This window comes from Chelonia mydas, chromosome 7 (genome assembly GCF_015237465.2).
Source record: "Chelonia mydas isolate rCheMyd1 chromosome 7, rCheMyd1.pri.v2, whole genome shotgun sequence".
NCBI classification, from domain to species: domain Eukaryota; kingdom Metazoa; phylum Chordata; order Testudines; family Cheloniidae; genus Chelonia; species Chelonia mydas.
Window position 1 is genome coordinate 71,043,206 of NC_057853.1, and position 259,722 is coordinate 71,302,927.

Consider the following 259,722-nt stretch of genomic DNA (forward strand, 5'->3'; position numbering starts at 1 on the left):
GCATGTGGTAGTGTATGTACACCCCATCCCCATTTGGGGTGGATCATGGGTGCACTGATATAGCGGTTACAACCTACCAGACTATCATGGACCTCATAACAGCGCGGCCCAATGGCTAGAGTCAAAGCAGCAGCCCTTGGGTTCTGGGCTGCATGGCCTAATGGCTCGAGACACTGGGCAGTGTCACCTAGTGGCCAGAGTCACTAGAGCAGCCCTCAAGTGCAGGGCTGTGTGGTCTAGCAGACAGAGTTTATATAGCAGTCCTCGAGGGCAGGGCAGCGTGGCCAAGTGGCCAGGGTCAATATGGCAACCCTTGAGTGCAGGGCAGCACAGCCTAATGGTCAGATTGAGTGGCAGCCAAGGTAGGGGAAACTGGGTCCAACTGACTCCATCGGGTCCCAACCGAGGGCCCTAACAGTGGCAGAGTGGCCCACCACTGCGTCAGCAGGGAATCCAACTGCAACACTGACCTTACACAGGTGGGAGATACCACTCACTCCACCTCCCTTTTCTACTGGGCTTCCTGAAGCTGCAGTCCATATGACATCAGGGTCTCCTCGGCACAGGTAACTCCCTGGGACTCCAACTCTAGCCAGTCAGTTGTAAGCAACAGGTCTTCAATCTGTGTCTCGGGATCTCTAGCAAGGGAAGGGCTGTAATGGCTCCTGGGCTGGAGCCTTCACCAAGCATCCTTCCTCCTTGGTGGTCAGCCCCAAACTGGGTTGGGCTGCTCTCCTTTATACTAGCACAGCAGTTGGAGCATGCCCAGCAGGATCTGAGGGGCGGGACTTCCTCCACCCATGGTGTGTGATTAACCCTTTCCTGCCTGGTGTGGAGTATGCGCACCCCATCACAGAGCCCAAGTTATGAACAGGACACATCGAAAAAGTATAAATCAGTCTAAAATTACACTGAAAGTCTTGGTAGTTACCATAGTCTAAGTTCAGGAGCTCTTCTGAAACAGCCAATGTCACTCAAAGATGTAAAAAAGCAGGGAGCTGCATTCCTTATAGCTCTTAAGGTTTTATTAGTAATGGCATCTGCTGCTGTAGGAGAAAGATAGAATCCTGAATTCTATGTCTTGGCAGGTAAGTGAAAGAAGAATTGAAAACTGAACAATTTTGGTTTCAAATATACTCCTTTATAATTTTTAAGTTCACACATATATTTTGTTAATTAATTGGAGTATGTGTACATTTATTACACCCAAAATCAACATGAAAAGAACAGTAATAAAGCTGCAAAGTCAAGACACAAAAAAGTTAGGAAATCCCAGAGTTAAGGTTACCTGTGTTACCTTAATCCTCCCCTGCGTGTATATGCATTATGATACAATATTTAAAATATATGATAATATACTATTTTCCCACAGGAATCTTCAGAGATTTTAGCTGCTAAAAGCTAAAAAGTCTCTACTGAGCATAAACAATCTGCAATTTTACCAAAACTTATAACTTTACCAAAACTTATAACTTGGTCAAATTTGGGTGGATTTTCAGAGATGAAAAAAGGCCAGACAGAGAGCCCTCCCCAGCTGCTAAATTTCAAGTTCCTGTTCCAAAGCTTGGGGCACTAAAGCATTTCAAAAGAAAAGGTTGTCGGAAGTTTCTGACATGGCAAAACAACGTGTTTTTCCATAGCCTTGTTACTCGAAACAGCTGGATCATTTTGGTCGTGGAAGACGCCTAGCCTGAAAAATTTCAGCCCAAATGATTAAAGGTTGACAAAGATATAAACAACTGAAAATGGGGTCTTATAACAGGAACCCTTAATAATAGATGGTGCTACCAGCCCTGCCTACAATCATCATTATGAAAATTATAGTGGTGCCCAGAAACACCAGTCAGGGTTGCTTTCTTCACCATTGTGCTAGTCACTGCACAAACAAATATGACGGCATGGCGTGGGATTTTCAAAAGTGCCTAAGTGAATTGGGAGCACAAGTCTCATTGACTTTTAGTGGGACTTATACTCCTCATTTAGATTCTTTTGAATATCCCACTCACATTCCCTGCCCTGAATGTGCGCTCACAATCTATAAACCATTACATTTCACCCAGTAGTATAGTTGATGGTAATCACAGGTAAATAGCGTTTACCCACTTCTCCAATGGAAAATATAGTTTACCCACTTCTTTATTTTAATCACTACGCCACTGAGTTCACCTTTAATAAGGAGGTAGAAGTTGCCAGTCCAAATCCAGTGTCAGTTGTAGGAAAGCTAGGCTGTTTTATCTATGTGAAATTAATTGGAGGCCTGAGTCTTATTTGACATCTCTGATCACCCCTGGATTTCTTTCAGCCTTGCTGCTTTCCACCTTTATCTCCCTCCCCAATTAATACCCTGTGTTTCAGTTAGTTTCCTCTAGATGAGGGACTTCACTTTTTTCCAACATGAATCCTATTTTTTTAAATTTATGCCCATGCTTCCAATCTATCCCCTTTGTATTATTTCTTTGTCCCCAGGGGTATTCAGAACTCCTCCAGATTTAGTGTCAACTGTAGATTTCATTACTATGCAGTTTTCTCTCTCTCTCTCTCTTCTAGCCCATTTATAAAGGTGTTAAATGAGAACAGAACTCTGCCTGCAGGGAGCCCCTTCAGGACCTGTCTGAAGTATATAGGTGGGGCATCATGAGAAAGTTTGCTCGCCTGCCCAGGGGATAAGGAGAAGACTTAATTCACCTTTCAACTTTGTGAAATGCACTGCAATAAAAATAATAGATGAATTGTTCTTTATGGAGCTTAAAACAAGTGAACCAGCCTATCAAGGTTTACACTAAGAAATGCATAAATAGTTGATCATTTCTTGCATACGGCTTTGCACGTCTATAGCACTAAGGCACAAGGATCTTTGCAAAGGAGGGTAGGAATAATTAACTCCCCCTTTAACAAGGAGGAAACTGAAGCAAAGAGGTGAAGCGCTATGCCCACAGCAAGTCAGTGGCAAAATCCCACTCCCCTGTAACCGCTGCAGCCTGCCTCCCAGCTAAAACCTTGGTTCGAATGTCAGGCTTGCCACAGGCCCTGCCCTGAAGTTTGAGCCCTATTCAACTCAGCTCCGCTTAGAACGGGCCCTTCAAGGTCTTTCAGTGCAGAGGGCATCGCTCTGCGAGCAGAAAAATCCCTTTTAATAACATGCTCTAACAACCCTAGATATCTGTACACTTAAATACACTCGGACTAGGGCGGTTTTCTTAGCTGAACAAACATCGCCCCGATAAAGCCCGGCGTGACTTTTCCAGCAGCAGGCAGGAACCAGGCACCTCCCCTCCCGCCGAAGAGCGCAGCTTAAAGGACCAGGAAGCCAAGAGAGGAAGCGGTTTGATGTTGGTGCTTTTATTGTACGGATGCTACAAACCCCAGGGGTGGGCGGCAGGAGCTGACTGCAGAGCCTGCTTCATTGTCCCTGCAGCCCTTAAATACCGAGCAGCTCATCTGTGACTAGAGGAGGAGCAGGCTGGGCCGCAGGAGCGAGGGAAGCAGCGGCCAGCTGGCCAAGGACTCGCTGCCTCCCGCTCCCTGATCTCCGGCTGCTGCCCGGGAACACAAGACGCACGTGGGGAAAAAGTCACCAGCTGGCACCTGGGGCCGTGCGAGGGCTGGTGGGGGGCAGGGAGCTCGTGCACCCCGCCTCCCGCCGGGGGAAGGGCAGACAAGGAGCTGATCGCCCTGCCGGGGACTGGAGGAGATGGGGCTGAGCCTGTGAATTTGAGGGACGAAGGATCCAGCCCAGCAGCTGAGGACCCATGTCTGGTAAGTGCCGGGGTTGGCCTGTAGGGGCCCAGGGCATCCCCCGGCGAGGGGGATGTGGGGCACAATCCAAGGGGAGCTAGTCAGGTGTAACTTGGGGCTCAGATCTCTGCCAGCCCCACACCTAGGGCCAGTGTCCTTGGAACAATGTGTACAGTGGGGGTGCTGAGCCATTGAACTAACCTCTAAACCCTGCATATGTTGGAAACCACTTCAAGCCAAAGGGTGCAACAGCACCCCCAGTACCCCTAGTCCTGGGGAGGTCAGGGCTGGGGCTGGACACTTAGCTGCCCAAGCACCAAGAAGAGGGCGATGCCTGGTATGCAGGGGCCACACAGGCACAGCTATTCTCCCCCTTTCACCTCCCCCCTCCCCAATGTCTCAGGTGACTGGATACCAAACCATTACCTGCTATTCATCACCTAGGAGAGGGGGCATGTCAGTACCAGGCTAGGTCCCCTCCAGCACCCCATGCCTGCATCAATCTCATCCTTGCTCTTCTCTGATATAGGTTCCTGTGAACCTAATCTGAACTGAAATTTCCCTCCTCTTCAGAAATCCAGCCCCTGTCCACACTGCTCCTCGGGCAAATGATTTTCTAAGGTTCCTGAGTTGCTGAAATCTCCAGATTGCTTCTGTGCTGGGGGACTGCCCTGCTCCATCCTGCTAATATGCTCCTTAAATAAATAGAATAATAAACTCTTTAGAAGAGCTTAGTTATGGATCCAAAGCAGAATTTGCAGCTTCCTTCAACCCATCTCTAGTAACGATTGTGAACATGAACTACTATACAGTTATTCACCTCTCCTCCAGAACTCCAGCTATGAAGCACCGTCCCTCTAATTCTCAGGTCTCCCACTTGATTTTATTATATGCCCTTGGTGATTGCTTTCCTATCAAATAATTGCTTAGATTCTGTTGTATATAATGCATGTAAGGCAGAGAGAGCAAGCCAAGAAGGAAATGTAAAAGCAGATAGATTTTTCAGAAAACACTGCACTTTTCTGTCATACAGATTTGTGCTAAGGCAAATGTGTAAACTATAATGAGAATGAAGAGAAAATACATTGCAGATCTGAGACCTGAGTATGAATTAATTTGTGAGGCAGTGCTGCCTGACTGTATAACCACAATACAATTTATTTGGTATGGTATCGGTATGGTCATTTCTCAGGCTGCAGATTTACCAGAGAACGGTGGGAAGGATGGGGAGTGGTAGGAGGAGAAAGCTTATTTCCACAGCTATTTTTGCAAATAATAAACAAGAGACTATAAGCCTGAGGGAGACAGAAAGTCCACCCATCAAAATATTGTGTGTGCTAAAGTCAAGGGTAATATCTTACATATGTTGATAGCTCATCCTTACAGAGCAAGAGGTTGGAGGAGATTAACTGAATGTTGTAACTGGTTCTTTCCATCTCTAACTTCTATGCTCTATATCATACATACAGTACACCAATTTCTCATGAACATAGGTAGTTATTTAATCATACAATCATTTTTCTTCTTATACACAACCAATCACACCTATTTTAAAAGCTGTCTTTCTGATTTATGCCACACTGTATCCTCCTAATCTGTTGGCTACTGCTGTTGGTTTAACCAAATAAGGCAAACCGCTCAAAAAATGACAATAAGCCAAATTCTGCTTTAGATAAATGGGTGAATTCTAAGCAGGTCTGTTGAATCCAGTACAATTCCTGTGGATTTACCCAAATATGAATAAAAGATTAATTTGCTGTCAGTGGGTGGGGCAAGTGGGTCAGAAATGTTTAATGACATGATTCAACAGTGAACAAATTAATCTCACTGAATTTGCGCAAATGTTAAGAGCTCATTCTCTTTGGATTTACTTCATTGCATTCCATGGATGGCTGTTGTAGTTACACCACAACACCTGTTGGTTTATTGTCACTGATGGTTGTGTGGATAAGGCTGCTTGGGCAGGCTACCTAAGCAGAACAAAGGATAGTTGGAAAAGGAGTAAGTGCTCGGAAATGGAGAGAAGGAAATATGTTGAAAACAGAGAAATAGCAAAGAAGATAAGTGGGTTAAGCTTTTATGGCCCTTGAAATGCTTGCCTTTCTTTAATATACATACATCACAGTGGAGAATAAAACCATGAACCATACAAACATTTGCAGTGCAGATATTACACCTGTGGAACTATTTCATTTTTACCAGTGTTCATTTTATCATGGAATTTAGCTAAAAGACTTACCTTCATCAGACACTTCTCACTCTGCTCTTCAAAAAGCAATGGATAAAGATTTGCACATTTGCCAGTTTTACCTACATGACTGTTTCAGTGGAAATTTATGAGTATGCTCTCAAAGACTAACAGGTAATGTGCATCTACAGAAGTTCTTTGGTCAAGAGCGAATTTCTGAATTGCCAGTTTCCCCAAACTTCAAAGTTATGCAACAGTTAAGAAATTAGGTTGCCAGTTTAGCATATCCAGACTTTGAACCCACAGCAAACAGGCAAATGAGTTTCCTGTCTCCCAAAGCAATTTATTACAATCATAGGTTGGATATGTTTTGGTTTCTAGATACACTCTCTTCAGATTACAAAAGAAAAGAAAAAGATTACATTCATTGTTCTGAAAAGTTCATATGTTGGTTGAGAGGCAGGAGAAGATATAAAAGCAGATTAAAAAATAAACAAACAAAAAAGAAGTATGATCACAACTTCTATTTAATCACACAGAGATCAGACTAGATGATCTAATGGTCCTTTCTGGCCCTAAAAATCTTTGAATGAATAGTTTTTGCTTGTATTGCCATGCGAGCTGCTGATTAAATACAGCACCTCTACCACACCTCAGGAGGAGATAAAGAAGAGCAGGGAATTCAGAAATAACATGTATGTGTGAAGTATAAGTGGAAGTATCGTTACCAGAGAACCATTTACACGCTTTGTACTATTTGGTCACTTCAAAATCTGAACAAATATTTTATCCAGTATTATTTACTGAAAGCAGACTGTGCTTGATGTTGTACAAATAAGACAGGATTCCTCTTCCATCACAAAAAGAGTTTAGAATCTAGTTCAGAACTTCAAATACAGCCAGAACAATTCAGAAATCAGAGAGAAGCGTGGTTTCAAATAACACCAAACTCTGGGAAAGTTCAGCTCCAGATCTAGACTTTGTGGCTCCAGCCCATGTGACCCCAAAACATATCACCGGGGGATAGCATGAACTTGAGAAATTTTGCAATGATCAGCATTAAAAGTCTTTGCAGAAAAAAATGTGTTTTAAGGAAGGGGTTTAAAGCAATAGAAGGAGGTTGTCTGGAGCCTTCAAAAGAAGAGAGAGTTAAAAGCCTAAGGGGAGGCCTGGAGTAGGAGAACACAACAGATGCAGTTAGGAGGGAAGCGATTCTGTCGGTAAAATTAATCACTTACAAAAAGTGAGGCATAAGAAAAGGAAATGCAAGGAAACCTCACAGAGGACACCAAGCACATTCAGAGCTCACCACACTTTCAGCAATCAGAAGGAATTGCAGAACTGTTGTGGCGACTCCCTCTTTTATGCCCTTGGAATGCTGTACAAGGGAAGGGATGAGGGGCCCCATTGACTATGCTCACTAAAAGATTTAGGGGGCTCTTGTTCCTATGTGTAAGAAGATTGAGAGGCCACAGTGAAGGAAGTGGCTTTCCACCACCTCAGCACCTCCCTCTATTCTGGGGCTGAGGGGTGACATTTTAGTCCCCAGCTCAGGTTACAGCAGCCTGAGGGGTTACCTCGCAATGCCCCCAATGCCCCAGACTATTCCAGCAGCCAGGAACAGCCAGGTTCCCTGGATAGGAATGCATCCCTCCCCACTAGGAATCTACATGGCATACCACTTGCACCAAAGACTCCGCTTGGGGTGGCATAGCACTGGCTATGGTGGTTCTGATTTCCAATGGAGTTCCTGGTCTGGGTGGTGGTGGGGCCTTATGGTCTCTTTATGGCTTCTGTATTCCAGCAGAGATAGTGTAAAGTAGCCCTGGGATACCAATGACTTGAGTCCATTATCAACATCCAACTTTTGTTCTTTACTGAATAAGAGATCCTCATCAAGGAATCTCTGCATATTCATCTTAAATTTAAAGCATCTTTGATATCTTGATAAATTATCTTCATTTTTGCTGGCTACAATACTGCTCTCTCAGGGTTTCATTTTTATCTTAAGAAATCAGGATTCAGGATACAACTTTTAGATGACGTGCCTGAGCTGATCTTTTCAGATCAGGAAACATACGTATCCTCTAATTCTGTTTTGTTGTGTTTCTAAACCTCCTTTGTACTAAAGATTCTTTGCTTTGTTTCATTTTTAAACTCTGTTTTGCTTTTTTCTTCATTTGGACACACAGTCTCAACTGAACATTGAAGAAAAAGGAAACAAATCAAAGTAATGGTATAATGTGATGCCTGGTATTTCACCCTCTATTGTCTAGCCTGTTTTTCCTGTAATGGGAGTACTACAAGATCTCTCATGATAATTGGAATAAAAATAAGAAAGCTTTGGCATTTACTTATATTCCATGCAGGTTCTTATTCCATGCTCATCACCAAAGTATCTGATCACCTTCCAGTAGAGTATTAAGAGATGTAACTAATATCTATCAGGTGTTTGGTTCTCCCATCCTCTACCCACGGGAATGTTTTGTTTTGGTAGGTTTTTGTTAACTATATGTTGCTATATATTTGTGTTAGAGAAGGCAGGTCAAAGAAATGTGCTTTGCAGCTGGAGTGGAAGATGGTGAGGGTTTGTGATGGCCACTAGGTTCTGAAGGAATTCATTCCAGTCTCAGATTGGACCCCCAAGAAAACTCTTGAGGGTCAAATTCTATTTCCAAAGTTTCAGCCAATATAATTGATAGTGAAATAAGCAAATCCATTCTCATCAATCTTTCAGCAAACCAAAAAACTGTAAGCTCTTAGTCTTAGGAGCATCTTCTTAAATTTAAATATTCCTATCCAAAAAACCCTATATGTATTGATGATCCCACTTTGTATGCTTTCCTGTAACCAGAACAGGTAGCTGCTGTGGCTGGAGGTGTAATAGGAGCAATCCTTTTATTGATCCTTATTGGAATAGCAGTGTACCTGCTTTGGAAGAAGATATGCCTCCTACCTTCCTATGAGGAACTCCCCAATTCAGTCTCACCAACACATCCAGATGCCAGTCTGGAGGATCAGACTTTAAGCCAGCAATCTTCGGTAATTCAGCCAAAAAGCATAAGGTGAATAGACATCTCCTTCTTCTTATGGGCTACTGTTTATCAAGCTACATACTTCTCTACCTGCCAAAGGCCCAAATGTGGGACAATGTATGACAGGAACCCAAAATGATGCGGGGAGGGGGAGAAATCAATCATGTAGGAAAGGTAAAATGCTGTGGGATTCATGCCTTTAGGGTAAGTGACTGTTACTATAACCTCAGTTCAGTAATACATTATATACATTGGAAATAAAGAAATATAATTTAACAATAAAGGTGGGGAAACCAAATTGACTTGGAACATGGATAACTTTGTTGGTTCTTAAACTCTGATCCATGGCCCAAAGCCCTTCCTGGTGGTCCTTAGAATGAAACATTTTAAGAGCCAAGCAGTGGGAATTTTGGATATGGGGGAAGGTAATTAATGAGCTAATGAAGTAGTCGACTGAAAAAGTTGGAGAGCTACTGATCTGCTCAATCTCAATCTCTAAAACAAAAAAGTTCAATTGATTTTTTTTCTTTGAAGCATTAATTAAAGATAAGGAGAGGGGATCTGACTGAACGTTTACTTGTATGTAAGGTGCCCGCCATAGTGAGGGCCACAAATCCCTGACTGGGACCTTTAGGTGCTACCTTCATACAAATAAATAACTTTCTATGATTTTTATATGGGCGAAACAAGGGGTATTGCATTATCAATCACATCCACCTAAGGACTAATGCAGCTACAAACGATTTCTGCAAAACTATGGAACTACAACTAAATGTATTATTCTCTGATTGAGTTTGGTTTCCTTAGTTAAACTGGAAGAGCTGTTTGTTGTTGTTCTGAGCAGAACTAGAAGCGTTCCGTTCATCATTCCACCAAAATTTCATGGGCGAGACTGGATTAACCTGACAAATGGAGAGCAGGTTCAGAAGGACAGTGACCCCTACGTGACTCCGGAGTCTGGGCCCCGGTGTTCTTTTCACTCCTTGGGTATGATGACACTGCAAAGGTGGGACAGATTATTGGAAAGGAAGCTTGAGTACTGTGCAACACATTTGCTATGCAAATATTATACACTACAATTGTTATCTGTCCACACTCTGGAGTGATATTGATATATATATATCACAAAGTGTAGCTACACTACAGTATTCTACAGTAATAGCCCCAAACACTGTACTGTATGTTTAGATAGGAATTGGGCCAGAGTGGGGCCACCCTTACACTGCTGTACAAGGGAGAGGGTAGAGCACAAGAAGCAAGTTTTCCTTGCAAGTCCCTTCAATATAGGGACAACACAAGAGCTGCTCAGGGCTAGTGTCCAGTCAGTGCTAGCATCTCCCACAAGGGGCAGGCGTGGCCAGTTGCAGAAGGGACCACATGCTGCACTCTGGAGGGCTGGAACAAACAGCAGCTACATTCCCCCAGTAGTTGTCCAAGGCAGAGTCACTACAGAAGCCTCCATAACAATATTAAGAAGAAGAAAAAAGAGATCAGTCTACACACTCTCCTCAACCTTTAGGGGAAAGGGAATTCAAAGGCAGAATTTATAAACAGAGAAAGACTGAATAAATAAAAGCTTTACATGTTTCCCTAAAGAGGCAGTAGCTGTAAGAAATACTGCTGTAGTCTGAGGTTAACTTGCTTGGTTTTGTTTTTTATTTTGCAAAGCTGGAGCTTATGTCATAGGGTCTATCAACCCAGAGCTGTACAAGTTCCCTGAAGACAAGAGCGAGACAGACTTCCCTGAGTGCAACATTGGCCGTCTTTGGTTCTCAGTGGAATATGAGCAAGAGGCTGAAAGGCTTCTCGTCTCCTTGATAAAAGCTAGAAAACTGCAGCCTCCTACAGATTCCTGCAGTCCCTTTGTGAAAATTTATCTGCTGCCTGATGAAAGGCGTTACCTTCAGTCCAAAACCAAACGCAAAACCCTCAACCCTCAGTTTGATGAAAATTTTATTTTTCAGGTACTTGCCTTTTAACTGGAATGGTACATCTGATGTGTCACTCTGGATGTCAGGGAAACAAGATCACTAGGCTGTGCAGCCAGGAGGTCTGTGTCATCTCATGGCGAACCTTTCCCGGCACATATATTGTCACAACGCCCTCTGGCTGTGAGGCAGTTTATTATTATTATTTGCACTGCCAGGGCCAGGCAGGGGTGTGTGTTTATGTTAGGCACTGTAAAAAACACAAAAAAGAGATGGTCCCGTACCCCAACAAACTTACAAGCTAAGTCAAACAAATCTCATTTGATATTTCATCTCCACTATTTAGTTTACACCATTTTGCCTCAAGTAGCGTAGATACTGGCATCTTAATTTCTGATTTTTTTTATAATATATTACGTTTATTATAGTTCTCAGTGCATTTATACAAAGAAAAATACAACCTCAAAACCCAGAAGAAGCAGTGGGCATACTGGGATGCAGATTATCATAGCTATTTTGCTTGTAAGAAATATAAATATATATCCTATTTTAAGTACAGAAACTACATGCCCTAAAATATTTCAGAGATACATGCATCACACGTGTGGTAATGATAAATTGCAGGGCTATGTAATAAATTACATTGTTATATTGAAATGTTCTGCCTATTTTTGTACAGGTTTCTAGTAAGACATTGTGTCAGCGGACTCTGAAGTTCTCAGTCTACCATGTCGATAAACAGAAAAAGCACCATCTCCTAGGCCAAGTGATTTTTCCTTTGAAAAATGAGACATTAACTGGTGACAGCAAACTAGTAATTTGGAGAGATTTAGAAGCAGAAAACTTGGAGGTAGGCAACTAATTAGGCAAATACCTCATTAGGCAAATAACTCATTAGGCAAATACCACTCTGTTTTGTATTTTTGAGCTTTCCCATTGTGATGGGCTTACAGGGGAGACTAGGGAGTTCTACAGAACATATATGTAGTACCCGCACATGGGCTCAGATGGGGCAGAGGAAGGCAAGGTCAAATATGGGATTGTTTTTGTTAAAAGATAGGGGATTAGCGTTTACCAGGGGTCCTAACATGCGCTGTGGAGGAGGCGGTGTCACATGCAGCACTATAACACTTTAATGTTTCTCATCAGAGTATTTAGCACAGGAATGAAATGGCTGCATTTGCACACAGCTATCTCCCCAACGGCTAGGATGAGGCGTAAAAGCCAAATGAAAAAACACCTGCTGCTGTTTGCTTCTGTTATGAATTAATGAGGACACAAGAAAGGCCCAGGACAAAGCAGGATGAACGATGCTGTATCCCAAATTAGGAGGAGGGATAGGAATGCAGGAAAGCTGCTGGCAAGCCTTCAGGGAGTTTTTCGTGTGTGTTAATATGACTCAGTGGGTAACACTTTCATAACACATCAAGACGGTTTGACCACCATTTATGTAAAGCCAGAAGCTTGGTTAGTGACAATTCTAAGACTACTTCATACTGAACAGTGCAGGGTTACAGTGTTACTCCTGCTGGTGCTGGGGGACTGGGAGGAGGAGGAGATGGTTTCCTGCCTTGGAGGGTGGGGGTGCAGGGAGGTGGGGGAGAGAGAGAGAGAGAGAGTGTGTATAAGGGTGGAGGGTGGGAAATGACACCTTGATAGCGCTGGGTGGATAAGAGACACAGCTGAGACTGGGATCCAGAAAGAAGGGTCAAATCCTGTTCACTGATGTAAATAACTATTTATGTGAATAAGGGCAAGCAGGTTTCAGTGGGAGGGGATAAAGTCAGAATCTCCTGCAAAGAACCATAGAGCAATAATCACTATGTAGGCAATTATACCAATGTTGGATTGTTCCTTTCAAATACCTCTAACAGTGAAATTCAGAGATGCTAGAATTCATGTCCCATTCCTAAAGTTGCAGAAATCACTGTTTTCCAATATATCTGACTGAAAAGAAAGCCTTTTAGATGCATTTTAATAGTGACCTTCCGCTTCCAAAGCCTCCTTCAGAGTACGGCGATATCCAGTTTTCTCTCAGCTACAATGACTACCTGGGCCGTCTCACTGTAGTGGTGCTGAGAGCGAAGGGATTAAAATTCCAGGATGAGAGAGAGATTGCCAGTGAGTATTACCTTCCTCTGTTACTACCCCTGGATTCCTGTTCTGGTTTGCTTCTTCCTGGCCCATCTTCCCAGTGCTTACGTTAAGTGACTCCCCTGACCGGCCAAACACCAGGAAGATTTAATTTCTGCACAGAAGCAAACTGTGTTGTGTTCCGGTGCTAACTAGATTTGGATATTTGCTGTTTGCGTATTCATTGGGTGGGAAAGTGGTTTGCAGAGAGGAGGGAAATGAAAGGAAGGCAAGACACTTAGCAAATCCTGTTGTGTCCTGCTTTCTGCTTTGCCTCCATTACAACCTAAGGAAGCTGCGGGTAGAGCATTGCACCGGTGAATCTGCTGTTACAGTTGAGAGAGCATGTCCAGGACAAACCCTGTATTTCTGAAGTTAGTGTTCAGACCAGAAGCAAATGATTTTTGGAAGGTCTGTTGGGCCATTTTGGAGATGTCCCTGGGATTTCAGCATGTGGACTGAAGGCAGACTAGGGCTCAATGGGCAAGGAAATCTGTTGAACATGTCCATTGCTCAAGACAAAGATTGATGGCAAGAAAAAGCACAGCAGATAGAGGAGGCAGGAAACATGGCTTTGGACAAGTATACAGTTAGCACTGAACTTTCAAAGCATGAAAAATGTATATAGGTTTAAAATGCATATTTGTGTAACAGCACTAATATAGTCTGTTAGTAGATGTTTGCTGCTCAGGTAATAGCTAGCAAGACACTGACATTCCCTTAGTTTTAGGTCCCATCATACCTGTTCTTTTTAATAATTTGAAATCTCCAAGTGCTAAAAATCACACAGGCTCTTTAATTAAAGATGGCCATATGCGAGCGCACAATCACGCTTTTTTCCAGTATGTAGATCCAATGTGAATCAAAGCTTCTGTTTGGCACATCTGGATAAGTAGGGCCTGACCTTGAAATAGGTCTCAACCGGGCCTCCATTTTTGTGGGGCATAATATTGTGTCTACAAATAAGGAGGCGTGTGGGATTGTGCCTGCAATTACCTGTGGATGCAAATGGTTTGGCCTGGTGTCCTTGGCCAAGCTTTGTTCTCCCAACATCCTTTTATGTAGTGAATATCAGCTGGTTGCTGTCATTCAGTCTGGGGGAAAAGTGGAGACGGGGGCTGCATTTCAGAGTTGATGTATGTAGAGAATGGTCCAAAACCCCACAGATCCAAACATCCTGAACTGGTGGATATTCAAATACATCTCTGAATCCAACAGTGTCCGTCTCTAGTGATTTGTGAAGCGATTGGGGATAAAAGGAGCCATATCAATGTAAAAGATTTTCTCTTACAGTTGAGTACAATTTAATTTTCTCTATAGAGATCTTCAGTAGCTGTATTTGTAAAGTGCATAGAGTGACAGTCTCATTGATGGAGATAAACGGTCTTTGTACAAGATATCTATAAACATCCAGGCAGTGGGACTCATGCTATTAACCCCAGAATGAATGCTCTCTCAAAATTTTTTATAACATTACTAGAGATGAATTTGCCTTGTTTAGGCCAGGAATGTTGTAAGAGGAGTTGTACAGTAGGAGCAGCACTGAAAATACCCATATTTCTAGTAAGCAAAGTCATGACCTAATAGGCAGCGCCTCTGCAGTAAGAGGTAAATAATGGACAGGCAGAAAACAACTATTATAAATGGGCACTAGACAGCGAACAGCTAGCTAAAATAAGGATGTTTATAAAACTGACTTCCGGGAGATGAATTGCAAATGAGGTGAATGTAGGGTCCTGATATTGAAAGAGGCTAAGGCAGGGGTTCTGCAACATGTGTGAACTCTGTGTGTGTGTGTGTGTGTGTGTGTGTGTGTGTGTGTGTGTGAACTCTGTGTGTGCACATGCACGCACAAACACACACACACACACGAGCGTTCCTCTCACAGTTCATCTCTGCTCTGGCCCAAAGTGCAGGATTTTAAATTTTGCAGCAGTAAGAGTCAGATTAAATTTGCTTCCTTCAACACATCGGCCATTGAGCTACTGTGTTAATTTGATGCCAGGCTCTTGCACATTATTACAGTAATCAGTGCACTGACAGGGCTGTGGAAGCTCTCCAGGAGGAAGGAAGGAAGGAAATGCTGTCAATAAGCAATTCCTCAGGATAAATGGCTAAAATTTAAAGATCTTTAAACAAACAGCCCTTATTTCCTTTGATAATGCCCACTGCTACAGCTGACTTAGTGACTGCAGATTCTCTGGCAAATCCTAAAGGGAAGAACTTGATTGAGAAGGCTCTTACAGTTTATAGGCTGTCTGTTTCCATACTGATTGTTGTTAATTATGATTATGTGTATTACTATAGCCCTTAGGATCCTCAATCATGGACCAGGGCCCCAGAGTGCTACGTGCTGTACAAACACAGAACAAAGAAAAGGTCCCTTCCCCAAAGAGCTGATCTTGAGAGCAAGGGCTTTGAATTCTATAGCAAGGTATAGGCCAATAAGGGAATGTTTACTGGTTGATTAAAACTTGAGTGACTTTAGTGCTTGTGTAAATGAGGAGTAGCTTGAGCCAGGCTTAGTGCAGGCAGTTTATGGGCTAACTTCTTTAAGCCAAGGCCTACCACAATCAACATACCTCAGTCGTTGGGTGAAAAGCCACCTACTCTGAAAAATCCATGGTCTCTCTTGAGCAGAAACTGCTGACTAACTAAGTTTGTGATGTGGATAAACCAGGACTAAAATGTTAATCTCCAAACTCCTGTTTGGACCCACTGATTTCCATTGATTTGAAGGGGAGCAGGATCAATAAGTCACCTGAGATTTAAGTTGAACTCAGGTCCATATAGATGAAAATCTCATGTACTATCTACAGTGGGTCACAGAGCATCTAAAACATCATCTATAATTTACTTGAACTTCCAAATGTCCCTTCAAAAGCTGGTTCTCTAGCTATAAGGATAATCCACGATACCAAAACAATTGTTTTTCTGATCAAAGAACATTATTCATGCAAAACCAAGATATGAGCTAAAAGGAATTGAGAAATTACATCACTCAAAACCAATTTAGCAAGATTAAAAAAGAGACTGGATATTTATATGGAAATCAAGAATATCCAATTATTATATATCCAGTTATCATAATGAATTATAACAACATTTTGGAAGGGATATTAAATCATCTGCTTCAGGGTTTAAGTCAATCCCTAACCACAGAGACCAGGAGGAGATCCATGCTGGGTGAGTGTGGAGGGGAATTATCTTACATTTGCCTATTGCTGCGTTTTTGCCCCTTTCCCTCAGAGACTGGATACTGGACTACACGGACCTTGAGTTTGACTCAAAATGGTAATTCCTAAACTTTATCTTCAAAAACTACTAATTGAAAGTGGGGTTCTGTTCTTACTCTGAAGATGATTGGGCTCCCCATACCATTCCCCAGTGAATCAGACTGTTCAGGACCAGCCTTAGCATATTTTTAATTAGTTTTGCAATAAAGACTGGAAATGATGGTGTGCCTGAGTGGCAGGGAGTAACAAACAGTTGCAGCAGGGGAGCTCTTATTTCTCCCTCAGGAAAACATTACTGTTTAGCCACCAAGATCAACCTTCTTCTATGCTTGCCAGTGAATACTGAAACTGAAGAGGGAAAATGGAATCATTTAGAGGCTGCTTTAGCTCTTATTTTCAAATGTTGGCTGAACACCACTGAGGAGCAGGGTCAGTCCAGACAGGAAGCAAGGAAGACTTTTTCTTGCTATTCTTTCCCCACCCCACCCTTCTTTTTCTATTTTGCATGGTCTCTTAGAACAGTGGTTCTCAAACTAGGACCGCCGCTTGTTCAGGGAACGCCCCTGACGGGCCAGGCTGGTTTGTTTACCTGCCACCTCCACAGGTTCAGCCGATTGCGGCTCCCACTGGCCGTGGTTCGCAGCTCCAGGCCAATGGGGGCTGCAGGAAGGGCGGACAGCACATCCCTTGGCCCGCGCCGCTTCCCACAGCCCCCATTGGCCTGGAGCGGTGAACCGCGGCCAGTGGGCGCCGCGATCGGCCAAACCTGCGGATGCGGCAGGTAAACAAACCAGCCCGGCCCATCAGGGGCTTTCCCTGAACTAGGGGCGGCCCTAGTTTGAGAACCACTGTCTGTAGGAGAAATAATCAACCAACCAAAGAGACAATTTTAAACCACCACCAGACACCTCTTTATTTCCCAACTGCCAATACCTTCTGCAAATTTACCCATCCACTCAAGGGAGGATAAAAAGTCAATGAGACTTAACTATCTGCTTAAGTGCAGTCTTGAACAGGGATTCTGCCTTCCTGAATGAGGGTCTAGATAGTTAGTGTACTCACTAGATAATGTCATTGCATATTGCCATCCTTCTGCATGTATCATTAGGCTTTCATCTAATTAGTTTTATGACCTAATTTGTTTTAAATATAGTTTCTGAAATCATGAAATTGTTTTGAATTATCTTTACCCTTTTCTCTCAAGTGCTGCTGACCTGTTGTTTTCTTCTCCTTGGAATTTTTTTTTCACCTCAGGTGTGTATATCAAAGTGTCCCTAATGAACCACAATAAATTCATTAAATGTAAAAAGACAACAGCTGTTCTGGGATCTCCCAATCCAGTCTATAACGAAACCTTCAGCTTCAAGGCAGACCAGACGGAGCTGGATACAGCAAGCCTGAGCCTCTCTGTGCTCCAGAGTGCTGAGGGAGACAGTAAGAAAACAGAATTTACTATATCTGAGATATACTAAAGCTCTTCCTAGGTTCTTGTACATTTGCAGCAAAGCAAGGCTTACTCTTGATAATTCTAAACACAGGAGAGTCACAGTAACCTGCACTGATAACCATCAGGAGCTAATGGGCAGCCAGGTATTTCAGAAGCTGTTGTTTAGATGACTAAACCACCAGAAGAAAGCTTAGAAGAGCTGGCATTTAAAAAATGGTTTTAAATACAATTCATGTTAGCTGTCATTCATTCTATAGCATTCTAATCATGTACATTTTTGAGTCTCACCGTGAGGAAAATGAAAAACAATAATTTTAGAGCCATTCACTAGTCTGTTTGGGTATGTTCCTTACATATTTTTCAGAGATTGGATATATCTGGAATGTTCCTTGATATTAGATTTCTAATATGATATTAGAATGACATTTGGAAATTCTCCACACACATACTCATAAATCCAATACTTGCTTTACAGCAACATCAGTAAGGAAGTAATCTAGACAGACAACAGTCTGTCATTTGAAATTCGGGTTGGGAAGGAGGGAACCTGTTCCAAAGATTTGAGATTAACTGAAACTTTAAATCAGCACCAGAACTGCTACAATCTAGTCAATTTCTGTATATTAGCAGCGGCATTCTGCTCTCTCTCTAGCCCAAGCATGAATTCAGTATTGAAACACAAAAGCTTTCATGGGGTTACCATATAAAATGTTTAGGTGAATGGACTGGCTTTGGGGGATGGGTAATGGCCTGCATTGTAATTAAGATGTAAACGTATCATCGTTTTTATGTGAGGATCTTAAAGTGCTTTACACACACTAACACTTCTCTGTGAGACAAGTTCAGATGACCATCCCATTTTATATATGGGTAATTGAGGCTTGGAACAATTAAGTGATTTGCCCACTGTCTCAGAGTCATTGGCAGAGCCAGAAACAGAACCCATATCTTCTGACTCCCAGTCAGATGCTCCACTAACTAAATATGCTTCTTCCATGAGCCAAAAGACTTTCACCTTCCAACATTGGTCTGAATCCTAGCCAACTTGGTGGTAGGGCACATCTTTGAAATACATCTCTAGGTGGAAGGATTTGAGGAGATAAAGATCGGTCTGCCCAGAACTGTAGCTCTGACTGGCAGTACACTGTAAGTGATGGAACAGGCCGAAGCTGATCTGACTGGGTGTGCGCCGCCTGCAATAGCTCCCAATAGCCGAGTCACTGGTGGGAACTCTGCCGTGGTAGGGGTGATCATCTTTAATGTGTGTGTACACTGAGAGAACACTATATCCCCAGATCTATAGCACACACTTTGATTGGAAATTCTGATTTAAAAAATATTCTCTCTTTTTATAGACAGTAAAAGAAATGCTGTTGTTCCACCCCGAGGTAAGAATCTAACCAGAACATAGTAAGGGTGCTGGCCACTAACCACACTCTTTTTTTTCTATTCAGAAACCCACCTGCTGGGTCGAGTAGTGGTTGGGCCCTTCATGTACACGAGGGGCAAAGAGCTGGAACACTGGAATGAAATGATCAGCAAGCCCAAGGAGTTGGTTAAACGATGGCATGCTCTGTGCCGCAACACCTAATTGAGCAGCATCACTCTGTCTGAACAGCACCTGAAAGACAAAGGACTCCTTTAAAATGTAGACACACTCATATTTTTTCTGAATCCAAAGACACGCACAGAAAACTTTTCCACCATTTAACCTCTGCAACCAGCCAACAACTTAACATTTATCCTCCACTAAACATACAGAAAACTCAGTCTCTCCTTGGCTGAAACAGAGTCTTCTCTCTCCCTCCAAAATGTTTTTCCAGTACTGTTTGATCAACATACAATAGATCACACAAAGCAGAAAGACAAACCATGAGTGCTGTAATCCCGTGACCAGTTATTTGAGCTGCTAATCTTGGCCCTTGGTCACTAATTTCCTCATTTGGACTGAACCCCAAACAAGCTACAAATGGTCCTCAAGGATACTGGGCCTGATTCACCACTACACTATTTCAGTTCTAGACGAGTGCAGCTTTACTGAAATTAATGGAGTGCCAAAGGCATAGAACTGGACTAACTTAATGGGGCCAATCAGGCCCAAAATATGTCAGCTGAATACAGTAAGCACAAGAAATACTTGAATTATCCAGGACAACTGCTTTATATTTCAAATCTAGTGTAAATCTGAATCTGGTTTATAATGACCCAGCAGCCATAACACATTTCTGTGAATCTCAAAATAACACTATACTTCTATCAACAGTTTAGTTGAATGTCTGCTATTGACTCCAAAATATAACACACCTTCTGGTGACACTGAAGACAAGGTAAAAGTATTGAAAATGGTGGCTAAAATTCTGATCATATTACAGCCTTATTATTAGCTTAAACTCTGGCAGAATGAACTGTTGTGGTGGTGGTAGTGGTGATTCCTTCATTTCTTTATTAAGTAAAGTGGATCAATTATATTTTAATTAGAATGAAAGCAACAGCACAGCTGTCACTTCTTGATGGCTCACCTAGGACTTGAACACAGTACTTTTTACATCCTAACCTAAATTCATAAACCAGACCACCAAACTGCCTTCTAATGCAGCATTTAGTATAATATGTTTCAATCAGCATTGTAATCTTTGCAGTTGAGATAAAACAGACTTCCTTTCAAACCGGATACAGTGTTAATTAACCTAATATGTTAAAAGTAGAGCTCTCTTGAGAACCAGAGCACTTTTCCTTTTGAAAACATTGCTGCTGTCTGAAGGTGGTAGCATGAATTGGAATATGTCTGAAATGGGCAATAGTACAGTAGGTTCAAATCTGCCTGAGCTGCCAAGTGAAATATTTTGGGGGCTTCAATCTAATTGGGAGAAGTCATGTGGGATCCTCATATCTCATAGTTTGTTATGAATATGGTACAAGAGAGGTCCAATATTGGTGAATCAGGTGAAGACATATTGGACTGGTTATGTGAAGAAACTTGTAAAATACCTGGACACACGACGTCTGTCTTGAATCAATACTATTAAGTCCCCGAAACTTTGAATAGATCTGGTTTCCCAATTCTATTCCCCAAAAGCTGTTTAAAAACAGTCTAATATCAAGCAAGTCTGATTTGAGGAGGAAAACAATATATGACAGTGTGCTAACTATATTGTTATAGTAAAATTGTAATGGACACTAAAATTACTCTTTGTGCATCCCCCGCTTAAGGTAGTAAAACCTAACTAATTTGGCTGTAAATGAAGGTGAACAATAATGTGTTTCAGTTAGTTAGGTTTTACTAGATGATGTGTGTGTTTATGTAGTTTAAATTTGTAATGTACTATATCTGTTAATATAAATGCTGCTAGGCTAGGAAACAGAGGATTTTTGTTTCTTTGCTTTCACTTTTCAAGTTGACAGCAAATCCATCTCTGTCTCACTGCACGGTATCCTGTATGTAATAAAAAACCAATACGTTGCACCAATGCGGTCTCCTTTATCCATGCTTGTTATACATTACAGAATGACAAGTACTGTGACAACGGAAGATTTGCTATTCATCGATTCTAAATGAAGTGATGGAGAAATGGATCTGAGGGGATTAAAGGATACTCATCAATAACCTTGCACCTGGGCTGTTGTCATGGGTGTTGGAATTGCTGTTCAAGGCTAATCTGACTAACAGGAGTTGGAAAGGTCACATCTGATTCCTCACTAGAGAATGCTGTTGCTCTAATACAAAACCACAAAAAAGAGGCATGACAGAACTGGGGGCAGATCCTTAGCTCGTGTAAAATGCCATAACTCCATTGACTTGAAGTCAGTGGTGCAATGGCAAGTCACACCAGCTGATGTTTAGCCCATGGGTCTTTTATTGTCCTTGAGAGAGGTCTATGAAGATGAGGAATGAACTGTAATACTTACCAGTCCTCAATCACTTTCCTAGCTGGCATCTCCTCACTTCCTAAATATGGAAAGCACAAATATTCACAGTTGAATGTAAGCAATCATTCAATTCCTGGATTCAATTAATCCAGATCCTAAAAGTAGATAGAAAAGAAGAAACAGAAGCTGTAAGTTTGTATAAGATGCAACATCTTTCACAGTATTTCCTATCACTATCCCCCCAAATGAGAATTGCTTATTCAACAGTTGTTCTGCAGTTAGAATGTAGAGATGTGTATTTCTCTGAGTCATTCTCTAGCCATGTCAACACAGCTCCACAATGTAAATTACATATGTCATAGGATGAGATAGCCCTTTAAGGGGTTTGGCGCTTACACTCATCCATACCAGGTCTAAACTGCCTTCCCAGATGATGGATTTTTTGAAGCTAGGCATTAGGTGTTTGCTTGGAGGTCACCTGATCCTCAGATAAAAGGTGATGCTTCTCATAAGAGGGGCCTTATCAACCAGTGGACAAGAGACCTGCAAGGAGCAGGAAGGCTCCTGCAGGAGACCCAGAGCTAGGAAGGCCCTGGGATGGGTCTTTCCACATCAACCAGATGGAAAGGCCTGGCTGGAGCTTCTTGCTTTGAGGAACAGGGAGAAAAGTCTTAGGGTATGTCTACACTACGAAATTAGGTCAAATTTATAGAAGTCGGTTTTGTAGAAAGCGTTTTTATACAGTCAATTGTGTGCGTCCCCACACAAATGCTCTAAGTGCATGTAGTCGGCGGAGTGTGTCCACAGTACCGAGGCAACCGTCGAGTTCCGGAGCGTTGCACTATGGGTAACTATCCCACAGTTCCCGCAGTCTCCGCCGCCCATTTGAATTCTGGGTAAAAATCCCAGTGCCTGATGGGGCTAAAACATTGTCGCGGGTGGTTCTGGGTACATATCATCAGGCCCCCCTTCCCTTCCTCCTTCCGTGAAAGCAAGGGCAGACAATCGTTTTGTGCCTTTTTTCTTGAGTTACCTGTGCAGACGCCATACCATGGCAAGCATGGAGCCCGCTCAGCTAACCGTCACCGTATGTCTCCTGGGTGCTGGCAGACGTGGTACTGCATTGCTACACAACAGCAGTTAATTGCCTTTTGGCAGCAGACAGTGCAGTATGACTGGTAGCCGTCATCGACGTAGTCCTGGGTGCTCTTTTAATCGGGCGCCTGGGCAAACATGGGAGTGACTCAGCCAGGTCATTTCCCTTGTTTCGTCTCGTGGCAATTCAGTCCTACCGGCAGTGTGCTGTCTTTTAATCAGCAGCCAGCAGAAGACAATGGCCAGTAGTCATACTACACCGTCTTCTGCTGAGCACCCAGGAGATGACAATGGCTAGCGGTCGTACTGCACAGTCTGCTGCCAGCAAGATGTATAAAGATAGATGAAGTGCCTCAAAACAAGAAATAGACCAGATTTGTTTTGTATTCATTTTCTCCTCCCTCCCTCCGTGAAATCAACGGTCTTCTAAACCCAGTTTTGAGTTCTGTCCTTGAGGTTTGAGTTCGATCCTTGAGGGGGCCATTCAGTTTCTCGCAAAGCCACCCCCTTTGTTGATTTTAATTCCCTGTAAGCCATGTCGTCAGTCGCCCCTCCCTCCGTCAAGGCAATGGCAGACTATTGTTCCACGCCTTTTCTCTCTGCAGATGCCATACCACAGCAAGCATGGAGCCCGCTCAGATCACTTTGGCAATTAGGAGCACATTAAACACCACACGCATTATCCAGCAGTATATGCAGCACCAGAACCTGGCAAAGCGAAACCGGGCGAGTAGGCGACGTCAGCATGGTGACGAGAGTGATGAGGACATGGACATAGACTTCTCTCAAAGCACGGGCCCTGGCAATGTGGGCATCATGGTGCTAATGGGGCAGGTTCGTGTGGTGGAACACCAATTCTGGGCTCGGGAAACAAGCACAGACTGGTGGGACCGCATAGCGTTGCGGGTCTGGGACAATTCCCAGTGGCTGCGAAACTTTCGCATGCGTAAGGGCACTTTCATGGAACTTTGTGACTTGCTTTCCCCTGCCCTGAGGCGCAAGAATACCAAGATGAAAGCAGCCCTCACAGTTGAGAAGCGAGTGGCAATAACTCTGTGGAAGCTTGCAACGCCAGACATCTACCGGTCAGTCGGGAATCAATTTGGAGTGGGCAAATCTACTGTGGGGGCTGCTGTGATACAAGTAGCCAACGCAATCAAAGATCTGCTGATATCAAGGGTAGTGACCCTGGGAAATGTGCAGATCATACCGGATGGCTTTGCTGCAATGGGATTCCCTAACTGTGGTGGGGCCATAGACGGAACCCATATCCCTACCTTGGCACCGGAGCACCAAGCCGGCGAGTACATAAACCACAAGGGGTACTTTTCAATAGTGCTGCAAGCACTGGTGGATCACAAGGGATGTTTCACCAACATCAACGTGGGATGGCCGGGAAAGGTACATGACGCTTGCATCTTCAGGAACTCTGGTCTGTTTCAAAAGCTGCAGGAAGGGACTTTATTCCCAGACCAGAAAATAACCTTTGGGGATGTTGAAATGCCTATAGTTATCCTTGGGGACCCAGCCTACCCCTTAATGCCATGGCTCATGAAGCCATACACAGGCAGACTGGACAGTAGTCAGGAGCTGTTCAACTAAAGGCTCAGCAAGTGCAGAATGGTGGTAGAATGTGCATTTGGACGTTTAAAAGCGCGCTGGCGCAGTTTACTGACTCAGTTAGACCTCAGTGAAACCAATATTCCCACTGTTATTACTGCTTGCTGTGCGCTCCACAATATCTGTGAGGGTAAGGGGGAAATGTTTATGGCGGGGTGGGAGGTTGAGGCAAATCGCCTGGCTGCTGGTTACGCACAGCCAGACACCAGGGCAGTTAGAAGAGCACAGGAGGGCGCAGTGCGCATCAGAGAAGCTTTGAAAACCAGTTTCATGACTGGCCAGGCTACGGTGTGAAAGTTCTCTTTGTTTCTCCTTGATGAAACCCCCTGCCCCTTGGTTCACTCTACTTCCCTCTAAGTTAACAACCTTCCCCTCCTCCCTTTGATCACCACTTGCAGAGGCAATAAAGTCATTGTTGCTTCACATTCATACATTCTTTATTAATTCATCACACAAATAGGGGGATAACTACCAAGGTAGCCCAGGAGAGGTGGTGGAGGAGAGAAGCACCAGGAGGGGTGGTGGAGGAGGGAAGGACAAGGCCACACAGCACTTTAAAAGTTTAAAACTTTAAAACTTATTGAATGCCAGTCTTCTGTTGCTTGGGCAATCCTCTGGGGTGGAGTGGCTGGTGGCCGGAGGCCCCCCCCCCCCCCCCACTGCATTCTTGGGCGTCTGGGTAAGGAGGCTATGGAACTTGGGGAGGAGGGCGGTTGGTTACACAGGAGCTGTAGCGGCGGTCTGTGCTCCTGCTGCCCTTCCTGCTCAACCATACGCTGCAGCATATTACTTTGATCCTCCAACAGCCTCAGCATTGAGTCCTGCCTCCTCTCATCACGCTGCCGCCACCTTTCAGCTTCAGCCCACCACTTACTCTCTTCAGCCCACAACCTCTCCTCCTGGTCATTTTGTGCTTTCCTGCACTCTGACATTGTATGCCTCCACACATTCATCTGTGCTCTGTCAGTGTGGGAGGACAGCATGAGCTCAGAGAACATTTCATAGCGAGAGCATTTTTTCGCCTTCTGATCTTCGCTAGTCTCTGGGAAGGAGAAGATCCTGTGATCCTTGAAACACATGCAGCTGGTGGAGAAAAAAAAAAAAGGGACAGTGGTATTTAAAAAGACACATTTTATAGAACAATGGGTACTCTCTTTCACAGTAAACCTTGCTGTTAACATTACATACATAGCACATGTGCTTTCATTCCAAGGTCGCATTTTGCCTCCCCCAGCACGTGGCTAGCCCTTCCCCCCTCCCCGTGGCTAACAGTGGGGAACATTTCTGTTCAGCTACAGGCAAACAGCCCAGCAGGAATGGGCACCTCTGAATGCCCCCTTAAGAAAAGCACCCTATTTCAACCAGGTGACTATGAATGATATCACTCTCCTGAGGATAACACAGAGAGATAAAGAACGGATGTTGTTTGAACACCAGCAAACATACACTGCACTGTATGTTATTCTACAATGATTCCTGAGTACGTGCTACTGGCCTGGACTGGTAAAGTGTCCTACCGTGGTGGATGGAATAAGGCTGCCCTTCCCAGAAACCTTTTGCAAAGGCTTTGGGAGTACATCCAGGAGAGCTGCGAATGCCAGGGCAAATTAATCATTAAACATGCTTGCTTTTAAACCATGTATAGTATTTTAAAAAAGGTACACTCACCAGAGGTCCCTTCTCCGCCTGGCGGGTCCGGGAGGCAGCCTTGGGTGGGTTCGGGGGGTACTGGCTCCAGGCCCAGGGTGAGAAACAGTTCCTGGCTGTCGGGAAAACCGGTTTCTCTGCTTGCTTGCTGAGAGCTATCTTCCTCTTCCCCAAAACCTGCTTCCGTGTTGCCTCCATCTCCACTGAAGGAGTCAAACAACACAGCTGGGGTAGTGGTGGCTGAACCCCCTAAAACGGCATGCAGCTCATCATAGAAGCGGCATGTTTTGGGCTCTGACCTGGAGCGGCTGTTCACCTCTCTGGTAGGCTTGCCTCAGCTCCTTAAGTTTCACGCGGCACTGCTTTGGGTCCCTGTTATGGCCTCTGTCCTTCATGCCCTGGGAGATTTTGACAAATGTTTTGGCATTTCGAAAACTGGAACGTAGTTCTGATAGCATGGATTCCTCTCCCCATACAGCGATCAGATCCCATACCTCCCGTTCGGTCCATGCTGGAGCTCTTTTGCGATTCTGGTACTGCATCATGGTCACCTCTGCTGATGACCTCTGCATGGTCACCTGCAGCTTGCCACGCTGGCCAAACAGGAAATTGAAATTCAAAAGTTCGCAGGCCTTTTCCTGTCTACCTGGCCAGTGCATCTGAGTTGAGAGTGCTGTCCAGAGCGGTCACAATGGAGCACTCTGGGATAGCTCATGGAGGCCAATACCATCTAATTGTGTCCACTGTACCCCAAATTCGACCCAGCAAGGCCGATTTCAGCGCTAATCCCCTTGTCGGGGGTGGAGTAAGGAAATTGATTTTAAGAGCCCTTTAAGTAAAAAAAAAAAAAAAAGGGCTTCGTCGTGTGGACGGGTGCAGGGTTAAATCGATTTAATGCTGCTAAATTCGACTTCAACTCCTAGTGTAGACCAGGGCTCAGGAACCATTGACTCTAGCAAGGGGCTTTAAGAACTGTTGTGCTGAAAAAAGGCTGTTTTTTATTTAAATTTACATTGAACTGTGATGATGTGTTAATAAACCGGACCACAAGGGGTACTGTTTGACAAATGAGAGCCTAAGTGCAGTAACTGAGGAGCTCAAGGGGAAGAAACTGAGGCAGTGGCAGGGCTCAAAGCCAGATTGGGTAAGGCCCTCTGCAACATTCACCTTGCAATGTGAAGCATTGCCAAGAAGCATAGGTTCTGATGGAAAGGACAGTTGAGAGTTTTTAGAGTCGGAGATGTGTACCTATGAGTGCCCCATAGGCCAGAGCTGAAACACAACACAGTCATTTCTCAGCAACTGTTTCTTTTGTAACAGTGAGTTATGGTGATTGTGTATGCAAAGCTTAGAATAGTGCTGTTTCACTTGTCTCTGATGACCAGTTCCTGTACACAACATTATATTCTCATCTCAGTGCAGAAGGAACAGACACTGAAGTTTGCTAAGGTCCTAATAGATCCATATTCAGGCTTTATGAACAGGAGAGAGAGAGAGAGAGAGAGAGAGAGAGACAAAGTACTTCAAATTTAATACAGCAAAAGAAAACAGCAGCAAAAGATGTCTGAAAACAATTCCATGTGAGGCTTTGCAGACAGGCAAATCCTATTCTCCCGGCGTAGTCTAAAGCTTATTGTTCTACGAGTGCCTGAGTCTGATTTCATAGCAGTGTAAATGTGGATTAACTCCATTGCCTTAAGCGTAACACTTGAGTGTTACTTACCTTACAGAGAGTGTGGTTCTTTGAGATGTAATAGGTGTGGATACCACTGTAGGTGTACATGCACCTCATGAATGCAAGGCTGGAGGTTCTTTAATAGTAGTGTCGTTTGGGGCTGCACATCCATTCTCTGCCTCCTCCATGTGAGAGCACAAAGGATGGGGCAGCCACGACCCTCCATCAGGTTCCTTGCAGTTCAAAGCCCATGTTGCTGAGGACTCCAAAAACAGGGACAGAAGATGGGTCATGGAGTCAACACTGACTACAGCACCTCAAAGAACCACACTAATTATTTGTTCTTCTTTGAGTATATATGTCAGTGTAGATCCCACTGTAGGGGACCAGCAAACAGTATCTTCCTTGGATGGCAGGCATGAGGAGTTTCACCTGTATCAAACAAACAGTGACTGAAGTACTACACTGCCTAATTTGGCATCTGACCATGCTGCCATGTCAAGTGCATAATGTTTACCAAAGGTCATGCTTCATGTAGCTGCCCTGCAGATCTCAGAGACTGGCATGTTTCTGAAGCAGGAGAGAATGCAGCTCGTGTCCCTGTTGAGAGGGCCTTGACATTCAGAGGAAGAACCTCACCAGCTATTTGACAGCAGGTGGAAACACACAGTGTGATCCACTTAGAGAGTTGCTACAATGAGACACTTTGGCCTCTCAATGTACACAAGGAAGTGGGAAGACAGCCTGAAAGCATCTTAATTACCTTACTGGTTACTCAGAAGTCCAAACACAGTTCCCTTAAAATGATCCAGCCTCAGGCCTCCATCCAGGTACCTAAGTCAAATATGAAGATTCTTGCGACTCAGACTTCTCTGATGAAGCTTAAGCAGATGTGAGATGACAGAATCAGGACCCAAGGATCTTTTATACAATTTCATTGTCCTCTTTGACAAGTTGGGAGTTCCTCAGGGAACAAAAGGTAATTAGGATGACTTTGAAAGAGGTCCATCACTGGTACTTAGCTATATGAATTAACATGAGGCAATTTGCTTGTTCCTCCACTATTCACAGTACATTTCAAAGAGAGATGAATACAAAGATATCCCATGTTTACAATTCATTTAAATGCTAGGATGTTCTTTTCATCTCTGAACTATCAAAATACAGCATAGACAGGGACTGTTGATTACATCCTTGACCCTACTCATATATATGTAAATACACAAAAACACAAACATTATCTCCCCACATGTCTTTTGTGGGTTATTTATTTTGCAGGATGTTTAACACTTTGACCATATGTCACATGAGGTAATAAGGGCAAAGCTCTGGCCATGTCCAAAATATGCAGTTTTTGCTCTCCTAACATTGAGTGTGGCTATAGGGAAAAGACTGCTAAAGTAACTGATTGGTTTAAATGGAATTCTGAGACTACCTTAGAAATGAACTTGGAGTGTGATTTCAGTACCACCTTTTCCCTATGGAAGGATGTGTAAAGGTGGTCCAGTCATAAAGGCTTGGAGTTCAAACTCACTCTCCATGCTGAGGTAATGGCCATGAGAAAGACCATTTTGATGGCAAGGTGGTGTATTAAGCGCTCTGACAGTGGATAAAACAGTGTCTCCTTACGCTTCAGGAGGACGATGTTCAGGTCCCATGTGGGAGTTGGGTCTCTGACTGGAGGGCAAGTGTGAAGGAGGCCCTTGAGGAATTTTGATAACATAGGGCATGAGAATACTGAGTATGACTGTACCAGAGTGTGACATGCAGATATGCAGCAAAGTGAACCTTGAGACAGTTGTGCTAACCCTGTGTGTTTAAGGAGCAGGATTTACTCCTGGATCTTCAGTATTAGAGCCTCCATTGGGTCAACCTTATTCTGAGTTGACCATATGGAGACTCCCTTCCATTTTGAGAACTAATCTTTCTGGTGGAAGAACTCCTGATTTGTGTAAGAATCTCCTTAACCTGTAGGGAGCTGAACCAGCTGACATCAGGTGCAACGACTGTAGGCCTAGGTGTGGTATCTGATCTTGATTCTGAGAAATTATGTCTGGACAAGGTTAGAGATGAGTGGAAGACCACCTGCACATCTATAACACTCTAACAAGCCAAAACTGACTTGGCCAGTATGGGACTATCATGATGACTAAGGCCTTGTCTTGTCTGATCTTGGATATTATCCTGGGGATCTGGGGATTTGGAGGGAAAGGGATCCTTGAGATTATCGAAGGAGAAGGGTGTCTGGTAGGGAGCCCAGGCTCATGTGTCCTCTGGAGCAGAAGTACAAACACACTTGGTGTTGACCTCTGTGATAAATAAGTCTACGATGGAGGCCCCCAATGACAGAATATTGGGTCTAGGATCGATTTCTGCAGTGACACTTGTGGTTGGTCATCATTGTCTGCTCAAGAAATCTGCTAGGTTGTTGGTAACCATGGAACATGTAGAGCTAGTGGGGCTACCCCTGGTTGATAACCGCATATCTACAGCTTGGTGGCAAAGAAGGGATGATTGAGCAGCTCCTTGCTTATTTACAGAGCGCATTGCAGATGCGTGTCCATCAGGAGTTACATAGAGTTTGCACCACGGAGTTACATAGAACTGGCAGGAATATTATGCAGCCCCGTATTAACATCCTGGAGCTAAGACTGTCATTTGAGGTTCCAGGTTGTCCTGAGACATGTCTTTGCATCTGTTGATAGTTCAGGTGGGCACCCCAATCTGTCCTTCAAACGTTCATGGTAAGAGTTATCAGGGAAGGGACCAAGAATGGCACCCCTTCTCATAGTACACCAGGAGTCCTAATCGAGAAAACAGGGAAAGGATGTATTGCAAGGCTCTTGCAGTCTCCTGTTGGGACCCTCCCTAATCAGCCAGGTGTCCAGGTATAGGTAGATGTGGATTCCCTGTCTTCTTAAACACATTGACACTATTGCCATCATTTCATGAATACACTGAGTACTGCTGAAAGTCTGAATGATAGAGCTCTATAGTGGTTGGGCCACACTGTGAATTTTAGGTACTTCCTGTGGGCCAGGTGGATGGCTATGTAGAAGTATGCATCCTGAAAGTCAAGAGCCAGAGCCACAAACCTGTCTTGAGCTTGGAGACATGGAATGATGGAGGCAAGTGTTGTTATCCTGAACCTGAGATGGCATATATATTTATTGAGAATGATCAGGCCTAGGATAGAATGAAGACACACTTTCTTCTCTGGAATGAGGAAAAAAATCCTGGGAATGGAAGCCTCTTTTCCTCAACTCTACTGGGAACTCCTCAATGGCTTCTAGACAAAGTAACAAGAACAATTCTGTTTGTAGCAGGCTCTTGTAAGAAGATTCCCTGAAGAGGGATGAGGTAGCCTTGGGCAATAATCTCTAGTATCCATCTGTCTGATGTAATGGCAGATGTCACATAGTGGAATGAGAAAAGGTAGCTTCTGAACATTATGCTCTATAGATTGGGTCTGATGTAGCCTTTGATGGTCTTGTAAAATCTGCTGCCGTGTTGAAGGAGCAGGGTGTGTTCCACAGTAAGAGGAAGGCTGCTGCCCTCTGCTGTGACTTGAGCTCTTCTTGGTGTGATATTCTATGGTAGGATGTTGCGAATTCTCACAGCTATTGCTGAAGACGAGACAACTTGTGGTATGGAACAGGAATGTGATCAGAGTCCTTCAGTGAGTGCAGTGTGCCATCTTTCCTTTCACACTAGAGAGCTCTGAGACTTCAAAGAACAAATCCTCAATTGTGGCCTGTACCTCTCTCAGTATGCCTAATGCTTGCAGCTACAATGCTGTATGCATGGTCACTGTGGTGGTCATAACCTCTCTGCAATGTCTGAGGCATCAAACACCACCTGCAAGTCTATTTTGGCCATCCACTGACCATCCTTAATTATACCCTTAAGCGTCTCTCTGCTGTCATGAGGAAAGGTGTCTCACATGGGACAGGGTGAACATCGTAGTTGGCCAGCACAGCCTGGCGGTTCGCCAAATGCTGTTGCAGTAAAGCAGAATGCAACCCTTCCTTCCAAGTCTTTTAGAGTCCTTGGCTGTTCTTTTGTTCAAAGTCGACTTCTCTTGTATGGCAGACATGACTAAGGAGCCCGGGTTGGGTTAAGTGCAGAAGTACTCAAACCCCATAGAGGGAACCTGGTGCTTCTTTTTCCACTTGCTTTGCTGTTGGTGTTACTGTGACTGGCGTTTGTCACAGAGCTTTGACTGGGTCAAGGAGTCTCATCAATGGGGAGGGCAATCCTGGCTACACCAGAAGTTGACAGGATGTTGAACAGCTTGTGGGATTTCTTCAGTATGACAAACATCTCAGTCCTGAGTTAATCTTATCATCACAAAGAGCTCTTGGAATACTTTAAAAGTCATCCAGTGCTAATATCGGTGCCAAGTATTCTGCCTCATCAAGTGACAAAGAGGAGAGATCCTTCAGTGGGGCGTTGATGGCAATGGAGACCAGCTTCTTGATGCCTGTGATGGTGGGCCTTCACTACCCAATCGGGCCACGGTGACATGCTATAGGAGTACAATTTGATTTAATGAGGGTTGGCCAGTCTGGTGCCAGTCTTGACAGGATGGCAGAGATGAAGTTGGTCTTGGTCGTGCGATCACAGATCTCAGGGGACAGGATTCGCTATTTGATGATGGGGAAAATGTATGCTCTGGTGACAGTGAGGAGCAAACCTCTTCTCGGGTGGTGCCAACACATAAGGCACTCTTGGTGCTGGAGTCTGTTCCAGTGCCACTAGGTTTCTTGGTACCAATGGTGGCTCACATTCAGGCCTACTCCCCTCCACCGAGGCTGGGGTAGACACTGAGGGGTGCATCACTGGAGCCAGGAATGGTGCCAGCAGAGACTGCTGTGTCACAGACTCCTCCTTCTCCCCAGTCCTTGACAACACATTAGGCTTAGCAAAGTCCTTTCCAGAGGCTTTGCTGTGTTTGAATTTATGGGATGACACTGAGCTCCTTTCTCAGACTTCTTGATATTTAGAGCAGCCTCAGAGCCTAGCTTCAATACTGGAGGTGTCAATGCTGGCTTTGACGCTGCAGTCAGTACCAGCTTGGTGCTGCAGTCAGTACCAAATCTTTCCTAGGTGCTGTCTTAGGTGTTGCCTGCTGGATTAAGAGATCTTATCCACTAATAGGATTCTGAAGCTCGTTTAATTAGGGTCTGATGAGACTTTCAGGGATTGTTCCAGAAAATGGAGTTTTAACCTCGTCTCAGAGCTTCCATGTTCCAGCAGAGAAGGACAAGCAAACAGCATCTACTCAGAATACATGAGTCCCCCAAGGCAAAAGAGACACCTGCTGTGTCCATCTTCAGGGGAATTAGTCCATCACAGGATGGACAAGGCTGGAAACCTTTGAGTCTAGCAGGATAAGGAACCCTGTACAGGGGTGTGGTTGCAGGAAGCGTCTGATCCACAGAGTTTGCGCCAGACAGACAGTTTGGATCAGTTCATGTAGTCAGATATAATAATCAGAAGTGGAACTGAAGAATATGGAAGATTTTAAAAAGGTTTAGCCTAAGCTAAGACCTAGGGGGTTGGACTCTTGCTGCCCTTTATGCTCTCATATGGGAGCAAGAGGAGGTACAGGGCATACACGTGGCCCCTACAGATCCTTGTATTAAATAAAAAACCCTCTAGTGTTGCATGCTCAAGGTCCAAGTGACAGATACTTGAAGAACAGTGCGCTTCTCATTTGTAAGCAACTATTTACATCAGACAGCAAAGAAAATTGTGTCTGTTCAGTATTGTCTCAGCTCAATTGTATCACTAGATTATAAACATTTTCTCTATTGCAGCTGACAGTTTGACTCATTAGGAAATTAATTTTTCCTGGAAACAGTGTTGAGAGGTTTAAAAGGTCCAACCAATTCCACAACAGTCCATGGGAGCTCAGTGGAGTCATGCTTACCGGGAGGGAGATTGATGATAAATGAGATAAGACCTGCAAAGACAGAGAGAGAGAACAAGTCAAATTATATTTTTGTTTTGTAGCTTCTCCCACACCCAACATTGCCAGATTCACCTTACACTTGAGAAGAAACTACCAGCCCTTATTAATATACATGTCATGGTATGGCCATCACGGCCTCATTTTCCCCTTCTATGCCTGTTTCACTCTGCTTGTAGCCTTCAAAACTAACTAAAATGTCCTCCTCTTCTGGGATAAACAAAAGTTTAGAATATAAGTCCAAACTGCCACCATTCAGGGAGGGTTCCACAAACACCTTCCTGGGCTACAGCACTCTCCAAATCTGTGAGAGCACAAACTTCTTCTGTTGTATCAGGAGTTCACCCTTCTTGCTGTCACAAACAGTCCTTGCCTCTTTGTTTGGCGGAGTCTCAGCACAACACTTCAAGGTGGACTACTAAGATGTGGGGAACCCATCCTCTTGCTTCATAGCTTGGGCCTCAAGGCTGGAGACTATGGTAGAAGAGAATGTCCTCGTCAGCCTCAAAATGTTCATTTCACTCTCCCCTCCATGTTACTTCCTGTGCTTACTTGCTTCTTGGGCCTCCAACTCAGCCTTTCCACAGGTGTCTTCAGCACAGCCTTTCCTGGGCTTTCTCCAACTCCTTCTCAGCAGAAGCCCCACCACAGTTCTTGAACACACCAGTCACTGGAGATACCTGCCAGCAGCTCTGACTCTCCCCAGATCTCTCCTCATCCTGAGAAAAGTGGCTTGCCTTTCTTCCATTTCCTTTTCCAGCAGGCCTTGCTTGCTCTGAGGCCCTACAACTCCAATGGTCCTTGGACTACAAATCCCAGAATCTCCTTGATTTGGGAATTACTAAAAAAAAATTGTGTCACAGAGCGAAAGGACAAGTGGCAATGCACTGAAGCATGGGCAAGGAAGTACTTAAGATGAAAAAAGGGCATGACCATGGACTTGAAGACCTCGAAGGCTTGCAGAGGCTAGAGATTAAGGGTATTTCTACACTGCAATTAAAAACCTGCAGCTGGCCCATGCCACATGCTCTCCCCACCCCAGATTTCTGCCTTCCATTTGGCCCTGCTCCCTGAAGAGCTGATGTAGCAGGGAAGAGCAGTAGCGTGTCTTCTTGGCTAGCTGCTGCCTGCTCACAGAGTCAATGGCTATAAGGCAACACCTTCTGATAGCAGGGAGAGTCTCTCCTGCAGTGACACTGCACTTTTTTGTTATGTCCCCCTAACCCAGACAGGCTGGGTGGCCCACTGAGGTGAGTCAGGGGATGGAGGTGATGCTCCCTCCCCAAGCCCTGCTGCCCAGGGCTTAAGCCTGAGCCTGAGCTCCACTGCCTGGGGCTGAAGTCCAGTCATTGGCAGACCCTCTGAAACCTGCTCATGAACCCCAGGGGACCACAGACTCCCAGTTGAGAACCAGTGTCTTATATGATGCAAAATCTTTTTGGTCACAAAAAGACTCTGCCTAACCTACATCCAGTTATATTGATGAGAAGGGGATTTATACCAGCATACCTAGTCCTCCAGGGGAAGGAGAATAAGCTACATCCAGTATAAGTCAACTTTATAGTGATAAAAGAGCATCCCCTAGATTTTGTACTGATGTAGCTATCTTGGTAAAAAAATCAGGCCCATGACAGAAATAGTTATATGGGTAAAAATACTGTGTACAGACCAAGTCTAAGAGTAAAGACATTATAATAAAAACATTTACTTCTCACTCCAGGTTACATCTGAGGTCTTTAGACAATGAGAGCAGAAAATATCCCTCCTGCCCCCCAACTCCCTCCTTAACTGTTAAGAAAACATAGGATGGTACATGTTAACTAATGATCTTCATTTACATGCTAATTTGTTTTTTTGTCAGTGGCACAAGGTGACAATTGTTTAACTGCCATGAAAAACTAACCCAGAACAAGATATGACAAGCATGTATTGGCAATAAAAATCAGCAAAGAGGAAAGCATAGTTTATTTTGATGTATAAAAAGTACTCAAAAAAGCACCTATCTAGCACTTTGCACACCTTGGTCTTAATAAAATAAAATAATAAAAGCTGAAACAAGCAGCTAACCACTTCAACTGCTCCCAAAAAATTCAGTTCACAACAGAACTCCTCCCCCAACCCATTAGCTCCCTTTACATTGCTACCTTCACAGAAAAGCCAATGGTTACACCTTGTAGTATGCCCTGAAGGTCAGCAGATCCAGGTTATTACAGGCAACTGTATAGGCAGCAATGCAGAGCACCGACGGGATGTGCTCTGCCAAGAAATATGGCTTAATAAGCAGATTGTTGTTTTATGTATCTGTTTAAGTTTACCAGAACTCTTGATTTTCATTTATTAAATATTACAGTTTTAGTATAACAATCTTTTTTCCCTAGTTTGTTAAAACCACGTTACTCTCCAAGAGATACACATATGTTTTTGCTCTGCAGAACCACCCTCGTGCATATCCAGGAAGTAAGATGAATTAACCGATAAGCTGGCATGCATATATAGTTGTGCGTAAAGGAATTTATTTGATTTGTGGTAATAGATGTTGAATTAGCAGTTAAAACTATGATGGGCAGGTCTGCAAGCACCAGATGAGAGGTTCTTCAGGAAAGGAATTAGAATAATTATTAGAATTTCAACCTTTCATAAGATGCTTTATAGTTTATTTGCAAGGTAAAGTTTTCAAACTCAGTATGAACACAATAACACAATGAGATAAGAAACAACTAAAATAGGCTTGATATAGAGGGGAGAGGACTACAGCAAAACAAAGATGGAAAAGGTCTATACTTGGATAAGATTGGAAAGTGCTGGGCAGCACTTTTTGCTCTCTCAGTGGTTTACCAACATTAACTGATCCTCATGACATTCCTGAGAGGTCATCCCATTTTAGAGCAGGAGGTACAAATATGATAGAGGGTTAAATGACTGGTCCAAGAAAACAGAAGTAGCAAATGACAAAGCCAGAATTACAACTCAGGAGTTGTTCGGTACCAATCCTGTGCTCAGACAAGATTTCTCTTAAAAACTAAACATGGGAAAATTGTTAAGGCCAGACACAGAACTATCCACACACTGACTGGCTCTATTAGCCCCTCCAGCAGTGAAACTGTGGACGAGATGGGAGTCAACTCATGATTTCTGTATATTTGCTACCCATTGGCTTTAGGCCCAGTCTGCATGCAAAGGTGAGCCAAAATGTAACTGAAGATGTGTTTTTAAATCCATTTAAATTGGTGAAAAACCCTGCATGGACACTGTTAATGAGATAGAAATTTGGCTTATATTGATTTGGCTTCAATCAATTTCTTGACAGCTTAAGATAAATCAATATATACCAGGGTTAAATTAATTTAAGAGGGTCCACAAAGGAGTTTGCAGCAATTTAACTCAACAGGTTTTTAATATCAGTTTTAGTTAAACCAGTATGACTTGTGTGTGAAGACCAGTCCCAATTTGTATGGTGGGCTCAGAAACTGGGATTCTTGAATGAGAAAGGGTTCTGGTGGGAGGGAGGCAAGACTATATTGTTAGGAGAAAATGAAGAAGACTCTGCTATCTGAAGGAGAGAGGAGGGGAACCAAAGCAAAGACATAAGAAATAACGAAAACAGAGTCTCTAACAACTAAGATCATACTACAGAATAGTGGCTTCCCTCTCCTCTACCAATGTTCATAAAACTTCACTGTCTATCAACATCAGAAGACTTTTCTGAAGGGGCTGAGAAAAGAGGAAGACGAGGAGAAAACACTGGTGAAATCATTTTTAAAATAAAGATATATGAAAAATCTTTAAGTACAGCATATACAACCTATATGACAATTCATAAAATACTACAGAAGCAATATATACAATTGGTGGAATTTCATTTTTAGTCTTTTAGCTTTTGGTACAAAGTAAAGATAAAGCCCTTTTTCACTGTGCTTTTTTACAACTTCCTTCCATGAGATAATTAATTTTTCTTCTCTCTCTCTCTTTTTTTCCCCAATCTGCTTGTTCATAAGGTCTCTGTTAATCAGTCGCTGTGGAGGACAACGCTTCAGAGATCAGGATGGAAATCCAGCAGAAAGAAATCCTGTTGCAAAGGATAGCTGTTTTCATCCAGCACAAAATGGCTCCTAATGTCCAACAGATAGGATGCTTCAGTGTCTGCTAGTAGGGAGTGGCACAGGTCTGCCACTATCATGCCATAGGTAGTATCTGAGGGAGGCACTGCAAAAGACAGTGAACCAGACAGTTATGCTTCATTGTTATCATGCTAACATCTACACTTAAGTTCTTCCTCCAAGCCCCAAAGACCTGCCATTGTAATGTCACATCCTCTGATTAGATCTCCTCCTTGGAAGGGATAAAACACAGGAAAAACTGCTCAGCATTTCAACAACACTGAATAATTAATTTAGTAATTAAAAAAGTATACCTTTTCTTAGAAGAGTTTTGCACAGCTTCTGATTTGCTGAGCCTGTCATTCATAAGCTAAACTACAATTCCTGTGACTTACCCTATAGCAGCTCCCAAGCAGGAGGTCTACTTTGAGGATGTGTCAGCAACACGGGAGTTCTCAGCAAGACACCAACAACATTTGCAGTTATATACATTCTGAAACTATGGCAGTTATTTTTAAAAATTGAGATGAAAATCCATATCTACATATATATATATATACACATATATATACACATGAATGTACACACACACACACACACACTCTCTCTCTCTCTCTCTCTCTCTCTCAGCTCGTAACTGTATTCAGCTATGTAATGTTATAATTAAGGCTGTGAGTCTGTCACGGAGGTCATGGAAGTCACGGATTCCGTGACATTCTGTGATTTCTGCAGCAGCCAGCACATCTAGCTTAGGGGCAGTTCAAGCAGCCCCTGCACCAGACGCACTGTCCGCTGCTGGGCCAGTTTTGGGCCTCCATGCCCGCCGCCGCAGCAGCAGTGTTGGGTGTGGGAGGGGGTAGGGGGTTGGGGCACTGGACGGAGTGAGGTGGGCTCTGGGCGGTGCTTACCTGGGGGACTTCCCGGAAGCAGCAATATCCCCCTTGCTCAGCTGCTAGACAGAGGTGTGGGCAGGCAGCTCTATGGGCTGCCTCTGCCCAGAGCGCAGGCTTTGCAACTCCCATTGGCCAGGAACCCTCCAGCACTAGCACAGGTCCTGGACCGCGCGGTACTGCTCGCTCCCCCCAAGCAACCAGGCCGCCCTCCCTCAGCACTCACGGGGCCCCCGGGCAGTCCTCCCCCCTGCAGCCAAGTTTTATTCACTGGTATTTTTAGTAAAAGTCACAGACCGGTCACAGGCCGTGAATTTTTGTTTGCTGCCCATGATCTGTCCATGACTTTTACTAAAAATATCCATGACTAAAACATAGTCCTAGTTATAAATAATCATCTCACAATACCTCCTGTTACCTAAATTCTATTCTGAACTTCCTACATCTCTCACATTTGTCTTTTGTGACAACTACAATATTTGCCTTCAGGATTCTGAACAACTGATCAATGTTTATAAACTTAATTCCCAAACATTATTAGTCTGGAATTAAGTATTAATGTCTGACAAATCCACAGTGGAACATGAAACATATGCAATTCTTTTAAAGCTAAATGTTACATAAAACCTCAGAAAGATCATACCAAACCAGATCAATGTCCTGGCCTCTGGTGTGTGCGGGCAGTATCTATAACTTTGTTTCAGTTTAGTGTTTCTGGTTCTGTGTTGCAGTTGATTGTTCTTCTAACAAATGATGTATGGTACAGTACCTATGAATCTGTTCAACCAGTCTGCAGGAATATTCAGGAAGATTTTCTCCATCAACTCGGACACCACTTGAATACAAATCTCACATCCTTTGTCTTCTGCAGTCATCAGGGCTGGTCTAAATCAGAAAACAGATTCCCATACATGCTTGCATTTGAAATGGTTTTATTTTTGCAACAGAAACAAAATTTATGGTCAAGGTAATTAAATATAATATTGCCTTTATTTACCTAATATTTTCATCTGGTAAATCTCTTTTATGCTCTTGATTTCTGCCAACCTGGCAGTCTAATGGATTCTCTAATGGCTGTGCATGATGATGCCATAGAATTATCAACCAAGCTGGGATTTTAGAAAATAGGGATAGATTTATGCTTTTCGTAATCTGTGCTTTAGATTGAAAGAAAATGAAATTTCACCATACAACATGTTTAGGGCCAGACCCTCAGATGATGAAGCTGTGGAGCAAGGCTGATTTGTAGAGCCCTGCACGGATACAAAATTTGTGTCTGCATCCAACCCGCAATCCACAAACATGGTCTCCGGATATCCATGGATATAAAACAAATATCCACAGATTTGTAGGGCTCTACCGATTTGCACCAGGCTGAGTATCTGATACATTCTTCAAGCTCAAAACCTTAGTCTTGAGATTAAGATTCCTTAAGAAGATGCCAGGAGAATTGACAGTTCTGTGATTCAGTGGGAAATGACTATTTCCCTTCATCACTCAGAGAATGCACTACAGCCTTTGGGAATTCAACTTTCTGTTTCAACTAATGTATTAACATGAGTTATTCACTCTGAGCCAAAAACTGCCATCTTTAGCGGGCACAACTTCCATTCAGTAAAGGAAAGTTGTACCTTAGTAATGATAACATCTGGCCTGACCTCCACAAACAGAAAGGGCATTTGTTTCCAAAGTAAGTTGGCAAAGATATAGTCATAACCGTTTTCTTTAACTAAGTTTTCTGGAGGTTAAAAAAAGTGTAGATATTTTTAACAGAGGGTGAAATGCTAAATTCTCTAATGCCCAGAATGAGCACATCAAAGATGTGTGTGTGTATATATATGACAGAGAGAGAGAGAGCGCGCGCATAAGAGTGCACAAGTGTGCTTACCATTCCTGCCACGATTTACAATTAAATTATAGCAAAAACAAATATACTCAAGTGCCTAAAGCTATGGCATTTCAGGAGTCAAGGACATTCTCTGCTTTTAACTCCAGGCCCTTGACCAGTGATTCAGCCTAATCAGCGTACTCTCTGTATGCAAGCAATTAAGCTAGCAGAACCTGTTGGCAGCTTAGCAGTCGTTTCAGACCCCCTGCTGAAATTTCTAATCAATTAAGAATAAATTGCAATATCAAAGAGAAAAAGAGTCATATGTTTCTATTTCAGAAATAAATAAAAATTAATAAATAATGAAAATAGAACAGTAAGTTTTAATTAATTTATGGTTTTATCAGTTTTTGATATTACTCTTGGAGCCAATGACAATTTAAAAATCTTTAAAAAAAATTCTCTATTAACTTTCACAAACTAAATTAATTATTTCAAGTGTATAACAGAATGTCAGCCACAGAAAGCTTTATCATCAGATCTAAAGAAACAGAAAATAATCCCACATTTAGAGACTCATCCTCACTCTCCCAATCAATCATATGAAATCGATTTTTTCCCTTTTCTAATATATTTTAATTGCTCACATTTTGGATCTTTTCTTCACATGATGTCTCCTATTTTGGTGCTGACATCACAATGTAGCCTACCAGTGTAAACAGGATAAGCATCAAGAAATTGATTCTCGGAAGTCCATGTGTTCACAGCAAAACTAAGAGTTCATCACTCTAATAAGCAAGCTCAAAGCCCATAAGACTACACAAGGACTGACCAATTGCATTTATATTTAGTAGAGTTCCCAACAAACACTGACAAGAACTAAGGACATTGCAGGATTCACCGTAAAAGACATTTGAGAAATAGCCAAAGGTATAATTAATCTATAATGACACCAGCTATCACATGCAGATATTAATAAGTATAATGCTAACAAAGAAATATATATATAGCTTATTTTGTTCAGGCAAATATTAGATAGATAATGTAGATAATTCAGAGTCAAATTAATAATAATTTGAACTTCAACCCTATGTTTTTTAGGTGTCTGTCTGACTCCTTGTTGGAATGAATATTTTAATGCTGCTGGAGTTTCACTGTATTGTATCATTAATTGTGATAAGTATCCAGAGCCTTGGATAAGTGTATTTTTAATCATTTTAAATCTAAATAAATAAATACAATAAATAAATAAAAGGCAGGCACAAAATCATTCCAAGTCTGGGTCTTTACAATGGATATGCCCACATCTCAGGGGCCACCTCACTAGGATGGCATGAGGGAGACAGGAGAAAGGGAAGGAGTCACTTCAGTAGAAGAGATCTGCAACCACAGATAAGGTACAACGTAAGAAAGGCAGATTTCCATAGCTCCAGTGTGTTGCATCCTATTTGGGGTAGGTTTGGCTGTTATCAGGATTTATATAGTAATTTAGCAGGAAATACAAGGAGAAAATGCACCAAACTGCACTACCTTTTAATGCTTAACGTTCAACATTTCTGCAGCAGGTAGTTACGTTGATTGTGCCTGTGACATCTTCTCTATGGGCAAATTCTTTGACACACCATCTGCTATCCCCTTAACACTTAGGGCATAGCCATATTTCTTTGAACCACATCTCATTATCTAAACATGGACAGTCCTGGTAAATAATTCAGATAGGAGACCTCTAAGAAGTTAGTGAGGAGTTATAGAAAGTGGTGTTGGTGATATTAGCCCTGTGCTGCTGAAATCTGTTGGATTAAATAAAATCAAGGCCCTGACCATGTGGTCTTCAAAGATCTGGTGATACTTTTAATAACCATAGTATCCTGGCTAAATTCTAATTTGGGTACGGCTATTCTGCTTCCTCAAAATTCTCCCAGTAGTTTTAACTGGAGGCTATATACTCAATTCCCTAAGCTGTTACGGAGAATTGTTGTTGAACCGATGCAATGTTTTACTTCAGAAGAGATGGTTACATTTCCGTTTAGATAGTTTAGATCACTTTGTGATCCTTGGACATATATAAGTATAAGTAATTATTAGTGGCTTCCAGAAATGCCACTCCCACACCTTGACTGCAATATAAGTCTTTAAACCACACCTTGAAGTCTTTAAACAACGATTTGAGGATTTCAATAGCTCAGACATAGGTGAGAGGTTTTTCGCAGGAGTGGGTGGGTGAGATTCTGTGGCTTGCCTTGTGCAGGAGGTCAGACTAGATGATCATAATGGTCCCTTCTGACCTTAATATCTATGAATCTATAATTAATTTAGATCCCTTTTCAGGGGAACATACCAAGACCTGGTGCTTCAGGTCTTTTTTAAAAATGAGGAAGTTAGTTAAAATTGCCTGAAGGGAAGAGTTAGGAAATCAAAGTTCATATAAACAGCTAAAAGAAAGGAACAAACTTTATCGAAGATGTTGATTAAGAAGAAATTTGAATAAATACCTAGAGATATAAAGATAAACAAGAAATTCTTTTAGTGCATCAAAAGTAAGAAGCAAGGGTCTGTGGGACCATGAGAATGTAAAGTGGTAAAATCAAAGAGGTTAAGAAGACTGCAGAGAAGCTGGATTTATTTCCATTTTTTTTTAAATCACAAAAGATGAGAAAAACCTAATTGGGGGATACTTTTTAAGATAATGAAAGTAAAGCACTATCCAAGGCAAAAGTAACCAAAAAAAGAAGAGGGGATTCTGTTCTGCATCAGATTTAGTCTTTGATTTTTCATCTTCTATGAAATTGTGGGCATTCATCCAATATAGTTTACTTCCTGCAAAAATATGGAAATAAGTAACTGTCCACTGGATTTCCTAATAAATTCAAATAATCTCCTGGAGAAATTGCTTAACTGCAAAAAATCTTTACATCAGAGATAAGCCAGAAATGATTTCATTTTAGATTTCTGAAATGCAAAATATTGTGTTTTGCATGGTATCTTTCTTACAAATTGTATCCTTAATACTTTGTGGGTGAGTCCTGTTGCCTCATCATTTTTGGGATTCTCAGGGCAGTGGGTTAACAAACTTAGGTAGATTTCTTTTTTAGACTGGCTCTGGACAAAACTTAAAAAACTTTTGCAATCCACAGTACAAAATAGATTGCAGAAAAAGCCTTTAGTGGATCAGATGACGCATTTGGAAAACATTTACTTGGTTCTGCTTATTCTGGGATGCTGCCTTATCTCAGGTTCTTAATTCAGACTTTCTTCCCAATGTCATCTAACTTCACTGAAAGAGTCTGTAGCGAGGCAAGGACTCACTGGTGCAGCGCCTCCTGCTGGCTGTCCTGGGAATTAGCTCTTTTCAGCCTTCGGAGTGCCCTCTGCAGGCTGGTGACTCGCCTGCCACTGGCCCAGTGTCCCTCACGAACCCCAGTGCCCTTTACCTCAGGATCCTGCCCCCAGCAGTACCCCCACACTCTGTCTCCCCTCCCAGGGGAACCCCCAACCCTCTAAACCCACCTTGCCTCAGTGGCTACTGCCAGTCATCATCTAGCCACCGCTCACTGCGGCAGACTGCAGTCTGTAATGGCCACTCATAATTGACCAAGGGGTTAGGACCAGCTGCCTCAGCCTATTCCCAGGCTGCCCCTCCACAGCCCCAGTACCTTTTTGGGCCTTTACCAAGGCCTGCAGCCTGGGAGTTTACCAGGCTGGAGCTCTCCAGCTCCCTTTGCCCTTCCCCAGCACTGCTCTGTTTCAGGTACCTTGCTTCCTGGCAGCTAGCCCTTCCCACTCCAGGGCTAGAGTAGACTCCTCCCAGCTTCTGGCCCACAGCCTTCTTATAAGGGCCAGCTGTGGCCTGATTGGGGCATGGCCCCAGCTGTGGCTGCTTCCCCCAGTCAGCCTAGCTTTTCCCCAGCTGCAGCCCTCCCCACAGCTGCTTTAACCCCTTCAGGGCCAGAGTGGGGTGACCACCCCGCTACAGGGTCTTACATGGTTTAATAAAAATCAACATCTTGTTGTAATACCTAGAAGTAATTTTTTCAAATGTCTGTCACTCTCAAGTCAACCTTCTGTTTGGTGCATGACACAGCGACTAGGACTATGAACTAGGCGTGGGATTCCCCTGCTCATATACACATACTTCAGCTATCTCGATGAGAGCTAATGCAAATATAAATAGCAATGTAGTCACAGCAGCACGGGTAGCGGCAGAGGACCAGCGTAGTCACACCGAATTCATACCCACTGGTTTTAGGTGATTATGTACTTGGCATGACCAGCTCAATGAGAATAAGTGAAAGTATGTGTATGCGAGCAGGGGAATCACACTCCTAGCTTGGAGTGTAGACATAGCCTATGTCAGTTTTTATTTACAGTAACATACCACAGAAAATACTGATCTGTAATTAATCTCTTTTGCACAAGTACTATATTTTCTAATATGGCTACTTTAAGCAACTACAAACTAGATATCCAGCTACAATTTGGTGACCATGGAGAGAGTATATATAGCCACCTCTGTCAAGTCAAACATGCTCTCTAAAAATACCCCTAAAATTCACTAATGGTACAGATAGACAGGTACTGGGAAACTGAGTATTTTCATTCCATGTTACCAGAATACTCTCTAATCCTTAAATGCTGCCAAAATTCCAGCTCTTCACAGCAATATACAACATATACAAGTTTGCTGGGCCAAAACAGTCTGATGCTATGTGTACTCCATTTAAAGAAACCCCTGAGGACTAAAGCATATAACCCCCTAGAACTAAAACAGGCATTGTGTGTGTAATTCCCTGTGCACTGGGAATCTGTTTGCTCATTATGTCTGGCACTACTGTGTTCTAACTAACTAACAAAGTGCTGTTAGCTATAGATAAAGAAAATATCTTCTGGCTGTGTGCCACTTGAAGGAAACACTATTACATCATCATCCTCCATAAAGAAAGTAGAAGGAGGGGAGGCAAAAGGGTAGATACCTGGGATAAAAACATGGAAAGAGGAAGAAAAGAAATAGCATTGTGACCCTTGAAATTCAAGAGAGAGACATGATTAGAAAGAATAGTAAACTTTTCATACAATCTCCCTTAGTTGACAATATTTTTTCTGGGCCATTGTAATCATAGCCCAGAAGGAATGTGGTTTATTTTTATTATTTATTTATTTGAGTTTTTAAAATACAACTGTAGGCACCCATTCAGTGCTCTGGGCTCTTGGTCCTTAAATTAAAAATCTAAACAAACATTTATATATAAACACCGTAATAGCCAACTCAGACCATGCCATGTACGGCCTAAGTCAATGGGGGGGGGGAAATATGAGCTTGATAACATGCTGGAAGGTTAATAAACCTGGGCACGGGCAGATCATGGTTGCATTTCATAAATAAAGATTAAACATTGAAAAGGAAAAAAGAAACGTAGCCCAGGCTGTCAAAATATTTTATAATTCTAGGGATAATGATGTATTTGTTGAGCTAACTGTTTTAATACCTTATCAGCTTCTTGTGCTGCTACTGAATCAAAATCAGATGCTATTTCAAGTTAGACATTTCCCTTGCTTTGTGAGACACCAGAAGAAACACAAGCAAATGTATTATGAGATATTATCTTATTCCTAATTATGCCCTAAAAATTAGTGAAAGTGTTTAAGATTATGAATATGAATTAGTTAAAAAGAGACCTGTTTAAAGGTCACAGATGATCCACATTAGAACTCTTCATATAACAAAGTACAAACAACATGCAGATTATAAAAATTTGACTCGCAAAAAAGGTTCAAGGAGCAATTCTGTTTCTGAAACCACCAATCATGCTGAATTTACAACACTCTCATGCAAACAGCTTTAAATAACCTTCTGAAGAAGTCATGGGGGACATGATTCAGTGGGCTAAGGAGAAAAATGTTATTTGATCTCAATCATGAATATTAACTATTTTAAATTGAACCAATTTTCACATTTCATTCTCTTACAAAAATACAGAAATAGAGGAGAACAACATGTTTTGTTAATAAATTGTATCTCATTCATTTAGATGAGACGTCTCTCTGGTGAAGCAGGGGAAAGAGACTTCTCTTGTTAGCATGCACTAAGTAGTGTTACAACACGCAACTTGGAATTGCTATTAAGATGTGCATGATGTTTTACTAGAACACCAAAGACCAGAATGTCAATGTGAAAACATTAGATACACACTACTCTTTATAAAAGTTATGGGTTCAAGGTCCACATAAAGGCTCAGACTCAGGAACTGATATACAATGCAACTCTAAGAGATTGTCTCACCATCATTGTGCCAGCCTTGGGTGAAAGGTTACAAGATGTTCTTTAGGCTCATCTTGAAAAGAGAAAGTTAAAAATTTCCATGGCAGGGGCACCTTATTTTATTTATATCATGAATCTACCATATTTCTTTCATGCTCTTACAAAAAGTTGAAAAACAAATATAAAAAAAATTTCCTCTGATAAAATGTCAACATTATTAAAAGAAATCTCTCCCTGCTGAACAAAACCAAACCTTTTTCATTTAATTCATGCTAATAAGACAAGACTGAGTAAACAGATAAACTTTGCAATGTGCCCTGAAAGTCATAATATTTGGCCGGGGTTACAGCAAAGGTGAGAAGCAAATTCCAGAGTTAAAGGCCTCTTCCGAAAAATCCCCTACTAACAATTCTGATATATACAAACTGAAGGTCTAGGGAACTGTACAAGAACAAAATGAGCATTATTAACATCTTACAGAAGCAATCTCCTCCCATGTGCTCCAGACCTATTACAGGACTAGTCATGTGCACACTTGTTTTCTTCTGTATCTACAGTAGGCAGGTAGGCTTGGCTTTATTATAAGGTAGGCTGACTGACTGATGGCTACTTCATATGGATTTTAACTTATGCAGCTGGTAATTTATGTATTTTTCTCAAAGGTTTAGACTAGTTTGGGTTCGGTATTCTTGTTATGCCTTTTGTTAAAGAAATAATGCCAAATCCTTATCTGTATTTGTAACAGGGCAGCACCCACCTTCCGCAAGCGCCCCCTTCTGGTCGGGTATGTCTGCAATCTTTCAGTTTATGGTGACTCCTGTTAGTGGTTTCTCAGGCGGTTTTTCAGTGACTCAGCCCTCCGGCCGAGTTACACACACTGTCGGTAGGTGAAACAGAACAAACCCCTTCCAGGTACACAGTGTTCACCTTATCCCGGCACTGGTATGGGAGCTGTAACCCCAGGGATTCCTCCCTGAAGACACAGTCTTCTTGCAGCCCTCCCTGAGCTCAGTCCTTACTCAGTCCCAGCAGCCAGCCAGGAGGTCCTTCTTAGTTCCCCCAGCCCCTGTCGGCAACTCTCTTGGGCTCAGTTCCAGCAGCCAGCCAAGACTTTTCTCAGCTCCCCCAGTCCCTTCCAGCATTGTCTTGGGCTCAGTCCCAGCAGTCAGCCAGGAGCTCCTTCTTAGCTCCCCTAGTCCCTGCCCACCCGCAGCTGTCCATGGTCCTGTTGCTCTTTCAGCCAGCCAGGAACACAGTCCTCTCTCCTCCAGCTCCAGACAGCAACTGACTACTGCTCTGTTCTGCAGCTGCTTTTATATGGCCCTGCTGGGCCCTGATTTGCTGCTCCCTGAAGCCTCTCTCATTGTCTTCTTCCCTTCAACAACTCTAGGCCACTGGAAGGACTTCTCTTCTGCTCCTTTCTGGGATAGTGTGTGGCTGGACCCTGAGGCCTCCAGCAGGCTGTCACAGTGTTGCATAAAGAAGAGAAGGTACAGATGATGTCCTACTACTTCAGCACCCAAGCAGCAGGGTACTGTTCTACCATTCTCTTGAGCACTGCGGGAGGGACCTACCTAATTGCAGGTGCTGGCACACTACAGTTCTAGGGAGTACAGTCTGAAAGTTTGGGACTGGCTAGACTCTCTAGCCCCCTCTAGCCATATGCTATACTGTGCAGTGTCTATTCCCCACTTATGTAGTTCACAGAAGTAGGCAGGACTGTACCCATGTATGTTCACATTGTACTGTCTGTGACTAATTCTGGTTGTATGCTTTCTTTGGGGAAGGGGATCATGTTGTCATCTATGATAATTTAATACAGTCCTAAGCATGCTGTCAGCACTCAGAAAGCAACAAAACAATAATTACTAAAAATCTCTAATAATACAAAAACTAATGCCCTGGTATTTTTGAGTAGGGGGTAATTCCAAGGACCAAGCCAATATTACCTTATTCAATAAAAGGGACTCCTATGTTAATTGCTGTGTGAGCTAGTACAAAGTGAAAAATGACTGCTTTATTTGCTGGTACTTAATCACCACACTCCCTGTTCTATCCCATTATAAAGCAAGTTAGGATAACTTAGGAAAATAAGGAGTTATATGTAAAAGCAAATTATATGCCAGACTTTATGCTCATTGCCTCAGAATTCGCCTGTACTACATGCATGCTATGCTTAATCCACTCTGCAAACAAGGTAAAGGTAAATATGTGTTTGAAATAATAAATTCTTTAAAACAAATAACGATTTCTACATTTAATAATTATGTTGTTAAATCAAATGATGAGGCTTACGTTTGCTTGAACCTGTTATAAATCCAACTGTTTGCACAGCCTCTCTCATGCTGCCACCTGCTGGTCATTACGGGAGGTACGCAATCAATTGGAAAGATGCAGGGTTTTTTGCCTTTTGTCCCCCTTAGTTTAAATTAGATGGCGTATCTCATTCTAGGATGAAGCTCTGCTTTCACCAAATTTGAAAGCTAGGAGAAACCGTGACATGGTCAAATGGATTTCTTGGGTTCTCACATAAGCACTAGAACCAGGATCCTCCTTGATCCCAGTCCAGCGTTACAGTAACCCCCAAACATCACTACTATCCCCTCATCACATTAAATGGGAGTCAACAAATTATGATGGCTTATTTAAAGATGGAATATAACCTTTAAGTAATGATAAAAATAATATAACACATAAGGATACTTTACATTCTGTAAATTTTTCCATCCAAAGTACTTTACAAACACAAATGCAGTAAACCTGATATTGTTTCTGAAGAAGATAAGTATTATCACCTCATTTTGCTGGTGGGGAAGCTAAGGCAAAATGAAGTTACAGGACTCACCCTATGTCACACAAAAAGTCAGTGGCAAGGCCAGGAACAGAACTGCCTTCTGAGTCCCAGAAATGTGCTCTGACCACCAGAAAATGCTATTTCTTAAAGAGCACACATACAGTATAGTAAAGAATAAAACACATTTCCATTCACAATGTTAATGTATGTGAAGCCAAATTTACATGAAATTTATTATGGTTATTCAATATATTTTAAATCTCTCTTTAATGCTAAACGTTGTTTTACTAGTCTTAGTTTTCTTATTTGATTTACCTGTAGAACTTTCTCACTTTGTTAAATGGTAAGCAACGAAGGCACTGCTTGTAGATCTTGTTCTCATCGGTCTGTAGTTCCAACCCACATTTTGCACAACCTGAATAGATGATCATAGGAAGAGAAGCCAAAATACATTCTAATGAAGTGTCAGCATCTAAGATGAGTTGCTTGTACTGGGGAGTAGCAATGGTAAACTTCAAGTCTAAGACATGGGCTTTCAATTGAATCACTCCTACAAAAACAAAAGGATTAGATCAAATTTTGTGCCGTTTTAGTATTTTATAATATTATCATAGAAAGCAGCAACAAGAAGATATAGCTCAACTGATTCAAAACACTGCGTATAAATAACATAACAATAGCCTGAGATTTACTTTATCTTTTTGGAACTGCATATTGACATGCTTTACAAAGAATGATTTCCTCAATGATAAAATCATTATGATAAAAAAAAAAAATCTGAAAGTAATGACCTATGTGCTTAAATATTACTGTGATAGATGCCTATATTTTTTTAAAAAACAGACTTTGAGATCAGACAGGCAATACATAATAATAACTTAGATGTTCTCTGATTATAACAGTGCCAGGGATTATTCAAACATTTCTCACATATAGAGGTGTCTTGGTAAGTAAACCTGGAAACATAAAACTTTCTATGGCAGGTACAGACAATGGGGAAACAGGATGCTATGATACACCAAAAGTTTATAGCATCAAAAGGCGGTTTGATGGAGGGGAGCAGCAGCAGGACGAGAATTTGTTTTGCCTTTGTTCCACCTGGAGTTCTAGCTCTGTGTGCCCAAGGAGCATGAGCAGTGCAGCTGGAACATTCAGAAAATAAAAGGATAAATGTTAAACAAGTCCTACTGTGTACGTGTAAATGGTGATTTTCCACAGCTTATAACTTAACCAGATCTGGATAGATTTTCATGGGTACAGCAAAAGACACCTCTCCAACCTCAGGACTATGCCCCGCCAAATTTTAAGTCTGTGATTCAAACTTTGAAGGCATTAGATTTGTTCCAAATGGGATTACAAAAAATATACTAGCAAAACTACTTAAGTTCCCAAAAATGGCTGTACTGTTCAAACTGATCAGAATTGCAAGCAATGGAAAACAACTGGTTATTGATGTGGATAAAAAAAATACTGAACAGGTGCCTTGTCCAGCCTGTGCACTGAACTAGAGAGGGGTCTTGCGGAAAACACAGTATGTAGCAATATAATTAAAAGCTGTATCATAATGCATACACACAAGAGTGCACAGGAAACTGTAATTCTTTCATTTCCTATCTTCTGAACACTTGACTTTGCATCCTCAACAATGTTCTTCCAGCACAGTTTTGTTGAATGACTATACACAGACATAGGTGTCCATTCTATGCTCTGAGAGAAAAGGTCTGTTTTGTTCTGCTCCAGGGGTTTATATAGTTTTTAAAGTGAAAAGGACCATAATGCATAATAAAGGCCACAAAACCTCATCTAGTAGTTCCTACACCTGCCCCAGTAACTTTTATTGAAATAGTGCATATCTTTTAGACAGATTTCAAACTTGATGTGATGGAGAATTTATCACATTCCTTGGTAAACTGTTCCAATGCTTAATTATCCTCACAATAAAAAAAAATGTTACAGTGGAGAGTAGATGGCGATACAAACACATTTAATCCAAGCTATTTTTATTCTGTTCCCCTTCACAGGTCATCTCTATGCCTTCTGAATGAAGGCTGCATTCACACTTTTACTGGGATACTGAACAACTGTTTCCAAGACACACAATTTCAGGCCTACAGCTAGCTGTGTGTGTCTGGTTTTAATGAAAACACTGTTAACTATCATAAATATAGTCAGCTTTTCTGCTTAGCAATGTGTCTCTCACTTAAATAGGTAGTCAACAAAGAGCTATGGATTACAATCTCACCTGAACATTTTTCCTCCAGGTGTGTTGACAGATTTGTCATTTTCATGAGAGACTTTTCACTTTTTTGAAACTTCTCTTTAAATTCAACTGCCCTTTTATCATCATCAAATAGACACTCACAGGATGACCATGGAGTTGTGTGCAGTTCAATGTCACCTGAAATAGAACTACGCTGGGCAAGTAGATATTTAAATTCCCATATGTGATCTGAAAAATAAAGCAAGAACAAATAAAGACCCAAAAAATTGAGTTAACTTCCATGCTATGGTTAATACTTGTAGAAAGCTGCAAACACCTATGAGATTCCTTAACAAAACAAAATAATGTGCTCAGTGTTGTCTACTATCGCGATTGTATCATAAGTTTCATGATAGCTGGAATTTTTCTTAAAAACAGTTCCTGGATCAAACTGATTGCACCAGACTCTCAGGTTTCACTAAAAAATTTAAGCTTTTTAGTATTCATGGTTCCATATAAAAATTTGAAAACATGATCCAAGTGTACACAAAAAGCAAACGCAGAAAGTAAAATGAACCCCAATTTTATCCTTTTAAAAATCTCATGTTTTTTTAAGGCAATCTAATAACTGGGGGTGGGGTGCTGGCTGATAATACTGACTGTTTGTCTTTGGCAATGCTGTTGCTCTCTGACATAGGACAGTCATGAGACTATAAAACATTCTTAATTAATGCAGTGAAATAGTATTGTAATAATTTCTTGTAAAATTTCTTTTTCAGAACACCTTGTATTATGAATACTACTATTCCTTAGGCGTTACCTATAAAATAACTAAACATTTTTTTTTTATATTTCTGTTTTTTATAAAAAAGTTCCTACCTGTGTTTGGGAAAACAAAGGGAAAAATGTGCTAAATGTTGAAAGGTTTAATTAGGAGAAAGAGGACTTAAAACACTAAGCTAAATTCTCCTCTCCAGTCCACAAAACGGGTCTCTTTAAAGCTATTCTGGTTTCTCTTTATGCCTGGAACTCCTATTGAAAGAAGTTCAGTGCATGTTGGGAGAGTAGAACAGCCATGAAGAAATCAATTGTGGGGGGACGGAAAGGCATTTGGTGTGGTGAATTTAGTGTAAATATGCAACAGCAATCCTTCAACTTTCAATAAAGCAACTGTTCAAAGGTGGATTTTTTCTCCCTTTATGACTTGTAAAAAGGTCCCAACTGTCAATACACACTGCTAAACCCAACTGTCGTCCAGAATTAGTTTATTGGCATGTAGTTATGGAGTTGAATCCTGGAACTTGAAGAAGGAAATTATATTAGTAGGAGAATTATAGTGGGTATCACTGATAAGTGTCATTTTGCCATTGTCCAGACATTGATCCATCTTCCCAAAACTCTGTACTGTGTCCAGGACATTTCATTTTACTGATTTGCACAATTACAGATCACACATAGTGTAGTATTTCTGTATTTTAATGCCTTCATCATTTGCTATCTGCTTCAGGGGTCACTAAACCACATGCCTGTGCATATTCTTGAAACACAATCACTTAATGAAGCTCCATTGCATAACTGAGGCATGAAGTTCAGTACCCTCTAAGCGTTACACTACTTTTCAACCAAAATTTAAAACAATGGGGTGACTATCTTTTTGAGTAGGTATTTCATTCAGATGGGGTTTAAATCTGCTCCTCTATTCTATGGGAGAAATGCATGCCATCGAGAGAAGAATTACAACCCCTAAAATGTTAACTGTTTTATGGAGCAGTGCTAGTCACTCCATAGTTGAGGCTGAAGCTCACATTTGAGGGTTATAGTGAACTCAATTTTCAACCCTTGACCCAAACTTCTCAAAAGAAACCAACCCATGTGAAATTTCACACATCTCATGCAAGGGAAAGTTTGGAGTGGGGAAAATCAGAAAAGGAGCTTAAAAGTTTTTATATTTCTTTAACAATTTCCTGGCATTGACTTCTGCTAAATTTTTTCAGCTTATCAGATCTCCAAAATGGCTTAGCCTGCAAACTTCAGTTATTCACTTGTTTTCTTAGATGAGAAGCACCTATTTTTGGAGAAAGGAGGAAAAAAGTGTCAATATGGGGATTACAATTATATTATCGGTGGTGCTTGTAATGCCACCTATAGTTAAGGTTGCCTGACACTTTCCACTAAAAGACCCTGTTTTCAGTTACTTACAAGATGAAAGCAGGAAGTCAGAGATTAGAAGTAGAAGTGGTGGGGGACAGAGGCAGGAGACGGTGATAGAACAGGTAGGGGCAAGAGTCAAAAAGGAGGGTAAGAGTGGAGGGGCAGGAGTTGGGTAGAGGTGGGATAGGAGCAGAAGGGGGCACAGGACAGCTGGGAGGAAAGGAGATGACAGGAGCAGAATTGTCTATGATCACTGCTAGAACATACTCTCGTACAGATTTTGAAACTGAACGCATTGTTCCTGAATCTCAAAATTCCTTTGCTGTCTAGCAATTAGCTATGAAAACCAGGGGCAAAGTTTCTGTCTCCAGCCCACCCTAATGACCGGTTTACACAGAAGATAACATTCTCTACGGCTACTCATTACACTGTTAGCTCAAGCGATAGAGGACTACACTGTGAATCTAAATGTCCCAACCCTGCTGATGATTCATGTGGGAGGCCAATATGATTCTATAGATGACATTTTTGTTTTTTCAATTTTTAAAGTTTTTTTAAAAAATGAAGGAAGCTACATTAAACAAAATGACGATATCAAAGAATCTTAAGGTTGTAAAGTCATGCAAAAAAATTAGGAATGCCAATCAAGGTTGCCTATGGATGATCACAATCACATACTATTTAGTATGTGAAGACTATGTAGTGTCTCTTTTTGGATGCAATAACATATGAAGCGTGTGAGAGAGTGTAGTTACCTCAGACTAAGATACACAAGGGGAGCAGGGGTTTTCTTGTCAATTTCATGGCTCCTGCCATGAAACTGACAAGACAGCCGATGTAAGGGACACAGCATCTACACAGGCACTGCATCCACTCTAACTACACCGATATAAGCCTTATGCCTCTCGTGAAGGTGGAGTTATGATGTCGGCACAGTAGGGCACTTACATTGGCAGGACAAAGGCTGTAGTGTAGACACTGACATAATGAGGTCGACATAAGCTGCCTTTGTCAACCTAACTGTATAGTGTAGACCAGCCCTCAGGGCTAGTGTACACTTACCAGCGGATTGAGGAGCAGAGATCGATGCATCGGCAGTCAATTTAGCGGGTCTTCACTAGACCTGCTAAATCAACCCCAGATCACTCTCCCGTTGACTCCTGTACTCCACTGGATCGAGAAGAGTAGGGGGAGTCAATGGGAAAGCGTCTCCCGTTGACATCGAATAGTGTGGATCCTGTGGTAAGTAGGTCTAAGCTATATCAATTTGAGTTATGCTATTCATGTAACTCAAATTGCATAGCTTAGATCAAATTTCCCCTGTAGTGTAGACAAGGCCTCAAACTATACTGCCCAGAAGTAATACTAAATACTATGTTCCTCTGGCTGAAGCAAGCCACTTTTTGTTTGCCTTTTCACTCTTTTTCTGGATCAAGCTGAAGAAAATCCTGCCTTGTCACTATGTACACTGGGTTAGAGCAGGTTAGTGCAGATTCTGCAATTATGCAGAATTGTATTTTAGGTGTCTTGAAAAAAATATCACATGGATCCTAAACACGACTACCATATAATTTAATTTCTTTTCAGAAAATCATCTCAAAAGCCGTTTCTAGAGAAAGCAATTTTCGTATGTTAAATTGATTTTTTAAAATCACCTTACTATGGTTGAGAAAATACATTACTGGCTCAACAAGCACAGAAGATTGTAAGCCCACTAACGTTAATGAGAGACTTTCCACAGACTTCCATGGGCTTTCGATCATATCCGACATGCTCATTTCACCATTCGCTGTGTGCTTGGTCACTGTAGCCTAGTCTATCTAGCTCTTATAATATCTTTTAATCTATTTGCTTTTATGACCTCATCTGGCAACTTGTACAGTCCCCAGTGCTACTACTACTCTTTGGGGGAAAACAATTCTGTCAGTATTCTCAATTTTTAGATTATTCTCTATGGTTTTTAATACTCCTCACTAGTGTGAGCATTCATCTTTTTCAAACTCTTTCATAATAATTTTCTCTGTTGCTTCAGTTAACCCACATTGGCTTTTCTCTAATAGAGAGAGCTTCACTTTTCTTAAAAGCTGGGATCATTCTAGTAGCTCTTGCTATATTCTTTCCAGGGCAGTATAAAAATAAAATTACTACTACTCTCAGATGTTAATTTTCATGTCCTTCTTTAAAGCATGGAAGACATTCATTCAACTTGACAGCAGAGACTACCGCCTTTTTTTTTTTTAATGTTACATTTATTTCTTTGGTCTCACAAAAGCTTAATTTGTATCAGCAGTAAATTCTCTACTTGTGCTAGGATTTTGACATAAACTGCATATTGCTATTTAGTCATGACGAGCTACTTACATATCTTAGTCAGGACTGCAATATTTTGACACTTAACCTTACCTAGTCTGCTCCACAAATTCATTTTTTAGGAACACAAGGAAAAACTTTTTAGTTGTAAAATCTTCATGGATGAAATCCTGTCCTTAATGGAAGTTAGGCATTGCCTTCAATGTGTCCAGGATTTTACCCCATGTTACTAGGCCTGCTCTGCTCTCCAAAGGCTGTTTGACTACAGAAAAGTATTTCATTATTCAAGGCATCATGCTTGGTAATCTCAGCCAGATCAGAGTAATATAGATAACGGAGTCTGACTACCTGATGCTGTTACAAAGAAAGTCTATAGAACCAGCACAGTTTTTAGTGGCAGAGTATGAGAGTTTTCTTTACAACTTCAGTGACAGATGAAAATAACTGTACCTCTTTGTTAAAAAAAATTTGCTTTGATGCTTCAAGGTAGAGTTATTAATATCGCTAAATATCCTTCTGTCTTTCTAGGGAAGTATGAAAAAAGCTGCAATTCCTCATCCCCACTTATCAGGACTACTATGTAAAGTTTAACCTTCTAGTACACATGGCCATCACATGCCTAGCTGTTTTTGTCTCCTGGCAAGAATGACCATCATGTGCTGTCTTCTTGTGACCCAGCCATGCCAATTAGTTCTTGTGACCTATACACTTGTTTGGCATGACGTGGACTTTTCTTGGCTGTCTTGCTGGGATCAAATGTTCATGGCTTGTCTATCAGTGATGGGTATTTGGACAGTTGAGAAATCAGTCCTTTATCTTGTATTTTAGATATCGTCTTTTAATGATTAAAATATGTGAATTGCTAGATTCATAGAACACTAACTGGAGAATAAATTACAAGCTCTCTGGCACAGTTAAAACAATTATAATAATCCTATCCATGTCTATATGTTATTAAAATTTCCTGTTGTCTTCCATTGAAGGGACCAAACAACAAAGCCTTTATTGTAGTATAATGGCTTATGGCTTGATTATCCGCTGTGACTATTTAACTAGCTGCAGCACATACTGTAGCGTCAAGAAACTTTTCAATGATCTCCCATATTATTTAACAGTTAATACTTCACCTTTCTCAGTTCTATAAGGAACTTACTGGAGCTTTGTCATTGCCTCTAGGGTTCAGGGTTTCACCTCATGTTACTTTCCCATAAGTTCCTTATTTCTCTTGGACAGTATTCACATGTCCTATTCCCTTCTTATTACAACATACCAAAAAATAAAGGTCATGAAGGTTTCATCATCTTAATGCTCAACTTCTGCTGGTAGTCTACTCTCTTCCCATTATTATTTTTTGTGTCTTATTGCTTTAGTTCTACCTGCAGTTACTTCAGTTCTGAAAGAGAGTGTGCTCTAGACTAGAGGTTAGGGCAGGAGAAGTAGTAGTCAGAATTTCCAGGATCTATTTCCAGCTCAACTACAGATTCACTATGTTACCTGGGCAAGTTTCTTAACCTTTATGTATTTCAGTTTCACCATCTGTAAAAATGTATATAATATTGCACCTCACTAAAGTGATGTCTTTTTAAAATCTTGCCCCAAACATTTATGGTAATGATCTTGATAGGCACTGAGCACCCTCGGATTGACATCAATGGGATAAGACAGCATTCAGCATTTCTCAGGATCAAGCTCTAAGTAAAAGCTAGACTAACATCTGTAAAGCCCTGTGAGACTCTGATATATGAAAATATAGATAAAGCATTACAAAATCACTGCTAAACCCTTAAACAGCCATTTAAAACTCTCATTGGTGTTCCAGAATAAGTGGATGAAGCAAGCTGAAGTTTCTGAGCCAACTTGCATAACAAAAGATAGCGTAGAGCTGTGGGAATTGTTAAAACATCTAAAAACCTCAAGTACATTGTCACAATAGGACTGAGGGATATTTACCCATTGAATAAAAATATTTACAAAATGAATGTTTTAACACAATTAACAGCATCATGCAAAACATATTCTCATGCTACCTCTTCTCACTCTTCTCTTGACCTTTACTATGACTGCAGATTACACATATTAATCATTCACCTGGATAATACATACAAAGAGTTTATTTATACTTACCCTTTTTCCTTTGAAGTTGAGGACACCAGGCTGCCCCTGCTCCCCATAATACCATCAGATAGTGCTGATCTCGGATCTGTTCCACTGTTAGAATAATTTTTCTTTGCTTTTCTCCTTTGTAACTGTATACAGACTCTGAAAAGGTTTTAAATGATATCACTGTGATTTTACAAAAAAACTTATTTAAAATTTACATGAAAATACCTGTGAACCCACAGCGCCAGTTAGGGACGAGTGGGGAGGGGGCAGCAAATATTTCCCCCCACTCCCACATTTTTGCACTTGCTCAAGTTCCGTAAGTCAGAGCCATGGGGGGTGGGGGATACAGCCTGACCACTTTTAAGCAGTGGTCCCATACTATATCAGTACAGCGGCTGCCCGAGCATTGCTTCAGCTTTTTGGTCACAATGGCACTGAAATTGGACCCAACTCTGTTCAGATGGAGTTGCAACCAGGCCAAATTTCAGTGAGAGGCATTGTGACCTAGTGCTCAGGGTCACAACACCACTCAAATTTGGCCCGGCCACCCCTCCATTCAGATGGAGGGGTGGCCGGGCCAAATGGTGTTGCGACCTGGAATGCGGCAAGTCTGTTCCTGTGCAGCACAGTGCACAGGAGTTTGTCAAGAAGTCAACTCGTGGCGACACTGGCTCAAGCACTGTGTGGGTCAGAGAAATAGGAGACTTCCATAGAGAACAGGTGAGATGCACTTTTGAAAATAGCGCCACTATTAATGGTGCTTTAGTGGTAGGTGCTGAGTACTGGGACTTTTTAAAATCTTGCCCCAAACATTTATGGCAATGATCTTGACAGGCACTGAGCACCCTCGGATTGACATCAGTGGGATAAGAGGGCATTCAGCAGGTCTCAGGATGAAGCTCTAAGTCAAAGCTAGAAAAAAAATGCCATAATATTTAAACCGCTTTCTCAAAGAGAAATATTTTTCTACTACTATTCACTCAAAACAGGAATTATTGCTGTGTGTACAAACAGACTAAAAGGGATAACAGTGGTAAATCTTGAATTTATTAATTATAAGAGTCCTATTCATCTCTTAATTCTTGAAGTCACTTAGAGTCACAGAGTTTAAGGCCAGAAGGGATCACCAGATCATGTGGCCTGGCCTGCTGTATATCACAGATCATCAACACCAACCAGCACCCACACATTAAACCCAATGACCAAAATATTACAGTCCACAGAAGACTAAACTATTATGTGCCACAGGGAGAGAATAGGAAGGACCAAGGAGCACCAGTGCCAGAGGCCACTGTAATGGCAGTGCACTGATTAAGTGAAATATACCCAGACAATCCTGGCAAATGACCAGCCCGCCCGCCCCAACACAGAGTGCAGAGGAAGGCCAGAAACCCTCAATGTCACTGTCAATCTGACCTGGGGGAAAATTCCTTCCCAAACCCTTATATGGCAATCAGTTAGATGCTGAGCATCTGAGCAAAAACCAGGCACTGAAACACATAAGGGTGAGAATGTCTGGTTACATATCAGAGCACGGGTCCCACCTATTCCAGTGGCCCATTTCCATCTCTAATACTTCAGATTTAAGAGAACAAAACAAAACAAAAAAACAAAATATACTGGAGGAAGGGGGCTGGGGAACCCTGCAGGTGGCTGGCTGAAGCCCTGAAGCACGGGCTTTTAGGAACATAAGACAAACTGGAAGTGAGCCCCAGGGCTGTCACTGCCCCCAACCACCACAAAACAAACTAGTCATACAATCACACTCAGAAATTTGTCCAGCTCTCTCAAAACGCAAGTTGCTTTCCCCCACAACTCCTATGGGAGGCTCTTCCAGAACCTCAATCCTGATAGTTCTTCTAATTGCCAGACTGAATTTGTTCATAGCCAGTTTAAACCCATTTGTTCTTGTGTCAACACTGTCCTTTAGCTTAAATAGATCTTCACCCTCCCTCCCTGCTCTTTACTCCCCTTCTTTCTGCTAGGCTGAACAAGCCAAACTCATCTAGTATCCTCTCATAAGATAGGCCTTCCATTCCCCTAATCATCCTAATAGCGCTTCTCAGCACTATTCAAGTTTGAATTCATTTTTCTTGAACATGGACAACCAGAATTGTACAGAGTATTCAAAATGAGGTCTTACCAGTGCCTTATACAAAATTTTTACTAATATTTTTCTCTCTCTACTGGAAACACCTTGCCTGATACGTCCTAGGTCCGCATTTACCGTTTTTGCGGCTGCACCACATTGCTGGCTCAGTCATTCTGTGATCAACCGATACACACAATTCTCCCACCTCCTCCGTCACTTCCAGATGATCAGCCTACACTTGTAGCAGAAATTCTTATTATTAGACCCTAACTGCATGACATTGCACTTTGTACTATTGACTTTCATCCCATTACAGCCACTCCAGTCTTCAAGGTCATCCAGATATTCCTGTATAATATTCTGATCCTCCTCTGTTTTGATGATCACTCCGAACTTTGTATCATCAGTAAATTTCATTAGTACATTCCTATTTTTTATATCAAAGTCACTAATAAAATACTGAGTAAGATTGGGCCTTAGACTGATCCTTGGCAAGCTCTACTAGTAATATCCCTCCAATCCAATAGTTCACCTTTTACCACAACCTGTTGCCTTCTCCCCTTTAGCCAGTTCCTTATCCATCCTACAATTCTTGTACTAATTCCCACCTTCTCTGATTTAACTAATAATTTCTCATACGGTACTGGGTCAAGAGCTTTACAGAAGTCCAAGTACATTATCAGATCTACTGCATTTCCCTTTTTTAAAAAAAATCAGTTGTTTTCTCAAAGGAAAAGAGCCAACGGTTCTGGCATTACCTACCTATGATTATATCTCCTTTACCATTTACCTCCATTAATTTAATTATCCTTTCCCCTCACAATTTATTCTAAAGCCTTGCATACTACCTAGCTCAGACTAACAGATCTGTAATTGCTGGGATCACTTTCCCCCCACTCCTTTTCTTAAATATAGGTATGACGTTAGCTATTCCCCAGTCATATGATACTACCTCCCAACAGAGAGAATTATTAAAAATCCTTGCTACGAGACTAGCAATCTCACGTGCCAGTTCTTTCAGTATTCTGGGATAGTTTAGGGCTTTAAACCTACATTCAGTGTTTCTCACAAATACTTAACATAGTTCTCCAATAGCAAATTCTGTTCAAAATATAACTGTTGAGATGTATGTACAGTATATGCAAGCATACATCATGGAGAATTGCACCTTTAGACAGTTCAGTCTGTAGGAGAATAAAGACAATATTGACAGTTACAGATAACAGTGTGGGGAAGTAGAAGAAACAGGTAAAAGGGAGACTATTACCGCTTTCACTGAAGGAAGGAGCCAGCTCATGCCAGTGATCCCAGTCTAGGACCACTTAGAGAAACCAAAGGCTATCTTCTCTGCTCTAGGCAAAAAGCTATCAGCTTCCCTCTCCCTCTGTCAAGTCATGCTCACACTTGACCCCGTTATGTCTTGCTCAGGTCACCCAGAACTGTGAGCCACTGCGTTACTGCTCTGTCTCAGCAAGAGTGAGCTTTGTTGCTTCTAAGCTATGTGTTAGCTCCCTGTCACACCAGCTGGTCAGCAAACTGCTTGGGACTCTACCAGTCCAAATATTGCCTTGCAGGTAACAATCAGTGAACACCAGTTTCCAGGTTTCCTGGAGACAGCTTCTTGCAATGTCCACTAGACTTTCACAGAAGTTATTAAGATCTCTGTCTCCGAAGAGATAGAGCACAGAAAACCTATCAGAAGACTTACACTTCAATGCACACAGCACTTACATAGCACTGAGATGGTTTTGTAATGAAACAGGAATAAGTTTATTAACAAAAAACACAGGTTTGAGTGATTGTTGTACCAATAAATTAAAAACCAGCAGGATCTTATTAAAGGGGAAAAGGCAAAATACCACATTTATTGTGAATACAGAATCATAGTAAGCAGTTAGTTATAGTTATAACATTCCATTCAATCTCATATTTATTCACACATTCATTCATATACACACAAACACAGGTTCTGCAAGGTTGTTATCATAGTTACCAGCCTTAGAGTTGCTCATGCCAAGCCACTGGCCAGGTGGCCTGGACATGAGGAGGGAGCAGGGCCTTGTCAGATGCTCATCTGATGCTCCTGGAAATTGGTTTGCAGAATCAGACCCCCCCCAAAGTTCTCACTTTCTAGAGTCCATTTTTATAGGAATTTCTTCCTATGCCAGTCTATGGGAATTGCTTCATCATGCTGTTGCTGAATCAATCAGCAGATGGCACATTCCTGACAGCTCCGTGCTGCTAGATGTTATCTTGTTCTTTGGTTCTCCCATTCTTGAGGCTGTTGGGTGGATTCCAGTCTGCTCTCCGGGGCTCCTCTGGTTATTTCCACTTGACGCCTTCTTCAGCCGATGGATACTGGATTCTTAGGCTGGCACCTCCCTGATCATTCAGTTATTATCCATACCAAGCATCCATCCACATACATCCTCTATCTCTATTTTAATCACAATTGTTAACAAAGCAAGATGAATACAACAAAAGGGCGGGGAGTCTCTAGGTGCTGTTTCTATTGTTACAAAGTATTGCTTTGAATCTCTCTCCGTGTGAGTAGTAGTTGTTACAAAGAACTGCTTTGAGAACAGACTCTGTCTTAGAATGTACTAACACAATTAGCAGCTTGCAAGTTTCACACACAGAGGGAGAGAAACAGTACCAAAAATCAAGAGACCTCTTAAATAGTAATACCCTGGAATTTAAACTATGGGGAATCAAATTCATTTGTGATTTTACTACAGAACTTCTTTAATATGATCCAACATGATTTCAAGTAAAAGTGAAAAAGACTGAAAAGGTTACAAACAAATGATGGTTTCTAGTGACTAAAACTTAACTTCAGCAAGTTACAATCCTTGTCCAAGCAGGTTTCTCACCTATAGTCAATCTCCAGAGACTTCAACTCCCTTAGCTGAAAGATCCACCTTTTTCAGATTTCAAGAGCTCTGGCCTCTTGTGTTTCTCTAGCGATGACGACAAAATGGCTTTCTGTTTCTGCTTATAATTTCCATAATTCCACTGTCTCTGTTTCAAGAGCCAGGACGGCTTCCTGAGGGTGCACCCTCCATCCCCTATCATGATCATTAAGTGGTCATCTCACCTACTTGCAGTTTGATGGCTTTGTTTCCTTTCTACGTAAATGTACTTCATTGTTTCTGGTTGCATCTTGCTCAATTTACATTGAAGACACAATCAAGCAGACAAAACAACATTCTTTTGTCTATGAGAGGCTGGGCTTATATACTGCCGGCCAAACTCCTTTATAAGACTGTTTCAAGCACACATCTATAATTCGTTATATACCACCTGTACATATGTAATGCAGTAATATTAATGACCAGCATGTTACCAATTTGCATAGGATACCTTACATGACACCTTTTAGATACAGATTATGACAACAGTGAGTTCGGGCAATGAGTGTGTCAGGCCTGATGTGAGTTATGGTATGATGAGCCTTCTGCCAGTTGGCATCGATGGGCTCCTGGGGTCATACCCCCTTCCCAGTCAACCAGCAGTTTTCAGGTTCTCCCCCCGGCCACCCCAACAATCAGCTGTTGGAGATTTCATGCTGAATTGAAGTCAGAGGGGAAAACAATTTTCATTGGTACAACAATCATCTTTTGTGCTGGAACACATTTCTGACTGAAAGCAAAGCCTGGCCTCTCTGGGGTGACCAGACCAGAATATGGAGGTATGGGGTGGGAAAGAGCAAACATCATCTAAAATTTAAGTGCTGATTTTTAAGAAGTTAGAAAAAAATTCTCTAAAATTTACTGTCAGTTAAAAATGCCGATTTGTGGAGCAGGATTTAACTACCTTTTAGCATATTGGTAAGGTATCTGGGCTTGCAACATAATCATGAACTTGCGTCACTTAAGGTCTAACAAGTCCACTTACCTGTTAGTAGAGTGATGCTGACAAGTTTTAGTACTGAATGCACCAATGTATCTGGCTGAAGTTGGTCTAGCTGGACATGCTGTATGCTATCCAACTTCTGCGGTTGTCTGTGTGGGAGATCTTTCAAGTAGGCAAATTTTGAAGACACATATGCCAATAAATCTTGGAGACCATCAACATCTACAACATGGGAAACTTAAAAAAAAGAAGAGAAAAAAAAAAAGAAAATCATCTTACCCTTCTCTTTTTTTGGCCAAGAAATGTATTATAATCTGATTAGCGAGTGTTTGGATTGCAAAAATAATTCTGAACCAGGACAGCACCTGGAAGTATCATCATATACAGTTTATCATTTGATTCAGACTTGAAATTAAAATTTTTTTTGCCATTTAAAAAAAAAAACAACAAACTAACCATACTTTATTATTTGACAGAATTTCAGCACAACATGTGTGTTGCTTTAAATGCATCCAAAATTAGTAACAAAACAAAAATAGCTCTTACATTGGTACAGAATCATATAAAGTGGTCCTCATTAAAAAGTCAGCATTTACTAAAGAGCTGTATCTGAAATATAGCAGTTATTTCTTATTCTAAGTACAGGGAACTCAGATAGTTCTGCAAATGTTTGCTTTGTATGATGAACGCTCAATTGTGTCACATAGTCCATCTGGCTAACAGTCCAGGATTGCTCTTTACAGATCACTTTCTAGTGTTCTGCGCACTTTAGATGTTTACCTTAGCAAGGAAAAGCCAAACAACAATAAAAAGATTATTTTTTAAATAGCCAATTTTCTTTTGAACTAAAATCTGGAAAATAAGTGATTTAATCTGTAAACAATTCTCTTTGAATTCGAATCTAGCGAAGTTGAGAATTAGATAAAATATAAAGATTCTCTTATTCACATATTGCAGTCTCACATTGTTTGGGATCGATAGCTGAGCAGCTCCCCAGATTAAATAACTGGCTGGTAAATGTTGACTGCAGCATCTTTTCTCCATACCAATGGTTCTCAAACACAGTGACATCTGCAACAAAAAAAGCAGACCTCAATCCACAGCACATTAATGGTTGATATATATACAGGTCCTACTTCAGCATTGGAAATCTTTAAAGTGACTTTAGCTCTGAATCTGAATTTGGAATCCTTTATTTCACTCCTCTAATGTTTAAGTAGTTCCATCTATTTCCTTGGTCTTTTCCAATGCATTATGGCCTACCTGCTGTTCCTGTCTTGCCAGTGGCCTTCTCCACTACTCAGGTAGGCTACTTTCCTTTTATGTGCTATCTAAACAGTGATCTAGGGCTGATCTTGAAAGACGCAGCCAAGCTGTTACTTTGGCTTTAAATATATTCCTAGGACCTGAGCCTGAAAAGTTGTTCTATGCATATGCAGAACCATGTTTACTTCACTGGAACTCTGCATGGCCCATGCAGAGCCGCTGGCAGGACTGGAGCACTAACTTGTGACTGAAGAGTGTTTTTAGAAGAGACTATCTTTTTAGAACAGCTTAATTTTAAAACAAATAATTTTCAGAATTCACAGAGAACCAATAAAAGCATTGCTTTATCAAGTCTTCTCAATGGTAGGCATCCTCTGCTGTATGATATTTAATAATCCAACACCAAGTATCTCATAAAGACACATTGTGCAAGGGAATTACATTTATCAAGTATGATTTCCAAACAGCAAGGCAGATAGACTAACAGTTTCTTATTGACTCATATAGCCTAACTGAGGCAGGCAGTGGTAGGCTGGCTTAAAAATAGTTCGGATGGAGTCTGAGATAAGGCAAACAAAAAGCTTCCCCCCTGCCTCTTTCCTCTATCTTTACTTTCAGTTGTTCTAGAACATGTAATACCACAGTATCTAAGCAAGAGTAAAGAAGTTAAAACTATACACAAACAGAATTTAAACAAACATTCAAAACTCTGACTGAAAAAGTTACAACATGCAAGAGGTAATGTAAACTATCAACATTAGAAACAATTCTGTTAAAATGTCGGGGGGGGGGGGGAAATCACAATTATTTCTCACGTTGAATTCTTAGAAGTTCAGATATCAGTCTTCGGCGCAGTATAAGAGCCTACATAAAAGTAGGGATAACCAGATAAAAATACCCCAGCATTAGTGCTTGTGGGATTTGATAATAGGAATAATCCTATATCACCTTCAAGGAATAAATGGTCAGATTATGAAACCCTATAGCAGTGAGGATTTTGTTCAGACCTTGGAAGATTCTGGATTACGTTCACACTTTCATGTATAGAAACAGTTTAGAACTGTTATCACACCATATGAAATGGGACAGGCTGGGTAGATACATCCTGGAATCTCTTTTAAATGTATTGTAGAGTTGATTGGATGGAGAAGATGACAGTTCTAAAGTTCCACATCCTCCTTCCTTTTTTTGCTTTATTTTGGCCAAATCCTGCCATATCTTAAGCAAATGTAGCTCCCCCTGGGTTGCATCTTCTTACACCAGAGATGAATTTGATCCCAAGTGTATCAAAAGAGTTCCAGGAGACAGCAAGTAGAATAAGGAGCTGTCATCAATCTTAACTAACTTATCCTGAGCTGGATGAACCAAATAGAGCATTTTATGCCAATGCTCTGCAACCTACAGTGGCTCCCCATCCACTGAATATTCAATTCAAGTTTCTAATATTGATGTACAAAGCCCTCAATGGCATAGGCCAAAGCTGACAAGGACTGCCTCTCCTTCTGGGATTTGTCACAACAGTTATAATGGTCTGGTACAGGACTACCAATGATAAAAAACAGAAGAAATCCAAATATGGATCTCAAAAGCAGAACTATTAAATCAAAATGCAAAACACTGAATACATTGTTCCTTCTGGAGAGATCCTAATGTTTTCTATGATGTGTGTGCAGCAACTAGATGCCACAATAATAGCTGCTTTATAAATGCTCATTGGCTAGATAGATTACATACACAGAATATACCTGACTTGACTTACTGCAATATCGCAAGGTCAATATACTGCTCTTCTACATGGTGCATGCTTGAGATCAAAGAATCAATACATATTGTATGATAATGTAAAGTTCCCGCTCCCAAAAAATCACAATTTGTTGCTTTTTAAGTGGCAGGATAATTGAGATAATTTTCAGTGAATAAACTAATGATTACAAGTCTCTCTATATAAATTATTCTATGTCAGAAAGCTTTTTAAAAAGGTAAATTTTTGAAGAGCAAACGCATTAAAAATGGAGTTTTTACCTGTGAGTAGTACAATATCTCCAGGAAACACTGTGAGTGACCAAAATGCAGCAGCCCGCCACAGCACAACCTTCCTCTCGATATCTGACTGGTCAATAACTACAATAGTTGCTATGGGAACTTTAGAGGAAGATTTTGGTCTTGACTTTATCTGTATTTCTTTGACATGACAAGGATGTACTACTGTGACCAAAACACTGTACTTCTGGCTCTTGCAGCTGCAGTTTTTAAGTAGCAATGGATTCTTCTGAAGTTTCAAAAACCTTGACAACATCTCTTGATCTACTTTTGTTTCAGGACTGGTTGGAGAACAAACCAATTTAGCTCTCTTTGATTTCTGCTGAGTTTTAAGTGTAGAGTAAGAAATACTTAGGGCATCTTCAGATGTTCGGGTTCTTTTAGAAGTGCCTTTATAATAATTATCTTCTTGGGAGCACAATATTCCTGAGCTCAATGGTTCAATACGGATCTCATTCAGCAGTTGTTCATAACTGACAAGTTCTTGAGAGTCCTCTGCATTTTCCTGAGAACTTGTTTCTCTTCTTGTAGCCTCAAGACAGATAATGTTCCCAGCACTCTCCGAACTGAAAAGTTCAAGGGAGTTTGCAGACTCTTGTTGGTGGTCACTCTCAGGCACATTAATACATGCTCCAACAACAAAATTAGTCTGGAAAGATTCATTTAATACTTTATTTTCTCTATATTTTTTTCCTCCTTCTATTCCCTTTAGTTTCATGGCTTCTCTCTGCATTTGATTCTGTTCTTTAAAGGGCTTTTGTGAAAGAATGGCAACTTGACTTGACATCATTATACTAAGAAATTCGGTGTCTGTTGATATTGCAAAGTCTGAACAATCACGCAGTGTTTTTTTTGTTTTTGACTCCTTTGCTATTTTGGGAAAAAACATTTCCAGGTACTGACTAAGATGTTCATGATGGACACTATGATTGTCTGATGGAACATCTTCTTTTCCCATAGACTTTAAATGTATGCTGATCTGTTTAGTACTGGAAACCAAATCAGAAATATCACAGCACTTATCTTCCAGATGTCTGACACCTTTTACAGAGAGGTTTGGAAGGCAGTCATTTGAGGGTCTTGTATACTGTCCATCTGTTTTTGTAAATATATGCGGAAGCTGTTGATATGCAACTTGAATCATATTTTTGCATGTGTCTCTATCTCCAGATATTTGAGAACAATAGGAAGTTACATCACCAGTCCTCTTCAATGTACTGCCATGAGTTTTCATCCCTCCACCTACAGGTACACACGATGTTAAATAATCTGCCACTCCAAACCTCCCTTGTTCAGAGTTCACAGAGAAATGATCTCTTGTGTACACAGTTGAGTCTCTAGGGTCTGGTGCCTGATGTTCCACATGACCCATGCTTTTGCATTTTCCAGCAAAAAGATGGAAGGCATGTTTGTCAGATGAAAGGTGGAGTTCTTTCCATGTTTCAGTGGCGGCTACCGAAAAACTCTGTTCCTCTGACACCTCCAGTGGGGTTGGAATGATGGGTGCTCCCAAAAAAATATGGATTTGGGGTCTTCCAGACATGCTTTTTGTATTTTTTTTTTTTGAGAAAATATATTTTTGTGCAATAAATACAAAACTTCAAATTTTAACATAAAATGCCACAAAACATCATTAACTTATTTTTCTGGCAGTCATGTTAAATTTTCAAATAATTAATTCACACAGATAAATGTGTTTTATACATTAACTGGCTAAAGCTATAAATACCACCATTTTATATTTTTGAATAGTCACAGGTTCATAATATAGAGAAATTGGAACAAGTTTGTCTGCCCTACAGCTGTATATAGAACTACAGTAATAATTAGGCTACATTTTTCATTTTGATACTAGTCACTATGAAAATATGTAAATTTGCAGTGCAAACAAAGGAAAACTGAACAGTCCTGAACAAATTTCCGGGAAGCTAAACCTCCTTTATTTCTGTGAAGATTCAAATATCATCATCATCATCAACTACTACTACTAAAACAATTTAACATGAACTGGTTATTTACACCTTCGTTTTACATTGGCAGAAATAAATACCTATATCAGAAATTTCTTACTGCATGATTACCAGTTTTCATGTTATGGCGGGGAAAATTCTCAAATAAATAATAAGTAATTTAAAAGGTTGAATCTGGTTTAAAAATTACTTTCAACTTGAAAAGCTTACTACTTTAACATAAAAATGAAATTGATTATAGGACTATTTTATCAAAGCAGGTAATGTTATTGCAGAATTTCTAATTACTTTTTCAATACACACTAAAAAAGCCCATACTATATCTGAGAAATTGCTTCAGCAGCAGCTGTTATTCATGTAAGTAATGACACCCTGCCTAGGAAGTTACTAGTCTCTTCTCCAAATTAACAACAGTGTGTCCATCTTAAACAAACAGTTTGTAAAAAAAGGACTCTCAGATTTTTCATCGATGCTATGAGTCTTCAAATTGAACTGTATGTTGGAATAATACCCTAATCTGGATACTGTCCAAAGATAGCTGCCTAATATGGAATTTCAGGAAAGTGTAGACATCTGCTTATTTCTGTCTAAATGTTTTGGAAGTCATGGAACTCTGAATCCTGTTGAAGCTGCAAGCATAAAAATCACATGAAGGAAGTTCAGAAATTTGATCCAGCTGCAGATAGAAGAGAGAAAAACATTTAAACACCGCAATGAAAAAAAACAATTTTTTATCAGTTTCATTTATTTAATACAGTCAGTTTCTTAATTGCCCATTAGGGGTCACCAAACCCTATGACAAACTTCACATTCACAAAACTCATAAAAGGAACCAGAGAAAGGCAGTATAATAGTGCTGTGACACAGAGACTTGTGCTATTTCAGAAGCTGGAAAAAAATAGTATGTGATTATGTAGTTAAAGACTTTATTATAATGCATACACATAAATAGGCTGAATTAAGGAGGCAAATGCAACTTCAATTCTGGACTTTCCTAACTTTTTAGTGCTTGACTTTGCAACCTTAATAATGTTCTCTGATTGTAGTTTTTAAATGGAACAGCACTCAAAAATAAAACAATGTAAAACTTTAGAGCCTACAAGTCCACTCAGTCTTACTTCTTGTTCAGCCAATTGCTAAGACAAAAGTTTTTTTACATTTATGAGAGATAATTCTGCCCGCTTATTTACAATGTCACCTAAAACTGAGAACAGGTGGGTTCTACTTGATAGTGATCCAAAGCAGTGCGGACCAACGTACCTTCATTTTCATCATCTGAGGCAGATGCCACCACAGAAAGTTGATTTTCTTTTTTGATGGTTTGGGTTCTGTAGTTCCACATAAGAGTGTTGCTCTCTTAAGACTTCTGTCAGCATGTTCCACACCTCGTCCCTCTCAGACATTGGAAGGCACTTCAGATTCTTAAACCTTGGATCAAGTGCTGCAGCTATCTTTAAAAATTGCATATTGGTACCTTTTGTGTTTTGTCAAATCTGCAGTGAAAGCGTTCTTAAATCGAACAACATACGCTGCGTCATCTGAGACTACCGTAACATGAAATATATGGCAGAATGCGGGTAAAGCCATAGAGCAGGAAGCATACAATTCTCCTCCCAGAAGTTCAGTCACAAATGTAATTAACACATTATTTTTTAATGATCATTATCAGCACAGAAGCACATCCTCTGGAATGGTGGCTGAAGGAACATACAAATATTTAGCATATCTGGCACGTAAATTCCTGGCAACACCAGCTATAACAGTACCATGCAAATGACTGTTCTCACTTTCAGGTGACATTGTAAATAAGAAGCGGGTAGCATTATCTCCTATAAATGTACAAACTTGTTTATCTTAGCGATTGGCTGAACAAGTAGAAGAACTGAGTGGACATGTAGGCTCTAAAGTTTTACTGTCTTGTTTTTGAGTGCAGTTATATAAAAAATTAACTCTACACTTGTAAGTTGCACTTTCATGGTAGAGATTGCATTACAGTACTTGTATGAGGTGAACTGAAAAATACTATTTCTTTTATTTTTTTACAGTGCAAATATTTGTAATAAAAATAATAGCATAAAGTGACCACTGTACATTTTGTATTCTTCTTTTGTAATTGAAATCAATTTGAAAATGTAGAAAAAATCCAAACATGTATAATAAATTTAAATTGGTATTCTATTATTGTTTAACAGTGCGATTCAAACTGTGATTAATTGTGACTAATTTTTTAATTTGTTTTGCATTAATTGCTTGAATTAACTGTGATTGACAATTGACACTATTAATACAGTGCTTGTTCACAGACTAACAGCTTCATTCTCTTTTTGTGGTCCATGACTACTACCTCCCAGGTATTAGCCCGTAAATTTCTTTTAATTATTTTCACCTGTCTTTGTGTTGCAGGCTGCAGTTTTTCCTGCATATTTTTAATCCTCTTTAAAATATCGTAGCACTCTCTACCTCCCTTCTGCAGTACCTATCCTGTCAAAATGAAGACAAGCATCTTCTTTTATGATTTTTATTTCCAAAACCATTTACTAGGGTGTGTTTCTGTTGACAAATGTTATTCTTTTCCCTTAGTATTGAAAGCACTAGCTTTCAAATGCCCCCAGTTCCTGACCTAAATAGCAAGAGTCCTGATGTATTAGCATCATGCTGTACCAGCTAAGGCACCAGGGTGCAGAGATAAGCTAGAGAGAGGTATTTGGACTTCCAGGAGGCTCTTGTTAAAATTCTACCTCCAAAATGAAAGGGAGATTGAAATGATTTTCCTGCTTCTAATAAGCTCTTTCCTTTGAGCTCTGCTAAATCATCCCTTACAAAAACAACTTATCCTTGGGTCTCATAAAAATACTTCTGAAGAGCAGATGCTTTGCCTTTGGACAGGGCTAGATTTCACTTAATGGCAGACATTGTCCAGATACTCCTTAGGGTAGGATATTCCAAGCCCCCTATACATACATGGTCTTCCCTCCCACACTTCAAATTAGACATGTTGAAAACAATATTTCCAGCCATTTCCTTTAGGATAAGTTTGTTTGCCAAATAGCAGTGCCTTCTTTCTCAGTTATGAAAAGTGTTGTCACAACTAGAAAGCAAATGAAGCCTCTAGTCCCTTTACCTTATCTATGAGCTCATGCATCCCTAGGACACAGGATCTGGGGAAAAACATTCATTAGAATCTGTAAAAACAGCTGTAGCACATCAGTGCCTGGATGCCCATAGGGGAGTTCACAGTATGCTCACTTTGAGATAGGAAATGGAGCCATTTAGGAATGCAGAACAGCTCACACTTGCTGTAAAAATTACAATAATTGTCCTCTCTCTAAGTCTTCTTTGATCAGACGCTTTCCTGTATATCAGTTGGTCTACCCAGTTTAGTTCTGTCTGCAATCTGAGATACCAGATCATGCCCTATAGGTCATGCACTGTGTGTGCAGCACGTCTACTCCCAATATAGATTCACGTGGCACTCCACTTGTTATTTTTCTCCTTGCTGACCCCAAATGTTTTGCACTTATTATCAGCTTCAGCTCACCTCACCAGCTTCTGACCCACTCAAAATCTGGGTCTTCTCTACTGTACTTGTTTCCTTTATATATAAAAGCATGTCAGCCAGTGTGGTTTGCAGTGACAAGTACGCTTTTAAAAACCCAAAAGGATTAAGGCCCAACCCTATCTGCTTACTGAATCATATCTCCCGCCCCCCCCCAAAAAAACTACCAGATTTGTCAGATACTTTAGAAAACCTTGCTGATTTCTATTTGATCATGTAATTTCTCCAAATGTTATGAGATCACTTTCCTTAGGAATACCTCTATCAGTTTATCTATCACTGAGGTCAGATTTTCTGTTGACAATGTCCTACCTCCTCCTTAGCCTCCTAAATATTGAGTTATGTCTTTACTCCATTCAGTGGCCCCACGGATGTCTTAAAATTATTTAATACTGGTTGAACAATCTCTTTAGGCTTCCATTTCTAGGGTCCTTTCTAGTATTTAACTCATCTGGTCCTAGAATTTTCAGTGATTTAAGACCCGCATACTTTTTTTTTTTAAATTTAATTTTTTTTTTTTTTTTTTAAGATGTGATAGTGAAACTACCATTTCCTGGAACTTTTATTTCCACTTAAGGTACCTTGGCTCTAGACAGCCGTATGAAAAAAATTAAGAAGTAATTTAATTTTTCAGCTCTTGTATAGGCTATTCCTGAATTATTAAACCCAGAATTCTTTTATTTTATTAATTACTTTATTGTCATAGGTGAGATGAATACTTTATAATAACACAAGTCCTTTTCTCTGAGAATTTTCCATCTAAATTGTACTGCTGCAAAACAAACAATTAAAAGGACAAGGCAAGAGGGTGGGATCAAATATAATCAGAAGTGATTGGTAATGGAAAGGAAACCTAACAAAATTGGTTTCCAAGGAAAGGCTGGGAGAAGGTGCAGATACTTGTCATATGGGAAAAGGGAGGTTGTTCCAAGCATATGGGGCAGCCTGAAAAAAAGACATAGGGCTTGCCTATGTGGAGAAGTTTTCACGGAATAACTATTACTAGCTTATTCCAGAATAACTTTCACTCTGAATTTACAGATTGCCTACGTGGGAAAGAGATAAAGGAAACATTAAAGGAGATAAAAAGGGATATCAGTTACCTTTTGATTATAACCTAATCTTTGGATGCAGCATTAAGTAGGATGACTTCTAAACATAACAAATTTAATACCTGTAGACTAGGATGAAAACAACCTTTAAATCCTTATGGGATCAAAGGCACAGACAGAAGGAAGGAAAGGCGGTGCCTCAAGAATGTATGTCCCTGAAAGGCAAAATCTTTGAAATCTTTGAAAATTTTTGTATGTAGAAATATGTAAACATGTTTCTGTCATATCTGTGGAAACTAAACTGTATATCTCTGGAAAGTTTGGTGAAAAGACTGTAGTTCCAATACTGTCATCTACCTCAAGAGAAAAAGATTGAATGAAATGTGTTATGAGTCAAAGTTCTCTTATTCAATTCTCTCATCTGTTTCACCCTCCCTCAGGATAAGCTTCTAGGAAAAAGGAGGCCAGTGGATTGTGATTTTGAGATAGAGTCCAGAGAACAATTGTGTGCCCACAGTGTGATTCAGTTCTTGGCAAGTCTTGGTGAGGACATCAGTGGGACAATCTGGTCTCTGGAGAGACGGGATTATTAGATCAGGTACTGTGCTTAGAGAGTAACTTGTTTACAAATCAACACTGCAAGACGTATCTCACCACATATTCATATCTGAAGGTAAACTGGCATTTAAAAATGTCATCAAAATGCACAGTCGTCATAGTTAAAATGAAAACCCAGCTGCTATTTTCTGTAAATACTATGCAGGGATTCACATGGCAGTCTAAAGCAGCTTCCTGCAGTGTTTAGCTGAGACACAGAAAAATCACTTTAATTAAAGGGATAAATACATAATTTCAGCATTAATTTCAAATATGAAAAAGAAATATATCTTAGAAATGTGGTGTTGTTTTACACTATTTCCAGCAGTGTGCTGAATACCATGTTTCATACATACTCTATCTGCAAGATGACTGTGCTCAGACTTAATAGATTAACTGTACTGTTGAAGGAAAAACATCGGTGGAGAATTACATTCAAAATTATGCAGTTCTTTTATTTTGTAATTTTGGTTATTATTAAAAACATGGGAACTAGATTTGTTTTTAATCCCCAGGCACTACTATCTTTAGTTTCCATGAAAAACTGCATCAACATATGAGAATAAAACTGCAAAAGGTAAAACTAAAGAAGCCCAAAGTTAGCTCCTTTCTGTTAATGCATGAGAACATGAACAGTATTTATGGCTGTTTATCCCAGTATATATTGGTATTTTAGATTAGATGTAAAACTGAGGTCCCGGCAGACATGAGGTCCCGGCAGACCTGTCTTTAAAGGTTCCATAGCATGGATTTTACCACATTCTAACATAGGTAATTACACTCTACCTATCTAAATTTCCCTCGAAGATTCAACTGGATGAAACATTCTCTCTCTTCATTTTTCATAGTGTTGTCATAGAACTTTAGGGGAAAAAAGAAGACATGGTTCTTGCCCCCCACAAACTTACAATTTAAGTTTAGACATAACAAAACAAATGATACAAATAAACAGCGGGAAGGGAAGACGAGGTTTATAACAATATGATTATGTACTTTTTTGGTTCGTTGTGGGTTAAATAGCTCTATGTTTTGTTTTAAGTAATTGTGCTTGCTGTTCATACGTGTGTGTGTATAGGGCTTGCGATACATGAGATAAAAGTAGTAAAGTATACACATGGTAAAGGAAGTAGGGTATATCAGAGCACAAGAAGATGGAGGGAAGGAAAGACAGGTTGATAATGAAAGTTACTTCATTTCCTCCCAGACGATTTCAGAACTGGGAAAAGTGATAGTCATCTATATGTATGCCTGGGAAAAGTGATAGTCATCTATGCATGTGTCTGTACGTGTACACACACATACAGACCGAGACCGATCTCTGCTTTGGGATCCACCTTGGTAAGAGGCACTATATAAATACATGACTACAATATTTTCAAAGCCATTTTAACATGTTCTCTTCTTTAGACAACTGTTTTTGCATTAATGCCTCAGCTATTTCATAATCTAGCAATATACACATGCCTTATATAAACAAAAAGACTTGTTTACTGAAATACCAAAATGCTGTCAAGCAGAGAAAGATCTGCCAGCTGCAGATGGGGAAATAAACTCAGAATGTTGGCAAAGTGTAATACTGTACATGTACTGTACAGTCCTGGGGCACCTTGTGACATTACATTAAATGCTTTCCCTGAAGTGGATTAAATGAGACTGCAATCTGATGATTTTTTGTCAACTTTTAATATAGAAACAAAATGTTACTTGCATGAAGATGTCATTTACTCTAGCAAGTCATCTATTTTGAAACAAATTTTTTGGTACATGAAAACGTATTCGGAATAAATTTTGCTCTATGCAGAATGTACGCAACTTAAACATATAGCATTGCTTTAAAGATGTCTGGTTCTTATTAAATGACAAAGCAGTTTTCAAAACATCAGAAATCTACACTATGAGTTGGGAAGCTCTCAGTTATGGAATGTTTTAGCAACTTCTCGTTAAACATCTTCATGTTTCTTCTCCATTTCTTTTTCTCTCATCTTTGCTGATAAAGCAAAATATCTGCATGTAAATTCAGGTATTCTCCTATTTGAAAGCATAACTTTTTTAGCCTCAATTTACACTAACATCTACCTCTATACTACGTGAACCTTGTATCCTCACACTTTTTCTGCAGTAAATAAATTACATCACAAACACACAATTAAGAAGGAGAGACTACAGAAATTATTGAGTAAGGTAAAGAAATTAATTCCACCTCATTTCAAGCTTTTTGCACTGCGATTTTTCTTATGTTCTTTTGAACTTTGGAAGGTTAAGAAGAAGCATTATCAGCCTTTGATCTACTCCCTGATTCATTTAGCGATGCCACAATAAAGCAATATGCTTTGGCAATACCCAAGTGATTTACTACATCAAATGCACTGAACTTTGACGACATTAAATAGCTCTACATAATCAGTATTCACATGGAAAAATAGGTAATATTTTAATGAGGTTCTGGAAAAATCTCTCTATAAATCTGAATGTGTTGATGGCACTTAAAACAACTCTCTTTGGTAGGTAGTTCTATCACTTATTTACTTCAATAAGTTTCACTACTGGGGTGCTTTCTCTGTCTTTACATGTTTTGCACTCAAAGAAACAAGTCTGAAAAAAAGAAACAAGTCAGAATTTCTTATTAAGATTGCAGACCTTTAAAATGATCAAAAAGCCACCTGAGTACCTGCTGACATATGTACCATTGTCATAGAACTAATGCCTACTTACAACACATTTGGACATGCACACATAGGTTAAAGAGTTAATCACACTAAAGATAATAGGACTTGAAACTCAGAGATACTAGCTGAAACCTGAATGCCCACATCCATTACTCCTGTTAATGATTACACCATTTCTCAATTTGCAGAAGGGTGCTGTACTCAGACCAATGGAAACATAGCTTCTTATCTCTGAAGTGGTCAGAGTCTGATTGACGGGTCAATGATCTATTAAAACACAACTAGCTGCATCAGCAAGTTTTGCATTTGCAATGCACTGCAACTAATCATTAAAACTGCTTTCATATAAAATCTGGTAGAGCACATTAATATGTTTTTCTCCAGCCTACACAATAAGACAAATTCTGATTTTAACACAACTCTTTTGAAGCCACCATGCCAATATCATTTATTAGCATTTGTAAAAATTTGTGACCTGCCTAACACAATATTCAAAGCAGTTTTAAATGTCTATAGTTTTAAACATATAGATGCTTAACACCATTAAATGAATTTACAAGTCCATTTCCATTACCTAATTATGTGTCTCTGCATCCTCTAAAGCTAGTACATTAATCGTTACACATAAGATTGGAACCTTTAAAGGGGTCTGACTCAAGCTGAAATGTAATGCGAGTAAGGTGCCTAACTCCCTTTAAATCTCCGGAAAAAAAAATTTAAAAATATCACAGCTCCAGTATTGATTCAGAAGGATTATTTCCCTATTTAGAAAAAAAATTACTACAGTTCCACCTCAGATGATAGTTTCAATATATATCTATAACACAGAATGATATCCCTAGCCTCTGTTTGCCAGAAGCTGGGAATGGGTGACAGGGGATGGATCACTTGATGATTACCTGTTCTGTTCATTCCCTCTGAGGCACCCGACATTTGCCACTGCTGGAAGACAGGATACTGGGCTAGATGGATCTTTGGTCTTACCCAGTATGGCGGCTCATACATTCAATTGGTAAATTAAAAAAATCTGGTAGAAGCATACCAAAAAAGATCAATAGGAATAGATTCATGGAGTGCATAAAGCTTAATTGTTCTCGTTCAATACATTTTGTGAAAATGCCAATATGTTATTGCACTTGAACCTTTGATTTGGTGTTCTGTGATGGCAATAGGTAAGGGCCAGATTGTGAACCCCTTTACTCAGGATGATAGTTACTAACTCGAGTAGTTCCATTATATTTAAAAGGAGCTATGCAGATTGAGCCCAGCTGCGGATCTGGCCCTGTATGTTTAATGCCTTATAAATAAATAAATTAGGATTTCCCCTGCAGTTGTAAAGAGTGGCCATGCTTTTATTTTTTGTTCATTTCACTATTACTTCCAGGCTTTTCCCATCTTCAGTTTAACCAAAGATAAGACTGAACTAAAGTTCCACTGGCCTTGCAGTGCAAAGGAACTAAAAAGAAAGTCTTCTTGCTAATAATCTCGTTTATCTCACTTTCAAATTCAGTTCAAAGTAGGGTTTAGAGTCCATGGTGAAAAATAATCTGTCCTAGGTGGTGAAAGGTTGGTTAGGTAAGGTGTCAGCTACAAGGAATATCACAGTGGGACTGAAGGGGTCAGAGATCACTATGGATCACGGCAAGGATTGCACTGGTACACAGCTGCATGACACAGTGGCATCTTTTTCATGTTCTCCAGAATAGCAGCATATATTTATTTTTTAAAGTAAGTCTCTAGCTGCTGTGACCTCTGAGATAGCCTCAAAACACGGTGAAACAAGTCTAACCAACGTACTGACTTTTCCCTGCACTGCCAGCAGGGGAAATGCTGACAGATGTAATCTGCACAGACTGTCACATCTGCCCCATTCATCTCAATAAGCATTCAGATGCCCAGTGATAATCCTTTAAATATCAACATTGGTAACCATGTCACTGCTCATTAATTCAAATAAGAAAGGAGAGGAAGGATCAAGTTATGAAGATCTACAATGACCGCTCATGTTGGCACCACAAGTGAGGAAAGCTAGGGAGTTTATCACCACTTTTTGTCTCCCCCAAATCAGTAAAAAGCCAAGCCCAGGAGCCTAGCAGAGCCCAGTGGGCACACTGAGCCCTCCCATGGAGAGACATGCACAAGAATGCCAAAGGAGCATACACGTATCAGGAAAGGAAAGCCAGGTAAGATTACACAGGTGATCATATTGAACATCTGCACAATATACTAAGTAATTTCTTATATGGGCAGAGCTTGGAAGAGTATCCAGTTCCACCATTAAGTGGGGGTCCAGAAAAATAAGATGATTTTGGATGATCTGTTGTAGTAGCAGCCACAGTGCGAGATGGTAAGAAATCAAAAAATCTGTGCACACACAAGAGAACTGCATGAGTTCTTCTTGTCATCCTCGTCCTCCTTTTTTCCTTATCCCAATGTCATGGCTTGTAACCGGCACACAATGCCTCTCATCTAAACCTTAAATATAAGTCTTTGCATAGAAATTATGATTTTAACTACTTAGCAAAATCAGCTAGTAGAGTTATTTCAGAGTAGCTATTCTGGAATACAAGTGACTTTACTTCAGTTATTCTGCTAACAAAAGTGTAGTATTTATTCTGGAACAGTGTCCACATGGGCAACATTCTATGAGGACAACTATTGTGGAATAATTCCACAGTAGCTATGCTAATCAGTCTCCCCACTTAGCCAATTCCTATGTCTATTATTTTCCTGTGAGGCTCTTCTTATAGCAAGGATGAAATTGGCTCCATGTAAATAGTATTTACACTTTTCATTGAAATTCAAATCTACATTAATGATGAATGGGAAAGCCATTTATTTTTAACAATATTAAAATCCCGCTCCCCCTCAAAATTATCTACTTAGTACAGGGGTGGGCAAACTATGGCCCACGGGCTGGATTCGGCCCATCAGGGCTTTGGATCTGGCCCATGGGATTGCCACCCCTGTGGCGCTCTGGGCCCTGCACCGCTGCTGGAAGCGGTTGGTACCACATCCCTGCAGCCCCTGGGGGCGGGGCAGGGGCAGAGGGCTCTGTGTGCTGCTCTCACCTACAGGCACTGCCCCCCGCAGCTCCCATTGGCCAGGAGCGGGGAAATGCGACCAATGGGAACTTTGGGGGAGGTACCCTCAGGCGAGGGCAGTGCGCGGAGCCCTCGCCACAGCCCCCGCCCCAGGGGCCACAGGGACATGGTGCCGGCCGCTTCCAGAAGCGGAGCGGGGCCAAGGCAGGCAGGCAGGGAGCCTGTCTTAGCACCGCTGCCACCCTGGAGCCACTACCACCCAGGTAAGCGGTGCCGGGCCGGAACCCACACCCCGAACCCTTCTTGAACCCCGCATCCCAACCCCCTGCCCTGAACTTCCTGCCACACCACTCCTCGGCCTCAAGCCCCCTGCTGCACCCCGCACCCACCTGCACCCCAACCCCCTGCCCTGAGCCCCCTCCCACATCCCAACCCCTGTCCTTGTACACCCATGCCCCTCCTGCACCCCAAACCTTTGCCCTGAGCCCCTTCCTGCACACCCCACCCCCTCCCACACCCCACACTCCCTCCTGCTCCCCAACCCCCAGCCCTACATTCATAGCCCTACATGTAATTTCCCCACCCAGATGTGGCCCTCGAGCCACAAAGTTTGCCCACCCCTGACTTAGTATCTGATTTTTGACCCTGGCTGATAAAAGCAGATTGGCTACATCTAACTTACAGTGGCATTAGAGGAGTATCAGGCCTACTTAGCCTATATTTTACAACTGTTTTCACCAAAGAAACACATTCTACATATGAAGAAGTAGTTCAACATTGCCATAGAAGAACTTACTAGTACTCTTGCAGTATAAGCAGCAGGCTCAAGAGTTTAAACCAGACCCAGCCAGTGCTGTCACTATGTGCTCAGAAGCTTTACACATTCTAAAACGGGGCTTGGCAAATTTTTTGCCTAAAGGCCACATCTGAGTATGGAAATTGTATGGAGGGCCATGAATGCTCACAAAATTGGGGGCTGGGGTGTGGGAGGGGGTGGGGCCAGAAATGAGGAGTTCAGTGTGCGGGATGGGGCTTGAGATGCAGAAGGGGGTGAGGGCTCTGGCTGGAGGTGCGGGGTCTGGGATGGGGCCCGGTATGAGAGGTTTGGGGTGCAGGAGGGGACTGCAGGCTGGGTGTAGAGCAGAAGGGTTCAGAGTATGGGAGGGGGCTCTGGGCTGAGGCAGGGCTGGGCGTGCGGGTTCCAGGGTGAGGCCACAAATGAGGGGTTCAGGGTGCGGGAGGGGGCTCCAGGCTGGGGGTTCAGGTACAGGTGGGTTCGGGCTCTGGGGTGGGGCTGAGGATGAGGAATTTGGGGTGCAGGAGGGTGCTCCTGGCTGGAACCAAAGGCTTCTGAGGGCAGGAGGGGGATCAGGGCTGGGGGAGGGGGTTGGGGCACAGGAGGAGGTCAAGGGTGCAGGCTCCGGGTGGCGCTTACCTCAAGCGGCTCCCAGAGGCAATGGCATAGCCCTCCTCTTCCAGCTCCTATGCAGAGGCATGGCCAGGCTGCTCTGTGCACTGCCTCATCCGCAGGTGCCGTCCCCTCAGCTCCTGGAAGCAGCGGCATGTCTGCCCTCCAGCTCCTACGTGGAGGCGCGACCAGGCAGCTCTGCGCACTGCCCTGGACCCAGGCGCCGCTGCTGCAGCTTCCATCGGCCCTGGTTCCTGGCCAATGGGAGCTGCGGGGGCAGCACTTGGGGCGGGGACAGTGTTTGCACGATCAGGACCAGGAGTTTCTCAATTTCTGCTCTGTATTTTGTTTTTGCTTATAACGGGCTAATTGATTTTGTCTAGTTATTCCCTGAAAATAGACAGCTTACATTTGGGTATTTTCAGTTAGAGTTAATTATAATAGACACATTATTCATTTTAAAGGATATTTTATAGAAATAAGGCTGCGAGTTTTGAATATTCAAACATTCAGACAACTGAGATGCCTTCCTTTTGTCTTTAAAAATTAGAATAAAAGGAGCAGTTACTTTGCCTTTGCTGATTCTTGTAGCATCACTTGCAGGATTTTTCCTTTTGAAAAGAAACAAACATTGATTTTTGTTTTGCAATACATACAGCACACACAATTAGAGACATGAGGATACAGCGACCATTACAACCAACAGAAGTTAAAAGTCCTTTAGAACAGTGACCTTTCAGAGAATGAGAGATAAAAGGTAAAAAGTCAGGTAAAACAACTGAAACACACAAAAAGGATGAAATATTCAAGTCTTCGACTGCTTTGGTATCAGGTCTTCAAGAAAAAAGTATCAAGGTACTCTTCTCACACACAGCAAGTGCACATTATGATGAGAGACACAATTTTCCAAAACCTCAGTTTTGAAGAAGGGAGTTTTGGTGTCCTTCAGAATAGGAGATACATGATCTTTTAGCTTTCAGTTGTATGGATAGATATTAGTTCGGCAAACTAGTTAAGCTTTAACAGAAAACAGGTGACTGAGGGCATGGCTATGCTGGAAACTTCAAAGTGCTCCCGCGGCAGTGCTCTGAAGAGCAAGTGTGGTTGCGCTCCTGGTAATCCACCTCCATGAGGGGATTAGCTCCCAGCGCTGGAAGCCATGCTCAGAGCCTGTTTACACTAGTGCTTTAAAGCGCTCTGACTTGCTGCGCTCAGGGGGGCGATTTTTCACACCCCTGAGCCAGCAAGTTAGAGCACTATAAAATGTAAGTGTAGTCAAGCCCTAAGTAACTATCAAACATACATCACTGCACCAAAGGTGCTTTTTTACATTTTAGATGTAGTTTGCCCCACTTCTTTTCCTTCTTCTTCTACCTTTAAACTAAACTGTGTGCTCTAAGGCAGGGGTTCTCAACATGCTATAAAAACCTCTATGGCCCACGTGTGCCACAACTGTTTTTTCTGCATACAAAAGCCAGGGCCAGCATTAGGGGTTAGCAAACAGGGCAATTGGCTGGGGCCCCACACCACAGGGGGCCCCCACGAAGCCACATTGCTTAGGCTTCAACTTCAACCCTGGATGAGGGGGCTCAAGGCTCCAGGCTTCAGACCCATGCAGTGGGACTCTGGCTTTCTGCTCTGGGCCCCAGCAAGTCTAACACTGGTCCTGCTTGGCGGACCCCCTGAAGCCTGCTCATGGCCCCCCAGGAGGCCCCGGACCAGTGGTTCAGAAACACTGTTCTAAGGCAGAGACACAAATCGTACTGAAATAAATACACTTAATTTTGTTTTCACAATGGGTTGATTATATTTCTCTCTGTTAATGAAACAAGCTGCTTGTCAACTTCATGAATTGCAGACTGCTAACATCTTGCCCTGGTCCACACTTAAAAGTTTTGCTGGCACCTGGGAAAGTTGGGTGTTTGACAAAAATCACACCCTTATCTTACATAGTTATCCCAGCAAAAGCTCTAGTGTAGTGGAAGTGATACTGTCAAAAGTGTCGATTTGCTAGCATAGCTTATTTTGCTTGGGGGAACTGGTATAAATTACACCAACAAAATATATCTTTTGCTGGTATAAGCTGTCTCCCCATTAGGAGAGTTTGCTGGTATAGCTATACTGCCAAACCCTTTCTAGTGCAGACAAACCCTTTAACTGATCTCTTCCTCCTTGAGCAGTTTCTGAAAGGCCTCAGAATGGGAAGGGATAGGTGTCCCTCGCCTTGGTTTTACCAGAAGCTGGAAAATGGGTGACAAGGGATGGGTCACTTGAGGATTACCTGTTCTGTTCATTCCCTCTAAAGTACCTGGCATTGGTCACTTTCGGAAGACAGGATACTGGGCTAGATGGACCTTTGGTCTGACCAAGTATGGCCATTCTTATGACCACAAAAGCCACGATAGATCATCATCTTCATAGGGCACAAGAGGTATGAGCTAAGTCCCTCTCTAGCTGCCCACTCGAAAGGGAATACACTTGGTCACCTGAGGATTACAGAACTCAGTGGCTCCACCTCCAGATATCTACTCTTTGACCCTGGACAGCCTATAAAAACCCTATACAAAAAAACCTGATCTGTTATCTTACATTTGCCTCTAAGAAACTGCCTTCTCCAATGTTCTGTACAGTGCTAAGCACGATGTCAAGAAATAATCCTGATGTTTGGAAATCCCTGATGCCTAGAGGCTATCAGTAGAACAAAAGCAACTTTTATGAAGATATACCAACTTTTACTTATTGGTTTAACTTGCTACAGTACTATGTGGATAATATACATACATATCAATTTTCTTTGCTCACAATAAACCATAGTGTATGAAAAAGTCTCAAGTGCTTCAGTGACAAAATGGAAACCCATCTTTATATAAAACTGTTTCCAATAAAGTAATGAAATCTATTAACAACCTAGTACAGTGGTTCTCTTTCCAGACTCCTGTACCTCTTTTAGGAGCCTGATTTGGCTTGTGTACCCCCAAGTTTCATCTCGCTTTAAAATTACTTGCTTACAAAATCAGACACAAAAATACAAGTGTCAGAGCCCACTATTACTGAAAAATTGCCTACTTTCTCATTTTACCATACAGTTATAAACAGGGTAGATAAAAATCAATGCTTTTAAAAAAATAAAAATAATTGTTTTTTTTGATAAAATGCTTTTTGAGGAACAAACCTATTGAAAGATAGTTTTAATTAAGATACATTATAGCTCAAAGATATCTCATCATGGAATAGGGATTATAAATTCTACTTCTATAGTATGAGACAATATATTCAAGTAATGTCTAAGAAAAGTTTTGTAAATGAGTTACAATAGTTCATGGATTAGGGATCCAATCTTATGGAGTTCCAGGGGCTTCTGTATAGATTATTTAGGTTAATCTTTCTATTTACCCAATGGGACTCAGTGCTCAGTCTAGAAGATACCATCAGAGATGCTTAGTTTTGCACTTCTCAAACCGTGGATTTGTGTCTCCAGAGATAACAAGCATGTTAAGAGCAAAAATGTTTTTAAATAAATAATATATAGAGGGGAGAAATAACAGACCTCAACCCTATTGTCCCTCTGCAAATTTGTATACATAGAGTCAATTCCTTCCCCGTCTCTAAAAGTGCAAAGTTTCAGAAAGTTCAATGAATAGAAGATTGTTGGGGGCTGAATAGATCTGGATAAGGAGAAGAAGTCTGGAGATAAATGTGACAAAGGAGGGACAGGCAGTAGAAACAAAAGTGAAACTGTTTGAGCAGCATATTCCAGAAGTCTTGAGGTCCTTCTGAGTGTAGCCTTCATTGATTTGAGATCTACCATACCATTCTCTCACTAGAAGGAAAAATCTATAATGGCAGCAGGTTGTAAAAGAATATTTTTAGGAATATTTTAATGAAGTTCCTCTACCTGTGGGTAAGACAGGCATGCGTGCAAAATGCAAACAGTGCAACAACGAAATGCGAGGCCTGGTTGCCTGAATGAAACAACATCATGAGATGTTGAAGATGATGAAAGGAACATGTCTGAAAATGCAGAATCTTCAGGCTGGTAAACTTTTTTTTATTTCATACTTCTTTCTTAAGGACTGCCTGTCTTCCTTCTGCACTATTCTTCTGGAATTCTCATGTTAGAGTAACAAATATATTTTTTGCTCAATGGTACTATCATTTCAGATGAAGTTGTGATAAAAAATAAATAGCTGAAATAGGCAGCTCTTCCTTTTACAATTTCACCTTTAAAGTAGTACTGAGTGTCAGTGAATGCAATGAGTAATACTAAATGAGCAGTATGGTAATAACAATTGAATAACTGCATTGACCTGTTCTGTTTAGGAGAATCCATCCACAACATACAGGATTCTGAAGACTATCCACCTTCAAGATCACCATCATTTTCTATAGTTTCAGAGTTATCTGCTAATGATAGTGTTTCAGCCACATCATGTATGTCACATAGCCACAGTATATCACATGTAGCAAAAAGAAAAAAAATCCTCATCACCCAGAAACAACCATAGATAAATTTGTGATAAGAACCAGCAGATCACAAAAAGAGGTAATTGATGAAAAATTTGCCCGGTTTGTTTATGCAACAAACTCTCCTTTCCGTATGACTGAGAACCCACACTTCATTAATATGGTTCAGCCATTAAGATCAGGATACAGTCCACCCAACAGAGCAGATGTCATAGGCAAATTGCTGGATAAAGTGTATGAAAGAGAAATTGAGCAGTGTGCAAAAGGTCTAGAGGGTAAACTTGCTAACCTGAGTCTTGATGGGTGGAGCAATGTCCCCAGTGATCCTACTGTATGTGCTCATGTGACAAAAGAAGGAGGGAAGGTCTTCTTTACAGAAACAATTGATACATGAGGAAATGCACACACAGCAGAATACTTACAAAAAGTAGCAGTAAAAGCTATACCAAACTGTGGAAAAAAAAATTTAAATGTCTAGTATGCAGCTTGGTCACAGACAATGCTGCAAATGTATCCAAGATAAGAAATTATTTAGGAGAGAGTCCCAAGCTAATAATATACAGCTGCAGTGCTCATTTGATGCACCTCCTAGCCAAAGACTTCAGTGTTCCAGAAATAAAGACTAATGTTGTTGAAATTGCAAAATACTTCCATAACAACCACTTTGCAGCAGGTGCTTTGAAAAAAGTGGGAGGAACCAAGCTAACTCTCCCACAAGACATGTGATGGAACTCTACTGGACTGTTTTGGGCACTATATCAAGAAGTGGCCTAATCTGATCACAGTTTGTGAACAAAATCGTGAAAAAATAGATGGCCCTGTCACAGCCAAAGTTCTCAACACTGGGCGTAAGAGAAACGTTGAACACATGCTGAGTACCCTGAAGCCTATTTTTGTAGCCTCGAACAAAATGCAGGGAAATAGCTGTTTTACTGCTGACGCTGTTGAAATTTGCAAGGAACTGAGGGAGATCTTAAAAAGAGACATATGCAATGACAGAGTTAAATTACAAGCATTTAAAAAACAAATGGGACAAGCACTATCTCCAGCTCATTTTCTTGCAAATAGTCTCAATACTCAGTACCAAGGTCAAACCTTAACTGCTGAAGAAAAGGAGTTGGTTATGACATGGACATCCAGCAATCATCCCTCCACAATGGCAATTACAATAAACTTCAGAGCTAAGGGTGAACCATTCAAGAAATATATGTTTGCTGATAATGTTTTAAAGAAAGTCACACCAGTGAACTGGTGGAAGTCACTTAAGCCCTTGGATTCAGAGACTGTTGAAGTGATAATCTCACTTTTAACAGCAGTAGCTTCTTCTGCCGTTGTAGAAAGAATATTTTCTTCCTTTGGACTAATTCATTCCAAACTGAGAAATCTTTTGGGACCTGAAAAAGCAGGAAAGCTTGTTTTTCTTTTCCAGATTATGAACAAACAGGAAAATGAAGGTGAAGACAACTGAGTTAGCTGCAGAAGCCAATATTTTAAGTTTAAGTTTCTCATGTTGACCTGGCTGACAGTCTATTTTTTAAAAAATATTTAATTTAACTATTTTTAGTTAAACAAAGAAAAACAAACCTGATTTTAAAAAATTTGGATGTTTAACTAAATTCAAATGCTTGTTTTGTTAAAATATTACATGTTTGCTGTTGAAGAAAAAAATCCAGAATACACAATAGTTAAATAAAACAATTTAAATGTCTGTCGGGTGATGTTCTCCTCCTAATACAGCATGGAAAGAAAATCCTCCTAATATTAATGATTAACCTGTTGAACTGAAGATAATTTACCTCCCAATGACTTCATAAATATCTGCTTCATTTACCTTTGGTAAATGAAATAACCAAACAATCATTCATTTTCTGATATATGTGCAATTTTGAAATAACTCCAGTACTTACAGAAATGCATGTAAATAAATGCTCAGATTCCTTTGGGGACAGTGGAAGGAAGGGGAGGCGGGGGGACGACAACAACATATGAGCATCTAAATAGAGCTACAATAAATCTTTCAGGATAAATTCTGTTCTCAGTTCCATAAATTTGCATGGATGTAAATCAGTGGATTTTCACAGATCTAAACGAGGCCTTTAATCAAGCATTATACGTATCATACTGTTTTCCCAGAGCATGGTGTACTCTGAATTACAAAATGGAAGGAAGTCTTTTATTTTACTTTTTTACAAAGTAAAAATATATTTTTAAAATGAATTTGTGGTGTACTGTATTACTGTTTTAAAATTATAGATTTTTTTCCACACAGAAAACAGCTAGAGCCTGGTTAGTAGAAGCACCAATTTTCCCAGGACTGCTATGTTGTTGTCCCACCGTGGCTGGACCATTTCTGGGATGAGAGGTCTAATTCAATCCTTGGACTCAATGGTCTGTTTAATGTTTGGCCTCTCTGATGAAACTGCCAATCAATGCCAGTTGTGCTGGTGATTTTCAAAGGCATATTTTGTTCTCTAGGATCTGGACCTCAACTTCCAAAGACATTCCGTACAGATCACTAAAAGCTGTAGCCTACTTTATATTACCAGAAAGTTTTGGAAGGCTTAACTCAGAATTCAATAGCCAACATTTCTAAAAGTAAAAAACAAGTGGATTTTTAAAAAAAAAACACAAACAGTTATAGAAACAAAAATAGTGCAAGAAATGGGGACTTGACAGCAGCCTTCAACTACCTGAAGGGGGGTTCCAAGGAGGATGGAGCTAGGCTTTTCTCAGTGGTAGCAGATGACAGAACAAGGAGCAATGGTCTCAAGTTTCAGTGGGGGAGGTCTAGGTTGTATATTAGGAAAAACTATTTCTCTGGGAGGGTAGTGAAGCAGTGGAATGGGTTACCTAGGGAGGTGGTGGAATCTCCATTCTTAGAGGTTTTTAAGGCCTGGCTTGACAAAGCCCTGGCTGGGATGATTTAGTTGGGGTTGGTCCTGCTCTGAGGAGAGGGCTGGATTAGATGACCTCCTGAGGTCTCTTCCAACCCTAATCTTCTATGATTCATTGTGTTCTGCAAAGACAAAGAGTTGACACAGTCCGTTTTCCTGCTTCATGAGCATGTCCAACAAACATTGCAGCGGCAGCTCTCTGAGTCCCTGGACCAGGGGGAAAACAGGGTTGCCAGGTGTCCAGTTTTCGACTGGAACACCTGGTCGAAAAGGGACCCTGGTGGCTCCAGTCAGCACTGCTGACTGGGTTATTAAAAGTTTAGTAGCCAGCGCAGCAGGGCTAGCAGGCTCCCCACAATTCCCGGAAGTGGCCCTCATGTCCGGCTCCTAGGCAGAGGGATGGCCACGGGGGCTCCGACCTAGCTCAGAGCCCCTTCCCACACTCCAAACCCCATGACCTCAGCCCAGAGCCCCCTCCTGCACCACAAGCCCCTCATTCCCAGCCCCACCCCAGAGCCCGCACCCTAACCCCCTGCCCCAGCCCAGTGAAAATGAGAAAGTGCGCGAGGTGGGGGAGTGCAAGCAATGGGGAGAGGGGGGGATGGAGTGAGCAGGGAGTGGGGTCTCAGAGAAGGGGCAAAGCAAGAGTGTTCAGTTTTCTGCTATTAGAAAGTTGGCAACCCTAGGAAAGGAAGAGAGTCTTCTTCTCGCGCTGCGTAATATCTCTGGGTTGGGTTGGCATGGCTGTGCTGATACAGCTTGATTCAAAGCCCACTGAAACAGTGGAAAGACTCCCATTAACTCAGATGGGCACAGGATCAGGCCTGTGTACCCCAAAGAAAGCCCTCTCAAGTTCTACTCATCTGAAAACAATACTGGACTTGTAGGAAGTAAATATACTTGTTTTGTGATGCCTTTTGTTTTGCAAATGCATAAACTCGCGAGGCCTATTAGTAACATTAAGGGTATGTCTACACTATGAAATTAGGTAGAATTTATAGAAGTCGGTTTTTTAGAAACTGGTTTTATATATTCGAGTGTGTGTGTCCCCACAGAAAATGCTCTAAGTGCACTAAGTGCATTAACTCGGCGGAGTGCTTCCACAGTACCGAGGCTAGCGTCGACTTCCGGAGCGTTGCACTGTGGGTAGCTATCCCACAGTTCCCGCAGTCTCCGCTGCCCATTGGAATTCTGGGTTGAGATCCCAATGCCTGATGGGGCTAAAACATTGTCGCGGGTGGTTCTGGGTACATATCGTCAGGCCCCAGTTCCCTCCCTCCCTCCGTGAAAGCAAGGGCAAACAACCGTTTCGCGCCTTTTTTCCTGAGTTACCTGTGCAGACGCCATACCACGGCAAGCCTGGAGCCCGCTCAGCTCACTGTCACCGTATGTCTCCTGGGTGCTGGCAGACACGGTACTGCATTGCTACACAGCAGCAGCAACCCATTGCCTTGTGGCAGCAGACAGTGCAATAGGACTGGTAGCCATCATCGTCATGTCCAAGGTGCTCCTGGTTGCCTGTGTGATGTCGATCAGGAGCGCCTGGGCAGACATGGGCGCAGGGACTAAATTTGGAGTGACTTGATCAAGTCATTCTCTTTAGTCCTGCAGTCAGTCCTATTGAACCATCTTATGGTGAGCAGGCAGGTGATACGGATTGCTAGCAGTCCTATTGCATCATCTTCTGCCAGGCAGGCAAGAGCTGAGGATGGCTAGCAGTCCTATTGTACCATCTTCTGCCGAGCAGCCATGAGATGTGGATGGCATGCAGTCCTTCTGCACCGTCTGCTGCCAGCCAAAGATGTAAAAGATAGATGGAGTGGATCAAAACAAGAAATAGACCAGATTTGTTTTGTACTCATTTGCAAACCCCACCTCCCCCCCAGGGGACTCATTCCTCTAGGTCACACTGCAGTCACTCACAGAAAAGGTGCAGCAAGGTAAATCTAGCCATGTATCAGAGGCCAGACTAACCTCCTTGTTCCAATAAGAACAATAACTTAGGTGCACCATTTCTTATTGGAACTCTCCGTGAAGTCCTGCCTGAAATACTCCTTGATGTAAAGCCACCCCCTTTGTTGATTTTAGGTCCCTGTAAGCCAACCCTGTAAGCCGTGTCGTCAGTCGCCCCTCCCTGCGTCAGAGCAACGGCAAACAATCATGCATCTGAGTTGAGAGTGCTGTCCAGAGCAGTCACAATGGAGCACTCTGGGATAGCTCCCGGAGGCCAATACCATCGAATTGTGTCCACACTACCCCAAATTCGACCCGGCAAGGCCGATTTAAGCGCTAATCCACTTGTCAGGGGTGGAGTAAGGAAATTGATTTTAAGAGCCCTTTAAGTCGAAATAAAGGGCTTCATCGTGTGGACAGGTGCAGGTTTACATCGATTTAAAGCTGCTAAATTCGACCTAAAGTCCTAGTGTAGAACAGGGCTCAGAGCAACAAGGTACCTAAACATAACTTAGAATACAGTTTTTGCATGTCTGCAGACTATCTAAACAAGAGATGAGAGTATTATCTGCTGTGCACATGAGGCGCTTTTATATCTGTTCTATCACAGAGATGAAGTAAGCAGTTGACAGTCTTAAGTCATCACGACCAGCAACAATGCAAACAGATGGAGACAAAAGACAAACATAAGCATCGCTGCTTCACAGTGCAATCAAGATTATTTTTATGCATAAGGCAGTTATCAGAATCTATTCAGTATTATTTGGCTCCCACAGAAGAATAAGTAACATTTTAAAAGCATGGGAAACTGCCATCAGAGACACTTGGTCTGAAACACATTAGCAAGAGATATGTAGCAATAAAAGAACCATTGTAATTAGTGTAAAATTTTGCATGTCATATTACAGTCTTTTGCAGAAGATATTAATTACTCCATGCAAATTGGCATCTTGCCAAACATGCCACCCTATTGCTAAAGATGTAAAATAAGATTAGTACCCTGTTTCAGATGCTTTGGACCGGTCCAAAGTTGTCAAATTACTGGGATACAATTTTAGCTCATAATGCCAAAGAAACCACAGGAATTCCTGTGTGTCCCAAAACTATTACTTAATGTGAAAAAGTTAAGACTAGGGCTGTCAAGCGATTAAAAAAATTAATTGCGATTAATCGCACTGTTAAACAATAATAGATACCATTTATTTAAATTTTTTGGATGTTTTCTACATTTTCAAATATACTGATTTCAATTACAACACAGAATACAAAGTGTACAGTGCTCACCTTATTTTTGATTACAAGTATTTGCACTGTAAAAAGAAAAGAAATAGTACTGTACTTTCCAACAAGTACTGTAGTGCAATCTCTTTATCATGAAAGTTGAACTTACAAATGTAGAATTATGTACAAAAAAGCTGCATTCAAAAATAAAACAATGTAAAATCTTAGCGCCCACAAGTCCACTCAGTCCTACTTCTTGTTCAGCCAATCGCTCAGACAAACAAGTTTGTTTACATTTGCAGACGATAATGCTGCCTGCTTCTTGTTTACAATGTCACCTGAAAGCGAGAACAGGCATTCTCATGGCACCGTTGTAGCCGGTGTCGCAAGATATTTATGTGCCAGAGGTGCTAAAGATTTATATGTCCCTTCATGCTTCAACCTCCATTCTAGGGGACACGTGCCCATGCTGATGACTGGTTCTGCTCAATAACAATCCAAAGCAGTGCGGACTGATGCATGTTCATTTTCATCATCCGAGTCACATGCCACCAGCAGACTGCTGATTTTCTTTTTTGGTGGTATGGGTTCTCTAGTTTCCGCACTGGAGTGTTAATCTTTTAGGACTTCGGAAAGCATGCTCCACACCTCGTCCCTCTCAGATTTTGGAAGGCACTTTAGATTCTTAAAGCTTGGGTCAAGTGCTGTAGCTATCTTTAGAAATCTCACAATGGTATCTTCTTTGTGTTTTGTCAAATCTGCAGTAAAAGTATTATTACAATGAACAACATGTGCTGGGTCATCATCCGAGACTGTTATAACATAAAACATACGGCAGAATGCGGGTAAAACAGAGCAGGGGACATACAATTCTCCCCCAAGGAGTTCAGTCACAAATTTAATTAACACATTTTTTGAACGTGCGTCATCAGCATGGAAGCATGTCCTCTGGAATGGTGGCTGAAGCATGAAGGGGCATATGAATGTTTAGCATATCTGGCACGTAAATACATTGCAATGCCAGCTACAAAAGCGCCATGCAAATGCCTGTTCTCACTTTCTGGTGATATTGTAAATAAGAAGAGGGCAGCATTATCTCCTGTAAATGTAAACAACGTTGTTTGTTTTAGTGATTGGCTGAACAAGAAGTAGGACTGATTGGACTTGCAGGCTCTGAAGTTTTACATTGTTTTGTTATTGAGTGAAGTTATGTAACAAAAAAAAAAATCTACATTTGTAAATTGCACTTTCACAACAAGATTACACTACAGTACTTGTATGAAAATACTATTTCTTTTATCATTTTTACAGTGCAAATATTTGTAATAAAAATATACACTTTGATTTAAATTATAACACAGAATAGAATATATATGAAAATATAGAAAAACATCCAAAATATTTAATAAATTTCAATTGGATTCTATTGTTTAACAGTGTGATTAAAACTGTGATTCGTCGCGATTAATTTTTTTGAGTTAATCTTGAGAGTTAACTGGGATTAATCGACAGCCCTAGTTAAGACCTATACAACATTTCTTCATTCTCAATGTTAATGGCAAAAAGAAAAAGAAAAGCTACCTGGAAACCCAAAGCTCCACCAGACATTATGTATTGATTATGAGAACCACATAAAAAAAATCCTTCTGTAAAGAACGAGTTACAGAGTCCAGGTATTGTATTCTTTTGGAATCCTTTCATTTAATGCATACTGAATATAAAACTGGAACTGATCTTCATAATGGAATCAAAACTTTGAAAGAACAGCCATATCATGCCATTCGTTTATAAGTAACTCCGCACTGATTTAAATAGCTAATTTCTTAAAAACTGATAGCAGTATATGGCACCGCACAATCTTGAGCCAGTGCAGTCAACTGGAGTTTTACTGTTAACTTTAATGAGCGCGGGGTGAGGTCCTAAACAGATATTGTTATACCTATTTATTTTCCATATTTCAATGTTACTATACAGTATAAATATTTAATGACACTACTGTCAGCATTTTTCTGAATTTTACTTGCTGAATTTATCAGTGTTGTTGGCAGCAATATTTCAGCTAACAAAAGGGAACTCCATTAGACACTCCCATTGTTGCTTATGACTTTCTGAAAAAGTGCTCCCCATGTTCAATTTAAGACCAAAAGTGATTTATTTTTAAGTCTGAGCAAAATCTATTTGTTAATGTTCACAAAAATATTAATTTTATTCTGTTTTAAAATGTATTTATATCATTAAAAAAAAAAAAAAAGACACCTATCCAATACTCTACATGCCTTAACACATCATCTACAATACAATAAAATCCCAGCAGCTTTAAAGTTATCTCCACAGAACTTCGGCCAGCCACCTACAAAAAGTCCTTTCCAGCCGTTCAGTGTTGAGGAAAGCACATCTCAGTTGTCTTCCAAAGCCCAGATACATGCAAGTATTTTTCAGTGTGTCTGGACAGTCGCCAGATTTGGGCTATTTCAGATCAGAAATGGACGGAGCAAGTTTGGAAGCCCTCACAGGAAATGTTTTGTTCGCTAGCTCAGTTTTTTTTAAATGAGAAGTTTCCAGCTCAGGAACCTCTGGGGACTACAGCTGTGGCAGAAGGACCTGGAGAGAAATGATTTGTTAGGCCCGTTGGTGCCAAGCCATTTAGGGCTTTATGGATTCTAAACAGTATCTCAAAACTCCACTTGGAGTTCAATGGGCAACCAAAGCAGATCTAACAGCACTGGTGTCATATGTTCCCAGGATGATGATGCACTCAAACAAAGCTCTGCATTCTACACCAGCTTCAATCTGAACAGTTTTACAGGGTAGCTTTAGGTGAAGGTTCCCACAGTAATGTTAAATTGACCATGCTGCATATAAAGAAATATCAAACATAATACCACATATTTTCCAAATAAAAATTAACATCTGTGATAGATCTCTATGGAGCCATTTGGCAGCCCAGAATAGCCAGAGTACTGCTCCTGACCTTGACATGTCCTAACTGGATTGGCATAATGGGCCACAAAGCAGCCCAGAAATGTGGCCCTTAACTGCTGACCTAATTGATGAATGGAAAGTTGTGATTTACCTGGAAGTTTGGGATGAAAAATATAATCAAAGCAGATTCTCTTTATACTGAAGCAATGTTTCATGTGTGTTTTTTTTAAATTGTGACAAACTATATTGCTGCATTGTATATATATTTGTTATATATTCTCCTTTCCACAGATGGAAGGTTCCATATGGTACAGCATATTGTACTGAAGACAGTGAGAAAAACAAAAATTAACTAGTAAAATGTCATGCATTTTCATGGCGAGTAGGAGAGGAAGACAAAGAAAAATGAGCTAGAGACTTCACCACAAAATATCTAATAGCTTAGGGGAACATGCACTGGACTTCAAACCAGAAGACCATGAGGACTAGTCCCAGCTCCTCCACTGTTAGTATTCCTGCGGACTTCTTCATACCCCTTTGGTGCAATTCTGGGGAATGTGCAAGAGCTGCTTGGGACAGAGGGCACTAGTTTCAGGGCGTGTCCAAGTGGATCAAGGGCAGGGTCCCCACTACCAAGATGGGGCCCAGATTAATGAGTTTTGGGGCCCTGTGCAGTGGAAGTTGTCCCCTCACCAACCTTCCTTAAAGTGCCCCTGCCCCATACGTACTCCCCCCACACGTAGACTCTAAATGCCCCTCTCCCCACCCCTCACGTAGACTCCTGAATGGGCCTCGCACCCCACAGATATGCCAATAACTCTTCATCAGAGCCCTCACTTATTCGGACAATCCCTACACACATCCCAGCCCCGTGCAAGTGTACAGAGTGCACAGTGGTTAATCCAGGCTTTACCAAAAGAGGTGTCAGATATGAGGTCTATACCATGGCGTGTGCCTAAGGGCCAAAGCCAGGAAGAGTGCCCAGCCCCAGCAAGTGAGGGGCATGTGGGATTCCGCATTTGGATCCCCTCACACCAGTCTGGTGAGTATCCAGCAGGGAGACCTCAAACAGACCTGTAACGTTGCCATCTTAGGGAAAGCAATTATCATTCACCCATTTTTACATGACTGAGAAGTTGTGCAAGATTACTTCAGGAACAGCCGGGAACAAATCTGAGGTCTCTAAGATGACAGATCACTGCTCTACCACTTAGCTACATTACCTTTCAGAATGAATATGCAAAAATACGTCCTTAGCTATTTTGCCTCTAAGATGACAGATCACTGCTCTACCACTTAGCTACATTACCTTTCAGAATGAATATGCAAAAATATGTCCTTAGCTATTTTGCCTCTAATCAACAGACCACACACTGTTCCCAGAATCAGGAATAGAATCTGGGAATCCTGATCCCTGATATTTCAGTGCTATCTCATGTATAATTATACAGTGTACTGGTCAAATGTGTGTTGTGTCCCCTCTATGGGTCAGTCCCTATCAAGGATAATAACTAGGGTGGATAAAAAAAATTGATGATTTAAAAACAATAAAAAAATATTTTTATTATTTACGTCAGATATCCATATTTATTAAATTAACCTATGGTAAATTAATTTTGAAATTGGCAACCTATGTTAAGGCCTAAACTTATTATAATCTATTAAAATCACTTAAATTAAATACAAAAAAAAAATATTAAGCACATGTTTGCTGCCAAGTTTTAAAGAAAATCACACTACTGAACTCGTGGAAAACACTGGCTAAGCACCTGGAGCAGAGTTTGTTGACTCACTAAACCAGTTTTTGACAGCAGAAGCCTCTTCTCCAAGTGCAGAAAGAATATTTTCTTCATTTCAGTTTATTTAACTAGTTCAGTTCAATGACTAGTTCATTCTAAGTTAAGAAACCAACTCAGAGCTGAAAAAGCAGGAAAGTTCGTTTTCCTCTTCCACTCTAGGAACAACAACTAGGTGTGAGAGAATAAGATCTAATAGTTCCAGAACCTTGAAGGATATGCTGACCAGAAACAATCATTCAGTTTGCTAACTAAAGATAACACTTCCTTTTAATAAATTAGTAAGACACCTTTGCTAACCTTTTTTCTTATGTAGCCAGTACATTTAATGTAGTTTTATTTAATAAAACAATTAAAATTGTGCTGTATTTGAATATTCATCGAAATAGAACTTGATGCAAATTGCAAGTAAAATATTAATAATCATCTAGTAAATAAAATGAGCTGGTCACCATTTTCTAACATAAAATACATAAAAATTAAGAATCTGAAAAAATGTAAGTTATGCTACATAATTGCTTAAACAAACATATATAGATAGAGTATATCTTCCTCGTGAGTAAAAGGAAGCAGCAAAATTAGTGGAAAGTCTATATTTAGTTGCAAATGAACAAGCTTTACTACAGTATTTTTCAAACTTTGGGTTGCAACCAAGTACTGGGTTGCGGCATGACAGACACTGGGTCACTCTGGTCAGCACCGCCGACGGGGACGTTAAAAGTCCCATCGGCGGTGCTGCCCAGCTAAGGCAGGCTAGTGCCTACCTGTTTCGACACCGCCCTGAGCCCCTCCCCAAATCCGGAGCCCCTCCTGCACCCCAAACCCCTCATTCCCAGCCCCACTCCAGAGCCTGTACTACCAGCCCAGAACCCTAACCCCCTCCCACACCCCAAACCTCTGCTCCAGCCCAGAGCCCCCTCCCACACCCTGAACCCCTCATTCCCGGCACCCCAACCCTCTGCCCCAGCCCTGAGCCCCTCCCACACCCCAAACCCCTCATCCCCAGCTCCGCTGGGTTGCAGACATCAACAGTTTTCTTCAACTGGGTCCCCAGAAAAAAAGTTTGAAAAGCACTGCTTTACTGGACATGGATAAGAATTAATCTTTCTTTTGGAAAATAATTAAAAAGTACTATTGAAAAACACAATTAAAACTGATGATTTAAATCAATGTTTCCTTCTTGCTGATTTAAATCACAATTAAAATCAGTGATTTAAATTGTTTTGATTTAAAAAAAATCAGTCTATCCTGATAATAACTTTCATCAACTAATCCTGCAGCTCAAGTAGAAAAGGTTTGTATTACTGAGCTGAAAACCTTGGGTTTAATCTCTGTTGATGATCCATATGGGAGAAAATACTATGTAATTGAATCCTAATTCCTAGACACTCAAGGCTGAATTGAGGCGGATACCTTTCATAAGCACGAATTCCCAAAATGGTTTAAGATGACGTATATGCAGATTATTTGCAAATATGAAAATTAGTTCATTCAATAATTGGCATGCAATGTCAACACATGAAGCTGCAAAAAATGACAGCTGTGTCTTTATATAATCCAATGACATTTGCTGTCATATACGTTAGTACCCATATTAATGGCTGTATCAAGAAGTATTAGACTCATAGAATATCAGGGTTGGAAAGGATCTCAGGAGGTCATCTAGTCCAACCCCCTGCTCAAAGCAGGGCCAATCCCCAGTTTTTGCCCCAGATCCCTAAATGGCCCCCTCAAGGATTGAACTCACAACCCTGGGTTTAAGCAGCCCAATGATCAAACCCCTGAGCTATCACTCCCGCCAATAAGTGTGAAAAAAAAAAATCTGATTATTCTTCCAAATGTTCACTTTTCTGGAGCTATTACACTGGAAAGAGCAGTTATTTGGACACCAATTCAGTTTGAAAAATATCATATGATGTAGAATTAGTTGATATTCAATAACCTAGAGTAACCGGGAAAAAAAAAAATCAGTAGAATTACAAGAGTGGAGGGAAGAGGGAGAGATTGGGGAAAAAATTCGTACGGAATAAACACACCACCAGAATACTAAGTGATAAGAACACTGAGTGGAGTGATCTTCTAATACACTGAGCATTACTGATGAGAGAAAATGCATTCTTGGAGCTTATAAGGCTTAGTGGCTCATAAGGGAACCAGCTGCAACATTCAGCTAAATACAGCAAACAAGATTTTTTTTCTTGCTTAACAGAGAAACTCCATCTTTAGACAGATCATAGTCCTCAAGTAAAAAACTGCCCATTTATCTGATTGTATAATATAAACATCCAGAGGCAGCAATCAATATTTTTAGCTAAAAATGTACATATCTAGGGTTTCAATAATAGATTTATTTGATTTTGTCTGACATAACCAATGTATTTAGCTCAGATACTTACTGGTTGACTTTTTCTCTGACTGTTCTGCATGTCTAAGATGCTGTTTGTTTTATACATTCAAACCCTGCCCCCAAAATCCTAAAACAATGTTTTGCCTTCTAGCCTCCTTGACTGGACTTTTCATCCCAAGGACCTCAAAATGTATAAGTTATACACAAAATAGCTACCTTCTGTACACACTGCAAATTTATTATCTACGATGCAGATATCAATGGTATATTCTGCATTTATTTCACACATTTGCTCCAAACACAGAACTTCCACTGACCTCAATCAGAATTGTGCACATTGCAAAAGTGCTTTACAAATACACACAGGTATCATTTCACCTACCACAAGCATTAAATGCCTAAGTGAACTCTACACAACAGGTTAAGATAGGAAATAAAGAAAGATACTTTAACTGATTGAAACTGCAGCTGAAATTTAGGTAGGCAGAATGTAATTGCTCAGACTGGAGTCTGAACAGAATACAAAGGTTAAGGGGGTAATGCCCCCATCACTTGTTTAAAGTATCATGTGATCTTTAACGGCCACATTTGGCCAAAACCTCAGTTTTATATCTTGTTGGCACTGATTTAGAATTGATTTGGAGAAACAACATCACTTAACAGATCATCAATACGATCTTCTGCAGTAGTTGGATTTTCTTTGGAGGTCTCCCATCCAAATAAAGACCAGGCCCACTTCTAAGCAGCCAATGTGAACTGCCAACAGCTGAGAATTTTGAGATTCCAAAAAGTGGTTTCAATCCAATTCAAAATTTTGAAAATTTTCTGCAAACTGGAATGATCATTCTATACCCAGTTCTACTGGGAGCCTGGGTTCTGGGGGAGTCTGCCTGGTAGGTTGCCACAAAACCAGGGACCCTGGAAGCCCTCAGAGTGCTGACTCCAGGGCAGTCTGCCTGGTTGGGTGTTCCAACTCCAAGGTAGCTCCTGCAGCCAGGAAGCCTAGAAGCCCTGGGAACCAAGGCTGTTCAGAAGCCACAAGCCTCGGAGCTGGGGGAAGCCCACAAAATGGGCTGCTGAGGAGCCAGGATTGCCTAGAAGCCTAGCAGGTGGGCAGAAGAGGAATCAAGTTAGTGAACTGGCAGAAAACTGATGAAACCCCCCCAAGCTTCTAGAGGAATTCTGTCAAAACTGACACAGTCCTGCAGAATGTGTTGATTCAATGAAATAAACAAATTCTGAAGAAAAAAATCTCTAATTTTTTTCTGACCAGTTCTAGTTTTAACTCTGTAAAATTATTAGGGATTTTTTTCCTTCTGTGTGAAGAAATCACAGTTTCAGGAATAGCAAACAAGGATACCCAGTGGTCATTCCTGTGTAATTTCAGATAGTAGAATTATATAAGCTTTTGAGTAATACTCTGTCATCAAAGCAAATGCAAAAGTCTACTGGGTTCCTGGCTTTGATTTTCTGATTTTCTTAGTACACCTTGAACAATAATTTTAGCCAATATACTTTTTTGTAATGAAATTTGCTAAAATAGCATCCATATCTTAAAAACATGGATCTCTTCAATTCAGGTAAGCACAAAATAAATAAAACGAGGTGTTTATATTACATCTAAAATGAAATAAGCCATAATATTTAAAGTTGGAAGTAAAAGCTATTTTAAAAATAGTTGGCACAGGAAAAGTTGTCTGTTCTACTTTTTCCAAATTCAGAATGTTTTCCCAATTCTTAGGTTGTAAGAATTGTAAGAAGAACAAGTATATCACCGTGTCCCATAAATTAGAGCTAAATAAGTCCATCATCCATGCAGATAAGTTTCCTTCAGCACATACATTTGTTTACCATTGTACTTCTGTGTGTTTAAATGACTAGGAGAAAAATAATTCAATTTCAGTATGAAAGTAACTGAAATTTACTGCAATTTCTAGTTGCACACAAAAAATATCAAAAATTACCTTTAAAACCATCCAAGTGATCTTTTACCAGTTTAACTGAAAGGAGAGTCTTCCAATGTCCTCCATGTGTTACTCTAAACAAAGATCATACAGTGTATCTTTCATTATTACAATTATTGTTTTCATATCTACAAGTCACAGTAAACTAACAACAGACATATATGCATACTGAGCAATGTTCTGAGACCACGAGAAATAGCTCCTTTAATTACTGCTTACTCCTTAACACAAGAAAGACAGATATTTGACTGGAATAGAGAGAAGAAATGCGGCCTAGCTTATAGGAACTAAGACACAAAAACTCTTGAATTCTAATCTTAACTCTTGCCCAAGACCTGCTCTGTGTCATTGGGCAAGTCACTTAACCTCTACATTCACCTCATTATCAACCTCACATGGGTGTAGTGAAAGTCAATTATGCTGGTGAAGTGTTTATATATATTATACACACATACATAATTATTCTTCTCACATGTGATTGTCTTCAAACATTACAAAAATAAAAGATAATTTCTGATTTACTTTTTCTGAAGAGTTCCAAGTGTAACTTGAATATTTTGTAGGAATTCAGTAATACTGGACTTTCACCTTTAGCAAAGCAGAAGGGCTCTGCTCATGCTGTTATTTCATAGAAAGACATGCTAGTGAAACTGGTGGAAAAGAATATTCATTTTCACTCTTGCATTGTGTTTTACCATTCTGAATCCCTAACATATGAAGTAATGTATCAAACATATCTGGGTCAATGCATGCAGCTGACAACTAAGTAAGGAACACTTTCAGAGAGGTGTATTCTAGTGATCTGAATACAGAACAGGAAGCCAGGAACTTTATGGTTCTAACTCTGATGTAGGCCTTTCTGAACTCTTGAACAAGTCAAATAATTGTCACATTTTCCACTTAACCCCGCCTCAATCTTCCTATCTGTAATATAGGAATACTATTTCCTATACCTCAGGGGTCTATGAGAATTGGTTGATAAGCACTAAGTGCTAATTATTATTATTGTCTCTATACCTGTTTCTTAGTTCATATTCTTTTACACACACATTTTAAACTCAGTGTTTCAGCAGTGGAGCAGCTATTGCTTCAGTGCTTTATGATGGAAGCCAAATGTTTCCCTACCGAGGCCACAGAAATGACAGTGTATTTCCTTTTGCATTTCCTCACTTCTCTGACACTATTATGAAATTCTCATTAGTACCTGTGATAAATGAAAGGGGGGGGGGGGAAATAGCTCCCTTTTATGGACATCCAGCCAGCCAGTTAGCTAAAAAAATTCCTCTTAGTAGCTGCTCTCTACTTGCTTTACCTGTAAAGGGTTAACAAGCCTACAGGTAAAAGGAAAGGAGTGGGCACCTGACCAAAAGGAGCCAATGGGAGGGCTAGAACTTTTTAAAATGGGGAAAAAAACTTCCCTGTCTGCTTTTATTGTTCTCCAGGGAGCAGCGACACAGAGCAGCAATGCTGTAAGCAGCTTTAAAACTAGGTATGAAAAAGCATCAAATCATACCTCAATCCTACTTATCTGAAACCTCAAATATGTAAGTAAATCAGGTAATGACTAGAAAGATGTGATTAGGGTTATTTCTGTTTATTTCTTATAGCTAATGGACTCCTCTGTGCTAACCCCAGATGCTTTTGTTTTGCTTGTAACCTTTAAGCTGAACCTCAAGAGAGCTATCTTGATGCTTAATTTTTGTAATTGTTTCTTTTAAAAATCTAGCAATAGCTTGAGTTTTCAGATGTATTTTCTTTCTTTTTGTTTTTAATAAAATTTACCTTTAAGAACAGGATTGGATTTTTGGTGTCCTAAGAGGTTTGTGCATATGCTGTTTAATTAGCTGGGAGCAACAGCTAATTTCCTTTGTTTTCGTTCTCAGCTCTTCCCCAGAATGGAGGGTGTGAAAGGGCTTGAGAGTACCCGGCAGGAAGGAATTCCCAAGTGAGCCTTCCTGGTTCTCAAGGGGTTCTTTTGCACATGGGTGGTGGCAGCATCTACCCATCCAAGGTCAGAGAGAAACTGTGACCTTGGGAGTTTAATAGCCTGGAGTGGCCAATATTAATTTTTTGAATCCTTGTGGGCCCCCACCTTCTGCACTCAAAGTGCCAGAGTGGGGAATTAGCCTTGACTGTACCTATCCCCATATTCATATATCGAAGTAATTGAGCAATTCTAATAATATAAATATATTGAGAGGCTGAGTCTCTAAAGCAGGCTTGACAATACCTGCATAAGCAAAAGGGAAACATTTCTTGCTTTTGCTTCCCTGTGTTTTACTAACAGGCATCTTCAGACTCTGGACATGATAATTATAACCCCTGCTGTCTCCAACCCTTCCCCTTTAGTTTATCCCCCCCAAGTAAGCCCGTAAGCAAAAAAAAAAAAATCATAGAACTAACGTAATTTGCTGCCATAATATTGTTCACTGTGCTTGTGTGTTATACCCATTCCCACATCCTGTGGCTGTCTCGTCTATTTAGACTGTAAGCTCTTCAGTGCATGGACTATGTACTTCTCTGTGGCTGCACAGCACCTAGTGTAACAGAGTCCCATTCTTGGTTGGCCTTTAAGAACTACCGTAATAAACATGATTAATAATACATAATGATATACCACACAAATCCTGAAGGTGAGCAGGAGCTGCCATTCTCTCTTCAGTGGTCTTCCCTACTTCTTATCACTGACAATTAGGGGTATTTATCATGCAGTGACAATACAAAACAGAGACTGGGATTCTATCTATTACAGCAGTTCTCAAATTTTAGCAACCGGAGGACCCCCATTTTGATTTAAAAAAAATTTCACAGACCCTCCAAGTCCCTTGCTCAGCCCCAGGGCCAACCCCGCTGCTTTCCCCAAGGCCCCACCCCCAAGCACGCCCTGTCCCCGCTCCTCCCTCTCAGCACCTCCTGCACACTGCTGAACAGCTGTTCCACGACCTACAGGAGGCACTGGGAGGGAGCGGGAGAAGATGATTAGCAGGGCCCGTGGACCCCCGGCGTACTCTCACGGACCCCATTTTGAGAAACGCTGATCTATTGTGTACATGTAAAAACCCCTTTGTAAAAAATACTTGTAATACTGTTGCATAAGTGTATACCGTGTGATGTGGGACTGCACTTGTACATAGTACTTTTGTTTCATATAATTTGGACTTTTTCCCACTGCATGTACAACAGTCTTTCCCGTTCAAAACTGCAAAATTAACAAAAAAAGATTGACTTTTGCAAAGACCTTTCTGTCTTTGACCCCACAATAAAAAGCATCAAATATGCTGATGTTCACTAACTGCAGGTTACCCATATCACTTCTTGAGACGAGTACACAGGAGGTTGTGTGTATTTTTTTGAAATCCCTTTTTCATGACTGTTCTTTAGTTCAGCTTGTCACTTAAGGCTTGCCTAGGTGACCACTTAGTTTGTAACAAATTGGGGCATAAATCTACCTTGCACTAAGCACCTGTGTGGACCCTGCTGCCATGCACTGCAACTTCTAGTGCGCTTTAATTGTCTGTTTCAAAGCGAGGTAGAGCAAAGAGCACTACAGAACTCTTGTGTGCAGCAGCAGATCCATATGGGCACTTAGTGCAGGCTAACAAGGTAGATTTACACTCTGGTTTGCTGCAAATTAAGTGTCCATATAGACCGGCACCTCCTGCTCCTGTGATATTACCTCCTGCTTCTGACGTTAACAAATGATATCTTCACCAACTGCAGTATTGGGCAGCCACACACTCCAAGCCCAATTCTGACTTCTGATTAGCACACACAACTTTAATTTACTTCAATGAAAGTTACATGTATTTATCTGAAGGCAAAATTGGGCCCAGATGTTCCTAAATACAATACTTGAAAAGCAGGCATAAGGATGTCCACACAACAGGATACATAGGGGAGAGCCATTCTTTCGGTCTCTCCTGCAATTCTTACAGCAAACATGTTCTGGGTGATGCCTCTCACAGAGAAAGGTTGAAATGTCAGAACTTAAAGGTTTCCTGGCAGTTTGAAAAGCCCCATTAATGTGAGTAAGACTCTTGAGTTTCACTGCACTGAGAGGTTTGAGCTCCTGCCTGACATGATAGAATGAATTACAGGGTTTGTTTCATAATAAGGGGCCAGGGAGCTTCCCAGAGAACTTGGCACATTCTTGAAAGCAGCAAAGGCCCCACAGAACTGCGAGGAAGAGCATTTATCATCCAGTGCAAATTGTGTAGTGCTTACCTGCCACCCGCTACTTTTTATACTTCCATTATGTACCTTTGTCTTTTATAGTAAACATCTATTAAAAACAAAAATGATGGAAATAACTCCACCCATTGAGTAAATTCTTATCAGTAAAGCAGTCATTAGCTCCAGGGAGAAAGACAAGTGGGTTTTTCTTTTGAAACCAACTCACTGGAAAATGCTGCAACCCAGAGAACTAAACTGATGTCTGATTGCTCCTCATGTTGCTATGACCTGGTTAATCTGAAATTAGATGACCTCCTCAAAGTTTCTTCAAACTGGGACACTGTAGCTACCACAGTCTGCCTTAGCATACAGTTTCAAGTTAAATCAAGTTATCTATACCTAACTCCTCTCGAGTTATCCTATTTTGAGGAAAAGCTGCCCCATCACAAAACACTTTGAGCTGCACAAACTGGTTGTGTTAGCAGGTAGCAAATCATGCTAACTTGAGCTTTATCTATACCCCCGATAGGCCAACTAAAGTTAAAAGCACACCTCACACTAAAAATAAGGAGTTTTAGAATCATAGAAATGGAAGGGACCTCAAGAGGTCATCTAGTCCAGCACCCTGCACTCACGGCAGGACTAAGTACTATCTAGACCAGAGGTGGGCAAACTACGGCTCGCAGGACTGTCCTGCCTGGCCCTTGAGCTGCCAGCCGGGGAGGCTAGCCCCCTCCCCCACAGCCACGGCTGCTGTGCAGGCAGCACAGCTTGTGCCCACCCACCTCCCAGGGTTTCCAATAAGCCAGTCCTGCCGCTCTGAGAAACATGATTAGGGAGTCGGGGGAGGGGGGGTTGGATAAGGGGCAGTCGGTCCCGTGGGGCAGTCAGGGTGTTGGATCATATTAAAGAAGTTCTGTATTAAAATCACAAATGAGTTTGATTCCCCATAGTTTAAATTCCAGGGTATTACTAATTAAGAGGTCTCTTGGTTTTTGGTACTGTGTCTCTCCCTCTATGTGTGAAACTTGCAAGCTGCTAATTGTGTTAGTACATTCTAAGACAGAGTCTGTTCTCAAAGCAATTCACAGAGAGAGAGACTCAAAGCAATACTCTAACAACAGAAACAGCACCCAGAGACTCCCCGCCCTTTTGTTGTATTAACAATTGTGATTAAAATAGAGATAGAGGATGTATGTGGATGGATGCTTGGTGTGGATAATAACTGAATGATCAGGGAGGTGCCAGCCTAAGAATCCAGTGTCCATCGGCTGAAGAAGGCATCAAGTGGAAATAACCAGAGGACCCCCGCAGGTCAGACTGGAATCCACCCAACAGCCTCAAGAATGGGAGAACCAAAGAACAAGATAACATCTAGCAGCACGGAGCTGTCAGGAACGTGCCATCTGCTGATTGATTCAGCAACAGCATGATGAAGCAATTCCCACAGACTGGCCTAGGAAGAAATTCCTATAAAAAGAGACTCTAAAAAGTGAGAACTTTGGGGTCTGATTCTGCAAAGCAACTTCCAGGAGCATCAGATGAGCATCTGACAAGGCCCTGCTCCCTCCTCATGTCCAGGCCACCTGGCCAGTGGCTTGGCATGAGCAACTCTAAGGCTGGTAACTATGATAACAACCTTGCAGAACCTGTGTGTGTGAATAAATATGAGATTGAATGGAATGTTATAGCTGTAACTAACTGCTTACTATGATTCTTTCTGTATTCACAATAAATGTGGTATTTTGCCTTTTTCCCTTTAATAAGATCCTGCTGGTTTTTAATTTATTGGTATAACAAGGGGACATGGAGCAGTTGGATGAGGCGGAGGTTCTGGGCTGGGCTGGGGTGGGGTGGGGGGGCAGTGAGGGGATGGGGGTGGGGTGGATAGGCGTGGGAGTCCCAGGGGCCCTGTCAGGGGGCGGGGGTGTGGGTAGGGGTTGGAGCAGTCAGGGGGCGGTTGGATAAGGGGCAGAGGATCCTGGGGGGGGGGCAGTCAGGGGACAGGGAGCAGGGTGTGTTGGATAGGCATGGGAGTCCCGGCGGGCCTGTCAGGGGGTGGGGGTGTGGATAGGGGTCAGGGCAGTCCCGGGACAGGGAGCAGGGGGGGTTGGATAGAGGGTGGGCTTCCGAAGGGGGCAGTTAGGAGCGGGGGATCCCGGGAGGGGGCGGTCAGGGGACAAGGAGCAGGTGGGGGTCGGATGGGTCAGAGGTTCTGGCGTGGGGGGGTGGGCAGTCAGGGGGTGGAAAGTGGGAGGGGGCAGGGACCAGGCTCTTTGGGGAGGCACTGCCTTCCCTACGCTGCCCTCCATACAGTTTCGCAACCCCGCTGTGGCCCTTGGGCCAAAAAGTTTGCCCACCCCTGATCTAGACCATCCCTGACAGGTCTAACAAGCTCTTAAAAATCTCCGATGATGGAGATTCCACAACCTCCCTAGGCAATTTATTCCAGTGCTTAATCACCCCTGACAGTTAGCAAGTTTTTCCTAATGTCTAACCTGAACCTCCCTTGCTGCAATTTAAGCCCATTGCTTCTTGTCCTATCCTCAGAGGTTAAGAACAATAATTTTTTCTCACTCCTCCTTGTAACAACCTTTTATGTACTTGAAAACTTATGTCCCCCCTCAGTCTTCTCTGTTCCAGACTAAACAAACCCAATTTTTTCAATCTTCCACACAAAATGATTAAAGGTCTAGAAAACATGACCTCTGAGGGTTGTGACTCAAATTAGGGAAAAACTCAATTTAATTGCAAGGATGACAAGCCCTGAGGTATTTCCATCACAGACATCTGCACAGCAGCTAGAACAGTGGTGACCCCTTTCACATAGGAAGCCTCTGAGTGCAACCCCCCCCCCCCCCATAAATATATTAAAAAGTGTTTTTAATTTAACACTATTATAAATGCTGGAGGCAAAGCAGGGTTTGGGGTGGAGGCTGACAATTCCCGACCCCCCATGTAATAACCTCACAACCCCCCGAAAGTTCCCAATCCCCAGTTTGAGAACCCCTGCGCTAGATGGTCTGTCCACACAGTTTGCAAAGCATTACTGCTTGGATTTGGCCTCCAGGAAATAATCTTATTTCTGACTGTGTCCTGAAATTTGTTTCCCATATAGGAGACGTCAAACTCTCTCCCCGTCAAAAGGTAGGTTTATTTTACTTCAGTTGGCCCATTTTTTTCAAGCCCCCCGGATTGTGGCTTGATTAATGTACAACATATATCTTGTACATGCCTGAAGAATTTTGAGATTAGCATATCTATCTAGATAGACCAATCCACGTCTAGATAGACAGATGTCCCTGTTTCCACTGTCTGGAGAGCAGCATGTTTGCTTGGCAAGAGGGTTGTATGCTCTGGCCAAAATTAGCCAGATTTGTACTAAACAGTACTTTTATTCAAGAGAGAACAAATGAAAAAAATTTTTATTAAAATTTATTATTAGAGAACAAATGAAAAAATATCCTGTCCAGGTTAGGAAGTCTGAAATTGTATTCAACAATAAATATTTCCACTTATGCTTTCCCTCCTTGCTCCTATTTAGGAAGAATATTTTCCCACAAAAAATGAGTCTTTCAGGAAACCAGCGGCATCATTTGCTATGGGCCAGGGGGGCAGTTGTTGCCCCCCTCGGGGGAAGTTTTCATAAATCTATATGCTCTACTTCCTTCCCTGCCACCCCAAGACTTTGCAGGATATAATTTTATCACACATATTCTATACACCAGCAGTTTTTCCCCTGAAATGACATCCCTGAATAACAGATAAAGAGACTGCTATTGTCTAACTCTGTCAAGGAAGTTAGTGCACTGTTTTTCACCACAATCATATTCACATCCTCTGTGGGTTGGGCCCAGAAGGGGACACAACACACATTGACCAATAGGTTTCAGAGTAACAGCCGTGTTAGTCTGTATTTGCAAAAAGAAAAGGAGTACTAGTGGCACCTTAGAGACTAGGTTAGTCTCTAAGGTGCCACTAGTACTCCTTTTCTTTTTACTGACCAATAGATTACTTGTGCAGCTCTCCTCCCTGGCTATGCATGTCTGCTCTAATCTTGGCTCCCATCGAAACGAACAAGAACGTTGCTCTGAGAGGGTCAGAGAACAAGGCTCTCTGTGTCACCTTGTGACAGGCCTGGCAGGCAGAACAGGGAATACCCAAAGCTAAGATACAAATGGTGGCATATTGAGCCCTGTGTTACCTAGGGTAGAAGGTCCCCGTACCCCAGATAAGCGAGGCAGCAGAGTCCATCAGCACTGTAGGTTAAAGCAATAATTTTCAACCAGGGGTACATTGAAAATCATTGCTTTTCTAGATAGTTGCCTAGTTTTACAACAGGCTACTTAAAAGCAAAAAGAAAAGGCGTACTAGTGGCACCTTAGAGACTAACCAATTTATTTGAGTACAAGCTTTCGTGAGCTACAGCTCACTTCAAGCTGTAGCTCACGAAAGCTTGTACTCAAACAAATTGATTAGACTCTAAGGTGCCACTAGTACTGCTTTTCTTTTTGCGATTACAGACTAACACAGCTGCTACTCTGAAACCTACTTAAAAACACTAGCCAAGTCAGTACAAACTAAAATTTCAACAATGACTTGTTTATACTGCTCTATATCCTATACACCGAAAAGTACAATACTTATATTTCAATTGATTTATTTCAAGATTATATGGTAAAAAATTAGAACATAAGCAATTTTTAGTAATAGTGGGCTATGACACGTCTGTATTTTTATGTCTGATTTTGTAAGCAAGTAGTTTTTAAGTGAGGTAAACCTGGGTACGCAAGCCAAATCAGACTCCTGGAAGGGGTACACGAGTCTAGAAAGGTTGAGAGCCACTGGGCTACAGCTCGCTCAGCCGGGATAGCCAGCGTGGCCATGGCTCGGAGGCGGGCGGGCAGCTGGAACCGGAAAGGCGGGTGCAGCGGGGCGGGCGGCAGTGCCCGCGGGGCCCGGGGAAGTCAGGGGCTCTGCCGCTCCCCGCAGCGGAAGGGGAAGGATGACGGCGTCTCCTGTACGCGGCGCGGACGCGGGCGCGGGCCCCCCCCCCAGCCACCTACCGCGGGGCTCCCCGCGCCCGCAAGCGGGAGAAACGACCGCTCCGCACCCCCTGCCCGGGCGGAAGCGCTTTAGGTTCGCGCTCCCGCACCAGCGCCCTGGACTGAGAGCGACGACCGACCGAGGCTAGATCCCGACACGCATGCGCGCCACACACCCACCTCGGGCCTTCCGGTAGACGGGCTGAGGCCTGGCACCGCGCCCAGCTCCTCACGGCGGAGCCAAGAGAGGGGAGGAGTTCCCGGCGAGGCGTGTGCGCAAGCGCGGCAGGGCGGTGGCGTGTGACCCCCAGCCCCCCTCCGGCCTCGCCCCCCGGGGCCATTTAAAGGCGGCGGCGCCGGCAGGCCGCCTCTATTGTGCCATCGGGCCGCGCAGGGCTAGAGCTGTCAGCACCGGCTCGGCCTCCAGCCCCGCTGTAGCTGCCGCCATGTACCGTTACCTCGGGGAGCTGCTGGCGTCCCGCGCCGGGGCCGGCTCGGTGCTGGCGGGCACGGAGCCCGGCGCGGCGGTAGGGGCAGCCCTGTGGGGAGGCCCCAGCGGGGGGCTCCCGCAGCGGCGGCGCTACAGCGAGGCGGAGCGGGAGGACGACCCCAACTTCTTCAAGATGGTGGAGGGCTTCTTCGACCGCGGCGCCGGCATCGTGGAGGACAAGCTGGTGGAGGGGCTGCGCTCGCGGGAGAGCCCCGAGGAGCGGCGCCACCGCGTCCGCGGCATCCTGCGCATCATCAAGCCCTGCAACCACGTGCTCAGCGTCTCCTTCCCCATCAAACGCGACAACGGCGAGTGGGAGGTGATCGAGGGTTACCGGGCGCAGCACAGCCAGCACCGCACCCCCTGCAAGGGAGGTGAGCTCCGCACCTCCGTGCGCGCACACACACAGCCAGCACCGCGCCCCCTGCGCCTCCACCCTACACCCAGCCGGCTCCGCACCCCCCTCACCATTCATGCAGCCGGCCCTGCACCTGCTGCAAGGGAGGGGAGAGCCCCTCTACCCTGGTATACAGACATCTAGCACCCCGCCAACCTGCAAATTGAGATCCACGCATGAGATCACGCATAGACAGAGCTATACATACCCGGGGCACCCCCTGCAAGATTGGTGAGACCTCCTCATATGCGTTGCCAGTACTGCACTACCTGCAGGAAAGGGGACACCCTAGCCCCATGGATCGATAACACTTCATTTTCCATATATACATAGGTAGCCTCCAACTTTCTGCAAAGCAGGAGAGAGTCTCTTTATGTCCCATTCATGCAGAGCCAGCACTACACCCAACAAACAAGTGATCAAAGTAGAGTGAAACAGGAGTGAGAGCTTTTGCTGCACCAGCCAAGGAGGGAAGGGCAGTTATTGGGGAATAACTGCTTATCTAGACCCACAAATAGGGAGAGCTCCCATCTGCTTTCAGCAGAGTAGGAGCTATAATTCCCCCTTAGTTATCACCTGTTCCAAACACAGCCAGCAATATATCCACTGTAAGAGTAATTGTGGCACCTTAGAAACTAACAAATTTATTTGGGCATAAGCTTTTGTGGGCTAAAACCCACTTCATCGTATGCATGCAGTGGAAAATACAATAGGAAGATATATATACACCGAGAACGTGAAAAATATAGACTAACACGGCTACCACTCTGAAACCTGTAAGAGTAATGAGATTCCCTCCTATACTTCACAGCTGGAACTGTACCTTGTGAAAGGAGTATGAGAGTCTTTTTTCTGTTTCTCAGCTAGTGTTGGCTCCCTGCAAAAGCTAGGAAACACGTACATAGCCAACACTGAACCTCTAAAAGGAGTCCATGTTCCCAGTACTGCATATCCAACAGTGCTAGCCCTGCAGCCCCTCCAAGGCTGGTGGGGAGCTCCTTGCCGCTGACCCCCTACATCCGTCCATACATTCTCTGCAAGAGAGGTCAACTCCTATCTCTGTCCCAACCTAGCCACATGCCTGCCAATTAGCTGTAGAGTGTAAATATACATGTATTTACATAAATTCAACTGCAAGTCATTTGAAGCACATACTTTCCTGTTTTCAGCTTGCTTTGTAACAAAACTTCAATTTGTAGAAGAGGAGGAACTTGGCTTACATCTGTGGGGCACTTAGAGCTTGATAAGCACCTTCTACAAGGGAAAATAATTTGAGTACCGTATTTCCCATATTTTCAATATTTCTGTGCTTACAAAGAAGGTGGGAAGTAGAGGGATTTCATTTCTTGTTAATATTTAAATGGTCGCTTAACCCCTAAAATGCTAAGGTGCTTTTAACAACTTTTCTAGTGTGTTTAGGAGATCTGATCGTGACATCCCAAAGTTATATACTAATGTCAGGGATCCAAAACAGCCCAAGTTCTCAGCAAATCTCAAACTTTCACAACTTGAATTGTGAAATTTGAGGGAACTATGTACACTTGCATTGTTTAATTATGAACTGAAAAGTTGGGGAAAAACAATAAATAACGTGAAAACATTATAATGTAAGGGCTGTTGCTAATACATACTTTGATTTAATACAAAATCCCCCTCCAGCTCAGAACAGGAAAATAGACAATTGGTCAAGTTTCTAGGTAGATGTACAGAAAAAGCCAAAAACTAGTGGTCTTCTAGGAAAAGAACGTCACACCTTTTATATAAGGGAATTGAAAGGATTGTCCCACCCCAAGACCCAGTATGGACAACCATGCATCCCTAATACCCCAGGGCTGTGAGTCTGTGAAGCAAGACTCCCAACTACCATTAAGGACTTAACCAGTATTATATCCCCTTGAAAGATAGTTAGACACCTGGCTTCCGGCCTGGATCAATCAGCACTGTGCACTCTGTTAGCTGCTTAATTTTTCAAAACAGTCAGTCTGAGATCATTACAGGCGTTTATAGGACTTCAAACTAAACACCTTACCTTTGCCGGACATCTGAAATTGTAACTGTACCAAACACACCCCTGCATGTTGTCATAATGGACCTCCTCTCTATAGTTGCTAGAAAAAGATTGGGGGAGTGTTAAGAACACTTACTCATAAATCATTAAGTATAGGTGGTGTCTAGGTATGACTATTGGAATTATGCTTAGGATTTGGATTCCTTAAGTGCCTCAGTCTTTCAAGAGGAAGTTTTCTTCTGTTTTTTGGTACAGATAATCTACTTTAGAGATTTTTTTTTTGCTCTGCAAGTTGGACTGTTTGCGTAGTTTTTAACTTTATATCAGTGCTGCAGTTAGGGTGACCAGATGTCCCGATTTTATAGGGACAGTCCCAATTTTGGGGCCTTTTTCTTGTATAGGCTTCTATTACCCCCCAACCCTGTCCTGATTTTTCACATTTGCTGTCTGGTCACCCTAGCTGCAGTTTAGCACCCATGTGTCAGCTGACTTGGGCTCACACAGCTTAGGCTACAGGGCACTTCACTTATGATGTAGACATTCAGGCTTGGGCTGGAGCCCAGACATGCGGACCCACCCAGTCCTCGCCCTCAAAGGAAGTGTGCACAACAACATCAAAAGATGTGCATGGACGCTTAAATTCATAATTCTGCTGGACACTAAAATCTGGTCTTAATAAAGACACTGGATTTGTGTCTTCTTACAACAGTGTGTAACTCATTAACACCTCTTTTGCCTATGTTTGCAAAGGGGTTAATGGGCCACTTCACTGGCCTACACTACAGAGTTAGGTCGACATAAGGCAGCTTTTGTTGACCTAACTCTGTAAGTACACCTCTACCCTGGTATAACGTGGTCCTCGGGAGACAAAAAAATCTCACCGCGTTATAGGTGAGACCGCGTTATATCGAACTTGCTTTGGACCCCTCCCGCATTCCTTGTTCCCTGACCGCCCCCTCCAGAGACCCCCGTCCCTAATCACCCCCAGGACTCCACCCCCTACCCCGCCCCCCTGCTCCCTGACTGCTCCGACCCCTATCCACCTTCCCGCCACCCCCTGAGAGGCACTCACTGGCAGCGGCGGGAAGCGGAGCAGCCCGGCCCCAGACCGCTCCACTCTGCCACCTCCCAGCCATGGCGCTCCGCTTCCCGCCGCCGGTGAGCGTGGGGACGTTGGAGAAAGGATGCTCCCCGTATTCACCTGCGGCGGGAAGCGGAGCGCCGCGGCTGGGAGGTGGTGGAGTGGAGCGCTCTGGGGCAGGGCTGCTCCGCTTCCGCCACTGCCGGTGGGTGCAGGGGGGATCCCTTCCCCCAAGCCCTCTCCCCTGAGCAACACGGCTGGGGCCGGGGCGAGGGAAGCGGAGCGGGCTGATCCCGGCCCCCCGTTAATCCCCCAGGCCACTCTGGCACTGCGGGGCCCCCAAAAGTGGCCCCCCCGTTTCTGCCTCCCAGACTCTGGGGGAGAAGGAGCCCCTGACCACCCCTGAGACCCTCTGCTCCTTATCCAACCCCTCAGCCCCGGCCCGGCCTGGCCCCCTTAACAAGCTGATCAGAGCAGTGTGTCGGAGCTTTACTGCGTTGTATGCGAACCCATGTTATATCGGGGTGCGTTATATCGGGGTAGAAGCGTATCTACTCTAAAATGTAGCTCCGACTACACCAACTTAATAACTCCACCTCTGCCAGAGGCATAGCACTTTTAGGCTGACTCCGTGTCAGTGTAGACACTGCATTGCTTATATTGACTGTTGATGCGTTTCAGAAGCTGTCCCACAATGCCCCACACTGACAGTTAAATCGGTGCAAGCACTCCTGGAGGGGATGGACACCACCGACACAAGGCGTGTAGTGTGGACATGCAAAAGTGATGTAATTAGTTCAGTGACTGTACGTTGACGTAACTTCGGTCGACTTAATTTTGTAGTGTAGATTTCCCCTGCAGTACAGATGGCAAGTATGCTGCTTTCTCTGGTAATAGCTTCTCTGTCTTTCCTGCTCTGTAATTTATCTTATCCAACATACTGCAGTTGTGCAGAAAGCCATTCTTTGTGTTACCGCTGTTGTTGGTCAGAGCCACATCTCTGCACTCATCATGTTAACATTTAATTTTTGCTAGTCCAGTTTCAGATTCACCTAAAAAACTGCGTGACTTATTAAATGCTGTTATTATGAACATAATGATTTTTACTGTAAACCCATTAGCAGTATTATCCAGAAAATGTCTTTAACATCAATGTTAATAATGTTCTGTAGCAATTTACTCTGCAAGTAAATGTAATGAGGGTTGGTTGTTGGGATGTCTCATACTATGGTAATTGACCTTTTTAGCCTGAACCTTCTACACCAGGGGTGGGCAAACTATGGCCCGTGGGCCACATCCGGCCCACCAGCTGATTTAATTTGGCCCTCAAGCTCCTGCTGGGGAGTGGGGTCTGGGGCTTGCTGCGCTCCAGCCGGGGAGCGGGGTTTGGGGCTGCTCCATACGCGCATGCCACACCTCCCAGAAGCAGCAGCATGTCCCCCCTCCAGTTCCTACGCATAGGGACAGCCAGGGGCTCAGCACACTGCCCCTGTCCCAAGTGCTGCCCCCCTCAGTGCCCATTGGCTGGGAACTGCAGCCAGTGGGAGCTGCAGGGGCAGCACCTGCGGACGGGGCTGCACGCAGAGCTGCCTGGGCACGCCTCCACCTAGAAGCTGGAGGGGGGACATGCTGCTGCATCTGGAAGCTGCTTGAGGTAAGCGCCGCTTGGAGCCTACACCCCATAGCCCCTCCCACGCCCCAGCCCCCTACCCCAGTCCTGATCCCCCTGCCGCCCTCCGAACCCCTCAATCCCAGCCCAGAGCACTCTCCTGTACCCCAAACCCCTAAGCCCCAGCCAGAGCATGCACCCCCAGCCGGAGCCCTCACACACCCCCGTGCCCCGTCCCCTGCCCCAGCCCGAAGCCTCCTCCCAGACGCCGAACCCCTCGATCCCAGCCTGGAGCCCCCCTCCTACATTCCAAACCCCTTATCCCCAGCCCCACCCCAGAACCTGCATCTCCAGCCAGAGCCCTCACCCCCTCCCACACCCCAACCTCTTGACCCATCCCGGAGCTCCTTCCCGTGCCCTGAACTTCTCATTTCTGGCCCCACCCCAGAGCCTGCACCCCCAGCCAGAGCCTTCACCCCCTCCTGCACCCCAACCTTAATTTTGTTAGCATTCATGGCCCACCATACAATTTCCATACCCCAGATGTGGCCCTCGGGCCACAAAGTTTGTCCACCCCTGTTCTTTACCATTAGATATCTGAGTTCTGATTGTAATTCTGTCAGGTCTTAAACCCATTTTATTTTATTTTTCAACTCAGTACCTTACACAAACATTTTACTCTTTGGAGCATTTCCATTACTCCCAATGGACCAGATAGTTGAAACTCCTCATTCCCCTCAGTTCAGTGAGACCAAGGCTCTTTCTCAGTCTCTTTCCTGTCTGCCTTGGTTTCTTCATTTATTTTCTTCCTCCTTCCTGTCCCATTCCCAACATTGTTGCTCTCATGGTTCCCTAGCTTCCTGTGCACTTTCCCATCTCTTTTCTCCCCAGTGGGGCAAGTGTTCTACTTTCTTTAGATCCTCTCTTCAGCTGTCACTTCCAATTGCTGTGGAACTTTCAGGTTCCAACATTCCATCCTTTCTGGTGTCAGTGGCCCAGCTCTGAACATGTTGTTCAATGTTCGAATAACAGGAGATGGGTTTGTGGGAGGGAAGAGAGCTGTTACCTGAAGATTAATGTAATACAAATCTAATTTATGCTGTATAGGATGTTTCGTATTTGATCTAGGCTGAACACTGGTAATTTACCTATTGGGAGACCAAATTAATAGCATACAGTAACTGGGAATTGATAGTTCATCAGATGACTTCAAGTACCTGAAATCATATTTAAACAGATGATAAAGATGGGACTTGTACAATTGCTGTGCATCAGGTAGCCGGAGGACTAAACCCGCTATGCAGGTAGCTATGATGGACGAGGGTGGGGATCTGTACCAGCAAGGGCTAAGGGCAGAAAGAAACCCTGGTAAAAAATCCATTTCCTGAGAGTTGTAGAAAAGGAATGGGATGATGCTGATATTTCTGCATTGGTGCTACCCCATGACCCTTCTTCGAGTGCTTCAACTTTTGTGAGCCTCTGTCTAGTATATCTCTTAAACTTCAAGCACCATCACTTTACTGCTAGAAAGATGAAGGAATTTTCCGTTTCTCCTTTCTCACTCAGTTTCACTCAGAGCTGCCTTGTTACCCTGACGAGATGGCAGGTCTCCACTACTCCAAGTTTTGAGTCCTTCTCCAGTCTCTGTCTCTTTTGCCACTTCTGGCTTTCACATGCAGCAGTGTAGTGAAATGGACATGATTCTTTACTGTTTGTTGCTGCTCATAGCAGCAGTGAGTCTAACCAAAGTCTTGCTAATATGCTGCTGCTCAGCAAAATTCTGAGTATCAATAGAAGCTTTGAAACTGTCTGGAGCTTCAGGAAGATACTGTACTGTATTGGATAAACATTTGGGAAGTTATATTTGTGATCAGGAAACGTGCATTCTGCAGAAATTGATGACTTAGGCCCTTCTAGTAACCAGAGAAGGTTTCTTATTCCAGTAAGTTAATTTTTAAGGACTTGCTTGTGTGTTTAAAACACTCGGTTCTTTTATTATACATTTAGATGTCTGCATAAACTAAATTGGAGTCAAAAGCTAAGTGTAGGAAAGCAGAGCTCAAAAATTAATACTGCAAACTGTTTGTCAAATATGAAAATTGCTAGCTATGGTTTTTCCAGGCTGTGGAGGCCAGAAGATAGTCTGGACCATGGTCAGAAGCAGCAAGAACCAGGTAGGGAAATTAAGGCCTCTGCAACAGAAGTTGTTGTTGCAAGGAGAGACGTGGCAAGTAGTGCTCTTGGAAAGGCTTTAATATACTAGCTGACACACACAGCTCATAGATCTGTTCGATCACCAAAACAGACTTTTCACTTGCAGCTGGTGAACCCAAATTTTGAGCACTGGTGAAAGGAAGGGTTTCACTGTGGGGCAAAATAGGAATCTTTCCTATTTCAAGATTTACCAAATGTATCTTCAAATAAACATGTTTGAACAGGTGTCTTAGACCTCTATGCAAAGTACTGTTAGTAAGTACATGGGCATCAATAATTAGCATAAGCATTGTACATTAAACTCCAGTATCATCGGGTTATTTGTGAGCTTCAGCAAATACTTACAGTAATCTAATTTGGGTTTACATCTTTATTTTAAGTGTAACTGAGGAAAATTCAGGTCATACCAGGTACTAAGCTGAAAGATAAGAGCTGCTATTTAAAGGATCAGGATTAAATATTGTCTGAAGATTATAGACCAAAGGCTCTAAGATCTTAGGTACATGTTATTCCTTTAGATCAGGGTACTTTTGCACTTGTTGCCATCTCCTTCATATAAGTTCCGTAATTCATTTATGGTGATTTACTGTCTTTAATGCCTGTATGTATTTTGGTTTAAAATGTCACACTTGGGTCAGTTTACTTTAATACAGTTACCTAAATTAAAAGTAGAATATTCTAGATATCTGTTGGATTCAGTAGTTCTGCAATAATGCTGTCAAACTTTGAGTTACCTCAAAGTTTAAAATTTATAAATATGCATTTACAAAATCTAAGACAAATAGAAATCTTTTCATAATTTGGTATTCCAGTGGGAAGTGGGCTTTGCTCACATATCCCTGCAGTATTTGCAACTCAAACACTAGTGCTGAGTCTTTCACCCGAAAGTGAAACTGACTTGGTCTGTCCAATCAATTAAATGTAAGGAGTAAGCAGCATAAATAGTTAAATAAGTTTTTTAATACTTCTAGATTCAGTAGTCTAAGGTGTTGGTAATATAGATAAGAACTTGTTTGGTGGCCCTTTTTTTAAAGGCTCAAAAACAAAAATGGATCTGATCCGTTTGAGTACCATAATTCACTACGAATAGTACACCCTACACAATAATAGTTCAGGGAAGGAGCAGCTGCTTCATTTCAGTGGTACGTGAAGGGAAGTGTTTTGAGCGCCTTCGGAAAAACAGGCAATTTATCATTAAAAACACTCGCCATCAGAAACCATTAAAGAGCATCTCAAATGACATTTTTGCTCAAGCATTCATGGCACTTCTATTATAAGAGATTAAGTAGTCAAGAGGATACTAATTATATACTTTGAGGGTTTCAAACATGGAACCCAGCAGCATAAATCTTTCTTTCTTTACATTTTGGTGCCTCTCCTCTATAAACTCTAGAAACACTTCAAAAACTGCCATTAATTTATCAAGTTAGCTGTCCCTTGAAATACTCTGTTTGAGACAGCCTAGATCATTCTTTTATAAATCTTACACATGCCAGTTTCTAGTAATTTCCTTTTGGTAGGAAAAGAAAGTTAAATGACCACAAGGAAGAATAAGACTTCTACAAATTCTGAGAAGTAAGGGTCCTTCTTTCCTCCCTTTTTTTGTGGTGTAACTTTTGCAGCTTATTATGTTAATTACTTGTTACCCTAAATTCATCTTTTTCTAAAGCTGTAGAGATGCTTAGTGGTAGCTAAAATGTACTAAGAATAATTTTTCCTTCCTTTGCTTACATGGTGACCTGCATGCTAAGAGCTGGAGTTAACAGGAAACCACAGCTGCTGTCGTTCATCATAGCGACAGCTGCCTAGAGAACTAAACCAATCCAAATAGGGTACAGGAAATGGGAGTCAGCAGAACACAACTGACTTTAAGGCAAAGTAGACCTAGACTAGTTGTTTTCTAACTAAAATCTATCATCTTATTTAACAGTCTAAAAATTGTGTAACTGATAGCATAGTTGGGACAAAGTTGTTTAATTAAGCCTTTTTCGCACGATCCAGTTGAGAACAATTGTTAAACAGGTCGGTTTCCTAGAGTTAATGGGGCTTGAAAGCTTAAGGTCAGTGAAGGCATTCTTTTATGTTAACGTCTGCTGTGGGGTTCTCAGCTACTTGGTAGTAAGGAATGGATTCACTGATGTTCGTAGAGCCCCATTTACACTGGGGCTTACATTGTACACTTTTTAAAAACAGCTTAAAGCTTGTTTTTGCTAACTGTTTAGGAGTCCACTGTCAATTACTCCAAATTGACCATATGGTCTGAAACAGGTTGGCCCCTGTCCACGTTGGCTACCTTAAATAGTGTAAAACTGATGCAACAAGCATATATTTTAGTTCCAGTGTAGCTGAGAGTTAAGGGTTTTGGTTTCCATACACATTTTGCACCTCTGGTCAGACCATTCGCAGTCCTGTGATGTTAGGGATTTTCAGTAAACTCGAAATGGAATGTCACAAGACAGTCGTCAAATATTCATGGCCCAGTCCTTATTCCTTATTTTAGAGACAGATGACTGCCTTAAATGATTGCTCCTGCAGTCTGTGGATGATGAATCTGCATTTCTTTGTGGAGCAGCTTAGCTTGACTGACTGCCAAGGGGAACTTACTTCTGCTGAGAAACTTTCTAGTCTCTATCTCTTCTGTTTTCTGTTCTCCTCTGGCTAGTAGATTTCACCTTCTCTCCTGTCCTGTATCTGCATGTGAGTGTGTTTCTTACCCTAATAACTCATTCCTCTATGGTTATCTTCCCCATTCTACTGTTATCCTCTTCCCCCAACAGGGGTTCTATGATTGGACACTAGATGTTTGCTAATATTGGCTCTCTGCTGCTGGCAGTGCTCTATTATACAGGCTTTTTTTTAGACAAGGCCTGATTTCTCTAAGGGCTTGTCTACGCTGGCACACTAAATCGGTGCCACTGTGATTGATGCAGCAGCGTCGATTTACTGGGTCTGGTGAAGATGCGATAAGTTGATGGCAGAGTGCTCTCCCGTTGACTTCAGTACTCGACCTCGCTGAGATGCAGAAGGTAAGTTGGCGGGAGATGTAAGCTGTGTCACTCAGGTGGATGCTTTTCCTGGAGAGATGCTGTAACTCAGGAAAGTCCTATGGTGTACAGAAGATCAGACTAGATAATCACAGTGGTCCCTTCTGGCCTTATCTATGAATATACACATTGTACTACTTTAACTATACCCATATAGTTTGAGTGTACAAGCCCATCCCCAATTATATTGATATAAAAGGTGCCTCTACCAGTATATCTTATTCATGTATGGGAAGGGGAATAAGTTGTACTGATCTAAGACATCTTTATGTCAGTAGAAAGAGGGGTTGTACTGGTATAGCTATTTTTTTATTATTATTTTTTTTAAATAACCCCAACTCAAATAATTATACCAGTGCAAAAACTATGTAGACCAGACCTTAAAAAGTTACAGGGCCTTACCACAAGGACCTTAAAATTGTCAACCAGTTCTAGTGCAGCTCACGCTACTAGCTGTCACAGGGGGCCATACATCAGAGGGGATTTTGCATGCCGTATGACGCAACCTAAAATGAACCCTGAAAGCTAATAAAACTTAATTTTCAAATTATGGATACTTGGATGGAAAACATTTATGGAAAAGAGCCTTGTTATGATGATACCACTTCTACCAATAGTTAAATTTGTGTGTATATTTTACATAACAGCTCCTTATTTTAACATTAGGTCTTAGCATTACCATTTAGCATTACCACATTTTAACATTAGGTCTTAGCATTACCACTAGCCGTCACCTTCAGCCCCCAACTAAAACCCCTCCAACGCATTATCGAGGATCTACAACCTATCCTGAAGTATGACCCAACACTCTCACAAATCTTGGGAGAGAGGCCAGTCCTTGCCTACAGACAGCCCCCCAATCTGAAGCGAATAGTCACCAGCAACCACATGCCACACAACAGAACCACTAACCCAGGAACCTATCCTTGCAACAAAGCCCGTTGCCAACTGTGCCCACATATCTATTCAGGGGACACCATCACAGGGCCTAATAACATCAGCCACACTATCAGAGGCTCGTTCACCTGCACATCCACCAATGTGATATATGCCATCATGTGCCAGCAATGCCCCTCTGCCATGTACATTGGTCAAACTGGACAGTCTCTACGTAAAAGAGTAAATGGACACAAATCAGATATCAAGAATTATAACATTCATAAACCAGTTGGAGAACACTTCAATCTCTCTGGTCACGCGATTAAAGACATGAAAGTTGCAATATTACAACAAAAAAACTTCAAATCCAGACTCCAGCGAGAAACTGTTGAATTGGAATTCATTTGCAAATTGGATACAATTAACTTAGGCTTGAATAGAGACTGGGAGTGGCTAAGTCATTATGCAAGGTAACCTATTTCCCCTTGTTTTCCTAACCACCCCCCCCCCCCCCCCCCCAGGCGTTCTTGTTAAACCCTGGATTTGTGCTGGAAGTGGCCCACCTTGATTATCATACACATTGTAAGGAGAAAGAAAAGGAGTACTTGTGGCACGTTAGAGACTGCTCAAATAAATTGGTTAGTCTCTAAGGTGCCACAAGTACTCCTTTTCATTTAGGTTTAGCATTCCCCTTTAGTTGAAACTAAGCATGCTAGAATAGATGCAATTGTGAGTATATATTTAAATATCAGATTTGAAGAGCTACTGTTGACTTCTCTTGTTGCTGGTAGGGAATGATTTACTTAATGTTCTGTGCACTTGGACGACAAGCACTGCTTATTAAAATGAATCTTTGTAGGGCATTAATAAACAAACAGTCTTGTTTCACCCCTCTCCTGGAAGAAATAAGCCATCCAAAGAGGGAATGTACATGCAGATAAGTAGGTCTGAAGTAGTCGAGCTGTTTCTGCTAGGAACACAGGAATTGTCATAGTGAAATAAACTGGTGGTCCACATAGTTGGTATCTGCTCTAACAATGACCTTTAGTAGATGTGTCAAAGTAAAATGGAAGAATCACTATTACAGACAACTGTAGGCTAATCTACCCACAGAGAGGGTTTTTTCCTAACCCTAACTAACCACATTTTAGTTTAGTGGTTGGCTAATCCCTGGGAATAAGAGGGATTTTATTTCTTTTTTAATCGCTGTTTAATGTAGTTTACTCTGGTCTCTTTCCTGCGTGGTTAATTTAGAACCCAGGAAAGAACATGAGTAGTTAAATTTCTTTATTCCAATGTAAGTTACTTTGCATTTGTCAACAACGAATATTATCCTGCATTGTGTTACCCACTCACCTAGCTTTGTTAGGTCCCTCTAGAATTTCACTAAAATAACCTATTTTTTTCCATCTGCAAGTTTGCCACTTTACTGTTCACCCCCATTTCCAGCTGATTAATAAACATTAAACACGAGTCCTGGTATGGAACCCTTGGTGCACCTCTTGGTTAACTTTCACGTGTGCAAAAATGACCCTGCATTCTGAAGAGGCCTGTGAATCATGTTGGAGCAGGCAGTTAAGAGTTCTATTCCTAGTGTCACATATGAAAGCTGGTGGTTGTGGTACTTTTTTATATACAATTGAATGTTAATAAATCCATAATATGGACTAATCCTTTAGTACAAAAACCAACTAACCTCTTCCCTGGTACTCTTCCCAGACTTACCCTATGTGAAAATGTTACCAGGAGATCACATGTCTAAAATGAGAATCTATAGCAGAGTTACTTTATATCAATGAAAGTTTATTTAAACTGATCATTGCAGCATCGAAAGAGCTGTTGCTAATGTGGGATTACAATTAATATCTGTTTGCTGTAGCTCTTGTAAGTCCCAGTTGAGATCTGGGACCCCATTGTGGTAAGTGCTGTACACTCAGGGTAGGATAGTCCCTGCCATGAAAAAGCTTATTTTCTGATACCTGTGCGTTTTGCATATAGAGAGGTGTATACAAGAACAAGTATATTTTGTACACTTTATCAACCCCCCCCCCCTTTTTTTTTTTTAAATTGTGATCTTTAAAAATCCTGAAGATTGTATCCTCTTCCAATCTTGATTCTCTTTTGGGGGTGTTGTATGTGTGGTGTTTTTTGTTTTTGTTTTTTAACAGATGAAATTCAAAGTAGAAAACAAAACCCTAAACTTTACATGAGTGAATTCAAACCAGCAGATGCAAGGACGCTTCCAAGTTGTGATGAACTCTTATTCAAACTTGCCGAGTTCTGTAAGAGGCTTAATTCAGTGGGAGTAGTGGACTGGGATGTTTTGCTATGAGTGTTACTATGGTGACTAGAGAACCTTTATTTGCTCCTTAAATGGAAGGAATACTTTATATTCTGTAGATGTTAGAGTATTTAATGTAGAGATCATGCTGTGAGATAACTAAACTAAAAGGGTCTAGAAACATTCTGAATCTATCCACTTGCAAATGGGTACATTTTATTAAGCATCACTAGGTTCTCAGTATGCCTGGAAATCTAATTTGCATTTGAAACTTACTTGGTTATTCTGTAGTGTCTAAAAGTAACATACTGTCAGTTTCTTTCAGAAGCCACAGCATATTAATATGCCTCACATTAAAACTTGTACACATTCAAGTCTTGGATGAGAAGCCAGGTTGATTTTATTTTTTCACTTAAAAAATCAAGGTCTTTCATGGGGTTCCTGATGGTACCTACTTTATGACAGTTCTCTTCATTTCTGTAATTCCTATTTAAACTGGTTAGGCTGAATACTCCTGCTGTACATCTGGAGTATGATTTGTAGATAAGAGCACCATTGCAGACTCCATTGACATTAGGTATCCCACAGAATCCAAAAGATGTTCTTATGCTTATAAGTAGCTTCTACTTTGACATGTCCTTTAACAAAAATCTCATCTAAACTGATTCAGGACTTTAGATCTGAATTTCTTCTCTTTACAAGTTTCCATTTCATCTTGCAGTACTGTTTGTTGGTATCCAAGCATCCTTTCTGGAAGCTATGCTGCAGTCAAACAAAAGCTTTTGAACTTAGTACAGAGGTAACTGGGTGAAATTTTTAATGGTCTGCAATCTATAGGAGATCAGACTAGGTGATCGAATGATCCCTTGTGGCTTTAGTATCTGTGAATGAATCATCGATGACCCTTAGAGGGTGATACTTGGACACAGTGAGAAATGTGCAAGTCTGTTTTGAAATCTGAGTTTGTCAGACATTAAAAATATGTTCTAGGGATCTGCCAGAGTGTGATCTGATTTAGGCCTTAGGATGTCCAGTAGTGAAGGTTTCTCTGGCTTCCTTTTTTGAATACATGAGAAAAAAAACACTCCACTTACTCTTTCCGATCCAAAAATTATTGAACTTCAGTCCTGTTATATGTTGGAGGGGTAATCATTGAGTACATATTCAACTTTGGTGGCTTTAGATCAGGGGTGGGCAAACTTTTTGGCCCGAGGGCCACATCTGGGTGGGGAAATTGCATGTAGGGCTGGAGCAGGGGGTTGGGGTGTGAGAGAGGGTGCGGTGTGCAGGAAGGGGCTCAGGGCAAGGGGTTGGGGCGCAGGAGGGGTGTGGGGTGTACTAGGGGGCTCAGGGCAGGGGGTTGGGGTGCAGGGTGCGGAAGGGGGTTGAGGTGCAGGAGGTGTGCATGGTGCAGCAGGGGGTTCAGGGCAGGGGGTGCGGGTGCAGAAGGGGTGCAGCAGGGAGCTCAGGGCAGGGGATGCAAGGTGCAGGAGGGGTTTGGGGTGTGGGCTCCAGCCCGGCGCCGCTTACCTTGAGCGGCTCCAGGGTGGCAGTGGCACGCAGCGGGTCTAAGGCAGGCTCCCTGGCCCCACACCACTCCCAGAAACATCCGGCTGTGACGGAGTAGAGAGTGGGGCGGATTGACCTGGGAATGTTGCGTGGGAGTTTTACTGGGACTGTCTGCATTGGTGATGGGGATATCAGGGTGTGACTTCACTTGAGGGATGATACCTGAGCATGTAACTTGAGCCCAGGAGGGGGGGGTTGGGGGCCAGGTGACACCTTTGAGTTGTCACGGAGTGTGGGGGAGTCAGGGCCCTGTGGGAGGGGGGAGGTCTCCGCGCGCTGCCCTTGCCTGCAGGTACCTCCCCCGAAGCTCCCATTTGGCTGGGAACGGGGAACCATGGTAATGGGAGCTGCAGGAGGTGGTGCCTGCAGGCAAGGGCAGCGCGTGCAGCCCTCTGGCCCCCAGGGGCCGCAGGGACATGGGCGGCCGCTTCCGGGAGCCGCACAGGGTCAGGGCATGCAGGGAGCCTGCCTTAGCCCCAGGAGATCCTGGAGTGGCAATCCCACGGGCCAGATCCAAAGCCTTGAAGGGCCGGATCCAGTCCACAGGCCGTAGTTTGCCCACCCCTGCTTTAGATGGTTAACTGTAGTGATCGTACTCTTTTACACACTATCCTGTGTAATTAACGTATTGCATCAATGTACTTAACTACTGAAACCTCCTGCATTTTATTCTTCTGTCTAAAAAAAATTCTAGAATGGCAGACTGGTGAGGTAGGTGATATTTAGTGAATTATTGTATTTGGCAATGTTCTACTTATGATTTTTACTACTTTTTCCTTTCCTTCTGCTGGTATGGACTTTTCCTGATATACTATACAGTTAAATATTTCTTGTATGAACTAATTTTTAACCTCTAACAATTCAGACTAAAGGTGATTCAGCTGTCTGGTTTGCCTCTGGCCTCTGTCTCTACAGCAGAGTCACAGGTTGGGGAAATCAGTCCTTTATTTTTCTAATGTATTATTGATCAGTAATGAAAATTGTATGTGTCTGGGTTTAAAAGCTGAGACCCTGCAATATGAACGTCTTTCCCTATTCCTCAGCAATTAAATAGAAAAGTAGGTTGGAATTTGAAGCAATTTAAACAATGTAAAGAAAAGAACAAGAAACTAATAACTTACTGTATTTGGGCTTCGCTTAACTTTTTTTGGGTGTGGTGGGGAAAGAAAATCCTTCACTTATAAACAAGACTTTCTGGGTCTTTTCCAGTGGAAAGTATGTTCCATGACTGTGAGTCATACTGTAGCTTAAGGATTTCATTACGAAAGATAACTTTGTCTAACTGTCTCTTTAAAAGTTACTGGTTCAAGAGACATTGTGTGGACCATGCTAGGATTTTTAAAATGTTAATTTTGGTGTGCAGCTTGTATGTGATAGTCTTCATTGTGTTTCTTAAATGTTTTGGGGTGTCATAAAATGTTGGATTGCTTCAAGCTTTGTTCTTTATTCTAATGTGAAAAATGTGCACAAGTTTTCAGGTGGGAACACAGTGCAGAAGGGATTTCCAAATGCATAGCAGTGCTGTTTTCCAATCTAATTTGGACTGAGTCTTTTGCTAAACTAGGAAGTTGTCAAACTAGATTTCACTGAAGTCCTTAGTATAGTAGAAATTAAGCCTTATCTTTGTGTATCCTCCTGCAAATGGCTGGCAATTTCCCAGGAAAAACTAGTTTAGGACAGGACACTGGTAAATAGTGGCTTAAACCCTGTTTAAACTGAGAAAAATAATTGCATCAGTGTCCAGGAAGTTCAGAAGGCATATAATGTCTCTTTTCAAATTTTGGATACATCCATTTAAAAAAAAGAGTATGAGACTGGGTCTATTCACTACATCAAAGTTGGTCTTCTGCTGCCTGGCCAAATAGACTTGGACTGGTAGTCTACATCTCTGTGGAAATGTTGTTTGACATTGTCATAAATATAAAGGGAAGAGTAACCACCTTTCTGTATACAGTGCTATAAAATCCCTACCGGCCAGAGGCAACATCTGTAAAGGGTTAAGAAGCTCAGCTAACCTGGCTTTCACGTGACCCAAAGGACCAATAAGGGAACAAGATACATTCAAATTTGGGGGGGGGGGGGGGTGGGGAGGGGAAGGCTTTTGTTTGTGCTCTTTGTCTCTCTTGGGACTGAGAGAGGCCAGACAGAAATCCATCTTCTCCAACCCATCCTAATCCAAGTCTCCAATATTGCAACCAGTATAAGTAAGCCAGGCAAGGTGGATTAGTTTATCTTTTGTTTTATGTGAATTTTCCACGTTAAGAGGGAGGTTTATTCCTGTTTTCTGTAACTTTAAGGTTTTGCCCAGAGGGGGATCCCCTGTGTTTTGAATCTGAATACCCTGTAAAGCCTTTTCCATCCTGATTTTACAGAAGTGATTCTTTTACCTTTTCTTTAATTAAAATTATTCTTTTAAGAACCTGATTGCTTTTCATTGTTCTTAAGATCCAAGGGTTTGGGTCTGTGTTCACTTGTACAAATTGGTGAGGATTATTATCAAGCCTTCCCCAGGAAAGGGGGTGTAGGGCTTGGGGGTTATTTTGGGGAAAGACGTCTCCAAGTGGTCTTTTTCTCTGTTCTTTGTTTAAAACGTTTGGTGGTGGCAGCATACTGTTCAAGGCCAAGGCAAAGTTTGTACCTTGGGGAAGTTTTTAACCTAAGCTGGTAGGAATAAGCTTAGGGGGTCTTTCATGCGGGTCCCCACATCTGTACCCTAGAGTTAGGAGTGGGGAAGGAACCTTGACAGACATATAGTTGAAACAGCTGCTGTGTGGACAGACAACCGTGTCTGTAACTAAGTCAAATAAGCATATCATAACCTGGTTACAGAAAAGCTGGCTTCTACTTAGTATAGATCAGAGGTGGGCAAACTACGGCCTGCAGGCCATATCCGGCCCGTGGGACCATCCTGCCTGGCCCCTGAGCTCCCGGCCAGGGAGGCTTGCCCCTGGCCCCTCCCCAACTGTCCCCCCCCCCCCCCCCGGTCCCTCCCCCGCAGCCTGAGCGCGCCACACCGCACTGCCAGCGCTCTGACTCACCGCTCTTGCCAGGCGGCGTGGCTGGCTCAGGCCTGGTAAGGGTGCGGGGCGGCAGTCAGGGGACAGGGAACAGGGGGCGGTTGGATGGGTCAGGGGTTCGGTGGGGGTAGGCAGGGAGCGGGGGCGGTTGGATGGGGCAGAGGTTGGGGGGGGGCGGTTAGGGGATGAGGAACGGGGAGGTTGGATTGGGCACGGGAGTCCCAGGGGGCCTGTCAGGGGTCGGAGGTATGGATAGGGGTTGGGGCACTCAGGGGACAGGGAGCGGGGGGGGTTGGATGGGGGTGGGGTTCTGGGGGGCAGTTAGGGGTGGGGGTCCCAAGAGGGGGCAGTCAGAGGACAAGGAGCAGGGGGGTTGGATGGGTCAGGGATTCTGAGGGGGGCAGTCAGGGGGCGGGAAATGGGGGGGGGCAGATAGGGGGTGGGGGCCAGGCTGTTAGGGAAGGCTGTGCCTCCCCAACCCGGCCCTCCATATAGTTTTGTAACCTTGATTGGCCCTCGGGCCAAAAAATTTGCCCACCCCTGGTGTAGATGGTGCTTTAACCTCTTCTAGTTTGACACTGAGTGGCAAGCATGTTCTAGAAAAATGGGTGTGTCAGAAAAACTGAACAAAGATGGAATGTTGTAGTCAGTCAGAACAAGCTGTGCCCTATGTAGTGTACGTTCCAGATGAAGTATTTTCAGGAACTTAGTTAATTCCACTTCCTCTGAGTTATTAAAGCAAGAGTGGGGAGAACATGTAAACTGCATTTCAGAGGTTAAACATTACTATTCTAATGCACTGTGCCTTTTTTAAAACTTAAAATTTCCTTTAATGGTTTGTGCTATTTCTAGTCTCAACAGTAGCCATTTATGTAATGAATTTGCAATGAAAAAATCTAACAGTCTTTTTTAATTCACTGTCAGACAAAAACTAAAATCATATGCCTGTTCTGAGGGAAGCATTCAGCCCTATAACTCTTGTTAGACTTATTGAAAAGTGTGTTCACGTAGGAGGGCAGAAATTTGGCTGCAAACTTTTGAGCTGCACTCAGTTTCTTTGTAGACTTGGGATTGTTACCAGTGCATTCAGGAATGGCTTTCATAGGAGCTCAGGGGTTTACTTTGGATACTGCTTTTCATGTTTGAGGACCAGGATTTGTGCTCTTCTTTGGATAATAGGAAATCTGTGGAGTCTTTTTCTAGTTTCCAGTGTACACTCTGTCCCTGCTACAACCTTCCCCCCCACCCCCAAAGTTTGGCTCAATTTACAGCCTGTGCTCAAGAATCATAGGACTAGGGTACAGAATCATTGTAGGTTAGAATTTAGACTCTGTAGAGCTGTGGGAGAAACTTGCATAGTAGCTACTTTTGATTGCAACCTTGTGCTGTTATCCCCTGGCTTTTGTGGGCACTAAATTCACATTCTAAACTGCAAGTCTGAGCATCTAAAGCTCTATTTATGTACCCAGATAGGGTTGACTCAAAGTTATTTACTTTGCAGCTGTAACTAGGTAATGCAGTATGACGCTGCCATGAAAATTAAATATAAAAAGATTTAAAAACCAATTTCTGACATATTACACACTGTCTTCAGCTTCAGTAATCAGAAAAAGATAAAAGTTCTTAGACACAATTTGTAATCCCAATCCTTGTGAAATTAGCTTCCAGTTTGTTTTGAACTGCCTCCAAGTCAAAAAGGTAGAAAATATTACAAGCCCTTCAAATTTTACAGAAGCTGTTTTGTATTACCCTACCTGCAAGGTCATACTCAAGATCTTTTATTGTAAAGGTCTCCATGTCCAGTGACAAATCACTTCATTTTGTATCAAGTGAATGAGTTGCAAAGCTTAGGGTTAGAGGAATGCTGGCAAGCTTTAGCATTATGTTGCTGAATGATTCATTTTGGAAGCTACTGATTCTTAAATGGCAAGCTTTGTTAACACAGAGTTAAGGTTGCCCAGTGATAGCTTATATCCTTCCAGAATGTCGAGTTCAGCTTCTGAACACCAGGAAGTACAGAGTAGGGTAAACCTTAGCTCTGCCTTCTCCCCCAAGCTAGCAATAGCCACTGGGAATTATCTGCATGCACTCAAGCTGCATTCACTGTCCTAGCTGTACAGAATGGTAGAGTAAGTTGGAACAGCTTGGGAAGAGTTGTGTTTGTGATGAGCAGATCTGGGGATTAGTTTGAGGAGCATTGTAGAGTTGTGATTATGATTCAATGAAATCTGGATCGGAATCCCCTGCGTGCTTTTATTAAAGGAAAGAGGTGGATGTATACCTTGAAGTGCCAGTCTGCATCATTACAGTACAGAATTGTGTAGGTTGTGTCAGTAGCAGGGCCCTGAGGTCTTCTTCCTCTGGGTATTTTCAGTTGTGAGGTGGGATATGAGAACTGTCTGTGGATTTAATGATAGGTAGGGGAAAGAATAGCTTTTGGTGGTATTCTGTGCAAGTTGATATCTATCCGTGAGGGAAAAAAAAAAAAGGTGCCAGAATACATCAACATAAAGAAAAGCTGTTCTCTTTCTGGGGGCTGTATTTCTAGAACCCCGTAGTCAAATGGACCCAAATTTGGAACACTGACTTACCCTATACCTCCATGACACACACCAAATTTCAAGGTCATCTGATTAACCTTATGTATTTTAGAGCACTTAGAACAGTCAAGCTTTAAACAGAAAGCTGGTCTTAACCTTAACTACAGGAAAGCTGTCCCACTCCTCTCAACTGACCCTCATTTGAAGGTACATCATTTGTCCCAAGTTAACTATCTGGTATACATTAAGTGCCCCTCTCATTTCTACTATTGAAAACTACCAGAAACAGCTAACTTGTGGTTAATGATTTGCATTTTATTTCCTACACTGCTTTTGTTATTTTGAGGCTGGTGTACATCATCTCTTACTTCCATCTTGACAAGCTGAGAGAGAGTTTGCCCACTTGCATGTAGTGGGTGGGTGTCCTAGAGTTGCTGTTTTCAATTTGCAAATACTAATTGCAAACTCACTTCATTCTTCTTGTTTGTTTTCCTCTGTTTTTCAGGTATTCGTTACAGCACGGATGTTAGCGTGGATGAGGTGAAAGCTTTGGCCTCTCTAATGACATACAAATGTGCTGTGGTTGGTAAGTGATACTAGTTTGTCAAGTACAGATTCTAATTGTCATTTGAATTAGCATTGTTTTAAGTCACTGTGAAATAGCTGAAGGACTGAATTTAGTTATTTTTAGATACTAATTTCCTTTTACTAAAATCTGACCTGTTAAAATCTGCAACAAGTGATTTTGAATGCTTACCCAGTAACTGTAGTGCTGTATTTCCTTTTCTATTATTGAAGCTACATGTTTTTGAATAGTACTTTGTTCTCTGCATTCACCTCTTCTACTGTGCTTCCTCTCAGTAAAATGATCCCATGCTTAATATGTTAGTATCACATGGAAACATCCCACTTGACCGTAAGGACTTATTTCAGGATTGAGTAGATGGGGCTGTAAGGAAGGTCTAAGATTGTATTTTAACAAAAGTGTCCTTAATAAACAGCAAAACTTGAAAGAAATAGATTCAAGTAGATCTTATACTTCCTGTGTTTAGAAGATCCTCTTCAAGCTGATCTGAAAAGACTGCCCCTTTTATGAACAGAATGTAGATTTTTAGTGAACATATTAGTGAAATTGTGCTGTGGATGTGGCAGAGTCAGCTTTGCAGTTGACAGTGAGGGTTTAGTGACTGATAAGTTTCAAATACTTATGTTTACACAAACTTATAGAAGCTACCCTTTTTTGCATAATTTAAAGATCTTGTCATTTCTGTTCTACCTTTATCTTGAAAAATGAAACTCTTCTCCTTTACATTTTTTTTCAGATGTGCCATTTGGTGGTGCAAAGGCTGGTGTTAAGATCAATACTAAGAACTATACTGTAAGTCTAAATTATATACATGTATTGTGTTAACTGGAAGCTCTTTTGTAGGACAAGACAAAACAAAACATATATTGTGTTAACAAAAGCTCTTTTGTAGGACAGCATTGAAAGCTCAGTAGAAATCCACCTATTATTTCTTCCTTTGAAGAGATTAAATCAGGGGTGGGCAAACTACAGCCCATGGGCTGGATCCGGCCCATCAGGGCTTTGGATCCGACCTGCGGAATTGCCAGCCCCATGGCGCAGCGGGGCTAAGGCAGGTTCCCTGCCTGCCTGGCCCCGCACTGCTCCTGGAAGCAGCCGGCACCACGAACCTGCGCCCCCTGGGGGAGCGGGGGTGGGCAGAGGGCTCCACAAGCTGCTCTTGCCTGCAGGCACCGCCCCCCTGCAGCTCCCATTGGCCGGGAACAGAGAACAGTGGCCAATGGGAGCTTTGGGGGAGGTACCACAGGTGAGGGCAGCACGCGGTGCCCTCTGCCCTCCCCCCCAGAGGCCAGGGCAAACAGGCAGAGAGCCTGCCTTAGTCCTGCTGCATGCTGCTGCCACTCTGGAGCCGCTCAAGGTAAGTGGCACCAGGCTGGAGCCCACACCCCAAACCCCTCCTGCACTCCGATCCCCTGACCTGAGTCCCCTCCCGCACTCCAACCCCCTCCTACACTCCCAGCCCCCTGTGCTGAGCCCCCAACCCCCTGCCTTGAGCCCCCTCCTGCACTCCGGACCCCCTCCTGCACCCAGCCCCCTGCCCTGTGCCCCTTCCTGCACACTGCACCTCCTCCCGCACCCCAACCCCCTGCCCCAGCCCTACATTATCATAGAATCATAGAATATTAAGGTTGGAAGAGACCTCAGGAGGTCATCTAGCCCAATCCCCTGCTCAAAGCAGGAACACCAACTAAATCATCCCAGCCAGGGCTTTGTCAAGCCGGGCCTTAAAAACCTCTAAGGATGGAGATTCCACCTCCTCCCTAGGTAACCCATTCCACTGCTTCCCCACCGTCCTAGTGAAATAGTGTTTCCTAATATCCAGCCTACGCTTCCCCCGCTGCAACTTGAGACCATTGCTTCTTATTCTGTCATCTGCCACCACTGAGAACAGCAGAGCTCCATCGTCTTTGGAACCCTCCTTCAGGTAGTTGAAGGCTGCTATCAAATCCCCCCTCACTCTTCTCTTCTGCAGACTAAATAACCCCAGTTCCCTCAGCCTCTCCTGATAAGTCATGTGCCCCACCCCCCTAATCATTTTCATTGCCCTCTGCTGGACTCTCTGTACTCCTCCCCATCCTTTCTGTAGTGGGGGGCCCAAAACTGGATGCAGTACTCCAGGTGTGGCCTCACCAGTGCTGAATAGAGGGGAATAATCACTTCCCTTGATCTGCTGGCAATGCTTCTACTAATAGAGCCCAATATGCCGTTGGCCTTCTTGGCAACAAGGGCACACTGCTGACTCATCCAGCTTCTCGTCCACTGTAATCCCCAGGTTCTTTTGTGCAGAACTGCTGCTTACCCAGTTGGTCCCCAGCCTGTAGCGGTGCATGGGATTCTTCCTTCCTATTCATGGCCCTGCATGCAATTTCCCCACCCAGATGTGCCCATCGGGCCAAAAAGATTTCCCACCCCTGGATTAAATGAAGTCTTGGTGTTACTCCTGGGAGAATTTGCACAGAATTCCATGTTTTCTCCCACTGAACTGGGGCTGCTGGCTGCCACTAGGGGCTGCTGGATTCTGCAGTGCCCTGCTGGCAATGAGCAGCATGCCCAGTCCAGTGGGGATGGAGGCTGCACGCTCTGGCTGCAGGCCCGATCCTCATTCTCCTGGGAACAGGAGAGGGCCCTGGAGACCCAGCTCTGGCAAAGGGTGAGGAAGGGCCGAGCTGCACCACACCACCTCCCCTGGTAGGACAGTAAAGAAGTGGGGGAGAGTAAAGGCTCTGGAGGTGTGTAGGTGTCTGGGCCAGGGGGTGCCCTGTGGCTGGGCTCTGGGGTAGGGAGATGCCCTGTGCCTGGACTTGGAGGGGGGAGTGGGCTCTGGGGGCCCCCACACAGCCCCCTCCAACACCCCCCAACTGGAACTGGGTTGTTATAGGGGTTTCTTTAACTGTCTATGCCTGGGGAAATCTTTTTTGTTTTTGTGTGTATTGTTGACATACTTGTTGACAGGTATTTTCAAATAAATTACCAAAATAATTTAAACTGGAGTGATTATATTGTGTTGTTTTGACGAAATTTCGGAATTTAGGAGAATTCTTAATATTTTGGTGCAGAATTCCCCCAGGAGTACAGTGTGTACAACTGGCAGGCAAAGATGTATCAAAAACACTTTGATATGTAAGAACTCCCTGTGTAAAAGGTCAAATACTCTTTTATATCATATCATTTAATTTGCTAAGTCTTTTCCTGAAACTTAAAGGCAGTTCAACTAGTCTGCAGCCTAGATTTTTGTTTCAAATGATGCTATTCATGCAGAAAGCTTAATCCCAAACATTACCTTTCTTCTCAGAATAATTTTGCACTTAGTGTACCATAAACTTTCCCTAGCAATAAGGTTGACACATTTTTAAAGCCCAAGTATTATATAACATGGGTGATTAGCTTACTGATTTTTAAAGTGAGCCAATTGCAGCCATGTTTTCCAGTAATCAGATGTTATAGAACTAGAAAAGCCACTACATGAAATGTCAAAGTTCAAATAAACTTAATATTTGTATGAATTACTGCAGCTTTGAGTTAATTATGCAATAATCAGGACTGATTGCTTTCATCTACTAGGTATCTAATTTATATTCCATTTGTTTGCTAGGATAATGGTTGTTTTACAAGTTGTCTTTAACACTGAAATATTTGACCAAACAGTGTCCTTATCTTTGTTTCCCTGATGCATTCATGATTTCTTTTGAATAATTGGAAAATATACATAAAGAAAATAAGACCTCCCTAAGCAATTCACGTACTATACTGACCTTACAAAAAAAGGAGTTACCAGGCAGACAATATGGAAATTGATGCGTAAATGCATCAATAGCTTTTTATTTAAAAAAAAAAACTTTGTGGGAAATTTTAGGCCAACTTTGGACACTTATACCAAATCTTAGTGACTCCTGTGGCACTTACTATATTTTCTTAATAGGATAATGAATTGGAAAAGATCACAAGAAGATTTACTATGGAGCTGGCAAAGAAGGGATTTATTGGTATGTAAGTACAGTGACTAATACGAGTCAGTGGCATAGCTAGGAATGGAAATTTGGGTGGGCCCTGACTTTTGGGTGGACGAGCAATGACATTGTGCTAGCTCAGCTTCTCCCACGATGTCATGCCCTCTTCCTAGCACTGGTGCCCCCAGACACAGGGCTTCACCTGCTGAGCTGGGCGCGTGCATGAGGCGGCTCAGAAAATAGCAAGGCAGAGCTGCCGGAGCGTAGCTTTCTGAAGGGCGGGCGCATAGCTCCATCCTGAATTTCAGGTGCATAAGTGATGCTCCGGGCCGCTGTGGCAGCACTACATCCCTCCTCAGATTTGGGTGGGTCTGGATGTTAAGTGGGTGGGCCTTGGCCCATCTGTGTCTATGCCCCTTATACTAGTAAACTTGGGAATCTAATTTCATGTGTGTTAGCAATGTAGACTAGATAGTATCCTGTAAACATGTGACTCACCAGTCAGTACACCCCTGGTGGCTGAGTGTAGCATAGCAGGCTCTCCTCCATTACCACCCCTGCTGCTAAGCTGCTCCAGCCTATTGTGATACATGTCTTGCAGCTTGGCCCTCTGATGGGGTCAGATATAGTGCCCCTGCCTTGCAGAGTGAGACAATACTTCATCAATCTCACATTCGGCCTTCAGTCCAACTCAGGATTTGTTAGTCTTTACTCTGGATATTAGGGGTTTTCAATAGTCTTTACCCCTGGTTAGGGGGTTTCTGTTCCACCTTCCTCAGTGGGTGGGGGGAACTATGGCCCCCCTCTCCACTGGATTCTGGTTCAGGGCCTCTTCTAAGCAATCAGGGCCTGACTACACAGATCCCTTGCTGTATCCCTGCACCTGTCTTGAGTCTTTGCCATAGCCTCTTCCTGGGTTCACAGTGTATCAGTGCCTCTTTCTCTAAGCCTCTTCCATAGGCTCACTGCAGAGCTTCTTAGTGCTTTCTACCACCCACCTGGTTCTGCTGTAGGAGTTCTCTCTGGTTCCCTGACAGGGCAGTCCATGACCTTGCAGCAGTCTTCCTGCAGCCCCTTCCGCAGAATAGAGAATTCTGGGGGGACTCACTTGCTCCCACTTACCTTCCCAACTGTCTTGAGATCCCTGTGACAGGCCTACCTTCAGGGAGGCGCTGCCTGCCCACAGTCCAAATCAGTTCTCTTGGTGTAGAATTCTCTCACTGAGTGACAGCCGGCCATCTGCTCTCCTTCCTGGTCAGCCCCCAACTGAGCTGGGTCCAGCCCTTTTAACTTCTCCCTCCATGCTTGACATCTTCTGCGGGTGTAGCAGGGTAAGGCAAATTAAGCTCACAGGCTCTCATTAACCCCTTCTGGTCTAATGTGAGATTGATGCGCATCATTATTTGGATTTCTGCTTTTAAGAAGGTGTTTGGTATCTTTAGTATGATGTAGGCTCTGTGATGCAAACATGCTTCAGCTAATGTCAAATTGCTGAGTACCTAGCAATAAAGGATTTATGCCAATTCTGCCGTGTACATATTAAGGTAATGACATTCCCATTTAGAAAGAATTAAATTCCCTACATACTCTCAAGTTGCAGTAAATTTTCTATGAAAGTTTAAAATAGTTTAGGTGATAAGTGTAGCACTATGCTTAATTTATGGTTAGCTCAGAACACTTAATTTGTCACACTTGAAATATGGTTGGTTATGTATGGTCTTTTTAGATTGAACTGTTCACTACTACCCTGTTTCCTGTAGTCTCAAAATCAAGGTTTTTGGCTGATATCAGAGGAAGGAAATAGAAGATCCACCCCATAGCAACCAAGAGATGATTTCAAAAGAAACACAGGCAATGAAATGAACCCATAGCCTGTGTGGCACATTTATAGGTGATACATTTCATTCAATCTCTTTGAACACCTAAGCCTATCTACTTGAAGAGTTGAACTTGCTGGAACACTTGCAGGCAAAGAGATCTTAATTTCATAGGAGCAGGAGAGGAATAAGGCAAGGTTTTTCTTTCATTCCTGACCTCGTAAGAAAACAAAGTCCCTATAGCTGTCCCAACAAGCATATTCATGTATCTTCCATTTTATTGCTGTCTACATGGGCAGAAGTATCTGTTTTCTAGGGTGCATGAGAGTCTGTCAGTGTCGATACAAATATATTTATCAAAATGATAAATGATTTGTGTATTGTACTTAGTGGTAGCTAAGATGCATTGTCAACTGAAATGGTTAGATAGAATGTCTTCATTGATTTTTTTTTTTTTTATGAGATTGTGTAATTTGTTTGAAATTATGGAAAATTAAAAGGGGGCTTGATTTGTTTAAATTCTTGCCAAGGACATCTAGACCTTGTTTATTTCAAATAGTTTGGCTTAGCACAGTCCGTAAGCAGTTACCCAGAAGAGTACGCGTAATTACTGGTAGGGGTTACATGGAGATGACTCCAGGAATGTTCTTCATAAAAGACGCCTTGCCTCTCCCATTCTTAAGAGGTTACCTCTGATACAGTGAATAAGAAATGAGTAGAGGAAAAACTGTATCAATAAACTAGACTGCCATATCTAGAACAGCATAGCAAGTATTTGCAAGCAAGAAAATTTACCCAAACTGAGAACATTGATGTAAAGAAGAATGAAACTCAAGTATACGGCTTTTACATTTAAAACCAAGGGTAGTTATGCTAAGTATAAGTTGTATATGTGTAGCTTTTTCTCTCCTTCCTTCCTACAATGGTCCACATGAAATATATTAGATAAATAAAGCAAAAGCACGAACACGCTTTTGATGTGTTATCTTAACACTAGCTACATTTTTGATTAAATAAAATGTGGACCAGATAGTCAATGATTATGATAGCTTAAAGGGGTTTTGCCAGGTTACTAAAACAAGATATGGTGTCTAAAATCCACAGTTGTTAAAAGTATAGGTCTGTTCTTCCTTGAATAACTGAGGTTTAAATATGAAAGTAGGTCATTTTAACCAATCTCAGCTGTCACACCAAGGGGAGGAGAGAAAGAGAGAGAATTTGAAGATAAATATTTGTATTTAATCCTTGAGACTTGTTTTTACTCTTGCTAATAGGGCCTGGTATTGATGTGCCTGCCCCTGATATGAGCACAGGTGAGCGGGAGATGTCCTGGATTGCAGATACCTACGCCAATACCATAGGACACTATGTAAGTTCTGAGCAAATGCTTCAAAGTAGAAGAGCTTCCTTGCTCTTTGCAGAAACCCAGCCAACATTATGCCAGAGATTTATTGCCTTGTTGACTAGTCCTCTAATTTTATTTAATTGTGCATGTAACTATAGCACTTCAATGGTGGGGTTTTAGGTCATGTATATGAAAAAAGAGCATGAAGACCTCCTCTTCAGACATCACAATGTAAAAGTTCAGTTGATATGATCATTTTCAAAAAAAGAAGCTGCTTCAGCAATCATTTGACATGTGTTCGTGTGTTGCATATAATGGAACAAATAGTATGGTCCTATTCAAACTGCATTAAACCGTTTGTCCAATGTCATCGTCTTTTCACAGCAATATTTAAAAATAAAGACCCACAAACAAATTTTCAGTGAGATCTGTCATTAGCCCCTGGTAACTCTGACCATGCTTGTTAGTACAGTGCTAATATATTACCCTGTCTTGAATTACAAAATTGAAGTCCTTAAGGAAACTAAAAGCTAGACACTATAAATAGTATACCGCCAGCACAGTAAAACATTCTTAAAATACAAAAATACATATTTCATTATAACCCAACAACCTGTCCGTTATGTGCTGCTGAGAACTCAAGGCAGGGACCTAAGACTTGTGTGCTGTAAAAATGAAGTTTCTCCATACTTTTCAATACTATCTGTCCATTTATGGAAGGTTCTTGTAGTATCTTCTTTGTAATTCTTAAATGGAAAACTAAACATTTATTAAAAAGAGCTGAACCACTGCACAGGAAAACAGTAAACTCTACAGCACTGAGAGTTTTCCTGCTTCCTTTTCCCACTCCATAAACCCAACTTGTTTTGCCAGGTTCTGTGGAGGTGTAAGCTATACACAGACAAACTTTAGTAAGATGAATTTAAAGTTGAAAGCAAAAACCAATAACTAAAACATTTAGTTCTAAGTATGTAACAATGGCACCTTCTTACTCAGACCTACTTTGCATTAAGTTGTGGTCACTAAAGTTGGAAGATACACTTTTTACTGTTGATAGCTACCGGCAGAAATATGTAAATCTGCGGGTCCAAAAGTGATGATAACACTCCAGAAGATCCTTACTGACATCTGGGACAGTGAAGAAATGCCACAAGACTTCAAAGATGCCACAATTATTCCTTTATTTGAAAATAAAGGCAGCAACATATCCTGTGATAATAGGAGAAATATTACATGGTTATCTGTCGCTGGAAAAATCTTTGCTCATGTCCTCCTGAACCCGAACAATTTCATCTGTCTCAGAAGCCAATCTACCTGAGGGTATGTCTACACTATGAAATTAGGTCGATTTTATAGAAGTCGATTTTTAGAAATTGTTTTTATACAGTCAAATGCAAGTGGAGCCCGCTCAGCTCACTGTCACCGCTGCTGTTGTGTTCTGGGTGCTGCTGTCAGCAGATGGTGCAGGACGACTGCTAACCATCGTCATCTGCTGCTTCTGCTGCAACTCTGCTCTCCTGCTCTTGTAAATGAACTCAGTCTCAATAGCAAATTTCTCCATGTTGTTGTCCTCCACTGCTTCCACTGCAGCTCTGCTCTACTCCTCTCCTGGTGCCATGAATCCACCTCGCAGGTCCTCTCATCGTTCTGTATAAATATCTATTCTCGTGGCATCTGTCGTCGTCCACCGCTTCCACTGCAACTCTGCTCTCCTGCAGACGCCATACCATGGCAAGCATAGAGCCCACTCAGCTCACCGCTGCTCTTGTGAGCGTTGTAAACACCTTGCGCATTATGCTGGAGTATATGCAGAACCAGGCTAAGAGACGCCAGCACAAAGATGATTTTGATGAGGACATGGACACAGACGTTCCTGAAAGCACGGGCTGTGGCAATTGGGACATCATGGTGGCAGTGGGGCTGGTTGATACAGTAGAATGCCAATTCTGGGCCCTGCAAACAAGCAGAGACTGGTGGGATCACATAGTGTTGCAGGTATGGGACGATTCACAGTGGCTGCGAAACTTGCGCATGCGTAAGGCCACTTTCCTTGAACTCTGTGACTTGCTTTCCCCCCTGCCCTGAAGCGCGGGAATACCAAGATGAGAGCTGCCCTGGCAGTTGAGAAGCGAGTGGCGATAGCCCTGTGGAAGCTTGCTACGCCTGCCTGCTACCGGTCAGTCGGGAATCAATTTGGAGTAGATAAATCTACTGTAGGGGCTGCTGTGATCCAAGTAGCTAATGCAATCATTGACGTTCTGTTATCAAGGGTAGTGACTCTGGGAAATGTGCAGGTCATAGCGGATGGCTTTGCTGCAGTGGGTTTCCCTAACTGTGCTGGGGTGATAGACAGAACACATATCCCTATCTTGGCACCTTGCCAATCAGTACGTAAACTGCAGGGGGTACTTCTCAATGGTGCTGCAAGCACTGGTAGATCACAAGGGACGTTTCACTGACATCAACGTGGAATGGCTGGGAAAGGTGCATGATGCTCACATCTTTAGGAACTCCGGGCTGTTTGAGCAAGTGCAAGAAGGGACTTACTTCCCAGACCAGAAAATTACCGTTGGGGATGTTGAAATGCCAGTAGTTATCCTTGGGGACCTAGCCTACCCCTTGCTCCCAAGGCTCATGAAGCCATACACAGGCAGCCTGGACGGTAGTGAGGAGCAGTTCAACTATAGGCTGAGCAAGTGCAGAATGGTGGTAGAATGTGCCTGTGGACATTTAAAAGCTCGCTGGCGCTATTTGCTGACTAGGTCAGACCTCAGCACAACCAACATTCCCATTGTTATTGCTGCTTGCTGTGTGCTCCATGATATCTGAGAGAATAAGGGGGAGACGTTTATGGCAGGGTGGGAGGTTGAGGCAAATCGTCTGGCATCCGATTTTGAGCAGCAAGACACCAGGGCAATTAGAAGAGCACCACAAGGTGCACTGCGCATCAGAGAGGCTTTGAAAACCAGTTTCATGAGTGGCCAGGCTTCGGTGTGACAGTTGTGTGTATTTGTCCTTGATACAAACCCACCCCCGTTGTTGATTTTTAATTCCCTGTAAGCCAACCACCCTCCCCCCTTTGAAATGAAGTAACTATTGTTTTGAAACCGTGCATTCTTTCTTTATTAATTTTAAAAAAAGGTGGGGGGGAGATAACTAAGTAGCCCGGGTGGGGTGGGGGAAGAGGGAAGGACAAGGCCACATGGCTTATTTTAGCCATACTACAAATCATACTGTTCGAATGACAGCCTTCTGTTGCTTGGGCCATCCTCTGGAGTGGAGTGGCTGGATGCCCAGATTCACCACTTGCCTGCTGCGCGTTCTCCTCCTCCTCCTCTTCCTTCTCATCCACAAAATCCTCCTCCCTGTTGCATGAGACTCCCCCCTTGCAGGTGTCCACAGACAGTGGTGGGGTAGTGGTAGGGTCCCCTCCTAGAATGACATGCAGCTGATCATAGAAGCGGGGCATGTATGGGGCTGTGATCCGGAGCGACTGTTTGCCTCCATTTTCTTTTGGTAGGCTTGCCTCAGCTCCTTAACTTTCATGTGGCACTCTGTGTGTTCCTATTGTAGCCTCTCTCCAACATACCCTGTGAGATTTTGGCAAATGTATTCACATTTCTTCTTTTTGATCAGAGTTCTGCCTGCACAGATGCTTCTCCCCATACAGCAATCAGATCCAGTGTCTCCCTTTCAGTCCGTGCTGGAGCTCGTTTGCAATTCTGGGGGGCTGCATGGTCACCTGTGCTGCTGAGTTCGCCATGCTGACGAAACGGGAAATGAAATTCAAAAGTTCCTGGGGCTTTTCCTGTGTATCTGGCTAGTGCATCAGAGTTCAAAGCGCTGTCCAGAGCGGTCACAATGGAGCACTCTGGGATAGTTCCCGGAGGCCAATACCGTCTATTTGTGTCCGTACTACCCCAGATATGACCCAGCAAGGTCGATTTTTATAGCTGGGAAGGAGTACAGAAGTCGATTTTAAGAGCCCTTTAAGTCGATGGAACGGGGTTGGTTGTGTGGATGCATTCATTTTAAAATTGACCTAATGCGGCTAAATTTGACCTAATCCTGTAGTGTAGACCAGACCTGAGACTCAGTGCGGATTCAGACCTGGTCGTAGCACCATAGACATGATTTTCAGTATCCGGCAAATACAAGAAATACAAACAAAACATAAATCTGTTCAGTGTTTTCATCGATCTGACAAAAGCATTTGATACAGTCAATAGAGAAGGATTATGGATGATCCTCAGCAAACTTGGTTGCCCACCAAAACTGGTAAAGATAATTTGTTTATTTCATGAGGGGATGCAAGGTCAGGTACTTTTTAATGGAGATCTCACTGACTCCTTTCCCATTTCAAATGGAGTCAAACAAGGCTGTGTCCTTGCCCCTGTACTGTTCAACGTCTTCTTCATCCAAGTTCTCAGCCATGCTACAGATGGGCTCAGAGGCATATACAACATTGCTATCTGAATGTGGATGGCTTTAAGAATAGTGGCCCTTTCCTGCCAAACCAATTACGTCTTTAATGGTTACCATATTAAGTTGTCCAGAAAACCCACAGTGAGTTTCTTGATCACTGAATGAAGAAATATGACTAAACTTCTCAGCTCTGAAATTCACATTAGTGCACTAGTACAACTCTTTGCTTTCTTTCCCCATTCCCTTGTATTTTGTAAAGCATTGGCCTCTCTGATGGAGGGGAATTGTGGAAAGAAGCTGTGTTCATCAGCTATGTGCTTATAGGCTACTCATTTCTTCTGTTTAGATTTTTTTAAAATGTAACTGATTGGAAACTTGGTAATACTTTGTGGGTTGGCCAAGATGGTTGTACCCCTGGTAGGTGGTTACAGCTGACTTACCACCAGAGGGAGCAGTACTCCTTTTCTTTTTGCGGATACAGACTAACATGGCTGCTACTCTGAATACTTTCTGAAGGAAACACTTTAAATTTAGATTTTGGAATAAAGTTTTTAATAAGATGAACCTCACTGTTGGAAAATGAAGGATAATGAGACTCCTATATGTTAATCTTTGTCAGAGTTTTAAGGAGTAAGGTTTACTTTGGCTATCAAGCACATGTAAGGCAACTAGGTAGAAGGTTTATTTCATTTGAGACTGTGTAAAAGATGGGGGTTTGGTGGCATGTGAGTGCCTTTCCATGTGGGAAAAGATACTTATCTACTGTTTTTCCAGATGACTTTGCACTGTAGGCTATCCTCTTGAGGTCAACTGTGGCCCCTCTTTTCAGACAGTAGGAAAGACTAGTTCATGACATGTGTGGGTAAAACCTGTTACTTGGGGGTAAATTTCTTATGATAGCATCTCAGCCAGATCAGCGTGTACTCACTTCTAAAGTTGTTAGTATGCCTGTACTGCGTGCTTTCAGATAATAATAATTATGTTTCCTGTTGTGACTGTTTGCAGCTAAAACTGTTTAATCATCTTTAAACTGCCCATAGATATGTCTAAACTTTTTATGTTGTTTTAAAGGATTAATTTGTCAAGAACAATGATGGTTATCACAATTGTAGTCATACAGCTCACTGCCTTTCTGTGGCTAGTCAGATAGCAGCTTCTCTCTGGGCCCTTCATCCTTACAACATCACTATAAATAAACAGACCACTGTAAATTAATGTAAGCATAGAGCTGAATTGTGCAAATCACAACACTTCAGAAAATTGCACAGTATCTCAAGTACTGTGGTTATGTAATTACACTACATTGTATGGCAGGGTAGAATTTTTCTAGGATGCTTATGGTAAGCTGAGCAAGGGAGTTTGGAGAGGTAAGCTTAAAAAGGTGGTTCATATCTTCATTATTGCTGTCAGTAAAAGCTATAATGTAAGTACATCATGGAAAGAAATCTGTTAATGTGTTTGAAGCTCACCTACACATTATACCTCAGCTGTTGTTTGACTGATCCTTTTCTTGGAAAGATTGATGCAGTTTATAGAATTCTAAACTGTCTTGCAGGATATTAATGCCCATGCTTGTGTCACTGGTAAACCTATCAGCCAAGGTGGTATCCACGGACGTATCTCTGCCACCGGTCGTGGTCTCTTCCATGGAATTGAAAACTTCATCAATGAAGCTTCATATATGAGCCTTCTGGGAATGACTCCAGGATTTGGGGATAAGACATTCGTAGTCCAGGTAATTTGTCTAGAAATGCAGTTGTTTTGGTGAAGAAAATTGGAAATGTAGCTGCTTTTAAAATCACTATTAAAATGGTAGACCTGGTAAGGTTTTATAACTGTAGAGATTAGTCTTGCAATCAATTAAAACTTCAGAAGCACTTTCCAGACAAGAGTCCTCCTTTATTTTGCATTTTAAAAAAAATTATATACATAGGCACACAGCCAAAACTCCAGCCATTTTCTAAGAACAACGTTGTATTCAGAGACTGAGTATGTCTATATAGCAAAGGAAAACTCATGGCTAGCCCATGCCCGCCAGCTCAGGAGTGGTCTCGTATACCCCCAAGTTACTCCTCACTTAAACTACTTGCTTACAAAATCAGACATAAAAATACAAAAGTGTCACAGCATGATATTACTGAAATATTGCTTTCTTTCTCATTTTTACCATGTAATTATAAAATAAATCAACTGGAACATAAATATTGTACTTACATTTCAGTGTATAGCATGTAGAGCAGTATAAGCGAGTTATTGTCTGTATGAAATTTTAGTTTGTGCTGACTTGGCCAGTGCTTTTTATGTAGCCTGTTGTAAAACTAGGAAAATATCTAAACGAGTTGATGTACCCTCTGGAAGACCTCTACGTATCCCCAGGGGTACGTGTACCCATGGTTGAGAACCATTGCTCTGGAGGATAGGATTAAAATTCAAAATGATCTGGACAAACTGGAGGAATGGTCTGAAATAACTAGGATGAAATTTAATAACGATAAATGCAAATAATTCACTTAGGAAGGAACAGTCAGTTGCACATTTACAAAATGGGAAATGACTGCCTAGGAAGGAGTACTGCGGAAAGGGATCTGGGGGTCATAATGGGTCGCAAACTAAATATGAGTCAACAGTCTAGCGCTGTTGCAAAAAAAAAAAGCAAACATCATTCTGGGATGTATTAGCAGGAGTGTTGTAAGTAAGACACAAGTAATTCTGCTCTACTCCATACTGATTAGGCTTAAACTGGAGTATTATGTCCACTTCTGGGCACCACAGTTCAGGAAAGGTGTGGATAAATTGGAGAAAATCCAGAGAAGAGCAACAAAAATGAGTAAAGGTCTAGAAAACATGACCTATGAGGGAAGATTGAAAAAATTGGGCTTTGTGTAGTCTGCAGAAGAGAAGACTCAGGGGACATAAGTTTTCAAGTGTATAAAAGGTTACAAGGAGGAGGGAGAAAAATTGTTCTTTAACCTCTGAGGATGGTACAAGAAACAAGGGGCTTAAATTGCAGCAAGGGTGGTTTAGGTTGGACATTAGGAAAACTTTAACTGTCAGTGTAGTTAAGCACTGGAATAAATTGCCCAGGATGGTTGTGAAACCTCCATCAATGGAGATTTTTAAGAGCAAAGGGACACTTGTCAGGGATGGTCTAGATAAGACATAGTCCTGTCTTGAGTGTAGGGGACTGGACTAGAAGACCTCTTGAGGTCCCTTCCTATGATTCTGTTGCTGTGTAGACTTCTGGGCTTGGGCTGGAGCTTGGGCTCTAAACATTGTAGGGTAGGAGGTTCCCAAAGCTAGGGCTCCAGCCTGAGCCTGGAAGTCTACAAGGCAATGATAGTGCCTCACAACCCGAGCCCCATGAGCTCGAGTCGGTTGGCATGGGCCAGCTGCAGGTTTTTCTTTGCTATGGAGACATACTCTTACAGCTCTAGACATCTTTTCCAAGTTCTTGGAGATTTTAAACTAAGGGATATTACACACTTCATGTGTAATGTAACCCCACTTTTTGCAAAAGTATATTCTGTAATTCCATATAATGGAAACACGAGCCCTTTAGTTACCTTATTTTTGGATCCTAAAGAAAAAATGCAGAGCTCAGAAAAATTTGAGTATTATCTGATCTGTGGTATTATGAGATAAACAATGAGATGTATTTAGGACAACATAATGACCTAGATTTTCAGCTTTAGTTCTGAATTATTTTGGCTTTTGTGAGACCTCAAAAGACCCTTAATTCAAACTATGCTGCTACATGTTTTAGGACATGAATATTGGGTGAGAAGAAAGAGACTACACTGAGAAATGGATTTCTAATACTACTTAACATGCATAATTATATCCTTCAAGGGTTTTTTGAAATTTGTCCTGTTTATCAGGTTGGATAAATACATAATTAGTGAGCTATTAAATTAAATGCGGAATCTGGATGATGGTCTAGAATGCTTTATTTGGAACTGTTCTCATATCAATGTGGCTAGTGTTAGAAATGGCAGAGGACTGATTGCTACATTTTTAGTAATGAATCCACAACATCACCTAATTGCAACCTACTGTCCTGTGCCAGTTAACCAGTGACCTGAGACAAACATCCTGTACCCTATGTAGAAACACAATAGCACATCAACATCCCCGCTCTTTGGAATTCACATATTGGCAGCGCCTAAATATAAAAGTCTAAAACTGAACAAGCAAACTGAAAACTTGGCAAAACAGCTGAAGACTAATCAAGAAAAAATGAGGACACAGCACTGAAGACAAACTCCATACATAAATAGAACTTAATTCTTGTATCAAAGCTTGCATCTAATGTAAAAGGGGAACTATGCAAAATACTTTGAAAGCAATAAATTGAGGAATTTCATATTCACTCTTCCCTGGAGTTAATCTTATTTCCAGCTCTGCCAAAGACTTCCTGGGTGACCGTGGGCAAGCCACTTAATCCCTGCTTCCGTACCTGTAAAATATAGAAACCTGCATAACATCCCAGGGAGCTAAGGTTTAATTCACATTTGTAAAGCAGTCTGATGTATGGATAGAGGCTACTATTGAAGTGCAGAGTAGAAGATCATATCCTTTAAAACGATAATTTTTGTGGAAGACTGCTTTAGAGACAATAAAATGGATTATCAGAAGAACAGGGCTCCATTAAAGAGTCAACATGAGAAAATAATTCAGTTGTATTTTAATAAATAAAATGAACTTGAGCCACTCTTAGAGGCTTTAAATTTTGCAGGTATCCCATATCTGTAGTGACCAGAGGAATACAAGTGTCAAGCAAATTCTGGAATTGTCATTTAAAAGTCCACAGAATCCTATACAACATTCAGTTATGTGCACATTCAGAAAATATGTGATTAAGGCAGATGTAGTTATGAAACATTACATTGACTACATTAATAGCTTTAAAGCTGTTCATCTAGCCTCAAGAAAACTTACAAGTACATTAATACAGTAAAAATTAAAAGTAACTTATGACAAATTTCAACTGAAGTTTTAGTCTTTGAAATTTTATGATCCCCAAAATTACCACGAGCACTCTGTTACATAGTTCAGGAACTGGAAGCAAAAAAAAAAAAAACCATGGAAAAGCAGAATTTAGGAATAGGAGAGGGCTTCGTCTAGGCGAGTTTTTCTCTCACAAAATAAATGCCTTCTTCCTATCACGTAACTGGTAGCATCTTTGCAAGTGTATGCAGCTTGAATGAATCTCGGTGGACCGTGCATGCTACTTTTTAGAAGAAAAATATTGGAATGATGTGTAAGTTCTGTCACTGATCTTGCAAAGTACATTATAACAGTAATTCTCTCTCTAGAACATCAGGCCAATGTGGTTAATGTACACAAATATGTCCCCATCCCATATCCATGCCAACATATGACACAAAAAGGTGAAAAGCAGATATATGCTTATAAGGATCAAATGTTTTAAGACTTGTGGGCTCATTTCACATGATTTAACTGCTCTTCCTTCTATTCTCCCCATTTTTATTTACAGGGATTCGGTAATGTGGGCTTGCATTCTATGAGATACCTTCATCGTTTTGGTGCTAAATGTGTTGGTATTGGAGAGATTGATGGTAATATCTGGAATCCTGATGGGATTGACCCCAAAGAACTAGAAGATTACAAATTGGTATGAGACTTACATATTGCTCCGTGTGTAAACTCTGAAAATACTGGAGATGACTAGAGGCTGGTGTTAATCGTACGGAATATTTGCAAATTATGATCAGCAGTGCTCTATAAATTGCTCATCAGACAATGTTCAGGATTGGCAACTGTGTTTTTAGTATACCATTTTCACTAGCTTGAATGCAGACCAAATTGATTAATACTGATTGGTTTCATGGCTTTGATAGCCTGAGTGGTGCTAGTCTGTTCATTTCCCTACATTGCCCGTCGCCACCCAGATAGGCACAGTTGCGGATCGGAGTCTCTGCAAAAAGGCAAAGGATTGCATCCAAACAAACTAAATTACCCTGGTTTAGATAATTCTTAATGTGTGTGTGTGTGTGGGGGGGGGGGGGGTCACAATCTCCTCCCCCCCCCCCCCCCCCATGTTACTAAATAGCAGCAGTGTCCCAGCTAGATTGCAGAAGGTGGAAGGAAAGGGTCCTCGTTTGGAACAGGATGAGAACTTCTCATTTAGACTTACTAGTGTAGTACTACGGGCGAGCTTGCATAGCTGCAGCCTCTGTGCCATCTGTTATATGGACAGATAGAAGTTTTTTGAGCAACTTCCATGCTCAAGAAAAGAGATGAAGTTCATTTTGAGGAAATTGAATATGGTCTTGTAAATTGTGGCTTTAACTTGCTAGCTTCCAAATATAGCAATGTTGAGTAGACATTTAAAGGGGCACTGTCTGTCCGTTTAGGCGTAAAATATTACTTCATGTTTAACTAAACTCCCTACATTTTTTTTTTAATAGATTAGGATCCTTAGCATTTAACCATTTGCTTTAGGCTTTTATCGTGCTCCCAGGAAGAGCTCTTGATTAGTCTTATTAGTACTCTTGGGGAATTTTGCACCCAAAAAAAAAAAAATTTGTGCACAATATTTTAAAATGCTGCAAAAGTCAGCATATTTTATTTGCCAAAATTACACAATATAAATATGCCGATTTCAATTATTTTGGTCACTTATTTCAAAATACCTTTCAGCAAGCATGTCTAACAATACAGATGACTAAAAAGATTCAGGAAATATTTTTTGACAAATAGATTCCTTGCTAGGCATATTAATACAGAACTTTGAGTAATAATTCATTTAACCTATAATACAGAAATGTATTTTCTGCACCCCCTCAGAAGCAGTACAAAGGCTTGTGGGAGTGAGAGGTAGTGAAGGAGCTGAGGGAGAGGGAAGTAATTGCTGGGAAGGAGCCTGGGAGTGAACCTGGAGAGGTGTTGGGTGTGGTGGGGAGAAGTATAGAACAGGTATTTTTGTTGGGGAAGAGGGATTATTAGGGAGTTGTGGAGCCTCCCCCATGGAGACCCTGGCTGACCCCTAGTCTCTCCCATTCAGTCATGCACATCTGCCCTTGTCCCTGCACCCCCACTCCCATTCAGCACCTGGCTCATTGGTGTCCTTCCACTAGCTCCTGTGCTCCCGCCCCAGTCTGTCCCTCCCATTAGCCCTTCTGAGCCCCAATCTATGACCTCCCAAGCAGCCAATGTGTCCCGTTTTATTCCCCTCCCCCACCCCCTTAATATCGAGTGTCTCTTCACCTGGCCCCACAGACAGGGCACTGTGAGGAAGGTAGCCACTGCCCCCTCTCTGCAGCTGGCTGCTCTGGCCCTGAGCCCGCTTCCCTCTCTTCTAGCACCACAGCAGGCTCTGGTGGGCAAACTTGTAATTGTAGCACCTCCCTGACAGAATCTATTTTCTGTGGAGGAAAAAAAATCTGCAGAGGGCATGAATTCTGGGTGTGCATAGTGGTGCAGAATTCCCCCAGGCGTATATTAGAGTCAAGAGATGTAGTGCTTAAAATTAAGTGCCTTTTCTATCTTAATATAAAATAGTAATTTGTGTACTGCAGCAGTAGTGATTATTTGTAGATGTTCTGATATACTTAAAATCTAGACCAGGGGTCGGCAAACTGTGGCATGCATGCCAAAGGCGGCACGTGAGCCGATTTTTACTGGCATGCTGCTGCCAGCCAGGGTCCCGGCTGCTGGCCCCGCTAAGCCTGCTGATGGCCTGAATGAACAGAACCCCCGGCCGGCAGTGGGCTGAGTGGGGCCGGCAGCCGGGACCCCGGCTGGCAGGAGCAGGCGGAACTCCAGACCGGCAGCAGGTGAGTCACTGCTGGTCTGGGGTTCTGTCTACCACCCAGCTCAGCCTGCTGCCAGCCTGGGATACTAGCCGCCGGCCCCGCTCACATCACTGCTGGTCTGGGGTTCCAGCTTTCCAGCCCCCCCTGCTAACCAGGGTCGAGGCCTCCGGCCCTGTTCAGCCCTCCTGCTGGCTTGGAGTACCTGCAGCCAGCCCAGGGCTCTGCTCCTGGCCTAGCCCTTATCAAAAAGTACACTACAATTAGCTTAAAAACTTAGTATATTACAGTAATCGTTAAAAAATGTAAATTAGAGTGAATAAATGAAGACTTGGCACACCACTTTTGAAAGGTTGCCGACCTCTGATCTAGACTGATATTTTGAAAATATATGTAAGGATCTTCCATGGATGCTGCATGAGATTCACCTCTGTTTTTAGAGTGTATTTTTGAGTTTAGGGTGAGCATACTCTTAATTTTCATTCTTATCCCACAGATGCACTGTAAACAGATTGTAGAATCTAATCAATATGAATGTATTTCAGGCGTTTAAATTAATTGACACTAGCTGATCTTGATTTAATTTTAATGTGAACTGTATTAAGTCTCAACTTTTTATCCAACAGCCTTAGTGGGATGATCCTTGGCTGCCCATGTAAATAGGAATGGCAATCACATTTTATACTGTCTTTTTGAACATGCTGTTCCTTATATCTCTTTTACTTACTGAGATGGATTAGTAGGTGTTTGAATTGACATTGTTTTTAATTCAAGATTGGGGAACAAGCAAGGAAGCAGACCCCTTTTTTCTCACTCTTCTAGTATGGTAAACTTACATTCTGTTTCTCTAAAGTGCAAGTAAATGAAGTGTTTCACCTGTCTCGAATGGAGTAGAGTGCTTATACAAACCTAATAGAATTGTACAGTGTCTGTTTAGAGCATTTAAGGTTTAATTGAAAATTTGATGGTATTTGGATTTTTTTTTATGGTACTTGCGGTAATAGTAGCTGAAGGAGGGCATTTGTGTTAGTTTTAAAAACATAGTGCAGTAGACATGCTGTGGAAAGTGTTGTACAGACACATGCAAAGACATTCTTCAAAGAAGGATGCATGGCTGTCAAAGCTATGGTCTTTCCCATTTTAATATAAAAGAGTAAGTGAAGATTATGTTGTGCAATAATGGTACTGAAAATAACCGATAGTCACACTTCTCTTCCCCTCAAACAGCAACATGGGACAATTGTCGGCTTCCCCAAAGCACAACCATATGATGGCAACATCTTGGAATCAGACTGTGACATTCTCATCCCTGCTGCCAGTGAGAAACAGTTGACTAAATCCAATGCTCACAAGGTCAAAGCAAAAGTAAGAAGAAGAGTTAAACTAAATATTAAAACAAGAAACAGTATGGCAAATGTCTTTCTCCATATTTACTCCAGCTATTGGTGTGAATATAAATATATGCCTCTGTGTGTCAATAATTATTGTGTCCTGGTTCTTTCCCTAGATTATTGCTGAAGGTGCCAATGGACCTACAACCCCGGAGGCCGATAAAATCTTTTTGGAGCGGAATATCATGGTCATTCCTGTAAGATTATTTTGCCAACACTAATGGAAAGTAGACTGGGTCTGTCTGCAAATGCATTCTTTCTCCTGATCACAGGATCAACCTTAGAATTAATATTCTTTAAGAATCACTTACGTGTTCAGAATAATTTTCCTATGAAAACCATTCCTACAATGCCCTCCCTTCTGTGCCTCTCACCTTGAAAATTGGTGTTCTAACTTCACTCAAGACTCGTGAGGTAACTATCCTCAAATCCCAGATCTCTCATTACAGCCATGTTCACTTACTTAAATTCATCTATTGCATGGGAGCGACATTTTCAAAAGAAAAACAATTTACAGTTATTCCTATCAAATACTGACACAAATCCCTAAAATCTTGGTTTTCCTTTCTGGGAATTGACACTTTGTTAACTGCCCAGTCCAGTGAGTGGAGTAGGGAGGGAGAGTCTAAATGCAGTGGCTGAATTTTTCATACTTGGATGTCTAACTTTTATTGAAGTCAGTGGGAGGGTTTTTGAAACTCAGAGCTGCCTATCTGGGTACCTAAAGTTAGGCAGCCAAGTAGGGAAAAGTTTGGCCATTGTCTTCTGCGCTCTAGAAATAAACCTGAACATGGGTGTTTTGATAGAGCTTTGTGCTACAGATGAATCTGGAATGTATAGCCATAACAAAAGGTTGCATGCTGCACTGATTACTTGAAAGAAACCTTATCTAGGACAGCAGGGTCCTTTTTGGGGAAGGGGAATGCTATCTCTAAAGAAAGTGATGTTGCTGCCAAGTGATTTATTTTAAATTTTGCTCATTTGGCTAGTCTGATGCATGCTTTTTTATTTTCTTGCCAAAAACTTACAGGTGGAGAGAGGGGAAAATAACAGTTAATCGTGTGTAGTTGTATTTGAGGCTTTTTAAATTCATACATTTTTAAATTAATAAAACTTGTAATCCTGATAACTTCAGTGCTCTCCTGAGGGGAATTAATGACTTAATTATTCTCTGTGCTGCCTGTGATGTTTAAACAGGATTTTCATGTTTTTGCATTTTAATTTGCCTTCTAAAAATACAACTAAGTTGTCGTGTCTTATAGGTTTATCATTCAGAAAGCTTTCTATTAATGTTGTTTCCGTGCAGGATCTCTATTTAAATGCTGGTGGTGTAACTGTGTCTTATTTTGAGTGGCTGAAAAACCTGAACCACGTCAGCTATGGCCGCTTGACTTTTAAATACGAAAGGGATTCGAACTACCACTTGTTGAGTAAGCCTTACTTCTACTTTTATTCGCTCTTCAACAAATAAATTGAACTAGAAAGGAACTCTAACCAACTACGTAGTAAACCAAGGTTACATTTGACATCTTTCTATGCCAAACATGGAAGAAATCAAATACAAAGATGTTCTAAATTTAACTTCTCTTTAAATCTGCTCCTAGTGTATGTGGGAAAGCTTACAAATACACCTAGTGTGAAGATTAACTAATGTATTGAGTAATACGTAGGAAAACATTGTAGAAAACTAACAGTGTCTTCATGAAGTGATACTTAGCTTTTGATATTGTCAAAATGCCTTACAAATACTAATTCAAATCCCTTATGAAAGAAAATATTAGCTCTCTTCAGTGTACAAACAAAATCCAAAAACCTTCAACTGTGTATTTGGCTAATCTAATCAACAAATTACAGCTTTGAAGATCCCTGCATTATGACACTGAGCAGGTACAGCACAGTCGGATTTCTGTGAAGTGCAGTAATGTAATTGATATGGCTATTCTTGAAACGTGGCTTCTGGCCGTCTTGGCTCCTGACTTGGAGGCCATTGTTTGGGCTTCCCATTTCCTGACCAGAATGCTGATTTTATGAAAAAAATAAGCTTCATGGAGTAGAAGAACTGTAAGACTTGTCACCAGGTTTAAATAACACTTCATCGCAAAACGAAATAGCAGTAACAAATGCCTTAGTTTCTCAGAACTTAATGGAGTTGACAAAATTTAGATAAGGAATCTTTTTTAAACATAGCCTCTTCACATAGTGTACCCCATCTGCTCTGGCATTGCTCAAGTAGTAGAGGGTCCTTCCTAGCATTTAGAACAGTGCCTTAAAATTGCATTTATCTGAAACATGGTTAGGTTAGAGTTGGTTAGGAAACTCTACCAATATAAATGCAAAAACTTGCATAAGAGACAGTGTCTTATGTGCAGACATTTTAAATTCCTTTGGAACTTAGAAAGCTTTTAAAACTTCTTAAGCTTTATTGTTAGTTAGTGCTGTCCTTCTTAAATATAAGCTAAAAAGGAGAAGTGGTTGTTCACTTTACTCTCTGAAACTCCGTGCCTGAAGTTTCTACATTAGAAGTATTGGTCTATACTCTTCAGGCGGTCATTTATAGAGGACTGAGATGGTGACATATTAGCTGGTTGAGTTTAGGCTGCAGCTCTTCCACCTCCATCTCTACTTCGCCATCCCAGTCTTCCAAATTGTCTTGCAGCAAAGAGAGTACTTGGGACCTTGAGGTTTCTAATTTGAAGCCTTTGTATATCAAAGCAATCGGACTCAAACTTTGTTGCAGTTCTTTAAAAGGTTACCTAGCACAGCTCAGTTTATGCTGCTGGTTGAAGTAATGAGTGCTGAAACTCTTTAAAAATACTCTCACTGGAAAGTTATTCTCTCGCTGCTGAAATTTAACTTGCCTTGTTTTCCTTCCCCTTCCAGTGTCTGTCCAGGAAAGCTTGGAAAGAAAGTTTGGGAAACACGGTGGAACTATTCCAGTTGTGCCTACAGCAGAATTCCAGGATAGGATATCAGTAAGTAGCTGCTGTGATGCTTTTAATCTTTGTTACTCCAGTTGTATTCTAGTATTATAATTGTAAATAAAATCCATTATTTTTCTGTTGGGCATATGTTTTTGCCATAAGGCATTAATGTGTGGTTAGTTACACGATCGAATAGGATGATCTGAAATGCCCAGTAGTATGGCAGACAGGCTAGCTATGTCCAGTTGGTATCATGCACCTGACTCCACAGAACATTTTTAGCTCTAAAGTTCTTCTAAAGCTGAAATTTAGTGTGTACATACAAGTCATTTGGTCTTACATTGTTAATCAGACGGTTGCTTTGTAATACCACTCACTGTTTAGAGTGCAAAAACCTGCCTCCTTTTGCAGAGTTACAAAATCTAAACTGTATTTAGTCTCTTCTACAGTAACACTATATACATAGGTTGATTTACTGAACATGTTTCTCATGTGCCTACCTCTTATTCTTCAGTGATATGTTCCAAAAACGTTACTCAGAATTGTTGCTGTTTATATGAAGTCATCACCAACTCCAGTATTCTAAAAAACACTCTTCCTTTCTTACACATACATAACTATATGAAAATATAATTAAAGGATTTTTGAGGGGGGCAATAGACAATTAATATGTTACTGTTTTATATCATTTTGAAAGGAAGAGGAATTGCAAATAGGTACTTCAGAGGCAGAGAGTTTCTCAATAGTGAGCTAAATATTCATGAAAGGTCACATGTTAGACTGAGTCAGAAGCCTAGTACACTGATTTCATAGAGTTTAAGGCCAGAAGGGACCAGTGGGGTGATGTGTTCTGAACACTTTCACAACACAGGCCGTAGATCTTCAGACTGTAACCGTTGTGTCAAGATCATATATGCTATATCTCAAACAGAAATTCTCTTAGAATGATATCCAGTCCTAATTTACCAGTCTTGTGGCTGCCCTAGGAATAAAAATATTAAAGATTGAGGTTTGTGTTAGTCATCCCACTTCAGGATTTTTTAAGTATTCCTGTATTCTGCATAAGAAATGTATTGAGAAACCGGGACCAAATAGCTTGTTCATTCTTGCATAAGTCCTGACCAACTCATTCAGTAGAGCAACATTTTATCCTAGAAGTGTTTTGTAAAAAGAATCTTCCTTATTCCAGAATATATCTTCATTGAATTTATAAATGTAAAAGTAAGAAATTGTAGTTCTCTGTAGAAACACTAAAGTCAGAGTGCCACTACTGGGCATTTTATTCGCTGCGGGCTTGATATCTAGAGTCTATCTTCCCTTTTTCTTGAACCTCTAAACATTTCACATACCATATGCAAGGGCTTACTGTCTGTAAGATCACCCACTGAATTAGCAGTGTTCACATATTAGTCTCCTTTTACCAGATATTAAAAAAAAATATTAAAAATTTGAAGAAATCTACCGTGAAAGCAAGATGACTAATTATCGGAACCCAGCGTGTTAGTTTGATGTACTAAGAGAAAGTCAATAATATTGCATATTTATTCATGTCATATTGAACCCGGATTGCATTCATTCCCTTTCAGGGTGCATCTGAGAAAGACATCGTCCACTCTGGATTGGCTTACACCATGGAGCGTTCCGCCAGAGTAAGTATTGCATTAACATGCAGAGTTGTAGCAAGGAGACATAAACATAACCGTCACAAAAGCAAACGAAGTCAGCATGTAGTGATATCAATGGACGGCACTATTTCCTTGCACTTAAAATAGAAGACAGCTATTGACAATAGTAGTAGTCACTGCACATATGACACTCCTTTGAATAGATGTTTGTGTGGAGACCTTTAATTGGATGTTGTAGGCCATCCAGAAACTGAAAACAAAGTTAAAGTCAACTTGTGTGGATTTAGCAAGCATATTTTTTGATAAAAAGTTTACCCATTGGAGAGCCCCATCATTTATCTTTTTATGTTATAGAAATCTCTTGGAGCAGAAATATTTTCAAAGCTATATTTAATATCACCACATATATGTAGACCATACTGTCCCTCCAATGGAAAATACTGCAGAAGGCGGCATGAAGTCCACTGGATACTCCATGGCTTTTGTGAAGATTTTACAAACATGGAGGGGATAGAGTCTTTGATGATTAGAAGTGGCACCATGGAAATCTAGGAAAGACTTAAGCCTTATGGATGCTGGGCTGTAATCTGAATACTAGGATCCCTCTGTACTGAGCCTTAGCCCCTCTCTGAAATTCCTTGAAAATAGTGTACATGGAAAGGCTTTTCAAGCAATCATAAAAAACTTCCTTCTTTCATTTCTCTTCAGCAAATCATGCGCACTGCCATGAAGTACAACTTGGGTCTGGACCTGAGAACAGCTGCCTACGTCAATGCAATTGAGAAAGTCTTCAAGGTGTACAATGAGGCTGGTTTGACCTTTACATAAACGGGTCATTACCTATCCTTATTGATACCCTTACTTTTCCTGCCATTGTGTACCCTCTTCTTGAGAAGCTTATCGCAAGTTTACATGTAACCACAAAATTCCTCTTTCCTCTGACATTATAGTGGGTACTATTCTGAATTAGTTGCAGTCCAAATTTTTTTTTTTTTTTAAATAATAAAGAAAAATCCATGGATTAGGTATTGAATACAAATATGTATCTAAAAATAACCAGTTCATCTGCGCTTGTGGGGGCCATTCTGGGTATTTCACCTTTAAAATAAAAAGGTACACTTCTTGAATGGATAAACAGTCATGTTACGTGGGCAACCTATCAAATTTCATAACATACTGTACTAGATGAGCAGTTAGTTCATCCTATTACTTCATGCACTTTTGTTTAATGATGTAATTTTGGCTTTGGCACTTTCAGTAAGGCCTTGTATGATCAATGCTGTGGCATTGTCCAAGGCAGAATGGGCCTCCTGCAGGGAGTAACTTTGATAGAACTCTCTAACTTCTACTTGTTGCAGAACTCCAGGCCTGGGGGTTTTTTAGGCAATGTTTTTTCTCTTTTATAAACTGTGCGTCTTCTATAGGACTGCCTTTAATCACTAATTGAACCTGAACTTTACTCAAGCATTGTGAGATACATTAAAGAGGTGACAGGAGCTAGAATTTTTATAAGGTGAAACAGTATCATTGTGTACAAATATCCAGCAAACATATATCTGGTTATGTTTTAATCAAGTCGCTCTACATAACCACTCAGTTATAGGTTTTTTTAAGATTATCTGAAGTTGATATGTATAATCATATATATATGTAGTCCAGCAAACCCTAACTTTTTTTAACGTTAATTCTTTTCAGTCATCTTATTTCTAGAGGCTTTTTTCTGAACATTAAGTTGCCTCAATGAACAATTAGAAGTGGAGTCTAACCCTGAAACTGTTGGGCTAACTACAGAGGAGCTAGACTGCTGCTGTAGACCTTATGCAATGTCTTAACACACATTGACTTTCTATTTTTTTTCTTTATTGGGAAAGCTTGCATATTCTGAACATATTCAATTGTAACAAAACGGACCTTGATATAGTATTAGATCAAACATAGCTTTTTGAGTTTTTGTCAAGGCCTTAGTCCAGTGGAGTCCCATTGAAGTGCCAGATGTTATTTATGTAATGAATAAGAATTTTTTTAAAAAACAACCAAACCTAATCCCTCTGCGGAACTCATGTTTTTTCTAACTACTTTGTAACTGCATGACATGACAGGGTGAGAAAAGCAGTTATTAAAAAGTTGACCTTTCCAAACCTACTATACTGGTGTATTACTGTTTTCAACAATCACTTTACATGGTAATAGCTTTGTTGTGTAGCGGTTGCTAAACAGTGAAATCTCTGAAATGCCACACAATTCCACATTTATTCAACTCATCACTAGTGGTAAGTCCCTAGTCATTCTGATTCCCAGGACAAATAAAAATATTTTTATACCTTTCCTCACCTCCACCCCCAAACAAATTACTTATTTACCCAACATAACTTTTGAAACTTTGTTAATCATCTCAGCCTTTTGTTTTCCATGTCTTCTAGAGTTCTGAGAAGAAATTAGCATTCTCCTTCTTCATAGAAGAAATATGAAGCAATAAACTACAACATGGTGAGGCACTTAGTGTCTTACCCCTTCATGTGTGGTGAGGCCGAAAGCCAGAATAGAGTTCTTTCAGCTGTCCAAGAAGTGCAGTAGTAGCTAAATAATGCACATGCCAGCATAGCTTATTGATACTGGTTTATTGAAGAAGTGCTCAGAGCATTTATTTATTTATTTATTTAGAGACCTAAAGTAAAAGTTAGGTAAGTCTGTATTGATGTCTAAAGTCTAGATCCAAAAGCTAGAGAGCAAAAATGAACTTCTGGGAGGTTACTTTTCAATACAGCTTTTTATGTAAATCTCCATGAAGTGCTAAAATAAGACCTTGTCTAAGGTCATCTACTCCTTACAAATTTTAAGTAGCATCAATCTCTAAACAAGTTTGCAACATCAATAATAGTAACCTTAGTCTTATCAGTTACTTTGAAAATGGGTGGGTGTCACTTTTTGAAACCTTATCAGTTCTAATTGTAGTGGATTCAGAATCTTTTATGGCCTGGATAATGCAAAAAAGGAACAGTAAGGAGATTTGGGTACTTGTGCTTAAAATTCCTTAGTGCTTTCCTGGGGCAAATTACTAATATCTTCCTTGTCTTTGTTATACCCTGGCACTGCTGCTTTTGAAGATAGAGCCAGAGCCAGAGCCTGGGTCATGTGCTCTTGCACTGTTGGAGCCATGCACAAAGGTAATGGAAATCTGGCATCGGGCTTGTCCATACAGGGCAGCTATTGCAAAATAAGATAGGAGTGAATTTAAAACAATAGCGATTCTGCACTACTCCACTTCCAAAGTGGATTAAGCTAAACCACCCAAAGGTACTCTGAGTGCGGAATAATTGTCCACACAAGGAGTTACTGTGGAATAGCTATTCTGAGCTATTCCCGTGTGTAGACAAGGCCTTAGCTGCCAGTTGGGAATTTGTCTCGCATAAAGGAGTCCCTGGATGGCAAAAGCTGCTGCTGTTGGTTCTACACCATCTGCTCCTAGGGTCTTGGTCAGAGTACCTCATATTCCAGCAATCCCCAGCTATTGGGTGAGTGGAATAATAGCACTATGCCATCTCTGTCCCCTCTTCTCAGGGCTTGCATTGAGTATAGCTTGATTGGACCCAAGGATCTAGCCCTGAAATTAGAGCAGTTGGGTTCAGTTGTAGCCAACTTGATGCATATTTAACAGATGGATTATGTACTATGATTAACAATAGCATTTGAGTTGGAGGCTTACATAAAATTGTAAGATATGCTGAAATTATATTTTGACTGATATCTGTGGCAAAGAAGCTTTTTTGTGGTACGCCTACCCTGAATTATAAATGTAGAGAAGAACAAACTAGCTATCAATTTAAGAATGTAGGTTTGTTTTTAAACTAGTCTAGTTGGCTTACAAAAGACTTACGGGAAATAAATAGCTTGAGAGGAAGACTCCTGTGACGTTATGCAGTCAGAGCAGTTGGGAACACTCTTGGGTAGCTGTATGGATTTACAGGTATACTTGGGTCTAACCCAAGAGTATTTCTTGTCTCCAAAGTAATAGGCAAGTCATTCAGCTGTACTGTTCTGAGCAACAGTGAGTCCTGACTGCCTCTGGCAGACTTGTCAGTTGCTCAGGCACCCATCATTCTTTCCAGCTTAATTGGATCAGGAACAGTTCAGCCTAAGGATGGTGTCAGCAGCAGGGCATAGACTGGCTGGGTTTTGAACTCCTGCCACTATCCGCTGTTGCTGAACTCACACCTAGCCTCTTGTTTTGGAAAATCATGTATAACCAGGCTGTTCATGGCATTGTCCATGCTCTTGAAGGTAACATGCATTGGAAGCTAGGCAGTAAGCTGTACTGAGATGCAGTCTCTTCCTAAAATTTCCCTAAGTTGCTGTCAGCCACTTGCCCTCTACATATAGGATGTTTTGTCTTCCACAGGTCACACCTAATCTCAGTTCCACCATGGCAGTGATTGGTTATTTAAATATAAATTTAACAGTTATATGAACTCTGTTCAGACTGATATACCTAGCTAACATCACTGAGTGCTTCAGAAAGAAAGACTCGGCTACGTTGTGTCAAATGTGTAGACTGTGTTTGAAGATGAGGCATTAGGGAGAAGCAGTTAAGCATATAAGAGCATGTTGAGGTAGAGGTGACTAAGGTAGCCACTGTTCCTCTTCTTGCACACAGAGCAGTCAATCCCAGAGCCAAACAAATAGTGACTTGCAATAATACCTGCTGGAAGATGTCTTGCAGCTAGGGCTGTAGAGGGAGTTTTAAACCTTGATCTTGTAACATTCCAGCATTTTTAAATGACCAGCCATTCAAAAGGCAGCGTGACCGGTTGGGCCTGAGGGCACCAACATCAGACTATAATTTGGCTACCAGTGCAGACTGGGGTTGAGTCTGCAATGTAGATGTGAGGCTGCCTGTACTCAGCCCCTTAATATTACATACACAAAAAAGCCCTGCTACAGTAGAGCACAGTAGAATTGGGCCTTTTCCTAGGTACAGTATAAAGACATCCTTCATGCATAGGGCTTAACCTGAAGTATTGTCTCATCAAAACTACCTTCTACAGCTATTACCTGCATAACAAATTCAGATTTATTAGACTAATAGGCTACAATGTCATGTGCTTTAGGCAAATACCTAGCTTCTCCTTGAATTACAGAAAGCTATCTAATGCTACTCATTGAAACTGATACTGCCTTCATACAGGGTGAGTAGCTGTAAGAAGCTTACCAAAGAACAAGGTGTTCCACAGCTTGACTGTGCGCTGAGTGAAGAACTTCCTTTTATTTGTTTTAAATCTGCTACCCATTAATTTCATTTGGTGGCCCCTAGTTCTTATATTATGGGAACAAGTAATTAACTTTTCCTTATTCACTTTCTCCATACCACTCATGATTTTATATACCTCTATCATATCCCCCCTTAGTCTCCTCTTTTCCAAGCTGAAAAGTCCTAGCCTCTTTAATCTCTCGTCATATGGGACCCGTTCCAAACCGCTAATCATTTTAGTTGCCCTTTTCTGAACCTTTTCTAATGCCAGTATATCTTTTTTGAGATGAGGGGATCACATCTGTACACAGTATTCAAGATGTGGGCATACCATGGATTTATATAAGGGCAATAAAATATTCTCTGTCTTATTCTCTATCCCTTTTTTAATGATTCCTAACATCCTATTGGCCTTTTTGACTGCCGCTGCACACTGCGTGGACGTCTTCAGAGAATTATCCATGATGACCCCAAGATCCTTCTCCTGATTAGTTGTAGCTAAATTAGCCCCTATCATATTGTATGTATAGTTGGGGTTATTATTTTTTTTTAAAAGTTCTTCACAGTCTGCTTTGGTCTTAACTATCTTGAGCAGTTTAGTATCATCTGGAAACTTTGCGACCTCACTGTTTACCCCTTTCTCCAGATCATTTATGAGTAAGTTGAATAGGATTGGTCCTAGGACTGACCCTTGGGGAACACCACTAGTTACCCCTCTCCATTCTGAAAATTTACCATTTATTCCTACCCTTTGTTCCCTGTCTTTTAACCAGTTCTTAATCCATGAAAGTATCTTCCCTCTTATCCCATGACAACTTAATTTCCGTAAGAGCCTTTGGTGAGGGACCTTGTCAAAGGCTTTCTGGAAATCTAAGTACACTATGTCCACTGGATCCCCCTTGTCCACATGTTTGTTGACCCCCTCAAAGAACTCTAATAGATTAGTAAGACATGATCTCCCTTTACAGAAACCATGTTGACTTTTGCGCAACAATTTAGGTTCTTCTACGTGTCTGACAATTTTATTCTTTACTATTGTTTCAACTAATTTGCCTGCTACTGACGTTAGACTTACTGATCTGTAATTGCCAGGATCACCTCCTAGAGCCCTTCTTAAATATTGGCATTACATTAGCTATCTCCCAGTCATTGGGTACAGTAGCTGATTTAAAGGACAGGTTACAAACCGTAGTTAATAGTTCCACAATTTCACATTTGAGTTCTTTGAGAACTCTTGGGTGAATGCCATCTGGTTAAGTTTCTGTTAAGTTTCTCAATTAATTCCAAAACTTCCTCTAGTGACACTTCAATTTGTGACAATTCCTCAGATTTGTCACCTACAAAAGACGGCTCAGGTTTGGGAATCTCCCTAACATCCTCAGCTGTGAAGACTAAAGCAAAGAATTCATTTAGTTTCTCTGCGATGACTTCATCTTTAAGTGCTCCTTTAGTATCTCAATCATCCAAAGGCCCCACTGGTTGTTTAGCAGGCTTCCTGCTTCTGATGTATTTAAACATTTTATTACCTTTTGAGTTTTTGGCCAGCTGTTCTTCATACTCTTTTTTGGCTTTTCTTATTACATTTTTACATTTAATTTGGCAGTGTTTATGCTCCTTTCTATTTACCTCACTAGGATCTGACCTCCACTTTTAAAAAGATGCCTTTTTATCTCTCACTGCTTCTTTTACATGGTTGTTAAGCCATGGTGGCTCTTTTTTAGTTCTTTTACTGTGGTTTTTTAATTTGGGGTATACATTTAAGTTGAGCCTCTATTATGGTATCTTTGAAAAGTGTCCATGCAGCTTGCAGGAATTTCACTGTGGTCACTGTACCTTTTTAATTTCTGTTTAACTAACCTCCTCATTTTTGCATAGTTCCCCTTTCTGAAATTAAATGCCACAGTGTTGGGCTGTTGAGGTGTTTGTCCCACCACAGGAATGTTAATGTTATTATATTATGGTCACTATTTCCAAGCTGTCCTGTTATAGTTACCTCTTGGACCAGATCCTGTGCTCCACTCAGGACTAGATCGAGAGTTGCCTCTCTCCTTGTGGGTTCCTGTACCAGCTGCTCCAAGAGGCAGTCATTTAAAATATCAAGAAATTTTGTCTTTGCATTTCATCCTGAGGTGACATGTACCCAGTCAATATGGGGATAATTGAAATCCCCCACTATTATTGAGTTTTTTATTTTGATAGCCTCTCTAATCTTAATCTTCCTTAGCATTTCATCGTCACTATCGCTGTCCTGGTTAGGTGGTCGATAATAGATCCCTACTGTTATATTCTTATTAGAGCATGGAATTACTATCCATAGAGATTCTATGGAACATGTAGATTCATTTAAGATTATTTCATTTGATTCTACATTTTCTTTCACTTATAGTACCCCCCGGCCCGACCTGTTCTGTCCTTCCGATATATTTTGAACCCTGGAATGATTGTGTCCCATTGATTGTCCTTGCTCCACCAGGTTTCTGTGATGCCTATTATATCAATATCCTCCTTTAACACAAGTCACTCTAGTTCACCTATCTTATTATTTAGACTTTAGCATTTGTGTACAAGCACTTTAAAACCTTGTCACTGTTTATTTGTCTGCCCTTTTCTGATGTGTCAGATTCTTTATGTGAATGTTTCTCATCTGATCTGGCCCATACTTTATCCTCTTCCATCCCCTCCTCCTGACTAAAACCTAGAGAATCTCTATCAATAGACTCTCCTCTAAGAGAAGTCACTGTCTGATCCACGTGCGTCTCTGCAGCAATCGGCTTTCCCCCTTCTTTGTTTAAAAACTGCTCTGCAACCTTTTTAATGTTAAGTGCCAGCAGTCTGGATCCACTTTGGTATAGGTAGAGCCCACCCTTCCTATATAGTCTCCCCCTATCCCAAAAGTTTCCCAGTTCCTAATAAATCTAAACCCCTCCTCCCTACACCATCGTCTCATCCTTGCATTGAGACTCTGAAGCTCTGCCTGCTTACCTGGCCCTGTGCGTGGAACTGGAAGCATTTCTGAGAATGCTACCATAGAGGTCCTGGATTTCAGTCTCTTTCCTAGCAGCCTAAATTTGGCCTCCAGGACGTCTCTCCTACCCTTCCCTGCGTCATTGGTACCTACATGTACCACAACCACCGGCTCCTCCCCAGCACTACACATAAGTCTGTCTAAATGCCTCGAGAGATCCGCAACCTTTGCACCAGGCAGGCAAGTCACCATACGGTTCTCCCGGTAACCACAAACCCAGCTAACTGTTTCTAATGATCGAATCTCCCATTACTAACACCTGCCTTTTCCTAATGACTGGAGTTCCCTCCCCCAGAGAGGTAACCTCAGTGCGAGAGGATACCCCAACATCATCTGGAAGGAGGGTCCCAACTATGGGAAGGTTTCCCTCTGCTCTCCTTCTCTGGGCCTATCATCCTCCTTAATGGCACAGGGGCTGTCTGACCAGAGGAGGGACAAATCTACAGTGTCCCGGAAAGCTTCATCAACATACCTCTCTGCCTCCCTTAGCTCCTCCAGTTCTGTCACCCTGGCCTCCAAAGCCCGGACACTGTCTCTGAGGGCCAGGAGCTCCTTGCATTGAATGCACACATATGCCACCTGCCCACAGGGCAGGTAATCATACATGCTACACTGAGTGCAATAAACAGGATAGCCCCCACTCTGCTGCTGGGCTTCTGCCTGCATTTTCTCCTACAGCTACCTAGGTTAATGATAGGGGTTTTATTTAAATCAAGAAGTTTTGATCATAGTTTCAGTAATGAGTACCACCTTTGAAAACAACCTCAGGAATGAACAACTATTAAGGCCCAATCAGCTTTCACTGCTGCAACTTCCAGAAGTACTGCTATGGAACAATGATACTTCCTGGTGTGACTTCATCCAGGATATCAAATAAGCAATTAACAGTTGCCTGGATTTGGTACACTCTGTACAGCATTGTCACCAGCTTCCTGAGCAGCTTTGCACACATTAGCCACTTTCAAAATGGGGTGGGGTGGAAGGTAAATTTAGGGTCATGTGGGCAAATCAAATGTCTGTTACTTTTCCCACTAGAGACAGGGGAAAGCATGGGAGAAACTGAAGCAAGTGACCTATAACCATTATACCCACCTGATTCTGTCCTGTTTGCTCTAAATTGATAGCTACTTCATGTGTAGCTTATGAAAGAAATACAAATTGGGGTAAATTTCATGGGAAGCCAGTATTCATTATTGAGGCAAGACAAATATGAAGATTCTTATCAAATCAGACATTTGAAGGGGTGGGGGGGAGACTTTACCACTTCAGAATCTTTCTTCAGAAGTTTACTATGACTCAGTTATGTATTTTTTACTTCAGTTCTCACTGTCTCCTTCATAAGCATCATTACTAGAAGATCTATAGTGAAAGTTAATCCAACTGCAGTCCCATAGGCAGTTAATGTATTTAATGGGTAAGGACAATTTAAGAATAAATCTCAAGGAAAGATTAATTATTTAAGGTAGATAATGAGGACACAATTAGGAGTAATGGTATGTCAGGAAAATTTAGTATTGTGAGGATTAAAATTAAATAGTGTACTACATTCTAGGGAGCAATCCTGCACTGGGAAGGGGTGGGCTAGATGCCCTTACAAGACTGGCTTCTCTGAACAGTACTGGCCTTATGCTCTGACAGCAAAGTAGTGCATGGTTATGCAAGAAACATGGGTTCTAGTGCAGTGGTTTTCAAACAGCAGGTCGTGACCCAGTACTGGGTCGTGGAATGTAAGGCACTGGGTCATGGCAGCTCTGGTCAGCACCACTGACCAGGCTTTTAAAAGTCCCAGTGGTGCTGCCCATCTAAGGTAGGCTAGTTCCTATCTGTTCCGACACAGTGCTGTGCCCCGGGACTTGCCAGCAGCAGGTCTGGCTTCTCGGCAGGGGCTGGGGGCCACAGGGCTCCACATGCTGCCCCTGCCCCATGCACTGGCTCCGTACTCCCATTGGCTGGGGGAAAAAAATTAATGGTTTACCAAAGTGCATCACTCAGTAGCCCCTCTCGTATTTGTCTGGTATTTCACTGATAATGCCTTTGCTTATTTGCATAAGGTAATTTAATCACACTTTTCTGACCTGCATCCTCGGGCCTGGTCCACTACCTGCTGCACAGTCTGGTCTGCTGAGTTAACTGGAATCAGGACAAAAAAACAATATGCGAGATAAACCTGCTTTATATCTCCCACCCCTTAATGTTAAAGCTGTTCCCCTAAGGAATTTCTAATAGTATTTGGATCACTTTGTCTAATGTGGTAGAAACTGTGAGGTCAAATGAATGTTTTCTTGGGGAATGATGTGCAGGTAGAGTGTGGAAGAGAAGCTGGTGATGTCAGCTCCCTGATTCTCAGCTGGGTGTCACTCGTGCAAGTTAAGGCTACGGAAGCTTTTAGCTTTGTCATCTATATCCCATGCTAGTATAGTTTCAACTATTGTAATTTCTTGTTTTGTGTCTGCATCTATTTCAAATGATTGCTCCGTGTGGTGTTGCATTTCTTGAGCTTCGTCTGCATAAAAATTTTCTTCGGCAGTTACTTGATGATCTTGATCAACTTCGTTATTTTCATGACGTACAAACTTAAGTACAGAACCCTTCTGTGCTTGTATAGCTAATCCTATTTCATCTTTCCATTTTCTTTTTTGTGACCCAGAAAGTTGTTTTCAATATGACATAACTTATAAGGGTGTTTTTTAAAGAAATAACTGTTTAAATTATTGTCAGATTATCAGAATTATTATTTAAAGTAACTCATATAGGATAGCTGTGAGTCTGTGACCTTGAGCTAGTGTGAAGACCTCTCACAAAGCGCTCCACCTTGACTGAGACACAGTAGAGTTGGAAACCCATGTCATTTTTACAAAGTCACTTTTTAGTTTTAAATGTATAGTGGACATGAGTCTTAATGTTAGTTACAACTCTATATCAACCTTATACTGTAAATAGATCACTGGCATTATCCAGTTTAATAAGCTGGGTTTCCAACCAGCAGGAAAATAGAACCCTAGTTTTATTGCTAGATAAAGCACAAAGTGACCAAAATGAAGTCAGCACAGAATCATCTCATCTAGATTAAGGTAGGACAGAAATGTTACAGAAGTCCTGTTGTGCCTTATTTTTGTTTGGAAAGATGTTAGCAAAAGCAGCACATTTTGGACACTGCCAGAAATACATGATAAATCACTGCCTCTAAATTTCCATCAAAAACTGACATTTTCACAGCTCTAGCATGATCTGCTGCACAGATTCTTCAGAAGGAAGTGTCACTGGCCTTTTTAACTCATATTAACCATGTATTTACTTTATGAAAGTTGGACAAAACATTGTGAAAACATAAGACATTGGCTGCCCAACCTCTGGGCTGGCAAAAACTATACTGACTCACTGGGAAAAAAAACCCCAAGAGAATCTTAGTACAACATATGATCACTCTATACACTAGTAAGGAGATGGGCATATTACAGTTGTTGGAGGTCTCTGTTTAGCAGTAACAGGGCTATAGGAAAACCTGACAACATTTTTTGTTTCTCTGATGAAAACTTGCCCACTACCTGCCCCAAACCAAACTTGTCACAAATAATTGTCAACAACTTAATTTTCTGGTTTTGGCTAAGATATTGATTTTAAAAAAAACAGAGAGAGAGAGAGAGAGAGAGAGAAATTGGATTCAGTATTGTTAGCAACACTCTGGAGCCATACCTATTTCAAGGCATGGCACCCCACAAGAACCAGCCTCAATTTCCCTGCTTTGTCCCCCAATGGGCAGGGCCCTACTTTTCATACCCTATGCAGTGGCCACAGTGGTACCCTTCGTCTGCCCATGATGCCAATCCTTCTCACGGACCCTCCACCAGACTGCAGACCTGCTCTGCACCTCTTATCTCCAGTTTCATCTACATCCAGAGCTCCTGAGCCCCCCCTTGAAAAAGTGGGATACGAATCTTCCCCTGAATCATCTGATCATAATTCTCCATCAACTGCAGATGAAGTTCTCATGCCACCACCACCACCACCACAGAACATGGATGATTTTAAGCAGTTCCAGGAACTTTTTAAGAGAGTGGCAATCAGTCAGGACATTCCATTAGAGGAAGTACAGGAAACACAGCACAGACTCCTGAAAATCCTCCAACCCTCTGCCCCATCAAAGATTGCACTACCCATAAACGAGGCCCAACTGGAACCCGCTGATGCTATATGGCAGACCCCTGCCTCCATCCCACCAGCATGTAAAAGGGCTGAACATAAATATTATGTACCACCTAAGGACATAAACTTCTTATTTTCCCACCCACAGCCCAACTGTCTTGTGATTGAGGCAGCGACGCATAGAACAAAGCAACCACAATATCGGCCCACTCTGCAAGCTAAGGACCTCAAAAGACTTGACCTCCTGGGCCACTCTGCAATTCAGAATTGCAAATTACTCCGCCCTTCTCGCAAGCTATGACTATGACAATTACAACAAGTTATTTAAATTTACCTCCCATATCCCAGAGGACAGGAGATCAGATTTTAAATCAGTCCTTGTCAAAGGTCAACTGGTGTCTAGGACGGCGCTACAAACATCCCTGGACATGGCGGACACAGCAGCCTGTACTACCACCACTGCGGTAGTGATGTACAGGTCTTCCTGGCAGTCTGCAGCTGGCATCCCTAAAGATCTGCAGACCAAAGTAGAGGACCTTCCCTTTGATAATGATAAACTTTTTTCCAAAAAACCTGATGAAGTTCTTCACACTATGAAAGACTCCAGGGCCACTCTGCACACACTGGGGATATACCTGTCCCTCCCCAGGAGGCAATGACATCAACCTTATCAGAGGCCTCGCGCACAACAATATCACCAACCCCAGTTGAGACCATATGATAATGGGAAGAAACACAACAGACCTCCTAGGCGCAGACAAAACCCAGCGCAACCAACTATATCCCACACATCAGGAAACAAACAACAATTTTGAAGCCTTGGTTGGGGGTCTCCACGACCATCCCTTGGCACCACCGCTTACTTGCCCATTTGGCCATCACCTCCAGTTTTTCCACTATTGCTGGCAACAGGTCACACAGGACTGCTGGTCCTGGAAATAGTACAATCAGGCTACTTCATGCCCACCCACCCTTCCCCATCCCTCTTCAGGGACCCCTCTCATGAGCACCTACTTCTAGCAGAGGTGACTCATCTTCTATAGCTCAGTGCAGTGGAACCTGTACCACCACAACATTGGAGGAAAGGGTTTTACTCTCGCTATTTTCCGACCCGGAAGAAAAGCGGAGAATGGTGACCTATACTAGACATACACAGACTGAACAAATTTGTACGCATACAGAAATTCAAGATGGTCACACTGGGCACAATAATACCCACGCTGGAACAAGGGGACTGGTTCTCAGCCCTCGACCTACAAGATGCCTGTTTTCATATATCTATTCACCCAGCACACAGACGCTTTCTGCGATTCACAGTAGGGCACGAACAGTTCTTATACAGAGTGCTACCATTCGGACTCTCCACAGCACTGAGAGTGTTCTCCAAGACTCTCGCAATAATGGTGGCCCACCTACGCAAACACGGAATTATACTTTTCCCCTACATAGATGACTGCCTTATCAAAGGCCATTCATATGATGAGACATTAGAGGCTACTCGTTTTACCATGTCCCTCTTCCACAGTCTAGGCCTGCAAACAAACTTCCAAAAATCCACCCTGATACCCACACACAGCAAATAGAGTTCATCGGGGCTCATCTGGACTCAATTTTGACCAGAGCCTCACTCCCACACACCAGATTCCTCACCATCACACATCTCATACACACATTATCCGTTTGCCCCAGAGTAGAGGCAAGAACATGCCTGCAGCTTCTTGGTCACATGGTGGCCATCACTTTCGTGGTCAAATACACCAGACTACATATGAGGTGCCTTCAGGGTTGGCTCAGTTCCATATACAAACCCAGGAGGCACAGCCTCCAGCAAAGGTATTAGTCTTCCTACAATGGTGGACAAAACCTGGAAACGTATGCATGGGCGTCCCTTCCATCAAAAATTCCCCTGTGCTCATGCTCACAACAGATGCTTCCCTGATAGGTTGGGGAGCTCACACAACACATGGCCTATGGTCCCAGTCAGAGACATGTCTGCACATAAATCTTCTAGAGCTCAGAGCAGTCAGATATCCCTGCCTCCACTTTCTCCCAATCATAAGGAGCAAATCTATTCTGGGTCTTGACAGACAATATAGCATGCATGTTCTACATCAACAGATGGGGGAAGCGCGGGGGCGGGGTCATGATCGCACTCCCTATGCGCAGAAGCCATCAAACTATGGAATTGGTGCATACAACATCACAGAGATCACTGCTTCCTACCTCGTGGGTGTCAGAACATACCGCCGACACACTCAGCAGACACTTCTCACAAGAACACGAATGGGAATTGCACCCCATGATAGTGTGACAGATCTTCTGCCACTGGGGCAGCCTGTCGGTAGACCTGTTTGCCACAACACAAAACCGTAAATGCCATCTATTCTGCTCCAGAGCGGGACTCGGGACCGCATCCCTCTGAGACGCATTCCTCATTCCATGGAACAGGACACTTGTGTATGCTTTTCCGCCATCCCACTGATACACAGAGTCTTACGCAAGATCAGAGAGGACAAGGCCAGGGTCATACTTATTGCCCCAGCCTGGCCCAGACAGACATGGTATCCTTACCTGCTGTGCATGTCCATCCACCTTCCAAGAACTCTTCCCAACACACCGGATCTGCTCTCCCAGGCAACGGTCAGATTCTCCATCCTCAATTGCAGAAGCTCCATCTGACGGCATGGTTCCTTCATGGTTCCAAACACACGAACTAGCTTGTTCAGAGCAGGTCCAACACGTCCTCCTGCACAGTCGACAAGATTCCACTTGCAAGACTTATCTGCAAAAGTGGAAACGGTTCTCCATATGAAACTTGCCACCCCATGCCGCGCCTCTCTCTGATATCTTGGACTACCTCTTACAGCTAAAAAAAACAGATGGACTATCGCTCAGCTCTTTCAGAGTACACCTCACAGCAGTTAATACCTTCCATGACATGCTGGAGGGGTTTTCAGTTTTCACCTACCCCACCATAAAACGCTTCCTCGCAGGCCTTCAAAACCTTTACTCTGAGATTCATCTACCCGCAGCTACCTGGAATCTGAACCTAGTTCTCTGGGGTCTTATGAAACCTCCCTCTGAACCACTGGCTACCTCCTCCATACTACACATGTCCATGAAAGTAGCTTTCTTGGTCGCCATAACGTCGGCAAGAAGGGTAGGGGAAATAAGCGCACTAATGGCCTACCCTCCCTACATAACTTTCTTCAAAAACAAGATTACAATGCGACCCCACCCCAAATTTCTTCCCAAGGTGGCGTCCACCTTCCATCTCAATCAGCCAGTACACTTACCTGCAAACCTGATAAGCAGGGGTGAAAGTGAGCCAGTATGGGCCGGTATGGCGTACCGGTAAGAATCTGCCCATACGCAGCCCACCTTAAAGTGCTGCCGCGGGTAGTGACAGCTGTTTCGCAGCACAAGCGCTGGGAGGGAGAGGGGAGAAGCAGGACGCACTCAGGGGAGGTGCACTCAGGGGAGGAGGTGGAGGCGAGCTGGGGTGGGGGGCTGCCAGTGGGTGCAGAGCACCCACCAATTTTTCCCCGTAGGTGCTCCAGCCCTGGAGCACCCACTGAGTCGGCACCTATGCTGGCAAGGTTCTTTCCAATCCCAAACAATGGTCAGTTGTGTCTTTTCCCTCAATAAAAGGATGGGAGAGTGAAAGCTCTAAATTTGATTCTGTTACACTGTTCTCAAATGTGCTGGATTTTGTTTTTTTAATAGACAAAGCAGAGCTCCTCCCACTAGCCACAGGGCAAACTGCACAACTGCAACACATGAGGCCCAAGACTTCACTGAGTGACTAATACCTAAGACATCAAAGGGCAGGGATGTTTAGAATTATTGTTTTCCTCTCCCCAAGGAGCAGGTGTGGATTTAATCCAGAATAGCCCTAGAATAAAAGCTTTGCTTCCCAGTGTGAAGCTAATAGACAAAATACATTCCACAGCTGGTCTTATAAAACATTTTCCAAGTGAAGGTCGCTGGAGGAGCCGGAAGCAGGCACAATGCCTCTGAGGCTACACAGTAACAGCAGAACATGCTTAAAAAAAAAAAAAGGCTCAAGAATATAGAGCTAAAAAACTAAATAAAATTGGCCCAACACTCAGACAGGCGTTTCAAAGGCTGATTTGGAAAAGGGTTCACTTACAAAAGGATTTTTCCCTATCCAGCTAAGGTATTGTAAATATGACAAATTCAGTGTAAGAAAACATAAAACACAATTTTATTAACCAAATGGTCATGTATGGATAATCACATTTGAGAGAAGATATCTATTCTGGAGCCAAGTAACTCAGTTCTATCATACTAATTTAATTAAGCTGTTGATTAAAACCAATTTCAACCCTCCCCCTCCAACTCCCGAGCTCTGGGCTCAGTTCTGAGCTGCATCAAGCTCAAACTGCACAGTTAAGGAGTGGTGGGGGAAGAGCCTAGGGTGTGTAAGCGCAAAATGGTCCATAGCATATTTTAGAGCAGCCTAAGGGCTGTTTTAAGTATGCCAGCTGCAGTGATCTCATTGGGGCTGGTGCACTAGTCAAGGATTGAACAGAATGCATTAGCTCCATCCTGAACCCTGCCCACCCTTTACATGCTCCTGACCCACACCCCACGTGGGTAAGGATGAAGCATGCATGGCTAGCTACACCAGCTTTAGTCAGCAGAAAGCATGTTCGTTTTTGTTTGTAACCACACCTGTCTTTTATTCTTGCTTAGTGTCACTTAAATCTCTGTTCTTATTAATAAACTAATTCTTGTTTTATTACACAACCATCTCAACGCAGTGTATTAACAGCGTAGGGTGAATCCTCGGCTAACCTAACAGGCTGGTGTGTATACTGCCTCTTTGTCTGCAGCAAACTCAGTAACTTCTGTGAGCGTCCAGTGAGAGGGACTGCATACGACAAAGAGACTCTGGGGAACTCAGGAATTGGGGTTCACTGATTGTTACCTGCAAGACAAGGTTTGGATTGGTAGTGCCCTCTAAACCCAGGATTGTGAGTTCAATCCTTGAGGGGGCCATTTAGGGATCTGGGACAAAAATTGGGGATTGGTCCTGCTTTGAGCAGGGGGTTGGACTAGATGACCTCCTGAGGTCCCTTGCAACCCTGATATATTCTATGAAGAGCTTGTTGGAAGGCACACACGCTGTTGCGTCAGGGAACTGACACACAGCTTAGCAGTAGTAAAGCTCACTCTAACAGAAGCAGAGTGGTAACACAGTACAGTTCTGAGTGTCCTGAACAGGAAGGATATCACACGAGCCAAGGTATATGAGCTAGCTGGCTGGCGAACTGGTCACACCCACAGACAGCAGATTATGCCTATTTCGAGTCTTGAAGTGCTAGCGGCCAGGGCAGCTATTCCCACCTTTTGCATTCACTGAAGTACTAAATATCCTTCACCCTGCTATCCTAAAGGTGGATTAGGGAACCCCTGCCTCCTCTATGTCTCTCCCCCCAAGTCCCCCAAAACCAAACCAGACATACACTGCATCATTTGTCCCTTAATCTCTTTTCTCGCCTTTTCTTTCAGTCACTGAAGTTTATTAGTGACTGCAAAATCCTAATTTAAAAATATTTTGTTATATTCCACACCAAATTACCTTCAACTCTCATCAGTGAATTTCTAAGGGAGTGCATACCACATGTAAAACCAACTACTAAGCACACTATATTGTGGGTTTGTTTGTTTTCAAAACTAACATCTTGGTTGTCTGGCTTTATTTTAAACGAGACACACCTAGAATTAAATCCATAAGAGGTCTAGGTTTCAAAGTTAAAATAAACCACTCTGGTCTACTCTTCATTTACAGACTCAGGGCTAAATTTTGCCTGCAGTTAACAGGGTTATCTGTCCATTAACTATGGAGGAATTATTTTTTATTCTTGGCTACACAGGCTGTTATATTTAGGATATTGAGGTAAAATATAAATGTTAATTAATGTGGTAAAATGTGGCTTACAGGCCTCATGCTTGTTAGATATTTAGCTTAGCCAAATTAGGCTTTAGGATCCAGGATAAGTAAGTTAGCATAAATAGATTAATAAACTTGTTGAGCTTGTGTTTATGTTTGTGCTATGCTGAGGTTTTGAAAATAACTACTTAGTTTGGATAATAATATCCATGAGAGATCAGCAGACACCATGGAAGAACTCTTGGTAGCTGGGATGTAGTGTTAGAGACTTCCTTAAGGTAACCACCTGTTCTTCTTTGAATGATTACTCATGTGCATTCCAATAGGTGCATGTGCACAGCACGTGCACAATCGTTGGAAGGTTTTTCCCCTAGCTGTACCCATCGGGTTGACTGTGGAGTTCCCTGCAGTGGCGCCTTTATGGTGGTGTATGTAGGTCCCTGCCAACCTGCCGCCTGCTCAGTTCCTTCTTACTGCCAGTGACGGTCGTTGGAGCAGCTCAGTCTCTTGCATTCACAAGTGCCTACCTAGTGGTTCCCTTTTCTTAGTTGTATATAGTTGTTAGTTCATTTTATATTAGTTGGACTTACTTCAGGGGGCTTCCCCCCTGTCCTAGTTTCCCCAGGTGCCGGGGCATGCAGGGGTTTAAGGTGTGCGAGAGGGGCTCCGGCCCCGATGGCAGTACCGCCTCTGGTTCATCATCGTGGCAAGCCTATGATGTTATGGCGCCACTATCTCCCTGGTACCGCTCCCCAGCACCATCCGGCTCTGCTCCCCCCCAACCTGGTCAGGCACAGACTACTCATCTGAGTCAGACGCTGAATCTTCTGTCTCTCGACGCAGCCACTACTGCTCCCAGTCCCAGCACCGCAGATCAGTGGACTCATCGGTACCTGCTGTCGGACGGCCACCCCAGTGGCAGGGCCCAGTCCAATGGCCCTTTTAGACTCCTTGGGCCTACCACCAGGCTCAGGATTCCAGGCTGGCATCAGTGACATCTGCATCCCATGCCCCCAGCAGCATCGCTGGCTCACTATACCCCCAGGGCTCCTGAGGATCCCATACAAGACAGGGACCTTGCACAGTCATGCTCAGGCGCAGCACCCTGTCCCATGGGCCTCCTCCTCACCAGATGAGGCGGCGGCGGGCACCACCACCACACCCTGCCAGCAATGGACACTAAGGGTCACCAGGACCCCCTTTGGAGTGTGGCCCTAAACCTTAATCTCCAGGCGGAGGAGGTCATGGAGGAGTCTGACCCAATGGTAAACATCCTTACCCCTGAGGGTCCTTCTAGGGTGGCCTTGCTCCTCATAAGAACGATTCAAAACACCAAGAAGGTGCTTTGGCAGACTCCAGCCTCTATACCGCCCACCGCTAAAGGGTGGAAAGATGATATTTTGTGCCGCAGAAAGGGTACGAACACCTTTTCACCCACTCCCAGCCGGGGACTCTGGTGGTCAATGCGGCAAACTACAAAGAGCAGCAAGGACAGCCGGGTCCCATGCCTAAGTCACGGGGTGCTAAGAAGCTGGACCTTTTTGGCCTAAAAGACTACTCGACTGGGGGGCTCCAGCTTCGAGCGGCCAACCAGCAAGTGGTACTCAGCCGCTATACTTTCAACTCTTGCAGCTCATTGGCAAAGTTCCAGGAGTTACTCCCGGCTGACTCGCACAAGGAGTTTAGTGCCCTCCTTAAGGACGGCAGGGTGGTCTCTAGAACTTCCCTCCAGGCCGCGCTGGACGCAGCGGACTCAGCAGCTTGGACCATGGCCATCACCATCGCAATGAGTGCGTGGCTTCAGGTCTCAGGGATACCACCTGAGGTCCAGAACACATACAGGACCTCCCCTTTGACTGTGCGGGCCTGTTCTCCCAAAATATGGACTCTCGCCTGCATAGCCTTAAGGACTCGTGGGCAACTTTGAAGTCTTTGGGGATCCACACCATGGCACCTGAACGAAAGCCTTTTAAGCCTCAGCCCCGTCCCACTTCTACTTTGGGCCTCCTAGGCGAGACTCATCAAGGAGACGGGGCAAAAATAATAGGAGGCGCCCACCACAGTCCTCCTCAGGCCAAGGCCAGGGTTTGGCCAAACAGCCTCCTGGCCCGAAGCCAAACTTTTGAAGATGCGCCCGAGGACGGAGCATCAGTTTCAGTCTCGGATCCTTACCACCCCCTTTCAGAGTAACAGCCGTGTTAGTCTGTATTCGCAAAAAGAAAAGGAGTACTTGTGGCACCTTAGAGACTAACCAATTTATTTGAGCATGAGCTTTCGTGAGCTACAGCTCACTTATGCATCCGATGAAGTGAGCTGTAGCTCATGAAAGCTCATGCTCAAATAAATTGGTTAGTCTCTAAGGTGCCACAAGTACTCCTTTTCTTTTTACCACCCCCTTTGTGAATCTACTTTCCCACTTCTACCGTTCTTGGTCCCAGATCACGTCAGATCGTTGGGTGCTCAGCAAGGAAGGGGCAGGATATTCTATCCAATTCTGTTCCCTCCCACCCCGCTTCCCCGTCCTCCTTCAGGGACCCTTCTCATGAGCAACTCCTCTTGCAGGAGGTGCAATCACTCTTCGCCTTAGGGGCGATAGAGGAGGTTCCTCAGGAATTCAGGGGCAAGGGATACTACTTCCGCTATTTCCTCATCCTCGGGGCCAAAGGTGGGCTCCGGCCTATCCTGGACCTGCGAGATCTCAACACATTCATAAGGAAGGTGAAGTTTCGCATGATCTCTCTGGCCACCATCATTCCTTCCCTGGATCCGGGGGACTGGTACACCACCTTCGACTTGAAAGATGTGTACTTCCATATATCTATTATCCCGGCCCACAGACGATTCCTGAGATTCGTGGTCAGTGGCCAGCACTATCAGTTCAGAGTGCTCCCATTCAGGCTCTCGGTGGCCCTCCGCGTATTCACCAAGTGTATGGTGGTCGTGGCCTGGGCCACATTCCACAAGCTGGGCCTCATATTGAACATGCCCAAATCCACACTGGTCCCAACGCAGAGAACAGCATTCACAGGGGCTCTCTTGGACTCCATGCAGGCACGGACATTATCGAGAACCTTCGCTGGTTTCCCACTGCCAGAAATTGCATGAAACTATTGGGGCATATGGCAGCCTGCACATATGTGGTCCAGCACACCAGGTTATGCCTTCGGCCCCTCCAAGCATGATTGAGTGGGTGCATAGGCTAGGCAGGGACCTGCTGGACAAGATAGTTACCCTCCCCCCATCGCATCCTCGAGTCTCTCCACTGGTGGCTCCAACCACAAGTTGTTTGTGCAGGAGTACCCTTTGCCGAACCCCATTCTATCCTATCTCTAGTCATGGACACCTCAGCGCTCGGGTGGGGAGCGCACCTGGGCAATATCAGGACCCCACACAGAACTATCACTGCATATCAGTGTAAGGGAGCTGAGGGGGGTTCGTCTGGCATGCCAAGCGTTCCAGGCCCGCCTGCAGGGCACACGTGTGTCGGTGCTGAGGGGCAACACTGCAGTGATGTTCTATATAAACAAACAGGGTGGTGCTCGCTCCTCTCCCCTGTGCCAGGAAGCCCTTGAGCTGTGGGATTTTTGCATTGCCCACTCGATACACCTAGAGGTGTCGCACCTTCTGGGAGCACAAAACTAGCTAGCTGACCACCTCAGCCTCTTGTTTCACAGCCACGAATGGTCCCTCTGGCTGGACATTGCGCACTCGATTTTCCAGAAGTGGGGCTCTCCCCACATAGACTTGTTCGGAGCAACAGGAAGTCCCAGGGGTTCTGCTCCTTCCTGAACCACAGCCCAGGCTCCATTGTGGAAGCCTTTCATGGACAAGTCACCTGCATTTCCACCCTTCCCTCTCATACACAGAGTCCTCCTCAAGACTCGCCGGGACAGGGCTTCCTTGATCCTCATAGCACCCGCCAGCACTAGTTCACCATGCTGTTGAACGTCAGTGGACAGAATAGTGGCACTTCCTGTCTGTCAGACCCTAATCACACAGGACCACGGCCGTCTGCAACACCCCAGTCTGGAGTCCCTCCACCTTATGGTGTGGAAACTCCATGGCTGAACCCTCTTGAGCTTCAGTGTTCGGATCCAGTGAGGGAGGTCCTGCTGGGAAGTAGGAAACCCTCCACTCATGCCACGTACATGGCAAAGTGGAAGTGTTTTTCCATTTGGTCTCGGCAAAGGGCAACCGAATCACAGATAGCACCAATTCCCCTTATTTTGGACGATCAGTTATACCTTAAGCAGCAAGCGTTAGAAATATCATCTCTCAGGGTACACCTTGCTGCCATCTGGCCTTTCACCCAGGGACAGTAGGTGGGTCAGTGGTCGGTAATCCCATGGTGGGCAGGTTTCTCAAGGGCTTAGACGGACTTTATCCCCAGGTACAATGGCCCATTCCCCAGTGGGACCTCAATCTTGTCCTGTCCGCACTCATGGGGCCCTCTTTCAAGCCCATGGCAACGTGCCCTCTGTCCTACCTCTCTGGGAAGGTGGCCTTTCTGGTGGCCATAACCTCAGCCAGAAGGGTATCCAAGCTCAGAGCGCTGACTTCCGAACCACCCTATACAGTCTTTTATAAAGAGAAGGTGCAGCTACGCCCTCATCCTGCGTTTCTGCCTAAGGTTGTTTTCCAATTTCATGTGAACCAAGACATTTTTACCTGTGTTCTTCCCTAAACCCCATGCCAGTAACAGGGAGCGCATTTTCCATTCCCTGGACATTAGGCGTGCCCTAGCATTCTACACTGAGTGCACAAAGCCATTTCTTGCAATCGCAGAAAGGATGAGGGGACTCCTGATCTTGTCCCAGCGCATTTCATCATGGATCACTTCCTGTATCAGGACTTGTTACGACCTAGCTAAAATTCCAGCCCCTCCACTTACGGCGCACTCCACCAGAGTGTTGTCGCACAGGCGTTGTCCGCAGCATTCCTGGTGCAGGTCCCTATCCAGGACATTTGCAAGGCAGCAACATGGTCTTCACATCACACTATGCCATTACCCAGCAAGCAAGGTATGATGCAGCCTTTGGCAGGGCAGTCCTGCACTCAGCAACCAGGTGAACTCCGACTCCTCCCCCAGAGAAACTGCTTGGAAGTCACCTATTGGGAACAAAAAAGAAAAAAGAGTTACCTACCTCTCGTAACTGTTGTTCTTCGAGATGTGTTGCTCGTGTCCATTCCAGATCCTGCCCTTCTCCCCTCTGTCGGAGTATTCTGGCAAGAAGGAACTGAGCAGGCGGCGGGTCGGCAGGGACCTATATACACCTCCATAAAGGCGCCACTGCAGGGGTCTCCACAGCCGACCCGATGGGTACCGCTAGGGGAAATACCTTCCGACTATCATGCATGCAGCGCGCATACACGCCTATTGGAATGGACATGAACAACACATCTCGAAGAACAACAGTTACGAGAGATAGGTAACCATTTTTTACTATGTTGATAAGGAGATGTAAATGTTGAGTATAAGGGGAACTAATGAGTTAGCCTATGAAAAACAGGGCTCCCCAAAAGTAGTGGGACGTGTAAATTCAAATAAGGAAAAGGGTTTTTTAAAAGCCTTCATAAATATGTATGAATCCCAGTGGACATCAGTATAACATTATAAAAACTGTATCCCGGCCTGTGTGCCTTCAGGGAGATGCCAGGATAACAACCACTGGTGAGGAGGAAGATGACTAACACTTGAGGTTTTTTGCAAGGCATGATGTGAGTAGTGCAAAAACTATGCATTCTGTAGTGATCTCTCTCTCTCTCTCTCTCTCTCTCTCCTTTACCAGACTGCAGAGTGTGATTACTGTTGTTTGGTTAGCTAATAAAAGTAATTTTTATAAAAATAGCACCATGTTGTCCCTGTTGTGCACTATGGGGTCCCCCTTCTATTGATAACCTCTCTACAGTAGTCAATTTTGGGACTGAATTTGCACAGATTAAAGTAGGTGTAAACCCTCATCTTGGGGTGGGTAATTGGTTAAAGTAACACATAACTACAGATAAGGCTACATCTGGATTTACTCTGGTATAACCAAGAGCAAAATTTGACCCTTGTGGATTCAGTCCACATTAAGACAGTGGAAAAAATGTGTCTACAGTTCCTTCCAAATAATCTAACCAGGGATAATTGGCAATGGTTTCAGGAAATAACAATTTCCATGTCCTAGGCTGCTGCTGCTCCAGTTCCTGTTCATAACTGACCAATGAAACAAACAAGTGCCAAAACTTGCCAACCAGAATGTTAACAGTAAGTAATGAACTACTTTAATAGAATCTAGAAATAGAAAAGTCCAAATAGATAATCTGCTTTATATTCCATTCCCCAATGGCCAGTGAAGGGCTGTTCCTTATAGTTTATTTTCTAGTGCTTCAATAAGGATAGCTTTTAAAATGTCTCCATCAAACAAATGTTCACTACCGTTCTTGAGTGACTATCTCACATGGTACAACAGATCTAATAGTAATGAGGCTGTTTTCCCTGCTACTCAGCTGATATTTTGCAGATTACCTGGAAAACTGTACTTTGAAATCCCATAATTCAAATTATGTAATGTTGCAGGGTCATTCACTGGTCAGTGCACCTCCTTGTCGCAGAAAGCAGCCCCTCTGCATCAGGTGCCTCCTGGAAATGCTCTCAATGGCTGCAGTGATCTACCCCTTCTGGAGAATCAGCCCTCGGGCCGGTTTGCTCATAGTCTTGCCCTTTCTGGTGTAATCAAAGTTCAGACAGAACCAAATGTCCAATGACCTTAAATTAGGTCTTCATCTCTAACATGGAACTCAGTAGTCCTTGTCCCTTTATGCTCAGAGAATTGCACCTCCACACTGTTCAGGTGGTAGTAAGTGAACCCAAGCCCACCCTTTCATCGGGGTTCCAGCCCAGCGACCCTGTGTTTAGGCAGCAAAGGACTGTTTCTTAAAATCCACTGCTGCTTCCTACCTCATACCTGATTGCAGGCATCTTTCACAGAGTTCTACTCTCTGACTCTCTCTACCTGGAAGTCTTACCTCTCTGGCAGGTTTCTCCCTGTCTGTTGCTGGGGCCTTTTTTTGAGGTGACTCTCTAGCAATCACCCTTCTCTACCTAAGCTGTAGCTAGCCACTTTGTAGCTGCTGCTGGAGACTTAACTGATCCATCTATTAACTCTTTAATGGCTGTTATATGACCCATTACACATTTTGTGTGTATGTGTGTGTTATACACACACGCACACACAATATATATATATATTATAGGCTTAGATACTAAAAGGTATATAGATGCCTAACTATTTATACACCTTTGAAGATCTGGGCCTATATGTATATGTGATAACAGCAGGATTTGTGAGGACTGGCACACTGCAAGTATATAGCAAAGTATAAAGCCAAAGACAGATATGCCAGTATGACATAGCATCTGTTATTACACTCACAAAATGAGAATTTTCAACATTAAGAAAAATAACTAAGAAATTTAAATAAATCTAACAAGTATAAGTGTGTTTCTTACAAACATTTTTTTTACATTGTTTTCCATTCAAAGTGTTCTAAAAGCACCAGGATCTTTAAATCTCTATTATGGACTTAAACTAGCACTTGGTGCAGCCTGTGCCATAGTTTCTGCTGCTTTTAAAGCCCTCGCAGTTGAAGTTGTTCTGAAATGGGAAAAATGGATTTTTAAAATCTGAGCTGGACTGTAAACAGTAGCAGATTGTTTCATGTGTTATTTTTATAGCACATCTACTTCTAGCCTATTATGTGGAGCAAAGGTCAAATGGGAGAAAAAGAAGTGGTACTATTCTGTTGTGTCTTTTCCTATTCACACAGGAAATATAATATGAATCAATCACACAGCATGGCAGGGCCTACCAAATTACCATATTTGTAGAATGTAGACAACATGCATGGCCTAACTACATTTACGCACTGTTGGTCTGGTGGGGTTCTGGCAGCTTCTAAAACATAAAAGCCAGTGAACTCTTAGGGATTTAAACAATTTAAAACAATACTATCTTGTTCCTGTACACTACATATTATCCTAAACTCTACCCACAAACCAAATTCTACCCACTGGAGATACCAAAAAGAGATTCCACAAGTCTCAGATCATTCCCAGAGTTAGCCACTCATTCTCTTTTCCTCTGAACAGCTGTTCAAATGTAAGGGTGCTGAGGTTGATAAGAAGCTGTTGCACAAAAGACACATTGTACATTGAAGCTTTATTATTGGAAGAGTTCTGCTACCAAGCTTGCGATTCTCCCCATATCCCTGCCTGCTCCAACCATACCATTTCCAATGCTTTCACAAAAGCCCACATGCTCTGATGAACTTTGCAAGTTTGAAGTGGGAGCACTACTGGGGAGGCTGACCCTCTCCAGCTATGGGGGGCAATGAAAATGGGAAGCAATAGGGGAGGAATTGTGTGCCTTGCCCTCCCCACATCTGCAACTGTTTCCCTGCTTCCCTCCACATGTTGACTCTCACTCCCTGCCTCCCATTCTCCTCTACAGTGGTCAGGTTTGTGGCAGGAGAAGTAGAAGGATGTGCTGAAACTCCAGATTTTTACCTGCATTTCTTGGCCTAGCTCTGTACAGGTTAAAAACCTTTCCTACATAACTCCAGTTTCACCAAACTATTGAGAAAATGGCCACATTTGCATTACATACGCAAATTAAATTCCAATTCTATTTCAAGTTTGGTGTGAATGTACACAGTAGATTTGTTTAGACAATAGATAAAAAATAGGGGAGATACACTTAGCTCAGTTTTAGAAGTGGGAGAGTTTGGCATATTTATATCCTAATCAAGTAGTATTTGTCATTGCCCAGAATGGCTTTAAAAATTCATCCAAGTCCTCAAAAAGTAGCTTCCACTTTCTGTTTTTAAAACAAATCAGTCAGTTTGAATGACAAGAGGTATTTATATCCCACCAAATGCAAAAATTTGACACAACCTTCACTATGGAGTCACTAACATGCTTCCATAATACAGCCGAATGAACAGGCTCATTTAGACTAGCAAGATCTTACTAAGCTTCCTGCTATAACTCCACAGATGACTTTGCCCACCCAGTGATTACTCTGAATGGCAATCAAGGAAGAGTTGGACAACATGTGACTCCAGCTTCCCTTCTAGAGTAGGATGATGTGGCAGTCCACGTTTGTCCTATGCACCCTCAGTACCAACCTCAAGAGATCAAAAGTCATAAATTGAGCCCTGTTAAATAATTAAAAATCATTAGTTTTCTTTTATCTGTCTTTTGATTTCTGAATGTCTCCCTGTCCACCCTCAGGTGTGTGGCAATTAGTGTTGCCCATGCCCCCCCCCCAGATTTATTGGATAAGGTGATTGAGACCTGTGCTGAAAGAGCTCTCTTCCCCCACCTCTGCCCATCCCCTGCCCCACAATGAACACTGACCCCCCTCCTTCAGTGTTCACCCCTTAGTTCTGCCCACTGCCCTCACCTCTGCTTCTCCTGGGGCTCTTCAGTCTCTCTCTGGCTGGGGACAGCTCCAAGGGCTCCTCACCCCTGCCCAGATCAGGTGTTGCAGGGGAGAGGGGCACAGGTACCATCCCAGTTGCTCACAGCAGGGAAGGTGGGAACACAGCAGCTTAGCTCTTTAGCTCCCTCAGCTCTTGAGAAAGGGGGTGGAGAGAGCTCTACGCTTAGCAGCTCTGACTGGTTATTCCGCTCCAGGAGGCAGGAGGGCGGGGCAAGCAGCCAATCAGGAAGCTGCTCACCTGATGACAAGACTGCCTGCAGCACTAGCCGTTTCTATTGCTCGCCTCAGACTTGCCACGTGTGGCTGGTATCCAACAGGCGTGGAGGGGTCGCACCAACGCCTCTGCCCGCCCGCTTTCCATCACCCTGGGAGCAGGCACGTGCAGCCAGCACCTGGACTTGTAATAAAACATTGAAAAATGTGAGACTTGTGATAAAATTGCAAGAGGTAGCAATACTAGGAAAACCTGGCAATTATTCAACTGAGAGCAAATAGCAGGGTAAAGGCTGTGGCCTCACCAAGCCATATCAATGCACATATGCAGCCACCCTCCATATGCTCACCAGATATATTCAGAGAAGTTTGGACATGCTGAGTAGCAAAAAGGGCACATGGAGCCCCAAAACAAATTTTGACATGGTGCCCTGTCTTCTATTAGCTCTGCATTAGGGGTGGGGGGTAGGAGTCATAGTAGAGAGGAAAAGTACAGTTCCCATATTGTGTATGTGTTGGAAGAGGTGCACATGTGTACACACACTCTCTCTCTCTCTCTCTCTCTCTCTTTGGTTAGACTGGCCATAGGTCTCTCTGGAGACACTGATTCTTTTCAGATACATTTATTTACTTGCTCCCATTCTCTTTCCTATATCCTATCCAATCACACAATGTGATGCAATGTCAATGTACATGCCAAACAAACCCAGTGTGTTTTGTGATCAAAAATTACAGATTACAGCTAGAGCCCTGTGACATTTTTATTTTTTATAATTGTTTTATTTTGGGCGGAATTTAATGTTACTGTTTTATCCTTAAAATATTTTGTTTTTATTATATTTACATGAATAAAATTCCTCAAATGACCCTTTCCCATTGAACCTCAGCGTCTTCATTAGTCTCAGGGACCCATCCCCCCTTGTATGTTCCCCCTCCTCAACAGAACCCCAGCCCCCTATTAGCTTCTCTTTCTGGCTCTGAGTGGTGGAGTCTGTGCCTGGCTGTCTAGCTCACTAGCTGCATCCCCCTCACTTAGCCCAGCAACTGGTACTGTAGCCACCCACCCTCCTCTAGGTGCACCCACATGCTTCCACCCCACAATCGTCACCACTCATGTAGAATGCGTCTTCACACTTCCCTCATGGGGACCAGGGGGGATAAAGTGAGGGAGAACAGTAATTGAAAAGGGGATATTTTTCATTTTATTTCATGTTATTTTGTGTTTGCACAAAACACGGTGCTGTAATTACAGAGGAAACCTGAGTAACAGTTACCAACCACATAAATGAAGAAACCACATAGCTGTATTCACAGACAGTTGCTCCGCTCTGTGGCTGGAAACAGAAACTACAAGACGACAAATAATTGTGATGAGTGCAGGAATGTAACTTTGTCGATTTGTTTTTGTTTTGAAGCTGGAAAGCTGTTTTAAAAAATATATATGTTTTTATTGCATATAAAAAACTGCATTACTTAATATTCTAAGCCTCCCTTAGCTGACATGAAGAATTTGGGGTGACTTTTTAGAAAGCGAGATACTAAAAAAAACTGCTCAAACTCACTTCTGATACTTTGAAACTTAAAATCATGGGTTAGATACCCCAGAGATTCATGCACAAAGGTGACTCTCCCCTAGATTATGTGGGAAAGGGGAAGTGCCACCTCCATTGCATTTTCCTCACTTTCCCTTTTGTGAGGACTTTGCAGGATAGGGGCTGCATTAGGTTGGAAAGAGCAGGACAAGCAGAGACAGAGATGAGTTTGTTTTATCGGATTCTCTCCCAAATTCACAGGGCAAACTAACTTACATTACTGCTTCCAGTAGGGGAAGGAATGTGTAAGGGGCTCTGTAGTCAAGAGTCAAAGAGTTTGGGCTCTAAGATAACTAGGAATAAAACATTAATCACAACACATAGTGGTGCAGAGCACTGGAGTCTAGGGTGAGAGGTACCCATTCAGTTCCACTCTGGTCTGGGATACTGTGTCGTGTTGTGGGGGTTACGATTTGGGGTTCCAGAGTTCATAATGAGGCACGTGGTCTCTCTGTGGTGAAGTATATGAAGTCTGTAGTTGTAATCATAGACCTAGTTTGACTGTTATACTGGGTGGGGGGATGGGCAAGAGTGCATGGGTGCGGTGAAGCCAGTTCCTCCAGCTCACTGGTTTTCTCCTCCCTGCCTGGAGTGGCTGCTGATGCTGCGGGAGAGGGGTGGGCTCTGGGCTGGCTTAACAGGGGAGCCCCAGCTGCTGCTGCTTTCCTCTGTGGTGACCTGAGCACAGGAGCTGTGGCCATGCTGCCGCTCTGGTGCCTTGCGGTGCTGCTACAGCTGTCTTCCTGCTGGGGCTGCAGCTGCTGCCAAGGGGATGTTGCTTGCCAGACTCCTGCTTCCCCCGCTCACCCTGCACCACTCCCCTATCCCCTTCCCATTCCCTTCCCCACTGCCCCCATGCCCCATCCCTTTTCCCCCTCACCCACCACAGGTACTCACTCTTGTACAGGGAACCAGATGGTGGCCATGCAGGCACCTTTGAAGGCAAGGGCAACAGTGACTAGGACCCGGCAGGAGGCGGTGTCCAGCTGCAAAGAGAGCAACCTAGAGTGGCTACCATCAGCAGGAGAAGCAGCTCTCTCTCATTCCTTCCGCTCCCTGCCTGGGCCTGGCTGCCAGGGAGAGGGGCTGAGCAGGCAGGAAACATGCCGGCGCCGGGCCCCGCAGCATGAGAAGGACAGATTCCCCTCACCCTCGGCAGACTGAGCAGAGCATGGTGGCATTTGCAGAAATTGGGGGAGAGTCCAATGGCAGTAGGACCAGGCACTATGACAGATGCACAATATAACAATAAATGAGGCAGGCAGTGTTAGAACAGAGAATTAGGTACCAAGACTCTTCTGTTCTGTTCTAGACCTTTCCACTGAGTTCCTCTGTGGCCTTAGACAATTCAGCCTCTGTGGGACTCAGTTTGATACTTAGCCCGCTCAATGGATTTTGGATCAGGGTCAGAGAGGTTTGTAAAACATTCTGAGATCCTTTGGTGAAGAGTGCTGTATAATTAACCAGTGTACTTATAGGTGATACGTTATTTTTCCTTTGTGAAAGAAATTTTATCATGTTTTTCTTATTCCCTTATCCATTATTTTAAAATGTTAGAATAAATGAACGTTTGGCTTGAAATGTAACAACAACCTAGCTCTGGCTGGGAAAAAAAACCATGCATGTCATAGGTAAACCTTCTGCTGTTTATTACCTATGTGATGGCAGTTTCATCATTTAAATTCTTAGGTACATTGAACTAATGTATCAACAATCTTTACATCACTGTACGAGACAGACAATACCTTAGCCAATGCTGAAACTTTCATGATTTGTGTTGAATGGGAGATTATGACTAGATCATACAAGATTGTTTTTTTAAACTATTTGGTAGGTGAGTATTCTGCATATGGCATAAAGCTAAGCACAGTAAATGATCCAAATCTCAAACAGCTTTCATATTTCTACACAAATGATTACTGAATTGCAGTGCAAACTTTGATTTTACATCTCACACTCTTTTGTTTAAATTATCATCATTTCTTAAATCCAATTTTTTTCCCAAGGCCAGACACGGCTTCTGATGCTTGTCCAGTTGTTTTTTCGACACCTTCTTGAGCAGTCTTGCAAGCCTGATCAATAGCTGAAAAGGATAGAGAAGAAGCTAACATAAAAGCAAAGTCAATACATTCAAATGTATGTTGTTTCATATTTATCGTGGAATGGGGAAGTGAGAAACAGACTCAAGTATCCCTGTTGTTGTTACACCAAACTGTGTACTTATTCATTACAGCATATGACTCATGTTCACTATACCAGATACCAGCTATTTACATTTCCTAAAGACAAGCTTCTCTATGTTAGTGCAAGTTGGTGCGGTGGTGGTGGGATATATTAAGTGTTGGTACACAGGTTGGGTGCTGCTGGGCAAATGTCTGTGGGTTTGGGGAACTATTAGGTGGGATAATAGGGCATGCTGGTTGGGGAGGCTGGTGCTGGAACTGATGGATGTTGCGGGGCTGCTGGTTAAGAATAGTGGAGGTGCTGTCTGGCTGAGTGGGTGGATGCTACTTTGTGGGATGATAGGTGTTTTAGTGGCTACTGAAGGTATGGGTGGATGTTGGGTACTGGTGAAAGGGAGAGAGGTGTTCGTCAGTGGGGTAAGAAATGTAGGGAGGTGCTTCTTCCTGGCCCCTTCCTTCCCTAGCTTGCATAAATTCAGGAAATCGCTGTTTAGTTATGCAAGGAGCTGCACACTGAGAGAGGCTGCAGGAACAAAATAGCTGGTTTTTCACCATTTTTAAGCAGTGTTTCCCTGGAGCAAATAAATGTTGTGGGTAATGAGGGGAAACGGGAGGAATGGAAAACTGCAGTGGAGCTTGAATGGCAGGGAAGGGAATGGCAGCAGCAAGAAGGAGTGGAGCTTCTGGTGTCCCTTTAGTTCTCTTGCCTGGGTCCTAGCAGCTGCCATATTTTGGCAATTTTGCTACAAATCCACTCCCTGGTGACCTTCCTTGGTGTCACAACCACCAGTGTGAGAGGCCCTGCTCTAGAGGGAGAGAATATGATATTACCATTAGCTTCTGGTTTTCAAATAAGTGCACATTTAGACTCCAAAGTTGCTAATGCTTCCATCATTCTTAGAAACTGATTTAGTGACCTTTTTTGGTTTTTGCTCTGGCAGTTCTCATCACCACAAAGGAAACGCAAATACTCTCCTCACAACAACCATAGGGCTGCCAGCACCATTTAATTATTGACATAATTGCTGGCTCTGCAGCTTCTTGAGCTGCCACATAGTAGACCTGGGCTTGGGATCATTATGGCCTCCTGCCCTTAGAGCTGGAAAAATCAAGATACACCACATGCTTACTTAGCCTAGGAAAGAGGGACAAAGTTTTGACTGCACTACTGCCAGAGCCCTCGTGATCAATGATGAACTTTGAACACAATGCAAAATGTACTGCGTGAGCCACTGAAATAGAGAATCAATGGGAAATTGTAGTGAATCTGCTAGTAAATACTCAAAGAGACAAGGTGGGAGAGGTGATATCTTCTATTGGACCAACTTCTGTTTGTGAGAGAGAGAGAAGCTTTCAAGCTTACACAGAGCTCTTCTTCAGGTCTCTCTCACCAACAGAAATTGGTCCAATAAAAGATAATACTTCTCCCACCTTGTCTCTCTAATATCCTGGAACTGGCACGGCTACAGCAAGAGTAAATACCAAACACATCCACTAATTAACAAATCCTGAAATCCTTACCCACATTTTAGGAAATCCTTTTGTAAGGTCAAACTCTCACTAAAATCAATGGGAGTTTTGCACGAGAAAACACCAAGTAAAAACTGAGTAAGAACATTAGGATTTGGCCCTGGGTTCATTGTACTCTTTTTTTTTTTTTTAATTATTTTTTAAGATGGCTGTGTCTTTTGCTAGCTTTCCCTTCATGCCCAGTTTTGCCTTCATTGAATGTAATATAATTTCTCATACCTTTCTGACCCGCATCTGTAGCCTGGTTCACTACCTGCTGTGCAGACTTTCCCAGCGCATTTGCTGTAATTAGGAAAAACAATGCATGTAACCTGTTAAAGATTATGTTCTCCTCTTCTCTCTTCCCATACTCTCCACACCACAGCCCATGAAGTGCTTACGACCATTGGCTCTGGTACATGTTTAACGGGCTGCAGACCATGGTGGGAGTATATCAGAAGATTAATAATAGAGAATAGGCTGAGGCTATGGAGATTGCTGATGGGTGTCTGTGTGAGGTACATAAGCTGGCTGGCATGCTGCCAGGGAAGTGTGCTATGCGATTATATAGCAACAACAGTGTTCTGGGCATGTTAGTGATAAATAAGACGACAATGTAGGAAGAGGGAGAGGGAGAATTATGTGATTAGCAGCGGCGTTTAGCTGCATATTGCTAATTCCATGATGCTGGTTTTTTATTTATGTATTTACATTTCTTGTGTTGAAGATGTTTTGATATCTGGGTGGTTAACACTTCCTCAAAGGGTAAAATAGTCTTTGGAGACTTTTTGGAAGGAGTGTGGTTTAGGAAGGGAAGAAGGATGGAGACATGACAGACCGCGGCAGGGAAAGGGGTATGTTTACAAAGAACAGCTAGAGAAACAAGAGGTAAAAATATAATGGATCAACTGAAGAACACCAAACAATAATGAGAAATGATGTGGTATGTTCCTCTAAAAGCCATTTCACATCAAAGATATAAGCAGTTTATGAAAGTACAGTCTCACTTTCACAGCATCTGGGTGACCATCTGTGACCTACCTAATCAATGACAAGAATTTACTGAAAATATGTGGCATTTAGAAAAATAGCTAGGTACGTTTTGTTTTTAAAAACCTTATGTTACAGGAGTGCATATACCACATTGAGAAGAGCTCGTAAGGTTAGCATTAAACATTAACATTAAATGACATTTACTTCCTAATCTCTTCTGTGCTGAACATCTATACAGACAGCAATAGAAATCTCCAGCTGAAGTGCCCTGCACCTCTGTTTGATCCACACTGATTTGGAGTTAAATTGTATTGGAAAATTCTGGTCAGCGTATCATGATTAAGGCTACATTTTACTCAAGGGTATTTTTAGTAAAAGTCATGGACAGGTCATGGACAGTAAACAAAAATTCACAGCCCGTGACCTGTCCATGACTTTTACTATATACCCCTGACTAAAACTTGGGGGGTGGGCTTGGTGGGACAGAGAGATTTGTGTAGGATTCCTAAATCTGAGAGTCAGAAGCTCGGGCTGGGCTGGGCTGAGGTTGAAGTTCAGCACGCATGTGTCTAAGGGCTCATCTACACACAGAAAAAGCTCAGAATAGCGATTGTAGAATACCTATTCTGCACTAACTTTTTGTGTGGATATTCTTATTCCACACTAAATGTCTATGGGCGGTTTGGGATAATCCACTTTGGAAATGGAATAACCTAATCTGCAAAAAGGCACTGTGCCTTTAAATTCACACCCTAGCTATTTTGTACTAACTTCCCAGTGAATTCCTCATGTAGACAAGCCCCAACTCCAATTTTCAGTCATCTGCACATTTGGTTTAACACAGACAGATGGAGTAAGGAAAGAAGGATGAGAGTAACAATGCAAGAGAAGGTATTTATGCCATGAAGGACAACTTCAGTTTATATACCCTGTTTCTGTACCTGTTTTCAAGCCATAAAAGGAGTATCAAATATATTAAGAAAGAAACTGAGCATCACAGCCTGGATTCTAGAATGAATTTGGAAGTAATATTTGAACAATGGCTTAAACTGATGCTGTTTAACTGGATTGCTAGCAACTGAGCAGTTAAAGAGGTTGGGATATGTTAATTTTACACATTTTTGAGTGTGGTTGGAGCAGCATCTGAAGTGAGATGTTCAAAATCAGCATCTCTGGAAACTGGACTCCCCAAGTATGGAAATATAAAACCTGTAGATACCAAAATAACCTGTTTTTTTTTGTATATTAAAATTTGTCCGCAGCTATGCAAACACTTACAGATATGCTTAACTTCAAGCACAAGAATGATTTCTTTAAAGTCAGTAGGATTACTCAGATGCTTCAACTACACACGTAAGTATTCGCAGGTTTAGAGCCTTGGATTGTATCAAAAAGCATGGTCTCTACCTGCTGAAGATCTGCTCTTGGCTAAGGAGGTCATATGACCTCATGACAAACTGTAGAAGCTTCAACAGAGGGTAAATAAATCTACAGCAAACATATTTTATGGTATAATAAGCCATATAGAAACTGGATATATTAGTTTACAAAGAAAATTGTTGTATGTTAAGTTGAAATATAAACCTCTGATGCACAATAATAGTCATAATATAGTTATAGTTATTGCAATACATCAAACATCTTCTATGATTAAAAAGTATAAAGGTTTTTGTTTAAAGCCAGAGAAATCTGAAAGCTCATAGAAGAGAGTAAAATCAAAGTGTTATATTCTATTTATTATAAATAGTCTATATTTTTAGTCAGTATAGATACTAAAATTGATTTCTGCAAAGCATTGTTATTCACTCCAGGTTTCAAACACACCCACTACGGGTTAAATCTAATTTCTTCTACAGAGGTCAGTTTAGAGATCAGTGCATGAAAAAGGTTACACACTGCTCATAGGCTGTAACCATTTAAAAAAAAAAACAAAAAAACACTGGAGTATTTGTAATGGTTCAGAATAAAAAGTAATCAGTGGCTTGCAAAATATGAAGGTTTAAAATAAGTTGTTATTCAACTGGCATAAAGACGGAACATCTTCTTAGAACCCTATCCTGCAGTGAATTCCAGGCAGCTGAGGGGGGGTGTCCACCTGGAGCTCATTCCAGGGTTGGGTTCTTAATTCTGAAGGTGGTGTTTTCCAAATCATGGCTAAGGCTCTTTAACCGGGAAGCTTTTCTAACTAGAGGCCATGGTTCTGGTTCTGTGTTCACTGAAGTCAGTGGCAAAACCATTGCTTCATTGCAGCAAGACTAAACCCTATGTTCCAGTTATTTTGTCTGTGAACAGAAGACACTAGTCTCCCATACTGTCAGTATGAGTCTTCTTGTGAGCAGTAAAATCAGCATTTTTTTCCCTTTAGAAGTAGTAAAAAATCAGTCTCAAATAATAATGGACATTGATTGGCTAATCCCATCTATAAAGTGATTGGATTCTCACTGTATTATCAAATAAAACACCAAAATATTATGCTGTTGAGATTGACAAAATTACAAACCCAGCCTCTGGACAAACAAAAAATAGATCCGGGACCATATTCTGCTCTCATTTATACCAGTTTAAGTCCAAAGTAATTCTACTGAAGTCAGTGGAGTAATTCTAGATTTCAACTGGTGTAAGTGAGAGCAGAAACTAGGCTTTGCTTTTTTCAAAACAACGAACAGAGAAATTATGTTTAATGTTTCTTACCAGCATCCTGGACCTCCCCTTCTGCATGTTGTTTAAAACCCTGGAAGCCCTTACCGGACATGGTTGCTTTTAAAAGCTTTCAAAATCTTCTGCTTCAGTTTAAAAAAAGCAAAGCAATTTGCTATACGCTATGCCAGGGTTCCTCTAACTTGCGCTGATTTTATACATGTGCCAAGGCTCCTCCGGATGCCCACTGGGCAAATTGTTTCAATGGGTGGAGCTGCTGGAAGACATAGAGTTTGAGTCTAATGAATGAGAACTGACAGTGTGCAGTGGAATTGTGAATTATTTACTTTTCCCAAAGAGAGGGTGTATCCATCTAGGGTTTTCTGCATCAGAGGAATTAATTCTTTCATCACCTTTGTTTTTTATAAACATTTCTAAACAAAAAAATTGAACTTTCTCAGCAAAACATAAAAGTGGAATGGAAGGACACTGAAAATTACTGAAGTAAGCTTTAGAATGGATTTTTGGAAGGCTGGGTTTTTATTCCAATGGGTGTCTTTTTTCCCCTTATTTTCTTTTTTTCTTTCATGCTGTAGGTGCTGTGGTTAACTTCTACCTGTTGGGAGTAGGCTAAAAACACAAAGAAAATGTCCTTATAAGTGATGTTACAGTTTGAAGCACTTTGTTACCTTAGCCCCATATTTGGCTGTTATAAATCCCTTAGAATATCCTTACAAGATGAGAATTTTAATGGACATAGGCCCTAAAGTGAACCTAACAATCTGGTTGTGTATCTAGTTGGATTTCAAAGGCAGAGTTTAATATCCATAATATCCTCCAGATGCCTGTGGTTCTTTGAGTGCTGGTCCCTATGTGTATTCCACTGTGGATGTGAGTGTAATGCTCCATACTCCTAGAATCGGAGAATTCTTACAAGCAGCATCCATGGGTCCGCACGTGCACCCTTGCCTTTTGTGTGCTTCCAACAAAGGTATAAAGGGTGGAACGAACTGACTGCTTCTCAAGTTCCTTCTTACTGCTACGTGGCCTGGGTTAGAACCTCCAGTGTCCAGCGCTTTCCTTCGATTTCTTCAATCTGCAAATATTTCAAAGTTTGCCTTGGTGCCTTTTATATATAGTTCTGTATAGTTAGTAAGTTTTTAATAGTTTTATAAGTTTTATAAGCAGAGTTTTCTAGTTAAATAGATTCCCAGCCTTGGGGAAACACTTCACCCCCGCACCCATACAGGTTTTGGACTATGCCCAGAACTCCAGTCTTCAAAAAACTGTGTTTCCTGCTCTTTCTCGGTCAGTGACAACCACCATAACAGTTTATACCGTCTCAAGGAGGCATATGTTGTGGCTAGGTGTAATATCTGCCACTCTTTCCCTGGCCATCCCCATGAGTATGGTTAAGATTTTGTCACATTTATTTTTAGTAAAAGTCTCTGACAGATTGCAGACAATAAACAAAAATTCATGGGAGCTGTTACCTGTCAGTGACTTTTACTAAAAATAACTGGGGAGAAAAGGCTGGGGAAGGGGGAATGACAGCTGGAGCCCCATTGTGGGGACTGGTTTCAGAGTAGCAGCCGTGTTAGTCTGTATTCGCAAAAAGAAAAGGAGGACTTGTGGCAGCTTAGAGACTAACAAATTTATTTGAGCATAAGCTTTCGTGAGCTACAGGTCACTGAATCGGATGCATTCAGTGGAAAATACAGTGGGGAGATTTATATACATAGAGAACATGAAACAATGGGTGTTACCATACACACTGTAACGAGAGCGATCACTTAAGGTGAGCTAATACCAGCGGGAGAGCTGGAGGGGAGGGGGGGATCCTTTGTAGTGATAATCAAGGTGGGCCATTTCCAGCAGTTGACAAGAACGTCTGAGGAACAGTTGGGGGTGGGGGAAGAAATAAACATGGGGAAATAGTTTTACTTTGTGTAATGACCCATCCACTCCCAGTCTCTATTCAAGCCTAAGTTAATTGTATCCAGTTTGCAAATTAATTCCAATTCAGCAGTCTCTCGTTGGAGTCTGTTTTTGAAGTTTTTTTGTTGAAGAATTGCCACTTTTAGGTCTGTAATCAAGTGACCAAAGAGATTGAAGTGTTTTCCGACTGGTTTTTGAATGTTATAATTCTTGACGTCTGATTTGTGTCCATTTATGCTTTTACATAGAGATTCTCCAGTTTGACCAATGTACATGCAGAGGGGCATTGCTGGCACATATCACATTGGTAGATGTGCAGGTGAACGAGCCTCTCATAGTGTGGCTGATGTGATTAGGCCCTATGATGGTGTCCCCTGAATAGATATGTGGGCACAGTTGGCAACGGGCTTTGTTGCAAGGATTGGTTCCTGGGTTAGTGGTTCTGTTGTGTGGTGTGTGGTTGCTGGTGAGTATTTGCTTCAGGTTGGGGGGCTGTCTGTAAGCAAGGACTGGCCTGTCTCCCAAGATCTGTGAGAGTGATGGGTCGTCCTTCAGGATAGGTTGTAGATCCTTGATGATGCGTTGAAGAGGTTTTAGTTGTGGGCTGAAGGACTTACCTGTGTTTTTTCTGAAACCGCATGCTTCTGAAGAAGAGAGACTTCACTCCCTCAATGTATGTCACACTCTTGCCTTCTACCTGCAAGGGACAAAACATATGTTTGCGAGACATTATGCTCCAGTGCAGAACTCCACTGACTCTTCCTTTAGGACAGTGGTTCTCCAGATAGCTCCGCCATCTGCATTCTCTCACCCACCTCCTGCTTGAGTACTGCTTGTCAGTCATCCACAATGGAATGCACATAGGGGTCAGCACCTGAAGAAAAAAAGGAGGTTACTTACCTTATTGTAACTGGATGTTTGAAATGTGTGGCCTTTATCTGTATTCTACTACCCACCCTCCTTCCCCTCTGCTTTGGATCTTTACTAGATTGTGGTAGAAAAGGAACTGGAAAGTGGGTGAGTCTGCTCCACCCTTTATGCCATCAGTTGGAAGCATGAGGAAGGCAAGGACACATGCATGGACCAACGGACACTGCTTGCAAGAACAGAGATTCTGGACACAGAGAGTACAAATAAGGACCACACATCTCAAAGAACCTCCAGTTACTATAAGTTAAGTAACCTCCTCATCATGGTTTATTTAAGGCTTTGTCTACACTGGAAGATATTCACCAGTATAACTAGCTATATAGTCCTAGTGTAGACTCAATTTATACTGGCAAAAGGGTGCTTTTTCTGGTATAGATTATACCAGTTCTCTGAATGAAAAAATCTATACTGTCAAAAGCATTTTTTCTGGTATAACTGGATCTAGACTAGGACTTTAGCTGAAATGTCATAAAAAAATGCACACCTCTAACTGACGTTACTATATGGGGAAAAGTTTCTAGTGTAGACCTGGCCTTAGTCTCCTGTGGTCCATGGCTTTCTGTTAACCTTTAAAGTTTTTGTTCCACCACTAATCCTGTGTGCAGAGAACATTTATCCATATAAACTACTGTTTTCTTGGAAGAGTCAGGTATTTGTGGTCCATTTAGCATTGTGGAACATGGGATCATCTTTATCACCAGAGTACTTTCCAGTTCACAAAACACTTCGCTCTAGATTTCGATACCTTGATGCACATTGAATAGCACCTTACTCTAAGAGTAGTCCCACTTCGATGAGTGCGCTCAATGGCAGAGTAAGGCTAGCACTCAAGATGATTAAGGGTTTCAGAATTAGGCCCTTAAGGAAGATAAGTCTCCTTTTCAGTTTCCTTCAGCCTATTTGGTCATTTCAAAGAACTGTTCTGAACTTGTGAACTCTTGGCACCACTCATTTTCATTTCAAACAGCAGCCATCCTTTCTCCCAGTCAGGGCTATTAGCATTTTAATTATTTTCTCTCCTAGGTAGTTTTTCTAGTTTCTGGCTCGTTTTATTTTTCTCAATGATTTAGTTATTTGGATTTTTACATACTCCAATAAACGAGTACACATTGAATGCTCTGGGTCCCTTGATAATCTTTTTAAAAATATATAATAAATAAACAGAATCATCAGGTACCACGATCAAATCAAATAATCCAGCAACAACATAGACATAACAAGTAATCAGCCTCCTTGTACAATCCCTAGTAGAGTTCCACACTACCATTGCCCAGCTCTCAACTCCTGGGCAAGGGAGAAAAGTGGGGCTGTGCGGTTGACTTCAGAAGTTAACAAACTCACAGTGTTATAGACCTGGGGAGGAAATAAGTTCCAAAGGACTGGAGCCCTAATGGAGAAACCCTGCCAGTTGTTCCCTCTTTTCATAGGAATGGGCCTTCAGCTCAGCTGCCTTTGCTGACTTGAGCTGTGGCAGTGTGGTCTCTCATGGGTAGGTCCCAGGCCATTTAAGACTGATGGTGAGCTATCAGTCTCCTTTAGACTGAATATTAAGAACTCCAGTTTTTATTATAATTATTATTTATAGAATATATAGAGAAAATATAGAATATTTGTCACAAGAGCAACTATAATTCCAGTAAAAAGAAAAGGAGTACTTGTGGCACCTTAGAAACTAACAAATTTATTTGAGCATAAGCTTTCGTGAGCTACAGCTCACTTCATCGGGTGCATTCAGTGGTGAGCTGTAGCTCACGAAAGCTTATGCTCAAATAAATTTGTTAGTCTCTAAGGTACCACAGATAGTCCTTTTCTTTTTGCGAATACAGACTAACACGGCTGCTACTCTGAAACCTATAATTCCAGTGGTGTCCTGATGGCCACGTACATCACCCCCACTCTGCGGTTGGGTTGAAATCTCTGCTCAGTTTCCTCTAACCCAACCTGGGAAGCCTTTGTCTTATGTCAATGCTTATTTTAGCTTCAATTCACAACATTAAAAGTACTGACTTTAGGAATGATATTGTGAAACTTGTACTATCCAGTAATGTGTATTTCTCTCACAATGTAATGTAACACTGTCCCTGCCATTAATGTAACTGTCTCTTGACTTAAAAAAGAAAGAAAACAAACTATCATCTGTGACCAGCAAATAAACATTGTGTTTTTTCTATAATACATATAGTGGAGAAAGAAGAACCGTCAAGGGCCATATACATTTCTAGGATGAGAAAAAAAAATCCTCATATTTGTCAGTCTGATAAAATTATAATACAAAGCCAAAATGCAGCAGGGAAAACAAATGGGATTCATTATGTAATTTTGACTCACTACTTGAAAATTTTTATCAAACCCTTTAAAAAACATTTTAAACTGACAGAACTATAGCCACTGTAAAATGAGACATTTTCAGAAATAAAAATGAATGGCTTAGTTTTAAGAAATAAAATGTAGATCTGGATTTCAAACTTCCTAATGTTCATGGCTATTTGGGTCTGTGGTTATAGTTTGGCCTGTTATTTACATGGGCTACTTGCAGAATGTGGATTGATACTAGATTTGCGTTTTGAACACACACAAAGTTTAGTTGTTTAGGTATGAGCTGATCTTCAAAGTGGAAAAACCCAGAGGAATAGATGCAGAAGGTTTCCTGAATGAGATTGACTGAGGGGAAGAAAATTGAAATATTATCTAACTATACATCATTTTTTAAAAAAGCAAATGGGGAAAGTGAGGCACAGAAAGGTTAGGTGACTTGCCCCAGTGGTGCAGAGAGTCTGGGACCAAGCTGGGAATAGAACTCTGATCTTCGATACCCCAGTCTGATATCTTGAAATAAGGCCACCCTTCTTGCCCTGTGTTATTGTTAATAGTGTGCACTTTGCATTTGTTGAGTTTGGGGATTTTTTTCACCCTTTTAGGATGTAGTTAGGAGAGATTCCTTGTCTAAAAGATTCTATTGTTTGATTTATACTAGTTGTCTGGCACTGATCTTTCTCTGAATTTTGCAAGCTCTCTCTTGGAGTGTGTGAATGAAATATCAAAAATTCCCCAGTACATGCAGCAGCACTGGATAAGGTGCCTGGTATGTTGTTCAGTAGTTTATCCCTGGCCTAGCACTGGCATGAAACATAAGGTCTGGGCTACACTGCTAAGTTTTTTCGCCAAAAGGCAGCTTTTGGCGATGAAACAGCAGAGGTGTACACACTGCAAAGTCACTTTTTGCGCCGAAGCTCCTCAGTTGCAGCACTGTAATAAACATCATATGTTCCCAGCTGACCATGGTGGATCCACGCAGAAAACGATCTCCTGCTTGGACCACTGCAGAACTACTGGATCTGATAAGTGTTTGTGGAGAGGAGTTTGTCCAGTCCCAGCTGCGCTCCAGCTGTGGGAATTTCGATATCGAAGGCCAGATTACACACAGCTTGCACAAAAAGGGATATGACCGATATATGCTGCAGTGCAGAGCAAAGGTGAAAGAACTGAGGAATGCGTACCACAAGGCAAAGGGGGCAAACCGTTGCTCTGGAGCTGCGCCACAGACCTGCCATTTTTATAAGGAGTTGGATGCTATCCAAGGTGGTGACCACACCTCCAACGCAAAGAGCACTGTGGATACTTCAGTGGGTCTGGAGCCAGTGGAAAGTGGGCCTAACCCAGAGGAGAAAGTCATTGATGAAGAGTGGAGGTGTAACAATGCTGGTTCTGGCAGGACCCAACTGAGAGTGCCAATTCAGGACAAATTGCTTAAACCCAAGGCTGGGGTTTTTCCACCTCTAAGGCAAACCAAACCAGACAGACAGAGAGGACTTTGGTTTTACCCCACTGGCTAACCACAAGTCACACAAGCAATTCCCATAGACACTCCAGTTTCCCAGTATCACCACCAGTGCCACTCGTTATGGGGACAAATGGTTATGAAAACCAATACCCCAGTAAAAGAAAAAAGGTTCTCTCGATCCCAAAGGACCAACCCCCAGACCCAGGTCAATATACAGATCAGATCTTACCCACAAATCACGCTGATGCCAATCCTTTAGAATCCAAAGGTTTATTCATAAAAGGGAAAAGATACAGATGAGAGCTAGAATCAGTTAAATGGAATTAATTACATACAGTCATGGCGAAGTTCTTGGTTCAGGCTTGCAGCAGTGATAGAATAAACTGCAGGTTCAAATCAAGTCTCTGCAGTACATCCACAGCTGGGACGGGTCATTCAGTCCTTCGTTCAAAGCTTCAGCGTAGCAAAGTTCCTCCAGAGGTATGAAGCAGGACTGAAGACAAGATGGAGGAGCTGCAGCAGCTTTTTATATTCTCTTGCCATGTGGTCTTTCTTTCTTTGTTCCAGAGACAAGCATTCCATCACATGGCCTGGAAAAACCTCAGAGTTCTGTCCATAGGCATGTCCCTGCATACCTTGCTGAGTTGCAAAGCATGTCTGCCTTCTCTCAACGGGTCAGTTGTGTAGCTGATGGTCCTTAATGGGCCATCCAGCAGGCTAGGCAGAGCTGACACCGATTTGTCTGGGGTGTCACCCAGAAGCATAGCATAAGTTTGAACTACAGACAGTATAGAGCCAATACTTATAACTTTAAATACAAAAATGATACATGCATATAGATAGTATAATCATAACCATCAAACCGTAACCTTGTCTTAGACACCTTATTTGGCTCCCTTTATACAAGATTCGGTGCCACTACAGGACCTTGGTTGCAACAATGATCTATACGGTCCCAGATTATGTCAATAACGTCACAGGAGGCTGAAGAAGATGTAGAGCCCCGTGATTCGTCCATTCAGGAGCTGTTCTCCACTCCAGAGATGTCTAGCCAGTCTGTGCACTCGCTCTTTGGCGAGCCAGAAGCAGGAGAGGAGACCCCAGTAAGTGGTTTTGCTTTGTAAAGTTCTGAAGCGGGTTCAGGGCAGAGAAATGTAGAAGGCTGGCTCTTTTTCTGTGTGCTTGACATTTCCCCGCACAGCTAGGCAGGACAGCAGAACAGGGAGTTGATGCTCCGAGATTTCACAGGAATCCTCCAGAGAGATCTCTAGGAAACTTTCCTGGAGGTACTCAGCAATCCTCTGCCAGAAGTTCCTTGGCAGAGCTGCTTTGTTCATTTCCCCCATTGAGAGACACTTTCCCACACCACTCTGCAATTACTTGGGCAGGGACCAAAGTTGCATGCAGGTGAGCAACACTGGGACCAGGATGGAAGCTGCAAGCATCTAGCAGATGCACCCTTGCTTCCCTGCTTACCCTTAGGAGTGAGATATCTTTCATAGTGACCACTGCCTGTGGAAAACAGTGTAAAGTTTAGTGTGTTGCCCCCCATGAGTGCCCCACAACTTTTTCACATGGCTTTTCTGCAATAAACAAGGCCCCTGCCCCTGGGTTCACTTTCCATTCTTGGGGTCTTCCACCTCATGTGTGCTTGCCTAGGATCATCGAGAAAGTGATAGGTATGTTCCCAGCAATGTATTAATGTTACTGTTTCAATGCTTTGTGTGTAGTTGACAATAGTGCTTCTGCTGATGGTTAATTATGCCTTGCCAGACTTGATCTTGAGAACCAAGCCCCCCAGCAGCAGCAGCGCTTCTGCACAAGATAAGGAAATGGCTGAGACGGACCAAGGAAGATACGTTCCAGGTGGTGCTGCCACAGTCAGAGGCAGAAAACACTGAACGCAAGCAGTGGAGGGAAAGCGACAAGGAGGAAAGACAAGAGAAGGATTCTTACAACAGGGATGCCACAGAGAGGCTGATTAAAGTTCTGGAGTGTCAAACCAATATGCTCCAGACTCTCGAAACACTCCAGACTGAGCAGATGCGTGCCCGCCCTCCCCTTCAGCACAATCAGAACTCTTTCCCATGCACTCCCCAAACTCCTCCTGTGCATTTTTTTCTGCTTTCTGGCACTTCGCACTTTCCGCAGACAGCTTTTCATATGAAAGCTGGACCTATACTCAGCTATGAAAATTGCCTCCCACCCCTCATCACCCGTGTGTGTGTCCATGTGTATGTGTGTCCATATGGTGTTGTGGTTTATTTGGTAATAAAAGCAAAGTTTTTTTTGTTTTTTTTTTAATTATAAGCTCTCTTTATTTGTTTCCATGCAAGGTATGATACCACATGTCACCTGCAAATCAACAGGTACTTTTTTTAGTTCCTTACATTGAATCCTAGGTCTTAATGATCACAACTGCTTCCTAGCATACTAAATGTAATTAACCATTGCAGTCCCCAAGCATAGCAACATTCATTACTGTTTTTTATCTTCGAAGTGTTGCCTCAAGGCATACTTGATTCTTATTGCCCCACATTGCACCTCTTTAATAGCCCTGGTATCTGGCTGCTCAAAATCAGCAGCCAGGCGTTCTGCCTCGATATTCCACCCATGAGTAAACCGTTCGCCCTTTCCTTCACAAATATTATGCAGCATACAACATGTGGCTATAACCATGGGAATATTTTCCTCATTCACATCTAACCTGCCATATAGGCATCTCCAGGACACCTTTATTCGGCCAAATGCACTTTCGTTGAAGTGAGCTGTAGCTCACGAAAGCTTATGCTCAAATAAATTTGTTAGTCTCTAAGGTGCCACAAGTCCTCCTTTTCTTTTTGCACTTTCAATGGTCAATTCTGCACCTACTCACCCTGTTGTTGAACCACTCCTTACTGCTATCTAGGTTCCCCGGGTATGGCTTCAGGATCCATGGCATTAAGGGGTACACCAGGTCTCCCAGGATCATTATGGGCATTTCGACTTCCTCTACAGTTATCTTCTGGTCTGGAAAGAAAGTCCCTGCTTGCGGCTTTCTGTACAGGCCAGTGTTCCTAAAGATACATGCACCTTTCCGGACCACCCCACGTTAATGTCAGTGAAATGCCCATGGTGATCCACAAGCGCCTGCAAAACCATGGAGAAGTACCCCTTCTGATTGATGTATTCGGTCGCAAGGTGGTCCGGTGCCAGAATTGGAATATGCATGCCATCTATCGCCCCTCTACAGTTAGGGAAACCCATTTCTGCAAAGCCATCTACAATTTCACGCACGTTGCCAAGAGTCATGGTCTTTTGCAGCAGGATGTGATTAATGGCCTTGCACTCTTACATTAACACAGCCCCAACAGTCGACTTCCCCACTCCAAACTGGTTTGCAACCAACCAGTAAGAGTCTGGAGTCACCAATTTCCACACTGCGATTGCCACATGCTTCTCCACTGAGAGGGCAGCTCTCAATTGGGTGTGCTTGTGCTGCAAGACTGGGGTGAGCTCAGCACACAGTTCCAGGAAGGTGGCTTTCTGCATCTGAAAGTTCTGCAGCCACTACTCGTCATCCCAGACTTACATAACAATGCAATCCCACCACTCTGTGCTAGTTTCCCTAGCCCAAAAGCAATGTTCGACTGTGTTTACCTCCTCTGTGAATGCCAAAAGCAGTATAATATTGCTGCTTTCCATGTTGGACACCACATCAGGCAACTGTGACTGCCATTGCCTTTGTAACTTCAAGAATAATTCCACTGCCACTAGCAGAGCAGTGGAGAGCAGTGCGAGATCCATTCCTACAGATAGATGTGGCGGGGAAAGCAGAAAACCAGGAACGTTGAAAAATGCCACGAACTGAAGACGGAAGCACATGGAATGCTGGGATGGAAAGCAGTGCATCCCGGGGCATTGAGCCCAGACCTATGATGCTCTGTGATGCCCTTCATCTTCCCACAAGACCTAGCAGCAGAAGGGGGAGATCTGCACTGTGGGCTAGTTACCCTACAGTGCACTGCTCTTATAGGTGACGTAAGTGCTGCGAGTTTAAACATACTATGCCACCAATGGAAGGCAATGTGAACACACAACAGCAGTTTTCTTTAATCGCTTTTTTACCAGCAATGAAGCTCTCGGTGAAAAAACTCTGCCGGTTTAGACATAGCCATATCTCTCTTCTTGCCATAGTCTATAGGTGGGATACAATGACAAAGATCCAAAATGGAGGACATTATTTTTTTCATCAAGACATCCTCTTATTTGAAAGCAAAAGTAAAAGCAAATGTTCTTAATATAGATATTCAAATTAAGGAGAAGGGTAAGAATTGACACAAAGCTTCCATTTTTATACAACAGATGGCAAAAAAGAGGCAATTGTAGGCCATAAAATTTTAAAACTTCATTGAAGTCCAAGCGTCTTTATAAGCCTGGACACCACATCTGTTGCTTGTCCTGTTGCCTTGTCAGGCTTGAGCAGTGTTGCAGGCCTGATTAATAGCTGAAAAAGAAAAGGAAACATAAGTGTTAAATCCAAAGTCAGTAAATTGGACCTTGTTTGGTTTAACATTTCTGGGAAAAAAGTGTTGGGAAAGACTAAATTAAATCACATTCATTAAACCACAAGGGAACTCATCGTGCATTCCTTACTCAGACAAAACTCCCACTGACATCAGTCAGAGCTTTGCCTGAGGAAGGAATGCAGAAATAAGCCCAGTTGCCTGTTAGTCCTGGAGTAATATCTATTTCTGCAATTTGTTATCAGAGTGTAAGGCTATGTCTACCCTGGCAACTGAACGACAAAACTTTTGTCCTTCAGAAGTGTTAAACCCCTCTCCCCCCCGGCAAGACAAAAGTTTTGCTGACGACAAGTGCTGGTGTGAACAGCTCTCCTGCCGACAAAGTTAACACCATTCGTTGGGGGTGGAAGCTTTTTGTCGGCAGGAGAGCCAACAAGCAGCAGCTACACTGCGCGCCTTTTAGCGACACAGCTGTAGCAACACAGCCCTTCTCTAAAAGCTGTGTAGTGTAGACATAGCCTTAGTGCTGGTATAAGACTGAAGAGTTGAACAAATGCTCAGTATGGGAGGGGAATAAAGAGCTATACTGTGTGCTGTCCTACTCCCCACAAGCCCGCAAAAATCCTTCCATGTAAACAATGATGGGAGCACTTTGTGCCTCATGCAAAGCCCCCTGAAGTGAATTATTATCTTTCCATTGATGTCAGTGGGCTTAGAATCAGGCCCTATCAGTTAATTATCTATCTCATTACACATATTCAATCTATTTCCCCATGTTAAGTATCCTCACACCTTCTTGTCAACTGTCTAAATGGGCCATCTTGATTATCACTACAAAAGTTTTTTTCTCCTGCTGATAATAGCTCATCTTAATGAATTAGCCTCTTACAGTTTGTATGGCAACTTCCACCTTTTCGGTATGTATAGATATATCTTCTTACTATATGTTCCATTCTGTGCATCTGATGAAGTGGGCTGTAGCCCACGAAAGCTTATGCTCTAATAAATTTGTTAGTCTCTAAGGTGCCACAAGTACTCCTTTTCTTTTTGTGGATACAGACTAACATGGCTGCTACTCTGAAACTTATCTATCTTAGGCACTTGTGTAACCCCTGTTATCACAGTATCTGAATGCCTCACAGTCTTCAGTGTGTTTAGCCTCACAACACTCCTGTGAGCTAGGGAAGGTAGAGTACTGAGGCCCAGAAAAATTATTTGATTTGCTGAAGGTCATACAGCATAAGGAATTGAACCCAGGTCTTGCAAGTCTCAAATTAGCACTCTAACCACTTTCTTGTCTGCACAACACATACCTAAAGTAATTCTCTGAATAGCTTGTTATCCTGATTTTTTAAAATAGATAATTAACATATATTTCCATAGGATTCCTTCCATATAATGGCCGTTCATTTTGAATAACAATCTAACATACTGACCAGTTTTAGTTTGTTCCACTGTCTGCTGTCCAGCTTTTATCTTTGAAGATGCTGAAATTATGAAACCAGTAATACCAGTTAAAAGCATATTTTGGCATATTCATGTTTTGTCCTTTTAAAAAACTTTGTTTTAATTTCTGTGTTTTAAAGAAAGTTACAATAGATCTCTCAAGTGCATAGTTTTAAGAAATTTTGATTTATACGTGCAAATATGATTATCATAAAAAAGGAAAATAAACCACGTTAGAGGAAAACATACAAATGAATTTCAGTAGGCCCTATATTCCATGCAATATTTAACAAGTATCAACATTATTTGTCTGAGGTTCTTTGTTGTGCTATTAGTCCCCATTTTTTATCAGTATTTGAATTGTATTAGCATGCTAATGAGGGAAATTTTTGTCCTATGGTTTTATCAGTATATTCAATATGCTATACATTCTTTAAAGCGTCACAGTAAAGGCCTGATCCAATGAGGTGCTGAACACCTTGTATGACAAACTGAGCACCTGCAGCTCAGGTTGACTTCAGAGTTGGCCCTTGGGACCAGATTTTCAAAATTGCTTGGCTCCCATTTAGGCAACTACATAAAAGCCAGATTTTCAAGAGTGCTCAGCATGCACCATTTCTTTCTGTTAACTCCTATGGCCAGTTTTTCAAGAAGCTCAGCTCCCAATGTGTTGAGCTCTTTTGAAATCTGGACCCTAATTTTGGTGCCTAACTGGGAACTGTATTCTTCTGCAAATCTTGCCCTCACTATAGGTGCTGAATGAGGTCTGAAAAACTCCATTCCTCACAGGATTTGGTCTTCAGTTTGTCACTTCTACACTTTTTCATAGTCTGCTGCCTGTGTGAGAGAAACGACCCACCCATCACAAATATTTCTTCTCATCAAAAAAACAGGTTACATTTAGTACTGACAATAGCAAAACAAATAATCCTACATTACCTGAGGGACACGCCTATCATTCATTGATAGGAGTGTCCCTCAATGATAGGAGTGTCCCTCAGGTAATGTAGGATTATTTGTTTTGCTATTGTCAGTACTAAATATAACCATGTTTTTTTGACGAGAAGAAATATTTGTGATGGGTGGGACATTTCTAAATCTGTGCAAGGCCAGGACAGCTTGAAGCCCTATACCCAGTATGCTCCCAGTCTCTATCTTGCCCTGAAATGTTACACAGAAACTTCAGACTTCTTATGTCCGTTATGTCTAAACTTCTCCATTCTACTCCTCTGCACACCACCCCTTTTTCAATGAATTTCTAATAATATTTGACTGTAGCTTTTAACGTGCCTTAACCCTGACATTAACCGACCACCTGGGCAAGAGGTTAGTTTGGACTGGTCATTCAGCCCTTGGCCTCTCTGCTGAAACTATCAGAAGATTAGTACCCAAATGCATTTCAGAGGTCACCAGGAGCTATCACATGGTAACTTTGGGGAACTACTGATCTACCAGAATTGAAATATGAAAAGGTTCCATATCCTCTTCACCAATCCCTGCTTAGGTACCTAACTCACATCAATCTGACCCTTTGTCCTCCAGGTTACTGACTCATTAGCTTAAATTTTAAATTGTAGGTGATATGTCTGTCACGGGGGGGGGGGGGGGGGGGGGTGCTTGAAAAATGCCATGAATATAATGGAACCATTAGAATTGGCACAGTATCAAGTTTAAGTGCAGCTGTTTATAGTTTTTAATAATTCAGTATGTTTTGCTGCTTTAACGTGAACAAAAATAATTTTCAACCTTTTGTTGGCCATTTGCATTGCTGTGATGAGACCAATTTGAAAATGATTGTTTCCATGTTTTGTTAGAATGGATAGGTCTGGTCAAAAAAAGAGAAATAGTTTCTGGAAGTTGAATTGAGAGGACAATGGCCTCAGTTTCCCCAAGAACTGAATGTACTATCGAATTGGTCCCAGTGCCTTGTTCTAATTTGAAAAGGGCCATTGCTCTAACTAGATAGATATCACACACAGAGGCCATTTGAATAATTCATAATTCATAAATCACCCCGGTGGTGATTTACGTTTCTACCAGCTGCTCCAGCAAACCGACCTGCCTGTGCTCCCAGGAGGGACACGTGACCACTCTTGCGGCTTCCCTTTGATTCCCCATCAGAAGTCATTTTTCTGTAGGGAAGCAAAGAAATCTGCGGGGGACATGAATGCTGCACACATGCAGTGACGCAGAATTCCCCCAGGAGTAATGTATATATTGCTTTAGAGCCACAGCTACCTGATCATGCTGTTCATATACAACCACCCAACTGGGCAGCAAATGTGTTTTTCAGAGCTTGAGTTAAGGGAGAGGGAAAAAATGCAAAGGAAAGCCATATAATTTCCTTGCTGGAAAAAATACTTCTGAGGTGGCATAGACAGGAAGCTTGCAATGTTGTAATAAAAACATACCACAGTGTTGTACAATACAAGTCCAAACCATGGACTTACACTTTGGCAAGCTGTAGCATTCTGATTCATTATTGGTAGGGTCCTACCAAATTCACAGTCCATTTTGGTCAATTTCAAGGTCATAGGATTTTTTAAAACGTTAATTTCATGATTTCAGCTATTTAAATCTGAAATTTCACAGTGTTGTGATTGTAGGGATCCTGATCCAAAAAGGAGTTGTGTGTGGGGGGGGTCACAAAGTTACTGAAGGGGGGTTGTGGTACTGCTACCCTTACTTCCCTACTGCTGCAGGCGGCGGTGCTGCCTGCAGGGCTGGGCAGCAGCCTAATCTTTGGGAAAACCCTTGAATATGTTAAGAGTGATACATAAGAACACACTTTATGTTAAAAGACCTTGTGACATGGATGTTTCATAGTTAGTGCCTGTAAACAGTCTTGAAACTTTTCACAGGAGAAAAGACATTCCAAACCCGATGTGCTGTATGAAAAGGGAAACTGAGGCACACTACCATATTGCTTTCACAGCTAAATGCCAAGATTCCTATACTAGGGACAACATTAATATCTACATTGTCTTGATATTAATTGGGTTCCAAACACTTGCCAGAGCTTGTATGGAAAATGTAGTTATTTTCATTAGCTCTTGGCAAGATCACATGAGACATACAGGAACCATGCTGCAAGAGCAGATCCAATCCACTATTGTGCTAGCCAAGTTTTACCTTGAGTTTGTAAAAAGATTCAATCATGTTATTGAACATGACTTTGATAAATCATTTGATAAATACACTGATACAGCTTCTAACCCCATACTAGCTGTAGTAAGATCGAACCAAGAATGGGGAGCTCTTGGGATGCAGTCAGCGATGTTTGTGTCATCCCTTTCTGCATCAATGTTGGACTGGGGATGTGATATTATTGACATGAACTGTGACCATATAGATCATTATTGCAACCAAGGTCCTATAGTTGCACCAAATCTTGTACAAAGGAGGTCAAGTAAAGTGTCTATGAAAAGGTTGTAATTTGCTCGTTATGATTATGCTGTCTGTATGTGTGTATCATTTTTGTATTTGAAGTTATGAGTATTGGCTATGTACTTGTATCTCAATGTGTTTGATTCTAAGTAGCATTAGTGAAGCATTTGGTCAGCTTCTTGAGAAAGGAATTTTCAGATGAAGCACCCTATCAAGAAACACTTAACTGACAATGGACCTTGGGAGACTCCAATCCACATATGAGAAGTCCTCCTGGGAATGTTCAAGGTAGCATGTGAGCAATGGCTGCTCTACCCGTAAAGAACTGAGTCATGCATGGACATGTGACTTGCCCATGTGACTCCAAACTCCACCTTGCTGCTGTGATTTTCCACAGTAAGAACAAAGGGGTCCTTCCATGTGGCAGAGGATATAAAAGGCCCTGAAAACCCCTCCATTTTGTCTTCAGTCCTGCTTCTTACCTCTGGAGGAACTTTGCTATAAACTGAAGCGCTGAACAATGGACTGAATAACCCATCCAAATCTGTGGATGTACTCCAGAGACTTGATTTGTGCCTGCAGTTTGTTCCATCACTGCTACAAGCCTGAACCAAAAACTTTGCCATTGCTGTATGTAATTGATTCCTTTAACAATTTTAACTCTCATCTATATTTCTTTCTTTTTATGAATAAACTTAGATTTTAGACTAAAGGATTGGCAACAGCATGATTTGTGGGTAAAATCTGACTTGTCTATTGACCTGGGTCTGGGGCTTGGTCCTTGGGAGAACCTTTTTCTTTTACTGGGGTATTGGTTTTCATAACCATTCATCCCCATAAGGAGTGGTGCTGGTGGTGATACAAGGGAACTGGAGTATCTGAGGGAATTGCTTATATGACTTCTGGTTAGCCAGTGGGATAAAATTGAAGTCCTCTCTGTTTGGCTGATTTGGCGTGCCTTAATAGTAAAGGACACCCAGCCTTGGACTGTGACTGCCCTTCTCCAAGCGATTAGTTCTGAATTGATACTCTCAGTAGAGTCCCACCAGAGGCCGCATCGTTACAGTGGCGTAATCGTGCCAGGATCCACACAACCAGGTCAATTAAGCTTTGGATCAGAACCCCATGCTATCTAAAGTGGAATTTTGGTATTGAGAGTTTTGTTGGGTTAAAGGTCAGTGACCATGAGCCAGAAAGCATCAGCAGAAGCAGTGAAACTGCAAGCCCTGAGAGAGAGCCTGCAGTTTGAACACAGTCAAAAACTGGCCAAAATTTGAATGAGAGAGAAGCAAGCCTTGGTCCAGCTGGAAAAAAAAAGCTGCTGAAAGACAGAAGGAAGCTGCTGAAAGAGAGAAAAGCGCTTGTAGGGGGCACATGGAACTGCTGGCTGCTGAGGAGTGGGTTCACCAGATGCAACAAGAAACTGCCAGAAGCTCCAAGTCAAAAAAACAATGGAAGAACAGCAGAAACTGTATCATCTTGAAAGTCCAGTTTATAACAATGTTGGCATGTTGTATTACTCTGAACAGTTGTCTGTGTTTAACCAGTTTTGCTATGGCCAGGGAGAGGGTGACTCTAACCTGGGAAAGGTGGCAAATAGCTGTTTGTGAATGAAGTTTATGAATGTCTGTCTAATATCTCAGAAGTGAATCTGGAATTAGATCAGGTACAGAAAGAACTCATTGGTCAGGAAAAAGTTTCTCAGGAGCAGATTAAAGTGGATGGTCAGGTTAAAGCCCTAGCTGAGGAAGGAAAGGGTAGATTTTTGATGGGTGGTGGATTGTTGGCTAATACAGTTTATAAAAGTAAACCTGAAAAAGGTGACTGTGATTTGCTGGAAGTAGCTCAGTGTAGTGTGGAGAACAGCCGTTTACCTGGTAAGGAAGCTGCCCCAGTCTCCTGGTATTTGCTGTAACCAGCCCTGTGTGCTGGGACAAGGAAGAGGAGGACAAGGAAGGCAGGGAAAGTTTGGATGAGCCTAGGCAGCCTTGTGAGCTGATGGCTTTGTCTAGTCAGCAGTCTGGGAAGGCAAGGATAGTGGAAGATGTGTCCCTATGCCTTACCTGTTACCTATGTGGAGAATCGTGACAGTCAAGGAAATGTGCCTGTGTCTGTTAGGGGTATTGACTTGCCTATGGAGGGAGCTATCCCAATCTCCAAGCAGCTGTCTGTGAATAGCCCTGTGTGCTGGGACAAAGGAAATGAGATCCCAAGCTGTGTGTCTGTTAAAGGGGAATGCTTCTCCAGCTCTTCTTTGTCTGTGAAGCAGACAGAAAGTGCTTCTCAGTTTATGCTACTTGACAATTTATCTGTGGTCCCAGAGTTGTTTCTGGATACAGCTAAAGCCCAGAAAGGGAATGGTCCTAAGTTTGTGTCTGCTAGGGAGAATGGCACTGTAACAAGGTTGCATCCAGTTAGTGTCCTAGCAAAATCCCAGAGACCGGACAATTCTGGTGCTTGTGTTTTGCTTGTTGCTAATGTGTTCCTGGGAAAGGGTGTAGCAACTCTGTCCAATCAGGGTGATACCCTAGCTGGGGCATAAGGAAAACCTAAAGATGATTTGATTGTGTTAGCTACTGGCAGTTTGAAAACTTGTAGCAAGGAGGAAAAGATTCCTGAACTTGTGTGCTTCTGACCTTTTGACTATGAAATATAGCAGTTTGCCTGAAAGGGGATTGTGTAGGAATCTGCCTGATGGGCCAAAGGTGATTCTGGATGTAAGTGAAACTCCGGAGTTAGTAGTGGATCAGCAGAGCAATGCTTCTATGGAGCAAGGTAAAGGTGAATTGGTGCTTAGAAAGATTCCTGAAGAGAAAAATTTTCAGGGTAGTCTTTGCAACCTTGTGACTCAGCAAGGCATGCAGGGACATGCCTATGGACAGAACTCTGAGGTTTTTCCAGGCCATGTGATGGAATGCTTGTCTCTGGAACAAAGAAAGAAAGACCACGCGGCAAGAGAATATAAAAAGCTGCTGCAGCTCCTCCATCTTGTCTTCAGTCCTGCTTCATACCTCTGGAGGAACTTTGCGACACTGAATCCTTGAACCAAGGACTGGAAGACCCGTCCCAGCTGTGGATGTACTGCAGAGACTAGATTTGAACCTGCAGTTTATTCTATCACTGCTGCAAGCCTGAACCAAGAACTTTGCCATGACTGTATGTAATTGATTCCATTTAACTGATTCTAGCTCTCATCTGTATCTTTTTCCTTTTATGAATAAACCTTTAGATTTTAGATTCTAAAGGATTAGCAACAGCGTAATTTGTGGGTAAGATCTGATTTGTATATTGATGTGGATCTGGGGCTTGGTCCTTTGGGATCGGGAGAACCTTTTTTCTTTTACTGGGGTATTGGTTTTCATAACCATTTGTTCCCATAACGAGTGGCACTGGTGGTGATACTGGGAAACTGGAGTGTCTATGGGAATTGCTTTTGTGACTTGTGGTTAGCCCGTGGGGTAAAACCAAAGTCCTCTCTGGCTGGCTGGTTTGGTTTGCCTTGGTGTGCATAGAAACCCCAGCCTTGGGCTATAACTGCCCTGCTTTAAGCAATTTGTCCTGAATTGATACTCTCAGTTGGGTCCCACCAGAACCAGCATCGTTACAGCCCACGTCAAAGTCCCTAGGCATAACAAGCCCAGGCCCCCCTTGTTTCCCATTGATTTCCATGCTCAGCAGCTCACAGGGTCTGGCCTAGCTCAGAGATTCTCAGCCTGGGGAACAGTCTCCCACAAGGGAAGGGCTGGGAGCCCCATTGCTGGGCCCTTTTCAAACACACTGGAGACAGCTCTGGAGAAACCCCTCTCCGGTCTGAGAGCGAGGGGCTCCTAGGGGCGGTTTGCAAATCCAATCTCCTTTGGGAGAGATTCTCTCCCCCTCTTTCTGTCTCTCCCCAGACAGACAGGGGACGCCACAGAGGAACCCTAATGCCACTCACTTGCTCTAGGTGATAGAGCAATGGATGGCGGATGTTCAGGGTCACCAGCTGTCTTGCCCTCCTCCTCACTCTCCAAGCCCAAGGCAGTCTGGAGAGGATGGTGACCTGAGGAGTTACCCTATCCAGCCAGCAGGCAGAGTGATGCCACTGAGCGATCAACTGGCTGTGAAAACAAGAGTCTGTCTTATTGAGAAACTCAGCCAGCAGCAGGGGGTGCAGAACGCTGCCCTAGTGCAGGGATGACAGCGCCTCCCAGCTCCTGACATCCTGGCAATTTACATACCTTCCTGGAGCTTCCGAACTCCCTTGGGCTGTAGGGACTGTGACCCCAACCCTACTGATGAGAAACAGGCCTGGGGAAGCAGAAGCTACTGGCTCAGGGTCACACCATGTGTACGAGCCATGGATGGGACCCAGCAGTCCTTATTTCCAGGCCCCTTGACTAACCACTGCTGCACACTCCCTCCCACAGCTGGCAATTACAACCAGGCCCTCATGTCCGGTCCCCCTGTCTTTGAGTGGGAGTGTGCTCTGCTGTAGTGACTGGACCAGGGGATTGGGAGTCAGGACTCCTGGGTTCCATTGTTGGTTTTCCTATTGACCTGTGGGATGTTGGGCAAGTTGCTCCCCCCTCTATGGCTCTATCCCCAGCAGTCAAATGGAGATTTAATACTTTCCCACCATTGGGAAGTGCTGGGAGAATCCCCAAGCAAAAGCTGCTCTGACCATTAAAGGTCAGAGTGCATTGCCCAGGAGGAGGAGTGTTTGGCTCTGGGGTTTCACTTCAGCCCCGTCTATAAAGAGGGGCCCAGCCATGGTGCTTGGCTCAAGAACACCAATTCTCCAATTTGTTAAGGGTGTTTTGAACTCCAATCTGGTGCTCCAAAGTGCTTGGTGTCATCTGCAAATTTTAGAAGCATACTCTCCACTCCATTTTCCAAATCATTAATGAAAATATTGAATAGTACTGGCCCCCGGACTGTTCTCTGCTGGACCCCCTAGGTACACCCTCTCAGTCGGACAGCCAAATGTGGAGAAGGAGTACGGGCTTTCAACCAGCTGTGCACCCACATTATACTAATTGCATCTAGACCACACTTCCCTAATTTGCTTGTGAGAATGTCCTATGGGACTGTGTCCAAAGCCGTATTACCACCAAGATAGATCACATCTACTGTTTACCCACCTCCACTAGGCCCGTAACCCTGTCAAAGAAGGAAATAGGACTGGTTTGGAATGATTTGTTCTTGACAAATCCATGCTCACTAGTCCTAAGAACCAAATTATCCTGTAGGTGCTGACAAACTGATCATTTAATAATGTGTTCCAGTATCTTTCCAGGTATGGAAGTGAGGCTAGCTAGTCTGTAAGTCACTGGGTTCTTTTTGTTCCCCTTTTCAAGATAGGTACTGTCTTGTTAATGGATGGGAAGATGTTCTTTTTCGGGGATCTCAGACGAGACCTGGGGCACAGCTCCTGGTTTGTTAAGGCCACAAAAATGGAGGCAGGAACCTCTTCTCTCCTCCTGGCAAAGAACCACAGGTACCTAAAAGAGTGGGACTTACATCCCTGAATGGGCTTTAAAAAAGACAATGGTTAAAATTTGGCCCTGACCATTTCTTGTTTCCGCAGACTAGATATTTTAGCAAAGTTTAGAATTCCTTGGTGCTCAACACCGTGAAACTCCCCTTTCTCCTTCACAGAGAGCTTTAACGCCCCTTATCTCACCCAGGCTCACTGCTCAGAGTTCGAGAATTGTCCCTGTTCCCATTGGACAGATGGGGAGCCTGAGGTACAGAGAAGGGAAGTGACCTACCCAAGGCCTACACAGCAAGGCGGTGGCAGAGCCAGAAAGAGAAGTCACCAGTCCTGATTCTTGTTCTGACAGATAACAAACCCCCCAGAGGCAGGGATAGAGCCCAGGAATTGAGATGGCAGGGAAATTTCATTGAAACTGTTTCTGTCAGAAAATCCCATTCAGACTAAATCAGTTTGTTTCTTGAAATCATAACAAGTGGGATGAAAATTCTTTGCAAAAATATTTTGTTGCAAAACAAAAGCATCTCCTGTTAAATTGTTAAATTGTCTCATTGCACACAAAGAGAAGACCCTTAGGTCTCGAAAATTAGATAAGATGCTTCAGTCTGAGCTTAGTAGTTGCTGTTCTTAACAATTTTCAAAATAATAAAATACAAATAAAATAGAATATTTCAGCTATTCTATTGTGTCATAATCTGATCTGAGTAAACGTGATAGGACACCTCATATTACGCACTGCTCCTAGTGACACTCTCCAATGGATCCCCATCCTCCACGCACTGTGAGGTAGGTAGGGGCAGATTGTTACCCCTACTTGAAAGAGGGAGAGGCTAAGGCTGAGAAAGGAGACACACACACACCCCTCCTGGTGGTGGGAGGGGACCAGGGGAAAGGACAAAAGAAGTAAGAGATGAAGAGAAAGGAGGGAGGGATGGAGGAAAAGGTCAAACAAAAAGGAAAAACCCTAATGTCCCCAGTGATTCTGAGGGACAAAATCCTAGGTGGGGAAAAAAATTCTAACACCTTAAGCTGGTGTTTTCCATGCCTAGAATTCAGCTGGCACTAGATGGATCAGACTGAACAGGTTCCAAACCTCTCAGGGGCTCTTACCTTCTAAACAGGAACATCCGTTTTCTAGTAAAATCAGTAAAAGGAAAGAGAAAACTCAAAAGAGTTTCCTCCTTGCGCTCACGTACGTGAACCCTAATACTCTCTCAGTCCTCAAAGAGAGACCTTGAGAAGGAGACTTGCTGAAGCAAAGCCACAGGGGTCTCCGAGGTTTCCCTGGCCCTGTGCCCCTGTCCTGCCTGGCTGAGATCATCATCTCTCTGTGAGGTCACCACCTCCCCACTACCTTTGACCAGTAGGCTGAGGTCCTGCAAAAGGCCTTTGTAATGTCACTGCCACACCCACCCCTCCCCTGCAGTGCTAATGTCCTGCCCCTGGCCAGACACTTTGGAGGTTTGAGCTACTCTCTGTGGATCACCCCACTCAAGTTCATTCTAGGAAGCAAGCAGGCTAGACAGTAAAACATCGGAGGCTGCTCCCAATGCTACACTCAGTTTTTCAGAAATTAGTAGACTTTATGGCCAGAAGAGACCATTAGAGCATCTAATCTGACCCTCTGCATATCACAGGCCTCCTGTATACCACAATAGCTACTCTTTGGGCAAACACATTCCAGAAAGGCAGCTAGTCTTCATTAAATGACATCAGGAGATGGAGAATCCGCCACTTCTCTTGGTAGCTTGTTCCTGTGGCGAATCAGCCTCGCTGTTCAATATTTGTGCCTTATTTGTTTTATGAATGTGTCTCTTTTCACCTTCCAGCCATTGGGTCTTGTTATGCCTTTCTCTGCTAGATTAAAGAACCCTTTAATACCCAATAGTTTCTCTCCATTAAGGCATTTCAACACTTCAATGAAGTCACCTTTCAATCTGCTTTTGATCAGCTAAAACAGGTTGAGCTCTTTCAATCGCTCCCTCGAAGGCATTTTTCTCCAGCCCTCAGAACATTTGGTGGCTCTTTGCTGCCCCAGCTCCAATTTCTCAACATCTTTTTCAAATGAGGACACCAAAACTGGAGGCAGTATTCCAATATCCGTCGCACTGATGCTGTGTCACCTCCCTATCCTACTCACGGCTCTGCTCATACGTCTAATGATGGCTTTAGCCCTGTTCACCACAGCATCACACTGGGAGCTCATGTTGAGTGGCTTCTCCACTATAGCCCCTAAATCCTTTTCAGAGTCACTGCTTTCCTGGATACACTTCCCCATTCTGTAGGTGTGGCCGGCATGTCTTTTTGCTAGGTATAGGACCTTGCCTTTGGCTCTGGTCAAACTTGTTTTCTTTGAATGGGCTCAGCTTGCCGAACGAGCCACATCGCTCTGTATCACTGCCCTCTCCTCACCAGTAATTACCACTCTGCCAGTATTCTCACCCACCAATCTTATCAGCAGTGATTGTATGTTTTCTCCCAATTCACTGATAAAAAATTAGTCCTTGAGAGCTTCTTCAGACCCTTAGTACCCAGGACCTGCTCCCCACAGCACAGTGAGAAAAGGCCGTCCAGCCCTATTGGTACACAGGGGATAAGCACAGAACAAACACAGGTTTAGGAGCTGTGTTGTCCATAGGCTCTGAACAATATGTGGGGATCAGCAGCTTACAAATGCACTACAGACCTGTAGTGTAGACTGGTTCCCAACTGTGTCTCGGTTTCCCACCCTGTAAAATGGGGAGAACAAACAAAACCTTGATTCGCTCTATTTGATAGTTGGGGAAACTAAGGCAACCAGTGCTCATGGTCCCAAAGCCAGGAATAGAAAACAGCAGGTCTTCTAATAGCCAGTCCTGGGACCTAGCCCCGGTTATCCTGGCCTCGTTGGTCTAACTTTAGTCACAGCCTCCATGTCTTTTCCTCCATGTCCCTTAAACCCACGTCACTGCAGAAGAAAGATTTTCTGTTCGCCAGCTGGTTCTAATGCATGTGGATGTCGTTCCAAAAGACATGCGCTCTCTCAGTCACATGTTATGGTTGGCTGAAGGAACAGAACCTGAGTTATACAGGAGGTGCGACTAGATGTACATAATGGTCCTTTCTGACCTTAACATCTATCAGTCTATACTTTTTCTGCTGCTAGGAAGATAACTCTGGACCTATTTTCTCTCATTCACTTTCAGTTGGAATAATTTAAATCCAGGCCAAAGGATTTCCTCTTCCATTGTGTCTTCAGCACCTTTGAGAGCAAACAGTTACTCTTAGTCCCCCGGTTTCCAGTTTCAACCTGTCACAGGGTGAGATGGCCAGGAAAGGGTTTGGAGCTCAACTGCACCTAGCCCAGGTTATGCAGCTCCCTAGGGTGAAGGGAGTAAGTGTGTGTGGGGGGGTCTCGTGACAAGAAGCAGCATGTGACTAGGACCCAGGCCTGCTGAGAGATATAAGGGCAGCCTGTGCTCAGCCAGGAGAGAGACCCCAAGGGGAGCAGGCATGGGAGGGGCTTGGAGATCCCTTTAAAGGTCAGGGACAAGCCAGGCAGGGTCCAGGCTGAGCACTAAGGACAAGGCCCTAGAAGGGAAAGACAGGGCAGTTTGGGTGATGGGGCAGATAGTCCAGTTGGTTTAGGCTCCCAGGGCCAGACACCCACAGATGAAGGTGATTGTCAGGGCTTATGTCCTTCTTCCCCAGGGTAGATGTGACAGTGGAGAAGACTGATGCCGTAATGGGGAAATGAGTTAACCCCAAGGTCATCCAGTGAGTTTATATCACAAATGCATACTCAGAAGGATCTAATAGAAACATGGATTTTCCAGTCTCTTTTTTCTAGGAGTCCCCAGGGCTAAGATAAACCCCACCCCCTGCTGCCCCTCCCCATTCTGCTCACCTCCAAGATGTGCTGGAGTTTATCTGTGCTCGGGGGTGCTGTCAGCAGGATCTAGCACTCGTCATCCATGTTCTCTGGGCAGGCCTTGCTCAGAGCCTGCCAGCAGAGGCAGACCATGGGTCAGAGTTACGGAAGCTGGGGCTACACCTGCTAGCTTGCTCTGCAGTCCTTGCCCAGAGCAGCTCTCTGCAGAGGGCTTGGTGCACAGCAGGTGTCAAGGTTCCTCCCCCACTCTGAACACTAGGGTACAGATGTGGGGACCTGCATGAAAAACCTCCTAAACTTCTCTTTACCAGCTTAGGTCAAAACTTCCCCAAGGTACAAAATATTCCACCCTTTGTCCTTGGATTGGCCGCTACCACCACCAAACAAATACTGGTTACTGGGGAAGAGCTGTTTGGACACGTCTTTCCCCCCAAAATACTTCCCAAAACCTTGCACCCCACTTTCTGGACAAGGTTTGGTAAAAAGCCTCACCAATTTGCCTAGGTGACTACAGACCCAGACCCTTGGATCTTAAGAACAATGAACAATCCTCCCAACACTTGCACCCCCCCCTTTCCAGGGAAATGTTGGATAAAAAGCCTCACCAATTTGCATAGGTGACCACAGACCCAAACCCCTTGGATCTGAGAACAATGAAAAAAAGCATTCAGTTTTCTTACAAGAAGACTTTTAATAGAAATAGAAGTAAATAGAAATAAAGAAATCCCCCCTGTAAAATCAGGATGGTAGATACCTTACAGGGTAATTAGATTCAAAACATAGAGAACCCCTCTAGGCAAAACCTTAAGTTACAAAAAAGATACACAGACAGAAATAGTTATTCTATTCAGCACAATTCTTTTCTCAGCCATTTAAAGAAATCATAATCTAATGCATACCTAGCTAGATTACTTACTAAAAGTTCTAAGACTCCATTCCTGGTCTATCCCCGGCAAAGACAGAATATAGACAGACCCACAGACCCTTTGTTTCTCTCCCTCCTCCCAGCTTTTGAAAGTATCTTGTCTCCTCATTGGTCATTTTGGTCAGGTGCCAGCGAGGTTACCTTTGGCTTCTTAACCCTTTACAGGTGAGAGGAGTTTCCCTCTGGCCAGGAGGGATTTTAAAGGGGTTTACCCTTCCCTTTATATTTATGACAGCAGGGCATGGAACAGCCAAGCTGCTAGAAATGGTAGCTGTGCTTCTGGGCAGAATCCAGGAACCAAAGCACAGCCTGCAGAAAGAAAGGACTGCTTACGGAGGGACAACATAATGTCCCATGGAGGGAAGAGGCTCTCCGCGCCATTTCTTAACCTCATGGGCGGTTTTCATACTCTGCCAACCCCATCTCTCAGTAGCTCCAGGTGTCCGAGGGAGCAAGGACCAGAGGCCATCCTGCTGCTGGGACAGAGGTGGAGGTTGACATTCTACCTGCATATGGCTGTTGTCCTTTCTTATGCCCACGGTGAATACACCATGCAAGGGAAGCTCTCAGGACATGCGATTCCAGCTCCAGAGCCAGGGGCAGCTTTAGCTTGCTGGAAGGCGATTGTGTATGAGACTTTGCAGTAGGAGGATGAGACAGGGACTAACATAGGCATGGCAGTTTGGAGAAATGGGAAAGAGGCCAGTGTTGGGCAAGGAGGGATTTAGGAAGCAAGATCTGAGATCAAACACTGTCTAATTGCGGTTAGGGTTATCCCCATTTCAGAGAGGTGAAAAGTGAGGCACCATGTGGAAGCGGGACCTGGCCGATTGGGCTGATCTGAATAATCGCTAGAACAAAAATATAAAAGCCATGAGGTGTCAGAAGAACATTCATCAGGGAATTGGAGAGTTCAAGGCTGGCCAGAAAATGTGTAGTATATGGCATAAACCAGTATGCGCTCTGCCACCTCACTGGTTTTGGAGACAAGGGTACATCTCTTGGAGTGAGGGGTTAGAGGATCTTTCTCTGAGACACACAACTGTCAATAGTTGGGAACAGAAACCCCATCAGTAATTTTGCTCACTGGCCCTGCCACAAACTCCACCCTCCAACCATTGGGAACCAGGACCAGGAACACCATTCCACTGTCATAGTTACATGTACCTGCTGGCACATGCACTGGTGCTGGCGCTGTGACACGAGCTGGATGAACCACCCTGCTGGCCCCCATATCCAGCATTCTCTCCCTGAGCAATCGGTCCTGCTCCCTCCTCTTTCTCTCTTCTTCCTGGAACCCCTGGAGCCGTCTCTCTTCATGGACCGTGTCCCTTTCCTCCTTGGCTCTTTTGAAAGCAACGTGCTCCTTGTTCCTCCTTGCCCCTATCTCCAAAAGCTCCTGCATGGTCCTCCTCCTTCTGGCCCACTGCTGGCCACTTGTAGCACCCGCAGTCCCAGGCAGCAGGCTTGACCCAGCAGGTGTGGAAGTGCCTTCCAATGGAATGAAACAGAGGGCATGTTCATTGTATTGCCAAGGGCGGAGGGAGACAGAATCCCCCACGTTGCTTTCTGTCTGACCACAAGGCCATGATTTCCAACATTGTGGACTGCTTCAATATCACTCATAAATTCTCATGTACACTCCATCTCACTTCTGCCCTTGGAGGATTGACACACACACACCATATGCTGGTGTGTGAGTAACACCGATTTTACTTTAAATCAATACCAAAGCAATTAAGAGGCTGGTTCTGGCTGATGCAGGGTAGGCTGAAGTCGTGCTTTGGGGACATTTACCAATACTGACTCTGACTTTGTTTCATGCTCCATGAAAAACTTCCAGACATCACCTTCCAGGAACAGAGGGAAATCAGGACCCAAACCATTTTGGTTAGAATGCAACGTTCTGCAGGCAGCAGAATGGATTCTCACCAACCCTCCTCCCGAATCCAGCAACAGAAAAGCCTAAACGACACAGAGCAAAAGAATGCCTGCTGCACGAAGCATCATCTAAAGTCGCCTTCCAAGGAGTTAAAGAGAAGCCTGGATAAAAAAGGGTTCAAAACACACCTGCAGGGGGTGCACAGACTGGACAAGGACTTGTGGGCAGACCAGGCAAAAGGAAGGACTTCTACCTTGCAGGCCCTGAAGGAAGGCACCAATCTCTCCCTCAGCAACTACCTGAAGGTCCCTCTCCCTGTTCCCCTTGAAGTATGCTTTTATTTCTATCTACATACATCCCATGTTTTATAACCTCTGGGAACTTCGTGGGTTCTGGAGGGCAAAGCCTTGTACATGTGTTTTTATTATATGAGAGAGACTGAGAACTATTTTTGTTTTCACTTTTTAGCATAGGTGCTGACTTTGGGGTTTGCTGGTGGGTGTCCCATACTGTCTCCGCCCGCTCACCTGAGGCCCCACCCACATTCCACCTCTTCCTGCTCCCACTCCTCCCTCTCCATCAAGACCCCTCCCCTGACCGCCTCCTGCCCACCGCTTGCTCCTTTCTGCCCTCTCCTGCCTTAAGGGCAGTGAGGGGAGGAGGGGGCAGAGAAGAGTGAGTAGCGGGGCAGCCCCACTCAACAGCTGATCTGCTGAAGAGCTGATGTGGGCGCAGGGCCGGTGGCTGAAAAGCTGATTGGCAGCCAGCCCCAGGGCCATCAGAGCAGCAGCCCAGGCCAGCCCCATGGGTGCTGAGCACCCCCTGTTTTCCTCCGTGAGTGCTTGAGCCCCTGAGCACCCACGGAGGCAGTACCTATGCTTTTTAGTTATTCTTTAATACTTTCAGCAGTCATCATCTGTATGAGTTTTGGCAGAGATTAATAGCCTGATTTTTCAAATGGTTTGAGTACCTACAGCGCCCACTGACTTCATTGGGGTTTGAGAGTGCTCAGGATGTAATTGAATGGAAAACACCATTTCAGATGACACATAATATATACTAGGGTGAGGCACACAGTAGGACTTTTGATTCTCCCTTGTTTACAATATTGGCTTTCTAACATAATCCCACCTGGGAATCTACTTTGACGATCAAGAATTTGCAGTCATCCTGTGCGTATGAAGACAAAAGGACTCTCTCCTCCTTTTACCATTTTCATTCAATAGCATTTGCTGTCCAATGACTGACTTTCTGTTGTAACATATACTTGCCTATGTGTTCTCATTACACTAGAAGTTCTCCTTAATGTGTTTATGACGCTCCTTGGACATTTATCATCAGACGACTCAGTTTACAATAATCCTGCCTATTTATGGCAACAGCAGAGCAGTTTTTAATCCAGTGGGTTGGTGGATATCAGTTACTTAATTTTATTCTATCTGTCCATTATATACAGACAAACCTATTAGATCAAGCTAAAATGTTCAGGTTATGTTGGTGGTGGAATAAATAACAAAGGGCTTGAATACAGAAGTAGGCCCAACATGCTTTTTGCTATTTCTGTCTGAACCCTCTCTCCTCCAAGTTGGTCTTACATTGAGCTATAGCAAGGGTATATTCACAAGGGAAAATCCCCACCTATCTGCATCATTACCCATAAAAAAGAGGTTGAGCCATTCTTCATTAATGTAGCAAGTGCTCTGGTGTAATATTAGGCCATTACAGTCTTTGGGGCTAGTGAAGGTGGTGAGAGATGGCAACCATAGTTCAGCCACAAAGAAGGGCGAGACCAGAATGACTCCAAAGGCTCAGTTATTGGTTCAAAAAATAAGACAAATGCAGAGCTGTACTGTTAAATAGTAACAGCTCAAAAAGAGCCTGTAGGCTATGTAGAGTAAATAGCTCACGTTTCCAGAGTTAGCATGTATTCCAGCATCATTCCAGTAGAAATCAAGTATCCAAATATTATTTGACTGGATGCATGGAAGTATCATACCTATAAAAGAATGCCTACTGCATCCATGTGCTGTGCTTATCTGTAGTTACTTTTATGTTGTATTTTGTGCTTATTAGAGTGAGTTTCAGAAACATTTACCCTCTCTGAGGATTTCAGACCCTATGTTACTGACCACCTTTGTAAAGTGCTTTGAGATCTACGGATGAAAAGCTCTATCTAGGAGACCGGTACTATTAATTATTTGTGTATTATTCTGGAAGGAAACGCCTCTGAAATTTTCAACACTCCCCATCTTCCATTCCCAGAAGAATTTCTCCCTGAACATTTCAGACCACACTAATCCACATTTCAAGCTGTGATTCCTGCTGAGGATCTCAAGGGCTCTTCTCCTTTCCCATTTGAAGGGATTTTCCCCTTAATGATTTCAGTCCTCGCACCCTTGCCCATGTCAGGGGTACTTCTAAGGATTTCAGACCCTCCCCCCTCATTCATCGGTGACGTGGAGCAGAGTACTGGATTATTTCTCCTTTTGACAGTTAATTCTTAGAGCACCAAGTGCGCACTTCTGGAAAGGTTTTCAGCTTTGAAACTCAACTCAAGACGTTAACGCTTAGAAGAACTTTTACATATAAAGGGACTGACAAGACAAAGAAAAAAGTAGTTCAAACACTTTTATTTTGTAGTTTAAAAAAAATCATTATCATAGCTAGGGATTCCAAGTGCTGATGCAAATGGAGATAAGACATTGGCCAGTGATTTTAACCACAACATGTTATTTGCTAACAAACCAGACAGTCAGAAGACTCAAAGATGGGAAAGTAAAAAGCCACAAAGGATATAGAGATGCTTAGAGAGAGACAGACCACAGTGAACAGTTGCCATATACATAGAATCAAGAGTCTGACATACATATATCGTATGATATGTTAGCGAGGCAAGTGAAAGGATATAGTGCTGAAAGTAGTTAGCCTATGGGAAGGATGATTTCCCCACTATGGTATCTACTAACGTTTCAGTGTGTACTCCTGGAATTCTCACGTTCACGCTAGTAGTCCTGAAATTGATTAATTGACTTCATTTTCACCCTACAAGAGAAACAAGACAAGAAAATGGACTAATTTCAACCAGACCGTATATAACAGGAAAACACAGATTACCAAAGTTGATCCTCACATTAAAAATAGGCCATAAGAAGATAGGGACTATAGGTGATACAGAAGGTTAGTGAGTTATCCTTTCCCCTTTGAGAATCATACACATTCCTATTCTAGCTCAACTTCCTAGTGAAATTTAGTTTGGTGATTCTTAGTCTAATCTCCATTTAAGTTTGTCATAAAACCACTGAATCATGCAGCATTGAGCCAGAGAGACCCAGGACTAGAGTATAGGGTCCTTTGTGCAGCAGCATGGAGGTGCACTGATAGAATGGTGGGTGTGGGGAAGATCCAGAAATATAACTCCTACGGTGGTGCAGGTAAAGGTTAGAAGTGCATTAGGAGACCTTTTTAAAGAGCCTTGCACATCACTTGCTTACCTATGCTTAGCTAAAGACTATGTTAGTCTTTCATTTTCATGAGAACAAAAAGGTACATAAAATATACATATGATAGATGGTGAGAAAAACCCTGGACCAGCTAAGGATTCTAGGGTTAGCTGGTTTGTGTCTGGACTTTACCTCTCCACTGGCTTTTATGGCTTCTGCTGGGGGCTCTTCTGCATCAGCTGGTTCTGTAGGGTGCTCTGGGTGAGATAACTCATCCTGCAGGATATACACAATACAGTTACCCTTATTGCAGCATGGTGTATTGGCCAGTTAATTTTAAAGAGGCTATTCAAACAGACTTTGCAAAATGGAGTCAAATATTTCATATGTGGAGAAAATAACAGGTTTGCCCTATGGTATATACAGCTCTGATTCAGTTTTCTGTATTTGCACTGTGACAAAGTTCCTCCTCTGCCTTGGTGGGTCTTGCACTTTTTGGCGGATTTGCTCACCTCAGAGGTTCACGGCAACCCTCAGTTTGGCCTCTTCTACTAGAGGCTCAAACCTGCCATTCACTCAGCTAACCTCATCACTGGCCAGCATGGGGGAAACGGAGAACAATCTCTGCAGTCTCTATTGTCCCACCTAGTGGGTCAGGGACAGGCCAGATCCCTTTCCAAATTAGACCTTCCCTTCTCGTGTTGCTTACAGACCAGGTCAACTCCTCCTGTGTCCGATCAGGAGTTGGGGGCCAGGGACCCAGGCCTGCCCTCTACACGGGGTTCCAGCCCAGGGCCCTGTGGATAGCAGCTGTCTACAATGTCTCCTGTATCAGCTGTGTGACAACTACAACTCCCTGGGCTACTTCCCCAGGGCCTTCCCCCAGCACCTTCTTTATCCTCACTGCAGGATCTTCCTCCTGAAGCCTGATCACACTCGTACTCCTCAGTCCTCCAGCAGCACGCCTTCTCACTCCCTGCTCCTTGCATGCCCCCCCCATCCCCCTACTAACTAATGGGAGGTCCTTTTTAAACCAGGTGTCCTGATTAGTCTGCCTGTCATAACTGATTCTAGTATGTTCTTAATGGGCTACAGGTGTCTTAATTAGCTTGCCTGTCTTAATTGGTTCTAGCAGGTTCCTGATTGCTCTACTGCGGCCCCTGCTCTGGTCACGCAGGGAACAGAAAACTATTCATCCAGTGGCCAGTATATTTGCCTTCTACCAGACTCCTGTACCCCACTGGTCTGGGTCTGTCACAGCACCTTGAAGTGTTTTAAGTCTGTCTGTCTGTTGGGGAGCAGGGCTGTGAAAGGATTTGAACTGGAAGTTCTTACAGAATGAGAGACACCCTACTTTCTCCTTCTTGGAGACTTTGTCTTTTTTTGTTAAGTCGTTTTCTTTAATCTAAAATGTAACGTTGGCTCTTTGAACGTGGGAAACATAGCAGGTACAGATGAATTTCATTTTCACTTGCAGGAAGGGAGATTCTACACTGATTTTCCCCAAATTATCTACCTCACACTAGCCACTCATTCCATAAGGAGGATAATGTTCATCTGATAGCTCCCAAAATGCTCAAGTGGCTTCATATGAAGAAATTCACATCTATGTATCTATTTGACAAAGGATTAAATATTATCAATTCTCATTGAGGAAATGGAAAATCAAGCTATATATTTGTTATGAGGCTCACTCTTCCTTTATGCTCCTTTATGCTCATTCTTTTAGTGGGTAGCATTCTCCCTGCAGTGTGCAAGTAGCACCTATTTATAGAGGTGAGAGGTAAAGGAATATGTCAAACACTGAACCCTGCAGGTTCCTCATCTCATTTGGCACCTATGTTTCTGCCTCTGAGCACACACACTTCTCCTTCACTCTAGGCAGCTGGACATTACACTCAGAGCAGTTCACAAACCAAGGGAAGATACACATTCCTCTGCCTAAGTTACATGCGGAGCTCAATTCAGTAGGAGTGATTGGATCAGGCCCCTCAAGCAAGTTCATATAAAACAGCCAGGTGCAGGGAGGAAGCAGCAACTCCCTTGTAACTTTTAGCTCAGCATATAGGTTCTCACCTGAGATGTGGGAGACCCCCAGTTCAAGTTCTCCCTTTTCCTGAGGAGGAGGAGGGGTTTGAACAGGGCTCTCCCACCTCTCAAGTGAGCGTTCTAATCATTGGGCTATAGGTTAGTCTGATGTGGGGCTCCCCTCAGTCTCTCCTGGTGAAGCTTGTACTTGCACTCTGGATAAATCATTAAAGTCAGAGGAGCAGGGGGATTGGATCCCAGGTCTTCTACGTCCCAGGTGAGTGCTCTAATCACCAGGCTACAGAGTCATTCTAATGCTTGTGTGATCTCGCTTTTCCTCTCTGTCTCTCGCTCATACACACACCAGTGAGAGAGAGAGAGGGGGACTTAGCAACAGGTATGTTATTTAAAAAGAAAGACACACCTCCAAAACTAGACACTCCACTTCACACACTGTCAAGGTTCCTTCCCCACTCTGAACTCTCAGGTACAGCTGTGGGGACCTGTATGAAAGACCCTCTAAGTTTATTCTTACAAGCTTCAGTTAAAAACTTCCCCAAGGTACAAACTTTGCCTTGTCCTTGAACAGTATGCTGCCACCATCAAGTGTTTTAAACAAAGAACAGGGAAAGAGACCACTTGGAGACGTCTTTCCGCAAAATATCCCCCCAAGCCCTACACCCCCTTTTCTGGGGAGGCTTGAGAATAATCCTCACCAATGGGTACAGGTGAACACAGATCCAAACCCTTGGATCTTAAGAACAATGAAAAATCAATCAGGTTCTTAAAAGAAGAATTTTAATTAAAGAAAAGGTAAAAGAATCACCTCTGTAAAATCAGGATGGTAAATACCTTACAGGGTAATCAGATTCAAAACATAGAGAATCCCTCTGGGCAAAACCTTAAGTTACAAAAAGGCACAAAAACAGGAATGTACATTCCATCCAGCACAGCTTATTTTACCAGCCATTAAACAAAAGAAAACCTAATGCATTTTCTAGCTAGATTACTTACTAATTTAACAGGAGTTGGAAGGCTTGCATTTCTGATCTGTTCCTGGCAAAAGCATCACACAGACAGACAGAACCCTTTGTTCCCCCCGCTCCAGATTTGAAAGTATCTTGTCCCCTCATTGGTCATTTTGGGTCAGGTGCCAGTGAGGTTATCTTAGCTTCTTAACCCTTTACAGGTGAAAGGGTTTTGCCTCTGGCCAGGAGGGATTTTATAGCACGGTATATATATATAGGTTACCCTTCCCTTTATGACATGCCCTCTGGGGAGAGGATAAGGAACAAATAACCTGTGACAGTCGAGGAGTCACACTGCTTAATGCACTACTGGAAAGCGCTCAGATACTGTGGTGATGAGCACAGTATAAAAACCAGTATAGAATAAAATTGAGAAGTACTGAGAAGTAGCAGGACTTCAGCCTGTTTCTCCTCCATTGGTTATGCTGCTATCCTGGTGAGTTCAGATGGAAATCTCACAGTAAAATCAGAGTTGCCATAAATAATCGGCCCATTATGAAAGAAGTGTGGTCCATGTACAGGACTAAAAGTTAGGAACTCCTAACCACTAGTCTCAGCTCCAATAAGGATTCCCACTATAGACTTGGGCTATTCATTTAATCTCTCTGCTCATCTGTAAAAACGAGGATTATAGTACTTAACTGTGTCACACACAGGGGCATTCTTGTTCTGAAACTTAATTAGAGCATATATGTAAAGTGCTAAGTATTGAAGTCATTAAGTCCTCTGACACCTGCCAGGGATATGTCCATAACTTACTATAACATTTTGCAATGTAAAAAGCATGAGCATCAGCTGAGGATCTGACCCTCAGTATTTGTAAAGTGTCAGATAGAGGCCAAACTTATGACACCAGCCCTGCAATTGGATGCACACAGGCAGATCTGATTGCAGGATTGGGATCTGTGTTTGTAAAGCAATTGGCATGCCTTTGGCACCATATTAAAAATAAACAGCAGTACATTTTATAACTGAACAATGTACAAAAAGTATAAATAGCCTGAAACTGTATTTTCAAAGTGTTTCATACTATTTTAAACTTGTTTAGAACCAGTATTTTCTTTCTTTCTTGCCTATTTTTTAGTTGCCTCATGTGCCTTGCTTAATTCATACAGATTGTTACTTTTCTTTTTATTACGCAAAATCAGTTGCAATTGGTTCAGCAGTAGTCCGGTCTCCCCATGTGTGGCCTTCAATGGGTTTACAGAATCCATGCTGATTTGTGGAGGTGAAATAATGGCTCTAGAGACAGCCTGGGAGTTAAACCTAGTGCCTACTGTCAGAGAAACAGAGGCCATTTGTGTGAGTGTGTGAACAAGCAGAAAGGGCAACTTACTGCAGTCAGAAACCTCTCTTGTAGAGGACTGCTCTGCTCTTCTCATGAAGAGGGTTGCAGCTTTTTTGACTCTACAGATAATGGGGTTTTTTTTTTAAAAAAAGGAATTCCTGCTTTGGGGTCATTCACAGGAAACAGTGTCTGAGCGTGACAAGTGGATGTAAGAATCCATATTCATCCATTTTACTAGTTACTGGTCCTCTAAAATGTGCTTTTAGCTAAGACTCCATTAAAGAATAATGTAACTGCCTCATCAATCTGTTTTTAGAAGGGACAGGAAACAAGTGTCTTGAAAATTTTTCTAAATCAACATGGCAGGAACCAACACAATTACAGGATGAAGAAGTGACAGGTTGTGTTAAGGTTTTCACCTCACCGTCTTTTTCCCCACTTACTTCCCTCCAGTTTGCCTCCAGTTTGCAGGATAGAGAATATTGGACGAGATAGGGCAGCAGTCTGCAATCTGGCATTTGTTGGCTGGGAGTTAAGGCTGCTAGCTGATAAACCTAATTTAAGGCTTTTTTAAAAGTAGGCAATATGATCTACAGAGGTCTGCATACAGAACAAAGAGCTAGCAACTGGTGGGTACCAATCCCAGCTGTACCACACATTTGCTGTGTGACATTGGGGAAGATGTATAGGGTAAAATCCTGCCTCTATTAAAGTCAATGAGAATTTTGCCATTGATTTCAATGCAGCCAGGATTTCACTCTTGTGTTAAAATCAGGATAATAATATATCCCTACTGCACAATAGTGTTACAATGATTAATTAACTAATATTTGTACAGCACACTGTATCTTAAATGTTAAGCAGAGGGGGTTTTTAATGTATTTTAAATTGTCATATACTTTGTACTAATATGCAACTTTCATCTAAGGATTTCAGAGCCCTTTATAAATATTAACAAAATAAATCTCACTCCTGTGACATAAGAAATGGGAAAATTGAGGCACACAGACTTGTACAAGGTCATAGAGCAAGTCTGTGGCTGACCTGGGAAAAGAACCAAAATCTCCCAACTCTTAGTCCTCTGCTTTCTGGCCATAAGACTGTCCTTTCCCTCATACAATATGGGCTTTGTATATATGTTTTACTGTTATATTCTCTCTCAAGAGAGGTTTCAGAGTAGCAGCCGTGTTAGTCTGTATTCACAAAAAGAAAAGGAGTACTTGTGGCACTTTAGAGACTTAAATTTGTTAATCTCTAAGGTGCCACAAGTACTCCTTTTCTCTCTCTCTCTCTCGAGGATCTCCCAGAGAACAGGGCTAATTGAATGAAGGCGTTGCAGCTCTGGATTGGCTCCAATACCCTCAATAGGCCTTTCAGGTCTACATCTCTGGCTCCCTGACAATGCAGCTCCAATGGAGTCAAGATGCAGAGAGGCTCTGGAGCCTCCCAAAAAGAGGGATTCCACAACATGGAGGAGACTCCACAGAAAAGTTAATGAAACCTCTCTATCTTTTAGGCATATTCCCCAGGGGATGTTTAAAGGGAGAATATACATCTCTTGCAGACCTTGCCTAAGGGCTTACAGAAAATGTTGAAAATGATTAATTTCCTCTTGTCAATATCATTTACATTTCATTGTGACTGGTAAAGTGACAGATTTTCTCATGCATTACCAGGAGGTTTTTCCATTAATTGAATCATCAGTTTGGCTCAACTGGCAAATAATAAAGTCCAAAGATTTTCTCTTTGTGTTTCCCTATTTCTCAAGAGAAGTAAAAAAAATGCTTATATTCATTTTTTAATGGAGGTCGTCTCTTCCATTTTAAAATTTGACATTTTTATATGTGGCATTTATTTTACAGGTGAGTTTAATGTTATTTATTTTGTGTTTAGCCTTTGATGTAGCAAAGTTGTTTATAGTAATGCTTGTGCCATAGAGTGGTGGGATCTGTGCTGGACTACAGGTTATAAGTAAAGTAATAAAGGCACAAAAGGTTTATGCTACCTTATAATGGCTTTGATTGGTAGGTGGAACACTTGCTGGCTTTTGAATCAAATCTCTTTGGTCAATTCAATTCAGCTAGGGAGAAGACCTGGTTTTTAACTCCCCAGGGACCACAGCAGGTGTAATTCAGGGGACATGGATTTTCAGGTAGTGAAAATTTTCAGGTACCTACTGAATATTCTTAAAATCTCAGAATGTACATTCAAGCATTAGGGGCATACCCATGTCATTTTGATATTTGTATGTCAAATGTCCTTTAGACAGCAAAGGGGCTAAAGTCTCTGTAGTATGATTCAGATACAATAAGCATTTCCTGCTGTCTTTATGGTTCATTCCACTATGGGCCCAATCCTGAGAGGTGCTGATCATTTGAAATCCCTCTGAAATGGAACTCTGCCTGAGAAAGTGACTAAGCCTTAAAATTGATACCTTTATTTTAAATTACCATTTTAAACACCTCTTTTCAGACATCAGCATTTGCCCTAAATTCTCCTCTGGCTAGAGATCACTCATACAAAATGGAATTTGTTGGAATTGGAGAAAAATTGGGTTTTTAATGCAATACTAGTTTAAAAATTTTAAATGGTGACACTATCCCCTCCATAATACTGGACACCTTCCTGAGCCTTAATAATAATTGATAGGTTTCAGAGTAGCAGCCGTTAGTCTGTATTTGCAAACAGAAAAGGAGGACTTGTGGCACCTTAGAGACTAACCAATTTATTTGAGCATAAACTTTCGTGAGCTACAGCTCACTTCATCGAATGATAATTGATGATGCATTGCTTTCTGTAGCTGGAGAGGCAGCAAATTCAGTGGAAAGCAGGATTGTTTTGTTTTATTTTTGTTTAAAGCTGTGAACCTGAAGAGGTACATTGGTGACCTGGTCTGCTACAAGGTTAATAAACGATAAGGTTACACCAGCTTGCCAGGGGGTAGGCAGAGAGTCAGCGCACTATGGAGTTAATGTCTTCAGGTTCTGAAGCACAGGTGATACTTCTTGGAGAGAACTCCAAACCACTCTCCTGGAAGAGAATGGCTCCTCTCATGATTTTAGAGGTTAGATATGTTGATAAATTCTGCAGACTTATTCAGTTGGAATGGTTCAGGCTGAATGCGCCCTAAATGATGCCAACATTTCTGACGAAAAGAGCAATCAGAGCCAGACATTGGCAGAAAACACCTGCATACCGTGCACAGATTACAGTGCATGGCTTTTCTACCTTTTAATATGCAGTTTACTTTTATAGGATCAACTCTTGATGTGCTTACTCAGTTTTCACTCACTCTGCAGCCAGACAAACTCCCATTGGCTTCAGTGGGACTGCTCTTATGAATAAGGACTGCCAAACGGGTTCCTATGATGCAATCTTTTCTCATGTAATTTCTCAGAGTATTACCATTTAACATGCAAAATTAAAGTTTCACCAGAAACACTCACTCAGCCACGTTGCACATCGTGTACATCTTATGCGGTTTATGGGATGATAAGACATTAATTTGCACACTCCCACTTTTTGGGAGTAATAGTAATAGGATGAAATTTAATAGTGAGAAGTGTAAGGTTATGCATTTAGGGATTAATAACAAGAATTTTAGTTATAAGCTGGGGACACATCATTTAGAAGTAACAGAGGAGGAGAAGGACCTCGGAGTATTGGTCGATCATAGGATGAGTATGAGCTGCCAATGTGATATGGCCGTGAAAAAAGCTAATGCGGTCTTGGGATGCATCAGGAGAGGTATTTCCAGTAGAGATAAGGAGGTTTTAATACCGTTATACAAGTATAACTGGTGAGACCTCACCTGGAATACTGTGTGCAGTTCTGGTGTCCCATGTTTAAGAAGGATGAATTCAAACTGGAACAGGTACAGAGAAGGGCTACTAGGATGATCTGAGGAATGGAAAACTTGTCTTATGAAAGGAGACTCAAGGAGCTTGGCTTGTTTAGCCTAACTAAAAGAAGGCTGAGGGGAGATATGATTGCTCTCTATAAATATATCAGAGGGATAAATACCGGAGAGGGAGAGGAATTATTTAAGCTCAGGACCAGTGTGGACACAAGAACAAATGGATATAAACTGGCCACCAGGAAGTTTAGACTTGAAATTAGACGAAGGTTTCTAACCATCAAAGGAGTGAAGTTTTGGAATAGCCTTCCACGGGAAGCAGTGGGGGCAAAAGATCTATCTGGCTTTAAGATTAAACTTGATAAGTTTATGGAGGAGATGGTATGATGGGATAACATGATTTTGGTAATTAAATATTCATGGTAAATAGGCCTAATGGCCTGTGATGGGATGTTAGATGGGGTGGGATCTGAGTTACCCAGGGAAGAATTTTCTGTAGTATCTGGCTGGTGAATCACGCCCATATGCTCAGGGTTTAAGCTGATCGCCATATTTGGGGTCGGGAAGGGATTTTCCTCCAGGGCAGATTGGAAGAGGCCCTGGAGGTTTTTCACCTTCCTCTGTAGCATGGGGCACGGGTCACTTCCTGGAGGATTCTCTGCTCCTTGAAGTCTTTAAACCACAATTTGAGGACTTCAATAGCTCAGACATAGGTGAGAGGTTTTTCGCAAAAGTGGGTGGGTGAAATTCTGTGGCCTGCGTTGTGCAGGAGGTCAGACTAGATGATCATGGTGGTCCCTTCTGACCTTAGTATCTATGAATCTATAATTTATTAAACCAGACATTTAATAAGAATGAGACAAAGAAAATACTACATATGTGCAATCTGTCCCAGTTAAAGCTTATTTTACTTTAAGTACAATCTTAATTTTCCATGCCATATAGAGAAATAGCATGAGCTAAATCCTTAGACTATCATGAAGCACATATACAAAGGGGAACTGGTTCCAGTTGTGCATTCAGTCTAATTGTGATGTCTTTAAGTTCCATGTCCTGCCCCCATAACATGCCCCTGATGCAGACAGTAGTTCCACCACATCAGAGGCCTTCTATAGATTCTTATATGCTTTTATGATGGTTGAATTTCACCCTAACTGAATACACTTAGCAAACAGATATTCTGCTCTTAATTCTCCCAGTGGAACCCCATTAATGACAATGAGAGTTGTTTTGGGGAGCAGATTTTGGCCCATTTATGTGAAGTATTTCTGATTCTCCTCCCTATTCCTTTTTCAAAATGTGCAAGCTTTAAGAAAGGAAATGTCTAATGAATCAGTAGATTACAGATGTGTTAGCTCAAACAGATAAAATAATTATGGGATCCAACATTAAGTTAAATGCAGAGTGGTTGCAAAGAATTGAAAATTACCAGAATAATTTGTGAAGTGACATAAAAGAAGAACAAGACCATTTTAAAATCACAGAGCCTCGAACTGACAACTAGACCATATCACACCTGACAAGAAAAATGGATGAAAGGGGGAAGGGTGAACAACAGTAAAATATTAGCTACTGGGAAATTCTTCCAACCCCTGAGGGACATTTAACAAGTATGTATGTGTGTGTGTATTCTTGCTTGCTTTTGATCACATGGTGAGAGTCTGCAATGCAGCAAGCTTTGTGCAGAGTCATGCAGATGAAAAGTTCATCCCTGCTCTCAGACAAGGTTACTTAGAGGAGGTCAACTTTCTAAAAAAACCACTGAAATCCACCCAATGGAGTGATGAGCAATGTACGATATCGATAGGCCTCATTCACAAAAGCTTTGCATTAAACATGACCTGCACACCAAAAATAATGCCTTTTTTTTTTTTTACTTTGTATTTAGAAAAGCTCCTGAATAATACAGAGAAGTAACAGATTTATTGACCCTTACTTAGTGGAGACTAAGTAAAGGAGAGCAGAGAGATGAAAAAGACTGACTCAGTGATATCAATGAAATTGGACAAGACCAATTCCAGTGGAATCTTTCTACTCAGAAATGTGCAGAGCACGACCTTGTGATCACAAACACAATCTTCAGACAAAGCAACAAGTACAAAACAATTTGGCAACACCTCCTCTCAAAACAGTGGCACCTCCTAGACTATGTCATTGCAAGAACACAGGATCTAAGAGATGTCCAAGTCACCAGTGTCATGAGAGGAGCCGACAATTGCTGGACTGACCACCAGCTGGTGAGGTCAGTCACGTCCATCAGGATTGCACCAAAACATAGAAAGCAATCCAAATCACACACATGGCAATACAACATCCAAAGACTTCAATACTCAGTGCACCAAGAGAACTTCCAATCTCCTCAGTGGAAAACTGGCTATCTGCACATCTGAAAATGACAGCACAAGTGTCGCAGAAGACTGGGAAGTCCTAAAACAGATCATCCATGAGGTTTGCAAGGAATCCATTGGCCTTGCTACCCGCTGCCATTAGGACTAGTTTGACAGCAACAACACTGAGATTACAGTCCTTTTGGACCAGAAGAGAAAAGCTTTCTGCGACTGGCAAAACCAACCACTATCCAGTCAGAAGCAAAGCTCTTGCCATCAGCTCAAAGCTGAAGTTCAAAGGAGGATCCGAGAAATCAAAAATAAATGGTGGAAGGACAAAGCAAAAGAAATCCAAACATTCGCTGACAGACATGATATGCAAAGCTTTTTGTGTGAGACAAAGACCCTGTACGGACCAAGCTCATGTGGCCTTACACCTCTGAGATCCAAAGATAGTAGTACCCTTTTTAAAGATATTGAATCCATCCAAGAGCACTGGAAGGAACACTACCAAAAGCTTCTAAATCGAGAATCAACTGTGACTGTCGATACAATTGACTCCATCCCTCAGCACCCAATCTAGGAAACTCTTGCCAACTCATCAACACCTGAGGATCTCTGCAAAGCAATGAGACCAATGAAGAACAATAAAGCACCAGGTCCTGATGGCATACCAGCTGAAGTACTGAAAGTGGGGTGGGGGGCGGGGGGGGGGAACACTGACTAACAAGCTTCACTCGCTGCTCTTCAAAATCTGGTACACTGAAGAAATTCCTGCTGATTTACCTAATGCTAAGATCATCACCATTTTCAAAAAGAGAGACAGGGCTGTCTCTGGCAACTATCGAGGCATTGCCCTCCTCTCCAGTGCTGGGAAGATTCTTGCTAGAATCTTATTGAATCGCCTGCTCCCTCTTGCAGAGGAAGTACTTCCAGAGTCCCAGTGTGGCTTCAGACCATCATGAGATGCAACTGACATGATTTTCGCAGCCAGGCAGATCCAGGAAAAATGTCAAGAACAACACCAGGAGCTGTATATGTCCTTTATCGATCTGACCAAAGCCTTTGACTCTGTCAACCTTGAGGCTCTGTCGAAAATTATGTCAAAGTTTGGCTGCCCAAGCAAATCTGTCACCATTGTAAGACTCTTCCATGACCAGATGACTGCCTCCATCCTGTGCAGTGGTTCTATCTCTGAGCCCTTTGTCATCCAAACTGGCATAAAACAAGGTTGTGTACTGGCCCCCACTCTTTTCCCCATTTTCTTAGTAGCTATGAAAACATTAACCCAAGACCGTCTACCACAGGGCATTGGCATCCAATATCGGATTGACAGCAACTTCTTCAACATTTCTCATCTCCATGCCAGAACTAAAGTAATATCAACAACAATAACCAAACTTCAGTACGCAGATGATTTTGCTGTTGTTGCACACTCAAAAGGAAGATCTTCAAACAGCCCTTAATTGCTTCTTTGAAGCTTATAAAAGCCTAGGGCTAGTTCTGAACATTGGCAAAACAAAAGTTCTCCACCAACCGGTCCCTGGTCAATCATCAGAGGAAGGAAGATCTATATCGACAAAGAAGAACTGGAAAATGTATAATACTTTGCCTATCTTGGCAGCCATCTCTCACAGAGGGCAGTCACAGATGTTGAGATTCAGCACAGAATTTGCTGTGCCAGCCTTGCCTTTGGCAGACTGTCTCGCTGGGTGTTCAACAACCACAACATCAGAACACACACTAGACTGTTAGTTTATAAAGTGGTGGTAACCCCAACTCTCCTCTACAGCTGAGAGACTTGGGTGACCTACAGAAAACACCTGAAAAACCTGGAACGCCAGCACCAGCACTTTCTTCAGAAGATCCTCAACATAAAGTGGGAGGATCATCGCACTAACGTCAGTGTCCTCACAGAGGCCAACATCTTCAGTGTCAAGGCCCTGATTATCCAGCACCAGTTGAGGTGGAGTGGGCACTGTGTGCGCACGCCTAATGTACGCTTACCAAAACAATAACTATATGCCCAACTCACCAAAGGAGAAAGGAAATGGGGAGGCCAAAAGAAATGCTTTAAAGACACCCTCAAGATAAACATCAGGAGATGTGGCATCAACACCACACACTGGGAGACAGCAGCCCAGGATAGGGACAATTGGTGAAGACTTGTCAGAGAGGGAATGTCTACTTTTAAGGAAAATCGGCTTGCCCTGGTCGCAGAAAACGCCAGAAAAGAAAGGGAAGACAACTGTCACACAGCAATTGCAGTCTAACCCTGTCTTCCAACACCACCTGTAATGTCTGCCAACGAGCCTGTGGCTCAAGAATCAGATTTCTCAGTCACCGAAGGACCCATGAAAAATAAAACCTGTGAAAGATCATCTTCGACCTCGAGGGATCGCCGACGATTCAGTGCTCTCAACAACTTGTAAGTGTTGCTATTTTTCCTTCTCCAAGCTTGTGTATTTTAGGGTTGAGTTGGTATTAACATTAAGAAATAGATTGAAATAACTATTTTAGTGGCTGAAAAAGTTATTCTGAGAAAATGGAAATCTGCAGTTCCTTCCTCATACATTACTGCATTCATGGAAAAAAAACATCTCTGTCTAATAGAAATGCTTGGAAAAAATATGAGGATGTCTGCTCACACATGAAACTTTTGCATTGTATATTATTCCCCGATCCTCATAAGTTATGTTCTCACTTATTTAGTCACTTTAATAACTGATGCCCTACATCACCGCTACAGGTTCAGGTTTTTTCTTTCATTGTTTTTGTTTTTTTTCCAAGTTTTACAAATAATGAATGTTGAATTTTGTTATTTATGTGGTATTTCTATCTTGTGCATGTATTTACATACGTTTTGCTTCATGGTGTCTTTATATTTTTTTAAAAAACAATGAAAATAAAGTTTTAAAACATAAACTTCAATACCAGGAAAGGGTCTGAACCAAAGCCTTAGATCCAAGGATGCCTCCTCCAAATTCTGTAGAAGCTTGATATCTGGGTCCAGATCTGGGTATAAATATTGTAGCTAATTCTTATCTCTATAGCTGGCTAAAATAATCTCTAGATCTGGATACCAACACCCTTTGGGGTGGTTCAGATTTTAATCTGAACTCTGACTTTATGGAATCTTTAATCAATACACAACAAACTTTAGGGCCTTTCATGATTCTAAAACCTGTAGCAGTTTGGAGTATAGTGAAAATTTGGTTCCAAGGCCTGTATTTTTTAAAAATATGAACTGACTCATTCTCAAAACACCCTTGTGACATTGGAAAATATTATTATTATGTCTACTTTAAAAAAAGGGGGGAAGTTAATGCAGAGAGCTTGTCTGGTTTGCATTAAGCTGTAACAGGAGCAGATATCACAACTGGGGTTAGAACTCAGGAGTTCCTGGCTCCCAATCCTATGATCAGAACTTTAGTCCTCAGCTTTCTCTCTAACGAAATATAGAGTTTTATGAGAAAATAGATACGCTATGCTGGAGAGTGATATGGCTAACTATTGATCACCTGAGTCTCTAGGCATATAGATGAAGATTTTCAGAAGCGACTGATGACTTTGGCTGTCTCAATTTTTGGATCTCCAACTGAAGACGCTTTAAAGGGGCCCAATTTTTAGAGGGTGGGTGCTTAGCACTTTGTGACAATCAGGCCCCTTTAAAGTAATTGAGTATCCAAAAGTTGAGGCAGCCAACGTCACGAGTCAGTTTTGAAAATCTTGGTCATGGTGCCTAGAATATAAGGTCTCTAAGCAATGTGCAGATGAACACTGTGCCTGTGACTAACCTGTATTACATAGCAAAATATGAGGTGGTATTAACTCACTATACCTCTATTAAAATCATCACATTAAACATAGCATTATATCTGATATCACAGCAGGGTTGTCCAATTAAATACATAGGTGATCTCAACTGTAAATAATAAACTGAGCCTCAGAAACCTACCCAGGTGTTCGAGGAAGTATAATGCAAAACAAACCTCTTATTTCCTGTACGTCTCTGAAAAAACAAACATACCTTTTTTACAATCCCAGTAGTGGTTACAATGTTCTCTGCTCCTTCTACAGTCTGTTTTGCCACTGTGTTCACGCTGGCCACAACAGCTTCACCCACCACATTGGCCTGCTCTTTGGTTTTCTCAGCAACTAAAGGTTCAAGAAAAAGTAGAGTCAGTGAATTAAGTTTAAAATCAGTCTTTGTTTAACTGGATAACAGCATAGCAGGGTAACACAGCAATATTTTGCCCCGTGCTATCTGTTATTTGGACTTTCTGTATGCAGGCTACATGCAAACCGTTTAATTTTAAAGTGCATTGGGGCTAATTCTCACACATGCTGCTTACCTCAAGAATAGGTGGGTATTGCAACCTGGCAACCTTTGGAGAAGGGGCAGATCACAAAACAAACCTACTCCAAGAAGCAGTAGCACAAAAATAGAAAAAAAAAGTCACCTTGCCCATTGTAGACTGTCAAACTGAACTGCCCTTCTGTAACCCCTTTCCATCTAGCTAAATCTTCCCTATAAGCCCCTTCTAGAGGATTAACAGAGCTGGCTGAAGAAAGGTGATTCTGTTTCACAGAAGATTTCTCAAAATTTGGTTCTGTTCCAAATTAGAATGAAAACCAAAAATTTCAAAATTCGCACTGAAAGCAAGATTGCAGTCCATCTGGTCAGCAGCCATGGAGCCAGGGACCCTGGATGTGGTGGGGTCATAAACTCTAAGACAGCCTGCCAGGCAGGCTGCCAAGGAGTTGGGTGGGTGAGCTGGGAGAAAACCAAGCAGGTTTCCAAATTAATGTTATCATAATCAAACTGTCTTCACAGAATATTTTGATTTCAGTGATTCTGCAAAGTCTGTTGAAAAATGTTTTGTCGGAATTTTTCTGACTAGATCTACTCATGAAACCCTTCCGGTCTGCTTCCAGCACTGAAAATTGCCCCAACCTACAACACTGCCCAATGACAAGCCTCCTTGACCCATCCAGCAGCAGAACACTCTTACTCTCGGACATGCTGAGCAGAATATTGAAGCCTCTGTGAGGCCTTTCCTGTGTTACTTGGTTTAGGAGTCCCAGCATGCAGAGCATTTCCATCACCAAAGAATCATTCTGGGAACCATGGTACCTGGGCTTCTAAAGTGTAAAAGAAAACTCCTCTTGCTTCATGTCAGTCGGAGTTATATTCTTATCCATTTTTACAACAGTGAGCTATCGATTTATACAAATCTGTAGGGACTGTGCTCTCACCTGAACTCACGCCGTGCACAACCCCCTCCTTGGTTTTGGTACCTGGAAAAGGAAACATAGGCTCCATCAACATCATCCCCTATGGGAAGACCTCTCTGGATTCTGCATGCAGACCACTTGAGTTCTGATAGGGTGTGGTCCTAAGCTGCAGGGTCCTTGAGTAGTTCTCAATAAGGGCCAAATCCTACTCTCACTGAAGTCCATGGGAGCTTTTCCGTTGGAAGTTGGATAGCTCCAATTAGTTTTACTGGCATATGTATTATTTGGAGGTGCCTGGACAATTAACCTGCACCTTTTACACCCTTCAGTAATATCTTTACAATGAAAAACTGGTTGATTTAACAGTGCAGTTAAACTCATGTTAGATTAACCAATTATGCAAAAGAAACCAAAAAAGAACTTACCGTAAAGAAATGCCAAAAGTTTGCTTTTTTCATGCTTTCAAACACTGAGCTACATTTCCTGCCTCTTCCCCTACTTCCCAGCAGGAGGTCCAGGCTCAGCACTTGTTAAGGCCCTGATTTCATACAGTCAGTGGAAGTTTTTAATATGTAAGGAGTACAGGATTGGGCTCAGAGAGAGACAGGTTGCCAGTCACTGTCATGGTGATGATGACAGCGCAGGTATTTCTAAAAAATATTTATTTATTTTCACAGTAAAGAATATATAATGTATTTAGCAGCCCAATGCTGTGAGGTATTGAAGTCAATGGGAGTTGAGGGGACTGGCTCCTAAGGAACAACAACAAATAATTGTGGTTTTCCTTTAAGCCTGAAACTACTTGCTCAACAGACCTCATTGTGTTGGCGTACTGCAGCATGCTCAGCACCTCAGATCACTAGGGGACTGGAACACATGACTTATGAGGAGAGGCTGAGGGAACTAGGATTGTTTAGTCTGCAGAAGGGAAGAATGAGGGGGGATTTGATAGCTGCTTTCAACTACCTGAAAGGGGGTTCCAAAGACGATGGCTCTAGACTGTTCTCAGTGGTAGCTGATGACAGAACAAGGAGTAATGGTCTCAAGTTGCAGTGGGGGAGGTTTAGGTTGGATATTAGGAAAAACTTTTTCACTAGGAGGGTGGTGAAGCACTGGAATGCATTACCTAGGGAGGTGGTGGTATCTCCTTCCTTACATATTTTTAAGATCAGGCTTGACAAAGCCCTGGCTGGGATGATTTAGTTGGGAATGGTCCTGCTTTGAGCAGGGGGTTGGACTAGAAGACCTCCTGAGGTCCCTTCCAACCCTGATATTCTATGATCACTTACAGTATGTTTACACTGCAGCTTGGAGCGTGCCGCTTAGCCCGGGTAAGCAAACGCGCTACCTCTGCTCAACCTAGTGCACTAAAAATAGTAGTGTGGCCGTTGCAACATGGCAGGGCTGTGTACAAGCCTGCTCAGCCCCCTAGTTATGAGTTTGGGGTGCGAACCCCATCTGCCGTCTATGCAGCAATGTCCACACTGCTATTTTTAGTGCACTAGCTTGAGCAGAGCTGGCATGTGTCTGCCTGCCTGGGCTGGGCAGCACGCTCCCAGCTGCAGTGTAGACATCCCCTAGTGCTGAGATTTTCAACCTTTTTTCAAAATTTCAAATGAAGGTGCAGACCCCTTTGGAAATCTTAGACATAGCCTGTGGACCCTCAGGGGTCCGCAGACCACAAGTTGAAACCCACTGCCCTAGTGGTTGGAAGCCTCTGCAATAGCTAGATTCAGTTTCATGTTAAAAACCATCCCTATTGTAACTCCATTGACTTTAATAATGAATTTTCCCTAAAAACCGTTTTTCATTGTCTTCATCTTATTAAAAACCATTTAAATCCACAAATCTTCTCTTTACTTTTTCACACTCATGTCATAAAAATGGACAGTTTTTATGGCCAAATTACAAAACACTGTAAATAGTGATGCAGAAGCACCCAGATCATTAGCTACAGCAGCACTGATTCAATAATTGTGGGTGGGTGGGGTGGGGAAAATGAATTGCAGACGATGCCCAGCACTCATGACAAGCCTAGAAGGAAGGCAGAACAAGTGTACTGCTGTGATAACAACTAACCCTGCCCAGTTCTCTCCTGTCTGATCAACATTTGTAATGTACTGTTAAACATAACAGAGCTCTGTGTAGCTCAAAAGCTCGTCTTACTAACAGAAGTTGGTCTAATATAAGATATTACCTCACCTACCTTGTCTCTCTAATATCCTGGGACTGACACGGTTATAGCACTACATACAAACAACAGGTCATTTTTGTAATGTTTGTTAACGTCATCTAGACTCAAATATAAGGAAGATGCCCTTCTACTTAACAACCTAACATTCTACTTCACCCTTAAATGACTGTACAGTCATGTAGAGGAGAATAAATTTTTGATTAATGTAGCAGAATGGATTAACGGTACTACGCATGATATGCCAGTACCCGAAAGCCAGAGAATATGGCACTGTGGTTGTAATACTCTCTATAATCATGTAACAGCAAACAGCAGTGAGCAGAACAGGTCTGCATTGCATAAATGCTCACAATAATTAATGAGGTGCTAGTATGTGCCCAGTGCACCTAGTTCTATTCTAATATAGTCTTGCTTTAATGTTCATTATTCCTACAAATACCCAATGCATCAGGCTGTACCATTCCAAAAGAGCACTGCTTAATGCTTATTTGTCCTACAATGCACCAGTGACAGCCATTCAAACATAGCTCTGCTTTAATGCTTATAAAAATGTAAGTTCTTAAATATCTGGAAATCAGCTGGTTTAATTAGCTGAATTCATGTATTCGTTATCTTTGCATTACTTCAGTGAACAAACAAACCAAAACAAGAATTGTAATGAGTTACTCTTATCTCAATCATTACATTTGTTTTTTGCCAGGACTCTTCACAAATAGCTATGGTTTTTCTTCTTTTTTCTAATAGAAAATAATTCCTAAGGAGAGGGACCCTGGGAAAACAAAAATATCTGAATGCAATTAAAGACCGAAGCAGAAGCAACAGCAGCAAAAAAGCCCCTCGGCACTGCAGCGTGTACACAGCTTGTTAGGTTCTTTTCATTTTTTTTTCAACGCACTCAGGACCACACCCAATGACTCAGACTTCAGCTCTCATAATGCACTCTATGAAATCTAATCTTCCAGCACATGTCACTTGCTGGCAAGGGTATCTGTTGAACTGAAAAGCATTCCGTTGAAGCTGTCAAGTTGCAGTTACTTTTGAACCTTTGCTTGCAGCCTGTGTGCATACAGTCACAGGTTCATACCTTCCCTGCCAAAAAGGAATAAGAAATGAATACTGTATAGAAAATCTACCATTGGGAAATGAGACACCAATAAGAAGTTTTGTATTTTAAATAGGTACACTGTAGTGATAGTGAAGCATTGTGCACTAAGGACAGGCACGTATTCAGACAGGAATAACACATGACAGAGGGTGTACAGCTCCTGTACGAGGCATTAGATCTGGTCCTTTCATCTGTAAAGGTCAATGCCTTGGATATCTTGTGACTGATGCATGAGACCAGATATTTTGGGCATGCCAGAACTGCATTCTTTATTGAGAGCTACTGGATTGGATTATCTAGTATTTGTAGTATTTATGTAATACTGAATATAATTTTGTGTTTATGATTGTGATCTTTCTCTATTGCTTGTAGTCCTGTGTGCCTTACAACCCAATATTGCAACAGATTCTCTGCTAGTGTAAATTGATATAGTTCCATTGACTTCACTGGAGTTTATACCTATTTACACCAACTAAGAATTTGTCCCAGTGTTGCTGCTGATAATGCAGTAACTGCAGGAATCCACTGCAACTATTATGGTCTCACTGACAGCAGTAGCATGGACAGGAGAACTTGTTTTTATTGAGTGAGGGAATTTGAAAAGAAACCCAGTGCCATGAGATCTTTCTTTCCCACCTGTGTAACCACATCCATAGGCAGAGAGGACCCCATTTGAATGACTGACTGTAATGGCAGCATCTCTTCCCAATGCAGGCCCCACAACCTCAAACTGCATTGCAGTGTTAGCACAGGATAGTGGAACCCCCACCCCTAGGCATTGACATGGGTTGTGAATTGAAACTTTCTGGCCCAGAGATCAGAGTGAAGATACCAGCAGAACTATGATGGCCCTATAGGCTTCAGGAAGCCATATGCTGCAGTAGATGTCACAGAACTAGCCATTTTATCTCAAGCTGCAGTGACTCATCAATATTGGTACTGATGTCTGGTCAACTGCAATCCTCAGGAGGACTCAGAGATCCCATCAGTGCAATGAAATGCTGGCTTTTGATTCATTAGCAGAGTTATGTAAGAAGTTGACTCAAAACAAGACATCCACCCCACCCACTACTATCCTTTTTCTGACATCCAGAAAAGACTTTCACATCTCTGAGTGGTTCCAACTACACAGCAGATTCAGAGTCAGAGTTCAAATTCCTTCATGCAGTGTCTTAACAGCAACCTAACTGTAGTAGGTTATGGAAAGAGGGAAAAGTACTGACCAAGCATTTTAATGTAATTGGGCATTTTGATTAGCCTTTCATGGGCATATAGCTAGGGAGTGTAGCACGGCAAACAGGTTCTGGCCACTGCAATGATAATGGGTGGTACACATACACATAACTGGCATCCACATCTTTTGCTCATTTAAACCAAATTCTGAGAGATCTTAATTTTAGCATCCCCATTCCATGAAATCCTGGGTACCCTGAAAAGGGCTAATCATGCTCTGGCATGCAGTATGCACTCACCACCATGGAGGATCAGGCCCTTAATGAGCAAAGCATCACACAATGCATTATAAAAAAGATGGAGAGCATTTTATAATGCATTGTGTGATGCTCTACTGACAAAAATGTTTAATTGCCTGATGTAGTTAAAAAATTATCCGTGCTCTTCAAAGTCAGTCTCTAATGGACTCTTCATTCAGCTTTTTAGGTTTAAAAGAAGGCTTTCAAAAAGTTTTTGAAATGGTTAAATACATAAGATGATGGCAGAACATTCCGCACTTTGTCTCATGACTGTGCAAAAATGAAAAGCAAATCGAAGGCCTGGTATGATATTTGGGAAAATATTTATAAAAATGCTAAATATTCTGGTCTAACCTTGCTCTGATCACCTAGAAAGAAGGAATTGGGTACAATAGCAATCGCCACATTTGACAGCTGGGTGTCATGTTGTATTTGTCATTTTTACTTACTTATTTTTAGAGATGCTGTAATGTTAAACTTTTGCTTGTGGTTCAGCTTCAGATTAAAATGTGAATTGGTTATATATTGCTAGATAATGGCAGGGCTGTAGCTCACGAAAGCTTATGCTCAAATAAATTGGTTAGTCTAAGGTGCCACAAGTACTCCTTTTCTTTCTGTACTACATCAGTAATTGTCTAAATCTGGGGATGAAGATTTGCTACAAATGAGGTTTCTGACTCCACTGAATTTTGAAAATGCAGCTCTGTAACTACAGTAAGGTTTTTACTGTGGTGATACTCTATGTATAAGGCAGTGATAATGGAATCAAGAGCCTTTTCTATTTAAAAATTACAGCTTACCCACAGCCAGCACATACAATAGCAATCCTCCCTTCTGAGGATAACGGGATAATGTAAGAACGTAAGACTACACACAGAGTGTTATACCAACCCACTGGTTTTGTCCACCAGTATCATATATATACCTCCATCAGACAGTGCAGATACCAGGTTTCAAAGGCAGCTTTGAAATGATTACTGTAGGGTTTATGGAAATAGAGAGAATTCATTATACAATGGATGTTTCCAGGAAGGGCACAACTTGTGTCATGATCCAGCACCTAGCCATTGGACAACACTGATAACTAGTATCAGAGGGGTAGCCGTGTTAGTCTGTATCCACAAAAACAATGAGGAGTCCGGTGGCACCTTAAAGACTAACAGATTTATTTGGGCATAAGCTTTCGTGGGTAAAAACCCTACTTCTTCAGATGCCTGGAGTGAAAATTACAGATGCAGGCATAAGTATATATTGGCACTTGAAGAGAAGGGAGTTACCTTGTAAGTCCCTTCTCTTCAAGTGCCAATATATACTTATGCCTGCATCTGTAATTTTCACTCCAGGCATCTGAAGAAGTGGGGTTTTTACCCACGAAAGCTTATGCCCAAATCAACACTGATAACTGTCTCTTTGCAAACCAAGTAAAGGATTTTTGCATGGAGAATGTAAAGGGTTATAGAGCATAAGGAGGAGGATCTCAGAATAAAATGACATGAGAGTGGGGAAACAGGTGATTTGTACTAGCCTAACTTAATAAACAGAATCACTTTGTATGCCCTTAATAACCTCAGTCACTGCACCTTTGGAGGTGAAAGAGAGATTGCCAGTAGTCAAATGTTTGGAGAGTAAGTGACCTACCCTGAAAGCAAAGAGGGAATAATAATTGTAATATGCACCTTCCATCAGAGGATCTCAAAGTGCTTTCTGAACATTGCATTAATTCATATGTAGCAAACCTGCCTGCCTACCTCCCCCGCCCCCCGCAGGAAGTAGGTAAGTATCTCTGTTTTACAGATGGGGAAACTGAGGCATGGAAGGTTTGGACACCCCAAGATTACACAGGGAGACTGTGGCAGAGGTGGAGATGGGATGCAGATCTCCTGCCTTTCAGTCCCATGTTTTAACCACTATCCAGTACTTCTTGCTTTCTGGAAGATAATTGATGTTACATTTCATGCTCAATTGTATATTAAAAATAGTTGTCTCTTACCTACATACATCACACCCTCTTTGGTCTTCTCTGCAGCCTCAGTCACTCCCTGTTTGGTCTTTTCTGCTGCAGCCACCACACCTTCTTTAGCAATGGAGAAACCTTTCTTAAAGACATCCATTTTTGATTGCTTGCTTTGGTACTAGCTGCAGGATCTGATTCAAGGATGATGGTGAAAAGCACCTCAATGCACACTGACCTCACTACGCAATCTTATCCTTCTGTGGCTGTTCAGTGTCTCTCTGTGTCTTATCTCTCGCTATCTTTTGCTCTTATTCCTCTGCTGGATGAAGGCAGTGTGGTAAACTACACAGCCTTTGCCAGCTCTTATTGATGAGATGAACTGCAGTGTAGCCAATGCCTGTGAATAGCTGATGCTGAAATATTAATGACACAGATCTTCATGGCAAGGTTTTGGATAAGAAGATGGGAGGGAAAAGGAGGTGGTAGGTTGAGGGACTTTTTGGAATATGTCCAGATTATTAAAGCTTTTAAGATCCGCTGCAGTGCTCTCACTCAAGGACACTCTGCAGATGCTCTCATTTGGAGAGGGAGTTTTTTAGCAACCAAGCTCGAGGGAATTGGTGTTTTAAAAGCATAAATCTCTGAGGATATGGTGGAGAGAGCAAATGGGAACTAGTGCAGGCTCCTCAAAGCTGAAAAATAGATATAGCTGGTATTCCTAACAAAACAAACAAGGTCAGGTGTCTTTTGCTAGCAGTTACCAGAACTCATCCCTAATAAAGGGGTACCACAAACATCCCTATGTAGCCAACACCAGTGGAAAGAGGAAACAAAATCCATTTACAAAAGCTTAATTCCCAGTTAAAAAGCAGATGAATGTCCACTGGTTGTATTTGTGGAGTTTGAAGTTAGCCCCACAAGGCATGCTATGTGATTTATGTTTGGCTGCACATCAGCTTACAATTATTCACTTCTGAAAACTCACAGACACCCTTGTTGGGTGGCGGGTGGATGTACACGTTTTCTACTCACCTCTTTGTGTTGCTGTATACACAGCTCTGCTCAGCTGCTGCAGAATGATACAACATTTTTACACAGGCATCATTACTCATATCAAATGTGTGCGTAGTGAGGACTGTTGGGGAAATCAAACCTTTGATCTGACATTGGATTGTGGAAAATCTTTTAGGCTACATAGGAAGCCCCTCCAAAATTAAGGCTCAGTTCACCAAAACCCTAAAGCGTGTGCTTAATTTTAAGTGTGTGAGTAATCCCACTGAGTTGAAATGGGGCTACTCATGTGCTTAAAGCTAGGTACACGTTTAAGTGCTTTGCTGAATCGGGCTCTATGTGCTGAGTGCCCCACGTTAGCTATTGTCTCACTGACAAATCATAATTCAAAGAAACTAGATTTGACAGCAACTCTTATACCATTTTCTAGCCCAATCAAAAGTGTTGAGTAGCTGCTCTCATGGAAGCTGAGTGCCAAATCATATTTATTATTCTACTATTATGTTACACAGGAAATAAAATGCTATAAAATATTATTCCCTGAATATTCAGTGCTGCTGGCTACATCGGCTTTTTAAAATCAGACAGAGTGAATGCTAAATTGAGAGGCCTAGCTATGTTAAGGAAAAATACACTGCTATCTTATGAGTTGTAATGGTCTATAAGTCACTCATACCATAGTCTCAATGTGGAAGGTTTAGATATAGAGTGACTGTAGAGGGACTCTACAGCTAAATCTTGACAGACACAAAATAACAGACAAACACACAGATAATTTTCTCTTACAGCTAGACTGCTGCATTGTTTTTTCCCCTTTCACAGGGAAGAGGTTGAAAAGCATATTGATCTGAAAAACAATAAACGGGCACTTTTAATCTTTCCCTATGATATATGAAATACAATTTCCATATGCATTCATAGGATTCAAACCTCTGACAGACTGTGAATTTATGAATAGTCAAACTGTTGTTCAATAAAAAAAGAGAAAAAATAACCAAGAGACTCAAAGGAAGACTGTCCAAAACCACGGAATCCAGCTTGCAGAAATATAATAAGGGTGGAAATGTATATATTAATGACACAGATCTTATGGAAGCTTTGATTGATGTGGACACCAATGCCAGAGATCAAAGTGAATATAGACTCTTCTTCAAACTTTCAAAATCTCCTTTGACTGATCATAGCCCAAAGTTATTTGCATGTGTCCAATCCCCTCAACATGCAGAGTCTGCACTTCTGGAAAAAATCACTTCAGTCCAGTAAGGCCTCCAGTTGTTAGGAAAGCAAAGGATGGGAGGTCAAGGGAATCACTGTACTTCATAAAGTAATAAAGTCAAGTGGAGAGTATGCTTGTACAATTTGCAGATGATACCAAGTTGGGCGGGGTTGCTGGCTCTTTGGAGGATGGGGTTAGAATTCAAAATGGCCTTAACAAATTGAAGAATTGGTCTGAATTCAAAAAGATTAAATTCAGTAGACAAGTGCAAAGTACTTGACTTACAAAGAAAAAAAATCAAATGTACAACTACAAATGGGGAATAACTCGCTATTCAGAAATACTGCAGAAAAGGATCTGGGGTTATAGTGGATCACAAACTGAGCATGAACCAACAGTATGATGCAGTTTCAAAAAAAGGCTAGTATTGTTCTGGGGTGTATTAACATGAGTGTTGTATGTATGACATTAGAGAGAATTGTCCCACTCTAGCAGGAGAGCGGAGGAGGGGGGAGGGAGGGGAAGAAACCTTTTGTAGTGATAATCAAGGTGGGCCATTTCCAGCAGTTGACAAGAACGTCTAAGGAACCAGGGGTGGGGGGAGGAATAAAAATGGGGAAATAGTTTTACTTTGTGTAATGACCCATCCACTCCCAGTCTTTATTCAAGCCTAAGTTAATTGTATCCAGTTTGCAACCTGAAGCAAATACTCACCAGCAACCACACACCACACAACAGAACCACTAACCCAGGAACCTATCCTTGCAACAAAGCCTGTTGCCAACTGTCCACATATCTATTCAGGAAACACCATCATAGGGCCTAATCACATCAGCCACACTATCAGAGGCTCGTTCACCTGCACATCTACCAATGTGATATATATATGCCATCATGTGCCAGCAATGCCCCTCTGCCATGTACATTGGCCAAACCAGACAGTCTCTTCGTAAAAGAATAAATGGACACAAATCAGACGTCAAGAATTATGACATTCAAAAACCAGTCGGAGAACACTTCAATCTCTTTGGTCACTCAATTACAGACCTAAAAGTAGCAATTCTTCAATAAAAAAACTTCAAAAACAGACTCCAATGAGAGACTGCTGAATTGGAATTAATTTGCAAACTGGATACAATTAATTTAGGCTTGAATAAAGACTGGTAGTGGATGGGTCATTACACAAAGTAAAACTATTTCCCCATGTTTATTCCCCACCACTCCCCACTGTTCCTCAGATGTTCTTGTCAACTGCTGGAAATGGCCCACCTTGATTATCACTACAAAAGGTTCCCCCCACCCGCTCCTCCTGGTAATAGCTCACCTTACTTGATCACTCTCGTTACAGTGTGTACGGTAACACCCATTGTTTCATGTTCTCTGTGTATATAAATCTCCCCACTGTATTTTCCACTGAATGCATCCGATGAAGTGAGCTGTGGCTCACAAAAGCTTATGCTCAAATAAATTTGTTAGTCTCTAAGGTGCCACAAGTACTCCTTTTCTTCTTGCTAGGTATAGTAAGTAGAGAGGAGGCTGATGGCCAAGTGCTTTGTGAGGAGGGGAGGGAGAAGCAGAGCAGACCTGTGAATTGCTGTTACTCCAGTCTCAAATAGCCTCGTTTGCCAATCTCTAGGGAACGTTGCAGGGACCATTTTTCCAGCAGGCCTTTGAGGAGTCTTACTGGAGGGTGTGTTGGGGTGTTAATGTTTTTCATGAAGAGCTGTTGCTTTGTAGACGGGGGAGGCTGAGTGAGAATAGGGTTACTATACATCCAGGTTTTTCTTGACATGACCTCTTTTTTGGTAGTCTCTTCTCTATCCAGGAGGATTTTTGAAAAAAAGTCAGTCTGGGGTTTTTGCAGGGCAGATTCTGCAGCTCAGAAAGAGCCCCCAGGGATCCACTTCCTGATTGGTCCCTCCCTTGCATCCTCAGCTGATTGGGCCATTCCCCTGCAGCCCTGAGAGGGGATCTTGCACTAACTGATGGCTGATGCTGGGTCCTGGGCTTGTGCAAGCCGCCCTGCCAGCATCACAGGGAGTGACACTACCCCCCCCCACCTCCAGTGAGTACCCCCAGTGCAGTTATCCCCTCCAGCTCCCCCCAGGTACCCTTCCTTCCCAGTACACCCCCCTCTCATACCCCCCCAGATATCCCCTCCAGCACCTCCAGGTCCCGCCCCTCCCAGTACACACCCCCAGGTAGCCCCTCCCAGTACACACAACCCCCTCCTACACACACACACCCAGGTATGCCCTCCAGCACCCCCCCAAGTACCCCTCCCAGTACACACACACCTCCAGCACCCCCCCCGGGTACACCTCCCAGTACGTGTACATACACACACACACATATCTCCTGCACCCCCAGGTACTCCTCCCAGCACACACACCCCCCTCCCGCACCTTCCCAGTACACACAGAAACACCCCTCCAGCACCCCCAAATACCCCCTCTAGTAACCCATACTGTACCCCTTCCACTTCTGCCCCAGTGCCCCACCTCCCCAGCGTCCTCTTTTTGGGAACCTAAAATATGGTAACCCTGATGAGAAGTGTGTTTTGATTTTGTAATTTTAAATAATTGGCAGGCCCTGTATTAATTTCATATTGTTAAAAATCAAAATAAATAAATGAACTATTGACCCACACTGGAATTGATAATGAAATTCAGTAGTCACCAATTTTCAACTGGCCCTTGCTTTAAGGGGGTATTTCTTTTCCTGCACTATGCTCTCCAGATGACCTTCAAAGGGAACTCAGCAGAGACATTTAAATTCTGTTGCATCACCCCCAAAATTGTAATAGGGTTGTAAACGGTTAACAGGTAAGCATGAGGTTTACCAGTTAACCAACCTTAACCTTTAACCCTAGCAGCCCTGCACGGGTGAGGGACTCCAGCCACACCAGCCAGAGCAGCCCTGGCCGCATTGGGCTCGCTGGCCAGAGGGACCACAGCCCCAGCCACGCCGAAGCGGCTCCAGCCCCAGCTGCACCGCACCGACCGGCAGAGCCTGGGTCTCGGCTGCCCCGGAGTATCCCCGGCTGACCTGGAGCAGGCCCCAGCGCCGGCCCCAGCTCCTGCCATGCCAGGCCCACCGGAGCTACCTTGGTTAACTATATCATTTTAATTGTTTAACTGGTTAATTTTTTCCAACTGATATTTACATCTATAGATTGTAAACAGCTCACTTTGGTGGTGTTTTACTCAAAAATCCTTTCAGAGAAGTTCTGGCCTCAAGACAGCATCTAATAGGTGACCTATACACCTAAAAACTCCTCAACCTAATAATGTTGATGCGATATACTTAGGTTTCTGCAAGGCATTTGATTTTGGACTGCACAACATCTGATTAAAAAACTTGCATGATACACAGTCATCATGGCACACATTAAATGTATTGAAAACTGACAGGTCCCAAAATGTAACTGCAAATGGGGAATCATCTTTGAGCAGGTGTGTTTCCAGTGGGGACCCCGCAGAGACTGGTTCTTAGCCCTATGCTATTTAACATTTTATCAATGACTTGGAAGAAAACAAATTAATCACTGATAAATTTTCAGATGACAAAAATGGGGTCAGTGGCAAATAATGAAAAGGACAGGTCACCGACACAAAGTGAACTGGATTGCTTGGTAATCTGGGCACAAGCAACAAAACATTTTGCTTACTGTATTGTGGGAAGCAATGACTCTGAAAAAGACGTGGTGGCCATGTTGGATAATCAGCTGAACGTGGAGTCCCAGTGTGATCCTGTGGCCAAATGAGCTAATGCAATCCTTTGCCCAGATTATGGATCATCTCGAGTAGGAATAGAGAGGTTATATTACTTCGGTATTTGGCACTGGTGCAACTGCCCCTGGAACACTATGTCCATTCCTAGTGTCCACAATTCAAGAAGGATGTTGACAAATTGGAGAGGGTTCAGAAAAGAGCCATAGCAGTGATTAAAGAGTTGGAAAACATGCCTCATAGTGATATATTGAAGGAGCTAAATCTATTTAGTTTAACAAAGAGAAAGTTAAGGAACGACATGATCAGAGTCTATAAATATCTAGTCAGACTGTGGAATTGGTATATCAGGAATCAGACCACCATACAGGCCATATACCTTCTAGGCATTCGGAACTCCCTGGCAGACAGACTGAGCAGAAGCTTCTCCATAGACCACGAATGGGAAACACACGACACAGTTCGACCCAATATCTTTGCTCAGTGGGATACTCCCCGATGGGACCTCTTTTCATCCCAGACAAACAGATAGCTTCCCACGTATTGCTCCAGGGGACCCATAGACAGAGACTCCCTGGGGCGATGCTCTCCTACTCCCTTGGACAGACAGTCTCAGATATGTATTTCCCCTATTCCCCTCATACCACAGGTTACATGGACAGAGCCACCATCATCCTCCTAGCACCCTCCTGGTCCAGAAAGTTTTGGTTCACGGACCTCCGAAGGATGTCCGCATGCCTGCCCACCAGGAGCTGCCCATTTCCAGATCTCTTAACCTGAAACGGCGGGAAACTCAAGAACCCAAACCTGGACTCACTCTACCTCACGGGTGGGCAAACTTTTTGGCCTGAGGGCCACATCGGGGTTCCAAAACTGTATGGAGGTTCCTCCCCAAACAGCCTGGCCCTCACCCCCTATCCGCCCCCTCCCACTTCCCGCCCCCTGAATGCCCCCTCAGAATGCCTGACCCATCCAACCGCCCCCTGCTCCCTGTCCCCTGACCCCTATCCACACGCCGACAGCCCCCCTGGGACTCCCACGCCTATCCAACCACTCCCTGCTCCCTGTCCCCTGACTGCGCCCCGAACCTCCTGCCCCTTATCCAACCCCCCCCGATTTCCGCCCCCTTACCATGCTGCTCAGAACAGCAGGACTGCCAGCTGCGCTGCCCAGCCGGAGCCAGCCCCACTGCTGTGCTGCCCGGCTGGAGCTCGCAGCCCTGCTGCCCAGAGCGCTGGCGGCATGGCGAGCTGAGGCTGCGGGGGAGGGGGGACAGCAGGGATGGGTTGGGGGCTAGCCTCCCCAGCCAGGAGCTCAAGGGCCAGGCAGGACAGTCCCGCAGGCTGGGTGTGGCCCGTAGTTTGCCCACCTCTGCTCTACCTCATGGCCTGGTATTTGGATGGGTATTGAAGATAGAACGCTCATGCTCTGCCCCTGTCCAGCAAATTCTCAAAGTAGGAAAGATTCTATGAGAGCCTGCTACCAGGCTAAATGGTGCTGCTTTTCAGCTTGGGTGCAACGCCACCAACATTCCCTCAATGCAGTGGGCATTCGAGTTAACCTCGACTACCTCTGCGCCTTGAAGACATCAGGTCTAGATCTTAATTAACTGCGAGTACACATACCAGCTGTGACACATGGCCAAAAAGGGTTAAGCAGCTCTCAGGCTAATTGACCCAGACTCAATCTTAAGAGACATGTAAATGGTAATTAGAGTCATTCCATGTAAGATAGGCTAGAACTTTGAAATGCAAACCTGTATTGTTAGAGAACTAGAGGTGATACTAATTGTGTTTACTTATATCTTGTTAGATGTTAGCCATATAAACAGACAGTTCCTGTCTATTACTATAGCTATTGATTCAGAGATCAAAAGAGAATATTAACATTTAGATGAACCTTGGGTGAAATACTGTCATTGTCTATATGTCTTTTTAAAGTTTGTGATAAACTGCTTAATGAATAAATTACCTTATGTTAATCCATGTAGTTAATTACCTGTGATGTCTGGGAAACAGAAGGTTACCTCAAAAGCCTATTGTTCACCTAGGACTGTATGGTCAAGAGGCTGTTAGAAAACTATATAAAAGACTCTTGGGACCTGATCCCTTTATCTCAGATCTGCTTGATGCTTTATGCAGGGGAAGCTTAAGTTGTATGACTCAGATCTCCAGTTCCACCTGGATCACCCTGGATATTAACACTGGACTATAACCTATGGACTAATTCTAAGAACTCTGCAATTCCAAAGCTCACTATCTCTACTATGAAACTGATCTCAGAACTGTTCTCATGCCTGGTGTATACCTATCTTTTAACCAATACTCTCTCTCTTTTCTTTTTTAATAAATTTTAGCTTAGTTAATAAGAATTGGCTGTAAGCGTGTATTTGTAAGCGTGTAAGATCTGAAATATCCATTAACTTGGGAGGTAATTTGTCCAACTTTCTTATATGATAAATAAGATTTTCAGTAATCCTCATCATATTTGACTTGCGTGTCCGGGTAGAAACCCAAGACTGGATTGCTGTAAGGGAACTGTGTTTTGGCTTCTGTGCAAACCAGCAAGGTATTATAGAAGTGTTTTGTGCTGGCTTGGTAAATCTAAGTGTTGGAATATCCATCAGCTTTTGGGATTGTCTGCCCTATTTTTTGCAGTTTGTCCTAACTGAGTAACCTCAGTGTGCCCACACCCCCATGGGACCCCGATCACACCAGCGATTGGCACATTCCTTCCTCCGGTGGAGCGGTGTTCTATCTTTATGCTGTGGTGCAATTTATGAAGGCTTGATCAAGACCTTCCCAACAATCATCAAACCTGCACCTTAATGGAACCATAATCACAATCACCTGCCCGTCCTTTGAACCTATGGCAACATGTGCCATGACCTACCTCTCCATGAAAGTGCCTTTCTTAGTGGCCATCATGTCAGCCAGAAGAGTCAGTGAGCTAGCTGCCATGATGGCAGATGCTTTTTACACAGTATTCCACAGGAGAAGGCCTTCGGTTACTCCCCACATTCCTCCCCAAGCTTGTTTCAGAATTCCATATCAACCATTCAATTCACTTACCTGTATTTTTTCTGAAGCCTCACACTTCCCCTGAAGACAAGATTCTGTACTCCGTCGATATCAGACATGCCCTGGTGTTCTATCTGCACAGAAGAAAACCCAGTAGCAAATCTCCGAGACTCTTTGTCGCCACAACAGCTGGGTCACGGAGACAAGCCACAGAGACAATTTTTAAATGGGTCTTGGGATGCATGTTAGAATGCTACAAAAGAGCAAAGCTTCCCCCGCCTGGAGGTGTTACAGCCCACTCCTTATGAGCACAAGCAGTCTCCACGGCATCCTGATTGGACGTCCCATTGCAGGACATTTGCAAAGCGGCAACTTGGCCTCTGTCTGCACATTTACAGCACACCACACCCTGACGCAAGCAGCTGTTGCAGATGCAGCAGTGGGAACAGCAATAAAAAGCATCACTACTGCCAACTTCCTCACACTCTTCTCCAGACTGAGCACTGCTTGGGAGTCACCCACATGTGGAATATGCATGGGGACCAGCACTTAAAGAAGAAATGACAATTACTTACTGTAACTGGAAGCTCTTGGAGGTCCCTATCTGTATTCCACTACCTGCCCACCTTCCCTTCTGCTTTGGACCCTATTGCATCACAGTAAGATGAGGAACTGGAGAGGCACCGACCTACTCCGCCCCTTATACCCCTGGACTGAAGCATGGGGGAAGCTACTGTACATGTATCGATCAACGGACACTGCTTGGAAGAATTTCCAGACTCGTGCGCATGGTACGCATGCCTACCCACTTGTGGAATACTGATAGGGACCACACATCTCAAAGAACCTCCAGTTACAGTAAATAATCTTCATTTCTGGCTGGCTCTTCTACAGTTCAAAGGTGCATTGAGTGACAGAGACCCAACAATGGGGTGGTATTTTACTGTGAAATCTCTTTGGTCACGATGTGTCTAAATAGTTCAATGGCGTGTGACATTTTGTTTGAAGGATGGGCATGGAAAAAGAATCACAGGCATTTGTGGCTGACAAATGTCATTTGGCCAGGCGGCTTTTTATAAATAGAGTATAGGTTTTGTCATAGTGGATCATACCATTGATCTGCATAAGCTGAGATCCTGTCTCTGATGCAGTCAATTCTAGAGACCTTAGAGAAAAAGTGGGACAGAGCTGCATAATGGTCATATCTACATGGGAAAGAATCCTATTGGACCTCTTAACAATCAGTTTAAAATTTGATGTGCTTTTTGCATAGTTAATTAATAAATCAGTTCTTTTTCCCCATGCAATGAATAATACATGGTCCAGCTACTATGCAGTATATAGGGCAAGTAGTAAAATATTGTTAGTGCAACATTCATTGATCTTCATGCTACCTTTCCTCCAAAATTTGTATGAGAAATTCAGCAATAAAACCAAAGTGAGAATGCAGCTTAAGGAATTTGCAATTTCATGGTTTCCTGTGCTGCAAGACGTGCTGGAAGATTATGTCCCCACTCTGAGCAGTAAAGAAGTTGCACTCCTCATGTTGTTCTCTGTAGGTGCCCACCTGCACAGGTTAACAGTTTACCCATTTCTAGCAGTCATTGCACCTGGAGTGCATGAGTGTGTGCACGCATGCGTGCTTGATCATAAGACAGAAAGAACAAGGCAGTGTTTTCCAGGCTTGGAAATCAATATCTAATGAATATTTATTCTGTTAATGCTCCATCCCTCCCAATGAACATAAAATTCTCTTCAATTATTCAGTCTACGTGCAGACATCTAAAGCCAGAACATAGGTTTCTGCAGCAACAAATGCTCTTTAAAACCATTCCTGGTTTCTGAGTTTTTTTAAAGGCTCTCCCTTTTTTTAATGTTTAAACCATTCATTTTTATAACCACAATTATATACTGAGTTTGAGACTTAAATGGATTAATTAACACAAGTATTTTGAAAATCCGTTTTCTTGTTTCCTTGCACAAGGCAAAGAAGGGGAAAGTGTAGTAAGAAAAATTAATTTAAGAACTTTTCTACACAGGGAAAAGCCCAAAATAGTTACAAAGCCCAGAATAGTGCCCCATGTAGATGCTTTATTCTGGAATAAACGTCACTTTATTGTGGAATAATAAGTGCACTTCGTAAGCACACTCATTATTCTGGAATAAAGTGACTTTTTATCTACAGAATTGAGGGAGGTAATATGGAACAGCTTATTCCACAATAGCTACT

General features: G+C 42.5%; 5 protein-coding genes across 23 annotated transcripts; 2 read left to right on the forward strand and 3 right to left on the reverse strand.

Moving 5' to 3' along the window:
• Window positions 1–3,273: 3,273 nt before the first annotated feature.
• On the forward strand, window positions 3,274–21,169 carry LOC102942547 (synaptotagmin-15). 2 transcript variants are annotated; one of them, XM_043552172.1, is made up of 9 exons: window positions 3,274–3,756; window positions 8,778–8,988; window positions 9,803–9,945; window positions 10,627–10,922; window positions 11,566–11,736; window positions 12,887–13,007; window positions 16,269–16,313; window positions 17,510–17,689; window positions 19,157–21,169. In XM_043552172.1, the coding sequence occupies exons 1-9, from the start codon at window positions 3,750–3,752 to the stop codon at window positions 19,291–19,293; spliced, it is 1,311 nt and encodes a 436-aa protein (XP_043408107.1). In that variant the 5' UTR covers window positions 3,274–3,749; the 3' UTR covers window positions 19,294–21,169. The 2 variants fall into 2 exon arrangements, with proteins under 2 accessions (XP_043408107.1, XP_027685315.1); XM_027829514.3 differs by lacking the exon at window positions 16,269–16,313 and having other exon boundaries at window positions 3,277–3,756.
• Window positions 21,170–35,527: 14,358 nt separating this feature from the next.
• On the reverse strand, window positions 35,528–185,684 carry SHLD2 (shieldin complex subunit 2). Of its 17 annotated transcripts, XM_037904308.2 has the most exons (11): window positions 185,278–185,684; window positions 180,720–180,937; window positions 172,480–172,690; window positions 101,317–101,390; window positions 65,120–65,227; window positions 64,199–64,393; window positions 58,231–58,365; window positions 51,688–51,894; window positions 49,761–49,995; window positions 39,337–39,452; window positions 36,218–37,783 (listed from the first exon to the last, which is right to left on the reverse strand). In XM_037904308.2, exons 2-11 carry the CDS (start codon window positions 180,763–180,765, stop codon window positions 37,611–37,613), a joined length of 1,500 nt encoding a protein of 499 aa, XP_037760236.1. In that variant the 5' UTR covers window positions 180,766–180,937; window positions 185,278–185,684; the 3' UTR covers window positions 36,218–37,610. The 17 variants fall into 17 exon arrangements, 15 of the variants coding, with proteins under 15 accessions (XP_043408119.1, XP_037760236.1, XP_043408115.1 ...); XM_043552180.1 differs by lacking the exons at window positions 172,480–172,690; window positions 180,720–180,937; window positions 185,278–185,684 and adding exons at window positions 67,445–70,108; window positions 110,556–110,689 and having other exon boundaries at window positions 49,761–49,860; XM_043552179.1 differs by lacking the exons at window positions 172,480–172,690; window positions 180,720–180,937; window positions 185,278–185,684 and adding exons at window positions 67,445–70,108; window positions 110,556–110,689 and having other exon boundaries at window positions 49,761–49,860; window positions 65,105–65,227.
• On the forward strand, window positions 110,981–159,637 carry GLUD1 (glutamate dehydrogenase 1). 2 transcript variants are annotated; one of them, XM_037904312.2, is made up of 13 exons: window positions 110,981–111,398; window positions 132,169–132,249; window positions 132,986–133,041; window positions 136,169–136,232; window positions 139,288–139,382; window positions 145,339–145,518; window positions 149,281–149,418; window positions 152,786–152,923; window positions 153,066–153,146; window positions 154,256–154,379; window positions 155,830–155,921; window positions 157,457–157,519; window positions 158,204–159,637. In XM_037904312.2, the coding sequence occupies exons 1-13, from the start codon at window positions 110,981–110,983 to the stop codon at window positions 158,321–158,323; spliced, it is 1,650 nt and encodes a 549-aa protein (XP_037760240.1). In that variant the 3' UTR covers window positions 158,324–159,637. The 2 variants fall into 2 exon arrangements, with proteins under 2 accessions (XP_037760240.1, XP_037760241.1); XM_037904313.2 differs by lacking the exon at window positions 110,981–111,398 and adding an exon at window positions 132,028–132,079.
• A 2,984-nt stretch (window positions 185,685–188,668) lies between the features above and the next one.
• ADIRF (adipogenesis regulatory factor) lies at window positions 188,669–194,659 on the reverse strand. The gene is made up of 3 exons (XM_027831734.3): window positions 194,498–194,659; window positions 191,054–191,116; window positions 188,669–189,204 (listed from the first exon to the last, which is right to left on the reverse strand). The coding sequence occupies exons 1-3, from the start codon at window positions 194,556–194,558 to the stop codon at window positions 189,098–189,100; spliced, it is 231 nt and encodes a 76-aa protein (XP_027687535.1). The 5' UTR covers window positions 194,559–194,659; the 3' UTR covers window positions 188,669–189,097.
• Window positions 194,660–225,198: 30,539 nt separating this feature from the next.
• On the reverse strand, window positions 225,199–248,961 carry SNCG (synuclein gamma). The gene is made up of 5 exons (XM_007069596.4): window positions 248,551–248,961; window positions 241,811–241,852; window positions 240,582–240,709; window positions 226,217–226,300; window positions 225,199–225,626 (listed from the first exon to the last, which is right to left on the reverse strand). Exons 1-5 carry the CDS (start codon window positions 248,669–248,671, stop codon window positions 225,606–225,608), a joined length of 396 nt encoding a protein of 131 aa, XP_007069658.2. The 5' UTR covers window positions 248,672–248,961; the 3' UTR covers window positions 225,199–225,605.
• Window positions 248,962–259,722: the final 10,761 nt, after the last annotated feature.

Coding starts and splice junctions, on each gene's coding strand:
- SHLD2 (XM_043552178.1), bottom strand. CDS start 69,005: ATGTCTGGAAGACCCCAAATCCATATTTTTTTGGGAGCACCCATCATT. Junction 65,228..67,444: donor AGATATTGTACTACTCACAG/GTAAAAACTCCA, acceptor TTTTTGTTGCAG/ATGTCACTGTGTTTGAGAAC. Junction 49,996..51,687: donor CCTGGAGGAAAAATGTTCAG/GTGAGATTGTAA, acceptor TTGTTTTTGTAG/GAGTGATTCAATTGAAAGCC.
- ADIRF (XM_027831734.3), bottom strand. CDS start 194,558: ATGTCCGGTAAGGGCTTCCAGGGTTTTAAACAACATGCAGAAGGGGAG. Junction 191,117..194,497: donor AGGGGAGGTCCAGGATGCTG/GTAAGAAACATT, acceptor TCCTAATTACAG/CAAATGCGCTGGGAAAGTCT. Junction 189,205..191,053: donor TACAGATGCGGGTCAGAAAG/GTATGAGAAATT, acceptor TATCCTTTTCAG/CTATTGATCAGGCTTGCAAG.
- LOC102942547 (XM_043552172.1), top strand. Junction 10,923..11,565: donor ATGAAAATTTTATTTTTCAG/GTACTTGCCTTT, acceptor ATTTTTGTACAG/GTTTCTAGTAAGACATTGTG. Junction 11,737..12,886: donor TAGAAGCAGAAAACTTGGAG/GTAGGCAACTAA, acceptor CCGCTTCCAAAG/CCTCCTTCAGAGTACGGCGA.
- GLUD1 (XM_037904312.2), top strand. CDS start 110,981: ATGTACCGTTACCTCGGGGAGCTGCTGGCGTCCCGCGCCGGGGCCGGC. Junction 132,250..132,985: donor ATACAAATGTGCTGTGGTTG/GTAAGTGATACT, acceptor ATTTTTTTTCAG/ATGTGCCATTTGGTGGTGCA. Junction 153,147..154,255: donor GGAATATCATGGTCATTCCT/GTAAGATTATTT, acceptor GTTTCCGTGCAG/GATCTCTATTTAAATGCTGG.
- SNCG (XM_007069596.4), bottom strand. CDS start 248,671: ATGGATGTCTTTAAGAAAGGTTTCTCCATTGCTAAAGAAGGTGTGGTG. Junction 241,853..248,550: donor AGAGGGTGTGATGTATGTAG/GTAAGAGACAAC, acceptor TTCCTTTTCCAG/GTACCAAAACCAAGGAGGGG. Junction 226,301..240,581: donor CTACTGGGATTGTAAAAAAG/GTATGTTTGTTT, acceptor TATATCCTGCAG/GATGAGTTATCTCACCCAGA.